The following is a 288,358-nucleotide window of genomic DNA, read 5'->3' as shown; positions in this document are numbered from 1 at the left end:
GGCAATAGGTGGCCATGTGGCAGGGACTAGTGCTACCGGGTACTCTTACGGGTGAAGGTGATCTGTTCCACGTCTTCATCTTCTGATGTGTGTGATGTCTCCTCTGCCCTTGGTGGTGGTGGTTGTGAAGGGGCAACACACACCTCAGTGTTTGAAGAGGTGGAGTCAGACATCCCGGTAGCTTCCAACTGTGGGGCTATTAAGAGCAGTACTGCAGTAAGAAGGAGCTGCTGGTTCTTAAGAATAGCAGCCACATCATTGTAGTAGGCAGCCAGGTCGGCCCTGAGGGGTTCAATATTGCATTTGTGCACGCGTTGACAGGATTGTTGTTGTAGGTGTTGGGTCAACACTCTTACAGCTGTGCTGATTTCCTTCAACTTTTTTTCAAGTTCCTGCAAGATTGTTGTTTGCCCTTGCATGGCTGCTGCCTGTTCTGCAGTTGACATCATGCACAAACGCACCCCCTCTAGACTGGCTGCCATATTTTCCATCTCCTCCCGCACCTCCTTGGCCAGCTCCCGCTGCACTCCAACTACAGTTCTCTAAAAGCTGGTGCCAGTGTCGTCAGAGTCCTCAGCTGGGTTGGAGCTGGCAGGTCGTACAATTGGGGTGGTTGGTGGGTCACCTGTGATGGCTGCTAGTTCTGTGCTCCTCCTTGTGACTGAAGGTGGGGTCTGGAAGGTTCCAAGGACATCTTGGAGGGTCTGCTGGCTGATATTTGTCAGCTCGTCATCCATTTCATCAGGGTAGTCCTGGACAGGCATATCGACAGGAGAGCCATCTTCCTCTGCAATGAGATATGGTACAATTAGTGTGTCTGTGTGGTGGGATTTTTAATGTGATGTGCCTGCCTTCCTATTATTTTCACATTGTGATATTGGTTCCTGTTCATTGTTCCTGTCTTTCATATTAACATTCTCCCAGGCCTATGCCCCACCTGCATGTCACATGTATTGTGGTCAGTTTTTGGACTTGTCAGCATCACATCCTCTAGGTGTTGGTTCTGGCCAAATTGTGAATTGCCACCTTCTTGTCCTACTCAACCCTCCGTCTACTTCCATTCTCATGGTGAGGCCTTTCACTGGCTGTGGGTGTTCTGATGGCACTAGCACCACACTTAACATTCTGGAACTGCCCCAGTCTCTGATATTTCACATCCACCTATATGTTGCTGAGATCTAGCATATACTATGTATTGTATTGGTATGGCACGATATGGATGTCAGCATTCGTAGTGTGTTCTGCTGATGTTGGGAAATGTGTGCTACGTTGGATTGCACTGATAGTCCTAGCAGTGTTCCATTTCCTCCTCTGACTGTGCGGGTGTATTTCTGTAACCAGTTACATATGTCCTCCCCCTTAATGCTGTTGTCTGAGCAGTATGACATTTGGGATGTTACATGGTGTCATTGGAAATATTGTGACCCAGGTATAGGGTGGACCCTGACATATGCAGCATGGGTATGAAATTAGTGCTGTGTACCTCATAATGTTTATGACAATGGCTGATGTTTGTAGCAAATATAGACAATCCAATTTGACAGGATTGGAACATTTGTATTGATTTCAGGGGATTGATAACGTTGTCATCCTGAACCCTCTAATTTGGGTGTGTTTGATCCATGGGGACGTTACTGCCATTAGCTACTTGACCTGCACACACAGCAGAGGTGGTAATGGCAAGTGTCTAAATGTTAAATTCCACTTGCAGATATGGCCAGAGGTTGTTAATTGTGCCCTAGTTCATGTAGGGAGAATACTGGCTGACGTGTGACAGCATGCCAGTTTTACGTTGTACCCTACCCTCCTGGCCTGGCTTTACCTTTCCAACATCCTTGACATGGCAGCATACCCCCATGCAAAGGTTGTTGGTGTAGGGTAGTACTGTGCCCCAGGTTGAATCTCAACGGGCCATGCCCCAGTACTGTGCTCCTTTAACCATGCCACTCCTTGAATATCATGACTTCCATGCATTGTGTAGTGGGTATGCCCCCCCCCCGGTTGCAGTTAACAATTAGGCATTTTAGTTCCCCATGCAACTTACCCTGCATATGTGTTATCTCCTGGCAGTCTGCGCTGTCCTGTCCTTGAATCCCTGTGACCATCTCCTCAGGGATGACGGCTGCCACCATCTCCTCCAGGTGGTCCAGGGCCTCCTGCGGTGCTGGACTCCCACCTCCAGTCTGCAGTGCTGCCTTCCTGTTCCTGGCCATCTTTTCCTCGGTCCTGCGCTTGCAGTCATGCCAGCGTTTCTTGCACTCGTTGACTGTTCTCCAAACTTCTGCCACACTGATTATCTTGTCAATAATTTGTTGACATATTGCCTCTCTCCTACTAATTGGCAACTTTGAGGTGACAAACAGTTGGTGCTGGTGTTCCGTCACCTCTTTCACCAGAATTTCCTGTTCCTCTGCACTGAAGCGACACTTTCTTTTCTTCTTATCCCTGTCCTGGGTCGTGTGTGGGTCCTCCTGGCTAGTTCCTGGTCTGTTGTCATCTTCCTGGAATCTGTGCAAGCATCTGGGATCCAAATGACTCACAGCTGTGGTGTGCGCCGCCGTGCGTCAAAGTATAAATTTGACGCCCGCACAGTGCAAAGAAATGGCGTTAGCCGGCGGTAACATTTTTGACGCAAAACTGCGTTGGCGCTGTTTTGCATTAAAAAGTATGAATATAGCCCTATTGTATTTTGTACATTTGCGCCGCTTTTGAGTAAAAAAATGACGCAAATGCTGAGCTAAAAAAGTATAAATAGGGGCCCTATTGCGGAAACAAACAATGGCAAACCCCTTGTGTCAGTTGTAAACCAGACCCATTGCCTTTGCTAGTTCTTGTTAACGACACAGGTGACATGGATTTTCTTAAATGGGCCAACAGTCAATTTGGGTACAAGCCAGACCCTGAAGGAACGCATGAGGTTGTTGATTTAAATTTTGTGCCACCCTTAAAATTAAATGCTCTTGTAAAAGAAAATTGGCAAACAAGATGCACCCTAGACTGAAACTGGCTTCTAATGAACGCAAACAACGGGACCTACATTATCTTTGCGAATTCACAAACAATTGCAGCTATGCGCCCGGGTTTGTTATCGCATTTGTAAGGGTTTTGCTTGACATTCGTGGTTGCTGAAATAAACACATATTGTGGGTAGGGAAATTAAATACTCTGCTGTCTATTGTCCGCCCCCACTCTGGACAAACAGGCATAGCAGCACATTACTCTACAGGAAATTATGTTGCACAGTATGAAATTGGAATATTTTATGCAATCCACTGTTTGGTTACTCCCATAAGGAGTTGGCCTTGACATCAAGCGCCTTGTATCATCTTTCAAGGCATTTATTATTTTTCATTTTCAAGTTAATTTGCCCGGTCACTGGAGCGGAATGACAGAACACACCTGTGATCAAAGGAGCAGGTAAGTGAAAGAGCCATCCCCACCGTCGGAATGTCTCTGCTCTGACCCCGCCACACAGAGGGCCTCGGTTCCTTTTCAATCATTAACCGCTTCACGGTGATTCCCAGAACAAAGAAGTCATTGAGGGGGAGCGAGCACGAAGGGAAGGCGGACCTTTTTTTTAACTAGTACATATAATCGCTCCTGTTTCCTGGTGGCGGCTTCTCACTTTGTGATGCGCTTTGCTTTTCACTTCATGTCAGGCTGCAGAAGAGAGATACGTTGCCACTGGCTGTGGGCCTCTATCTTGGCACACTGACGGTCCCATTCACGAGGATTCGCAAGGAGCACACGTTGTTGCTGCTTGGATTGTTTTCACATCTGCACACAGCCTGATCCTCCTCCCTCAGAACGTTTGTGAAAGAAAATGTGCCATGCATATATTTGGCATTCCTGCTAATTCCAAACATTTCCACATGACATGTAATATAGGAGGCTTAAAAAAATTCCCGAGCAACAGGAATAAGTGCACATTCAGTAAGGCACAAATGTGCATGATTGCCATTGAAAGGTATTTATCACTGATTTCGTATTTTCAGTAAATCAATATTTTTATGCACCTGGGGCAGTATTATACATTTCCTTCCAGGGCACAATGGGTGTGTGCTCCAGCTTTGTGCTCCCCAGTGGTACAATGGTTTTACAGTACGGACCGCAGAAAGCTTGTGTGTTTCCTTCTGTAATACTGATAACATAGGCTTATATGATGCACCAGTGCTATCATAAGAGAGTCATTCACTCGTTTGCATGGGAGCCTGGTTCTATACGAATGAAGGAATCTCTATGCCTAGGGTGACCAGATTTTGAGGAGCAAAACCTGGGACAGGTCAGACATAAAAGAAGGACTAAAGACATTACTCTCACTTTTATATCTGGCCTGTCCAGTTTTTTTGCGTAGCTTTGTGAATGTGTGCTTATACGTGTGTGTGTATATATATATATATCTATATATATATATACACACACACACAAACACGTATATATTCACACACACATCTACAGGACTACATGTATAAAATTAGCTATGGTTTGACCTCCCACCCTCCATCCCCAACCCGCACCTACCCACCTCTCTCTGCTCCCCACTCCTTTTCTCTGCTGGGAGCAGACAGGGGACTGTGTTGCCCGACAGTAACAGATAAAATGCTTTAATTATTTCATATATTCTAGGCCTCTTTAACTTATGCTTCCCTAGATGATCTGATCTTTGCCCCAAAAACCAGGACATTTATTTAATAATCTGACCTTTGTCCAAAAAAACGGGACATTTATTTAAAATTAAGAGAAGCGTTGGGACACCAGGACAGTCCTCTAAAAACCTGGACTGTCTGGGGAAATCCGGGACATCTGGACACCCTATCTATGGGGGTCATTCAGACCTTGGCGGACGGCGGAGGCCGTCAGAAGATCGCGGCGGCCATTCAAACATTTCCGCTGTGCCGGCGGGCGCTCTCCAAAAGAGCGCCCGCCGGCCCAGCGGAAATGCCCCTGCAACGAGGACGCCGGCTCAGAATTGCAGTTGCACCCGTCGCGTATTTCAGTGTCTGCAAAGCAGACACTGAAATACTTTGTGGGGCCCTCTTACGGGCCCCGGTTTACCCTTTCTGACCGCGGCTGAACCGCCGCGGTCAGTATGCCCTTGGGAGCACCGCCAGCCTGTTGGCGGTGCTCCCGTGGTCGGTGACCCTGGCGGTCACCGGCCGCCAGGGTCAGAATGACCCCCTATGTCTCTTTGCTTGCAGCATATTATAGACCAGACGCAGATGCAAATAGGCCTTTAGGCAGTGCACTCAGTGCACTACAAAAAAGGGGTTCACTGTGAGTGCCCTCTTGAAGGCAGTTCTCTGAAACACATTATTGGACAGGTAGTACACTACAAAGCGGTGGAGTGCTTTCGTGGAACAGTGTAGAATTGCAGTGTGGCATTTGTATGAAGTTTTTTGGTGTTGTGTGTGAGTGACGAGAGTGGTGCTCCTGTCTTCTGTTAGAGTTTAAACTTTTCAACCACTCTGCGCATGGAAAGTGTATCTGTCGGGTGTGGGGGTGTGGTCTGGCCGCAAGTGATGATGGCCATCTGCTGATGCAGCTCCACACAATGATGTGCACCAGGGGGTGACGGCAGAGCCTGAGCAGCTGTGGGGCGCCCCTACCCACCCCCCATGATCCCTGTGACAGCGGCAGGGTTCCGACTGCTTGACCCGGCCCTCTGCAACCCTGCATCACCCGCCATGAGTGTTGTGGCTTGTGGCTCAGAGTCGGGCCTGCAGCAGTAATAAAAACTGCTGCCTCAATTTAAGAGGCTGTCGTGTGGCATTCACTGTGCGCCCATGGGGCATGACCGGAACTGATTCCATACTGGCTGTCATCCTGTTGTGGTGGCCCACCAGGACTCCTGACACCCCCCACTGTGCAGCAGACATAGGGGGGAACAGGGGACCCAACCTGCCTATTCAGCCATCAGGGCATGACTTTAGGCCATACGGGGTAAGGCCCCCTCTATAACCAGCAAGGCCTACTCTCTATGGAGCACTGTGAACTACTATAGGACAGACAGGGGGCTCTGTGCTTGCACACTGAATACAGGGCCTCCCAATCATGTTCAAAGACCCTGCAGACTGCTCAGCCCTGAGCCTGCCTGGGCCCATTCATGTGCACTCCGCCAGGGCGCTGGACACACGCCCAGTAAACACCTTATCACCGCACCTCGGCAAATGGACCTGGGAGGAAAGACCGCTGACCAGCATCCACCCTGCCTCTGCCCATAGTGAACTGGATCCTGATTAAGGGTTAGGACCCGTACTTATTTACCCCTCTCCAGGGGATGATCTGCTGTTTGTCCTACCCCCACTCTGAAAATTATGAAGGATTTGGAGGCTGGCTCTCCTGCACCATTAGAGGGCACAGGTGGCAACTGAATGGCCCTCGCCAAACATGGCCTCCACGGGTTGATCACCCTCTACCTGCTTACACGTTGACAGACGCCAGAGTAAATCATAGGGTTGGCAGTACCACAACTGGCCTCATTGCCTCCTTCTTGCATGTGCCACCCTTCGGCAAGAGAGGTCCATCATGTGGTTACCCACCAGTACTGCTAGTTCAACAGGTGACCATCCCTCGTGACTGTGCCACTACCTGAATTATGCCATTGAGGTGCATATTTGCATTGGACCGGTCTGCACTCTTTGCTACCCACTGACATGAGGGGCACTGTCCATCACACCACACTTATTTCCAACCCTCTATCAGGGATACGCATGTTGATTGCAGGAACCTGGTTCGGCAATGCCCACAGGCAAGTTCACCAGAAAACCTGCAAGTCAGCTACTTTTCTCCGAGGCCCTCTCTCAGCAACACTTCATGTCCTCCCAGCAGGTGCAGGCTCCCTCAGGCCCACCAGACGCCTCATCAGGCCTGCAACAAAATATCATGATGTAACGTATTCTGCAGGAAATCCCAGCACTCTGCAGGTGGCTGGAGGGCATGGACTCCAAAATCTAGAATCTCGCTACAGAAGCTCAAACCATCCAAGCTGACATTACAGGATTCCAGGACCAGGTGGCAAGGACGGAGCATGGAGGACAGGCTCAATGCAATGCCTGAACGGGACCAGGAACTGCTGTGCCTTCTGAACAAGCTGACAGACGTAGAGGACAGAAGTTTTAGAGACAATGTCTGTTTTTTCGGATTCCAGGAATGGGCAGAGGGCATGGATGTCAGGGCCTTCCTCAAAGACGTCCTTCCCAGTTTTACTGGCCTAACATTTTCCTCCCCTTGGACTTCCAGCGGGTGCAAAGGATGGGTCCCCGTGAGAGGTTGCCTCCAGGAGAGTGCGCCCTGTAATAGCCTGTTTCCTATGGCGTGAACAAGTGCGACAGCAACTGACCGCCTTGTGCACCTACAATGACTTCGATGGACATGAAATCCTTATCACTGCTGACTTCTTCCGTAACATCAGTGACAAAAAGAAGGCATTCCTGGCCCTCTGACCTCAACTGCGGAAACTGGACATTAAGGTTGGCCTGTTTGAATCTGCTCATTTGTGGATAATGAAGGATGGCAGGCCCAGAGTCTTTTACGATCCAGAAGCACTGCGGGCCATATTTATACTCCGTTTGCACCGGATTAGCGTTGTTTTTTTTTTTTTACGCAAATTCGACGCAAAACGAACTCCATATTTATACTCTGGCGTTAGACGCGTCTAGCGCCAAAGTCCATGGAGTTTGCGTAATTTTTTAGCGTGGACACCTACTTTGCGTTAATGATATGCAAGGTATGCGTTCCCGTCTAAAAATTTGACTCCGAGGCATGTGTGCCGTATTTACACTCCCGGGCAAAAATGACGCCCGGGAGTGGGCGGGTCAAAAAAAATGATGTCCAGGCGTTAAGGGACCTGTGGGCTCGGAAGGAGCCCAGAGGTGCCCTCCCATGCCCTCAGGGACCCCCCCTGTCACCCTTGCCCACCCCAGGAGGACGCCTAAGGATGGAGGGACCCATCCCAGGGAACATAAGGTAAGTTCAGGTAAGTAATTTTTTTTTTTTTTTGTGGCATAGGGGGGCCTGATTTGTGCCCCCCTACATGCCACTATGCCCAATGACCATGCCCAGGGGACAGAAGTCCCCTGGGCATGGCCATTGGGCAAGGGGGCATGACTCCTGTCTTTGCTAAGACAGGAGTAATTTCAATGGGGGTTGGGAGTAAAAAAAAATGGCGCAAATCGGGTTGAGGCGAAATTTTCGCTGCCTGGTGTACGTCATTTTTTGCGACGCACACCAGGCAGCTCCGCCGGCTAACGCCGGCTAACGTCATTGAATAAATACGGCGCCCGCATGGCGCTTCAGAATGGCGTTAGCCGGCGTTAGATTTTTTGACGCACAACTGCATTGGCGCAGTTGTGCGTCGAAAAGTATAAATATGGACCTGCGTCTTTTCCGGGAAGACCTGCTCGTCCAGCCTATGGGACATGCCCTCCTGGACACACTGACTGCCTCTGCCTCATTGTATGCGTCCCTAATTCACCCCACCTCCAGTGGCCACAGGGGTGCTGATGGATGCCAGAAATGAGGCAAGATCTCAAAGTGGCCCACTAGGTCACAGGATAGCAAGGACATGACCCTGCAAGTGGTGGCAGCTCTCACTCAAGTACAGGGCAGAGACAAATCCAGATCTCCACTGAAACCACCCCACAGGGGACTGAGGCTTGCCTCGCACCAGAGTGAGCTGCCCTACTGTATCAGCAGCCAACAATTGGACCTTCTGGTGGCCGCATGTCCATCGGATGGATTAGTATATCTACCACACCTACCTACCTGCTGTCCATACTGTTTCTATGTTTAGCCCTCTCATATCCCTCCTAGGGTGACCTACGCCAGGCACTGTCAGTCCTGCCTCTGAGTTTTGGTGCACGGTTTGACTACATCTTTCAGTCGCTTAATGCGTGCACAAGGGCTAGTAACCAGCCTTATACAGTGTTACCCCATGGCAGATTGCAGCTGCTGCCACTCCATTTAAGAATGATTGTTTATGTTATTATGCCACAGGTTCTGTTTGCATGTCTCATTGTTATGCCACTATGCGGCCTTGTGCCACAATGTCTTCATATTGCTTGTAATGGGTCCTGTTGCCCCCACATGATTAGACATCTAACATTTGTATGTTATCCAGTTTTGGACAGATTGTTTGCCCATTGCCGCATTGCCTTATGTTATTCCGTTGCATAGCTTGGATTGATCTGCCCTGGTCACTGTCTAGCTTGCCCTTACCCCCCTTTAATCCTCCCCCCCAGGGCAGAGCCAGCCCCACTTACTGGCTCACCTGTGCCCCATTTCATCTCCACCACCCCACTATTTTGTCCCGCCTGAGCATTTTGACCTGCCCAAACCTACAAAAGGATCACTGTGCGGCCCTCGCCCATACTATGTCGCACTCAGGTATACTTAACTCGCACAACCCAGCACGGTCTATAGTTTCCTGAAGCCCTCTCCCTCTCCCAGGAACAGGCACTGGCTGCCTCCCCTACACTCTGGCTCCATTGTCAACTTGTCAACCTGAATCTGTATTGCCCATCTCTCTCTGTCTACCCCCCCCCAACTGGAGCATGGGTCATGCAAGTTTAGACCCACGGTCCACAGTTTCCGGCTCTTGCTGAGGTCTTATCCTTTACTCAGGACAGTCTCACTTTTATTTTTTCCCCTCCCCTTCTCCCTCTCCCACCTTTCTTTTCTTCCCTCCCTTATTCCCCTCTCCTTGCTCTCATCCACATTGCTTTCACAGTAGCAGACATATCCCTCCCCACTGTAACGGAGGGACTCCTATCACACAACTCCTTCACCCTGCTTTCTCCCTCTTCCCCTGCCTCTCACTCCCTCCCACATTGGCTCCCCCTCGATACCCTCACAGCACCTCCACCTTTGCCCATGTCTCCATGCCTACGACACACTCCCCCTCAAGGTCCTCCCTACCCAATGCCAGGATGTGTGTCACTCAGGGCCCACAAATGCCTCCGCACTACATGCTATCTCCTGGAATGTTAACGGCCTGAGGCATTATATTAGGTGGGAGTACTGTCCTACCTGAAATCCAAATGTGTGGATGTTGCCTACTTCAGGAATCCCACCTTTCCCACCTGGAGGCTGAGAAAATGCATCATGACTGGGTGGGGTGAGTACTATATAGCAGTTTCCTGGCGAAGTCATCATCAGACTGTGGACCATCCAGGAAATGCGGAGATGTGATCCTTATATGGTGATCACTACACTTCACCATACTGGTCAGATACAGATGGTGGCTATATCCTTGCAAGTAAAATTTGGTGAACACATCTTGTGCATCAGCTCCGTATACACCCCTACAGGCACTAAGCGATCTTTCTTCCTTTAAATCAACCACCTCCTGACATTGATTGGAGATACCCATTTCCTCCTTAGAGGAGACTGGAATATGGCTTGCGATGCAGTGCTTGACCTCACCACCCTCCTAGACCATTGCAATAATGCAGACAGGACTCTTCTCTGTGACAATATGATGGATCATGGTTTGGTGGACCAATGCATCTTTCCCACCCTGTAGATAGGGAATGTACTTTCCTATCACCGGTCCCCAGTACTCAGTCTAGGCTAGATTATTTTCTGAACTCCCAGAGGATGGTAGCCCTTGTCAGGAAGTCCCCGATTGTGAAAGCTGTGCTCTCAGACTGTCCCCCTTCCTCCTTGATCTGGACTTAGGACTCACCACCCCCGGACACAGACCACAGCGACTAAACATCTTGCGGTACCACACACCCCAAGGCAAGGCCCAATTCCGCTCCTATGTTTTTACCTACTTATAATAAAGGTTTGGTTTCTTCTCACAGGGTTCTGTGGGCTGCCACGAAGCCGACCATAAGCGGCCAGCTCATTGAAGATGCACCTCTCACCAATGCCCAGCGGCGCTGTCAACAGAAGGACCTGGAGGGACCCCCCCTTGCATATGCCGTCATCTCCATTGGGCCAAAATGGGTTTCAAAGACCTTCACACCTTTAAGGCAGAATATGCCCTTCAGTGGCTGAAGGGATGCCATTATGAGCAAGGAGAGAAGGCAGGCGGTACTGTTGTGACAACAGGAGGCGACGCTGACCATGCCGGCTATCAAAACCTCAGACTGCACCATCCTTACCCCTTCCCAAGATATTGTCTGTGAATTGTCTGTGAAGTTACAGACTTTTACCCGACTCTTTTTACTCCAGAGACAGAGTAGGATCTCACCCAGCTCGCCGCATTCCTTAATGGCATACCCTTACCCAGACTCAATGATGATGACAGAAATTTATTAGAGGGCAACATTAGTAAAACAAAGATCATTCAGGCCATCTCTAGACTTTCCTGTCATAAGGCACAAGGGGAGGATGGATCTCCTGTAGAATTCTATAAAGGGCGGGCGAGGATGTGGTTGTCTCCCTGTATGAGGCCTTTTGGGTAACTGCATACATCGGCTCCTTAGGCTCCATTTCCAAAAAGGCAACAATAGCAGTCCTCCCTAAACAGGGAAAGGACCCCTTGCTCTGTGGGAGCTAGAGGCCCATCTCCCTACTTAAAGGGGAAATCAAGATTCTGGCAGGGGTCCTAGCAGCCCACCCACAAAAAGTGATACTGAACCTCATACATCACACGCAGGTGGGATTTGCGCCCAGTTGTTCCTCCAGGAATCATCTGTGTAGCCATGCACACACCCTACTGTTGGGCAGATATTTCAAGCCCATGCTCTCTCCCTGGACACCCAAGAAATGTTTGACAGGATTGAATGGTCGTACCTCTTTGCGATTCTGCAATGCGTCAGCCTGGGAGACAAATTCATAACCAAAGTCCGCTGGCCTTATGAATCACCCACAGCATAGGTGAACTGCAGAGGCTTCTTATCAAAGCCATTTCACATTAAACGTGGGACTCGCCAAGGCTTCTCGCTGTCCCCACTGCTGTCCTTCTGGCTATGGAGCCCCCTAACCTGGTGGCAAGTCCACAATCTATCTCTCTGTGGATGACATTCTACTTACCCTCACAGACGTTCCACACTCACTCCCAACGTTACTCTACATCCTTGCTGATTTTGCAGCACTGTCGGGATACAGGATGAACTGGGGCAAGAGCGAGGTGCTACCCCTCTCCTGTGTGACCACGTGCACATTGATTGTAGAGCTCCCCATGCAACGGATGCGATCTTGCCTTAAATACCTGGGGATTTATGTCAACAGAGGCCTGGATCGCATGCTTGCAGACAATCTTGATCCCTTGCTTGCACGCACGAAGCAAGATTTTGAGAAATTGTCTCAGCTGGGCCTCTCCATGTGGGTGAGAGCGCAGGCAGTACACATGGTGACGCTCCGACGGTATACCCATATCCATGGCATTCTACCCCTGTTGGCCGCCAATCGCTGCTATGTTCTGTAGATAAGAGTATCTGCTCCTTCATTTGGGGGTCTTCCAGTCCACGTCTAGCCATTGCCAAACTGTTGGGCCATCACTTTTGAGGCAGCTTTGCTTACCCTCCATAGAACACTATGCATTATCCCTCATCCTGTGTCAACACGCCTACATGCTCCCCAAGACACAGAACACCCTGCTGTGGTTTCAGGTGGAACACACACTTCAGCAGTGCCCTCAAGTATTGAGCCCACTCTATGACGATGGAGATTCCACGCTGCACCCTGCCAATTCGATCGTACAGGCCATGATGAAATCTTGGCATCAAGCTCACCACCTGTTTGGGGTGGACCCCCATCTCCATGACCATGCGCCACTCTGGGGTAATACCAGACAACAAATTGGTGGTAAGACGCTGGATTGGGAAGGTTGGTGCTCAGCAGTTATCACCCACCTAGGCCAGGTCCTGGCCAATGGTGCTCTTAAGATTTTTGCAATGCTCTGCGATGAGTTTGGCCTCCCCCAAAAACAGGCCTGGAGGCCCTTACAACTCCAATACTGCCTTGTACAAAATATGGGAGCGCGCCCTTGGACCCTGCAGTTCTCCCCTGTGGTTTCCTATCTTAAGGCATGAGGCCACATCCGCGGAGAGATGTCTGGTCTTAACGACCTCCTGTTGTGTCAGCTTTTCTCCCTGCCTCTTTTAAACAACCTTTGCATCAAATGACAGATGAGTCTACAGTTCCTATGGCCACCACCCAACCCTGCCATGTGCATGGCCTTTGGCCGTGCACAGCAGGTGTTGGCCGCAGAGCCTGGCATGCAGCCAGTCCCTGCAGCCAACCCCTATAACAACCCAACCCCACACAGCCCCCCTCCTAGGCTGATCTCGGCCCCTTGGACCCCATCCCCTGTGGGATGTCGTAATTATTCATGATTTTTTGGGGGCAGGGGCGCTGCATGGCCCCGGGGATCCACACCCCAGGGTCAGGCCATGTGACCTCGGTTACCCCCATGGCACCCAGTCACAATGTTGGGGACCGTGGGGGAGGCTGAAGGCCCCCATGGGCCCAGCTGATTCCTCACCTCCTGCAGAGCCAGCATTGATGTCACAGAAAGCAGCTCCCTCTCTGTGAGGGCAATTCTTTCCTCTGTCTTCCTGCCTGCATCTCTGCAGGAAGGGAAACAGAGGAAACCTCTGCTCGCAGTGAGGAAGAGCTGTTGGACAGCTCTCCTTCACTGTGAGCAGAGTGTTTGCTGTTACTGGGCGGCAGCTGTCAAAGTTGCCACCAACTCACAGCAAACATCTATGTCCCAGCGGTGGGCATCCCGGGACATAGCAGGAGCCAGCCTTGAGGGGTAGCAGTCCCCAGGGCTAACCGTGGCTCCAAGGGGGGCGCCCCTCCAACATAAATAGCCCCAGGGAGTTGATGGTTCCCAGGGCTGCATGGGTCAGTAACAGACCCCCTTTTCTTTTTTTTATGTTTTCCCCTGGGAAGTGGCACTTGTATGGAGGGGTGAACAATATATTTGTGAAAATGTATTAGAAGCAATTATTGATAAGCGCTATCCAACTTCTGGTTAAGTTTTGTTATCAATTAGTATAGCACACATTTCAATGATAACCATTGTATGGAGTCTTCAAATCTGAACTGAGCGCTGTACTGTAAACAATATGACTTCTAGCTGAGTATCTTTAACAGTTTTCACATATCACCTCTCAACACTTATCTATTTGATCCATTTCAAGTAACCCTGGAATTAAGGAACATAAAGCCCTTATTGCTTTCTGTGTTTATATAATTACCACCAACCATGGGTCGCAACCATTTGTCATTTATATCTTAAAATTATTAAGTATTCTCTCAATGTTGGGTAGATCTCTAAGGTATAAGGAACTTTTCCCAATTGTACCTGCAAAAAAAAGGTTTGCACATCACCGTTCAGTCTCCACATTAAGGCCCTCATTACAACCCTGGCGGTAAATCCCGCTTACCGCCGTGTAGAAGATCGCCAACATACCGCTGCGGCCGTGGAATTCCACTACAGGTATTCCGACCCACAACTCGGAATCCGCTACAATACAGACACCCACACAAGTCCGCCACATCAAAGGTCAGTGATAAACTGTCAATAACAAAACCGACACCGTCACGCCAACAAGAATACGCCCACACTATCATGACCAACTAATCAACGCGGCGGTCTTTCAACCGCGTTAAACCATTGGCGGTACACACCGCCGCACTCAAAATACACACACACTTACAAAACACAACCACATTGGACAATTCAAATTACACACACCTGATACACATACACACACCACTCCCACACACCCAATCCAGTATAAAACACCCACCCACATTACCCACAAACCCTTACTACCAGGAATTTGAAAGCAGGCCAGAGAGAGACACTACCTAAAACAACACCAGCATCCACAGACACACAACACCATCAATTACACAACATCCACACACCTCAAACAACACACACCAACACATCCCCTCACACATCACAACAGACATCACCTCACACATCACCCACACCACATCATGGCACATCAAAGACACCCCAGGTTCTCTGAGGAGGAGCGCAGGGTCATGGCGGAGGAAATCATCCGGGTAGAGCCACAGCTATTCGGATCACAGGTGCAGCCGACATCGATTGCAAGGAAGATGGAGCTATGGCGAAGAATTGTTGACAGGGTCAACGCAGTGGGACAGCATCCAAGAACACGGGATGACATCAGGAAGAGGTGGAATGACCTACGGGGGAAGGTGCGTTCCGTGGTCTCAAGACACCAGATTGCTGTACAGAGGACTAGCGGCGGACCCCCACCTCCTCCCCCACAACTAACAACATAGGAGGAGCATGTCTTGGCAATACTGCATCCTGAGGGCCTCGCAGGAGTAGCAGGAGGACTGGACGGAGGACTGTACTCTGGTAAGGCGAATCTTTACTACCTTATTCCCCCCACCCCACCTGCATGCCATCACATACTCCCACCCTTACCCTCACACCCATCACCCCAACAACCCACAGATACCCCACCAACACAACCCACACATCCCAAAACCAAGCCCTGCATGTAACACCAATGCATGGACACCCATAAACCCAAGCATGTCCAGTACAGAGACTCACTCATGCCCCAAAATCACCAATCACACAAGGACCAAGTCAATAATGCAAGCACTGGAGTAGAGGGTCACTCACCCATTGCACACGATGGCACACACAGATACAATAACTATGCATTTACACCCCAACAGGACCCCTACCCAACGTCACCGGACAGTAGGTGCCAGACATATCCAGTCCCCCCACAGAAGAGGCCCACAGTGATGACAGCAGCTCTGCACGCCTGGATCAAGATGACCAGCCCGGCCCATCTGGGACCTCAGGACAGTCGGTTCCCCTGCCACTGTCACAAGCCACCACAAACCCTCCCCCCTCAGGAAACACCAGCATAGCACCCACCCAGCGGGCCCATCCCTCTTTCCCCAGGACACGTCAATCAGAAGTGTGTCCACCACTACAGGGAACCCAGGCAAACCCGCTAACACAGGATGATCAGGGACCTGGGGGCAGTGGCCACACGATTCAGGGGACAGATGCACTGGACAACAGGGAAACTGGGAGAACTGCTATGTGACAGGTGGGGGTCCGGCCCAGGGAACCGACACTCCACAAGGCACTCTCCAACATCATGGGAGCGTACCATCATTCCCAGGAGATCATGGCAATGGTACTGGCCAAGTTTCAGGAGACCCAGCGGCTGCAGGAGGAACACTACCTTGGGATCAGGGAGGACTGGAAGTCCATTAACACCACCCTGGTCACCATTGCAGAGGTGCTGGCAGACCTTCTCAACACCAGGAGGGACACAGTGGCACAACAAGGGGCCCCTTACACTAGCCTGGATGATGAACAGCCCTCCACCTCCGCCAGCGCTAGTGGACAGGAGGCACCGCCACAGGAACAGCAGGAAACCAGCACCCCACCCCCTGCAGATGGAGAACCACCCCGCAAATGGTCCCTGAGATCCAGGAACAAGACAGAGAACATTGCCAAGACCCTTGCCAGGAAATGAGACCCCCCTGAATGTCACCCTTCTGTCCCACTATGTCACCCTGTCCATCCTTAAACTGCCATTGCCCCACTTCCTATGCCCCTTTGGACAATGCACGTGTGAAACAAATAGAATGGACTGTGCCATAGACATTCCTCCACCATCACCCCAGCCCATTTTATAACCCACTTCAATCACAAAACAATCTGGAGTCAGTCTGTGCTTTCACAAATGTGTAATTGCAACAACTATGGACTATAGCAATGGTAATGTACTTGTTCACATACCAATGTAACACAGCTGTAGGCCAGGAGTAGACAGAGCAGAGGGCACAAAGTGGGACCCAGATCTGTGAAATGGAAAGTCAAAGTGACAAGTCAGGGTCCATACACTGAGTGAAAATGACAGACTTATGCTAGCTCAAACAACAGTATGAGATGTGGGAAGCCGTTACATCTTCTTACCTGTGTCTCACAGGAAGTATTGCATGATGATGATGTTTCGGTTGTCGGTATCCTCTTCTTCTGCCTCCTCTTCTTCACTGTCCACAGGCTCCACAGCTGCCACAAGACCACCATCTGGACCATCCTCCTGCAGAAAAGGCACCTACCATCGCAAAGCCAGGTTGTGCAGCATACAGCAGGCCACGATTATCTGGCACACCTTCTTCGGTGAGTAGTATAGGGAGCCACCTGTCAGATGGCGGCACCGGAATCTGGCCTTCAGGAGGCTGAAGGTGAGTTTGATCACCCTCCTAGTTCACCCACATGCCTCATTGTAGCGTTCCTCTGCCCTTGTCCTGGGATTCCTCACTGGGGTCAGTAGCCATGACAGGTTGGGGTACCAGAGTCACCTGCAAATGTCGATGGACATCTGTTAGACACACACTAAGCCTTGGGGACAGCCCCATACCCAGACACCTATGTCAACTGTATTGGGACCTTGCCCTCACCTATTAGCCACACACGGTGCCTCTGGAGTTGCCACGTCACATAAGGGATGCAGCTATTTCTCAAAATGTAAGCGTCATGCACAGAGCCAGGATACTTGGCATTGACATGGGAGATGTACCGGTCTGCCAAACACACCATCTGTAAATTCATTGAATGGTAGCTCTTCCGGTTTCTATACATCTGTTCATTCCTGCGGGGGGGACAAATGCCACATGTGTCCCATCAATGGCACCAATGATGTTGGGGATATGTCCCAGGGCATAGAAGTCACCTTTCACTGTGGGTAAATCCTCCACCTGAGGGAAAACGATGTAGCTGCGCAGCAGGGCAGACAACACTCTGGACAACACGTTAGAGAACATTGGCTGGGACATCCCTGATGCCATGGCCACTGTTGTTTGAAAAGACCCACTGGCCAGGAAATGGAGTACAGACAGGACCTGCACTAGAGGTGGGATTCCTGTGGGATGGCGGATAGATGAAATCAGGTCTGGCTCAAACTGGGCATACAGTTGCACAATCAAGCCTGTATGTGACTAGGATGTGTCTCTCTTCCATTGTCGACAGGTCCACCAGAGGTCTGTACACCGAAGGATGCCACCATCTCATCTCCTGCCCCAGCAGACGTGCCCTATGGAGGAGAACAGCGAGCAGAGAGTCATCCAATACTGTGGTATCACAATTTGTTATTTGCAGAAACGTTATTAATCCGCAATGCGCCGGTATCTCTCTATATTCCCGGCCCAGATAGGTGTGACGCAGTTAACATTCATCCCTTGTGGCCTCCTGAAATGGCAGATGCCTGACCTGTAAGGTGGGACAAGGGGATATGAGGTAACTGCGTTGTACACCGTCGCAGTGGGCGGTCGAAGACCGCAGCGCAATTCTGCATTGGTTATCATTGGGCCATATGGGTCCCAGGAGCCAATGACGATGTACGCTGGTGGTGATGGTACGCACCGCCGAAGACGTGACCCCAATCTTCTGTCTGTTCCCTCACTTGATACCTGACCTTCAACAGGAGAGGACCTACATTGCAAATGCTGGTGTGACCTGTGTCTGGAAGCGACGATGGGTCATGTGTCTGGGGAAAGGACCCCTGCCTTCACTTCGGAGGAGTTGGAGAAACTAGTGGATGGTGTCCTCCCCCAGTACACGCAACTGAACGGTCCTCCAGACAAACAGGTGAGCACACTGTGAACATGCTGCATGGGCAATGCATGTTTAGAGTGGTGTGGATGGAAGATACATGGGGGGGCTGAGGCCTGCATGTGCGGATGGTGAGTGTATGTGCGTCAGGGCATGGGTGGGAACTGGTGGTCAATGAGTATGACGGTCTGGATGGGTAAGTAATTTCCTTTCCCCCTGTACCATTCCTCTAGGTCAGCGCCCACTAGAAGAAGGGTATTTGGCGTGCCTTCGCCAAGGACGTCCGGACCCTGGGGGTCTACCACAGACAGAGCACCCACTGCCATACAGGATGGGAGGACCTGCACCGCCGGAGCAAGAAGACGGCGGAGGCCCAGCTGGGGATGTCCTTCCAACGTAGGAGGGGTGCCCGTCGCACCATGACCCCCCTGATGTTCCGGATCCTGGCGGTGGCCTATCTGGAGTTGGATGGGTGCTTTAGGGCATCATAGCAGCCACAAGGGGGTGAGTACACTCTCATTCAGCTGACTCTACGTGCATTACGAGGTGTCTGGGTGGGGGAGGTGGGCAGTGGGTTCCCCTAGGCCAGGGCGAACTTGGTAGGCAAGATCCCTTGTGAGGCAGGCTATGTGGCATCCCAACCCCACCAGTGGTAAGAGCCATCTACACCTAGTCAGGCTCCTGTGACTTCCAGGTGTCCAGCAATTGGTCTTAGGCCTCGTACCCCATGGTCAGCTGAAATTTCGAGGAACTGTTAGTGCATGCCGTAGTGGCGAGGGCTGCTCCTTTTGTGTTGTGTCTGCCAACGGTAGTGGTGTTGCATGCACTGAACATGTCTTTCTTCTGTCTTCCCCCCACTTTTTGTGGTCTCCCTGTTCTTGAATGCAATAGCATCATCAGGCGGAGGAGCATTGGCACAAGCAGAAGGGAGCTGCAACCCACTTGGCCCTGGAGAGGGAAGCCACCAGTGGGACAGAGGGCGAGTGGAGCTCCACGGCGGGGACAGGAGCAGACAGCAGTGACTCCTCCTCTGATGGGAGCTCCCTTGCAGTGGTGGGCACCTCTGTGCCCACCGCATCAACAGGTACAGCAGCCACCCCCCCTACCAGCACTGCCCTCCCAGCAGCTCCTCAGCGTGTTTACCGTGCCCATTCACCCAGGAGGGTAGGCATCTCCTTCGCCCCAGGCACCTCAGGCCCTGCCCCAGTCAGCCCTGCTGCCCTCAGTGAGGAGGCTATTGACCTCCTGAGATCCCTCACTGTTGGACAATCTACCTTTGTGAATGCCATCCAGGGTGTAAAGAGGCATTTGCAACAAACAAATGCATACCTGGAGGGCATTCGTTCTGGGCAGGCAGCCCAACAGAGAGCATTTCAGGGTCTGGCCTCAGCACTGATGGCAGCCATTGTCCCTGTGTCCAACCTCCCCCCTCCAACCTCCTCCACCCAGACCCAATCCCCTGTACCACAGCCTATCCCAAGCACACCATTCGACCAGCATGCACATACATCAACACACAAAAGTGGACATGGCAAACATAAGCACCACACATCCCACAGGCACTCACACAATCACCATCCCCATGCAGATACACCAACATCCACTGCCTCCACTGTGTCCCCCTCCTCCATGTCCTCCTCTTCCCTCCTTGTCTCGTCTCCACTCACACCTGCATGCACTGCATCCTCAGCCACTACCTCCATCACCAGCACGCCCATCTCCACAGACCGCTCACGTGCAATCACCACCCCCACTACCATTCACACATCCCCAGTGTCCTCTCCCAGTGTGTCAGTGAGCCCTCCTCCCAAAGTACACAAACGCAGGCACACACCCACCCAATAGCCATCCACCTCACGTACACTCCTACAACCACTATCTTTACCTCCACTCCCAAACCCCCTCCATCTTCCCGTCCCAGTGTGTCTAAAAAACTCTTCCTGGCTAACATTGACCTCTTCCCTACACCACCACCCCGTCCTTCACCTAAGGCCAGGCTTTCCAGGTCCTGGCCCAGCACCTCAGCCACCACATCCCCAGGTACAATGGTGGCAACAACTGCAGGGGCATCGAATGCGGCACCCATCAGGGCTGCCAGTGTGCCACGTAGTGAGGGCAAGGACATTCCACCACCTGCCAAGGTGAAAAAGTTGCCCACATCCCAGAGGGAGAAGCTGAAACTACCAGCCACCAAGGTCTCAGCAAAAACCAAAGGGGATAGTGGCAAGACATCTGCAGCACTCAAAGGTGGGGAAGGGCCAAAAGCAGAAGAGCAGGTCAGGAGAGGGCATGGTGGCACCGACTGAGGGACCAGTGTCACCCCTTCTGTCCACGACCACGCCAACCTGTACGGCGGCGATCACCGCTAGCTGCCCCACAATCGCCACCTGCACTGCCACCTGCACCGCCCCCGGCACGTCTACAGCCTCAGCAACAGTCCCCAGCCACTTCCCCAGTGAGCAGCTGTCCGAGGCTGCAGGGGACGTCCTGCTTTGTCCCTCAGCAGGTGCTGACCCATGCACCGCCGCCACAGACACCGCCGCCAGCACCGCCGCCACAGACACCGCCACCAGCACCGCCGCAAGCACCGCCACCAGCACCGCCACCAGCCCCGCGGCGTCTTCGGACACTGGTGCCACCACTGACATGGCTACCATCCCCAGTGGTCAGTCGTCTGAGGCTGGAGGTGAGTTCCTGGACCCTGGGCAGCTTCCATGAGGCATGACTTCCATCACTGTTTGCACCTGCAGGTGGAATGCGAAGCCGCAGCAGTGTGGGGTATGTCGCTGCCTCCATGGCGTATCATGGTACCTGAACCTCGCCAATCTCATGGCACGCACGCCCAGGTGAAGGAATTGTACCGGCCACACTGCACGTGGAGCACTCTGGGCACCATGCCCCCTTCAGAACCAGTGGAGATATACATCCACTACCTCAGTCCTTGGCAGGATGAAGCACTCTGGGCACCAGGCCCCCTCCATAACCAGTGGAGATTGACATCCACTACCTCAGTCCTTGGCAGGATGAAGGACTCTGGGCACCAGGCACCCTCTAGAACCAGTGGAGAGATACATCCACTACCTCAGTACTTGGCAGGATGACGCACTCTAGGCACCAGGCCCCCTCCAGAACCAGTGGAGAGATACATCCACTACCTCCGTTCTTGGCAGGATGAAGCACTCTGGGCACCAGGCCCCCTCCAGAACCAGTGGAGACTGTTATCCACTTGAGAGACTGTGGCTTTGCACTCCCCAGGATAAAGCAGTAGGCAAACCGCCCACTGTAGAGACTTGTGAGACTGTGGCTTTGCACTCCCCAGGATTAAGCAGTGGGCAAACCACCCACTGGAGAGACTTGAGAGACTGTGGCTTTGCACTCCCCAGGATAAAGCAGTGGGCAAACGACCCACTGGAGAGACTTGTGAGACTGTCGCTTTGCACTCCTAAGGATACGGCAATGGGCATGAAGCCCCCTCGTACAGCAGTGGCGTCGTGCGTTCATCAGGCTGAGGTACCCCCTCCCCCTGAGGTGCATGTGTATTTTCGATCTGATGCCCCAGCAGTGTTCTCTCCGTTTCGAGTTAGGTGTCATGTGTGGGCTTCGCCCATGCATTTTGGGCCCAGTGGGCCATGGACAATGATTGGTACACTATTCAGACTTGTGTAGTTGGTGTACATATTTGTATATATTGAATTTTGACTTTTTACTAATGGGTTTTTAATAATTACAATCGTTACAATCATTTCCTTTTGTCCTTGCGTTCTTCCAGGGGGTGGGGAGGTGTTTATGTACTGTTTATGCATGTATTTGTGTGTATGTTGTTGGGTGTGAGGGTGAGGGTGGGGGTGTTGCGTGTGTGTGTCACTCTCTTTCCTCCCCCCGTGATGTAGGCGCAGTACTCACCGTGGTCGTCGCGGCCGCCATTCATACTCCTGGTAGATGAGAAGATACACCAGCATGGGCAGGACATGTAGTTCAGGCTCCATGGTGTCCTGGTTCCTCGTTGGGTGTCGGGAGGTGAGTGTTTTCGCTTCTGTGTACTGTTCTCACCGTGCTTTTGATCGTGTTGGTTCCAGCCCGGAAAAGGTGGCTGATAGGCATCTTGAAATACAGTGGGCAGTACTTTGTCTTCTGCCTGTCTGTTGGCGGTTACCGCAGAGGTGTTTGTTTCTACCGCCGTGGTGGTCGGAGTGTTAAAGTGGCTGTCTATGTTGGCGGTTTCCGCCACGGTCGGAATCCCATTTTTTTTTCGCCTGCCTGTTTGCGGTATTACCGCCGCTTTAATGCCGACCGCCAGGGTTGTAGTGAGGGCCTAAGTGTCCTTTCTCAATGTCTGCAAGTCATTTTAGTATATGATTCAGAACTACGTGTAAATTTGTACAATTTATAAATGAATATTCAGTTCTTCATCCATATTCAGCCCATAAGGTGTCTTTGCGTGTAGTTGGATGATATATCTATTCTCAAGTTGCCTCAGTTTAAGGGTCTTGTCCCCTCCTTGTTCATCCTTGTTGACTTGTGCTAGGCTAAAAAATCTAAAGCTTTCCCAATCCTTTGTATGATGTCTCCTAGAATGTTTCCCAACAGCATAGCTTTGGTCTTGGTGTTACTTGGCTCTAATATATTCAAGTACCCTCGTCCTTAGAGGATAGATGGTGCTACCTATGTACCATGAGCCACATTCACATTCAATTAAAAAGTCTCAGTGCTGAGGCTGAGACTTTTAAGTTGGACTTTGTGGAATGCGGTGAATTTCACTTTAAACTAAAAATAAATAAGGATATATATATATTCACTTACAAAACAAAGGTTACAGGGATGTTATAGTTAGGATCTGAATTTACTAGCACAAAACCTTAGAAATTCAGCAGTTATAGTTATGGTTAGCTCAAGTAATTATAACTTGCGCCCTAAGGTAACTATAACTTGCACCCTCGCCATGCACAGCTTTCTCCTAAATAATTTTACTGCCAATGTTACATTGATATCATCCATGATGTCTTCAAAGATGTCATGAATGATGTAATATGTGGGGTAATTAGGTATACGTGGCGAGTGCACGAGTTATAGTAACCTCAGGGCACGAGTTATAGTTCCCCATAAGCATGTTTTCTAGGAAAATACCTAGCTTTCTGCCAAATTTGGTATAATTCATTTCAGCTGTTTTAGCTATAGTTCCTAATTGTATGGCGAAACACATTTTGGGATCTCCCATTTTCTGAGCCCCTGCTTGACAGATCACCCTGAAACTCTCCAGAATGGAGTTGAGGTGGATGAGATTTGTTTTTGAAAGTTTTGTGAAGATTTGTCAAACAAAACATCCCCAAAGTTATAAGCAAACCAAAAAATCAATTTCCTATGGAAACATGGTCCTAACAATACCTACCAGTTGGTGACTGCCACTGAGTAATAAATCGGTATGTATTATGAAATTTATATTGTATCCTTTATGGTTATATCTTAACATAATAAAGATGAATTGAAGTGTGGGAAAACAGTCAAATCAGAAAAGCAAGCCTGAAATTCTTAAATAAACAGACATGTTTATTTATGAAAAATGTATGATGTGCCTAGGCGGGTGTTGTGCTGCTCCTTGTCTAAACCTTGAGATATATCACATTTGAAGTTTAAGTGACATTTTTGTATCCTTTGAACCACGTCAAACCAGTGTTGATGATTTTATAAAGACTAATGTGGGAACTTTAGATTTTATGACAATTACTGTTATAGTGAATTTCCATAGCTTTTTTAATGTAAATGTGTAAGACTTATTGCTTCATGTAATTTACCTTGATTTCATCTGAATTGTGAGAAGGGAATAAAAATAAGATTAACAGCTATCTTAGGGCCCAGTTTAGAGTTTGGTGAAGTGGGTACTCAGGTCACAAACATGCCACAGTACCCTGTCTGTCAAACCCTCGGTTTGCCTACCTAAGGTGGAGTCTGTTAGACTGTCTGCTTTTATCAGTGGTGTCCTTATAGGTTCTGTCGACCAAAAGCTTACTTTGATGAACTGACGGAGTGCTGGCCATTGGAGTAAGTGCACGGGACCACCTGCTCTAGTGAGGGTTGATGATCTGATGCTCATTTTATTTGCTTGTGATTGACAGAAAAATAAATATAATGACCCACGCCACATTTAATCAGAAATTCAAGTAATCCATATTTGTCAGAGATAAGCCAATGTCAACTCTGATCAAAACAATTGGTTTACTTTTAAAAATGTGCTGCTTAAGTTGAGAATCAAATATTTTTTATGATGCCAAATGAAGAATGGTGGATATGAAATGAGTAGAGAAAATATCTCCTTTCCATTTGTAGTCTCTGTGTGCCAGGTGTTCTCAGTCAAACAATGAAGTTTCCATGTTCTATAGCTGGTACAGATAGTACTATATAATCAGTGGCAAAAATAAGTGGGTATATGCAGGGTGAAGAAACAAAATTATCAGTAGAAATGCTAGAGTATAGGAAGAGGTAGAGTTATTAGTGCCTAAAGGCAAAAAACAAGGGGAATAGGTAGACAATAGGCCATAGTTAGTGGTAGAGTTATTCGGGTATATGTTTTGAAACATAGTAGAAGTAGAGATTCTGGGGTATAGGTAGATCCAGACTTACTACAGTATAGGCAGTAGTAGAGCACAAGAGTTAAGAAAACTCATACAAGAAGGGCGAAGGAATGTGTATCACACAAGCGATGAAGAGATGAAAAGGGAGACTAAACAAGGGGAAAGGAGGAAGTTGGAGAATGAAGATAGACAAGAATGGAGAAGAAGCTGGTACATTGTGGAAGCTTTTAGTCAAATGAGGCCTAAAGGCACTTAAGAAAGACTAATGTGTAATACTTTACTATGTTGATTGTAGCAGGTAGCAGTCAACTAATATCAAATCTATGTACTGTCTCTGGTAAATATATCCTGCTCTTACACATTGCGCCTTTCTTCTGTATGCTCAAAGAACTCTTTTTATTCTAGTTTTTTTCTTACTGATTGCTTGTTGTAGTCTAACTTTTTGAAGTCAATTGTAGTCACAGTCTTTGTCTTGCTCTATTTTGAATAAGCCACTAGATAAACATAGTAAGTGCTTAAGTTTTAAAAGAGTAAGTTAGGGGCTCAAAGTTTTGTTTAGGAGCCCGCGACCTGCACAATCAAATGTCTGTGTGTTGAATACCAAGGATTTATAGTCTTGGTTACACCTCATGCCTCTTTTATCCACTGCCAAACACTATTTGCTTCTATTTCTCACAATTTCAGGTTTGTTTTCATCCCTGCTTTCTGTCTTTGTCAATGCTTTTCCATTTGTCTTTTTCTCATTCTTTTTCACTTTTGCGTTTTCTCTTTCATTGTTGTTAAACAAAGTCTTTTTAGAAAAAATGAGTGCTGGTGCCCTCCATCTACAACTGTAGGTTAAAATTGAGCCAAGAGTATAGTCTAACGAAGAAGAATGTAGGCTTCTCTGATGAGAATGTTAAATTATCTATCACACTCAGCTTTAATTGTAAAAACAAAGAAAGGCTGAATAGTAGTTCAAACCTCAATGGCATTTTCCTGTCTGTCCAGGTTCCTTTCAAAGTCCCATCCTAGCCCCACAAGATGAAAGACAAAATCCCACCCTTCTTTGGCACATCCCACCCACCCACTCTGGAGAAAGGCTAAACTTCATCTGCAACACCTCCTTTCTTTAAAATAGGCACATTCCATGGGTCACCTTGGCTAGGCAGGTGATAAGAAAGTCTTTTTTCAGGGAAGGCTATGAAAACTTGCAGTAGGTGCTAGCGCAGGTGTTTTAATAAAAATTATTTATGAGTGTTCCTGTGTTATGAATTATAAGTTTGTGTAGAAAATAAAAATGACATACAAAAATAATGGACGCATTTGAAAAAGTGATCACTAAGAATGGCCACCAATGTTAACAAAATGTACTTGGTTTAATAATATGAAATATTGTGCATTTCTTAGATTAATGTAGTAGTATGTCATGTTAAGGGTTATACATTATGCTCTAGCTTTATTAATTGTAGGCCTTAACTAAGCAAATGTCTTGGCCTAGTTTGCCAGGCCTCATGTCAAGCTGTATTACTTAACATTTAATAAATGGCTGTCCTAGAGAGTTAAACTGTGATTTTCCATGTTGTATTATGTGCTGGTAGCTGAGAAACCTTTCTCATGAGAAGCGACTGCTAGAGGATGCTGTTCTTATTAATGTAACATTTTGTGTGTAATATGTGTGAGACTGACTTTCTCAGGTGGAGAACAATGGAGATACTGACTGGACAGTGCAAGACATATCAATCAACGACGTGAACTGAGTAATAGTAGAATGCATAGATTTAGAGTTTTCGTTTTATTGGACAAAGTGTGAACATGCGATTAACTGCCCAATTGGGAGTTGGGAAGTAGTTTTAGTAGTTTTAATATAACGACACTGCACTGAGAGAAGATAGATCCATTGCCCATTTTCTTGCTGACCAATGGTCAATATTTTCTTGTGCGTCTTGACAAGAGACATGCTTAACTTTAATGCTTAAAGACTTGGCGTTTTCTGAACTTTAATGCTGAATCCTGATGCCTTGCTGATCAACTGATGTCCTGAGGATGAAGGCTGACTCTGCTTGCTGATCTAAACTGAGGATAGGTATTCTAAATGAGACTGTTGATTACTATGCATATTTGTTTTTCCCTTCTAGGTACTGTTAGAAATGGGGTCTCTGGTTGGCAGTCAGGTTATCCCCTGTCCAAGCAAGGACCCTCACTCTAGTCAGGGTAAGTCACACACAATCCAAATGATCCTGTGCCCACCCTCTGGTAGCTTGGCACTGAGCAGTCAGGCTTCACTTAGAAGGCAATGTGTAAAGTATGTGTGCAATAAATCATACAATAACACAATATAGCACCACAAAAATACACCACACAGTGTTTAGAAAAATATATAATATTTATCTAGATATTTGCAGGTCAAAACGATCAAAGATGCCATAACTAAATGTAGAGATATCACTGAAAAGTGATATAAAGTGTCTTAAGTCTTTTAAAAGCAAACAAAGGGGGTGATTCTCACCCTGGCGGGCGGCGGAGGCCGCCCGCCAGAGTTCCCCCCTCCAAAATACCGCTCCGCGGTCGAAAGACCGCTGAGGGTATTTTGGGTTTTGCACTGGGCTGGCGGGCGACCGCCAAAAGGCCGCCCGCCAGCCCAGTGCAAAACACCCTTCCCACGAGGACGCCGGCTCAGAATTGAGCCGGCGGAGTGGGAAGGTGCGACGGGTGCAGTTGCACCCGTCGCGAATTTCAGTGTCTGCAAAGCAGACACTGAAATTCTTATTGGGGCCCTCTTACGGGGGCCCCTGCAGTGCCCATGCCATTGGCATGGGCACTGCAGGGGCCCCCAGGGGCCCCGCGACACCCCATACCGCCATCCTGTTCCTGGCGGGAGAACCGCCAGGAACAGGATGGCGGTATGGGGTGTCAGAATCCTCCATGGAGGATTCATTTGGGCAGCGGAAAACCGGCGGGAGACCGCCGGTTTTCCACTTCTGACCGTGGCCGAACCGCCGCGGTCAGAATGCCCAGCGGGGCACCGCCAGCCTGTTGCCGGTGCCCCCGTCATTTTAACCTTGGCGGTCTTGGACCGCCAGGGTTAGAATGACCCCCAAAGTCTCTTTCAAGCACAAAGTACCTGGTTCTCGTGAAAAATATCCGCAAAGGGCCGCAGAGGAGGCGAAGCGTTGAAACAAAGGGGTGTGTGTTGATTTCTCGGGCTGCACACAGCGATGCGTCGTTTAGTTTCCCCGCAGGGACGGCTGTGCGTCTATTTCCGGAGCTCGGTCATGGATCCTCTTCGGGTTGTGGGGTTTTCAGATGCCCCAGGGTCTGTGCGTGGAATCCTGGGCTTGCAGAGCAAAGTCACAAGCGCTGCGTAGTTCCGGTGGGCGTTGCATGGAGATTTCTTCTGCACGGCAGGCACTGCATCGATTTCCCCTCTGCAAGTCACGCTGTAATGTCCCAAGTCGGCTGTGCATCGATCCGGTGGGCCGTGCGTCGAAGCTCCGGTCGCAACGCAGGCGCCACGTCGATCTTCTCCTTGCAAAGTCGCGCTGCATCATTCCGGTTCGGCACGCAGCTAATTTTTCACCGCAGGGCAGGCTGTGCATCGGTTTTAGCAAGCTGTGCGTTGAATTTTCACCGCACAAGGAGTCCAGTTGCAAGAGATAAGTCTTTTTGGTCCTGAGACTTTAGGGAACAAGAGGCAAGCTCTATCCAAGCCCTTGGAGAGCACTTCTTCACCAGAGCCAGAGATCAGCAAGGCAGCAGGGCAACAGCAAGGCAAGAGTCCTTCACAGAAAGCAGTCAGGTGAGTCCTTTGGGCAGCCAGGCAGTTCTTCTTGGCAGGATGCAGGTTCTGGTTCCAGTTATCTTCTCTAGGAAGTGTCTGAGTTGGAAGGGGCAGAGGCCCTGTTTATATACCCAAATGTGTCTTTGAAGTGGGGGTGACTTCAAAGAGTGGCTTAGAAGTGCACCAGGTCCCCTTTCAGTTTAATCCTGTCTGCCAAGGTCCCAGTAGGGGGTGTGGCAGTCCTTTGTGTGAGAGAAGGCCCTCCACCCTCCCAGCCCAGGAAGACCCATTCAAAATGCAGATGTATGCAAGTGAGGCTGAGTATCCTGTGTATGGGGTGTGTCTGAGTGAACGCACAAGGAGCTGTCAACTAAATCCAGCCAGACGTGGATTGTAAGTCACAGAAAGATTTAAGTGCAGAGAAATGCTCACTTTCTAAAAGTGGCATTTCTAAAATAGTAATAATAAATCCAACTTCACCAGTCAGCAGGATTTTATATCATCATTCTGGCCATAATAAATATGACCTTCCTACCCCTTTCAGATCAGCAGCTACCACTCAAACAATGTATGAGGGCAGCCCCAATGTTAGCCTATGAAGGGAGCAGGCCTCACAGCAGTGTAAAAACGAATTGGGGAGTTTTACACTACCAGGACATGCAAACTATGTAGATACATGTCCTGACTTTTGCCTACACAATACCCTGCCTATGGGTTACCTAGGGCATACCTTAGGGGTGTCTTATATATAGAAAAAGGGGAGTTTTAGGCTTGGCAATTACCTTTAAATGCCATGTCAAATTAATAGTGAACCTGCACACACAGGCCTTGCAATGGCAAGCCTGAGACAAGGTTAAGGGGCTACTTAAGTGGGTGGCACAATCAGTGCTGCAGGCGCACTAGTAGCATTTAATCTGCAGGCCCTGGGCACATATACTGCACACTCCTAGGGACTTATAAGTAAATTAAATAGTCCAATTGGGTATAAACTAATGTTACCATGTTTAAAGGGAGAGAGCATATGCACTTTAGCACTGGTTAGCAGTGGTAAAGTGCGCAGAGTCTAAAAACCAGCAGAAACAGTGTCCAAAAAGCGGAGGGAGACAGGCAAAATGTTAGAGTTGACCCCCCTAAGGCTGTCTGGTGTAACAGGTACCAACTGCACTGTTTTGATAGAGCCATAGATAGATGTTTTTCCAAATTTGTGTTACTAAATTATTTAGCATGAAGCCCAACATGCTGATGCTAATTTGGTGTTCGTTGAGGATCCTCCTACAATGTGTTGTAGTTCAAGGTTTGATTATATTACGTTTCTTCCACCGCTTTGGACAGCCAGTACTGTTTCTGTATGTGTTTCATTTGATTTTGGGATTAATCTATATGACCTTAGCATTGTTAATATAGGGAAATAAATATTGGAACTTTTACTAAAAGGTGTGGTTATTCATGACTGAAAGGCCATGGTGCATGACAATTACTGACTCCATTGGTTATTACTGCTTTTGTTTATTGTTGATTATTGATATTGAGTATTGGTTATTGATTATGTACTGGAGCTATGGTAAGAACATCTTAATTGCGAGTCAAAAGGTTCATTGACCTATTCGTGTCCCCTTGTAAGTTTACTTATTAAGGTCATATGCGCTAACAGAGATGGTAGCAGAGGTAATGGTTACTCTCATTAAGGTTGTATCATAGACGTCCGGTACAGAGTAACAGATGTTGACAGAGATGGTAAGAGAGGTTGATGGTTTGTCTCCTTAAGAGCTTATCATAGACATCTGGTATAGAATAATACGTGTTAGCAGTCTTGGTAAAGGAAAGGTGAAGGTTTGTCTCCCTAAGAGGCTGGTGTTGGTGTTCCCAGAGATGGTAACAGCTTGATGAGTTGGTCCTTTGAGACTTCATTATTATTGGGATTTGGATTTTATTTTTCAATGATGCTAATTGGAGAGAAAATGATGTTCCCTTAAGTCCAGAAATGACTTTCCCAGATTCCTGGTTCATGCTAATGGTTGTTTGAGGATGTCCTCGACATACTAGTGACAGAGTGAATGAAGTAGGTTGGCTTGCACAGCTTTTGCAAATCGCAGGTGAATTGTGAGGTTTGTGAGGGTTTTAGGGAGTTTGTGTACTCCAAATGAAGTTGTAGAAGGAGTGTGCGTATTTCGCAGTGTGAAAGTAGGGAAGTCATCGAACTTCACATGTGTATGGTGCTTTGTGCTCAAAAATTTTCCACGTGGTTGTTGATGTATGAACCCTGCGTGGTCTAAGACTCCGGAGTATATTGAAAAGTGTATGAGACACTTGGTTTTATATTGTAATCTGTCTGGTTTAGTAGGTTGATTGGGCCTGGTCGACAAGTCAGAGTGTGAGCAAAGTGAGTGAAAGGAAAATTTGACTGAGATTTGACGAGTCCTATGTGCACCAGGACAGACCCATTGATCAGTTGAAAGTAAAATTTGCGGGTAGAATTTTGCTTGCGAATCTGGGAGACCGAGAAAGAAGGAGTAGCTGTAAGTGCAGGAAGAGCCATCAGTGAAAAATCTGTAAGGTTTCTGAAGCGATTGTGTTACCTTTTCTGTAGAAAACCAGCAGATTAGTTTTTGATTTTGGTTTTTGGTTAGTGCTCAAAATTTTGTGTTATTTTGTGAAAATCAGAGTTTGGGTGGACAAGCTGCAAGACATCATTGGAGCCACACTGGCATAGGTTGGTTACTGAGAAGGGTCGCGCACGGATTGGCCACCGTCCGTGAGAGGCAATTGGTTGCGAACATAGATGAAAGGAATCTTGAGATCAAAAATCACTTCCTGATTTGATTTTGAATAACAAAAAGGTCGAAAAGATGAAATTTTCCAAAGTTTTAAAAAGTGCCCTTAGGTGAGATACGCATATTACGAGTTAGGTGAGGCTACACCGCCAGAAGGCACACCAGCTTATATTGTAATGGAATAGAAGGGTGTCGCGCAATGTCTTTGGCTAAAGCAATGGTGCAAATTGACAGAAAAGGATGGGAACTTAGCGTTTCCTACAAATGGAATGTTCAATTTGAGGGTTTTGGAGCATTTATGGATTGTGCTATAGAATCAAAGCCCCTTCCAGACCAGCACAGTTTGGGGCATTAGTGATTTGGGAGCTAGTAGCCAGACAGCAACAGCAACAGAAATTCTAGAGGAGGATAAGAAAGGCAGAAAAAACTTTAGTGGAGGCTAAATAGGACATTGTTCATAGAGTTTGGGGGATGGAGACTTTGCATGGAATTAAGTTGTTTCTGGCAATTATGCAGGACAATGAGAAGGAAGGAAGGAAAGCTACTAGAAAGTCTAACAGTAGTCCATCTGGAAGTAGGGAGGCTAGAAAGTCTTCAACAGTGGAGGAGGAATCGGACAATGAGTAGTTCATTACACAATAATTGAAAGATCGACTGCCACCATATACAGTACATGAGAGTGGTCCAAGTACCAGTGCTGATCCGACAGCTCCGACACAGGTAAATAGGACAATGAGTCCAAGGCAGGTTAACGCTAGCCTGACACAGAATGTGATGCAGAATGGTCTTAAGTTGCCCACTACTCCTGTAGTGCAAAACCAGGTGCAACCGCCACAGGTTCAGAGGATTTATCCTGATGTGACCATTATGGAAACGTCTTTGAACTTTATGGTGCCAACGGAACAGGTGTTCCCGAGACTTATATTGATTCAGACTGCACCAACTCCAATTTTACTGTCCAAAGTGCAGCCGCAGGTAATGCCAAGATTTACTTCCATAACAGTGACACAGTCAGATATGACCCCGATGATGAATCAAAATAAGGGAGTTACTCTCTCACAGAGCGTAAGTGCCAGAACAGCCCCAGATGTTATATCGCTCCCTATTACTGTTAGTCCAGCTGTACCCTTTTTTTCACAGAAGAAACCTACTATAGGTGAACAGGGAGCAATGTCCCAGACTATAATGAGGGGAGGACAGAATGAAAATGCTCAGGTAGTCTCTCCTGTGGGACAGACTTTTGACAGATCAAGATCATTGTTAGACCTTAGTCCATTTGTAACACTTCCAGATACTATAGCAGGGTCAAACTTACATCAGAGTTTGAAATTATTGACACCGCAGACCCCAAATGTAGTTGCACAGCAGGTGCCACCAGTTTAAGCAAGTAACATTTTGTTACAAGGATTGACAGCTCAGCAGTTGACTGAATGGTTCGACAAGCTGAATACCCCACAGAGTGCTCCTAAGGGAGAGGAGTATTTGAATTATACTAGGCTGAGCATGGAAGCGGGCGAACTAATTGAGGGAACTACAGGGGTGACTGGTTAGAATCCTACACAGAGGCAGAGTTGAGATATTTGTGTCCACTGATTATGAGAGAGGTGAGCAATGTACATCAGAAATTAGCAGACTTGGCAGAGAAGTATGGCATAGAAATAGAGAAAACAAAGCATTTGAAGAGGAGTTACCTTTTAGATTTTGAGGCAAAAGATTTTGAACACATGAGATCTGCTGGAATGAAGGCACACCTTAAGGAATTGCTACAAAGTGCTCAGACCTGGGGAGCATTAGACAAATTGGAAGGCAGATGGGTAAATAAAAGAGACAAGATAAAAGGGAGTCTTTAGAACTGACTGCAAATGTGCAGCAGTATAAAAATCCAGTGAAAATGTTACCAATGAGAGAGATTCCACGAGGGAATTTTGTTCATGTCCCGTGGAGCAGAAGTGACATTCTGTCACTTATAAATGACTATCCAAAATTGAGAGAGAAGCCAGTGGAGTGGTATCAGCAGACAGACAGGTTTGTGAAACTTGTGAAGTGCCTGTGGGAAGACTTGAACACATTACTGCAGATAGTGGTTCCAGCTGTAAGAGGAGTGTAGATTGGCCCACAAATGAACCAGAGAGAGACAGAAATACAAGTGCACCGTCTCCTGAGGTAATGAAGTATTACTATAATGTGAATGAGTTTTTGAAATCGAGAATTTCATCCAAGAATATTGATTGGCAGAGGATTGACAGGACAGCTCAGGAAGCAAAGGAGTCGATACATGCATAATATGAGAGATTGTTGCAGGCATTCAAGCATTACAGTGGTACAGAGTCAATTCAGGCAAAAGACATGCTCCATTTTGTGTTCAGATTTGTGGAAGGACTGAGACCTGACATTAGCCAGATGATTAAGAGTCATTTGATTTGCTGGCAAGCAAAGCCGATTGATGAGGTGTTGCAGTATGCAAAATACTGTAGTGATGAGACTGAGTTGAAGCAGAAAAAGTTGAAAGAAAAGGTGATGGTTATGCAGATGAAAGCACCTCAAACAGGGGTGCAAGGGAAGTTTCCACAGCAGTTACCACAGCAGCAGCAGGGAAACATGATGATTCAGCCCCAAATGAGAGGTAGAGGTTGTGGAGGGAATATGAATCATTGTCCAGAATTAGGTACTGTAGTGGTTCAGAATGATGTGCAGGGGATGAAGAAATTATTGCCATGTTTCGTTTGTGGACCCGTTGTGCATTGGAAATAGAAGTACCCGATGATGGTGCAGGAAGGTGTTGTTCAGAAGACTAATGACATCAAATCATTCCAGAATGTGAGAGGACCGAGAGTGAGAGGTCCTAATCCAAAGTTTCGGAATATTGTGAATCAAGTGCAAAATGTCCAACCCATGCAGCAGGTGCAAATGCCACGTATACAAATATTGCAGCCAATCCAACAGCAGGTTCCCATGGCACCTAGACAAAAAATTCAAATACCTCAAGCTCGGATGGAACAGCAATAGATGATTGTTAGACCTGACAGCCGTTGGGTGGTCACCCCTAACTTTTTGTCTGCCTCCCTCCACTTTTTGGACACTGTTTTTGCTGGCTTGTAGACTCTGCGCACTTTACCACTGCTAACCAGTGCTAAAGTGCATATGCTCTCTCCCTTTAAACATGGTAACCTTGGATCACACCAAATTGGACTATTTGATTTACTTGTAAGTCCCTAGTAGAGTGCACTATATGTGCCTAGGGCCTGTAGATTAAATGCTACTAGTGGGCCTGCAGCACTGGTTGTGCCACCCACTTTAGTAGTGCCTTTACCTTGTCTCAGGCCTGTCATTGCAAGGCCTGTGTGTGCAGTTTTACTGTCACTTCGACTTGGCATTTAAAAGTACTTGCCAAGCATAAAACTCCCCCTTTTTTTTCCTACATATAAGTCACCCCTAATGTGTGCCCTAGGTAACCCTAGAGCAGAGTGCTGTGTGGGTAAAAGGCAGGACATGTACCTGTGTGTTTACATGTCCTGATAGTGTAAAACTCCTAAATTCATTTTTACACTACTGTGAGGCCTGCTCCCTTCATAGGCTAACATTGGGGCTGCCCTCATACATTGTTGAAGAGGTAGCTGCTGATCTAAAAGGAGTAGGAAGGTCATATGTAGTATGGCCAGAATGGTAACACAAAATTCCGCTGACTGGTGAAGTTGGATTTAACGTTACTATTCAGAAATGCCACTTTTAGAAAGTGAGCATTTCTCTGCATCTTTCTGTGCCTTACAATCCACGTCTGGCTGGGTTTAGTTGACAGCTCCTTGTGCTTTCACTCAGACACACCCCAAACACAGGGTACTCAGCCTCACTTGCATACATCTGCATTTTGAATGGGTCTTCCTGGGCTGGGAGGGTGGAGGGCCTGCTCTCACACAAAGGACTGCCACACCCCCTACTGGGACCCTGGCAGACAGGATTGAACTGAAAGGGGACCTGGTGCACTTCTAAGCCACTCTTTGAAGTCTCCCCCACTTCAAAGGCACATTTAGGTATAAAACAGGGCCTCTGCCCTACCACCCCAGACACTTGCTGGAGAAGAAACCTGAACCAGAACCTGCAACCTGACAAGAAGAACTGCCTGGCTGCCTAAAGGACGCATCTGACTGCTTTCTACAAAGCACTGCTGCCTTGCTGTTGCCCCGCTATCTTGCTGAACTCTTGCCTTGCTGCAGAAGTGCTCTCCAAGGGCTTGGATAGAGGTTGCCTCCTGTTCCCTGAAGTCTCAGGACCAAAAAGACTTCTATCATTCAACTGGACTCCTTGTGCGACGAAAAATTTGACGCACAGCTTGCTCCGCGGTGAGAAATTCACCGCACGCTGACCCGGAAAGACGCCTCTCGACCCCGCGAGGAAAAGATCAACGCGATGCCTGCGGTGCGACCGAAACTTCGACGCACGGCCCGCCTGGACAACGCGCCCGAATTCCAGAGAGGAAATCAACGCAGCGCCTGCAGTGAGGAAGAAAATTCCACGCACAGCTTACCGGAACGACGCGCAGCCAGACAACAAGCCCAGGATTCCATGCACAGTCCCCGGGGCGTCTGAAAACCCTGAGACCCACAGAGGAGACCTGTCCGCGCACCAGAAATCGACACACGTCTTCCCCACGTGAAAAATAACGACGCAAGTCCGTGTGTGAAGGGGCAAAACCGACTCACACACCATTTTTTCACGCATCTCCTCCTCTGCGGCCCTTTGCGGAGATTTTTCACTCCAAACCAGGTACTTTGTGCTTGAAAGAGACTTTGTTTGCTTTTTAAAGACGTAAGACACTTATATCACTTTCCAGTGATATCTTTACAATTTCTTATTGCGTCTTTTATTGTTTTGACCTGCAAATATCCAGATGAATATTATATATTTTTCTAAACACTGTGCGGTGCACTTTTGTGGTGCTATATTGTGTTATTGTATGATGTATTGCACAAATACTTTACACATTGCCTTCTAAGTTAAGCCTGACTGCTCAGTGCCAAGCTACCAGAGGGTGGGCACAGGATAGTTTGGATTGTGTGTGACTTACCCTGACTAGAGTGAGGGTCCTTGCTTGGACATGGCGTAACCTGACTGCCAACCAAAGACCCCATTTCTAACAATGATGCTTTCTCAACAGGTCACAGCGCAGAGGCTTAACCAAGGTAGTTACATAGTGCATCAATTCCCGTTACACAGTGAGAATGGAATAAAGGATGATTGACAGTGACAGTTCAGATGAGGAGCCGTGTGTGCTTGCAACCTCCTTAGAAGTAGATTAGAGAGGACATTATTTGAAGGGAAAGGTCATGGGTCACAGAGTTTCATTCTTGGTTGACAGTGGAGCTACACGCTCCACAGTGAGAAGTGCAGAAGTTCCAAATTTGCCCCTTTCAGGTAGAACAGTTCAGGTTGTGGAAGTAGCAAACCAGTATTTGACACACCCGATTACAGACCCAGTTCAAGTTGAGTTTGACAACTTTCAGGAATTGCATAAATTTGTAGTCTGCGATTCAAGTCCGGTATCCCTACAGGGAAGAGACTTGTTGTGTAAAACAAAGTGTTCAATTACTTGTTCAAATGAGGGAATTGAGATCCAGATGAATAGTGATGATGCAAATGACCAAGCCCCAGAGACAGAGTGTGAAACTATGAATGAGGAATACCCTCTGATTTAATTATTCCCGATGTTCACATTGAAAGAGCTTCATCCTGAGTTGCAGGGAACGGTTAAGGAGAAAGTGTGGGATTTGACAGGAAAAGAAGTAGGTTTGATAAAGGGAGCTGAGCCAGTTAAAGTTTCAGTGAAGCCGAATGCGGTTGTCCCTCAACTTCCACAGTACCACATGACACAAGATGTCCTAATGAAATTAGTTCAGATAATTGCAGACTTTGTAAAGCAAGGAGTTCTGAAGGAAGCAGTGAGCAGTCCATGTAATTCACCGATAATGGGTTTGCAGAAACCCTGTGGAAAAGTTCGAATTGTCCAGGATTGGAGAAAAATAAATTCGATTGTGGTCAAATGTTGCCCTGTGGTGCCAAATCCGGGTGTGATAATGTTTCAGATCCAATGTGATGCTGAGTGGTTCACTGTCATTGATTTGTCACGAGGCTTCTTTTCTGTGCCTCTTCATGAGGATAGTCAATTTCTCTTTTGTTTCAAATTTTTGGCTCAATTTTCTTGTTGCCGCAGAATTCCTCAAGGGTTTTCAGAGTCACCTTCCATATTTAATCAGATCTTGAAAAATAATTTGGAGTCATTGGAATTTCCTTTCCAATCAACCTTGGTGCAGTACATTGATGACTTGCTGACTGTGTCTAAAACAAGAGACGAGTGCAAGTAAGATATGATTGCCCTGTTGAACCATTTGGGAAAGAATGGTCACAAAACGTCACCGCTTACATTGCAATACTGTCAAAAAGTAGTAAAGTACTTGGGTCACCAGATTGAGAGGGGTTTAAGAAAGGTATCCAGAGAAAGGATTACAACCATATTGCAGATAAATCCCCCCGACCACACAGAGAGATGTCAGGATGTTTTTAGCGATGGTAGGCTATTGTCACCAATGGATTCCAAATTTTTCAGTCATTTCGAGACCATTGCAGAAGCCAACTCTGATCCCTGATCACTGATCCCATAGTATTAGACCAGGCTGCAATGAAAGCGTTCACTGAATTGAGAGACAGTCTGTGCAAGGCTCCAGCATTGGGTATGCCTGATTACACGAAACCTTTTACATTGTTTTGTCATGAGCGTGATGCATGTTCTTTGTCTGTCTTGACATAGGTCCATGAAGGTGTAAATCGCCCAGTAGCATATTTTAAATCTACTTTGGACCCAGTTTCAGCAGCCTTACCAGGTAGTTTGCACACAGTTGCAGCAGTTGGTCAGAGTCTTACACAGTGTGAAGCCATTGTGTTGGGACATCCCCCGACTGTAATGGTCTCTCACTCTATTGAGATGCTACTTAGAAGGACGAAAACCCAATATTTGACTGGTGCAAGGTTGACCAGATATGAAACAAGTATTCTAGGGTCACCAAATGTGTCATTGAAAAAATGTGCAGTGTTGAACGCAGCAAACATACTTCCAAATGAAAATGTAGAGATCGAAAAGATGGAAAATGTTGAGCATGATTGTCTTGAAGTAACTGACTTGTGCACAAAACAGAGTCCTGACATTAGAGACACCCGATTGGAAGAAAATGACCAAATTATCTTTGTTGATAGTTCTTGTCTGAGAGACAATGCAGGGACACTGAAAGCAGGGTATGCCCTGTGCACAATTACTGGTATTTTGGAAGCGTCTTGGCTTCGATGAGTGTATTCTGTCCAAGTGACGAAACTGATAGCCCTTACTAGAGCGTGCCATGTTTCTGCCCAGCTGAAAGTTACAATCTATATGGATTGCCAGTATGGATTTGGAATAGTCCATGATTTTGGCCAGTTGTGGTCACAGAGAGGTTTCATGACTCTTCTGGTTGGCCAGTGAGAAATGGTGAGAGAATTAAATAATTGTTACATGCTATTTAAATGCCTGAAAAGATTGCAGTGGTGAAATGCAGTGCACATCTGAAGTCGCAGGACTTTGTGTCATTGGGAAATGGATGTGCGGATCAAGTTGCAAGATTTTGCGCATTGAACTGTATATCATTCAAAAACAAGTGAGAACTGTTATCTGAAGAACACGAAACTTGTAAAAGCTGTGCATTGAAAATGATTGACACTTTGGAAGAATTAAAAACGTTACAGAATAATGTTGACAGGGAGTAAAAGCGTTCATTGAGCAAAATGAAATGTGTGCAAAGACAAGATGCATTGTGGGTTTCAGAAGAGGGTCAGTTGGTTTTGCCAAATAGTCTGTTGTCTCAAATGGTGAGGTACTCTCATGGTCAAGCACATATTGGGAGGGATGCAATGATTTGTTTGCTCAAACATGAATGGTTCAAGCCAAAGTTTGGACAAGTTGCTGAAGCAGTCTGCCATCATTGTATCATTTGCCAACAACTAAACGAGGGGAAAGGGACAAAGGTTAATTTGAGCCACATTAGAAGAGCGGGAGGTCCATTCAGCAGAATGCAGATGGATTTTATTGAGATGCCTGTGTGTGGAGGTTTGAGATATGTGTTGGTGATTGTTTGATTCTTTAGTCACTGGATTGAAGCTTACCCCACACGAAGAAATGATAGTCTCACAGTAGCAAAACTACTGCTTAGGGAACTGACACCGAGTTTGGGGTTTCTGATCTCTTTAGAACGGGATAGGGGAAGTCACTTCAACAATGAAGTAATTAAATTACTATGTGCAGCATTGAACATTGAGCAAAAGTTGCATTGTAGTTACTGATTTTAAGCATCAGCACTAGTGGAACAGATGAATGGTACCTTGAAATCAAGAGTTGCAAAGATGTGTGCGTCAACAAATTTGAAATTGCCTGATGCATTGCCTTTAGTATTGATGTCAATGAGAAATACACCTGACAGGAAGACAGGATTGTCGCCGCATGAGATCCTCATGGGCAGAGCAATGAGAGTGCCAGTGGTGCCTGCAAATGCACTTGTCAACATTACAGATGATATGGTGTTGGACTACTGCAAAGGGCTGGCTGATGTGGTTCGCTCTTTCTCTCAGCAGGTGGAAGCCACCACACTGCCACCGATCCATGACCCAGGGCACAATCTGAGAGCTGGAGACTGGGTTGTGGTCCGGAAACAAGTGAGGAAAACGTGTTTGGAGCCTCTTTGGAAGGGACCTTATCAGGTAGTTCTGACAAATACCACGGCTGTGAAGTGTGCTGGAATTCCGAACTAGATTCATGCAAGTCACATGAAGAAAGTGGCATGTCCACTGGATCATGAAGAAGAAGAGTTGTTGAGAGTACCAACAACAGCGAAACAGGTCTCAGGACCGGAAAGAGGACAAAGTGGAACTGAGACCGGATCTGAGTCATTTGAGGACGGTTCAGCCACTCCTGTGAGGGACGAAAGAGAAGACCTCCAGGAGGGTGACGGAGGGCATATCGCAATTGAGGCAGCAGGAGAGCCTTGTCAGACGAGGGCTTTCCCTGAAGCAGATGATTTTGAGAGACAAGCTGAGCAATTGTCAGACCCAGAGGGGAAAGGAATTGAGGTGGATCAAAGTCATTGAAACCTGACTCCTCCTGAACCGATTGGAGGCCCTTCAAGAGAAAACATTGCAGAACAAGGAGAAGGTTCAAGTTCGACTCTGAAGAGAACACTGACAAAGGGTCCACTGAAAGGAGATAAGTGGCCGGAGTCGCAAGTAGAAAGAAGAAAAGAAGTGGTTGCCGAAACCACAATAGAGGAAGAAGCAGATATCAAAAGGAGAGAAGATATAAGCGAAGGAGAACTGAATGGTGATCGAAAATTGAAAAGAAAGAGAATAGCACATCAAAAATACGCAGGTCCTGATGGGCGAATGTAATTACAAGTGAATGGCAGCAAGAGTTTTTGTCTTTTTGTTTTGATAGAGACATTCCAGGTCAGTATTTTGACACTTGAAGGATGCTGATGAACTGAAGTGTTGAAATGATCGGAGAGAAATTTTTCAGAAAGAGACTGTTGAAAGTAACCAGAAGAGACATTGATAACCTGATTTGACTTTTGAAACCTGATTTTGACAAAGCTGGTTACTGATTTTGACAAGGGATCCTGGAAGTAAGACTGAGAATTGTAAATAACCGCTGAAAGAAGAGTTGCTTATTTTTGATTTTTGATGCAAGTTTTTCTAAATTTTCTTCTGCTTTCTGAATCTTTACAGATCATGAGTAACATTAGTCAGGAGGGTAGTAATACTAGGCACTGTAAATATATGAGTATTGGTTTGGCGATTATGTGCAGGATATTGTTTGTGGTGTGAGGCCAACCATAGTCTGCTTTTGAGACAACTACTGCACTAACGACAATAAAGTTTAGGTTAGATGAGAAATATTTTCATGGGGATACTAATGCGCAAGGAGACCTTTCTTCTAATGTCTTCTATCGTTTGTTGAGTGAGTACATTGAGACGATGGATGCGAAGAATTGTTATGTGTATACGGAGATTCCTTCATCAGTTGAGGAGGGAGTTACCTACCATTGTTTGCCACTAACTTGCGGAATAAGTTGTAGTTTATTACTAACAAAATGTTATAACCAGGGGTACATACAGTACTTTTACTCAAATTATGATGTTGTGTTTTCATTTGTCCCTACAAATAGGTATTAGAGTAGAGTAGCTAGGGATAATGTGATAGTTAGAGGATTCTTTGAACCTACATTGACGTTTGGCACAGCTTATGCGCACAGGAATAATCTGACATGCTTGCTTATGCCTTTAGAGAAAAGCTTCTTAGATCACACAGATGACAGGAGAAAGGCATTAAAGGAGAAATTAGGAAAAGGCTTAGGGAAAAGGACTTACCGAAATGCTTATGCTTGTAGTGCAATTAAAGCACAAGGGAAATTAGCCTTAGACGCACAACACTTAGGAAAAACTTTGTATGTACAGTTCTAAATCACGTACTGACACTTTGTTTGTGGGAACGAGTGAATGTAAGCATGTGTTTTTGTTTCAGAGTAAATGGACGTTTACGTTGAATGGACAGGGCACAGCTATTCCTTGGATTTATTACATCTGTGGTCTTATTGCTTATTACCGTCTTCCAAGAGGATGGTATGGGACATGTTATTTAGGGAAAGTTTTCCCAAAGATTTATCAAATTAATGATCTGAAGAAGTTTCCGATGGTAACTGAATTACATCATATGAGACAGAGGGGGGAGTCCTCTTCTGGTATAGTGGGAGATATATTTGGAGCAGTGATTCCTTCAGTGGGAGTCATTCTGAATTCAATAAAGATTCGAAAGTTGTCTACTATCGTGGGTAACATGCTGACAAACTTTTCAGGGGCCATATTCCTGATAGATTCTGAGTTAGCTGCTGATAGAGCTATAACTCTTCACATTTGTCTTGCTTTAGACATTCTTTTAGCGAAGGATGGTGGAGTCTGTAGAATAATTAATTCTAGGCATTGTTGTTCATATATTTCTGAAAATAGTAAAGAAATTAGAGGTTTAATTACGAATCTGACTAATGAAAGTGCTGATTTGAAAGAGTTGAAAGAACCAGGGGCCAGATGTACCAAAGGATTTTACCCATTGTGTGTCTATGGGAAAATGCTTTAGTGCATATGGCCTCAGGTGTTTGGGAAAAGATTAGCAAAGGTTTTGCTTCAGTGGGAAATTGGCTCAGCAACATTTGCAATGGGATTCTATTGAAAATCTTGCAAGGGATGTTCATTTCTGTGGTTTGTCTAATTGGAATATGGGGGTTGTGCCTATTATGCAAAACAATTAAATTGAAAAAGTCTAAGGATAATCAGAGGATGGAAGAAAAGAAAAGGGAAAAGTTGTATAGAAAAAATTCATAAGGGAATCAAAAGTATGAAGGGATTGAATTGACAGAATTTTAGCTGATAGAAAACATGTGGGTAATAGTTAGTGTGATGACACATTTAGTCATCAGGGGTGGGATTGCTAACACAGGTGTTTTAATAAAAAATATTAATGAGTGTTCATGTGTTATAAATTATAAGTTTGTGTAGAAAATAAAAATAATGTAGAAAAATCATGCACGCTTATGAAAAAGTGATTACGGAGAATGGCCACCAATGTTAACGAAATGTACAAATCAATGATTTAATAATATGAAATATTGAGCATTTGCTAGATTACGTAGTAGTATGTCATATTAGGGGTTATACATTATGCTCTAACATTTAATAAATGGCTGTCCTAGAGAGTTAAACTGTGATTTTCCATTTTGTATTATGTGCTAGTAGCTGAGAAACCTTTCTCATGAGAATCAACTGCTAGAAGATGCTGTTCTTATTAATGTAACATTTTGTGTGTAATATCTGTGAGACTGACTTTCTCAGGAGGAAAACAGTAGAGATACTGACTGGAGTGGAAGCTGCAACAATATTGTTATCTGACAACCTGTACGATGAGGGCACTGCAAGACAAACCAATCAACGACATGTAAAGGAAGTAATAGTAGAATGCATAGATTTGGAGTTTTAGTTTTATTGGACAAAGTGTTGTTGTGCAGACATTTTAAGTATAGCTCCATGCACGCTAGTTTAATACACTAGGCCACTGTGCACCTTGACCTAGATATATTTTATTCAGCTTCGCACTGTTATTTTTACAATAACCAGTTTTACGGTCTTGTTTTAATTTCTTCTATCAAACTGTTTTGTTTAGTTCAGCACTGTGTTCTCAAACAATGCATTCTTAATCACCCTGTGCTTCAGTCAAGGCTACAATCTGGTACATTGCCGGTAAATGTGGTAGAAGTTTAGTCTCCAACATTCGTAGAAAATACACATCCTTACGTAGGGACATTTTCTTAGAACATCTGCTGTGTTAGTTATAAAAACACTTTCTAGTCCTAGTACACATCAAGAGGGAGATTCCAGCCAGGGAACCACAACTGTATGCTGAATGCTCCGCTGCAGATGCTGACACAGATCACAGGCCTTTGCTCAGGTATGAGGGTTGATGTCCTCCTGGGGGCCCTGAAAGGCAGGATTAGAGCTTAACATGCTGTGCTCGAAATATGATTGATATAGGGAATAGTCCATCGACTCTAGTGGCACTATGATAGCATTATTCTTATGCTTCACTCTCATCATTACTATTTTAATATTGTTGTGTTGTGTAGTTCTGGTTATTGCAGCTCACGCTTTGCCATCCAAAATGCAGTCATTTTATTAAACCAATCTTTAAAACGTATACTGCCTTTATTGTCATTTATATGTGAGACCGCACTGTGTATGAGAGAACCGGTTGTGACTTGAGTGACCACGACTTCCCTGAGAAGTACCAATATGTCATGCGCTCGCCTCCCAATAGTCTCTACCTCTTGGGAGAGATGAGGCACTGCTAGTTAGCCGGAGCAAAGCCCAGATTTGGAGCGACAAGTGTCATCCACCGTGGGTCAGACTCAGTCTCCCACACTGTGGACGATCTTGCTGCTCAAAATCCAGTAGTCTCATTAGAATAATGAGAGCCTACTCAACAGTGTGAACATGCGATTAACTGCCAATAGGGAGTTGGGAAGTGGTTTTAGTAGTTTTAATATAACAACGCTGCACTGAGAGAAGAGAGATCCATTGCCCTTTTTCTTGCTGATCGAAAGGTCAATATTTTCTTGTGCGTTTTGACAAGAGACATGCTTAACTTTAATGCTTAAAGACTTGGCGTTTTCTGAACTTTAATGCTGAATCCTAATGCCTTGCTGATCGACTGATGTCCTAAGGACAAAGACTGACTCTGTTTGCTGATCCACACTGAGGATAATTAGTCTAAAGAAGACTGTTAATTACTATGCATATTTGTTTTTCCTTTCTAGGTACCAACTGCACTGTTTTGATAGAGCCATAGATAGATGTTTTTACCAAAGTTGTGTTACTAAATTGTTTTGCAGGAAGCCCAACATGCTGATGCTAATTTGGTGTTACTTAAGGATCCTCACTAATGAAATCATGCTAATAGGGATTAACGCTTGATGAATTTCTCTTCTAAACTTAATGTATGTGATTACTTTGACACAGTTGACTTTTTTATTGATTTGCATAATAATTTTAGAATGTGTTGTAGTGTCTACATGTGTTGTATCGTAGTTTAAGCTTTGATTAGATTACGTTTCTTCTGCTGCTTTGGACAGCCAGTATTGTTTCTGTATGTGTTTCATTTGATTTAGAGATTAATATGTCTGACCTCTGTATTGTTAATATAGGGAAATAAATATTTTAACTTTTACTAAAAAGTGTGGTTATTCATGACTGAAAGGTCATGGTGCGTGACAGTCACTGACTCTATTGATTATTACTGCTATTGATTATTGTTGATTATTGATATTGTGTATTGGTTATTGATTATGTACTGGAGCTATGGTAAAAACATCTTAATTGCTATTCAAAAGGTTCATCAACCTATTCGCCTTCTCTTGTCAGTTTACTTATTAAGGTCAGACGTGCTAACATAGGTCACAGTTCAAAGGTGAAGGAGGAGTTTTTGGTGCCAATTACTTGTGAGCCCTAAAGGTCTCCACTGTATGAAAGATTGTTAAGGCCCCCAATATACTGCTTACTTAAAGTTAGGAAACATATACCTTTATAAAAGTCACCTTTGTAGCATTAAATGAAATGGAAAGGATTATAATAGAGTTTGTTACTTAAGGGATTACTATTACTTGAAGAATATTTGTAAGAATTTCCCAACTGGAGGTAACAAAAATAACTTTCAGAATATGGATGATCCTAACTTTGACAATGCAAACTGACTACTAAATCTGGTATTTTACATGTAAAACTGGCTTCAGTTTTTAATGCTGCCATCCAGATCAATCCTGCAGTGTGGCAAAGCTAATCTTAAACTGCTATTGCGGTGTTTGCTCAAAATGAGAGGGGTAACATTTTTTGCTGCAGATTCACGTTTAGAATTTGATGTTTCAGTAGGATGTACCACTTGTGTGCATATTAGAGCTTCCCTATTAAAGTTTTAAACCCAAACGGGTTTCCTGTTTTAGGGAAAAACACATGAGTTGACATAATTTGCAGATCCAAATACTACCTATCTGGAAAATCCAGGAGAAAAATAGTAAAAATAATGATTTATTTATTGTAAGGATATGTGCATATGTGCAAGTGCATTGCCAAATATTATTCAGGATTATAAATGGTAGTTTGAATGGGCAATACTTTGGTAAAGAATGTGAAGATACTATTGATCAACCTTTAGGACCAAGGTGGAGAAGTGCTAGGTTGTAGTAGTGTAGTCAATGCTCAATATATCCCAATTAGTGTTTTAGTAGAGCATCCTACTTCTGACATTTTAGATTCATAGTCAGTGTTTTTTGTTCTGAGCAAATCACATTTATAGCAGGAGTTGGAATATATAACACTATATTTATAAATTCCTTCCTTTTCACTTCAGGTGATGCAGAGGAGTTAGTCAACGTAATTTGGCACAATATTTAATTTTTGAAATAATATCTAGGATTGATAGCAGAAACTATTTTGAGTTTTTAGAGTGGTGGAAAAGTAGTTAGGAAAAAAGTAGAGTTAATGCTAGCAATGTTCAAGCTCAATGAGGCTGTCACTGTTTTAGGATTGGCCAGCAAAACAAATGTTAGGTTATCCATATCAAACACAATACTTCAAGAAAGGTCCACAGTCCAGTAACAATGTAAACGGTGTTGATTAACAGGTGTGGCTTCACTGTGTAGTGTAGTGCTCCCAAAAATTACTGTTGACTCTTGTTGAACTCTTTCACGGGTTAATATAATGAAATGTAACTCTCAGCAAGATTTGCAAATGATTACCCTTATGATAGCTCCTGAGCAAAAAATGTTCTCCACTGAAACTGTACCAAGACCCTAAGGCCATAAAAAGTCTCATATTTTAAAGGTTTGCCCATTAGTAGAGAGCAACAAATAATGTCTGGGAGATGTGAGTAGCAATGCCAGATGGAGGACGAACCATACTAACACATAGCACAGGGTCCTAGGAATTAGCATGCTGGGCAACGTTTGCATGAAAAAGATTGAATCAGAGCTATGTCACATGAGAGCACATATCTCACACATGGACAGATAAGAGACATGTGGGAATTGAGTCCCTTCATCATGTGCAACTTATAATGGTCCCATCCAATCATCTAGGAAAATGCTGAAAGACGTTTTCTGTTGCAACAGCCTCTTCAGTGATGCTGCCCTTTCTCCTCACCCATGCGGTGAGCACAGTGGCAGCTTGTTCAGCCACTTTTCCTGACCGGTCTTAAGAGCATTCAAACAGACACAGCAGTCAAATCTTGGCCACCTGTGGAAGTCCATGAACATTTGCTTCTTTTCTATAATCCACAGCTTCTCAAACACCTCAACAATGCATCCTTCTCACAATGTCTCAAGAAACATTTGCAATTGTTCACTTATACTTTTAACATTCTACCTCCCACCACTGCCACTGGGAAAGAAAGACTATTAAGAAAAGAGTTTTGGAGAACTATGGCAAGTTCATTCAGTCTTCATCTAAACAGAATGAAAGCCATAACTGAATCTTAAAGCAGAGATATCATTAAACATATACCCCGCTACAAGCCTGCATACTTGTGATAGCTACGATATTACCAGTCCTCGGTACTCAAAGCCAAATAAGTCCACTACTGTGGCAGAATAGCCAGGCCCAATCAAATTATGCAAAAGGTGAGGGCTAAATTATGTTGCAGGGTTGACTAAATTTTGCTGCAAAAAAAGGCAAGTCATGAGTCATAATGGGCCACATTTTCTGATACTATCACTTCATTATTTTGTCATTTTAACACTTGCTATCAGTGGCTGGGCATAAGTTGCACCTCAGTTTAACACACAAACTTAGCAATAACCAATAGAAATGGGACCAGTCAACCTTTGCAAAGGACCTTCCACTGTGCAGAAACATATTTTGCTGCGATTTTAGTTACTTTTGAACCGCTTGATCTAGAAACTTTGTTTTTGATAAAATCTGCAAATTATGGAGCAGATGATAATTTTGTGCAAAAGTTTTGTGGCTGCACCTTCACATAATTCCAATGACCCTGAGAATACTGTCTTTTTCTTTTACTTTAAGCAAGGCTGCTGGGCAACATGTCTACAAAAACAATGGTGTAGTGTAATTTACATTTCACTGCACCACTTTTTCCATTATTTTTAATGGCTACTCAAAGCAGGCTTTAAAATGACGCACCCATTTTAATCAATAAGCTTCCCTGTGCTTCGCTGCAGTAGCGTCAACATTTTTGATACTAGTGCAGCAACATGTCACAATAGTGTCAATTATTTTGATGCTATCGCCCTAACAACCTGCATGTTGTGCCATCTTGTAAATACAGCACATTCATGTTGTCATTATATGGGGCAGGGGCGACGCAAGAAAGGTGGCGCATCAGGATCAATGCGTCACTTTCTTTTAAATACGCCCCTAAATATTTCAACTAAAATCACCCTAGTAACGTACCAAAAAACAATAAAGGACAGCACTGCATTCTACTGTCTTTATGAAATTCCCATTTCCCTGTCATGATAGTGAGGAAAAATTCGTAAAGAGCGCTATGTGGACAAGGCACTGGCAATCCTCACATAAGGAATGCAACCATAACGCTTCATCTCAGACTAATTGACGTTAAATTCAGTTGATAATCTTCATTAAACCCCTCAATAGTTCCGGAAATGTTTATTATTTTTTTTCAGAACGACACAGCATGGAAAAATTCTGTTTGAAAGTAAAGCATTTTCTGAGTTCATGTTACTAGACTTCGTGAACCTTTTCTGTGATTTATGTTTACTTTTTTATACCTTACTGGTTTAATTAGTTTATTTGTTTTTCTAATCTACAGCTTTAAAATAATTGGCAGAAAACAGCTGAAAGCTGCATTCTGTCTTTCATTGCTCCTTTGAGCCAAGCTGATCTACAGCTATTTGGGATCAGAGCCATGAAATTGTCCATTTTTCTTCAGCAAACCAGGCCTTGAATGGCCACTTTGCTATTCAGAATTCTTTTTTTATACTGGTTGAAGCAATAAATGTTGATCATGGAACAGGGTGAACTGATCAGTCTGAAATTCTGTTTAATTGGTCTCTGCCTGTCTTTTTACTGGGGTGATCAAAGCTGTGATTCATTTGGTGCCTCTAGTGATTTTGCTTAAATATCTTCATCTGTCTGGACCCATGAGGCAAGCCAGCACGCAGCTGCCACAGCAGAGAAGGAAGCGGCCTCAGACACGTCTAAAGTGCACACAGCCTGTGTACACAGCACAATACAGAAACACTGGCGAAAACAGTCTTTTAAATGAAACGTAGCAGATGTTCGGATTTAAACAGTGAAGTCTACTTCCATATACTTTTGTGATCTCTTTCACGAACTGCATTTTGTATTTCTTAAAATACTAGTCCAGTAGTTACTTAGTGGCACATGTATGTACCATTTTTCCTGTTGCAAAAGGCCCGATTTCGTTTGCGAAAGGAAAAAAACATTTTGGTATGTACAGACCATATATTGCGATTTGGTAATCTATTTATCGAATAGCAAAATAGGTTTGCGAGTCGCAATTAGGAAGGGACGTTCCATTCCTAATTGCGAGTCGCAGCGCAATATAGCATTGTTTTGTGACCGTGAATGCGGTCACAAAACAATCGCAGTTTCAAACTGGTGCTAACCAATTCGCAAATGGGAAGAGGTCCCCAGAGGACCACTTCCCCTTTGTGAATGGCAGCAAAAATATGTTTTCCCATGGACTAGTGCCTGCTCTGAAAAAATGAAAAGAAAACTTTTCAATTTAGTTTTTGAAATGCATCTCGTTTTCCTTTAAGGAAAACGGCCTGCATTTAAAAAAACAGCTTTATTCAAAAGCATTTGCAGACATGGTGGTCTGCTGTCTCTAGCAGGCCATCATCCCTGTCAGGGTGGCCATTCCCAATGCAGTCGCAAATTGTGACCTACCTCATGAATTTTCATGAGGTAGGTCATTTGCGACCCCATTGCAAATCGCACACAGTGTTAAGTACACTGTTGTACATAAGGTTTTGCGGCTCACAATTTGTGACTTGCAAAGGAGTCGCAAATTGCGAGTTGCAAAACTCAGGGTTGTACATCTGGCCCCTGGTTACTACAAAATGTAATTCATGAATCGTACAATTTCTGTGCAGAGATCTCTGCCCGATAGTAGAGCTCTCTGCACACCCAAGTACAATATTTTGATATAGATGTGAGAGGCACTTTGTGGAGTGGTGAGAAAATGAGGAATAATTACTCAAATTAGGTGGGCTTAAGAACAGGGGAAAAAAATGAGGGGTGTGGAAAGAAAACGCTAATATAAAAAATATAACCGCAAAGTGCCATGATCATTGTAATTCACAAAGTACACTCCTAAAGTTACTAAATGTACTCTATCCCAGCCCAAGCTTGCAGTAGATCAAGCATCATATATGGCGAACCACTGGATATTTTTATCAACATCAATGGAGACAGTGATTTAACAATTAAAATAACAAACTAGCATCCTAGAACAATACATCTTAAATGAATAAAATACATTCTACATTGAATTTAATTATATGTCATTTGAAAAACAAAGGTTACAGGGACATCATAGTTCTGAATGTACTCACACAAAACCATAGAAATTCAGTAAATTAAAGTTATGGTTACCTCAAGTAACTATAACTTGCGCCCTATTGTAACTATAATTCGCACCCCTGCCGTGCACAGTTATCTTATCAATAATTTGACTGCTAATGTTAGATTGATATTTTTAATGATGTTTTAAAAGATGCAATGAGTGCTGTAATATTTGGGGCAATTAGCACTGCATGGCGAGGGAGTGAGGTATGGTTACCTTATGGCGTGAGTTATAGTTTCTTGAGATAACCATAGCTATAACTGCTGAATTTCTATGATACTATGCATGTAAATTCAGAACATAAGTATAACATTCCTGTAACCTTTGTTTTTTTAAGTGAATGTCTATCTTGTTTTTAATAATATTTTCTAGAATGCCCCTTTGTTTTTTTCCAGTGAATTTCTAGTTTTTTTAAAAACGTTAGGTCATTTTAATTTCTTTAGGTTAATCCAACCACCGCTGTGCACAATATATGATCAAGGGCCACCAAGAGTAGTTCTCCATCTTTACACTTAATGGTGATAGATTTAATTGCAAACAAGCTAAGGAAGTCAAATAATAGAGCCTAGATTATAGAGAGTGGAAATGTAATATTTTCTGGTGTGCAACAATTTATAATAATTTCCGAAATATTTTTTTAAAAATTAAATCAGACAAGACAGCCATATAACATACTTCAAAGAACCATTTTCAGTGTTAAAATGGCAACATAATTAGGAATGAACAAGTTTGACAAGTTTTACCCTATGTATCTTTCAGGAGTTTTTAAATTTACCCTGATATAAAGCAATAGGGAGCACTCCTGAATTTCTACCTGGGCCAGTGTGTTTGCCTTTGATCAGTAGATACATAATCATTCCATATTTAAGCTAATCTATTAAAGTTAAATGTGGAAACTAAATGACCTAATTTGTACAAAATATTTGGAAACAAAAAAAAATCCGAAAATCAACCAGCCCACTTAAATTTCAGCAGTGATTTAAATTTTGGTAGTGCGATGGGGTAAATTACTCAGTTGCCATGACAGAGATACCAACTGCTGAATTTAGAATTGACTGCCAAACCATTGGTCATTTCTAAAGCATTGCCAAGAACCACTGTCATGGTGGTTTCTATCAATACCTTTTGCAGTTTGGTGTAGGGCTCTGGCAACATGACATCACTCTGCACCAAACTAGTTCCTTTTTTTCCAAAAAGCAAATCACAAACAGGATTTTCTTTTTGAAAATAAATAAAGATAAAACCTCCTCACCATGGGAGTCATCTCCCATGGTGAGGGTGATATTTTTTTGTTTATTACTGTCCTTTACCTCCAGTGTTTGCCTGGTGGTGATGGACAGTAAAATATCCCTGTGTGTCTGTCTATCCTAATTAGATGGATAGATATATGACCAATTCTCGGATGGCCCTTACTGTCTCAAGCCATCAGAGAAGTTTGGTAGTGGCGGTGACATAGTAGTGACCACCATAGCCAAACTGTAATAAAGTTCGTTGCTCCGATCAGGAATGTATATAAATATGTTTATTAATTATTTATAGCCGCAACACAGAAACGATCCCTCGCCCCCTCCGTCTTCTCCATGGACTCCAACCGTCCTCTCCTGGAATGTAGAATTCTCGACATGCGCGTGCTTGTCGAGAATTCTACAACACAACATATCCACCCCCTTTACAAACAATGAATAACACAATAATGGATTGAAACCAATAATAGACCATCAAATAAAAAGATACAAATACAAATTGCACATTAAAACCATCGGCAATAACATTCATGGGTTTAAAACAAATTGGAATTGCACAACCCCATATATCTTGAAACTATATACAAAGTTTTACTAGATACACAACATACGTAGAATAATTCAGAATCAACTTCACTCAACATAATCTCGTAAATATTCTGGAGGTTTACGAGGTCTTGACCCTATTCTTTTAGTTTGAACATTCCCTTTATTCATATCTATAAGTGTTTTCATCTCTGTTTCATGTTGATTCCCATTTTGCACATTATCCCTCTCCGGTACATCCACTCTTCCTTTATCCAACAAATCTTCATCACTCATAAACAAAAAACCACTATTCTCGTCTGGAACCCATCTCTCAGAGCATACCTTCCTCTTTCCATTACCATTACCTCTGCAATACAAGGCTACTCTCCTCTTATTCCACCGTTCACCATTTTCCAAAACAACATGAAATTCACGTACATCTTTAACTAAGTAGGGCCCTCTAAATTTCATAAAACTATTTCCAGTATTCACCACTCTAATTTTCACCAAATCTCCCTTATTAATATCCTTTTCTGAAACTGATTGTGATGTCCCTGCACTCTTTTGGATCGAATCTCCTTCCTCTAACACTGACACCAACCATGATGGGTAAACTCTTGTACATGCTTTCCTGCCTCTCATCACCTCAAAAGGAATTCTACCCGTAACACTGTGCACAGTGGTGCGATACGCCCACACAAGATCATCAACCATGGTACGTACATTTTTGCCATTCCTTATAGCCATGTTGATAACCCCTTTTACCATCCGATTGCACCTCTCTACCATGCCATTAGCCTGAGGATTGTACAACGCAGTACGTGAATGATGTATCCCTGCGTGTTTAAGAAATTGCTCCATCTCATGGGAAACTAACTGTGTCCCATTATCTGTAATGAGTTTCGTTGGATAACCTTCTTCATGAAAAATCTCCTGCATTGTGTTAATAGTTGCTCTGGTAGTGATCCCCTTCATAAATTTCACTGTCAACCATTTTGAATGCACATCAATCATTACTAACGCATCCTTTAGATCCCATGAAACACCATTCAAAGGTCCAATGAAATCCATACACACTGTATGCCACATTATGCCAGGATCTGATATGGATCCCGATAAACCTTGTTTTCCCACTTTCAACCTCTTCTCACTCTCCACACAATCAACACACCTTTCGACCCAATTACTAACATCGTTATCAATCCCTGGCCACCAAAAATGTTCCTTTAGTCTCTTCTTCGTTAAAGTCTGCCCTAAATGACCTTCGTGAGCCAACCAAAACAGTTTATACCTCACGCCCACCGGAGGAACAAACTTGTCACCCCTCACAACAATATTCCTAGTAACTATAGACAATTCCTCCCGAATTTTTGCATAGGGTCGAACTTGAGGGTTCAACGTACTCTCTCTCCTTTCTCCACCAACAATTAAATTCATTACGTCCTTTATCACCTCTTCTTTTCTCATTTCCTCACACCATTCCTCACGCGATACCACACCTTGAGTGCATTCCAGCACGTCTTCAACACTTGCCACAGCACCTTCGTTCTCATAATCCTGCACACATTGTTTATCTACCTCCTGCCAATTCAATGGCAAGCGAGATAGGCAATCTGCCTGAACGTTACGCCATCCAGGAATGTATTCTATAGTAAACTGATACTCCTGTAACCTTGCAGCTAATCTGGCCAGGCATGGAGACACTTTGTTGGCACCCCCAGGTAACAGTACTCTCAACAATGGTTTATGATCAGTGCGTAATGTAATCTTACGTCCCCAAACATAAGTTCTGAAATACTCAATGCCCCACGATGCAGCCAATGTCTCTTTTTCGATGACTGAATAATTTCGTTCCGACTTGGTCAATGACCGTGATGCAAAAGCTATAGTCTCTTCACCTTTGTCAGAGTTCTGCGAAAGTACAGCTCCTAGTCCAATTGCACTCGCATCCACTGTTATAATAGTTTTAGCTTCAACATTGAAAGGTACCAAAACTTTTGCTGCATACATTTCTTTCTTTATATTTTGAAAAGCCATCTCTTGATCACCCTCCCATTGGAATTTTTGCCCCTTGCGTAAGAGTTTTCTTATACTCTCCGTTTTGTCAGCAAAATTCTTTATGAATTTGGAGTAGTACTCAATGAGTCCCATGAATGACCTCAGCTGTTCTTTAACCTGGGGGGGTGGAACCTTTTCAATGGCATCCAAAAGTTTCCTCATTGGTTTTACTCCTTGTTCAGAGAGGGTATAACCCAAATATTCAATTTCTTCAGCTAAGAATTTACATTTTTCTCTTTTTAGGGTTAGACCTGCACTCATAACTCTCTCTAATGCACACTTCAATACATGGTTATGTTTTTCCAAGGTTTCCCCAAAAATTAGGATGTCATCTTGAAAATACAGCACATTATCAACCCCTTCAAATATATCATTCATTATTCTCTGAAATACACTTGCCGCTGAAGCCAACCCAAATGGCATCCTATTAAACTGATAAACCCCTTCCATAGTAATAAACGCGGTTAAATCTTTGGATTCATCATGCAATTTGACCTGGTGATATGCACTCCTAAGATCTAGCTTTGAAAAGTATTTCCCCCCTCTCAGGAGTAAAATCAACTCATTAATATTGGGCAATGGATAATTATCCACCACAATATTCTGGTTAAGTGTCCTGAGGTCGACACAGAATCTCAAAGACCCATCAGGCTTACTTGTGATGACCACTGGCGAGATCCAACATGATGTTTCAATGCGTTCTATAATACCCTCTTGTACCATGTCACAAATCATCTTTTTTACCTCACCCCTTGCCTTAATAGGAACCCTCCTCAATTTGTGCTGCACAGGAACAGCATCTTTCCTTAGCATGATCTTGTGTGTATACCCTTTAAGTTCTCCTACCTTATCAGCGAAAACTTCTTTGTATTCCTCCAATATATTACCTAAGTTATCATCTTGCAACAACATGACCGTATTGTCTGTCCTGGGATCCAATTTTATGTGTAAATCATACTGGTGATGCCAACCAAGAATTGGTGGACCATTAGTAGCCACATAAACCTTACCCTCAATTTGTCTCCCTGCAAAACTTATATTGGCTAACATGTAGCCAATTATATCTATTTTCTCACCTTGATACCCACCAGGATTGATATCTTTTGGTAGAAGACGCACATTGGGCCATTCTTTACTTAATAAACTCTTGGGCACAATTGTGTATAACGAACCAGAATCAATCATCAGTCGCACCTTTCTCCCACGTACCATAAAATTTGCAGTCGGTCTGGGAGGTCTATGTATACTTCTTATTTCCTGTCCCGTGTTCTCTATGGATAAAACTCTATCTATTTCCTCAGCCTCCTCCAAATGATCTTGATGAATGACCCCCACTCTAGATTTTCCAGTACTTTTACACATACGTGCAAAATGCCCCTTTTTACCACACTTCATGCAGTCTTTACCCAAGGCAAAACAAGATTTTGAGTCTGCATTGTGAAACTTACTCCCACATCTCGTACACACCTTACTGTAATACTTGTTGACATTGTTATTCTTATTAACACCCTTGAGCATACGCCCCCCTTTTGTATTTGTCAAAACATAATTTCCTTCTGTCATAGTACAAGTTGTATTTGTTTCAGAACTGCCATTAGATACCCTCTCCTTCTTTTCCATTTCCCTCATACAATATTCAGATTGTTCAACAACTTTTGCTATATCGATAGCATCTTTCAACGACGGATTCTTGGCTGCCCATAACCTCTCCTGCATTTTTTTGCTATGACACTGAACGATTAATTGATCTCGTATTAATTCTTCAGTCATTGCACCAAATTGACATTTGGTGGATAACTCTCTTAACCTTGTGACAAATTCGTCAATACTCTCCTCATATCTTTGTGGTTGAGTATAGAGGGGGTCATTCTGACCTCGGTGGTAAAAGGCTCTTACCGCCGGTCAGAAGACCGCCATTCTACCGCCGCGGCCGCGGTAACCCGCCACGGTCATTCTGACCAACAACTGCCAAGCCGCCAAAAACCCGACATCCACGGAAGGCCGCCTCATCAGCGGGCAGCGATAAACTGGAGATGACCAAACCTCCACCGCCACGCCAACACAAACACGCCCATGCCATTACGACCCACCAATCCACGCGGCGGTCTTTCAACCGCGGTATTCCATTGGCGGTACACACCGCCGCGGTCAAAATACACACCCAGGCTCCAAAACCCAGCCACATTGGACAATTTGAAATACACACACCTGATACACATACAAACACCACCCCCACACATCCAAGCAACTATAAAACACACACCCACATCACCCACAAACCCCCACTAGTTGGAAATCGGAGAGAAGGTGAGAGAGAGCGAGCGAGCGAGCACAGCAATCGAAAACCCCAACACACACAGGAACCCAACATCATCAACCACACCACATCTATGCACACATCACCACACACCACCACTCACATCACCGCAAACACCACCCCACACCTCATCCACACCACCCTATGGCACCCCAAAGACACCCCAGGTTTTCGGACCAAGAACTCCGGGTCATGGTGGAGGAAATCGTAAGGGTAGAGCCCCAGCTCTTCGGCACACAGGTGCAACACACCACAATAGCCAGGAAGGCGGAGCTATGGCAGAGGATTGTCGACAGGGTCAACGCTGTGGGACAGCATCCCAGAAACCGGGAAGACATCAGAAAGCGCTGAAACGAGCTACGGGGGAAGGTACGGTCGATGGTCTCCAGACACAACATCGCTGTGCAGAGGACTGGCGGCGGACCACCACCCTCCCCTCCCGAATTCACAGCATGGGAGCAAGAGGTCCTTAACATCCTGCATCCTGCGGGCCTCGCTGGAGTAGGCGGAGGAATGGACTCTGGTAAGTCTAGTCTCAACTACTCCCCCCCCCAACCACCAGCATGCCAACCCACACCCCCACCCTCACCCCCAACCCCCCAGCACACAGCCTCCCTGCCAATGTCTCACCAGCACAACCCACCCAACCCAAAACCAAACCCTGAATGCCAACACAAACCATGGACACCCATCACCTATGCATGACCACTGCACATACCCATCCCCCCCACAAACCACCCTCACAACTCCTGCCACAAGGGGATGCCAGCACTGGGGGACAAGGGCACCCACAAATCGCACACCATGGAACACACAGAAGCAATAACCATACTCTTTCACCCCTGCAGGGCCCGAACGCCAACACACCGGCCAGGAGGGTCCAGATATGTCCATCCCACCCCCAGAACAGGCCCTCAGTGAGGACAGCAGCTCTGTCGACCTGGAACCTGATGACCAGCCCGGACCATCGGGGACCTCTGGACAGTCGGTTCCCCACACACAGACACAGGCCACAGCAGACCTAACCCCCTCTGGGAATATCAGCACCGCTCCCACCCAGCGGGCCCATGCCTCTGTCTCCAGGACAGGTCAATCAGTGGTGTGTCCGCCACTACAGGGCACCCAGGCTGACCCAACACCCCAACAACAACAGGGACCTGGGGGCAGTGGTAGTGGGCACACCGTCCAGGGGACAGAGGCCCGGGGAAACAGGGCAACTGGGAGGGCTGCAGTGCGACAGGGGGGGGAGGACAGGCCCAGGGAACCGACTCTCCAAGAGGCCCTCACCACCATCATGGGAGCATACCACCGCTCCCAGGAGACGATGGCGACGGTAATGGCCAGGTTCCAGGAGATCCAGGCACAGCAGGAGGAACGGTACATGGGGTACAGAGAGGAGCTCAGGAACATCGTCCAGGCCCTGAACCTAATAGTCACCACATTGCGGGACCATGTGGCACCCCAAAGTGCCCCTGTCACCAGCCCGGACCAGGAACAGCCTACCACCTCCGCCGGCGCTAATGGACAGGAGGCCCCCACACAACGACGGGCCACCAGAACCCCACCTCCTGCTGAAGATCAACCACCCCGCAAGAGGAGCCTGAGATCACAAAGGAAGACAGAGTAGGATGCCAAGACCCCCGCCAGCCTAAGATCCCCCCGGATGTCATTCCACTGTCCCACATCGTCACCCTGTCCAACCTTGAACTGCCCCTGCTCCATCCTTCCACAGGCATATGGACAATGCACCTGTGCGAACGAGAACTGGACTCTGCCATGGACATCACTCCACCCCCACCCATCACCGTTTTACTATCATGGACATATATGTGGCACTTTAAATAAATCACTTATTGCACTTAAAACACTCAGGAGTCTGCTTGTATTCTTAACAAATGTATTACACATAACGGGTCAAAAATGTACAGTTACATTGTGATGACAACATACCAATGTCAATTTGCTTTACTCCATGGCCGAACAAACCAGAAGTCACGCAGTGGGTCATACAGCTCTGAAAAGCCAAGGGAAAGTCACAATTCAGTTGAAAGGAACTGGGGGGAAACACAGAAAGTAGAGATGCAGGAGGCCAGAAGTAAATGTAAAATGACGTGGGGGATTCTTACCTGGGTGCTACTGAAAATACTGTTGTATGACCGTGTCCCTGTTGTCCGTGTCGTCCCCGTCGTCTTCCTCCTCTTCACTCTCCACAGGCTCCACAGCTGCTACAACACCACCATCTGGACCATCCTCCTGCAGAAAAGGCACCTGGCGTAGCAATGCAAGATTGTGAAGCATACAGCAGGCCACGATGATCTGGCACACCTTCTTGGGTGAGTACATTAGGGATCCCCCTGTCATATGCAGGCACCTAAACCTGGCCTTCAGGAGGCCGAAGGTCCTTTCTATGATCCTCCTAGATCGCCCATGGGCCTCATTGTACCGTTCCTCTGCCCTGGTCCGGGGATTCCTCACTGGGGTCAGTAGCCACGGCAGGTTGGGGTAACCAGAGTCACCTATTAGCCACACACGGTGTCTCTGTAGCTGTTCCATCACATAGGGGATGCTGCTATTTCGCATAACATACGCGTCATGCACTGACCCAGGGAACATGGCATTTACATGGGAGATGTACTGGTCAGCCAAACAGACCTCCTGGACATTCATCGAATGGTAACTTTTCCTGTTTCTGTACACCTGCTTATCGTCTTTTGGGGGTACTAAGGCCACATGGGTCCCATCAATGGCACCAATGATGTTGGGGATATGTCCAAGGGCATAGAAGTCAGCCTTCACAGTGGCCAAATCACCCTCCTCAGGGAAAATAATGTAGCTCCGCATGTATTTCGTCAGGGCAGACAACACTCTGGACAAGATCTTAGAAAACATAGGCTGAGACATCCCTGATGACATGGCCACTATTGTCTGAAAAGACCCACTTGCCAAGAAATGGAGGACTGACAGAACCTGCACCAGAGGGGGAATTCCTGTGGGTTGGCGGATGGGGGACATCAGTGCTGGCTCCAGATGGGCACACAGTTCATGTATAGTGGCTCGGTCAAGTCGGTAGTGAAGTATTATATGACGTTCCTCCATTGTCGACAGGTCCACCAGCGGTCGGTACACGGGAGGATTCACCCTTCTCCTCGCAAGTCCCAGCGGACGGTGCCTAGGAAGGACAACATGGAGCACAGAGTCAAACAACCCACAGGTACGTAACTACAGCTTGCACAGAACACGATTGTCAATGCATTGAATGGCTTGTATGAGTGGCAATGCAAGGCCTAGGCCTGTGTGACGCAGTAGTAATTAAGCCCTGTGGTCCCTTGTAATGGCGGCTGCCTGACCTGAGAAGTGTGACAGTGGGATGTGAGGTCAATGCGCTGGCATGACACACCGTGGCGGTAGGCGGTCGAAGACCGCGGCGCAAAGCCGCATTGGTTAACATCGAAAACTATGGGTTTCACGAGCCAATGACTAGCTGCGCCGGCGGTCGCGGAACGCACCGCGGCGGTACGCGCCACCGCGGGCGTGACCGCCATTTTCTATCTGATTAATCACTCGAGACCTGATCATCCACAGGAGAGGACCTACACTGCAAGTGCTGCTGTGACCTCGGTCTGGGAGATACAATGGCTGCTGCGACTGGGGAAAGGGCCCCTGCCTTCACTACAGAAGAGTTGGAGAAACTTGTGGATGGGGTCCTGCCCCAGTATGCGCGACTCTACGGTCCTCCAGACCAACAGGTAAGTACACTGGGTGCACGTTAAATGGGCTATGCCTGGGTTGTGTATGGTGGATGTAAGATGGTGGGGTGGGGGGAGAATGACGAGTGCAAGGCACGACAGATGAGAGCATGTGCCACATGGCAAGGTTGGGGAGGGGGGCCAATCGCATCTATCATGCGGAAAATTGATGATATTTCAATTTCCACCCTGTACATGTCAAATAGGTCAGCGCCCATCAGAAGATCGACATTTGGCGTGCCATCGCCAAGGAAGTCCGGAACCTGGGGGTCCACAACATACGGGGCACCCACTGCCGCAAGAGGTGGGAGGACATCTGCCGCGGGACCAGGAAGACCGCCGAGTCACTGCTGGGGATGGCCTCCCAACCTAGGAGGGGTGCCAGTCGTACCCTGACCCCCCTGATGTCCCGGATCCTGGCGGTGGCCTACCCCGATTTGGATTGGCGCGTGACGACATCACAGCAGACACAAGGGGGTGAGTACCAGCACATTCAGCTATCTTTACGCACAGTGGAGGTGCCTGGGTGGGGGAGGAGGGCTGTGGGTGACATCAGGCCAGGGCGCTTTCTGTATTGTATTCCTCTCCTTTAGCCATGTCCATGTGCCCCCGCCCCCCACCTCTGTACGGTGCCAGGTACAGCTAGCCATGGTCCTGCATCACCCATGTGCGCGTTTGTTGTCCCTAGACCTGTTGGCCCTGTCACAAGTACTCAGTAGTGTACCCCGATTGCGCGGCTTAGTGCATGAGGCTCCTGTGTCTGTCCTCTCCGCCAACGGTGTTGACAATGCATGTACTCAACCTTTTATTATGTCTCCCCCCACCCTTTTTCTTTTTCTTCTTGTGCATGTGTGCTTCAGCATCATCAGGCGGAGGAGACTTGGCACCGGAGCACGAGGGAGCTGCGACTCACAAGGCCCTGGTGGGCCATGGCACAGACACCGAGGCCACCAGTGATACGGAGGGCGAGGGGAGCTTCACAACGGGGAGCCGTGGTGAAACCAGCGACACCGACACGTCCTCGGAAGGGAGCTCCCTAGCGGTGGTGGCAACATCCGTGCCCCCCGCCTCTACAGGTACAGCCGCCACCCAGCGCACCAGCTCTGCCCTCCCAGCAGCCCCTCAGCCTACGCTCCGTGCCCGCTCGCCCAAGAAGGCGGGCATCTCCTTCGCCCCAGGCACCTCAGGCCCTGCCCCTGTTACCCCTGCTGCCCTCAGTGAGGAGGTCATTGACCTCCTGAGGACCATCATTGTTGGGCAGACTACCCTTTTGAATGCCATCCAGGGGGTAGAGAGGGAGGTGCATCGTAGCAATGCATACCTGGAGGGCATTCATTCGGGTCAGTCTGCCCATCAACGATCGTTCAATTCTCTGGCCTTAGCACTGACGGCAGCCATTGTCCCTGTTTCCAGCCTCCCTCTTCTAACTGCCTCCACCCTGTCTCTGTCTCCTGTTCCTCTGCCTATCCCATCCACACCATCAGACCAGCCTGCACACACCTCAACACCCAAGGGCAGCTCATCCAGACATAAGCACCACAGATCACACAAACATTCACCCAAGCAACACCCAGATGCAGACATGCCAACAGCCACTACCACCTCTGTGTCCCCCACCTCCTCGTCTCCCTCCTCCCTCCCTGTGACATCTACACTCACACCTTCATGCACACCACCAACAGCCAGTACACCCATCACCAGCACACCCTCCAGTACAGTCCGCACACGTGCAGTCACCACCCCCACTGCCGTTTACACGTCCCCTGTGTCCTCTCCCACTGTGTCTGTCACCCCCTCTTCCAAGACACACAAACGCAGGCAGCCACTCACCCAACAGCCATCCACATCACGACAGCCTGCAGCCCATGCACCTTCACCCAAGGACAGCACACCTGACTCTCCTACAACCACCTCCTCTTCCTCCACTCCCATAACCACTGCACCTACCTTTTACCTTGGTCCTAAAAAGTGTTACCTCTCCAATCTTGACCTCTTTCCCTCACCTGACCCACCCCCTCCATCTGCTAAGAGTCCCAAGAGCACCTCAGCCACCACCAGCCCGGGTTCACGTGTCAGCGTAGTCCATGGATTTTGGAGTCCCCCCTTTGCCAGCAGTGAGACATCGGTCAGCAGCAAGGTTCCAGCCAGCCCCCCCCTGGAAAGAGGACCCGGAAAGTGAGGGGCCGCCGCGGGAGGAGTGCCACGGCTGCCCCCAAGGACCAAAGTTCGGACACTTCACCTGCCACAACATCCAGGGGAGGCAAGGCCCAGAGAGCCACAGCGAAGGAGGGCAAGGGCAGCAGGGCGGAGAAGTCAGGCAGCAGGAGCGCGGACCAGGAGGGCCCCACAAGCCCCATCCCGGGTGTGAGGGAGGACACCCAAGGGCCCAGGACACCGTCACCGAAGGGTCCAGCAACTGCACGTCGGAGGGCGACTGAGCAGGGAGTCCTGCCCAGGTCTGACTCCCTGGAATTACAGGACAAACACCGCTGAAGAGGGCCCCGCTGTGCAGGAAGGCACCGCTGAAGAGGGCCTCGCCGTCCAGAAAGGCACCGCTGAAGAGGGCCCCGCCATCCAGAAAGGCACTGCTGAAGAGGGCCCCGCCGTCCAGGAAGGCACCGCTGAAGAGGGCCCCGCCGTCCAGGAAGGCACCTCTGAAGAGGGCCCCGTCGTGCAGGAAGGCACCGCTGAAGAGGGCCCCGCCGTGCAGGAAGGCACCGCTGAAGAGGGCCCCGCCGTGCAGGAAGGCACCGCTGAAGAGGGCCCCGCCGTGCAGGAAGGCACCGCTGAAGAGGGCCCCGCCGTCCAGAAAGGCACCGCTGAAGAGGGCCCCGCCGTGCAGGAAGGCACCGCTGAAGAGGGCCCCGCCAAGACAGGACCCGCTCCGCTGGGCCCTTCCTGTCAAGCACCGCTCCGCTGGGCCCTTCCTGTCAAGCACCGCTCCGCTGGGCCCCGCCGCCTCAAGCACCGCTCCGCTGGGCCCCACCGTCTCATGCACCGCTCCGCTGGGCCCTTCATCTCAGGCACCGCTCCGCTGGGCCCTTCCTGTCAAGCACCGCTCCGCTGGGTCCCGCCGTCTCAAGCACCGCTCCGCTGGGCCCTTCATCTCAGGCACCGCTCCGCTGGGCCCTTCCTGTCAAGCACCGCTCTGCTGGGCCCCGCCGTCTCATGCACCGCTCCGCTGGGCCCTTCATCTCAGGCACCGCTCCGCTGGGCCCTTCCTGTCAAGCACCGCTCCGCTGGGCCCGCCGTCTCAAGCACCGCTCCACTGGGCCCTTCATCTCAGGCACCACTCCGCTGGGCCCTTCCTGTCAAGCACCGCTCCGCTGGGCCCCACCGTCTCATGCACCGCTCCGCTGGGCCCTTCCTGTCAAGCACCGCTCCGCTGGGCCCCGCCGTATCAAGCACCGCTCCGCTGGGCCCTTCATCTCAGGCACCGCTCCGCTGGGCCCCCCCGTCTCAAGCACCGCTCCGCTGGGCCCTTCATCTCAGGCACCGCTCCGCTGGGCCCTTCCTGTCAAGCACCGCTCCGCTGGGCCCCGCCGTCTCAAGCACCGCTCCGCTGGGCCCTTCATCTCAGGCACCGCTCCGCTGGGCCCTTCCTGTCAAGCACCGCTCCGCTGGGCCCCGCCGTCTCATGCACCGCTCCGCTGGGCCCTTCCTGTCAAGCACCGCTCCGCTGGGCCCGCCGTCTCATGCACCGCTCCGCTGGGCCCTTCCTGTCAAGCACCGCTCCGCTGGGCCCCGCCGTCTCAAGCACCGCTCCGCTGGGCCCTTCATCTCAAGCACCGCTCCGCTGGGCCCCGCCGTCTCAAGCACCGCTCCGCTGGGCCCTTCATCTCAGGCACCGCTCCGCTGGGCCCTTCCTGTCAAGCACCGCTCCGCTGGGCCCCGCCGTCTCAAGCACCGCTGGGCCAATGACTGTGCCGGTTCTGTGTCGTGCTAATGTTCACGCTGCACTCTGCCCACCCTGCCTCCTCCATTGCCTGTGGAGACTGTTATCCACTTGATGGACTGTGACTTTGCACTCCCCAGGATATGACAGTGGGCAAGCCACCCACTGTAGAGACTTGAGAGACTGTGGCTTTGCACTCCCCAGGATTGGACAGTGGGCATGGTGGCCCCTTCTTCGATCTGGCGTCGTGGACTCATGTGGCTGTGGTGCCCCCCCATCCCTTCCCCCTGAGGTGCCTGTAGTTTTGTCATCTGATGCCCCTGCAGTGTTCTCTCCAACGGACTCCGGTCTCCTGTGTGGGCTTTGCCCATGTGTTGATACACTTCGGCCCACGGACATTTGCAATTTCTGTGACTGTGCAGGACTTTCTGCCTCTATTTCTCGGTCACGCAATGTTTACATTTGAATTTTTTGCCATCATTTTCCTATTTTGCCATGTCTTCAATGAACCTATTTTGTACATAAATGTTGTTTCTCACTTGAATCATATCTTTTCGTTATTCCGAGGGGTTTGGGTGGGGTCACTTTGACTTGGTGCTCTGCATTGGTGTGTAGATAGTTGGGGGGTGGGTGTGATGCGTATGTGTGTGCCCGTAACCCATCCTCCTCCCTCCCTCCCCTGTGTCGTAGGTGCGGTACTCACCGTTGTCGTCTGCGCCGGAGTTCGTACTCGTGGTAGATGAGCAGGTAGACGAGAGGGGGTAGGATGTGTAATTCGGGCTCCATGCTGTTCTCCGTCCTCGTGGAGTGTATAGAGGTGAGCGTTTTCCCGTTCGTAGTCTGTTTCCGCCGTGGTTTTATCGGCGGGGCTCCCGCCCTGGATGAGGTGGCGGATTGGTGAGTTGTGATAGGGTGGGCGGTACATTGTCTGCCGCCTGCCTGTTGGCGGTGACCGCCGCGCTGTTTGTCAGTCCCGCCGTGGCAGTCGGAGTGGTAAAGTGGCGGGCTCTGTTGGCGGTTCCCGCCAGGGTCAGAATTCCATTTTTTGAACCGCCAGCCTGTTGGCGGGTTGGCCGCCGCTTTATCACCAACCGCCAGGGTCAGAATGACCCCCAGAAGAATGTATGTCTTGCCATGACAATGTTGATTTCTTTCAAAAATCTTTTTTCCAATCTTTTCCGCGCCTCCTTATATACATCCATTTCCGAATGACCTTCTTCAATTAATGGTTGAGGTAAGTACTTAAATACACGTTGGCCTTCCTGACCCATAGTACTTAAAAGAATAGCTTTTTTTCTTTCAGGTCTCAAATCCTGGCCATCAAGTGCTACCAAATAATTCTCAAAAATGTCAATCCATTCACCCCAAGGAATGGGTGGATTACCTGGTTGTGCAAGGAATGGGGGAGGTGGCACTATACCTTGCGTATTGGTAGCCATGGTAACACACAATGTTACAGTATGGACAAACTATTGTTAGATATATTTTGTTCTAAGGTAACACACAATGTTACAGTATGGACAAACTATTGTTAGATATATTTTGTTCTAAGAAAAGTCCTGCCCACTAAGTCTTAATACATAAATGTAGGCAATATCTAACATCGGTGATAAACAGTTTCAGTCTTGTGTGATGATTATCCCACATTAAATTGTCCAATTTCTAAATGAAATCGATTTTATACTCTCAAGATGGCCGCCACGTTATTCCAGCCTGTATTTCTACCCCCAAGATGGCCACCGCATCATTCGGGTTTTTTTTTATAGGCGCTAGGGTATTTTTATTTTTTTCTTCTTGTATCTCTACCCCCAAGATGGCCGCCACTTCATTCTGAGTTTTTTTTATAGGCGGTAGGGGTTGTTTTCTGAAAAACAAAACAAAAAAAAACAATATATTTCCTGCTCACTACGCGCTTCCTCCTCACAATTCATGCGCGTCGACCCTCTCCTTCGTGCCATCCGATGGAAGTCGCCATCGCAGTCTGGATCGCGGGTCCACTCTTGACGTTTCCGTGCCACGGTGACGCAGAGATGGAGGTAGGCGCTCGTCGCCAATGTAATAAAGTTCGTTGCTCCGATCAGGAATGTATATAAATATGTTTATTAATTATTTATAGCCGCAACACAGAAACGATCCCTCGCCCGCCTCCGTCTTCTCCATGGACTCCAACCGTCCTCTCCTGGAATGAAGAATTCTCGACATGCGCGTGCTTGTCGAGAATTCTACAACACAACACAAACCTATGGTCCACCCACATATAAATCATGCAGGTGGACAACTATGTTGGTGGGGAGGGAACTCTGTCACTGTTGCGAGTTCCCTCTCCGCCAAATGAAAAGCATGCCATTGTATAACCTCTTTTAACTAAATAATCACTTCAGGGTATGTTGTACTTAATTTGCATATCATGAAAACTCAAAATAAAATAATCCCATTAGTAAATGTTCTGAAGAAAGACAACTCCTGCATGAAGGCATGACTTCCAGAAATAAATATTTCAATTTAAGATGAGGTTTTCACCAAAGTGGTATTTGTTAGTAGAGCATTTACCATTCAAACGAAATACACAGTAAAACATTTGGAGAGCTAATATAGTGGTTTGATTTATTAGAGATAGCTTGTCTAACTTTATATTACATATTGATAATCAACTTGATAGAGGAAGAGGGTTGACTACATTTTTTTAAACGATGACCCAATTGGGAGCTGTGAGAACATTTCAATTTTGGAGCTGTAGAGTACCACCAGTTACTGAAACACAAAGATGATAATTATAAATGTCTGGTGAGCCTAATCCTCCATTTATTTTTACATGTTTAAGTTTGCTCTAACTTAGTGTAGACTTTTTATTGCTCGAAATAAACTTCAACATTATATAAACAATGTTTAAAAAAAGCTATTGAGAAAATATGTAGGAAGCACATGGAGTAACTGCAATATGTGCGACATAATTCATATTTTCAGCATTTTATCTCTTCCCCACCAACTAAGGTAAAAGAGTGGCCTTTTCGTAATTTTGTCCTTATTTATTTGCGTAATCGTTTTTTTTTTTATTTACTGTATCTTTAATGGTCTTAGAAAAAAGAATCTTAAGTATTTCGTTTTTTTTATAGCAAAGAATTCCAGAACTTTGCAATCTGCCAGGGGCACAGTTTAAATTGAGCGAAAACCTCCTCCTTATTTATTGTGGATTTTGGAATAATTGGCTATAATCTGTATGACATGTGTTACAATAAAAGATGGATTCTCAATAAATAATAAAACATGATCTGCATATTACACTAAAAGGCGAAGGGAAGAATTCTGAGATTTATTAGATAGACATGACACATTGGTGGTCATTCTGACCATGGCGGTCTTTGACCGCCAGGGCGGAGGACCGCGGGAGCACCGCCGACAGGCCGGCGGTGCTCCAATGGGGATTCCGACCGCGGCGGTAAAGCCGCGGTCGGACCGGCACCACTGGCGGGGTCCCGCCAGTGTACCGCGGCCCCATTGAATCCTCCGCGGCGGCGCAGCGGGGATTTCCGACCCCCCCTACCGCCATCCAGATCCCGGCGGTCGGACCGCCGAGATCCGGATGGCGGTAGGGGGGGTCGCGGGGCCCCTGGGGGCCCCTGCAGTGCCCATGCCACTGGCATGGGCATTGCAGGGGCCCCCGTAAGAGGGCCCCTACATGTATTTCACTGTCTGCCGAGCCGGCTTCATCGTGGAAGCCTCTTTCCCGCTGGGCTGGCTGGCGGTCTGAAGGCGACCGCCCGCCAGCCCAGCGGGAAAGTCAGAATTACCGCCGCGGTCTTTCGACCGCGGAACGGTAAGCTGACGGCGGGACTTTGGCGGGCGGCCTCCGCCGCCCGCCAAGGTCAGAATGAGGGCCATTGTTCCTGAATTATCTTTCATATTTATGAAATATTGAGTGTAATTCTTATGTAGGACTACTAGCCTATATGTTTGCACAAAAACGAGAATTGTGTTTATAATTTGAAACATGTGCCTGAGTTTTTGAACTATTTAATTGACCCATACACAGTGTCCCACAACAATGAAATGCATTTAAAGTATAGTTATTTAGTGTGATAATTTATTCAGGCGAATGAGCACTGAGGAAGCATTGCTTTTATTGTGATGCTAACCTGCTGCCACAGTTTTAGGCACACATAGCAACCACACAATATTCAGGTATTATTGTAACCAGTAGTTACATCGCATAATACATCTGGACTTTCAGCTGATAGGGTTAATGGTTAAATCAGAATCACGCCGATAGTATTGTGACGGGCTGAAATGTTTTACGTCTAAAGGCCTGTAAGTACATTCTCATAAACTTCAAGTTGCTCATTACAAAATATAGGGGGTCATTATGACCCCGGCGGTCGGTGCAATAGTGGAAGTATTACCGCCAACAGGCTGGTGGTACATACCCCCACTATTATGACATTGGCGGTTTGGCCAAAGCCAAACCACCAAGTTAACACACCGACCACCACAGCAGTAACAACTGCTGGGCTCGAGACTACAGTCTTCGCTGCCCATGTCATTTTGACCCCGCCTACCGCCATGGTTTCTGCGGTTTCTGTACCGCCACGGAAACCACTGTGGTAGGCACTATCAGTGCCAGGAAAAGAATTCCTTAGCACTGATAGGGGTCTCCACCGTCCCCCTCCAGAGAGTCGTCCACTACCCTCCCCCTCCTAACCCCCCACACATACACACATACACGCATATACATACACACCCATTCACCCACGCATGCATACATTAATACAGACTCACAGCAACACTCACAAACATACATCCAGGCACACACCCAATCACACAACACAACATGCACACACCCACTCATGCACACACCCATGCGTGCATTCAAACACAGTCACACACACCCTCACACATGCATACAACACCTCCCTCACCTGTCGGAGAATACGACTTACCTTCTTGCAGGGGGTCCTCTGGCAGGAGATGGGATGCGGCGCAGCAGCAGCGTCCGCCAGCGAAACACCACCAGGCCGTATCATGGAACATACCGCCACCTTACCGCCGTCCGCCGGCATGACCGTAGCCGGAATTCCGCCAGCCTTCTGGCGGAATTCCGGCCACAGTCATACTTCGATGGACGGTCGGTAGCCACGGCGACGGTATGTTGGCAGCCCTGTCATAATGAGGCACATAAGGTCCTTCAGCCAAACATTTGCCTACCCCCAGATTAAGCCACCTGTCTTTTGCAATCAATAGTGCCAGGGCAGTGTACTTTCTCACACTTGTAGGGATATCATTAACTAAAACTAATAATCGGATTTTAGGGTCTAGTGGGATGACACACTCTATCATTTTTTAGAGTGTTGCAGTTATCCCCTGCCAAAATTAAGATATGGTGGGTATAACCAAGCTACATGTAAGAAACCTGCATTTAGATCATTTCATCTTTGACACAGTGAGTTTCTTTAAGATCACATTTAATAGATAGGTGCATAAATGCTTTCGTCAGATTACAATTTACAAGGTGTGGGGCAGAGGGAAACCTGGAGCACAGTTTGTGCGGCTGGCTGGGTACTTTCCACTTCAGAATAAACCTTCTTAGTTTCACTTGAGTTTTTCTGGTCCGTCCAAAACCATAACAATACTTCAAGAACACCTCCCACAGCACGTCCTTGTGTGGATTTACTTTCTAAGCAATGGGTAGAAACGCTGGGAAAGAACAAAATGGGAAAAAGTACTGCATACTTGTGAAAAAGAAAAGTCTATTTGGTTTTATTCAATGTCCGAAAACTTACTGAACACATTGGGGGTCACTACAACCCTGGCAGTCTTAAGACTGCCTGGGCCGCAGTGGTGGTGGGACCGCTGCAAATGTGGCAGTCCAATTGCCACATTATGACCGTGATGGTTGTGCCAGTTTACCTCCACAGGAAGATCTGGAAATGCTGGCAGTCATAATCTGCCAGGGCAGCGCTACAAGCCTGGGGATTACGACCCCCTCTCCACCAGCGGTTACATGGCAGCAGCACCACCATGTGAAGGCTGGAGGAGACGGGTGCGGGGTGCCCCAGGGGGGCCAGTACACTGCCCATGCACTTAGCATGGGCAGTGCAGAAGTCCTCCTGGCCAGCCCCTTCGTGATGATCACTGTCTGCTTTGCATCCAGTGAACATCACAACGGGTGATGCTGCACCCTACGCACCACGCATTGCTGTCAGCTCTTTATGAGCCGGAGACAATGCTGTTGACCGTTTCCAGCTGGGCCAGCAGGGGGAAACACCATTTCTGACTGCGGACCCAGTGGTAAACTCCTGATGGGGCCCGCGGGAAGGCAGCCCCACTGGCACCAACCTGCCCGTCGGGGCTTTGGCGGATGACCTTTTCCACCCGCCAAAGTCATAATGACCCCCATAGTCCTGTGGTGATATTTTTATCTTGTATCATAAACTAAAAGCAATTTGTACAGGTTTCCCAGGCACACAATTCAGGTTTGGTCTTACTGGAAAGTAGAACATTATTTTGCTTCAATTTGCTTGTATTTTGCCGTACATTTGTTCTAATAGAGAGGTGTTTTTGACACCGTGTGAATATGCAAAACATAACAACTCCTCCATTCTTCCTAACAGTACCTGGAGAAACACATATATAGTGGCAAAAGTAGAAAAATTCTGTCAAAGGTAAATAAGGGTATGTTGTACACCTTTGAGCTCCAAAGAAAAACAGCTCTTATATTAGCTTGTTTAATTTTTGAAGGGCAGGAAGTGTTTGATCATTTTCCAGATTTTACTGATGATGATGCTCTAGACCTTAATGAGTACAAACTTCATATAAGGAAGTTAGATAAACATTATCTTGAAAAAGTCAGTACTATTTTGAAAAGATATCATTAGTAAAGGGTATCGCAGATTTGAGAAGATTAGCCTCTTCCTGTACATTTGCAATTTTATTAGATTAAAGGATTTGAGATCCATTAATGCTAAGGTGTAACATTCAGAAAGTATGTGAAGAACTTTTCAAAAGGATATCAGCTGAACAAATTTAACACTCTATTAAGTGTGTAGAAGCTGGAAGTATTCTTGTGGTGAAGAGCAGCTTCAAATAGAAGGATAAAAAATAATCTAATTGAGAGAAAAAAGTTGAATTTGAAGAAAAATGTTACAAGTGTGGAAAAGCAGGGCACATGGGGAATGATAAAATATGTTCTGCACTCAAGGCAACATGTAGTTCCTGTAGAAAAAAGGGACATTTTGCTAGTGTATACAAACCCAAAAAATCCAAAGGGTGAGGTGTGACCGGACGGGTTTCAAGGACGACATGAAGAGATTTAGTTGGGTTGCCTTGGTTGTGATTTATGAGAATTCTATAATTAAATAGTACATCCACTACGTTTTTCTTGTTCTGTTTACTTGTTCAGCTTGTTGTCCTTTCCCTGGATTTTTCTCCTCTTCCTTGGGTTTCTCTCTGGCAGGGCTCCCAGGAAGCGCATGTGAGGGAAAAAACAAGAAAAGTATCAGTAAGTTCCTTTTCTTCTGTTGCCTCTTTCCTTCTTCCCTACCCTTTACTCTTCTTTCTTCTCCTTCATACTGTAAGTTCTTTTCTCTCTATTTCTCTGGACTTCTTGTGTCCCTATCTCTCTCTCTCTCTCTCTCTCTCTCTCCTTACCTGGCAGATCTTCTATCTGTAGTGCTTTATGTCTCTCTTATGTCTTAGAAGTATCTTCTAGTATCCAGTCTTTTCTTTGCTTCTTATCTTCCACTGCCTTTTCCCTGGGTCTCTCTGCCATTGTAGTTCCTGTGCTGTATCTCTTCTTCTCCTTCTTTCCTTTCTAGCTTCCTGCCTAAGGTTTGTTTCTTACTGTTGAGTAGCTTTCCTCGGTTTTGATATTGGCTTGTTTAGGTTTTTTTTCTTTATTTCCTTTCCTTTCCCCTTCTTTTCTTTCTCCCACTCCCCCTTGGTTTTTAGTTTCCTTCTCCTCCCGACCTCCCGCTTGGGTTTTATTCCCTTCTCCTCCCAACCTCCCGCTCCCTCTTGGGTTTTATTCCCTTCTCCTCCCGACCTTACGCTCCCTCTTGTGCCTTTTTTCCCGGCTCCCTGCATGCACCTGAGACTGCCACGCTTCTCCTGAAGCGTGGCTGATTGGATCGCGTTACGCCTCCTGGGGCGCCAAGAAGTCTGTTTCGTCGTCCGCTTCTTCTTCTCCTTCCTGTTTCCGTTGGTCTGCGCTCTTCCTTCCTCCAGTGTCGCTGCTAGCTGCTCCTCCGTTGACTGACGTCCTCCATCCGACTACCGGCCTTTTAGCTCGCCGAAGTCCCGTCTTTGTTGCCGGAAATGATCCCTGATTGGCTTCCTCTGTTTGAGGAGCCGGAACACGGTTGACAGCGCCAGCACAAGTCGGGTCTGTGCATGGGCCACAGCAGGCCGGCACGTCACATACACTCCCCCTAGTGAACGGCTGATAGAGACGCTCCGAACCCGGGTTCCGCGATGAATAGTCAGCGTTCGTCATGAGGGACCTCGGGGTATGTCGTATCTGAAAGGAAAAAGGCTGGAGTGAGAGGAACCATCTGAGTACACGGGCATTGGTATCCTTATGTTGGACAAGCCAGGTTAGGGGAGCATGGTCAGTCACTAAAGTAAATGTTCTTCCCGCTAAGTAATAACGCAGGGACTCCACCGCCCACTTGATAGCCAAACATTATTTTTCTAATGTGAGGTAATGATGTTCCAGTGAAAGGAGTTTGCGACTTATGTACACAATAGGGTGTAGGGTCCCATCGTCTTGTTCTTGGGAAAGGACGGCCTGAGTCCCACATCTGAGGCATCAGTTTGTACCACAAAGGGTTTTTGAAAATCAGGACAACACAACACCGGTCCGGATGTTAAAGCGGTTTATAGCGTTTCAAAGCTTTGTCTTTCCTTAGCCGAGAGAGAGTGCAATGTGTTTGGACATGATTTCCTCAAGAGGTCTGTAAGAGGCCCGGCTATGGTGGAGAATTGGGGTATGAAGCGTCTATAATTTCCTACGAGTCCCAGAAAAGCATGTACATCTTTCTTTGTGCGGGGAAGGGGAATCTGGGTGATCGCCTGTACTTTTTCTACCTGGGATCTAACTTTTCCTTCTCCTAGGATATATCCCAGATATTTAATCATCGTGTGTCCCAATATACATTTCTCTGCCTTAGCAGTAAAGTTGGCTTCCCTCAGGACTTGTAGGATGTTACCTAAGTGTTTGAGGTGCTCTTCCCAGGTCATGCTGTAAACTACGATATCGTCGAGATATGCTGCTGCATACTGTTGGTAAGGTCGAAGTATTCTGTCTATAAGTCTTTGAAAGGTGGCTGGGGCCCCATGAAGACCAAAGGGAAGGATCGTGAAATGATATTGCCGGGAGGGAATATCAAATGCGGTCTTTTCTTTATCTTCCGGTCATGAGTGTATTTGCCAGTACCCTTTTGTCATATCCAAGGTGGACATATAGTGGGCTTGACCCAGTCTATCGAGGAGTTCGTCTATGTGGGGCATGGGGTATGCATCAAACTGTGATAGGGCATTGACGCTTCTAAAGTCAACACAAAAGTGGGTACTTCCATTGGGTTTTGGTACTAATATCACCGGAGAACACCATGGACTTGTGGATGGTTCGATGATGCCTGCTTCTAACATAGTGGTTACTTCTTACTCTATGATTTTCTTTTTCGCCTCAGGGATTCAATAGGGCCGTTGTCTAACCACAGTGTCAGTATTAATACAAATAGCGTGTTGTATTAAAGATGTTCGCCCCAGGGTTTTTGAGAACACGTCTCGGTTGTTCTTGACCATGTTGCTAAGTTGCATACGGTACCAGTCCAGAAGTGTGGGGTTCTGTTGGGGGTTAGGATCTTCTTGTGATGGGTCAGCAGGGAGAGGGGGGAGGAGGATCTCATCATTTGTCTCTTTTGTGATATAATAAGCGGGGTGTTCATCTGTGGGTTCATAACATTTTTAAAAAAGATTAATGCAATATATCTGTTCCCTTCCCGTATCCTGGGGTATGGCGAGTCTATAAGTGGTAGGATTGATCTGCTCCAGGACTTCATATGGACCTTGCCATCGGGCTAGTAATTTATTGTCACAACTGGGTAATAGTACCAATGCTTTGTCCCCCACATTCAGACTCCAATATGCACTTTTAGCGTCGTACAACCTTTTTTTATTATTTTGGGCCTCTCTTAAAGCAGTATGGGCTTCTTCCCATACCGTATGAAGGTTTCCCCTCAATTCTTGGGTATATGTTAAAATGTCTTTAACCTCTTCTTCGGTCTCTTTCCAGTGTTCTGCTAACATCTCTAAAAGCGTACGGGGCTGTCTTCCGAATAACAGCTCAAAGGGACTATGGGGGTCATTCTGACTCCCGCCGGCGGCAGATGCCGCCGGCCTGGCGGGAACCACCAGAAGACCGTACCGCGGTCAAAAGACCGCAGCGGTCATTCTGAGTTTCCCGCTGGGCTGGCAGGCGACCGCCAGAAGGCCGCCCGCTCAGCGGGAAACCCCCTTCCACGAGGATGCCGGCTCCGAATGGAGCCGGCGGAGTGGAAGGGGTGCAATGGGTGCAGTTGCACCCATCGCGATTTTCAGTGTCTGCCACGCAGACACTGAAAATCTATGTGGGGCCCTGTTAGGGGGCCGCTGCACTGCCCATGCCAGTAGCATGGGCACTGCAGGGGCCCCCAGGGGCCCTACGACACCCGTTCCCGCCAGCCAGGTTCTGGCGGTGAAAACCGCCAGAACCAGGCTGGCGGGAAGGGGGTCGGAATCCCCATGGCGGCGCTGCTTGCAGCGCCGCCATGGAGGATTCCCTGGGGCAGCGGGAAGCCGGCGGGAAACCGCCGGCTTCCCTTTTCTGACCGTGGCTTTACCGCCGCGGTCAGAATGCCCCCAGAAGCACCGCCAGCCTGTTGGCGGTGCTTCCGCGGTCGTTGGCCCTGGCGGTCCATGACCGCCAGGGTCAGAATGACCCCCTATGTCCTGTAGATGCCTGAACATGGGTGCGTATGGCATAGAGTACTAGGGGTAGCTTCTTTTCCCAGTCCTTTCCTGCTTCTGAAATACTTTTACGAAGTAGTGATTTAATAGTTTTATTGTATCATTCCACTAGTCCATCTGTTTGGGGATGATAAAGGGAAGTTCTTATTTGTTTAACCCCTAGGGAACGGCATACTTCTGCCATAAGTCGTGACATAAATGGAGTTCCTTGATCTAGGAGGGTTTCCTTAGGAAACCCAACTCGAGAAAAATTTTTTATCATGGCTTGGGCTATGGTTTTTGTATGCATACTGGGGATTGGTATGTCTTCAGCATAACGGGTCGCGTAGTCAACTAATACAAGAATGTACTGACATCCTTTTATCGAATGAGTTAGGGGTCCTACAATGTCCAACCCGACTCTAGTGAAAGGGGTCTCTATAATGGGAAGAGGTTGGAGGGGAGCTGGTCAATAAGGGGAGGGGTTCAGGAGTTGACATTTTGGGCATTCTGAACAATGCTTCCTGATATCTCCGAACACCACAGGCCAATAAAACCGCTGTAATACTGCTTCCTCCGTTTTCTCTCTTCCCATATGTCCTTCCCCATTATCGCCATGGGCTAACTGTAGGACCTGTTGCCTATGAGTTCGTGGTACTACTAACTGTAATGCTCTTTCCCCCGAATTGGAGGGGCTTCTATACAATAAATAGTTTTTTATCACAAATTTGGGACCTACCACTTGTCCATCCAGGTGTAAGGCTTGGTGGCAAGCATTTTTCAGCCTGGGGTCGTCATGTTGGCCTTGTCTAAAGTCTCCCGAGGTCGTGCAAACCATGGCTGGGGGTGGGGTTGGATTCCGTCTTCCTGGGGTCACAGAGGTTTTGATGTTCCCTTCGTTGTTCTCTCTTCTGTTTTCTGCTGAGTTTGATCCATGGTTTTCTGGTCTCTTCCTCGCTTGCTCCGAAGGGGGCCTCTTCCCACCATGTATTAGTGACATGTTCTTGTCCTGCTTTCTCAAGGAGAGAAGTAAAGTCCACGTAGTCCGTACCGAGGATGAGATCCTCACCCAGATTTTGAATCACCCCCACCGTGATCGCTTCGTCATCTCCTTTCCAGTTAAGGTGGACCGTAGCCACAGGATAGGGTCGTTGATTGTACACACGCTATTAGAACCTGACTCTGTGGGTTCTCTTGCCCGGGTAGGACCAAATTCTGTCGGATCACACTTTGACTGCACCCAGAATCCACTAGAGCCTTTCTTTCTGTATCATTAAGTAGGACCGTTAAAGTATAGGTAGGTCTCTTACCGCCAGACCATAGTACTCGACCTTTCATCAGCCCTATCTCCATCGGTTCTTCTGGGTCTTCGTTTAATGGACAATTACGGGCAATATGCCCCCATCCAGAACAACTATAACATTGTGGCCCTGTGGTTGGATAACTCAGAACTGTGGAGGCAGCAGGGAGAGCCCGATCAGAGTTATGCATGGTCGACGGTCGAGGGGTTACAGTCTTGGCTAGCCCCAGTCATGCAGAGTTAGGAAGGGGCTGTCTGCCGGGGACACTATGAAAATCAGGGACCCGATGATAGGCCAGGTCTACAGCTGTCTGGTTAGTTAACCCTAGGTGTTGTCTAACCCAATTCCGGGTGCTGTGGGGGAAGGGCGTCCAGATACTGTTTGAGTACTATTGTATTGAACATCTCCTCTCTCGTGGTTTCTGTGGGATGCAGCCATTTTCCCCCTGCATGGTATACCCTGTAATACAATGTGCGGGGGTTCTCTTGAAGCTGCCACTTCGTCTGTCGAAACTTCGTTCTTTAACTTTCACTATCCAATCCTATTTGTTCCAGAATTGCCTTCTTCACTTCTGTATAGGGAAGGGTTCCTCCGGGGTTTATCACCTGGTAGGTGGTTTGCAGCTTCCCAGTGAGTAATGGGGCAATGTATTGACCCCACTTGTCTTCAGGCCAGTTAGCAGTTCTGGCTACCCTCTCAAAATTAGTAAAAAAAGAATCTGGATCCTCTTGTTCTTGATATTTTGGGAGCACACTGCTCGGTACATTAGGATGTACTTTAGTGTGGGCAATGGTGTCGGTCAGTTTGCCTAGGGCAGTTTCATGAACCAGCTGGTTGTTTGCTATTAAGGTGGCTTGACTTTTCAGAGCAGTTTACAAGGCCTCTCGCTCCTCCTTAGCTTCCCTAAGTTGTTGTTCCCAGACTAATTTTGGTGCCGTTGCCCTTCGGCCAGTTGGGCTATCATGTCCGCCAAGGTGGGTTTTTCCTCCATGTCGTCAATGGTCGTCCTTCAGGATCCCACTTCTGACACCACTTGTGACCCGACGGGTTTCAAGGACGACACGAAGAGATTTAGTTGGGTTGCCTTGGTTGTGATTTATTAGAGTTCTACAATTAAATAGTAAATCCACTACGTTTTTCTTGTGCTGTTTACTTTTTCAGCTCATTGTCCTTTCCCTGGATTTGTTCTCCTCTTCCTTGGGATTCTCTCTGGCAGGGCTCCCAGGAAGCGTATGTGAGGGAAAGAACAAGAAAAGTATCAGTAAGTTCCTTTTCTTCTGTTGCCTCTTTCCTTCTTCCCTACCCTTTACTCTTCTTTCTTCTCCTTCATACCGTAAGTTCTTTTCTCTCTCTTTCTCTGGACTTCTTGTGTCCCTATCTCTCTCTCTCTTTCTCTATCTGGCAGATCTTCTATCTGTAGTGCTTTATGTCTCTCTTATGTCTCAGAAGTATCTTCTAGTGTCCAGTCTTTTCTTTGCTTCTTATCTTCCACTGCCTTTTCCCTGGGTCTCTCTGCCTTTGTAGTTCCTGTGGCGCATCTCTTCTTCCCCTTCTTTCCTTTCTAGCTTCCTGCCTAAGGTTTGTTTCTTACTGTTGAGTAGCTTTCCTCGGTTTTGATATTGGCTTGTGTAGTTTTTTTTTCTTTATTTCCTTTCCTTTCCCCTTCTTTTCTTTCTCCCACTCTCCCTTGGTTTTTAATTTCATTCTCCTCCCGACCTCCTGCTCCCTCTTTGGTTTTATTCCCTTCTCCTCCCGACCTCCCGCTCCCTCTTGGGTTTTATTCCTTTCTCATCCCGACCTCCCGCTCCCTCTTGTGCCTTTTTTCCCGGCTCCCTGCACGCACCTGAGACTGCCACGCTTCTTCTGAAGCGTGGCTGGTCGGATCGCGTACGCCTCCTGGCGTGCCGAGAAGTCTGTTTCATCATCCGCTTCTTCTTCTCCTTCCTGTTTCCATTGGTCTGCACTCTTCCTTCCTCCAGCGTCACTGCTAACTGCTCCTCCGTTGACCAATGTCCTCCATCCGACTACCGGCCTTTCAACTCGCTGAAGTCCCGCCTTTGTTGCCGGAAATGATCCCTGATTGGCTTCCTCTGTTTGAGGAGCCGAACACGGTTGGCAGCGCCAGCACAAGTCGGGTCTGTGCATGGGCCACAGCAGGCCGGCCCGTCACAGGTTTGTGAAATTGATGTGCATAATAATGACAATGTTACAGATTTTGAATGTGGGTAGATTGTTTTACAAATCAACAGTGAAAGAAAAATCAGCGTAGTTGATGACATATGGGTTGATGGTGAAAGAACTAAGATATTGTTTGACTCTAGTTCCTACCATCCAATTCACATCAGCTTCTCAACAAATCAGTCTTGATGAAGCTACTAAAGCTGATGGCATTCATCACTTCCTTTTGGACTTTTAGGTAAGCTAGGCTACCATTTGGTTTGGTCTCAGCAGCATTGGTTTTTCAAAAAGCCTTTGAGAAAATATTACAGAGTTTGAGTGTGAAACAAATTTATCAGAATGACATGTTGTTGTTCTGGAGGAATGTTGATGAACATGATTATAAGCAAGTTTGAAGGATGCTCAATGACTTTCCTCACAATTAAAGGTGGAAGTTCAGAAAGAATTTCATTGCTTATTTAGGTCATACCATCATTGGAGGAGAGATTCTTTCCTAAAGACGATTTTGTCAGTTCCACTCTCAAATAAGGAAAAACAAATTCAATTCTTACATATGGCATAACACTATGACAGGTTTGTGTGAGATTTTGCTCAGCTGTGTGTAAATAAAATACATTTGCTCAGGAAGGATATTAAATTTGTTTGGGATGCTACTTGTGAAGAAGAATTCAAGAACTTGAAAACTAGGTTAGGACTGGACCCTAATTGGAAGATTTTTGATACCATAGTTAGGTCTATCCTTGATACAGATCCTAGTCTAAAAGGCTTAGGAGCTGTGCTACAGTGAGGTGAACAGGACATTTCTAAGAACTATCATCATTATTCATGATTTGAAAGTAGCAGAAACACAGTACTCTGTGGTAGAAAGAGAAACTTTAGCTATATCCTGGGCTTTAACAAAACTCAAGGCTGTTTTGTTGGGTGGAAGTTTTGAGATCAAGATGGATCAGAAACCAATGTGTGAAATATTAAAAAAGAAAGATATTGATGCTGTGTCCAGCAAGAGCACTATGTGGGTTGTAGCCCTGTAAGAATATGATTTTGAAGTTAAATATAATCCAGGTGTTGAAAACAATGTAGCTGATTCTTTATCCAGACTGGTGTTAACCAAATTGAATGATCAGAGTAAGGATACAGACAGTGATGATGAGTTTGACAATTAAATTGTCTGTGAGATTGATAATGGTATTATTTTAAAAAAAAAAAATGGAATCAGAAATGGTACCTGATAAAGTAATGCAGGGTATTTGGTCATTATAAACACTGGACTGTGTTCAAAGAATAAAGGAAGTGAACAGAGTAGGAGTTTCCAAGGTGTCAAGAACGAGTTGTCAGAAAACAATGGATTGGTGTTCAGGGGGGCTCAATTAATCTCTCCAAGTGGCCCCAGAACATAACTGATCACTCTGGCTCACAGTGGTCTTCAAGAGATATCTAAAGCAAGAAAAACTCTGGTTATAATATTGGTGGCCAAGAATGCATCTTCAAGTGGAAAGAATGGTAAAGGAATGTATTGAATGTGCTTTGAGTGAAAAAGTCATGAAACCCATGGGCAACCCATGGTAATTAGGAACGTCCCAACTTGGAGAAGAGTGTGACACTTTCTTGATAATCTAAATAGAGCTGTAGTCAAGATGCTGAAAATATTCTTCATGAGAGGCATTGAGACCAAATATGTGGTGAAGGTTTAGAAAGAAAGTATGGAAAGAAGTATATTGTTTACTGCTAATGGTGTAAAATTTGTTTCCAAAGAAATGGAAAAGTTCTTAACAGAAACTGGTATAAAACTTAAAAAGTGTGAACTATGTCAACCAGAAACAAATTGTATGGTAAGACGCTTTAACAGAGTTTTGAAAGAAACGACATATATGGCCAAAGATAATGGTTTATCTTGGAGAGCAGAAGGGTTGAGGCATTAAGGCTTCCTCTGCACTCTACCACAGGGAAATCCCCTTATGAACTGAACACTCTGGTGACACCAACTTAAGTTAATGACTTAGGGCCTGATTATGAGTCTGGCAGTCACAAGACTGCCAGGCTTGTGGAGGTGGTCGGACTGCCGCGGCTCTGGCGGTCTGATCGCCACTTAAAAGGATGGAGGGTAGACTGCCAACTGACTGCCATCTCCACGAGGATCCAAGATCCCAACGGGGTGACAGCGATCTTGTTTGTAATCAGCTAGGGTGGCGCTGACCTTAGCACTGCCTTAATGATTACAACCTTGTTCTCGGCCACCCTTTTCATGGTGGTGTCTCCACCATGAAAAGGCTGGCCGAGAACAAGTGCAAGGGGCCACAGTGGGGCCTCTGCACTGCCCATACCCCTGACATGGGCTCCTGCACTGGCATGGGCAGTGCAGGGGCCCACCTACCCAGCACTGTCGAAATGCACACTGTCTGCCTCCTCTGTGCAACGACATAGCGCTCAGCTCCTTTAAGGGAGCCGAGCACTATCTCGTAGCACTGTTTCTGGTGGTCAGATCCAGGGGGAATGCTCTATTTCAACATTTCTGCTGGTCAGCCAGATCAGACTGGTGAAAAACCTGTATCAGGGCAGGGGAGGATGCCACTGCCATGGTGGTGGAGTGCTCCCTGTGAGTTTGGCAGTCCCATTTGGGACCGCCAAAACGTGTAATCAGGCCCTTAGAGTCTAGGTTAGGCTAGCCCACAACCTGAGGTAGTTGAAAGTCATGGAGAAAATTGAAACACACAGGTAAAGTTTGATAAGAGGAAGTCTTTAAAAAAATGAAAATGATTATAGGTGACTTGGTATTGATATGGAGACAAGTGGTTAAAAAGGGGGGATCTAAACTCTCTAAACCTCTTAAAGTTACAGAAATGTTTATCAATGTGGTCAAAAAAGGATCTCAGTATATGGAATGTTAACAAAGTTGTTGATTCCAAAGGAAAGTGTGTTAAAGAATTGACACCTGGTAAAGTTATGGATAGTGAAAGACTAGAGGTTAAGAAGAGTGCTAAATGAATGATTGCAGTGAGAAGGTCTGAGAGGGCAGTCAAATCTACTAAGTATTTGAACAAATAGCAGAAAGGTTTATCATCTATCTTCTTATTCTAATAATGATAGTTTTACCCATAGACTTGCATTATCATGTGGAAATGTCATTTTAATCATGTTCATCTCTTGCTTACATGATTTTGTAAAATGTATCTTTCTAAAATACATTCTTTATTATTTTTTGTTCTTTGAAATATGTTTTCATGCAGGTTTGTTTTCTTTTTTTGTAGAAAGGGAGGTGTGTAATAGATATGTGCATAAATGCTTTGGAACCTTACTAGGTCAGAGAAGAATGCACATGGTGTGGGGCAGAGGGAGACCTGAAGAATAGTTAGAGCAGCTGGATGGAATCTTTTCTCTTAAGAATAAACCTTCTTAATTTCACCAAAGTGTCTCTTGTCTCGCTTATCACTGGACCATGGTACACCATATTTTATCGGCTCAAAGGGGTGTGAGAAATTTAGTGAAGAAACTTTAAAGGTAAGATTAAGAGCCTACTGTTGGTGGAAAGGGAGCCAATCTGCTCACAAAAGTATTTTCATTTGATCCTGGTTTCGTAAATCAGGGATCTGCTTGTCTCTCAAGGAGTGTTCTGTCACCTGGGCCTCTTCCTACAAGGGTTTATACAGACAGGTTATACTGTGTCAATTACTATTCATGGCAAACAAAATTAATACTGTTTGAAAGCTTGGAGACTAATGATGAAATGTAGGAAAATTTCATGTGATCACTTTCGTCTTCTATGATCAGTGGTGGGATAAATTGTCCCTCTGAAAAAAAGGCACAGAAATGTATTTAGCGGAGGTCTTGCAGTAATGCAACCTTCTTCATTTCATTTCATTGTTTATGAAACAAATCAGATGGCTAAGGAGTGGAGGATCAGTGGAGTAAAGATTCACCAGCTTAGCATCTTTATTTACCCCATGCCCAGATAGTGTAGGAAGTTATATTAATACATATTATTACATGAGTCACTACTTTACCTAATATGGTTAGAAGAGGGAATGGTAATGCATTGTCTTTTTCTGCTGCTACATGTAGCATAAATGGCAGGGGACAATATAAATAGTGGGCAAAATGGGCTTGAGCGCATAGGTAGGAAGTACAAAATTAGGCTCAGCAAAGCACCCTTGTCATAAGGAAGTTCTCATTTAAGTCTGGGCTGTATACCCATGACAACCATATCATTAGGGCTCTAAATGTGTGAAAAAATATTCAGTCAAAGTATCATGTGTGCTGACAAAGAAGTATAGCAACTTCGGGGAGGTAACTATGTTCATCAGTGTAATGCAGCCTGTCATTAAAAGTGGAAATAATGACCGTTGTTTAATGTGGTCCTCTGTCTCAGAGATGGCTATGCCACGGTTATCCCTTAAAATAGCCTCTCTATTTTGAGCAATCCAAATACCTAATCCTTATGCTTAAATAGTGTATAGAGTCAGAGCCCTGAAGGAGAGGGAAGGTCAAGCATTTGTTCTACAGTGATCTGGGTGATGGGAAATACAAAGGTTCTGTTCTAGTTAATGGTTAAACCAGCTAAGTAGCCAAACCAGTGATATATCTGTATAATTAGTGACATATTACTTTTACAATCATGCAGAAATACCACCTTATTATCCACAAATGATAACATGAGTAGCTTATGGAACACTATCAGAGAAGCATTTTCAGAGCCCACAAGTCAATAGCTCAAGGGTGATAGCGAATAAATTAAGAGTTAGATAGAATTTTGTTTAGTGCCTTGTTTATTTTTATGTTGGACAGTTGGACATGAATGTGAATTTGGACTGAATGATTAGTAAATATAATTCTGATCCAATCATCTAGTCTTTATCTGGTTTGGCTATAACAACAATTAATGCTTCCTTAAAGGAAATTTCCATTGAAACTTGATTATGGAACTCCTCCTATATAGGTAGTAAACACAGAGTAGAAATAAAAATAAAAATCCTACCACACTCTGGGAGGAAACTCCTATGGTGTTGTGGCCATCACTTTTTACCTTTCCAAAAACAAACTGCCTCCTGGGAAAATTGAAAACCTTTATGTTTGGTATCAGTGTCTGTTACCAGGACAGATGCACACCAAACTATTAATGGCTTTGGATAAACTGCTGTGGCAGCAGGGCCAGCGGTGAACTCTAATTGGCATTTGTAATGTTTATAACTTTGTATTTAATGCAAAGAGGTAAGGAAATGTGGTTTCTTTCATTTGGTTTATTATCAACATAAGATTCAGCCATATTGATTGGTCAAGACAACAACCAATGTAATCCGTCAAATGCATCAGAGCACATTATCTGAGCTTAGGTATGGGCAGAAAGTGAGGTAATTAAACTATTTAACAGAAGCAGTACAGTAGCTCACTGAAGAAATATAGGGGGTCATTATGACCCTGGCGATCACCAGACCACCAGGGTCACGGTGATGGTCAGACTGCTGTGGGCGTGGCAGTCAGACTGCCCCATTATGACTGTGGTGGAGCCGCCACAGTCCAACCGCCGACACCGCCAGGCTGCCACCAGCCTGCAGCCTGGCAGTCCCAGCAGCACTGCCCTGGGGATTACGAGTCCCGATCCGCAAGCCTTTCCATGGCAGTTTACACCGCCATGGAAGGCTGGCAGAATGGGGGACTCGGGCGGCCCCTGGGGGCCTCTACACTGTCCATGCACTTGGCATGGGCAGCGCAGGAGCCACCAAGCACAGTCCCATTGCACATTCCACTTTCCGAATTATGGGCAGTGGAATGCACAACAGGTGCTGCTGCATCCGCTGTACCCCCACATTGCCGCAGGCTCTATTAGGAGCTGGCTGCAATGTTAAGGCCCTGTTTCCCGCTTGGCCGGCGGGCAGAAACACTGTTTCCGTCTGCCGGCCCAACAGGGAACTCAAATTAGAGCCAATAGTGTTCAAGCCGCCAGTATGGCCTGATGGTGGAATGAAATTGGCGGGATGCCTCCACCGCCTGCCAATGTCATAATGAGGGCCATAATGAGGTTTTAAACTTTGTGAACATATTCTTAAGGCATAACATGTTATGATTTTGTCTAAAAGAAAGTGTCATGCTGTTAATAATTGCTTGTATAAACAATTACTAGGAACTGCCCTGGGCACCTGCTTTTCTCCTAGCTCCATAAATCTTTTGATGGGTGGGTTCAAAGAATAGATGTGCATGGATCCTTTGATGATAGATTGCATGTCAGGTGTCATCTGTCTACGCTACATGGATGACACCTTCCTTATTTGGAAGAGCACTAAAAAAAACAGATTTTGACTCATCTGAATGAAAATGACCTTAATCTTGCATTTACTATGGCACAAAGTAAGACCTTAATAGAGTTTCTGGATATAAGACTAGAGGTAAGAGTAACCTCTCCAGTTAGGAAAAAGACCAGAGGGAATACAGTACTGCATACGATGAAAAGCCATCCCCAATGACTTAAATAGAACACTCCATATGGTTAGCTGCTTAGGGCTTCATTACAAAGCTTGTGGTCTTGAGACCGCCAACCTTGCAGTGGCAGTCGGACCTACCACACTCCAGGTGGTCTGACCACAACATTACAACCCTGGCGGTCAGACCACCAGGAGACCACTGCCACCTGCAGAAACATGGTTCCCGGTGGCATGGCGACAGTCAGAGTCGAGGCTAGCCATGGCAGCGCTGAGTTCAGCACCGCTGTGCTGATCATGAGTCCAGTTACTACCAGCCTTTTCATGGCAGTGACCTCGCCATGAAAAGGCTGCTGGATACCCAGTGTCAGGCACCACAAAGAGGCCTTAATGAGCATTGAAAGTTTTTGGATGATCTTTCAAGCGGGGGCCAAGAAAAGGAGGGGGGAGTCAAAAAACATGATTTTCCCATGTTAATTCCCATAGGAGTTTTGAACACAAGTACAGTCCAGACCGCTGAATGGAATTACATGAAAATTTGGCTAAAAGGTAGGTTTTGGTACACAGTTTATGTTTTTGGATATTTGGTGTAGGTCCATTCACTAGTTTCTGAGATATTAAAGGGAAAATAAATTTGTATATCTAGGGCCGCCGATCCGTCACAATATTTTGTGGTGAATTTGCGAATGCGCGCACAAACAAGAATGGTGTGACTGGCTGGCCGCAACCTGATCAGAAAGTTGTGGCTGCCATTTAAGGTAATGTGACCTGGTCCCCGAGGCTGAAAACTAAAATGAAAAGTGGCATGGTGAAGGTACCCTGACCCCAGGACTGTGATATAGGGGGTCTTTGAGGGTGAAATTATTACATTAAAATTGTTTTGTTTCACATTGCACCTTATTAGTGAATGTGTTGTGATGCTCAGCCCAGCCAACTTGTATAAAGTTGCAACAAATTTGTAAATATCGGAGAAAACAAAATCACACTCATTCATACACTAATTCATTCACTCATAGTAGCACTCAAGCACTCATGCAACTACTGACAGAGCCACTCAAACACTCACACACCCACTAACAGGCCCACACAGGCAATCATGCTCCCACTCACACCACCCACTCAAACCATTACACACCCACTCACAGACTGACACAAACACTGATATACCCACTCACAGACCCATTCTGACGCGCCCACTCACAGACCCCTGAGACACTGACGCACCCCCTCATAGACACATCAAGACCATGACACAACCACTCACAGACCCACTTAGACCATCACACACCCCTGCACAGACCACTCAGACCCTCATGCCCCACTCACAGACCCACTCACACACTCATACACTCACTCACAGACTAACTCAGGCACTGACACACCCACTCACAGACCCACTCAGTCACTTACACACCCTCTCACAGTTCCACTCAGACAGACACACATCTACTCACAGAACCACTCAGACCCTCACATACCCACCATCACACCCAAACAGACACTCTCACACCCAGGAACACCTTCTCACACCTATTCTCACTCCCAGAGAGACAGACCCTTTGGCCGTGCATGATGGAGTTAGATGGTTATAGGGAGTTGGCCGAAGGCCACTCGCGGCAAGGGATTAGGTATTTATAGGGATCTGGCTATGCCCAGGCCCTGTGGCCAGCCCCTGGCGTGCACGGCTGAGGCACAGGGTGAGGTTGGGTGGTTATAGGGGGCTCGGCGCAGGGCCTGACCTGTGGCCAGGCTGTGCGCAGCATGGGTCTGAGTGGTTATATGGGTAGGGCGAAGGGTCTGGCCGCATGCCAGGCCCTGCGGCCAACCCGCAGCATGCACAGCCAAAAGGCCGTGCACGTCGGTAGTTGCATTAATATTGAGTAATTCAAATTACTTTGCCTTAAAATAAACCATAAAAATTCACTGAAAAAACAAAGGTTACAGGGATATTACAATTAGGAAATAGAATTAAAAAAAACATAGAAATTCACTTAAAAAAACAAAGGTTACAGGGACCTTATAGTTAGGTTCTGAATTTACTTGTCCAAATCCTTTGAAATTCAGCAGCTAGAGTTATTTCAAGGAACTATAACTCACGTCCTTAGGTAACTATAACTCATGCCCTCGCCATGGACCCCTAATTACACTCAGACATTACAGCAATCATGACCACTTTTATAACACCATTAAAAATATCAATGAAGCAAAGCTATCAAATTAATCAAGAAAAAACAGTGCAGTTTAGGGGTGCGCGTTATAGTACCTTAGAGCGTGAGCTATAGCTATTTGAAATAACTCTGACTATGACTCAAACTATATATTTGTTTATATATATATATTACCTACTGGTGGTTGCCAGTAGGTAGTTAAACTTAGGACCTAGATTCCGTAGGAAAAGTTTTTTTTTACTTGCTTATAACTTTGGTGCTTTTCGACAAATCTTCATGAAAATTTCCAAAAAAGTGTCCTACTGTGTCTTATCGTGCATAGTAAGTTTTGGGATGATTCGTCAAGCGGGGGCTAAGAAAAGTGGAGTAAAAAAAGTATTTTTCCCATATTAATTTCCAATGGGTCTTTCGACATAACTACAGCCCGAACTGGTGAATGGAATTAAACCAAATTTGGCAGGAAGCTAGATCTCTGAGCACAGATCGTGCTTTTTGTTATTTGTTGTAAATCCCTGTTCAGTAGTTTTGGAGTTAATAAAGGAAAACTAAATATAGATATCTGGGCGCTGTTAATTAATTAGGTTCATATTTTACATGCACAAAACTATGGAAATTCATCTGTTAGAGACAATTATAACTCGTGCCCTCACCATGCACTAGTAATTACCTCAGATATTACATCACTCATGACATTTTCTGTGACATCATTGATAATACCACTGGAAGATCTGCAGTAAAATTATTGATGAGAAAACTGCATTGGGGCACAAGTTATGGTTACCTTAGGGCACAAATTATAGTAACTGTAACTATAACAGCTAAATTTCTATGGTTTTGGCGCTCATGGGCCAGCGGTGCTTGAGGCGGCGGTGCCCTGTTCAGCGGTGCTTGAGACGGCGGTACCCTGTTCAGCGGTGCTTGAGACGGCGGTGCCCTGTTCAGCGGTGCTTGAGACAGCAGTCTCCATTGCAGGGACTCAGCTGCTGGCGGTCCTTCATGGCCCAGCGGGGCTTTTGCTGGCGGTCCTTCATGGCCCAGCGGGGCTTGTGCTGGCGATCCTTCATGGCCCAGCGGGGCTTGTGCTGGTGGTCCTTTGTGGCCCAGCGGGCTTGTGCTGGCGGTGACCTCCTGGGCAGCTGGGTTTGTGCTGGCTGTGGCCTCCTGGGCAGCTGGGCTGGTGCAGGCGGTGGCCTCCTGGGCAGCTGGGCTGGTGCTGGCGGTAGCCTCCTGGGCAGCTGGGCTTGTGCTGGCGGTGGCCTCCTGGGCAACTGGGCTGGTGCTGGTTGTGGCCTCCTGAGCAGCTGGGCTGGTGCTGGTGGTGGCCTTCTGGGCAGCTGGGCTTGTGCTGGCGGTGGCCTCCTGGGCAGCTGGGCTTGTGCTGGCGATGGCCTCCTGGGCAGCTGGGCTGGTGCTGGCAATGGCCTCCTGGGCAGCGGGGATGATGGCGGTCTTCTCCACCGTGCTGCTCTTCCCAGACTTGCCAGGTTTCTTGTGGCCCTTCCCCACCTTGGAAGGTGTCACAGCTGACTCCACACTCCCACTGGGACCCCTGGGAGCGGCTTTGGTGGCTGGAGTCTTCCCCCTCTCCCGCCGGGCACTGGCCAACTTCTGATGCTTCACAGGTGGGGGACTGTCTGTACTGTGGCTCCGTGCCACACTGGCTGCCCTGGTGGCCGGTGCACTCCAGATTCTGGTGACTACAGGCACCACTGGTCCCAGAGATGTTGTGGCTGAGGTGCTAGTTCGGGACCTATGAGACGGACGGGGTGGGGGAGGTGTGGGAAAGAGGTCAAGGTTGGACAGGAAAAGTTTTTTGGACACACTGGGACGGGTAGCTGGAAGGGGTTTGGGAGTGGAGGAAGAGGTTGTGGTTGTAGGAGGTGTTTGCTGACTTTGGGTGAAGGTGCATGCGCTGGAGGCTGTCGTGAGGTGGATGGATGTTGGGTGGGTGTGTGCCTGCGTTTGTGTATCTTCGGAGGGGGCGTCACAGACACACTGGGAGAGGACACAGGGGACGTGTGAATGGTAGTGGGGGTGGTGACTGCACCTGGGCGGGGTGTGGTGCTGGGTGTGCTGGAGAGGGAAGTAGTGGCTGTAGAGGTAGTGCATGCAGGTGTGAGTGTAGACGAGACAGGGAGGGAGGAGGGAGACAAGGAGGAGGGGGACAAAGTGGAGGCAGTGGATGTTGGTGTGTCTGCATGTGTGTGATGCTTGCATTAGTGCCTGTGGGATGTGTGGTGCTTATGTTTGCCTGAGCTTCCCTTGTGTGTTGACGTGTGTGCATGCTGGTTTAGAGGTATGCTTGGGATAGGCTGAGGTACAGGGGATTGGGTCGGGGTGGAGGAAGTTGGAGGGGGGAGGCTAGACACAGGGACAATGACTGCCATCAGTGCTGAGGCCAGAGTCTGAAAAGCTCGCTGAAGGGCCGCCTGACCAGAATGAATGCCCTCCAGAAATGCATTTGTTTGTTGCACCTGCCTTTCTACACCCTGGATGTCATTCAAAATGGTAGACTGCCCAACAGTGAGGGACCTGAGGAGGTCAATGGCCTCCTCACTGAGGGCAGCAGGGGTGACTGGGGCAGGGCCTGAGGTGCTTGGGGCAAAAGTGATGCCCACCCTCCCGGGTGAGCGGGCACGGGGCGAAGGCTGAGTGGCTGCTGGGAGGGCAGTGCTGGAAGGGGGGGTGGCGGCTGTACCTGTAGATGGAGGGGCACAGATGTTGCCACCACCACAAGGGAGCTCCCATCAGAGGACGAGTCCATGTCACTGGTCTCAGCTCCTGTCCCCGCCGTGGAGCTCCCCTCGCCCTCCGTCCCACTGGTGAACTTCGAGTCCGTAGTATGGCCCTCCATGGCCATGTGGGATGCAGCTCCCTCCTGCTCCGGTGGCACTGCTCCTCTGCCTGGTGATGCTAATGCACACAAGAACATGGAGACCACAAAAAGGGGGGGACGACAGAAGAAAGACATGTTGAGTACATGCATTACTGCTACCGTTGGTGGACACGACAGACACAGAAGCCCCCTGCACTACGCCGCGCTCTTGGGCTCCACTGTTGAATTCCTGGGAAATGGCCTACAAGGCTATGGACGACATCTGCACACATAGATGAAACAGGGGCATGACTAGGTGTAGTTGTCACTCTACAGAGGTGGGGTGCCACATGACCTGCCTTACTGAGGGACCTTGCCTACGGAACTCTCCCTGGCCTAGGGAAACCCACAGCCCACCTCTCCCACCCAGACCCCTTCACTGCACGCAAAGTCAGCAGAATGCGAATGTACTCACCCCCTTGTGGCTGCTGTGATGCCCTCAAGCACCCATCTAACTCTGGGTACGCCACCGCCAGGATCCTGAACATCAGAGGGGTCATGGTGCGACGGGCACCCCTCCCACGTTGGGAGGCCATCCCCAGCTGAGCCTCCGCCGTCTTCTTGCCCCAGTGGCGAATGTCCTCCCATCTTTTACGGCAGTGGGTGCTCCGTCTGTGGTAGACCCCCAGGGTGCGGACATCCTTGGCGATGGCACGCCAAATATGTTTTTTCTGGTGGGTGCTGACCTACATGATTTGTACAGGGGGAATAGAAAGTTATTACCAACTGCACCGTCAAAGTAATTGGCCCCCATCCCTACCCTTGCCATGTGGCACATGCACTCACCGTCGTTTCGTGCACGCCGCACTCTCCCCCCTTCCCTCTTACATCCACCCCTCTCCACACAGGCATAGCCCATACATCATGCTCCCAGTGTACTTACCTGTTTGTCTGGAGTACCGTAGAGTAGCGTCTACTGGGGGAGGACCCCGTCCACGAGTTTCTCCAACTCCTCCGATGTGAAGGCAGGGGCCCTTTCCCCAGACACTCGAGCCATTGTCTCTTCCAGACCGAGGTCACAGCAGCACTTGCAGTGTAGGTCCTCTCCTGTCGAAGATCAGGTATTGAGTGATTGAACAGATAGGAAATGGCAGTCACGTCCGCGGCGGTACGTACCATCACTGCCGGCGTACATCGTAATTGGCTCCTGGGACCCATAGGGTCCAATGTTAACCAATGCAGCATTGCGCCGCGGTCTTCGACCGCCTACCGCGACGGTGTACAACGCCAGAGCAGTTACCTCACATCCCATTGTTCCACTTTAGAGGTCAGGCAGCCACCATTTCAGGGGCCCACATGGCTTCATTCTCAACTGCGTCACACATACCTAGGCCTAGACTCAACACACATACAGGCCACTTTTTGAGTATGAGTGGTGTTCTGTGTAAGCTGTGGGTACGTACCTCTGAGTTGATTGACTCTGTGCTTTTTGTTGTCCTTCATAGGCACCATCCGCTGGGACATGTGAGGAGATGGCGGCATCCTCCGGTGTACCGACTGTTGGTGGACCTGTCGACAATGGAGGAAAGACACGTGATAATCACATACAGGCTTGACGGTGCCAGAATCCAGGAACTGTGTACCCAGCTGGAGCCAGACCTGATGTCAGCTATCCGCCATCCCACAGGAATCCCCCATCAAGTGCAGATGCTGTCAGTGCTCCATTTCCTTGCAAGTGGGTCATTTCAAACAACAGTGGCCATAGCATCAGGGATGTCCCAGCCTATGTTTTCCAACGTGTTGTCCAGAGTGTTGTCTGCCCTGCTGAAACACATGCGGAGCTACATCATTTTCCCTCAGGTGGAGGATTTGCCTACAGTGAAAGGTGATTTCTATGCCCTGGGACATATCCCCAACATCATTGGTGCCATTGATGGGACACATGTGGCTTTGGTCCCCCCGACAGGAGTGAACAGGTGTACAGAAACCGGAAGAGTTATCATTTGATGAATGTACAGATGGTAAGTTTGGCAGACCAGTACATCTCCCATGTGAATGCCATGTTCCCTGGCTCAGTGCATGGCCCTTACATCCTGCGGAATAGCAGCATCCCTTATGTGATGGGTCAACTCCAGAAGCACCATGTGTGGCTATTAGGTGAGCACCTGGAAGCTAGTCAGTGGGAATGGTTGTCTGGGTCTCTGGATATCCCTCCAGGTTAGTGTGTGTCTAACAGTTGTCCCTCACCATTTGCAGGTGACTCTGGTTACCCCAACCTGTCATGGCTACTGACCCCAGTGAGGAATCCCAGGACAAGGGCAAAGGAACGCTATAATGAGGCACATGGGCGAACAAGGAGGGTGATCGAACGCACCTTCGGCCTCCTGAAGGCGAGGTTCAGGTGCCTCCATATGACAGGTGGATCCCTATTCTACTCACCAAAGAAGGTGTGCCAGATCATTGTGGCCTGCTGTATGCTTCACACCTTGGCTTTGCGACGACAGGTGCCCTTTCTGCAGGAGGATGGTCCAGATGGCGGTGTTGTTGCAGCTGTGGAGCCTGTGGAGCCTGTGGACAGTGACGACGAGGAAGCAGAGGAAGAAGACATGGACAACAGGGACTCAGTGATCCAGCAATATTTCCAGTGAAACACAGGTAAGAATACAAACCTGCCTACTATATGTACTTATACACTACTACCTCTCTACTGTCTGTCTTTTTCACCCAGTGTATGGTCACTGAGTTGTCACTTTCCCTTACGATTTCACAGATCTGTGTCCCACAGTGTGACATCTGCTTTGATTCCTCATGGACTAGAGCTGTATGACATAGGTATGTTGACATTACAAATGAAAGAGCTTTTTGCCACAGTTATTGCTAATACAGTATTCCGAAATCACAGACAGACTCCAGATTGTTTTGTGCTTTAAGGGTTTTTATTTTAGTCCTCAAAATTGGAGGGTGTAGCAAAATGGTGAGGGGTGATGGCGGAGGAATGTCCATGGCAGAGTCCAGTCTATTAGTCTCACAGGTGCATTGCCCAAATGGGCATAGGAAGTGGAGCTGGGGCAGTTTAAGGATGCACAGGGTGACAAAGTGGGACAGTAGGAAGATAATCAGGGTGGTCTCATTTCTTGGCGGGCGTCTTGGCATTGTTCTCTGTCTTGTTCCTGGATCTCAGGGACCGTTTGCGAGGTGGTTCTCCCTCTGCAGGGGGTGGGGTGCTGGTGTGATGGTCCTGTGGCGGTGCCGCCTGTCCACTAGCGCCGGCGGAGGTGGTGCGCAGTTCATCGTCCAGGCTAGTGTCAGGGGCCCCTTGTAGTGCCACAGTGCCCCTCCTGGTGTTTAGTACTTCCTTCAGCACCCCTACGATGGTGACCAGGGTGGAATTGATGGTTCTGAGTTGCGCCCTGAAGCCCATATACTGTTCCTCCTGCAGGCGCTGGGTCTCCTGAAACTTGGCCACTACTGTTGCCATCATCTCCTGGGAGTGGTGGTAGGCTCCCATGATGGAGGAGAGGGCCTCGTGGAGAGTGGGTTCCCTGGGCCTGTCCGCCCCCGGTCGCACAGCAGCCCTCCCAGTTCCCCTGTGTTCCTGGGCCTCCGTCCCCTGGACCGTGTGCCCACTACCACTGCCCCCAGGTCCCTGTTGTTGTTGAGGTGGTGGGTTAGCCTGGGTTCCCTGTAGTGGTGGACACACTGCTGATTGACGTGTCCTGGGGACGGAGGTATGGGCCCGCTGGGTGGGTGCTGTGCTGGTGTTTCCAGAGGGGGGAAACTCTGTAGTGGCCTGTGACCGGGTGAGGGAAACAGACTGTGCCGAGGTCCCCGATGGGCCAGGCTTGTCATCTAGATCCAGTTGGACAGAGGTGCTGTCATCACTGTGGGCCTCTTCTGTTGGTGGTGTGGACATGTGTGGACCCTCCTTTCCGGTGACGTTGGGTAGGGGTCCCGCAGGGGTATAAAGGCATGATTATTGCATCTGTGTGTGTCAAGGTGTGCAATGGGTGGGTGACCATGTACCCCAGTGCTAGCATTCCTTTGTGGGACCTTGTGTGATGATGGTTTAGGGGGGTGTATTGGTATGTGCAGTCGGCATGCTTTAGTGCTGGGTCTCCATGCTTTGGTGTTGCATGCAGGGCTTGGGTTTGGGATGTGTGGTTGGTGATAGTGGGACATTTGTGAGGAGTAGGCGTGATGGGGTGAGGGCGAGGGTGGGGGTAGGTGATAGCATGCAGTTGGGTGGGGAATGAAGTAGTTAAAGGTTTGACTTACCAGAGTCCATTCCTCCACCTACTCCTGCGAGGCCCTCAGGATGGAGAATCACCAAGACCTGCTCCTCCCATGTTGTTAGTTGTGGGGGAGGAGGTGGGGGTCTGCCGCCAGTCCTCTGAACCGCCAGGTGGTGTCTGGAGACCACAGAATGCACCTTCCCCCGTAGGTTGTTCCACCTCTTCCTGATGTCCTTCTGATTTCTTGGGTGCTGTCCCACTGCATTGACCCTGTCCACTATTCTTTACCATAGCTCCATCTTCCTTGCAATGGAGGTGTGCTGCACCTGTGATCCGAATAGCTGTGGTTCTACCCGGACGATTTCCTCCACCATGACCCTGAGCTCCTCCGAGAACCTGGGGTGTCTTTGCCGTGCCATGGGGTGGTGTAGGTGATGTGTGGGGTGATAAGTGTGGAAGTTATGTGGGTGATGGTGTTGTGTGCCTGTAGATGCTAGTGTTGTTGATGGTGATGTCTCTCTCTGGCTTTCAGTCGTGATTTGTTGTCGTAAGGGTTTGTGGGTGATGTGGGTGGGTGTTTTCTAGTGTATTCGGTGTGTGGGAGTGGTGTGTGCATGTGTATCAGGTTTGTGTATTTGGAATTGTCCAATGTGGTCGTGTTTTGTAGATGTGTGTGTATTTTGAGCGCGGCGGTGTGTACCGCCAATGGAATACCGCGGTTGAAAGACCGCTGCGTGGATTCATGTGTCGTGATAGTGTGGGCTTATTTCGGTTGGCGTGACGGTGGAGGTTTTGTTTTCGCCAGTTTATCACTGACCTTTGGTGCGGCGGACTTGTGTGGGTGTCTGATTCCGAACTGTGGGTCATAATAGCTGTGGTGGAATTCCGCGGCCGCAGCGGTGTGGTGGCGGTCTTCTGCATGGCGGTAAGCAGCTTTTACCGCCAATGTCATAATGAGGGCCTTATTGTCTCCACTTTTACCCCAGCCAAATAACTTTGGCGGAGTATAATACTGGTTAAAAATTGTTTTGCAGTGCTCTGCCTTCAAACTGTATATGGACTGAAATATTAATCAATACCTATAAGGAATGCTTATGACACACATCTTTCTTTAAATATAAATAGCAGCCGTTATGTCAAGATGTGAATATAATGCAACCATCTCACATGTGGATTAAGATTTAAAGCATTGCTAATAACCACATTTTTTAAAGCAAAAGGATGACTGAAGTACATTTTCGCTGATTTGCAATGTTATTGTTTTATGCATATATTATGTCTTTGTATGGTATGTAACTTCTTGTTTGAAGTATTGTGATATGTTTGATTTAGGCTATTTTTAACGTTTGATTAAAATAACATGAAAAGAAATGTATCAATGAACTGTTTTTCCAGTGATTGATTTATAGTTTCACTGTAGTATTGATGATTGTATTTATTTTTTCCTATTATTGCACCACCTTTTCTTATTATTTCTTAGTTTACCCAGGTATAGTAAAGTTATTAGGGTAGGCCCCTTCCCTTGTGTGCATAGCCAAGGGCTGTGCAGAGCAGGAGGGGATGACCCCTCCAAAGCGTATTGGGAATGGGGCCTGGGCAGAGTTTCAGGGCCTGCAGCCAACCTGTGCAGTGGTGGTTGGAAATTAAGGGCCTCATTAGGACTTTGGCGGTCTTTTCGCAAGAGTGCCGCAGTGGCAGCCGCCGAAAGACCACCATGTTGGTGGTATTCCGACCACCGTATTAAGAGTTAAACACTTAAGGCTGCCAAAAAACAGCCACAAATCTGACAACGCCAGGACACTGGAGGGCAGAAAAGAGGCAGTTCCACCACCAGCACTGCCAGCCCGACAACCTTCCACCCACCAGATTATGACCGACAAATCAGCACATCGGTTCTTCCATGGCAGAAAACCATTGGCACGTTGAACCGCTGCGCTCAAAAACTCACCTCAGACAGAACACAAAACCACATTAGACAGTTTGAATACCCCACACCTGACACACATATACACACCAGATGCACCTACTAACTGAACTATATAACACACTCCCACACAACCCACGATCCTTTGGAACAAAAAAACACATAAAGATACAGTGAGGACCTAAAAACGTATAACTTAACACTTATACACCATAGCCACATATGCACACTCAGCACACACTACACAACTGCATGATCAACACTATATACACACCACTACTGCACACAAACACCACAACCAACCAGCACACACAACCAGACACCCGACCCCACCAAGAACTTTACACTGCACCACATACATACAACACCCACACCCACCCACAACACAACTACTATGTCCCGTCAAAAGCACCCACATTTCACAGACGATGAGTTGAGGATCATGGTCAATGAAAATGTCAAGGTAGAGCCACAACTGTTTGGAGCGCAGGCACAGCAAACCTTCATTAACAGGAAAAAGTAGTTATGGCACAGAATTGTTGACAGGGTCAACTTAGTGCGCAACCATCCATGCACAAGGGAGGACATCAGGAAGAGATAGAACGACCTACGTGGGAAGGTGCACTCCATGGCATGACACCACCACATTGCCGTGCTGAAGAGTGGCAGTGGACCCCCACCTTCTTCCCCTCAGTTCACATCGTGGAAGGAGAAGGTCTTGGACATCCTGCATTCAGAAGGCCTGACTGGAATTCCCTGAGGACTGGGCACTGATGAGTAACTAACACTCTCCTGGCACAATTCCTCCAGTCTAGCATGCTTTCACACCACACAATCACTCCCCAATTCACCCTATCTTCCACTACACCTCCCACCTAATCACATAATGCACCTACCCTGCATGCCACACCACCATCCAGCCCTAATGCCCACACAGTCGCTGCCAAGTGCACGGATAGCATTGCCAATCACAATCACTACAACTCTCACAATGCACATGACCATCACCATCAAAACATGCAATGTGCACATCACATAACATCTCTTTCATGTATGACCATTGCACCAGCTACACCAAGTGGATGCTTCGGCTGAGGACCACTATATGGCAATGACACCAATGCTATGGCACAACACAATGCCAAACAACCCCAAACACAGACACAGCATTGTCACCAAACCTGCAGGCCACCTATCCAGATCAACACCCCTGAAATGGACTGATCATGGGTATGAAAGTAAGAACATATACTCCATGCATACATGCATAGATAGGACAAGAAACACATTTACCCTCCTCCCACTTGGACACCATGCTGCAATATGTAGCCATACCCACTCACATCTAGCAAGCCTAAATTGCTACTTGCTAACAGGGCACACCTGTCATGTGAACCATCACACAGGAACAGAACCCACCCACCGATCAAAAGTTACCAAGCTGATCGACCACAACCTCTATGGAGCATGGTACATATGTCACAATCCACTATCCACAAACTGTGTTAGCAGTGCTGCTCCTGTCATTGCCATTGCTGGGAATCAAGTCAAGGCACTGCATGTATCAGACGAAGAGACAACCATTCATGCCTCCACCATTTAACCATTTCTCATTCCATCCATAGGTACCCCTGCCAGTGTCACCATGGAGAAGATACCAAAGACTGCCAGCCCTCCTCAGGATGAAGACTCCAGTGAGGACAAAGCTGCTGGATGTCTGGACAGTGATGACCTACCTGGCCCATCTGGGACCTTTGGTCAGTCTACCACTTCCTGCCTCACCCTGCCTCACCCTGCCCACATCAAACCTCCACCCACCCTTGGCACCAACATCAGAGACAAACCTTTGTCCCCAAACCTGTGTCCCAAGGACTGTACAATCAATAGTGTGCCCCACAGTGCAAGGACCTGAGTTGACCCTTCACACCCAAGACAATGAAGGTCCTGCTGAGACTGGGAGTGTCCACACTGTGCCAGGGGCACAGGCACATGGGCGCAAGGGGCGTGGGATGTAACATGTGGGCCAGAGGACGGGCACCCAAAGCAGTCATCTGACCAGGAAGCCATCTTCCAAGTCCTGGGAGCATACCATTAATCCCAGGCCAGGATGGGCCAGATCATCAACATGTTGAGGGAAAACCAAAGGCTGCAGAGGGAATACCGCCAGGAGGTCATGCAGCAGTGGCAGGCCCACAATGCTGCCATGGCCTTCATTGTAGGGATGCTCAGGGACATTGACACCACCCTGCTTCCTCCACTCACCAGCAGGCACCTTCCACTAGCCACATCACATAGAGCCTTCAACATCTGCGGCAGCTAGTGGAATGGAGGCACTGCCAGGCACTGTCAGGAGAACCACAGGTCTTTGGCACCCCTCCCTCTGTAGCTGAAGAACACCCCCACAAATCTGGACGCCCATCCAGACATCAGGCTGGATCAGATGCCAAGAACAAATCCACTGCCAGGAAGTGATCTTCTCCTGATTTCACTCCTTTGTCTGCCACTGAGACACCCTGTAGACATTTCAATGACATTACTCCATTTCCCATGGCCCTTGGACAATGGACCAGTACTACCTACAGCTCTGCCACCTACTCTGATGATTTTATCCACCATGACCCCACTCATCACCTGTTTGTCACTGTATGCACAATAAACACTGTAGATCACAGCAACTGCATATGTGTCTTTATTTGAATATATGCATGAGTATGGGCAGCAAACTGTAATATGGGTTTGACCCCCTTAACCAACAAGCAGTGTCAGGGACAGCAGAGGGAGGCATCCTCTGCAGGAGACACAGTACAACAGACATGTCCCAGGGCAGATGTAAGGGAGTCACCAGTCCAGGCACACACCAGAGTATATCCACTTATCCAACCTGCAAAAAGACCATGACAGAGACTTCCATCAGCATAGTAGGCATGGTGGCGGACAACGTATATATGCAGTTCATAGTTGTGCCCAGTGTAGAGTGCCAACTAAACAATGTACAACGGATGTCACTTGAACATCACCAGTCTCAGGTAATACATCACAAAACACTGTAGGTGGCATCTGTCATGGGCAAACCTCTACTCTGTAAACAGTTACCAAATGCTAATAAACATGAATGCCTCAAGCAATAGGTAGGAGAGGTAAACATTCAGAGTACACTGTTACTCACTTGAATGACATACGAGCAGGAGAATGCAGGTCACATAGCACGATACAGGCCTGTTCATAGAAGATGAGAATCTTGCAACCTGCATAGAGTACACATGTTAGAGATGAGATATTTGAACTCTGCACCTTACATGCACCTCACCTCCCACAACACACACAAAGGGATAGGAACACATCACACCACCAGTGATGAAGAAAATCAGGAGGACCATTGACACCAATCAATGTGGAAATACAGCACTTGCAAATACCCACACAACATACCTGTATGTTACTGGAAGTACTGATTGATGAGCTCAGTCCTAGAGTCAGCTGCACCTTCCTCATCTGCCTCCTCATCACTTTCCATGTCTGCATCACCCACTACTGGTCATTCCAGCTACCTCCCCATCATCAGCTAGTAATGGTATGTGACGTCTTAGGGCTAGATTGTGGAGCATACAGCAGAAAACTATGATCTGGCATACCTTTTGGGGAGCGTAGAGGAGGGCACTTCCAGAGACATCCAGACACCTGAATCTGCCCTTCAGTAGGCCAAATGTTCTTTCATTTAAATGCCTCGTCCTGCCGTGGGCCTCATTGAAACAGCGTTCCCCTTCCATGGCAGGGTACCTCACTGGTGTCAACAGCCAGGGAGGAAGGATAGTCAGAGTCACCTGTGTGCACAGAGGTAGGACTGTTACAATACAGGTACAACCACAGGGTCGATAGTGATGACAGGTGCCATAACAGAAACACACACGTTCAAATGCATATATGCCAGTGAGCCAAACCCTCTCCCTTTGTAGTTGTGCCATCATGTGGGGGACATTGCTGTTCCTCAGGATGTAGGATCATGCACGGATCCTGGATATTTGGCTGTCACTTGGGAGATGTACTGGTCTGCCACACACACCACCTGAGCATTGATGGAGTGGTAGTTTTTCCTGTTCCTGTACCCCTGTTCATTGACACTGGGAGGGACCAAAGCAAAATGGGTGCCATCTATGGTCCCTATCACATGAGTGATGTGTCCCATATCATAAAAGTCTGCCTTCTCATAGACCACATCTGCATGTTGGGGAAATCTGATGTAGCTGTCCAGGTGTTTTAAAAAAGCACACAGTACATCCTTCAACACAAGACTGAATATGGGCTGTGACATCCCTGCTGCCAAGCCCAGTGTATTCTGAAAGGAGCCTGTGGCAAGAAAGTGTAGCACTGACAGGACTTGTACTGTGAAAGGGATGGCATACAGATTACGTATGGCAGGCAAAAAATCTGGCTCCAATGGGGTAGATAGATCCATGATGGTTAGACGATTCAGACTATAGGTCATGATGATATGCCTGTCCTCTAGGGTAGCAAAATCGACTAACAGATGTACACTGGTGCATATCTCAATCTCCTCATAACAGGGTATCTAGGATAGAGAAGAGAGAATGTACAATGTGACTCCACACATGTTAGTTGAACATGTCCTTATCGTTCTCATCCTCCTGATCGCACACACCTAACACTGGAGACATGCCTTGCACTGCTGAGACATACTATATTGGGCTATATACCTATATGGTTACACCGACTATGAGGCTCTGAGTATCTGGACATGCATTTCATCTGTCACCCAGCCATATCACGTCACTGTGTCATGCATGTCACATGTTAAGTCTAACCATGATGGCACAACATAGGCCTGCTCTGTATTCTGGGCAAAAAATGTGTATGGTGTACTTATTTTGCTGCAGCAAGACATGATATGTGCATAAAATGGCAGCCATATGTCCAGCAGGCACTGGACAGATAGAAGTGACCTAAGTCCACCGGCATATGTCATCATGGCGGTCGCAACCTTCGTGCAACCTCTCATTGGTTAACATTGCTGCCTATGGGGGACTGGGGCCAATGGCGATCACCGCCTGCGGTGACGGTGATGTATGCGGTGGCCGTAACCTCATTTTTCTGCAGCCTCCTTCACTTGAATCCTGACACTCTTACAAGCAAGACCTCCACGATGCGAGCTGCTGTGTACTGTCTCTGGGAGCAATCATGCTTTGTCCTGCAGGTGATAGGGCCGCAGCCTTTACCCAAGAACAGCTGGAGAAGCTGGTGGAAGAGGTCCTACCCCTCTATGGATAGCTTTATCAGGCACCAGAGGAACATGTGAGCCCAATGTATTTGTCATGTGTGATAGGGGTGTGCGTGAGGGTGAATGGCATAAGTGTACCGGTCTAGGAGTACATGCATGCAGGGGGCATGGACTTGAGGGATGGGAACTGTGACAATGGGCATGTGTGGGCATTTGGACAGTCTGATGTTTATACTCCACTGCTGTTGGTATGGTGCCAATGTAAATGACCTTCTCCTTCTGTCTGTATCACCCATGCAGGTAAAAGACCATCAGAAAAAAGGGATATGGCATGCCATTGCCAAGAAAGTGCGTACCTGGGGGGTCCATAGCCAGTGGAGCACCCATTAATGTAAGCGGTGGGAGATCCTGAGATGTTGGGACCTGAAGACCGCGAAGGCCCAGCTGGGGATGTCCTCCCAATGAGGGAGGGGTGCCTATCAGACCTGACTCCCCTAATGGCCGGCAATTTGGTGGTGGCCTACCCTGAGGTGGATGGGTATTTGAGTACAGCAGCCACAAGGGTTGAGTACTGACTGTATCGAGGGACTTGGCAGGCCTTAAATGGGATTGGGTGCCTCACTGCAGGCAAAGTGACACTGTCGTTTATGCCACATGTTTCTATACGTAGGGCGAGGGGAGTGCCACAGGGGAAACCGGATCTACCACCTATTCTTTGGAATCCTCCTCTGGTGGACACTATCTGGCAGTGGCGGACCCATCTGGGACCACCCCAGCACCATCTTTTTCTGCTACCCCCCTTACTACCACCACCCTCTGTGTAGCTCCCCACTCAGGTGCCCGTGCCCGCTCACCCAGGAAGGTGGATGTCTCCTTTGCCGCAGGCACTTCTGCCCCTGTCCACCCTGCTGCCCTCATTGAGGAGGCTATTGACCTCCTGAGGTCCATCTCTGTGGGTTAGTCCACCATGGTGAATGCCATCCAGGGACTGGCAGCTCAAGTACAACAGAGTAATGCATTCCTGGAGGGCATTCACGGTGCCATGGCTGGCCTACAGAGATCCTTTCAGGCTCTGGCCTCCAGTCTGAGGGCAGCCAGTGTCCCTTTATCTCCCTTCCCCCCACCACCTACCTTCCCAATCCCACTCTCCTCTTCCCATACCCATCCAAAGCATACCTACACACAGGCATGCATCCACCTCAACAGACAAGGGTAGCTCAGACAAACACAAGCACCACAAGACCCACCACTGGCATGCACACAAGCAACATCCACCTGCAGACACATCAACATCCAATTCCTGCAGTGACTCCCCCGCCATCCCATCCTTCACAGACACTACACCAGACACACCTGCAGCCTCCACACCATCATTCACAGATCCAGCCACCAGTCCCATCTTACCCACAGTCAGCACAATAGCAGACCCGCAGACATCCACTGCAGTCACCACATCCACAGCCACCACAACCACCAACACCCCCACATGCAGCACATGTACCATACCTGCATACACCACCCAACAGTCACCCATCCACCACAGCATCTCCCAGCACTTCCTACCCCCTCCCAAAACACCTAAACACCCACACTCACCCACCCAACAGGCACCCAGCATGCACAAGCATTCCACGCACACACTTGAACACAAGACATCCACGAAGACACATGTTACAACCACTCCCTCTCCCTCCACTCCCAAACCCTTTTGTCATGACCGCCCCATGTGTCTAAGAAGCATTTGCTCTCGGACTTTTCCCTGTTTCCTACCCCTCTCCCACCCTGTGATACCCCAAGTGCTTTGTGTCCCTCCCCAAGTCTAGCCCTTCCACTTCCACGTCCTCCTCTGTCCCCCTGGGAGTGCCAATGCCCCTCCCCCTGCCAAGAAGTGTACCCCTCCCAAGCCCAGGCCGAAGAACTCCCCTCCCAAGCCCAACCCCAAGGACCCCCCTCCCAAATCCAAACCCAAGCCCAAGGACCCCTCTCCCAAACCCAACCCTGCCCTGCCCCTAAGGTGCCTGCCTGCTCCCTTGATGTCCCTACCCTGTGAAGGTCATTTTGCAGTCAGGAGTCAAGTAGGGGCACACTGAAGTGCCATGTGTGCCTTTGGCAACATGAACAGTGGACTGGCCAATGGCCTTATGCTTGTAAATAGCTATTTCTTTTAATTCCATTTCACCTTCGTAATACATCAAGGCCAACCTTGTGTTGGATCTGATGGAAACATACTTGTCCTGCCTTTCTTTCTAATTGGCTATTTAGTGTCTGTGTGCTTTGGTTTGTGTGTGTGACATGTGTGTGTGTGTGTTGGTTGTGCTGGCTGTTGTGCCTGGGCTGCATGTGTATGTGTGGCCCTGCCATTAGTCCTGCTGTCATTGCTGTGTATTGTGTGAAAGAAACGTCTGTGTTTGGGACATTCATGTGTGTAGCTAAATTGTGTTTAATGACATTGCTTGCCAAAACATTTGTGTAGCAGCGGTTGTGATTTTGTTGTGTGACTCTGTGGTGTTGTGTATGATTGTGTTAGACAGTGGCGGACACATGTTTGTGTGCAGGCTGGTGTGGGCGTGATTGTGTATGTAGATGTCTGTGTGTGTTCATATGGGTATGTGGTTACATGTGTGTGTGGCCATCACAAGTTGTCCCGGCTGTGAATGTTGGGTATGCAATGGTACTAATGCCTTTCCCTCCAGTATGTGCTAGGTGGGTGTACTTACGGTTGTTGTCGTCGTCGCTGGTTCCAGAGTTGATGTGCGAGCAGTAGCAGTGGGGGGACTTCATGTTAAGGTTCCATGGCGGCTCTGAATGGGTATGGCTTCCTGAAGGTGAGTGTCTCCTTTTATTCTGTTAATTTCCACCAGGGTTTTGGTGGCAGTGCAACCCCGGCGGAAACCTTGGCGGAGTGCAGCCTTGTAATGGGTCCGGTGGAAACATTGTCCCCGCCGGTCTGAAGGTGCCTACCGCCGTCTGCCTTGGCCTGACCGCACAATCGGTACTTTTGCTGCATTCGGTTGGAACGCAACAAACCATTGAAATTTGCCAGTTATGGTTTGCAATGCAAATCATAACTTGTGCCACTGTGGCAAGCCCCTGTGGGTAACCCACAGTGGGTGGTAAACCAACTCTGCACACAGCTTTCAGCTATGCACTGCATGGGTTTGTTACATTGCCTGGTCTTTGGGCAGACACCGCAAAAAATACATAATGAAGGGCCAACGTCTGCTACACTACGCCATGTGGCATGCGCTAAATCCATGCCCTGCGCTCAGCCCAATTGGCCCCTGTCTCTCTGTTTCTCTTCCATGTGTTCTTAGGCACAGTAATGTCATCAGTGGTCAGTAGTAGTGTCATAAGTGTTCTCATCAATTATCTCTCTTGTGATGTCATCAATGGTTTTAAGTGAGATATTGGTCAAGCAAGTTGTGTTTTACACCACAAACCATAACTGGAGAATTTCAGTCATTATTTGAATTTGAGTCAGAACAATACCTTCAGTGCCTCATTACGAGTTTGGCGGTCCCATGACCACCATGTTGCGGTGGCGGTCTGACTGCTAATGGTCTGGCAGAGTGGACCACTGTACTACAAGCATGGCAGTGATAGAAACAGAAGACCGCCAGCAGTCCACCAGCACCTCCAGCCAGCACTGACCGTCACGGTCAACAGAAAGCACAAACAGGCTGGTGGGACCTGTGCATCTGCTGGAGTCATTACGATGTTGCTCACAGCCAATGTGACTGTGGCGGTCCAACCACCAGGGAGAAGCTGCTGGAAACGGACAGTATAAAGAGAGACACTGACCTGCACACAGCTGCACATGCCCGGAGCCTCCATGGAGCCCTTCGCAAATGTCATGTGGCTGCTCATGCTTGCCGAAAGACAACAAAATCAACACCGCTGTGGACCACAGAAACCATAAGTACAAACACCTACCTGTATCATTAACCTTAAAAACAGCTTGTAGCGCTGGCAAACACATCCTGGGGGGACCACATGGGCAGCTAGGTACACATTTCAAAACACACACACTCACAGACATACAACAACACGGACACCTACACACTAACAATAAGCACACTTTGGCCAGCACACACACAGCACTGCAACACTACACAAATACACACGCCCACACAGCTCAGACATAGGGACACTGAAGGCTACACAACATAGTCACACACAGCAACAACAACCCACCTACAGCACATATGCAAATATAAATCATACACTCACAATCAACACTGGCCAGGTACTGTCCACACATACAACACACATATTGATTGATGTTGCATGGAATACTTACAACACCACCAAGAAACAGCCCTGCAATGGACACACATCACACACATCAAACCACAATGTAAGCACAATGGCATACACAATAGACAGAGTGACAAATAAATCAAATAGACAAAGTGTGCCATATCAACAATACCTGCACAGTTTGCACGGGAGCATCAGGAGCATACATGGAAGGAGGCTGTACTGGGACACATGTCAGGTTGAACAGGCCCCTGAAACAACATTCGGTCAGGAAATGGCTCTAAATGGAGCTCAGGGACAAACAATGGCAAAACCAGTTGTCATGCACAGCTACACAATGAGGAAGGGCAAGTCAACAAAGCACATACAACTCTAATACCATGAGACACACCTCTAAATGAACTAGCTGCAAGGGACACACACCAAAATGGACACATACACACCCAAATGCTGAGCAACCTAGGACAATGTAACACACTACATGTCTGAAATAACAAAACTGAAGAATACACACATCACATTTATATAATATCAGGGGGACATGTCCAAAACCATACATGCCCACATTGGACAACACAAAAATAAATACTTACCATACCAAACAGTGCACAATGTCATGAAACCAACATTGCATATACACACACAGGCCTAGCACACAGCACATACCCTTCCCTTGGGGGACAACAGCACTGTATACAAACTCATATACTGCAGACAACAGCACATGGAACAGCAAGCAGGCACAAACACACACAACTGGAGGCGCACAACCAAAGCCACTCAGGAACAATATCAACCTAGGAAAGGAATTGCAGGACAAGGTTATACCCAACAAAATCAACTCTTGGGCTTTAATGCCAAGAACAATGATGGCAAGAACAACGTCTAAAGGCCATTAGTCAGTCCAACAAAAGTCCAGATCATGGCACAGTGGTGTGCCCCTACTTGACTCCTGACTGCCATGTAACCTCCACAGTAAGGGGCATCCAGGGAGCAAGCAGGCACCTCAGGGATTATCCAGGGGTGGCAGTGGGTACTGGATTTGGGAGAGGGAGTTCTGTTTGGGCTTGGGAGGGGGGCTCCTTTTTGGGAGGAGAGGGCGTCTTCTTCGGGGGGAGGTGTAAGTGGGTCTTTGCAGGGAGTGGGCAGGGGGTAGGCATGGGTGGCTTTGTAGGTGGAAGGGATGGCTTTGAGGATGATGATGACTTTCCAGGTGTGGTATGGGGGGAGGACAGGGGTAAGGCCAATGTCACAAAGGGAATGTTTTTTGGACATATGGGGATGGTCATCGGAAGGAGGTCAGGACCTAAGGTTTGAGGTAGTGGTTTTCTGACGTGTAGTTGTAGATGTCTTGGCTGTGTGCTTATGGGAGGTATGCTTGTGTGTGGTGGGTGTCTGTAGGGTAAGGGAGGGAGGGCATTTATGCGACTTTAGCCTAGGGGGGCGAAGGTGCTGTGGGTTGATGGATGTCTGTTGGGGTGGTGACTGCAGGTATGGTGGATGTGCTGGTTGAAGGTGTGTCAGTAGCTATGGTGTTTGGGGTAGATGTCTGCAGGTCTGTTGGGGTGGTGCCTGTGTGTAGGATGGGTGCGGTGTCTGTGTCTGTGACTGTTGTGGTGTGTCATTAGGTAGGTTTGATGTTGTGTGTGTAATGCTGTGGGTGGGGTGGGTGTCAGGAAAAGTAATACTTTTTGCTGTGTCTGCCAATGGATGTTGCCGGTGGTGTGTCTTGTGGTGCTTGTTTGTGTGCCCCACCTTTGTCTGTTGAGGTGGTTGCCTAAGGATCTGTTTGTGTGCTTTGGGTAGGTAGGGGAAGGGGAGATTTGGACTGTGAAGAAGGAGGTGGAGGGGGGACAGAGGTTGGAGGGTGACTGGCTGCTGTCAGCGTGAAGGCCAGAGCCTGCAAAAATCTCTGAAGGGCTGCCATTGCACCATGAATGCCTTCCAGGAATGCATTGGTCTGCTGGAGTTGACCTGCCAAGCCCTGGATAGAATTCACAATGGTGGACCGACTCACAGAGATACTTCTCAAGAAGTCAATATCCTCCTTACCGAGGTCAGCAGGGCTAACAAGGGCTGAGGTAGAGGTGCCTGTGGCGAAGGAGATGCCCACCCTCTTGGGTGAGTGGGCACGTCCAACTGGGTGGGGAGCAACATGGAGGGTGGTGATAGAATGGAGGGTGGTGGACAATTGTGGTTCCGGGGGTCCTTGCTGGGTCAGCCACCACTTGGTAGTGGCCACTGGAGACTGGAGGAGGAATATGATGATGATGAAGAATGTTCAGTCTCTCCTGTGGCACTCCACTTACCCTCCAGGCCACTGAGTCCCTCTGTGCCGGTGGTCCCGTGAACAGATGCTTCCCCACTCGACTGCACCCCATCTCCTTCTCTTCCAAGGGTTGATGCTGTAAAAAAAAGAGAAATAGGGTTACAACAATTCCCTGATAACACTTTAACCACAACTTTGAGTGACGAAGAATACCATCAGGTCAAGTGGGCCATAGCAAAAACATGCACCTAAGTGGCACATACATCTACGCTAACATATGCTTGCATGCCATCTGCATTTTCCAAAGTTATCCACAAGAAAATCAGGATGTCAGACTACTGCAATTACATGGTTGAAGTCTGTCAAACCCCACAACCATACTACAACTAGGTGACCTCTTCATCGCCAATGCTGCGCCACATGCAGCAGAATCCAGTTAATATGTAGCCAACAAAAGTATCCTATTGCAAAGTGTGCAACCATTTTTTATAAAACGTCACACAAGACTTTGTGTGCACATCCATTTTTCACTTTCATGATGTACCAACAATTTGGGAAGAAACCAATGACACCCAGCTGACTTTGACACAAAAGTGCAATATCCTAGATTAATTGAATGGAAATACCCATGTCATAATGGACACATGTCAATAATGAACAGATCTACAAGTGACACCTGCCACAATGGAGTCAAGGAGGTACTATCAGTGTCCCACAGAGAGGCCTTACATGTGTCAATGAAAGGAACACCATTAACGTCAGGTTCAATATGTCAGGGAGTAATGTCTCAAGGATACACACAACAAAGAATCAGTAAGCCCCAGGATAGTCACTACCAATGTCTGACTCTCATAACAATGACAACATCTGAGTGTGTCAGTACTACACGTCTGTCCCTTGAATGCGATAGAGACTAGAGACACAAAACTCACAGTCACAAATAGAAGTACTCCAACATGCTATCCAATGAGAAGCAACGTCACTACCCACATCTTGGACATGCCAAACATGGTAACTCTTTGTGGATGAATAAATGACCCCAACACCAATCAAAGACACTCCACAACGGATGACAACAGTTAGGGAACAATCCTCAATCAATACACGTGTGGTGAATTCCTCAACATAATGCCACTTCAAGGGCCTAGATAAACACAGATTAGTCCCACAATCTTGGGTAATTTCCCTCTTTGCTACAGCAGTTGCCAAATGACATACTATAATGCATGAAGGTATCTGTCAGACAATACACAATGCCAACACAACATGGAATGTGCCACTGTTGTAAATGTACCATTCCTCTAACAGTTTTTCTAGCACATGTATGTGAGGGGAGACATCACACCATCCACATTGCTAGGACATGCCTGAAATTTCAGATAATGAATGTTTCCTAAAGGGAAATGAAACATGCTGACATGTAGGCACATTGAATGTTGGCAACAGTCATGGGACATGATTTATGCCAATGGACATTCCCCACATGCAAAGGGAAAGTGGTTTGCTACATCTGTAAACCATTATCCAGCTACGCCATGTCACATACATGATGGGCACCAACACAGCACAGACTGCAGTGAGGCATCATCATATATTGAAGATAACTTTCTTTTGGGTGTCAGATGTCTATGTACACATATGACCAGACACATGGCAGAGGACAGTGATCCATAATACAATTACCTTTATTGTATGACATTTAGGGAAAGTGATTATTGGCTCACAAATAACACCCACTACTACAACAAATACTACATGAATGAGGAGTGGCCACAGCCATTTTTGGGCCCTGTAGAGTGAGTGGTTTGTGAATTCCTCCAAGGTTTGTACTAGGTCCCAGGTTCAGAAGCCAATGTACACCAGTTAGATACAAATGATATGTCAATACAAAAAAATCTCCCAAATACTGTGGCTCATCCCTAATTGTCTGGGAGAGCAGTCATTACCCCACATGATTATCTGACAATGAAACAGGTAGGAATTCTCTGTGTACTCACCCCCTTGTGGCTGCTTTGCTGCCCTTAAACACCTATCCAGCTCGGGGTAGGCCACCGGCGGAATGCGGGCAATTGGGGGGGTTATGGTCTGAGGAGCTCCCCACCCACGTTGGGAGGACAGCCCCAACTGGGCCACCACGATCTTCTGGGCCAAGCGTCTCAAGTCCTCCCACCTATTTCTGCAGTGGGCGCTCCTCCAGCTGTGGACCCCCAGGGTCTGCACCTTCTTGGCCATGGCTCTTCAAATGCCTTTCTTTTGATGGGCGTTGACCTGCATGGATGCAAAAACAGAAGACAGGAAATTATGTTCCCAGATCACATACAATACAGCAGAGTCACATACATGTCAGTACACATTGCAATGAACAATCTGTTTAGCTCAAAATGCCCAAGTGGGGTACATACCAGCCACTGAGTGCATGGACAAGACTACAAACATTTTCCAATCTGTAGGCCAACTGACCACCCTGCTTAGGCCCTCCCCTAACTAGGTTGTCAACTGACATCTTGTGGGATATGCCCTAGCATTCTGACAGAGATTTCAAAAAGTATGAGACACAACACAACTCTGTGGCTTCCTAAGCCACATCGACTGCAGCTCCATAGCCTTTATTGCAAATTTTGGCACACACGGGCACAATCTAGCCTAGGAGTAGGGGATATATATGTTGAAGTTCAGAGAAAAAGTGGACATGAAGCACCTACCTGCTCCTCTGGTACACATTAGAGCTGTTCATACAAGGGTAGGACCTCCTCCACCAGCTTCTCCAGATCCTCTGTGGAGAAGGCAGGGACCCTATCACTTGTTGGACGTGGCATGATTGCTCCCCCCAGAGACGGTACACAGCAGCTCAAGTCATGGAGGTCTTGCTGGAAGCAGTGTCAGGAGTCAAGTGAAGGATTATTCAGAACATGGGGGTCACATCTGCCATGTATGCAGCTGTCACTGCCAGAGGACACATCCATTGGCCCAAGACAGCCACTGACAACAATGTTAGCCTATGGCTGTGTCCGTCACGGTTGTACCCGCTGACTGCCATGAAGACTTCCACTGGCAGATGTGGGTGATTCCTAATGTCCAGTGGAGTTAGTCAGGCACCCACCATTTTAAGATCATTTTGTGTGGTATTTGGCCAGTAATAAATGTGTCACAACTCCGAATAATGGTCTAAACAACTAATAAGTACTGGTCTTGTTCTGTCATGTTTGTTTTTCTACTTTGAGAGCATTTTTATACATTACCAGGCACATGTGGCAAGTTTATGTTGGCCATAGACACTCCTCCCCACCGGTCATTTAAAATTAGGGAACTTATGTCACAGTTCGAGTAGCATGTTTCATGGAAAAATTCATTCCTGTCCAGATATATGCTGTCTAGACCTTTCTGGTAAAGCAATGGTGAAACATGTTACTTCTGTAGAATTGACATTGGTAATGTGTACTGAGCATCATGTCATCAAATAATGGCATGCCTTGCCACAGTATGTCAATAAAATGCATTATGTATGTTGCAAGAAACAAATTGGATGATGGCTATATTCATTTTTTGTCCCAAATAGGTATCCACGGAGGGGAGGGATCAGACATCCTCCGGTCTGCCGTCCACTGCCAGACCTTCAGGCCAGGGTAGACAGACACACCATCCATATATACCATCTGAATAGGCAAGTAATTGTGGATCTCTGTTATCAGTTGGAGCCAAATCTACTGCCTGCCATTTCTCATTTAAATAGCATACAACCCATTTTACAAGTTACTGCAGCACTGCAATTCCTGGCCTTTTTGGTCCTTCCAAAATACAGTGGCCCCATCTACTGGGATGTCCCAGCCTATGTTTAGTGTTGTATTGAAGGATGTACACTCAACAATGTTTGCTCAATGCGAGAATTTTGCAAATGTGAAGGCTGGCTTCTATGGTTTAACTCACATTCCACATGTGGTGAGAGCCATTGATGGTACCCATGTTGCCTTGGTTCCACCTCATAGAAATGAACAAGTCTATCGGAACAGTAAGAACTTCCATTCTATCAATGTCCAAATTGTTTGTTTGGCGGACCTCCACATTTCACAGGTCTGTGCCCGCAATCTGGGTTCAGTCCATGATGCCTTCATCATGTGGGACAGTGCAGTTCCACAGTTGATGTCATGACTGCACCCTGAGACGGCCTGGCTGGATGGTAAGTCACATATTTCATGTGTGTTTGTACCAAATGTGTGCTGCAGAAGTAACCATTAGGGACTGATTGTTGCACATATGTCCAATTCCATTACAGGGGACTCTGCATACACAAACGGTCCATAGTTGTTGACACCAGTGAGGAACCCAACAATGCCAGGGGAAGTCCCCTTCAATGATGCCCATGTAAGAACAAGTTGTGCCTTGGAGCAGGCTTTTGGGCTCCCGAAAGCTAGATTTAGGAGCATAGACAAGACTGGTGGAAACCTCTACTCACCCAAAAAAGAATATATGATCATAGTGGCCTTCTGCGTGCTCCACAACATTCCTCTGAGGAGGAGCCTCCCATATATACCAAATGTGGGGGAGCTAGCAGTGCCACAAGGTGAGGATCCTGAAATGCCAAGTGAAGATGACAGTGATGAGGAGGGAGGTGAAGTTTTGCAAGCAGATCGAATCAATCAAACTTTACTTGAGTATAAGTGAGTGGTAATATGTGATTCCGGGGATTGTATGGCAAACTGTAGTTGACAGGATGTAATGACTGGGGCATGTTTTTCACAAAGGACAGGGGATCTCACGGAATTCAGAGAACAGCCAAGGTGTGATTGCAAATTCTGACTAAAAATAAGCTAAGACCATCATTATCTTCTTTGTTTGTGTCCGTCTAAAGGAAATGCGACTGGATCTTCTGAAGTCTAATATAAGGTTGTGGTCATATGTATGTATTTTTCTTGCCTAAACTCCTTGTATTCAGTTTCATGCAGGGCTCTTCACCATGCCATCCTGACGTAGGTGTTTCGTAGTTGTGACATTGGCATGTAGCCGTTGCTGTCAAAGGAAGCGGACATGGATTGACCCAGGTTATGTTGGTCACAGATTTGCGGTGTATAAGTCCTTTGCCAAAAGCAGCTATGTTAGCGGGCAGGTGGAATTCTGAAGTGCACAATACACTTGTTTGATGTGGTGTGTTGATCCAATTGTCTCATGTGTGTGATCATGTGATCATATGAACAAATGGTCTTGATACATGTTGACATCCAGTGCAACCTATGAATTATACCTTCACATCATGTTGACAATGATCCTAGTATGACCTGTAGGTAGCTGTCAAAGTGTTTGCTCATTGCAGGCCACAGTGTCTGTGCCACAACACTGACATAGGTTTGTATCATACCACTGAATGCATGTTCATTGTAATAGGATGGACCTATGATTAGGGACTGTTGTACTGCCCTCTGTCTGTGTCACAGCGTATGTCAAGTTGGTAGACTTGGTTTTGGTATGTGATAAGGCTCAAGCTGGAGACAACCTCAACTAATGTGCCAGCCTATTCTATACGACAAGGTCTGACATAGCCCTTTCTTCTGTGGTTTGAGGGACTGTACCTTGAGATATCTAGCCTGATTCAACATAGTTCTGACATTCTTGGCTATGACAGTCCAGTCTTTTGGCAGCCTATGTGCTGTGTAGTGCAATACAATGTTTGGTGTGACTAATCACTTGTGTCATTGTGTTAGTAGTAATCCTCTGCATGCCACTACCTGTGACATATTGCTCTTTCCATTACCATCTTAAGTATTCATCTTTGGCATCACATGGATTTAACATTCAAATTCTCGCAGTGGTGACAAATTACTAGTAGGCATTGTTTTACTGTTCGTTGTGTTTATTTACATGTGCACACGAAATAGAGTTAAAACTCTAAAAGAGAAATTGTCAGTGAGAAATCAGTCATGGTGGATGTAATCCTTATGGTATACGTTACAAGGTATAAAGTTCAAAGTCTACTGTCCTACTAGCATGGAAAATGGAAAGTGGTTGGAGAACAGTCAACTGAAAGAGCCAGTGGCACACAAAGGAGTTTCATCAGGAAGGGCTCACTTCCTGGCAGTGTTTTGTGTCTTTCCATCCGCACCTCCTGGATGCTTGGGTGGATGTCCCTGCTACATCAGTTACAGAGGCAGGGGTGTCTGAGGCAGGTCCTTTCCCTGGCAGGGCCTTCCTTCCAGTGGCTGCCACCACAGATATAGAATGGTCTGGAATAGACTGGCCAATGGAAGGGGTCTGGTATTGTTGACAATCCCTGCTTTGGGTGGTGTTGATGTCTTTCAGCACCCCTGTTAGGGAGGCCATATTGCTATTGTTGGCTTCCCACTGTTCACGAATTTCCCAATGGAAGTCCCTCTGTATCTGCTTGATCTCCCTGAGTTTGGCAAGTTCCTGGCCCATCATGCCTTGGGACTGCTGGTATGCTCCCAAGAGTTGGGTGATGGTGTCCTGGCCAGAACTATCCCTTGCAGCCACATGCTCCTGGTCCACATCATCCCTCCCATGCTCCCTGCCCCCATATGCCTGCACCCTTGGAACACCTTGCCCCCGGCTACTGGTTTCAGCATCATCGCCAGAGGTGTCTTGCCGTGAGTGAGGATCATAGACCGGGGGCACAAGATTGTTGTCACTGTCCTTGGTATACAGGTTTAGGGGTGATTGGTTGCCTGAGATGTTGATGCATCCGGGCTGGGAGGAGTTGATGTGGTCACGGTGAGGGTGATAGGTGTCGTCTGACCAGGTTGCCCCGATGGACCAGAACTGTCCTCAATGTCCGCACGTCCAGGAGTGTTGTCCTCACTGAGAGCTTCATCCATGGGGATAGTGACAGTCTCTTGAGTGGTCTCTGTGTTCCAAATGGCAGGTAGACCTGTTGATGTGAGAGACAGAATGTTACAGGTTATATTGTGACATCTACCTCCAATAATTAACAGTGACATTTGACTAAGGCCATGCACACATTGGATTTGCCTATTTGCCTTATGTGACAGGCACCTATGCTATCAACTGTGTCAACCTGACATTTGGGTAACATACCAATTACATTTCAATCAACTAGCTTCAGGATGTCTGAGTTTATTAGCTCTTGGAAGGATAGACATCGACTTATGTCTTGCTACCACTGCAGTGAAAACAGTGGCTGGGCAGGATGTGGTTTAGGTCAGCTTAAGACTTAGTTGACTGTCATGCAGGCAGATCCAGAACCTTGTAATATATGTGATAGTTATCATTATGTGGTCAGTTCTTTGGTAATAAGTCTGCTGCCAATTCCATTCAGATTATGTATTTTGGTGCCTTTGATCTATCTTTAATGTTTTTGGCACATATTTTGTGCTATCCTTCCTGTCCATATTTTTGGCATCTTGGCATAGCTGCTCAAGATGAATTTAGGTGGTTAGCCACATCACAGAGTGCACCAGGATCTGTAACTTGGTCCCTCCCGGGTGGGTAAACTTTATCTGTGAGTTCACAGGCAGATGTACATTGTAATGTGATCACTGGCCTGGTTCTTGGAGTTACAGGGACAGGCCCTCCTTGGATATACAGCCATGTTACTTCAATATGTACACGCAAAATACATGGGGCATCCTCTCAGGTGAGCACAATACCATTGCAAGTTCACGTTCAGGGATACTTGAACAGATGCACTGTGGGCTGATGTTTGGCATTGGGTATGCAGTGCTTTCTGGCCTTAGCATTGCTGTCAGTGTCTGTCCTGCACACAGACCATGCAGTTGCCATCCTCTCAGGTGAGTAAAGTTTAATGGATGAGTAGAGGGAGAATGGTCATAGTGGCAGAGAACGGTGTTGTAAGTGAGGCTAGCATGGTCTCCTGACCTTAATATTGATGTCAGTGCCTGTCCTTTACACAGACTATACAGATTCCATACTCTCAGGTGAGTAAAGTTTAATGGCAGAGTAGAGAGAGAAGGGTCACAGTGGCAGAGGACAGTGTTGTGGCTGAGTAGAGTGAGAGTAGCAGGGTCTCCTGGCCGTAGCATTGCTGTCAGTGCCTGTCCTACACACAGACTATACAGATGTCATCCTCTCAGGTGAGCAGACTCCAATGTGGGGTTTGTATTAAATGTTAAATTTGAGGAGGCTACACGTTTTAGTAATATTGGAACAGTGCCTGCTGGGATTTGTAGTGCTGTCAATCCCTGTACTACACCCACTTCACAGAGATGTCGTTCCCCCAGGTGAGTCTAGTTCACGTGTTGGAGGCCAGACAGGGGTCTGTGGACAGGTGCACACTGGACTGTTGAGTGGGGCAACAGTGAGGGTTGCAAAAGGTAAGCAGTGAGCATGCATGCCTATACATTTTGGTGCCATTTTTATTGTTGTGACTTACCCAACTCCATGCCCTCTGATATTACTGTCAAGCTCTTAGGATGCAAGTTGGCCAAGACCTTCTCCTCCCAGGATGTGGGCTGTAAGGGAGGAGGTGGGGGCCCACTGCCAGTCTTCTGGATATGCAGCTGGTGCATGGATGCCATGGAAAAGACCTTCCCCTGATATCATTCCACCTCTTCCTGATGTCATCACTGGTGAGTAAAGTGGGGCCTACTGACTTCACTCTGTTGATTATCCTTTGCCACATTGCCATTTTCCTTGCAATAGTAGTGTTCTGGACTTTGGGTCCAAATAGATGTGGCTCTGCTCTATTGATTTCATCCACCAAGACTCTTAACTCATCTTCAGTGAAACAGGGATTTTTCTGGGGGGGACATGGTGGTGAAATGCAATAATCAATTATAAAGATGCTGGGAATTCGGAAGGTGACTAATACATGGAGTGGAGGGAACAAATGGAGGTGATATGGGTGTTTTGAGGGTGTGGGATATTTGCTCATTGAAAGTTGGAGGATGCCAATTAAATTGGAATATTTGTTTTTTTGGGTGCTCTGGATGATGTATTTTGTGTGGGAATTGCAAAGGATTGGGGTGTGTGACGGGGTGTGTTTTACAGTGTGGTTTGTAGGTGTGTCAGGAGTGGGAATGTATGTCAGCAGTGTTGTTTTTAAAATCATCCAATGTGGTGTTGTGTATTACTGTGGCGGCCGCGAACCACCGTGGGTCGGACTGCCATTGGAGGACTGCCACGGCATCACCACCACTGAAATCTTTAACTTGTAATAGGTGTAGTGGTTGGTTGACAGGCTGTTGGTGCTGGTGGTTGGACCGCCTATTCCCTCCTCCAAACATACTGACGAGTTTTGGCTGTCCTGGTTGTGCAACTCGTAATACAGCAGTCTGTATGACTGCCACATGGCGGTCTTTTGGCAGCCGGCAATCATGCAGTCTGTAATGAGGCCCCCAGTTTCTAGCTTAGTTTCTAATTGAACACAAATAGGTATTATTGGAGGAAAATCTGAGGCTGATGAGACAGCTCAAGCGTGGGCCAGACCTAAAAAGAAAAAATATATACATTTATCCAAGAGGCTTCATTCTACCTATTCAACATTCTGTTCTGTGTAAAATGAATAGGCCAGCATGGACAGCACAGCAGGGATAGGAGCCCTTTGAAACAGTTGAATAGAATTCTTTAACAGCTTTCCTAGCACACTAATGGAAATATCAGAAAACATAAAAGTACGTGTTTGCAGAGATCTAAATCTCCCTGTGAATTTTTACCTTTTTATCTGTGAATAGGCCACTATGAACAAGGTCTAAATAACGTTCATTCATTTGTCATTTGTAGGCAAACCCTACTTGAGAATCTTTTTTTGCTAATCAGAAATTTCTGACACTGCAACATTTTTGTAAAACTCAGACACAGGCAATGCATGTCATAGGCTGTCATAGTATTTAAATTGTTTTTACATTTTTGAATTTTGTCATTATAGATTGTATATTGTGTATTTCTCATTGGAACTGTACGCGAATAAGTAAATAAATTCACCCACAAGAGAGTTCCTGCGTTTTTGAAAGTGCCTTTAAATAAATGCATACAAAACAACTGATCGATTGATAGATGTTGAGGTATCACACCATGTCCTCAGCATAAAAGTTGAGTTTGAGAGAGTTCAGAGATCGGGCCATTCTAAGGAACGTCACCTTGAGAATGGCGTGTTAGGTCAGTTTTTAAGGTTCGGAATCATAGATAACATTTTAACGAAGGCAGTCACCTGCAAGGCATTTAACTTCCATTCACTCCTCGTGGTCATTTTTCCAGGACTTACTTTTTGAGGTAGTCTCACATATGGAGTAATTTGCTCAGGTGAGACAAACTTCTTAAGAACTCCAGACTGAAACCTCTTTAATAAACCAAGCTGTTCTCAAGTTTTTTCTTTACACCAGAAATTCATCTAGTTCAAAACTTATATGAGGCAATAAAGATTTTGAGTGATATTAAAAAAGTGTAAATGATCCTGATTTTGTAGTGCTTCAATTCTTAAACGAAAGTTAATTTTATAATAAAAGTGCATTTTCCTCATCATTATCAATCCCTATTACAACATTTATTAGTTTTAATTCTTCAGGGACTTTTAATTTCTGTGTTTTTATATATCTGCTATGTGACCCACCTTATGTTTCACCTATAGACCTCCATAGTGACTACGGCCACAATTACGCACTTGAATTTACCAATTCCATAGACATTGGTGATGGCTATTTGAGGAATTACTATTATCGGATCCACCATGGAATAGGGATTAATGTTTAAAACTGATGTTACAATGTCGATAGTTTGATGTATAATCATGGGTACTGTAGCATTAATATAGCACTTTGGCCCGGTTGTATGACAGAACCATGAGTGCAATTACCACGATTGCCTTTACAAAGTGGTAATTACTGCGCAGTCATCGTTACAACAAATGCACTTACTATGAACGTTTTTTTACCACGAAAATGCCTTTACCACGCCTGCCTTTACCACGAACATTTCGCGGTAAAGGCATATGCGTGGTCGAAAATAAAATGGGAAGAATAACCCATATACATATATTTATATATATATATATATATATATATATATATATATATATATATGTTTGTTTATATATTTAAACAGATATATATATATATATATATATATATATATATATATATGTATATATATATATATATATAAAATCTGAAAGAAGCGAATTAGTCAGCACCCAGCACGGCAAGCTGTAACAGGGTTGCGAACCCTGATAAATCATAAATAATGCTTCTCAAAAATAAGATGGTGTCACAGCCACTTACTTTTTGCAGTCCAGATATCTTTTATTCAGGCAGACAAACAAAAGGCAAAATGCTCTCCAACGCGTTTCAGGAGACTCAGCTCCCTTGTTCACAGAGATATTCCTAGCCCCATTTCCCTTTCCATTATAACTCATGCTATAAACATAAACACAAAAAACGGACTACATTTAATGCATGTACCAATGGCAGCCATCTTAAACTGTATTGCTACTACTAAAAATACAACCTCATTTTTATGGCATTTTTCATCTAATTTAATACATTCTGTTTAATACACCTCTACTTCTTTATAACTCCCATCATCCTACTTTTATGTATTTCCAAATTATCCAAAATTTCGTAAAGGTGTAACAGCTCATTTACTTATTATAGTCATACCTCTTGTAGTATCACCAGTCTTCCACCTAATTATACCTATTCGAGTAATCCTTTTTTGTAGGTATAATAGCTCCTTTGCTTTTTTTGTTTGGTCAGTCAAACCTCCTGCCAAAAATGAAAACAAGAATGGGGAAACATTATTGACATCATAACTCAAAATAATTAACATAGTAATTTCAAAACAAATTACAAACACTTTACCAAGAGAATTATTTGTTTCACGACCAGTCAATATAAATGCACAGATAATTCTTCATCATTCTTCATTCCTATAGGTTCCATTGTGTTACATTTAATAATCAACCGCGATTCTAATTTTCTTAAGTCCAAAGTCCTGTTACCACCCCTCATTTTCATTATGACCTTATCAAGGACCATAAATTGTAATTTATTTTCATTTTTGTCATGATATTGCTTGAAATGTCTTGCCACAGGAAATTATTTATCTTCATTTCTAATTGCTCTCATGTGTTCCAAAATGCATTTTTTTGCCAAATGTATTGTGCTACCAATGTAGAATTTATTACATGGGCATTTGAAAGCATAAATACAGTAATCAGATGAACGTGAAACATGCTTTCTTATTATAAAAGATTTTAGTGTCCCCGGAAAATGCACCTCTTTACAATTGGAACTATGTTTACAAGCTTTGCATTTACCACAAGTGTAAAAACCTTGAATGGATTTGGCTTTTTCATTACTAGATATTAAACTGTGACTTAACATATCTTTCAAGGACCGGCTCCTTCTAAAGGTAAAAGCCGGATAATCATCCAATAGTTTACCAATATTTTCATCAGTCTTAAGGGCTGGCCAAAATTTTAAAAAGGCTTTCTTGATTTCCTTAACTCTGTCATGATATGAGGTTATAAATCTTATCTTAATGTTCTCTTGCTTAGTATCATCCAACTTGTCAACCAAGAGGTCATCCCTTTTGATTTGTCGAACCCTTTTCACAGCCTTTTCTATTACAGCCTGCGGGTAACCTCTTTCACTAAATCTTTTAGCCATTACTACAACCTCACTTTCAAATGTAGCATCTAAACTACAGTTTCTTCTTGCCCGTAGTAATTCCCCATAAGGGATACTACAAATCAAATGTTTTTTTTTTTTTGGGGACTGCAACAAGTAAGTGGGTGTGACACCGTCTTCTTTTTGAGAAGCATTATTTGTGATATATATATATATATATATATATATATATATATATATATATATATATATATATATATATATATAATATTTTATGTATATCTTTGCGGATATGTTTAAATATATATTACATGTATTTATTATATATAAATTTGTATATATATATATATATATATAAATATACATATTTATATATATATATATACATATATATATATATAGATACATATATGTATATATTTACTTATGTATATACACACACACTTTGCCACCCATAAACAATACCCACCCTAAGCCCTAATAATTCCCTTACCACCCTCAATCCCATACCAACCTAAAACCTAAAAATACCCTTACCACCCCAAACCCATACCCACCCTAAAACCATAAAATGCCCTAACAACCCTAAACTCCAAACCCATCCTACAACCTAAAAATACCCTTACCACCCCAAAACCCATACCCACCCTAAAAGCTTAAAAATGCCCTTAGTATCCCAAAAACCCATACTCACTCTAAAACCTAAAAATGCCCTTACTTCAAAATCCACTGGTCTACAGACCCCCTGGACCCAGACCGCAGTTCTGCGACAACATCCCCGACACCATCAGCTCACAAGCCCTCGTCTCAACAGACTACATCCTCCTCGGTGACCTAAACTTCCACATAGAAAATAACAACAATATCAAAACCACCAACCTAATCGACAACCTCGCCAACTTCGGCCTCAAGCAACTCGTCACTACACCCACCCACTCTGCAGGCCACACACTCGACCCCATCTTCTCAGCCAGCTACCACGTCTCTTTCAGCCACACCACAGAACTCAGTTGGATCGACCACCGCTTCATCCACTTCTGCTACCAAAAACCAGTCACCACCACCGCACACAACCCCCCCGACGCAACTGGAGCAAAATATCAACGGATCAACTGATCTCCACTCTCGCCCGGGTCCCACCCCCTGGGACCCTGGACCCCAACACAGTCACCACCAACCTGCATCGCTGGATAGAAGATTGGGCCAACACCCTTGCACCGCTCCAAAAAAAAAAAAACACCTCCCACAGAATCAAGGCCAGCTGGTTCACTCCAGAACTACAGGAATCCAAACGGCTATGTCGCAGAATGGAAAAAACCTGGCACCTTGACCCTACCAACTCCAACCACATCACTTTCAAGGATGCCCTACGCAAACATCACCAACTGATCCGCACCACCAGAAGGACCCACTTCAAAAACCGCATCAACGCCAACGCTCACAACAGTAAAGAGCTCTTCGGCATCATCAATGAGCTCTCCACCCCCAGGACCTGCTCCAATGAACCCACACCATCACAGGAGTTCTGCAACTCACTGGCAACCCACTTCCGTTGAAAGATAGAAGAAATCCACAATAGCTTCAAACCCCAGACCCACCAGCTGACTACAAACTCCCAAGAACCCAACGCTCCAAGCAACACCCACCTCCTCCACACCTGGACCCCCGTCAACATAGAGGACACCGCCACCACCAGGGCCTCCATCCACTCCGGGTCACCATCAGACCCCTGCCCACACCATATCTTCAATAAGGCAAACATCATCATCGCTCCCCACCTCTGCAAAACCATCAACAGCTCCTTCGAGTCAGCCACCTTCCCAGAAATATGGAAGCACGCAGAAATCAACACCCTGCTGAAGAAACCAAAGGCAGACCCAGACAACCCCAAGAACTACCGGCCGATCTCCCTCCTCCCCTTCCCAGCCAAGGTCATCAAAAAAATCATAAACAGCCAACAATCCCGGTTCCTGGAAGACAGCAAGGTACTCGACACCCCCAATCCGGATTCCGCAGAAACCACAGCACCGAGACTGCACTCATTGCTGTCACAGACGACATTAGGACACTGCACGACGAAGGAGAAACAGCAGCACTCATCCACCTGGACCTCTCCGCAGCTTTCGACACAGTATGTCATCACACTCTCCGCACACGTCTCCACAATGCTGGAATCCACGACAAGGCACTCAACTGGATCTCGTCATTTCTCTCAGGCAGAACCCAGAGAGTCCGCCTCCCACCGTTCCTGTTAGAAGCATCTAGAATCATCTGTGGCGTTCCCCAAGGATCTTCGCTCAGCCCCACGCTCTTCAATGTTTACATGGCCCCCCTCACCAATATCGCACGAATCCACCACATCAACATAGTTTCCTACGCAGACGACACTCAGCTCATCCTCTCCCTCACGAAAGACCCTACAACTGCAAAGAACAACCTCCACAACGGACTTCACGCCATCGCCAGCTGGATGGAATCAAGCCACCTCAAGTTAAACACAGACAAGACAGAAATCCTCATCTTTGGCACCAACCCCTCAACTTGGAATGACTCCTGGTGGCCCACCTCCCTAGGAACCGCGCCCTCACCCACCACCCACGCACACAACATCTTGGACTCCACACTCAGCATGACTCAGCAGGTCAATGCCATCTCCTCTTCCTGCTACAACACTCTCCGCATGCTCTGCAAAATCTTCAAGCGGATTCCCGTCGAAACCAGGAAAACTGTCACCCACGCCCTGGTCAGCAGCCGATTGGACTACGGAAACGCCCTCTAAGCAGGAATAACAAACAAACTCCTAACAAAGCTGCAAAGAATCCAGAACGCATCGGCCTGCCTCATTCTGAACATCCCACGCCGTGACCACATTTCCCCCCACCTCAGAGTCCTTCACTGGCTACCAGTATCAAAGAGGATCACCTTCAAACTCCTCATCCACACACACAAGGCCCTCTACGACACAGGCCCAGCCTACCTCAATGACAGACTCACCTTCCACACCCCCACCCGCAATCTTCGCTCTGCCAGCCTCGCCTCCATCCCCCACATCCGCCGCACCACCGCCAGAGGAAGATCCTTCTCTCAGTTAGCTGCCAAGACCTGGAACTCCCTACCGCTCCACCTTCGCCAGACCCAAGACCTCTTGACATTCAGGAAACGCCTCAAGACATGGCTCTACGACCAGTAGCTCCCCCCCCCCAGCACCTTGAGACCCTAACGGGTGATTGGTGCGCTCTATAAATCCTTGATTGATTGATCGATTACTACCCTAAAACCCATACCCACCCTAAAACCTAAAAATGCCCTTACTACCCCAAGACCTATACCCAACATAACCCCTAAAAATACCCTTATCATCCTAAATTCCATACCCATCCTAAAACCTAAAAATGCCCTTACCACTGCAAAACCCATACCGACCCGAAAACCTAAAAATGGCCTTACCACCCTAAAACCAATACCCAGCATGAAACCAAAAATGCCCTTACCACCACAAAACCGATAACTAACCTAAACCCTAAAAATGCCCTTACCACCCCAAATCCAATACCCACACTAAAACCTAAATATGTCCTTACCACCGCAAAACACATACACATCCTAAAACCTAAAAATACCCTTAACACCCTAAATCACATACCCACCTTAAAAACTAAAAGTTACCCCTACCACCCCAGAACTCATACCCACCCTAAAACCATATCATATATGATATGTGCACACACACACATATATATATATATATACATATATATATATATATATATATATACACACACATATATATAAACACTTAAACCACTTAACACTTATCTGTACTTACCTGCGAAACCTCCTTTACCACGCATACACCTTTATCATTCATGCCTTTACAAAACAAACAAAAAAAATATTTACCTTTAAAGGAATATTTGAAGTAAAGGCATGTGTGATAAAGGCATGCTGGGTAAAGGTATATTCGTAGTAAAGTAATGGTTGTAAATGCATGTGTGGTTAAGGTATATTCGTAGTAATAGCATCGTTGTAAATACATTTTGTGGTAAAAGCATCGTTCTAAACGATGTTTCCTGTGCAACTGCATACTTGTGATATTAATTCCAGATGAAGCTCCTGTTTTCCCCTAAATAGGCATTAAGAGGCCACAGGCAATGTGTGCCAGAGTATTAACAACAGAATATTATGACTTCAGGGGTCCCTGTCGACATCTGCTACTTTTAAGTACATAAAATGTATGTACATAATTATTTCCTCAGCAAATACTAGAAGTCTTTGTCCAGTACTTCTGAGATGCTGATACCATCTGTTGGACCTGGCCCTCTCTGCTGGGCCATCCCCAAACGATTTGCCTATATCCTTCCTTTTTTTTTATTTTGTTTTGGGTGGAATTAGGATTCCATGTACTTTCCCAATGCTAAACAGTGCTACTGTGTTTGTGCTATCTCCCTGAGACATGGTACAATAGGCTTACACCTGACTGATGTATTTAAGTTACTTGCAAGACCCTATTATACACTACTATATATATACAAATCCTGTGCATTAATTACTACTAGTGGGCCTGCAGCACTCATGTGTCACCCACTTAAGTGGCTCTTTAAAACATTTCTCAGGCTTGCCATGCAGCCTGTAGTGTAGTTTTGAAACTGCCACTCAGACCTGACAAAATAACCCTCTTACCAGGCTTACACTTCACTTTTTAATACATATGTTTGCCCTTTGGTAGGCCCCAAGCAGCCATGGTTTACATGTCCAGGAAGAGAAAAACTCCTAAATTAATTGTTCACTAATATAAGGCCTATCTCTCCCAATGGATAACATTGGGATACCCTGTTAGGTTAATTACGTGTTAACATTTTATTGGGAACAGATAGAGATGTAAAGTTTGAACCCAAATGATTTGTAATTTAAAATCCTTTTCAATGGCAAAGTCAAATTTTAAGACACAATTCTACCCAAAGTCCCTGAGTACATAAAGGGCCAACTACAACCTATCACCACTTTAAAATGTTTAATTGCATGCACTAAAAAAACAACCAGTGATACATCACATGTTCTTTGAAGATACCAAGATCTACACATACCTGACAATTTAACAATTACATATAATGAGGAACCCTTCATTGTACATGACAATCTAAATAATGAAAACTGATTCCTAACCTTCTCTACAGCAAAAACAAATTAAACTTGGCCAATGTCAAACCTGAATGATGGATGGGACCATCAAAATGTGTCCCAAACCATTCAATGAGCTGTAGGCCATACAAGGTGAATATCAACAAACCAATACCAATGTCGCTTTACTACCAAACAAACAAAGCAGCACCTACTAAGAACTCTTAAATTATGTAAAAAAGGAAACAAATAACTACCACACCCAAAAAGTAATCATAGACTTTGATCAAGCCATGATTCAAACAATTCTAACAATATAGGGGGTCATTCTGACCCTGGCGGTCATTGACCGCCAGGGCCAACGACCACGGAAGCACCGCCAACAGGCTGGCGGTGCTTCCTGGCCAATTCTGACCGCGGCGGTAAAGCCGCGGTCAGAAAAGGGAAACCGGCAGTTTCCCGCCGGTTTTCCCCTGGCCAAAGGAATCCTGGGGATTCCGACCCCCTTCCCGCCAGCCTGTTCCTGGCGGTTTACACTGCCAGGAAGAGGCTGGCGGGAACGGGTGTCGTGGGGCCCCTGGGGGCCCCTGCACTGCCCATGCAACTGGCATGGGCAGTGCAGGGGCCCCCTAACAGGGCCCCATTAAGATTTTCAGTGTCTGCTTGGCAGACACTGAAAATCGCGACGGGTGCAACTGCACCCGTCGCACCCCAGCAAATCCGCCGGCTCCATTCGGAGGTGGCTTCATCTTTGCTGGGGCTTTCCCGCTGGGCCGTCGGGCGATCTTTTGAAGATCGGCCGCCGGCCCAGCGGGAAAGTTAGAATGCTCCCCGCGGTCATTTGACCGCAGGGCGGTGTTTGGGCGGTTTCCGCCCGGCGGGCGGTGCCCGCCGCCCGCCGGGGTCGGAATGACCCCCATAGCCTAGACAGCCATACAAGACTGTTACTATCACTTTAATTAAATTATATGGAGACACCTGTAAAAGTCTACACTAAGGCCCTGATTACGACTTTGGCGTTCGGAAAACCTGACTGCCAGACCCGTAGTGAGGAGACTGCCATTGAGGTGGCAGTCTCCCCACTGGCCCCATTACAACTTTCCCACTGGGCTGACGACCAAGGTTCCCACTCTTCAGCCCAGTGGGAAAGGTGCAGGAGCATTTTTCGCAGCTCATGATTGAGTCGGAGGCAATGCTGCTGCACACAGGGTGCACCAGTACCCTTGAAATGCTTACTGTCTACACAGCACACAGTGTGAATTTCAAGGATGCTGGGCAGGGGACCTCCCCTGTGGCCCCCTGTGCTTGTTCTCTGACCAGCCTTTTCATAGTGGTCAGACTGCTATGAAAGGGATGGCGGAGAATAAGGTTGTAATCAGCAGGGAGGCTCTGAGTTTAGAGCCGCCCTGGCTGATTACAACCAGGACTGCCGTAAGCCCATCAGGATCTTGGATCCTAACAGGGACAGAGGTAGGTTGGCGGGTCTGCCCACTTTCCTTGTAATGTGGCGATCGGGCCATCACAGCGGCAGCATTTCGACCACCATCTTCAGGCTGGCGGTCTTCAGGCTGCCAGCCTCGTACTAAGGCCCTAAGTATAGAATATTCCACTAGCAGTCAATTTGCCTTTGAAATAAAACATTTTTTTGCACTAACCTATGTCCCTGTAATAGAGGTAACCAACCACTATAACTTACTATTTGAAAGACATTTCTACCAACAAAATGAAGAGAAACGTAGGGCCTAATTATGAGTACGGCGCTCCATGGATCTCCAAACCCGCAGTGGCAGTCAGTCCGCCGCAACCTTGGTGGTCCGAGCACCACATTACGATGCTGGCTGTCGGACTGCCAGCACACCGCCGCCACTGCCAGGGTCAGAGATCCTGAAGTCTTAGCAGCGGTCCAAGTTGGGGTCAGCCACAGAAGTGCTGAGTACGACCTGCTGAGTACGACTTGCCTTTCCACCGGCCTTTGCTTGGCAGGGAAAGGCTAGCAGAAAGGCAGGGATGGTGCCACAGTGGGGGCCCCTGCACTGCCCATGGCCCCCTTGTCAGCATCCTTAGAATGTGCACTGTCTGCCATAGTGCTGGAGGCACCGTCTGTGCAACCTCATTGGCCTCTGCTCTCACTAAGAGCCAAGGCCAAAACCGCTGTACTATATCTGTCTGGCAGCCCGGTGGAAACATCAAATATGGCAGTGGGAAAGCCACTGGCTTGGCAGCTGCCTCCCCACCACTGTATTAAACATAATCAGCTCCTTAATTCCCTAATGGACTATTTGGAAGACACTTGGGTTGGCACAGATGCCCAGGCAAATTTCAGATACCAGGATGGAATGTCTTTGACAGCACACTGGCAATGGATGCCAAAACAAACTATGCAGTGGAAGGATGGCACAATGCCTTCCAAGCCACACTAGGCAGACCTCTACCTACATTATACAAATGTTTTGAAGCATTACAAAAAGAGAAAAGCTACCAACAACTAAGTATAGAGAAATCTGTAAGCCAAATTGGACCTTAACTTTTCAAACAAGCTAAACCAATGTAAGGTATACTACAATTTAAAGTCAAATTCTTCATCAATGACAAAGGAGTAGAGTACTTAAAAATGATTGCCAAAAGCATACTATGTAATGAATACTAATCTACCAAGATTTACAAAAACTACAACAAACTCTAAGCCAACATATAAAATTGTTTTTTTTAAATAATAACATAAATATTTTATTACACCAGTGAAACAAATAAATAAAGTTAACACTGATGTTATCAAAAAATATATTAACTATTAAAAAATGTAACAATAACCAATCAAACACAACTTATAACCAAATTCAACCCATCACACCAAATAAATATCACACATAATTAAAACAATTCCACATGATAATAACATAAACATATCATAAACAAAAGCATATGCCTTTTCCCACTCACAATAAAAGTAAGAAAAAAAATTTAGGGCCTGATTACGAGTTTGGCAGTCTTGTGAGCACCATCATGACAGCGGTGGAAACACTGACTGCAGACCAGGCTATCCGCCAGCCGGTCCCACAGCCGAATTACGATGTTGGTGGTTTGCTGAACTAGAGAGCGCCGACACCACCAGCCATCCGCTGACACCACCAGCCATCTGCTGACTGCCTTGACAGTGGCTGGGGAAAAGCAGGTGTCACGAGGAAGTAGAGACAAGGGCACCGCCATCCAAATTACGATGTGCTTTTCCACCAGCTGTGGCAGGAAGACCGTCTGCTTCGAGATGGAAGAATCAAAGGAAATGGGGTGCTAGCTCCCCGATTTCCTTCTTTTCCCTTCAGTCTCCAACATGAGCCTCTTCGTCCAGGGCCTCACATTCACAAAAGCAACTTCATCCCTGAAAAAAAACAAAAACACAGGTAAGTACAGAGAGTCATTTCTCTGCCATTGACTGGACTGGACATACATGGCCCAGTCTCCAGCAATAGAATGGTACATGCACAAAATATTTTTATACATATGTCATGCACATGTGTACCTTTCAGTCAGAATGTACATACCAGCATCAGACATCTGTTAACATTTACCTTATACTGCTGACCGCGTACCGTGCCGGTCTACCGCCATCAGGTACACCGTTGCTGGGCCAGCAGTCACATTGTAATATGGCAGGCAAAGAGACCTTTTGGAACCACCCCCTTGGCCGTCTGGCAGTCCGACCCACAAGCTCATAATCAGGCCCTAACTGTTATGTAGCTGTAGCTCTTTCTCTATCTCCACATCACAAAAAATAGTAATCCACAAAAAGATTAAAAGAAAATGCAAAAAGCCCCCCCAAAAAATCTCAAAATATATTGAATCCAATCGAAATCCCTTGAAGCAATCCACACTATGTAGGTTCCATAGAAAAACCTGAAAATAATTTTAGAAAAAGAACCACTCCAGGAGAAAAACAAAAAAGGAAATCTAAGTAACCACTGATTTATAATGAACCAAAATTGATTTCCTTTCAAATAAATTGTAAACTCTAAGGGCCAGATGTAGGAAAGAAGCAAATTGCGACTTGCAATTTGCGAGTCCGTGCGACTCGCAAATTGCAAGTCACAATTTGCTATGCAGAAAGGTGTCTCAGACACCTTCTGCAACTCGCAATGGGGTCGCAAAGACCCACCTCATTAATATTAATCAGGTGGGTCGCAGTTTGCAACCCCATTGCGAGTATGGGCACTCACGGGGATGGTGGCCCGCTGGAGACAGCAGACCACCATGTCCGTGACTGCTTTTTAATAAAGCAGGTTTTTTTTTCCATCTGCAGCCCGTTTTCCTTAAAGGAAAACGAGCTGCACTTGGAAAAAAATACTGAAACCTTTAGTTTCGTTTTTTTTCAGAGCAGGCAGTGGTCCACTTAACCTCTGCCTGCTCTGAAAAAATATTTTTGTTTCCATTCACATAGGGGAAGGGGTCCCATGGGGACCCCTTCCTGTTTGCGACTGGGTTACCATCCACTTCAAGTGGATGGTAACTGCAATTTTATTTGCGGTCGCAAATGAAATTGCATAGCGATGCGAATCGCAAATAGGAAGGGAACACCCCTTCCTATTTGCGAGTCGGAAATGCATTTTGCGAGTTGGATCCGACTCCCAAAATGCATTTCTGCATCGCGGAGAGGCTTTTGCGCCTCGCAAATGGCATTTTTCGCCGTTTTCGAGGCGCAAATCCGTTCTTACATCTAGCCCTAAATTCCCATAGAATTTGTAGACAAAAACCTGTAACAAATGGTCAAGACCCACCCACAGAATACATTTCAGTCACAAATATACATATACATAGCAGTTAATCATCAAAACATAAGTAACATCACATATTTAACATAACAGGTTCATACATACAAATGCAACACAACAAAATAATGCAAAACAGTAACAAAAAAACACATCTAAATATACCATAAATTCACAAACAATGCTATACACAAGTTTTAAACATGCATCCTAAATGCCCCTTCCCTCCAAACCATTAAATAAATTCGTAAATAGGGGCTTACCTGTTTTGCCGAAGAGTAGCACCTAACAGCAACTTGGTTCTTGGAAAATAGACCCAATATAACATGCGTACAAAACAGAAGGTAGTGGAAAAATATGGCTTCCAAATGAAGCTTAAAAAAACTACCTCCCTATGGAAATTAGTGGGAAATATTGTAAAAGTGTTTATTAAATGTTACAATATCGTAAAAAATTATTAAGAATGTAAAACATCTCAAACAATATTCTCAAAAAATTAACAAATAGAAATAAAAATATAGTATAAAATATATATATATTAATAGAAGATATGTTAAAATAAATGTAAAAATGATTTTAAAGAAAGTTAAAAAATGTATAAAAATTGAAAAAAATGAAAAATAATATTTGAAAATGTACATTGTACATATATAAAATGTGACCTGCTTGTGTTTTTTAATTAAAAAATAACAAAAATGTTTTATTTACTTGACTTTATCATTGTTTTTATTTTTCCTTATGTTATACATTTGTCAACGTACAAAACTGTAGAATACATTAAAATTGTTATAAAATGAAATGTAAAAAATATGTGTGACTTTTTTATTACAGTACATTTGGGGAAGATGTTGGACACTAAAAGGATGATGTTTGCTGTTCCCACTCCAATCTAAATCAACCAGGGGAAGGCGTTGGACACTACAGGGGTAAAATGTACTATTCCCATTCCAAACGTAACCAACTTGGAGAGGGTGTTGGACACTAAAGGGGTGACATTTACAATTCCCACTCCAAATCGAAACCAACTTTAAGAAGGTGTTGAATACTAAAATGATGACATTTACTGTTCCCACCCCAATTTATACTAATTTGAGGGAAGGTGTTGGACACTAAATAGTTAGTTTTAAAAATCCAGTTCTAAATAAAACTTTTTACCTACAATGTTATAAAATAAACATTTTAAATATACCATTAATACTTCACACTCTCAATTTTTTTTAAATTATAAAATTAACAAAAATGTTATATTACAACACACTAATCTAAAATGCTAAACTTAATATAAATAATTTTACTGTACAATTTAAAATTCATACATTAAATACTATTAAAATATGTTTACAAATATTTAATGCCAATCATAAACTTTCAAAAATACAATTACATAAAATTCAAAATACGATTTTATCAATAAGATATTATTATCGTAAAAATGTTTCTCACAATTAATTATTTCATGCTTTTTATGCAATTACAACAGTTTCCCACAAAATAGTGTAATATTTGTAGTTTAAGGGCCTGATTACGAGTTTACCGGACGGACCCCTAGACTGCCATTTTGGTGGTCCTGAAAAGACTGTCACACTGGCGGTCTTCTGGATCACCCTATTATGAGTCATACAGGCAGGACGCCCAACCATCAGGCAAAAGAGGCAGACCTCCAGCGCCGTCAGCACCGCGGCCAACCACCGAGCATATTACAATCACACAGTCGCTGTGATGGTCCTTTCATGGCAGTTAGGATCACAGCAGTTCGCAGTCAGCAAAGTAACAGACAACTGCACATTGGATTAATTAAAAAACAACACAGCTGACATACATTGCTCCAGTGGACACACAGCTGCAAAACACACTATAAAACATACTCCTTCACAGACCACAATCCTTTGTATTTACACAGCAAGACAAAGAAGCCAGAGCAACTAAAATCCATAAAGTATACAGATCAGGCACCCCTTGTTTTTCACTATCCCATTGAACACCCTGCACACACTTTTGTCCGTTCACACCAATTGCGCTTCTCCTGTTAAGTAAGTCCCTGTCACTGTCAATAGTTTTTTTCCCACTAAGTCATGTTAAAAAAAATCCCCATTTTCTGAGGATGAGTTAAGAGTCACGGTGGATGAAATCATAAGAGTAGAGCCACAATTGTTTGGAGCACAAGTCCAGCACATTCCTCTCAGTAGTAAAATAGAAATGTGGGACAGGATAGTCGACAGAGTGAATGCGGTAGGCACCACCCTGTGCACAAATGAGGACATAAAGAAGAGGTGGAATGACCTCAGGGGCAAGGTCTGCTCCCTGATCTCCAGGCACCAGCTATAGGCCAACAAGACCGATCGTGGCCCTCCCAGAGCCCCATTATTACGCTTTCCCTTGGAAGAGAAGGTCTTGGCCATCCTGCATCCTGAGGGCTTGACAGGAATACCTGGGGGAGCAGAGTCTGGTAAGTCACAGCACAAACAATGTCACAAAAATACAATGTCATGCATGCTTACAGCTCACCTTTACCCACTGTCTTTCTCAAGTACCTCACCAACATTTAGTACCCAGAGTATCTGAGTTTAAACACTTTCAGTGTGTATCATTTTTCAAGGCCCATCACATGTCATATCTCCAAATGGGGTCTGGAAATCCCACAATATCAGAAACACATTTCAGGATCCATGGCATGTCCCAAAAAATGACAACGTATGCTCAAACATAAATGCAGCCTGCATACAAATATGTAAAACACAACATTTGTCAAGTATTGGGGAGTAGTGAGAGTGACCTGATTGCAACTCCCAGGAGGCACTGTTTCAGCAAGGGTAACCACCAACCCAGTGTTTTCCTGCCCAAAGGCCCATGTTTGTTTACTCACAAATGGAGTTTACTCACGTAGAGGGATAATATTGGTCAAGGGTGTGTAGTAGAGAAAGTGACCTGACTGCAACTCCCAGCAGGCCCTCTTCCAGTAACTCCAACCCCCAGCACAGTGGTCACATGCCCCAATACATCTGTTTGTCAACTCCCAAATGAAGATTACTCTCCTGGGGGATATCATTGGTCATGTGTTTGCAGTAGGGAGAGTGGCCTGACACCAACTCACAGGAGGCACTGTTTCAGCAACTCCAACCACCAGTCCAGTGTTCTTTGGTCCAAAGACCCTTGTTTGACAACTCACAAATGAAGTGTACTCACCTGGGAGTGATCAAACAGATCGTGCTCAAATCAGTGACGTGTCTGTCTACCTAGCTCAATCTTGACTTGCTAACCAGAGCTGAAACCTTTAAGGACAGGAAGAACAGCTTACCCTGCTGGTTGCAACAAGTATTCCTAAGATCTCAAGATGAATCACCAGATTGGCAGCAGCAGACACATTGACCCAGCACTGTGCACATGATGACTCCAATCACAAATGCAAACAAATCCCAGGTCTGCCTGCGTCCCACTGAACTAGGCCTCCACATGGTCAAAACCATATCTTGCCCATCCACTGTGTTGGCTGCACTGGTGGGAAGATGTCATTTTCAGGCCATCCTCCCAAGTGTAACTGATCTGCACATCTCAGCAACTGCTCGAGTCAAAATGAGTTGGCATGCTGTACACATGCTATGTCAATTCACCCAGTACCATGGATACTTGCCACAACTGGATTAACTAAAACTTAACTTTGTACTAGGTCTCTGCTTACTGAAACTCTATACCATTGGAGGTAGATGTCACAAAACAACCAGTAACAATGCACGTTTTACATCAACCGGTGGATCTGCCCCAATGCAAATAGAGGCCATGGAACAGATTGCCACTACCCCCCTGAATGAAGCCCTTAGTGACAACAACACTCCTGGACTTGTGGTCGTGGAGGATGGTTCTGGCCCATCTGGGAAACCTGGTCAGATGGCATCAGTGAGTCTCACTGTACCCACAATGTCGCCTCCAGACCTGTTTCTTCAACATCACAGGTAACCTTTCGCCCCCCAACCAGTGTCCCGAGCACAGAATCTACCATCTTGTGCCCCCCATACCTGGATCCTGAGGTGCAGCGCAACACTTTGGACAATCAGGGTCCAGGAACAAGTTGGAGGGGGCACCCTGTGGCAAGGGCACAGGCCCGTGGGGGTAGGGTGCATTGGAGGGTTGTGTGGGAGGGATAATGTGGGCCAATGGGGTGAGGCCACTGTGGCTGCTCTTTCCCAGGCCACCATCAGCCATGCAGGAGTCCCAAGGCGTGATGAGCCAGGTGTTGACCTAACTCCGGGAAATCAAGCAGCTACAGAGGGACATGCATAGGGATATGCAGGAACAGATGGAGGCACACAATGCCAACATGGCCTCCATAACAGGGGTGTTGAGGGACATACACACAACCCTGAGCAGGAATTTTCAACATCAGTCTACCCCCCTTGCTTTGGCCAATCAACAGCAGGCCTAGCAACATTGGTGGCAGTCAATGGAAGATAGGCCCTGCTAGAGGCAAAACAAGGCAAGACACCCCTGCTTACGCAGCAGCAGATCACCCCCCCTCCATGCAAGTGGGGACGTCCAGCAAAGAATCCAGGAGCTGCAGATGGCATGACACCCACCATTGCTAGTAGTAACCCTTTACCGTAAGAACCTCCTTTTTGTGTTACACATTCACATCCTAAACAACCTACCATTTCCAACGGGAGGAGTACTCTGGACTTTGGACTCCCAATGGTGTTGCATCTACTCCAATGATCTCATTCACCATGACTGACCCCTTCAGATTAGATTTTTTTGTTGCGTCATGTCACATATAGTTTCTGTTAGTCATATCTGCATAATAAATGTACCCTCCACTGACTCTGTCTGCTGATTTTGATTTCATATTTAGCCATATAGATAAGTCATACTATGAGAAACACACAATGATTATCCAAAGTACTTGTTCAAGGCAGGATATGTTGCAGGTACACAGTGTCCAGGATAGAATTCAAACCATCCCACACAAACACATACATACAAGTGTCTGCTCAAACTACAACTTTTATTACAGTGTTCAGGCTGTTAATCTGTCAGGGCTATTGGAAATCAAAAATGATTGACTCATACTGAGCAAATGAACATGTTGACAGGTACAGACCGCCAGATCATGGAAGGAAGGGATTAGTCAGACCTTGTCATGTAGAATAGGCAAACATGTTTGTGGTTAATCGCAGCAGCTTGAGCTTTATCACCTAAAACACCAAAGTAATTCAACATCACATAATCCAAGATATAGACAGATGACAGTATGACGGTCTCCGATCACAGGGCCATCATAATCCAATGCCCATGCTTTTGGTGATATGACACAAACATAGGTCAGTTTTGTGGCACAGGCACTGTGGTCTACAATGATGAAACACATCTACAGCTACATACAGGTCACACAAAAAGAGAGATTATCCAATGTAAAGGAAAAATGACTTGGTAGTAAGCTAGCACTCTATATTTCATGGCCACATGATGACACACATGATGCATCAGGCTTATCACAGCATACAAAAAAAAGTCCGGTAGGGACTTCGGAGCATCCACCCAAACACTGTGCAAGCTGTCTTGGCAAAGGTCTCATACACCCAAACTCTGTGACCTACATTGCTTGGTACAACCCATTTCCACTTCGTATGTCAGAACACCATCACATACCTGCAACTGTCACAACTCTGAAATGCCCACATGAAGATGTCATAGTGAAGGTACCTGTACAATGAACAAAACAAGGAGGATAGGCTTGAAGCCATACATATGACACAAGTAAAAAAAGCAAGCATCTGGAAAACAAAATACATTGCAAGGAAACTGACAAAATCAAAGCAACATCATCAAGGTGAGGATGTTTCAAAAGCTATCTCATCATGCAATCTTTGACTGATTATTGCAGAGTATTAGCTCCCTATCTCTATCCAAAACACTCAACTCAAAACATTCTCACAACTACAGTTCATTGCACAGTCACAGTCATGACATCACAAGAATTACACTCAAGAGAATTAGCTGTGGATGAGATCTTCTCACAAGTCAGTTCCTTCCTCTTCACCAACGTCACCCTCAATTGGCATTTAGGATTCTCACCCGGTGGCACTGTAGGCTCCCCCTCCTCTGGTTTGTATGGGATATTCCTTGGCAGGGTGATGTTGTGGAGCAGGCAGCATGCCACAGTGATCCAACACACTTTCCCGGGTGAGTAGAGGAGTGCTTCCCCAGTCCTGTCCAAACACCTAAATCGGACCTTCAGGAACTCAAAAGCTTGTCCCTGCCGTTTTCTTCCATGGACCTCATTGAAGTGGACTTCCCTGGTTTAGTTGGATTCCTCAGTGGTGCCAACAACCAAGGACGCTTTGGATATGCTGAGCCTCCTGGTAAAGTATGGGACATAAGTTAACCTACGAGTCCCTCACTTCATGATTGTAGCACCTGACATTGCTCACACACAATCGGGACAGACGTGTCTTAACAACCAGCCAGGCCCTCTCTGGGTGCAGTTGTGACATCAGCTTGGGTATAGTGTTGAATTATGGCTGAACCAGGATAACGGGCACAGACATTTGAGATCTAGACATTCTGCCAAACAGACAACTTGCATGCTGATGGAATGGAAGTTCTTTTTGTTGCGATATACTTGTTCAGTGGCCAGCTGTTTTACCAACCCAACATGTGTGCCATTAATGGCCCCTACCACATGTGGGAGGTGGACAAAACCATAAAAGTCAGCCTTCAAATTGGCCAAATCCTCACATTGAGGGAACCGTATATTGCTATCAATGTGTTTCAACATTTCTGAGAGGAAATCCTTCACCACCAGACTGAACATGAGTTGGGACACGTTGGGACATACCAGCAGATAGGCTCACGGTATGTGGGAAGGACCCTGTGGTAAGGAAGTGCAATACTGACATGACTTGAACAAAGGGTGGTATTCATTCTGGAATATTCTTTGCTGGCATCAGATCTGGCTCCAACTGACAGCATAGGTTCATTGTTCTATGGTCTACAGGTCTGGCAGTGGACAGTAAACATGAGGTACTTGTATCCTCCCTCTCCCAGGGTACCTATGTGTGACAAGACATAGGGGGTCATTCTGACCCTGGCGGTACATGACCGCCATGGCGGAGGGCGGCAGAAGCACCGCCAACAGGCTGGCGATGCTTCCTGGGTGATTCTGACCGTGGCGGTAAAGCCGCGGTCAGAAAAGGGGAGGCAGCGGTTTCCCGCCGGTTTCCCGCTGGCCAGGGAATCCGCCATGGCGGCGCTGCTTGCAGCACCGCCATGGGGATTCCGACCGCCTTCCCGCCAGCCTGTTTCTGGCGGTGTCCACCGCCAGAACCAGGATGCCGGGGACGGGTGCCGTGGGGCCCCTGGGGGCCCCTGCACTGCCCATGCCACTGGCATGGGCAGTGCAGGGGCCCCCTAACAGGGCCCCACAAAGATTTTCACTGTCTGCTGTGCAGACAGTGAAAATCACAACAGGTGTCACTGCACCCGTCGCACCCCTGCAACTCCGCCGGCTCCATTCCGAGCCGGCTTCATTGTTGAAGGGGCTTTCCCGCTGGGCCGGCCGGCGGTCTCCTGGCGGTCGCCCGCCGGCCCAGCGGGAAAGCCGGAATGGCCGCCGACCGCCGCGGTCAGAATGACCGCCATAATTTGTAACATTAGTCAGTGTGTCCACAGCAACATACATGATGCATGCTAACAATATCATGTGACAAAGCTTTTCTGACTGGAGACATGACATACAGTACTAATCCTAGCTGGCAACTACACAAGGGTCACATGTGACCCCAATGGTTGTCAACACATGTGTCCATAACATGAATTTGGCTGAAACTCAATTATCTGCTCCACAATTGCCCCCAAAATGTGACTGTATTTTCAGACTGCTAAAAAGACAGTCAGCAGTGGTGGACCGTGAAATGCCCTCAAATGCCAAATACAGTATTTCAGTCCACCAAACTGATGGATGCCTGACCCATTTCAATGGACATTAGGAATTGCTCATGACCACCAGTGGAAGTTGTCAGGGCGGTAGGTGGTTCCAACCACAGAGGACACAGCCATAGGCTAAGAATTTTGCCTGTGGCAGTCACTGCCCAATGGCTGTGTCCGTTGTTGGTGATGACCACTTACGTGGCTGACATGATCACCATGTTGTGCAAATTCACTCACATGACTCCTGACACTGCTGTCAGCAACACCTCCACTACTTGAGCTGCTGTGTGCTGCCTCTGGAAGCAATCATGCCATATCCAGCAGGTGACAGGGCCCCTGCCTTCTCTCCAGAGGAGCTGGAGGGGCTTGCCAATGAGGTCCTTCCCCAGTATGAACAGCTCTATCTCATGAGATCAGTACCTCATGTGCACAATGGACTCTGTTCACCACCTTCATTCCATCCTCACAGGCTACAATGTGCCCTGTCCACCAGTTAGACTTCTTGAAACAGTCTGTATGGCATCAACAGGATGTACATTGTGCAGGTATTGGTCACCAGTACTATGGGGGTGATTCTAACACTGGCGGTCGGTGATAAAGCGGCGGCCAACCCGCCAACAGGCTGGCGGTCCAAAAAATGGAATTCTGACCCTGGCGGGAACCGCCAACACAGCCCGCCACATTAACACTCCGCCCGCCACGGCGGGACAGACAAACAGCGCGGCGGTCACCGCCAACAGACAGGCGGCAGACAATGTACTGCCCACAGTATCATAACTCACCAATCCGCCACCTTTTCCGGGGCGGGTGCCCCGCCGATAAAAACACGGCGGAAACAGACTACGAAAGGGAAAACGCTCACCTCTACGCACTCCACGAGGAAGGAGGACAGCATGGAACCCGAATTAAACATCCTACCTGCTCTCGTCTACCTGCTCATCTACCACGAGTACGAACGCCGGCGCAGACGACAACGGTGAGTACTGCACCTACGACACACGGGAGGGGGGAGGAGGAAAGCTTACGGCACACACATATGCGACCCCCACCCAAACTATGTACACACCAATGCAGAGCAACAAGTCACAGTGACACCACCCAAACCCCCCTGAAAATTGCAAAGACATAATTAAATTGTGAATAAAAATTTATGTACAAAATAGGCTCTGAAAAGTAATGGTCAACTAGCCAAAAAATCAATATCAAAATAATTCTATATACAGTGCAATGGATAACCGAGGCAATTAGTCCTGCACATCAAAAGAAAATCGAAGTGTCCATGGGCCAAAGTGTAACAACACAAGGGCAAAGCCCACACAGGAGACCTGAGTCGTCTGGAGAGAACACTGCAGGGGCATCTGATGAAAAAACTACAGGCACCTCAGGGGGAAGGGAAGGGGGGCACCACAGCCACATGAGTCCACGACGCCAGATCCACAAAGGGGCCACCATGCCTACTGTGCCATCCTGGGGAGTGCAAAGCCACAGTCTCTCAAGTCTCTACAGTAGGTGGGTTGCCCACTGTTCCATCCTGGGGAGTGCAAAGCCACAGTCTCTCAAGTCTCTACAGTTGGTGGGTTGCCCACTGTGCCATCCTGGGGAGTGCAAAGCCACAGTCTCTCTACAGTCTCCACTGGTCAAGGAGGAGGCATGGTGGGCACAGTGAACCGTTAACAGTGCATGCAGGAAGGGCCCAGCGGAGCAGTGCTTGAGACGGCGGTGCCCAGCGGAGCGGTGCTTGACAGGAAGGGCCCAGCGGAGCGGTGCATGAGACGGCGGGGCCCAGCGGAGCGGTGCTTGACAGGAAGGGCCCAGCGGAGCGGTGCATGAGATGGCGGGGCCCAGCGGAGCGGTGCTTGACAGGAAGGGCCCAGCGGAGCGGTGCCTGAGACGGCGGGGCCCAGCGGAGCGGTGCTTGACAGGAAGGGCCCAGCGGAGCGCTGCATGAGACGGCGGGGCCCAGCGGAGCGGTGCTTGAGACGGCGGTGCCCAGCGGAGCGGTGCCTGAGACGGCGGGGCCCAGCGGAGCGGTGCTTGACAGGAAGGGCCCAGCGGAGCGGTGCCTGAGACGGCGGGGCCCAGCGGAGCGGTGCTTGACAGGAAGGGCCCAGCGGAGCGGTGCTTGAGACGTCGGTGCCCAGCGGAGCGGTGCTTGACAGGAAGGGCCCAGCGGAGCGGTGCATGAGACGGAGGGCCCAGCGGAGCGGTGCTTGACAGGAAGGGCCCAGCGGAGCGGTGCTTGAGACGGCGGGGCCCAGCGGAGCGATGCCTGAGACGGCGGGCCCAGCGGAGCGGTGCTTGACAGGAAGGGCCCAGCGGAGCGGTGCATGAGACGGCGGGGCCCAGCGGAGCGGTGCTTGACAGGAAGGGCCCAGCGGAGCGGTGCTTGAGACGGCAGGGCCCAGCGGAGCGGTGCCTGAGACGGCAGGGCCCAGCGGAGCGCTGCTTGACAGGAAGGGCCCAGCGGAGCCTTGCTTGAGACGGCGGGGCCCAGCGGAGCGGTGCTTGACAGGAAGGGCCCAGCGGAGCGGTGCTTGAGACGGCGGGGCCCAGCGGAGCGGTGCTTGACAGGAAGGGCCCAGCGGAGCGGTGCTTGAGACGGCGGGGACCAGCGGAGCGGTGCTTGACAGGAAGGGCCCAGCGGAGCGGTGCATGAGACGGCGGGGCCCAGCGGAGCGGTGCGTGACAGGAAGGGCCCAGCGGAGCGGTGCATGAGACGGCGGGGCCCAGCGGAGCGGTGCTTGACAGGAAGGGCCCAGCGGAGCGGTGCTTGAGACGGCGGGGCCCAGCGGAGCGGTGCCTGAGACGGCGGGGCCCAGCGGAGCGGTGCTTGACAGGAAGGGCCCAGCGGAGCGGTGCATGAGACGGCGGGGCCCAGCGGAGCGGTGCTTGAGACGGCGGGGCCCAGCGGAGCGGTGCTTGACAGGAAGGGCCCAGCGGAGCAGTGCTTGAGACGGCGGGGCCCAGCGGAGCGGTGCTTGACAGGAAGGGCCCAGCGGAGCGGTGCTTGAGACGGCGGGGCCCAGCGGAGCGGTGCTCTTCTGCACGGCGGGCCCTGTTCAGCAGTGTTCTTCTGCACGGCGGGGCCCTGTTCAGCGGTGCTCTTCTGCACGGCGGGGCCCTCTTCAGCAGTGCTCTTCTGCACGGCGGGGCCCTGTTCAGCGGTGCTCTTCTGCACGGCGGGGCCCTCTTCAGCGGTGCTCTTCTGCACGGCGGGGCCCTCTTCAGCGGTGCTCTTCTGCACGGCGGGGCCCTGTTCAGTGGTGCTCTTCTGCACGGCGGGGCCCTGTTCAGCGGTGCTCTTCTGCACGGCGGGGCCCTGTTCAGCGGTGCTCTTCTGCACGGCGGGCCCTCTTCAGCGGTGCTCGTCCAGTAAGTCAAGGGAGCCAGACCTGGCCTGGACTCCCTGCTCAGTCGCCCTCCGACCGTGCTGTTGCTGGACCCTTCGGTGACGGAGTCCTGGGCCCTTTTGTGTCCTCCCTAGCACCCGGGATGGGGCTTGTGGGCCCCTCCTGCTCCGCGTTCCTGCTGGCTGACTTCTCCGCCCTGCTGCCCTTTCGCTCCTTAGATGGGGCTCTCGGGCCCTTGCCTCCCCTAGATGTTGTGGCTGGTGAAGTGGGCGAACTTTGCTCCTTGGGGGCAGCCGTGTCAGTCCTCTCACGGCGGCCCTTTAGTTTCCTGGTCCTCTTGCCTGGGGGGGGGCTGGCTGTCCCCTTGCTGCTGATTGAAGTGTCACTGCTGGCAAAGGGTGGACTCCAGAACCCATGCACCACAGTGACACTCGAAGCTGGGCTGGTGGTGGCTGAGGTGCTCTTGGGACTCTTTGCAGATGGAGGGGGTGGGTCAGTGGAGGGAAAGAGGTTAAGATTAGCGAGGAAAACTTTTTTAGGACCAAGGTAAAGGCTAGGAGAAGTGGTGATGGGAGTGGAGGAAGAGGATGTGGTTGTAGGAGAGTCAGGTGTGCTGTCTTTGGGTGCAGGTGCTTGTGCTGGAGGCTGTTGTGAGGTGGATGGCTGTTGGGTGGGTGTCTGCCTGCGTTTGTGTGTCTTGGAAGAGGGGGTGACAGACACAGTGGGAGAGGACACAGGGGACGTGTAAATGGTAGTGGGGGTGGTGACTGCACGTGTGCGGACTGTACTGGAGGGTGTGCTGGTGATGGAAGCACTGGCTGATGGTGGTGTGCATGTAGGTGTGAGTGTAGACGTCACAGGGAGGGAGGAGGGAGACGAGGAGGAGGGGGACACAGAGGTGGTAGTGACTGTTGGAATGTCTGCATCTGGGTGTTGCTTGCGTGAATGCTTGTGGGTTCTGTGGTGCTTGTGCTGGATGAGCTGCCCTTGGGTGTTGAGGTGTGTGCAGGCTGGTCTGATGGTGTGGATGGGATAGGCTGAGGAACAGGAGACAGAGACAGGGTGGAGGCAGTCAGAAGAGGGAGGCTGGAAACAGGGCCAATGGCTGCCGTCAGCGCTGAGGCCAGAGCATTGAACGATCGTTGATGGGCAGCCTGACCCGAATGAATGCCCTCCAGGTAGGCATTGCTCCGATGCACCTCCCTTTCTACCCCCTGGATAGCATTCAAAAGGGTAGTCTGCCCAACAATGATGGTCTGAAGGAGGTCAATGACCTCCGCACTGAGGGCAGCAGGGGTAACAGGGGCAGGGGCTGAGGTGCCTGGGGCGAAGGAGACGCCCGCCTTCCTGGGCGAGCGGGCACGGAGCGTAGGCTGAGGGGCTGCTGGGAGGGCGGGGCTGGTGCGCTGGGTGGCGGCTGTACCTGTAGAGGCGGGGGGCCCGGATGTTGCCGCCACCGCTAAGGAGCTCCCATCCGAGGACGTGTCGGTGTCGCTGGTGTCACCACCGGTCCCCGTTGTGGTGCTCCCCTCGCCCTCCGGATCATTGGTGCCCTCGGTGTCTGTTCCTGGGCCCACCGGGGCCTTGTGACTTGCAGCTCCCTCGTGCTCCGATGCCAATTCTCCTCCGCCTGATGATGCTAATGCACACATGCACAAGAAGATGAAGAAGAAGGGTGGGGGGAGAAAAACGAAGACCAGGTTGAGTGCATGCAATGTCAACACCGTTGGCGGAGAGGACAGACACAGGAGCCTCATGCACTAAGCCGCGCATTCGGGGTACACTACTCAGTACTTCTGACTAGGACAACAGGTCTAGAGACGACAAACGCGCACATGTGTGATGCTGGACCATCGATAGCTGTACTTGTCACCCTACAGAGGTGGGGGCCGGGAGCACAGGGCCATGCCTAAAGGAGAGGACTACACTACAGAAAGCGCCCTGGCCTAATGTCACCCACAACCCTCCTCCCCCACCCAGATGCCTCCACTGCGCAGAGAGATAGCAGAATGTGCTGATACTCACCCCCTTGTGTCTGCTGTGATGTCCTCAAGTGCCCATCCAAATCAGGGTAGGCCACCGCCAGGATCCGGGACATCAGGGGGGTCAGGGTACGACTGGCACCTCTCCTAGGTTGGGAGGCCATCCTCAGCAGTGACTCGGCGGTCTTCCTGGTCCCGCGGCGGATGTCCTCCCACCTCTTGCGGCAGTGGGTGCCCCGTCTGACGTGGACCCCCAGGGCCCGGACTTCCTTGGTGATGGCACGCCAAATGTCCACTTTCTGATGGGCGCTGATCTATTTGACATGTACAGGGTGGGAAGGAAAAATTCATAAATTTTCTGCATGTTAGATGCGATTGGCCCCCCCTCCCCAACCTTGCCATATGGCACATGCTCTCATCTGTCGTGCGTTGCACTCCTCATTCGCCCCCCACCCCACCAACTTACATCCACCCCACTCCACACAGGCATAGCCCATTCAATGTGCACCCAGTGTACTTACCTGTTGGTCTGGAGGACCGTAGAGTAACGCATACTGGGGGAGGACCCCATCCACAAGTTTCTCCAACTCCTCAGACGTGAAGGCAGGGGCCCTTTCCCCAGTCGCAGCAGCCATTGTCACTTCCAGACCGAGGTCACAGCAGCACTTGCAGCATAGGTCCTCTCCTGTGGATGATCAGGTCTCGAGTGATTAAGCAGATAGAAAATGGCGGTCACGCCCGCGGCGGTGCGTACCGCGGCGGTGCGTACCGCGGCGGTGCGTACCGCGACCGCCGGCGCACCTCGTCATTGGCTCCTGAAACCCATAGGCTTCAATGTTAGGCAATGCGGCTTCGTATAGCGGTCTTCGACCGCCTACCGCCACGGTGTGCCACGCCAGCGCATTGACCTCACATCCCATTGTCCTACTTCACAGGTCAGGCAGCCGCCATTTCAAGGGCCCACATGGCATAATTTGTACTGCGTCACACAGGCCTAGGCCTTGCATTGCCACACATAAACGCCTTTCAATACATAGATAATCGTGTGCTCGGCATGCTGTGGTGAACGTACCTGTGATTTGCTTGACTCTGTGCTCCATGTTGTCCTTCCTAGGCACCGTCCGCTGGGACTTGCGAGGAGAAGGATGAATCCTCGCGTGCACCGACCGCTGGTGGACCTGTCGACAATGGAAGAACGCCATATCATACTACGATACCGACTTGACCGAGCCACTATACATGAACTGTGTGCCCAGCTGGAGCCAGCCCTGATGTCCCCCATCCGCCAACCCACAGGAATTCCCCCTCTAGTGCAGGTTCTGTCAGTCCTCCATTTTTTGGCAAGTGGCTCATTCCAGACAACAGTGGCCATGTCATCTGGAATGTCTCAGCCTATGTTTTAAAATTTTTTGTCTAGAGTGTTGTCTGCCCTGACGAAACACATGCAGAGCTACATTGTATTCCCTGAGGAGGTTGATTTGGCCACTGTGAAGGGTGATTTTTATGCCCTTGGACATATCCCCAACATAATTGGTGCCATTGATGGGACCCATGTGGCTTTAGTACCCCCAAAAGACGATGAGCAGGTGTACAGAAACAGGAAAAGTTACCATTCTATGAACGTCCAGGTGGTCTGTTTGGCTGACCAGTACATCTCCCATGTGAATGCCAAGTTCCCTGGGTCAGTGCATGACGCGTATGTGATGCGTAATAGCAGCATCCCTTATGTGATGGAACAGCTACAGAGACAACGTGTGTGGCTAATTGGTGACTCTGGTTACCCCAACCTGCCTTGGCTATTGACCCCAGTGAGGAATCCCCGGACCAGGGCAGAGGAACGGTACAATGAGGCCCATGGGCGAACTAGGAGGATCATAGAAAGAACCTTTGGCCTCCTGAAGGCCAGGTTTAGGTGCCTGCATATGGCAGGGGGATCCCTGATGTACTCACCAAAGAAGGTGTGCCAGATCATCGTGGCCTGCTGTATGCTTCACAATCTGGCATTGCGACGTCAGGTGCCTTTCCTGCAGGAGGATGGTCCAGATGGTGGTGTTGAAGCAGCTGTGGAGCCTGCGGAGAGTGAAGAGGAGGAAGACGAAGAGGACGACCCAGACAACAGGGACAGAGTTATCCAACAGTATTTTCAGTAGCACACAGGTAAGAATCACCCACACCATTTAACATTTACTGAAAGCCCCCTGCTTTGTGTATTTCCCCCCAGTTCTTTTAAACTGATGTTTGATTTTCCCTTCCCTTTTCAGTGCTGTATGACCCACTGCGTGACTTCTGCTTGGTTAGCCCATGGACTAATGCTTATTGACATCAGTATGTTGTCATCACAAAAATAACAGAACATTATTGATCAGTAATGTGTTATACATTTGTAAATAATACAGGCTGACTCCTGAATGATTTCAGTGCAATGAGTGATTTATTTTTAGTGCTAGATATTGGTACATGATATTAAAACGGTGATGGGTGAGGGTGGAGTTATGTCCATGGCAGAGCCCAGTTCTCAGTTTCACAGGTGCATTTTCCATATGCCTGTGGAAGGATGGAGCAGGGGCAGTTCAAGGTTGGACAGGGTGACACTGTGGGACAGTGGGATGACATCAGGGGGTATCTTATGCTGGCGGGGGTCTTGGCATCCTACTCTGTCTTCCTGTGAGATCTCAGGTTCCTCTTGCGGGGTGGTTGTTCTTCAGCAGGAGGTGGGGTTCTGGTGGGCCGTCGTTCTGTGGGGGCCTCCTGACCACTAGCGCCGGCGGAGGTGGTAGGCTGTTCCTGGCTAGTGACAGGGGCCCTTTGTGGTGCCACATGGTCCCGCAATGTGGTTTCTATCCGGTTGAGGGCCTGGACTATGGTCCCCATAGCGGTAGCGATGTTCCTGAGTTCATTGCTGAACCCCATGTACCGTTCCTCCTGCTGTGCCTGGATCTCGGTGAACTTGGCCAGTACCGTCGCCATCGTCTCCTGGGAGTGATGGTATGCTCCCATGATGGTGGTGAGGGCCTCTTGGAGAGTGGGTTCCCTGGGCCTGTCCTCCCCCCCCTGTCGCACAGCAGCCCTCCCAGTTGCCCTGTTTCCCCGGGCCTCTGTCCCCTGGACGGTGTGCCCACTACCACTGCCCCCAGGTCCCTGTTGTTGTTGGGGTGTTGGGTCAGCCTGGGTGCCCTGTAGTGGCGGACACACCGCTGATTGACGCGTCCGCGAGACAGAGGCATGGGCCCGCTGGGTGGGAGCTGTGCTGGTGTTCCCAGAGGGGGTTGGGTCTGCTGTGGCCTGTGTCTGTGTGTGGGGAACCGACTGTCCAGAGGTCCCCGATGGTCCGGGCTGGTCATCAGGTTCTAGGTCGACAGAGCTGCTGTCCTCGCTGGGGGCCTGTTCTGGGGGTGGGATGGACAAATCTGGACCCTCCGTGGCGGTGTGTTGGCGTTCGGGCCCTGCAGGGGTAAAGGAGTATGGTTATTGTTTCTGTGTGTGCCATGGCGTGCATTTTGAGTGCCCTTGTCCCCCCGTGCTGGCATTCCCTTGTGGGAGGTTTTGTGAGGGTGGTGGGGGGGGGTGTATGGGTATGTGCAATGGTCATGCTTTGGTGGTGGCTGTCTATGGTTTGTGTTGGCATTCAGGGGTTGGTGTTGTTTAGGGTGGGTTGTGCTGGTGAGACATCGGCAGGGAGGTTGTGTGCTGGGGGGTTGAGATTGGGGGTGGGGGGGGTTGGCATGCTGGTGGTTGGGGGGGGGGGTGAAGTAGTTGAGATTCGACTTACCAGAGTCCATTCCTCCGTGTACTCCAGCGAGGCCATCAGGATGCAGGATGTTTACCACCTCTTGCTCCCATGCTGTGAATTGGGGTGGAGTGGGTGGGGGTCCGCCGCCAGTCTTCTGCACAGCGATGTTGTGTCGCGACACCATCGAGCGCACCTTCCCCCGTAGGTCGTTCCATCGCTTTCTGATATCTTCCCGATTTCTGGGATGCTGTCCCACAGCGTTGACCCTGTCTACGATCCTTTGCCATAGCTCAGCCTTCCTTGCTATAGTGGTGTGCTGCACCTGTGTGCCGAAGAGCTGGGGCTCAACCCTTATAATTTCCTCCACCATGACCCTGAGTTCTTGGTCCGAGAACCTGGGGTGTCTTTGGGGTGCCATGGGGTGGTGTGGATGAGGTGTGGGGTGGTGTTTGTGGTGATGTGCGTGGTGATATGTGGTGATGTGTGCGTAAATGTGGTGTGGGTGATGAAGTTGGGTTCCTGTGTGTGTTGTGGTTTTCGATTGCTGTGCTCGCTCTCTCTATCTCTATCTCTATCGCCTTCTCTCCGATTTCCAACTAGTGGGGGTTTGTGGGTGATGTGGGTGTGTGTTTTATAGTTGATTGGATGTGTGGGAGTGTTGTTTGTATGTGTGTCAGGTGTGTGTATTTCAAATTGTCCAATGTGGCTGTGTTTTGGAGCTGTGTGTGTATTTTGAGCGCGGCGGTGTGTACTGCCAATGGAATACCGCGGTTGAAAGACCGCCGCGTGGATTCGTGGGTCAGAATGGCATGGGCGTGTTTGTGTTGGCGTGACGGTGGAGGTTTGGTCATCTCCAGTTTTCCGCGGCCCGCTGATGAGGCGGCCTTCCTTGGATGTCGGATTGTTGGCGGTTTCACAGTTGGTGGTCAGAATGACCGTGGCGGTTTACCGCGGCGGTAGAATGGCGGACTTCTGACCGGCGGTAAGGGCCTTTTACCGCCGAGGTCAGAATGACCCCCTATGTGTTTTGTTCATGAACATTGTGTTGTGTGATGTTTTTTGTGGTACTAGATCCTCCTTGTGTTGGATGCACATAACTAGGAAAGGAGACTTTACTGCTATCCAATGACATCTCATTCTTCATAATAGTTGTAAATGTTGGACAACATGTATGTGTATGACAGTCATTTGAGGATCCAGGAAGCAATGTGTATAGTACCACAGATCTATCGAGCCTTGCACAACGGTTCTATGGAAGACATATCATGACTCACTCTGCCCTTTAGTTGCCACACATACCACATGCCACATTGCTGATGGCCCCATGATGTACTGTCATGCAGGAAAGTGATGGAAATGTGAGTGTCATGTAGCTTCCGTATGTTCAGCCAGCAGAGACCAGGGTCTGTCACATATATCTCCCAGTAAGGGACCTAGTCAAGGCTGTGGGAAAGTCACTGTGGCTATGAAACTGTCCATTCAAAGTATCCCAGCAGATCCTACCATGTGGACAATATGATGCTCTAGTGGCAAAACATGCCCTGAATGCCTCATTCCATTGGCTAGATTAGGAACCGATGCAGAGGTACATCCCAGAAGTAGTCCATATGTGCATTTTGCATCATTGTCAAAGTGTGCCTTTGACTCATGACAGGTCCCTCACTCCTACAGCTCTGTTGTCACCTTCACATAATTCATAATTGTCCTGTACAGGCTTATTGCACAAATGACAGTCCCACAGTGCAGACAGGGTGTTCGTTCATGGGAGACCATGATGTAAGTAGCTTGTTCGCATAGCAGAAATTGTACAATGCATACCTTTATATGTTGGATGCAATCTCCGTAGGATAGACACACATATTCAAAGGAGTGTCCTGTGGTACAGGTACATACCACAGAACCACCCCTGAAGTGGCATGAGTTTCCATTTGGTGGGCCACATATCCACACATGCATAGGAAAGACACTTTCTGTAGCCACTATGCCAGCCCCTTCATTGACTCTCAAGTGTATGGGTGATGTCTGTACTATGGATGTTGCCTGCAGTGAGTCAATCTCACAGAGTGTGAATGTGTTGGTCCAGTCAGTCCTACCCTTCGAAGCCACATATGTGTTTAGTGTTTAATTGTGGTCACTTCACAGTACTTGTTGCTGGAGCATGTGCGACCTGATGTGAGTAGGCGTGCTTAGTCATTGTCATAGTCATCGAGCAGGGTAGTGGGTAAGTCTGCAGATGGATATAAACGTCTGTAGTCATGTCCCTATACTTATTGTACAATGCGGGAGGGGACATGTCGGACCATGACACCCCTAGTGTCCCACATTCTGGCTGTGGTGTACCCAGACATTGATGGGCGTTTGAGGGGAGCACAGCAGCCACAAGGGGGTGAGTACAGGGCATATTCCTGCCTGTCAGGTTGGCAAGTTAATGTGTTAGTTTCTTACTTCTCCCCCTGACAATTAGGGATGAGCCATGTGTGACACAGTAGATGTGTAACTGTTTGTGTAGATTTGTCATGTGTTGCATACTGATGTGACTTGTCTATTGGCCCAGGGACCTAGGACACAACTGGGTACAATCAACAAACAAATACCTCTCCAGAGACAACACATGTTTGAGTAAATTGATCATTAAAGTAATGTTTGTTTTTGTTGTGGGGATAAATTCAACGCTACAGACCGCTACTCCTCAGTGTTACAGGCCAAAGGAAAGATCTGATGAATCACTGTCCTCAGCCATGTGTCTAGTCAAACGAGTATATTGGCATCTGCCCCCAAGGCTACTTATCTTCAGCGTGTGATGAGTGCTGGTGCCTCACAATTGTCTGTAATGTGAAGATGGCCATCACACATTTCTCAGAGCATACATTGTTATCTGACTCAGCTACAGATCAATACTTTCCCTTGGTAAGTGGGGAATTTCCATTGACATGATTTGTGTGCCATGACTGTCGCAAATATTCCTTGTGCCTACATGTTAGCATGTGTCCCTTTCTCTTTTTACAAAATGTGTACACTGCTGTCTCATGCATACCCTACTTGTGTACATTTGATGATTTCTGTATTCACTTACATATATGTGCATGCCAATCTGTGTTTGTAATAGGACATTTGCAATCTGTGTACATTTCCTGTGGTGCCACAGACAGGAGTGTGTCACAATTGATTGTTGGCTGACACATACCCTCACCTGTCATTGCATGTCATTTGGCATGTACAAATGCAGTAGCAATGAGGGACAAAATGCGTATGACTAGACGTTTTAGCCACAATGTGCATTTCCATGCCACATGATGTGGCATCATGTAGAAAAGTACACTGCACATATGTAATGGGGAAGGTTTGTAACCTGACTGGTGGCATGCATCATAGATGACTTCCAGCTATGTTTGTATCATATGTATTTGTGTAAACCCAGGCATCTACAGACACCTGGGTTTGCAGGACCAAAATGGAGACTGATGTAGATTCCCATTAGGCAACATGCTGAGGGCCTTCTACTAGTACTAACAAATCTCTGTGCCTCTCCAACATACAAATGACTAATGGTGTGTACTGATCCAGTCAGAGTACTTCATTGTAAGGGGTGCCAGACATAAGGGCTTATTTCCCTGGGGCTTGCTGTTTCATTGTGTTGTGGATTTTCAGGGTCATCTCCCTGACATTTAGACCATTTTGTCTACAGTGTCCATTTCCATGCCAAATGTGAGCAACATTAGTACCATCTCTGTGTCTCATTAAGACAAATTTCACATGGTGAAGTGTGCATTGTTAGTATATTTTCAGTGTGACACGAGTATTTCCATCCCACCTTCTCCAGGCTACTGTACTGTTTTCAGCAACATGACAGGTTTTAGGAGCATCATTTCATTTTTTGTGTTATTATTTATGTCACAAATAGATGTCTGCATGACCTTGTGTGGGATCTGTGAGAATGAAGTTGGCATTGGGTTACTATTGTATGCCAACAGCTAGCTGAGGTATGCCCCATAAGGCAAACTATTAAAGTTGATGTGGTCTCCTATTTGTTCAATAGTTACTGTGATTGCACAACTTAAGCCATGCAATTGTAGTTGTCCGAGATCCAGATGTTCCTATAGGCAACTGGTGACAGTTCAGATTGCATGTATGTATATGATATGGTACATGGAGGAGCCACTTGATTAGTTTGTTGCTGGGGCCTACTTAACGTCATGGTAATGTTTGCTAATCACAGATGTTGTTCAAGTGTGTTTCAGAAGCATGTGTTGACCTTCTTCCTCTTTGTTTTTTCAGCATCATCTCAGGCAAGTGAAAGAGACAGGGCACAGCCAAGTGGGGAAGCATCTGTCCACGGTACCTCAGGTTAAGACACCACTGACATGGAGGGGTCCACTGGCCCGCAGGGCGAGGGGAGTACCACAGAGTAGAAAGAATCAACGTCTTCATCATCAGATTTTACCTCAAGGGCCACATTTCTGCCCCAGCCCGGGTTACCCCTGCTGTCCTGAGTGAAGAGTCTATTGACCTCCTAAGGAACATCTCTACCATAGTGAATGCCAGCCAGACCAATGCTTTCCTGGAAGGCATTCATAGCTCCGTGTCTGGCCTACAGGAATCTTTTCAGGCTCTGGCCTCCTCATTGATGGCAGCCAGTCACCCCCCACATTCCTACCCCCTCCACCTCCCTCTTCCCAATCCAAACTCCCCACTACCCTACCTACCCAAGCACAGCGACACATCCACATGCACCCACCTCAAAACACAGAAGCAGCACACATTAACACAAACACTACAAGACAGACTGGCACAGAGGCCTCAACATACACTTACAAACAGGACTTTGACCACATCCAGCATATCCACAGGTACCACCACAACAGCCAGTGATACATCCATCATACCCATCATACTTGCAGAGACCACCACAAAACCCACACACACAGCCACCACTTCCAGCTTACCCGCAGAAACCACCCCACAGACACACATACATCCACCACATCCACCAAACCCATGGACACCACACCAATAGGCACACATATTCACCACATCCAGCATACCCACAGCCACCACCGCAACCAACACACACACATCCACCCCTCCATCTCCCAGCACCTCCACCTCCAAGGCCCCAAGACTAAAAAAACACACTGTGTGAGTGTGGGCAACATACACCACCCAAACAGACGCATATCTCACACATGCACACATCCAAGACATCTACACCCACACACCAGACAACCACTACCTCAACCGCCAAATCTCCAACCCCATCTGATGACCGTCCCTGTGTTCCCAAGGAGAGTTTTCTTTTAGACCTTGCCCTTTCCCTTGTTCCCTCTATACCCCCTCCCTAACCCGAGGCCCCTGCCCACATCCCAATCCATCCCTTCCACATCCAAGTCTTCCCCTGTCTCACCTGCCCCTGCCCCCTTGCAAGCACCCATACTACTCCCCCCCAAAAAAAGCCCACCCCTCCAAAGTAACAGTCCTTTGCTATTATGCATTTTAAGTTAATAAACTCAAATTGTTGTTTTTTGGGGTACACATTTGTCCTGCAATTCCTTTTCTACCTTTATGTTGTTCCTGAGTAACTTATGTTGTATGCCTACAGCTGTATGTGTTTCAGTCTGATTGATGATCCATTTGCTGTTGTTTGCACTATCTGACTTTGTGGGCACTGCTGGTGTCACCCAAGACAAAGGTAGATGTTGACTGAATGGATATGTGTTTGTTAATCAATTGGGGTGTCATTGCATTGTGTTATGTTTGGTATGGTAAGCATTTCATCTTATGTGGTCCAGTGTCAGCAAGTATAGTATTAAACGTGTCCCCCTGATATGGATTGTAGATTTGTTTCATGTGTAAAGGCTTGAGTTTTGTTTGTCCAGACATGGAGGGTGTTTAATTGCGCTGGCTTCCTTTGCATTTGACTGTGCATGTGTCCATTTTGCTGAGTGTACTTTGCAGCGACTTCATCTTGATGTATGGCCCATGCTGTTGCAGTTGTATTTGCTTTCTTGACTCACTCTTTCACATTATGCAGATGGGCATGTCACTTGAATCTGGTATTTTTTGTCCCTGAGATACCTAAAGGGCAAGTTCCTGTGCACATGTTGTTTTAGGGGCATGTGCAAAGTGTAAGGTGTTCCAGGGCAGCATCCTTCCATGAGTGCTCCTGATGCCCCAACCTCATTGTGCAGAAATTGTTTCCATTATGAGCTTTGGATATTTGTCTCTATGACTATTGGGCACCCCATTGTCCTTCCATTGTGTTGCAATATGGGTGATGTGTTGGCCCATTGCAGGGCTGTTTCATGGGAGGAGTGTTTATGTTTCATGACACATCCATACAAATGTGTGTTGAATCTGATGACAGTCCATGGCATGTGGGCAATGTGAGGGTGTCTGTTATTAGTAGATGTGATATTGCTGCGTTGTTGCTGTTGTGTGACATAATTCTCTGTACACTTCACAGGTCTTGTGCCAACAACGTGCAGATGTGTACGTTTGTATAGTGTGGGGTGCAGTGTGAGTGACCTGCCCAAAGGGTGCATTTCATGGCTGTGAATGTGTTCTTCTTTGTGAATGACTCAGACTGTGGACACAGTGACACATGTACTTGGTGACCATAGCATGGGCCCCATTTCATGTGGACGACAGCACGACAATCTATTTTTAAGGTTAATAGGACAGGTAGTTGTGTGTACTTACTGTTGATTGCGTCCACTGTAGTGTGGATTTGGGGCTCCATCGATGAGCAGCAGCAGTGGCAGGATGCGTGTGATGGGCTCAACAGCAGAACAGGACACGTAACACAGCCTGCAGGTGAGTTACTTACTTTATACTCTCTGTTTCCGCCAGCTTGGACATGGTGGTTGGACTACCATGGTCACGTTTGCGTGTGCAACATCATAATGAGTCTGGCCGAAACACTGGTTCCATCAGCCTGTTTGTCCTGCCTCCTCACCGTGGCAGTCAGGTCTGCCCAGAGGTGCTGGATGAACCATGGCGATCTTTGCTCCACAGGCCCGCCAAAATCGTAATGCAGTGGTCCAACTGCCAAGCCAAGCTGATGATGGTTGGACCGCTATCATTAGTACTATTAATATTAATACTAAAACAATTAATTTGCATATCTTTACAATTATTAACTTAAAGTTCAAAATTCAAATATCTATGTTTTTCAAAAATCTGCCCACACTAATCGCATAGTAACCCAAAATCCTGCTGCTAAAAAAATACATTAATTAATTCAAAAAATACACACAATTGAAAATACAGATTTTAACAATTTAATAAGCAAAAAAATGAAATAAACTAAAAACAAAATAAAAATGCATGACGTACTAATAAACACAAAAAATTATATTGTATGCAGCAAAATTTTTAACAGCGATGTTTTTCACAAGGATTGTAAAAACAATGGGCCTCATCACAAGTCTGGTGGTCACTTGACTGCCAGACTCGCGGATGGCAGTCAGACCGCTGCCAATGCAGCCTATCCGAGCACCATACTTTGACCATGCAGGCCTTGCCGCAGTAGGACAGCCAGATCCTGGTGGTCTGGCAGTTGCTGCGGTCCTAATCCGACAGGGCAGCTCTTCAAGCAGCACAAACCTGGGGATTACGTCCTCCTTCTCTGCCAGCCTTTTCATGGCAGTAGCGCCACCATGAAAAGGCTGGTGGAGAACAGGTGCAGGGGGCCCCAGGGGAACCCTGCACTGCCCTTGCACTTGGCATTGCTAGTGGAGGGGTCCCCCTGGCCAGCACCCTTGCAATGTTCACTGTCTGCTTCGCTTTGCAGACAGTGAACATTACAAGGGCGCTGATGCACCCTGCATCTTACAGCATTGCCACCAGCTCGATTATGAGCTGGAGACAATTCAGTAGGCTGTTTCCCACTAGACCATTGGGCAGAAACCGAGGTTTCTGCCAGCTGACCTGGCGGGAAACTCCTAATGGGTCCGGAAGGGAGGTAGCCACTATGGTGGCAACCTCCCCATCGGATGTTTGGCAGATGGACTAAACCATCTGCTGAACTCGCAATAAGGCCTTTATATTTAACATCAATATTCATGTCCATGATATATTTGAAGTCCCAATATTCTTGATACAATATTTCTGAACCACAACATTTGTTTACTGATAATTTGTCTAAACACCCTGCTCTTTGAGAAGGAAGGCTGGACCTGATCCCTTCATACAAGGCTAACCTGAGTGACTCCAAGGGTCCTTTGTACTGAGCCTTTATTGTGCTACAGGGAGACCGAAAGCTCCAGAGGCCTTACAACTACTGCCCAGGTGATTTGCTGCTACTGGGCTTGCCTGAGAATGCTGACCTCTACTAGAGTAAGTCATTGATCTCCAAGAGGTGCCTCCCCGGGTCCTGGACCTTTGACTGGCACCAGTGTGCACTCCTCAGTGAAGAAAGGAGAAATCCTGAAGGTTTGAGTTCTTTGCAACCACGACAGGTGCAGTTCACTTAGAGAGTCTCCCACCCCTGATGGTCACCAAAGCAAAGTTCCTGTGAACCTGACTCTACACGCTACGGTGACTACCAATGACAAACAGCAACACTAGGGCCTTCATTATGACATTGGCGGAAAATCCAACTTACCGCCACGCTGACTGCTGCCAACCTACTGCCGCGGACATCCTCTCACCATATTATGACACACATACACCAATCAATCACTATTCAGCCACAGACACAACTCCGCCACACCAAAGGTCAGTGATAAACTGGCGGTATCAAAACCCACACCGTTACGCCAACAGAACTATGCGAACCACATTATGACCCACGAATCACCACGGTGGACATTCAATGGCAGTAAACCATTGGTGGTACACACCGCCGTGCTCAATATACACACACACATACAAAACAACATTGCATTGGATAATTCAAACAACACACACCTGACGCACATGCACACACCACACCCACACACCCACACCACTATAAAACATGCACCCACATTACCCACAACCCCTTATGAATACAAATCATTGCCAAGAGACTGACATCACGACTACAGACAAGACTACACCCACATACCACCATCACCTATACACCACCCACGCACCTTACATCACACACCCCAACACATCACCCTACACACCCTCACCCACACTACTTTCACAAAACCCATGTCACCACAAAGACACCCCCAATTCTCAGAGGAGGAGCTAGGGGTCATGATGGAGGAAATCATCCGGGCAGAGCCACAGCTATTTGGAGCACAGGTGAAGCACATATCCATTCCTAGGAAGATGGAGCTATGGCAGAGGATTTCAAAGGATCGTTGACAGGGTGAGCGCCGTAGGACAGCACCCAAGAACCTGGGATGACATCAGGAAGAGGTGGAACAACCTACAGGGAAGGTACTTTCTTTTGCAGCAAGACACCAACTTGCTGTACAGAGGACTGGCAGTGGACCCCCATTTCCTCCCCCAGAACTAACAACATGGGAGGAGCAAGTCTTGGCAATCATGCATCCTTCGGGCTTGGCCAGAGTAGCAGGAGGACTGGACTCTGGTAAGTCAAGTCTATACTACTACTACCCCCCTACCTGTATGCCATCACATAGCCCCACCCTCACCCTCACTCCCATCACTCCACCACTTCCCACACATCCCACCATCACATCTCACTCATCCCAGTTCCAAGCCCTGCATGCTGTACCAATGCATGGACACCACTCACAGACCTGCATGGACACCTATCAATAAAGCATGCACACTAGAGAGAACTAATCATCCCTCCTTACACCAACGTACACAAGTGAAAGCTGTCAGGGCGAATACAACCAAAGAGGGCAACCCACCAAGGCACAATATGTCACAAACAGAAACAATAACACTGCATTTACGTCCCCACAGGTACCCCAGCCACACCTTGCCCACAAGACAATCAGGGACCTGGGGTCAGTGGGCACACAGTTCAGGGGACAGAGGCACAGTACAACAGGGACACTGTCAGGACGGCTGTGCGCCGGGGGAGAACAGGCCCAGGGAACCAACTCTCCAGGAGGCACTCACCAAGATCCTGGGAGCATACCAACATTCCCAGGATACATTGGGCCAGATCCTGGCCAATATGCAGGAGAACAGGTGGCTGCAGGAGGGACGGTACCAGGGGATCAGGGAGGACTTGCAGGCCATTAACACCACCCTGGTCTCCATTGCATGGGTGCTGGCAGACATGGCCAACATTTTGAGAGAGGCAGCCTCATAACAGCGTGCCCCTGCCACCAGCCGGACATCTGAACTGCCTTCCACCTCCACTGCCGCTAGGGGACAGGAGGTCCTGCCACAGGACCAACAGGCCACCAGCACCCCTCCCACTGCAGAAGGAGAACCACCCCGCAAACATTCCCTGCGATCCAAGCAGTAGCCAGAGACTATTGGCAAGATCCCTGCCAGGAAATGATACTCTCCTGATTGTCACCCTTGTGTCCCACTCTGTCACCCTGTCCACCTTGAACTGCCACTGCTCCCCTTCCTATGTCTCATGGACAATGCACCTGTGCACCAAATACACTGGAACTATACCCTGGGCTTTCCTCCATCATCACCCCTGCCCAATGCACTTGCCCCTCTACTCCTTAGCACTTAAATAAAAACCCTTGGAAAAATACGGTGTATGTCAAATGATTTAAGTATGTATTCATTTAACCAGGTTCAAACATTACATTTCAAATGCACAGTAATGTTCACATTGGTAGACCTGTAACTGGCTGCAGTGATCACACCAGGAGCGATAGTGGGGCACCAACATCTGCAAAATGAGTTACCAAAGGGTTCAGTGAGAGGGCATAGAAGTAGGAAAAACAGCATGCCAGTGACAGAGGTAAACAAGAAAATGTCAATGAAAGGTGAAGTAACACTGTCCTACTTGTGTATCATTGGAAGTATTGACTGATCACTGCAGTCCTGTTGTCCTCTTCTTCATCCTCTGCCTCATCATCCTCACTGTCCACAGGGTCCACTGTTGCCACACGGCCATCTCCAGACTCCTCCTCCTGCAGAAAAGGCACATGGCGTCTCAAGGCAAGGATGTGCAACATACAGCATGCCACAATGATCTGGCAGACCTTCTTGGATGAGTAGCACAGGGATCCACCTGTTAGATGGAGGCACAGAAACCTAGCTTTGAGAAGTCCAAAGGTACATTCTATTATCCTTCTTGTACGCCCATGTGCCTCATTGTAACATTCTTCTGCCCTTGTCCTGGGATTCCTCACAGGGTCAGTAGCCATGATAGGTTGAGGTAACCTGAGTCACCTGCAAATTTGGAAGGACAATATTTAGCCACACACCATCCCATATGGCCTAAACCATACCTTACAGCAACATCCACTGGGTTGGAACCAGGGCTCACCTATTAGCCACACCCTGTGCCTCTGTAGTTGGGCCATCACATTTGGGATACTGCTATTCCTCAGGATAAAGGCATCATGCACAGCCCCAGGATACTTAGCATTGACATGGGAGATGTACTGGTCTGCTAGGCACACCATCTGGACATTCATGGAATGATAACTCTTTTGATTTCAGAATACCTGTTAATTTTGCCGGGGGGTTACAAACGCAATGTTTGTTCCATCAATTGCCCCACTTATGTTGGAGATATGTCCCATTGCATAAAAGTATGCCTTCACTCTGGTCAAATCCTCCACTTGGGTGAACACAATGTAGCTGCACATGTGTTTAATCAGGGCAGACAACACTCTGGTCAGCACTACTGAGAACATTGGCTGTGACATTCCTGCTACCAAGTCCACTGTCACTTGGAAAGAACCAGTTGCAAGGAAATGGAGCACTGATAGAACTTGCACCAGAGAGGGGATCCCAGTGGGGTGACGGATAGCAGATATCAGGTCAGGCTCCAGTTGGGCACACAGCTCCGTGATTGTGGCCCTGTCAAGTCTGTAGGTGAGGATAAAGTGCCTGTCCTCCATTGTTGCCAAGTCCACCAGGGATCTGTACACGGGGGTATGTCTCCCCCTCCTATTCATCTGCAGCGGTTGCAGTCTAAGGGACAAAAGAGTGAGGAACCAGTCACAAACTGAACATTGTAGCCACAACAGTACAATGCATAATGTTAATTTGAAATGCATAAGTGGCATTTGTCCTGTATGTCCAATTGTGGACTGTGACGCCATTATAATCCAGGGCCTGCCGCCCCCTGAAATGGCATCTGCCTGTCCTATGTGGAGGGACAGGTGAAAGTGAGGTAAATCTGCTGACATTGTGTGCTGTTGCGGGAGGCGGTTGGGAACTGCCATGCTACTCTTCATTGGATAATATTGGACCCTATGGGGTACAGTGGCCAATGATGATGTACGCTGGCAGAGACGAGATGCACAGCCGCAGAGGTCATTGCAATTTTGTATCTGTTCTCTCACTTGCTACCGGACCTTTAACAGGAGAGGACCTACACTGCATGTGCTGCTGTGACCTGTGTCTGGGACCTATGATGGGGCCTGTGACTGGGGAAAGGGCCCCTGCCTTCACCTCAGAGGAGTTGGAGCGACTGGTGAATGGGGTCCTACCCCAGTACGGACTGCTGTATGGACCTCCAGACCAACAAGTGAGTACACTGTGAGCACAATGCATGGGGCATGAATGCATGGAGTGGTGTGTGTGAAGTCCTCGTGTAGGGGGGTTGGTGGATGTCCCCTGGGCGGCATACAGCTTGGGTGCTGTGCCCCATTTCTGCAATTGATGATATGAAGTGGTATGGTGGGCCATAAGTGTAACAGGCAGGACGGTCTGACTAATAGCTTTCCCTGTGTGTATTTCTCTGCAGTTCAGCTCCCATCAAAAGAAGGGTATACAGCGTGCCATCGCCAAGGACGTGTGGCCCCTGGGGGTCTACAGCAGGCTGAGCACCCACTGACGGATGGGAGGACCTGAGACGCTAGGCACAGAAGACAGCGGAAGCCCAGCTGGGGATGGCCTCCCAACAAGGATGGGGTGCCCGTCAAACCCTGACCCCCCATGATGGCCCGGATACTGGTGGTGGCCTATCCTGAGCTGGATGGGCACTTGAGGGCAACACAGCAGCCACAAGGGGGTGAGTACAGTGCCCATCATAACCTCTGGTAGGGTGGTATCTGGGAGGTGGATGTGTGTCTGTGGGTGCCCCTAGGCCAGGCCTGACATTACAGAGTAGGTCCCATGTTGGGCAGGGTTCTGATGTGATATTCCTCCTACCTAGCATGTAGGCATCCTCTACTGGGCAGGGCTGTGTGGGTCCCAGGTATGCTGCAATTGGCAGTATGTGTCCCTCCCATGCCTTGGTGGTTTGCATTGGTACTGAATTACATAGTGCGTAGGCCTGCTCCCTGTGTGTGAGGGTGGTATGTACGCCAACGGTGGTGTTGGTATGGCCATTGACCAGGTGTATCCTTTCCTGTCCTTATGTGCATTAGCATCATCTGGCGGAGGAGCAGAGGCACCGGTGACGGTGGGATGTGTATCCCACAGGACCCAGGAGGCAGAGTCCACTGACGGTGAGGGCACCAGTGGGATGGAGGGCAAGGGGAGCACCATGGCAGAGACTGGAAGGGACAGTTCTGACACAGATACCTCTCCGATGGAAGCTCCATCGTGGTGGCGGACACTTCTGTGACTACCCCAGCTACAGCTACAGCCACCACCCCATTCCAGCACTGCCCTCCTAGCAACCCCTCATTGAGTTGCCCGTGCCCGCTCTCCCAGGAGGGTGGGCATCTCCTTCGCCCCAGGCATCTCAGGCCCTGCCCCAGTGAGCCCTGCTGCTCTGAGTGAGGAGGCTATTGACCTCCTGAGATCCATCTCTGTTGGGCAGTCAACCATTGTGAATGCCATCCAGGGGCTGGCAACCCAATTGCAACAGACTAATGCATTTCAGGAGGGCATTCACACTGGCTTGCAGGCCCAACAAAGATCAATCCAGGCTCTGGCCTCCTCTCTGATGGCAGCCATTGTCCCTGTTTCCCCCCTCCCCCCTCCATCTTCCTCTCCCCAATCCCATTTCCCTCAACCCCAACCTATCCCAAGCACACAGGTAGACGAGCATGCACACAGGACAACACACAGGAGTGGCACTGGCAAACACAGGCGCCACACATCATCCAACAGGCACTCACACAAACACCATTCAGATGCAGGCATAGCAACATCCACAATTTCCACTGTGTCCCCCTCCTCCTCCTCCTCCACCTCTCCTCCCAGTTGCATCTACACTCACACCTGCATGCACTACACCCTCATCCATTACAAATATCACCACCACATCTAGCAAAACACACACCTCACTTCAGACACCAATACAACAGCCATGCACTGTGTCCTCTCCCACTGTGTCTGCCCCCCCTCTCCCAAGGTACCCAAACACAAGCACTCAGACACCCAACAGCCATCCACCTCACAACAGCATCCAGCCCATGCACCTGCACCCACACACAGCAGACAGACACCTCCTACAACCACTCCCTCTTCCTCCATTCTCAAACCTACTTCCTCATCCCACTCTAGTGTCCCTAAGAAGCTTTTCCTCTCCACCATTGACCTCTTCTCTACTCCTCCACCTGTCCTTCACGTCTGGCCAGGGTGGCAAAAACCCAGTCAAGCACTTCAGCCACCCAGTCCACGGGCCCAGTAGTGTCCACACCCACTCGTGGTGGTAAGGGATCCAGGACACCAGGCAGCTTCAAGGAAGGGGTGCCATCCCCAAGTGCTGCCCGGCAGGGCAAGGAGCCTGCCCCAAGTGCTGCAAAGAAAGGCAAGATGCCATCCCCAGCTGCTGGCAGTAAGGGCGAGGAGCCTGTCCCAAGTGCTACAAAGAAGAGCAAGGTGCCATCCCCAGCTGCTGCCAGGAAGGGCAAGGGGCCTGCACCAGCAGGCAGGAAGGACAAGGGGCCTGGTGCTGGGACTCAGTCAGAGCCCCCACCACCAACCATGGTTGTGCAGCCGTCTGAGGTTGCAGGGGATGGGCAGGAGCTTCCCCCCACAACCACCACCAGCAGCAACACCCCTACCACCACTGAGCAGCATTCACCACCGGCAGATGTCTGTAGACCTGCCTCCATGGGCTGTTGTGCGGCCTGCCCCCTGCAAATCCTGTGGGTATGACAACCAGCTGAGAGACTGTGACCTTGCACTCCCCAGGATCAGAAGCACAGGGCATGTTGCCCCCTCCAGAACCAGTGGGTATGATACCCACTCACCCCATCCTCCCCAGGATCTGAAGCACAGGGCACGATGCACCCTCCAGAACCAGTGGGTATGACACCCACTCACCTCATCCTCCCCAGGATCTGAAGCACAAGGCACAATGCCCCGTCCAGAACCAGTGGGCAAGTCACCCACTTGAGAGACTGTGGCCTTGCACTCTCCAGGACCAAGCACAAGGCATGTTGACCCCTCCAGAGCATGTGGGCAAGTCACCCACTTGAGAGACTGTGGCCTTGCACTCCCCAAGTTCAATAGCACAGGGCATGTTGCCCCTTCCAGAGTGTGTGGGCCAGTCACCCACTTGAGAGACTGTGGCCTTGCACTCCCCAGGACCAGGCACAGGGCATGTTGCTCCCTCCAGAGTATGTGGGCTAGTCACCCACTTGAGAGACTGTGGCCTTGCACTCCCCAGGACCAAGCACAGTGCATGTTGCCCCCTCTAGAGCCAGTAGGCAAGTCACCCACTTGAGGGACTGTGGCCTTGCACTCACCAGGATCAAGCACAGGGCATGTTGCCCCTCCAGATCATGTGGCAAGTCACCCACTTGAGAGACTGTGGCCTTGTACTCCCCAGGACCAAGCACAGGGCATGTTGCCCCCTCCAGAACCAGTGGATTTGTTCCATCTGCCAGCTGAGGTGCCCCCCCATTCACCATCCCCCTGAGGTGCCTGCCTATTTTCCAACTGATGCCCCTGCAGTGTTCTCTCTGTGTTGGTGCAGGTGACAAGTGGGGCCTTGGACTTTGTCATGTGGCCCTGTGGCCCACGCACATTGAGGACTGGGCAGTGTCCCTTGAACTGTACTTATGTATATACCATGAGATTAACTTTTCGTATTTCTACTGTGTTGTTATTATTACATTAACTCCTGTAGTCCTTACATTATTCCTGAGGGGTATGGGGTAAAGATGTTTAATTACTGCAGCTGATTGTGTGTATGGTGTTGGGGGTGGGTGTGTGTGTGTGTTGCGTGTGTGTGTCACTCTTTTTCCTCCCCCCTCCCTTGTGTGCTAGGTGGCTGTACTCACCGTGGTCGTCTTCGCCGGCGTTGGTGTTCGTGGTGGAGCAGGCCATAGAATATCATAGGGAATATTTGAAGTTCTGGCTCCATGGTGGCGTGGTTCTTCCCTGTGTCTCCAAAGGTGGGTCCTTTCCCTTCTGTGATGTGTTTCCGCCAGGCTTTTGATGTTGTTGGTACCGCCCCGGAAAAGGTGGCAGATTGATGTGTCTTTATATGGTGGGCGGAACTTTGACTTCCGTCTGGCTGTAGGCGGCTACCACCGTGGTGGCTGTTGTATATGCCCTGGCGGTCGGTGAGGTAAAGTGGCTGACTATCTGAATTCTCACCGCCATGGTCATAATTTGGCGGTACTTACCGTCAGCCTGTTGGCGGTATTACAGCCACTTTCTCACCGACCACCAGAGTTGTACTGAGGGCCTTAATGTCTTCCCGCACTTTTCTCTTAGGATTCGAAGTATCTGCTATTTTCTCTAAATTCATTTTATATGGACAATATCTAACTTTCACTCAATCTGATTACAAGTGAAATTCAAGAGAGATGTGCCTCAAGAGAGGCCGGATAGATTGATTTACATAAATGGGGTTGAATTGTCCACATTTTGATAGTGTGGATTTTTCTTGAGAGACTAAAAAGTGACTTCTGGACCTCTGGAGTAATCTGAGTCCGCTTATAGAAGATCACAGAGAATTTATGTTTTAACCACATCTTGTATATATTGTACAGAGCACATTCGCACAAATGTTTTTCACTATATTCACTTTCACTGCGCCATCACTATAGGAGCACAGTAAGGATTGAATTCAAAATCAAGAATGACTCTGTTTTTTAGTAAAGATATAATGAAATATGAATTGTTGACAAAATGTGCACATGTTTGAAGTGTGTTTAAAAATTGTTTACCAGACAAGGGTTTTACTTCCTCCTGTTGGACCATTGTTTGATTTCTTATTTAACTACCCAGGTTCTAGGGTTACTGGGTATGCCTCATTATCTCTAAGTCACTGATTACAAGTTTGGCGGTCCATGGATTGCCATGGCGGCAGCAGGCTGACCACTGTCAGGTTGGCAGTCAGACAACCATATTACAATGCATGTAGTCCCGAAGACCGCCATGGTCCTGCTAGCACCGTCAGGCAGCACAGACCGCTGCAGCCACGAGACCGGCCAGTGAGGTAGTCAAAGCTACTGTTTCCACCAGACAGATTGTGATGTTGCCTTCCGCCAACGTGACTGTGACGATTTAACCACCATGTCCCAGCTGGCGGAAACGGAGGCATAAAATGCAAGACCTCACCTGTAGGCAGTGTTGCCCGTCATGTGCTGCCATGGAGCCGATCCTTCACATTCTGCCGCTGATGCTGCAGGTAGATGGAGCCCAAAATCAGTGCCACCATGGACGCAACAGACAGTAAGCCAAAACACCTACCCGTGTCCCCAAACTCAACAGCAAATTGATGCACTGTCATCGTCCCAGAATTGGATCTGTGATCCGTGAACCTAGTATGATTTTGTGCGACCTGGGTCAGAGTTGAACAAAATGTATGTCCTAATCACAGCAACATGACACCCCCTTTGAGCAGGTCACTGGCATTGCACTGCCACACTCCACAAAACCAGACATGTCTGCACATCCTAGTTTCAGGGACAGTGAAGTGCACATTAAACAGTGTCAGACAAAAGCAAAATCACATCAATATAACATCCTGCTATTTGAACTGATACCCTCACATTCCATGGGTTGTCGACATATTGTAGACACATATGTATAGATGTGTCAATTAACCCAAACACCCCTTCCATGCAAATCCCTGTAATGGATCCACACATATCACCCACATTGCAAGAGAATGTAAGATAAATAGGATTCACAAAATTGTGGGAGAAAATTATCCAAAGCTCACAATGTAAACAAGAGATTTAGAATAGGGATGGCAGGATCAGGAGGACCCCAGGAAGGATGCAGTCGTGGAACACATATCACTTTGCACATGCCCAAAAAAAACGCTATTTGCATTAGGAACTCGGCCTTCATGTATCACAGAGTCAACAAATTGTAGAACCAAGTGCCATACCTATGTGTAAATGTGTAAGGTAAGTCAAGAAATCAAATACAACAGCAACAGCATGGGTCACACATGTAGATGAAGTAGCTTGAAGCTACAAACATGAAAATAGACACATGGTCAGTTAAGGAAGATAGCACAATCGTACAACCTTCATGTGTGGACCAACAAAACTCTAGCTTGCAGACATGATAAAAATGTCTGATCTAATGAAACAGCAATCAGGATGAATCATACACAACTGTAGGCATACATCACAAATTACTCAAGAACAGCAAAAAGGTAGGAAAGTAATGGCAGGATAAATGTGTACCCACAAAAATACCTTGTGTTTATTATATCCAGAGTAATGAGAATTGAAGGCCGTTTCTGAACAGTGCTGTGCACTAGTTTGACTTCAATCACTGTCATAGAACCTCCACAGGAAGGGGCACCAAGTAGGCATGCAGGCACCTCAGGGGTCATCCTTGGGTGGGGTCAGATCTGGGATGGGTGTGTTTGGGTTTGGGAGGGGTGGACTTAACTTTGGGAAGAGTGTGCTTAACTTTTGGAAGGGGGGCTTCTTCAGGTTGGGAGGGATATGGCTGGTTTCAGGGAGGGCAGGTGCAACAAAGGAGGACTTGGATGTGGAAGGGATGGGTTGGGATGTGGGTGGGGTCCTTTTGGTTTTGGGAGGGCAGTAGGGATCATAGGAATAAAAGCAAGGTTAAAAAAGAAAGTTTCCTTGGGAAAACAGGTAGGGACTTCAAAAGGAATTATGGGTTGGAAGGTCAAGGAAGTGGTTGTGTTGGCTTTGGGTGTTGATGTCGCTGGTGTGTGCATGTCTGAGGCATGCTTGGGTTTCGGTGGTGTCTGTTGTGTGTATGAGTGTGGACGTTTGTATTCTTGGGGGCTGTGAGGTGGAGGTACTGGGTAATGTTGAAGTGGTGGATGTGTTTGTGGGTGGTGGGGGTGGTGTCTGTGTGTATGGTGTGTTTCATGGCTGTTTCTGTGAATCTTGAGGTAGTATCTGGGGGTATGATGTGTGTTGTGGCTGTGTCTGTGGGTGTTGGGGTGAGGTCTGGGGGTATGATGTCTGTGGTGTGTGGATCTGTGGGTGTTGAAATGGTGTCTGGGGGTTTGGTGGATGTGGTGGCTATGTCTGTGAGTATTGGGGTGGTGTCTGGGGTATGGTGTCTGTGGTGTGTGGGTCTGTGGGTGTTGGTTGTGGTGTGTGTGGGTATGGTGGGTGTGGTGTGTGGGTCGATGCGGTGGGGGTGGTATCTGTGGGAAAGGTGGGTGTTGTGATGTGTGTGAGTGACTGTTGAGTGCTTGCATGCAGGTGTGTCTTGTGGTGCTAGTGTTTATGTATGCTGCTTGAGTGTGGTGAGGTGGAAGTGCAAGGATGTGTCTGTGCTTAGGACAGGAAGTAGAATAGGGAAATTGGATGAGGAAGAGGTATGTGGTGGGGAGAGGATTGTGGGCGGTGGAAGGCTGCTGTCAGTGAGGAGGCCAGAGCCTGAAAAGATGTATGTAGGCCAGAGATGGCATTATGAATGCCTTCCAGGTACACAACCATCTGCTGGAGTTGGTCACCCTGCACATGCATGGCATTCGGAATGGCAGTCTGACCCACAAAGATACTCCTCAGGAGGTCAATAGCCTCCTCACTCAGGGAACCAGAGGTACTGGGGGCAGGAGGTGAGATGCCTGGGGTGAAGGAAAGGTCCACCCATTTGGGTGAGCAGGCACATCCAACTGGGTGGGGAGCAACAGGGAGGGTGGAGATGGAACTGGGGGTGGCAGGCATGGATGGAACAGGAGCAAGTTCTGATGGGTCCGATACCACTAGGGAGTGGCCACCGGAAGAAGAATCTGAAAATGAATGAAGATGATGTGGATGCTTTGTCCTCTGTGCCACTCCCCTTACCCTCCAGGCCACTGGGCCCCTCTGTGTTGGATATCTCATGACTGTAGGTACCGTGGCCAGTTAGTTCCCCACTTGGTTCCGCATCGGCTGCTTGCCTGTGCTGATGCTGAAGTTACAAAGACAAATAGGGTCACTACATTTGCCTGATCACACTTGAACAAAAGCTGTGATAAGCAAACATTACCATAATGTTCTGTAGCCCCCAACCACAAGCTGAAGCAAAGTGGCTCCAATATTTGCAACATCATATGCATGCATGCTACATAAACTGTAGACAGATGCCCATCAATCTATCACAATAATCAATCACAATATTTATAAAGCGCGCTATGTACCCGTCAGGGTTTCGAGGCGCTGGGGGGGGGGGGGCGTGGAGCGCTGCTGTTTAGCAGTCGAAGAGCCAGGTCTTGGCGGCGAGGAAGGAGAAGGATCTGCCGCCGGAGGTCTTGCGCTGGATTCGGGGTACGATGGCGAGGGCGAGGTTGGCGGATCGGAGTTGACGAGTTGGAGTGTAGAAGTTAAGTCTGGTGTTGAGGTAGGAGGGTCCGGTGTTGTGAAGCGCCTTGTGAGCGTGGGTGAGGAGTTTGAAGGTGATCCTCTTGTCTACCGGGAGCCAGTGGAGTTCCTTCAGGTGAGGGGAGATGTGACATCGGCGGGGTATGTCGAGAATCAGTCGGGCGGAGGCATTTTGGATACGTTGGAGTCGTTTGATGTCTTTGGTTGGGATGCCAGTGTAGAGTGCGTTGCCGTAGTCAAGTCTGCTGCTGACGAGGGCCTGGGTCACCGTCTTTCTGGTTTCTGTTGGAATCCACTTGAAGATTCTGCGGAGCATTCGAAGGATGTTGAAACAGGAGGAGGAGACGGCGCTGACCTGTTTGGACATGGTGAGGGCGGAGTCCAGGATGAAGCCGAGGTTTCTTGCGTGGTTGGCAGGGGTGGGCGGGGGTCCGAGGTCGGAGGGCCACCAGGAGTCGTTCCAGGCCGAGGGAGTGCGCCCGAGGATGAGGACTTCCGTCTTGTCGGAGTTGAGTTTCAGGCGACTGTTGTTCATCCAATCGGCGATGGCTTTTAGTCCCTTGTGGAGGTTTGTTTTGGCGGTGAGCGGGTCTTTGGTCATGGAGAGGACGAGCTGGGTGTCGTCGGCGTAGGAGATGATGCTGAGATGATGTTGGCGGGCCAGTTTAGCGAGGGGGGCCATGTAGACGTTGAACAACGTAGGGCTGAGGGAGGATCCTTGGGGGACGCCGCAGATGAGGTTGGTCGCTTTGGAGCGGAAAGGGGAGAGACGGACTCTCTGAGTTCTGTCGGAGAGGAAGGATGAGATCCAGTGGAGGGCTTTATCTTGGATGCCGGCTTCCTGGAGGCGGGTCAGTAGGGTGCGGTGGCAGACTGTGTCAAAGGCGGCTGATAGGTCGAGGAGGATGAGGGCTGAGGTTTCGCCGTTGTCCATTTGATGTCTGATGTCATCTGTGGCGGTGAGGAGAGCAGTCTCAGTGCTGTGGTTTCGTCTGAATCCGGATTGTGAGGGGTCCAGGATGGAGTTGTCTTCGAGGAAGTGGGTGAGTTGAGTGTTGACGATCTTCTCGATGACTTTAGCTGGAAAAGGGAGGAGAGAGATCGGACGGAAGTTTTTGAGATCGTTGGGGTCGGCTTTGGGTTTCTTGAGGAGGGGTTGGATTTCTGCGTGTTTCCAGCTGTCCGGGAAAGTGGCGGAGGTGAAGGAGAGGTTGATGATCTTGCGGAGTTCGGGGGCGATGGTGGCGTTGGCTGAGTTGAATACGTGATGAGGGCAAGGGTCCGTAGGGGAGCCTGAGTGGATGGTGTTCATGGTTGTTATGGTTTCTGCATCATCCACGTGGGTCCAGGCGGTGAGGCGGCAGTCGTGGGAGGAGACGTCGGGGGTGGGGTCTGGCGGTGGACCGGTGTTGAAGCTGTCGTGGATGGTGGTGATTTTCTGGTGGAAGAAGGTGGAGAGGTCGTCGCAGAGTTTCTGGGAGGGCGGGATGTCGTTGGAGTTGGCTTTTGGGTTGGAGAGTTCCTTCACGATGCCGAAGAGTTCTTTGCAGTCGTGGGCGTTGTTGTTGATGCGTTCGGTGAAGTGGGCGCGCTTGGCGAGGCGGATCCGTTGGTGGTGTTCACGGTTGGCGTTTTTGAGGGTGGCAAGGTTGTCGGGTGTGCGTTCTTGGATCCATTTCTTTTTGAGCTTCTGGCAGATGCTTTTGGAGGTGGTTAGATCGTCTGTGAACCATGCTGTTTTTTTCTTTCCTTGGATTGCAGTGGGTTTCTTGAGTGGGGCAAGGGTGTTGGCGCAGTCGAGGATCCATTGATGGAGATTGATGGCGGCTGTGCGCGGGTCGGTTGCGTCGGGTGGAGGGTTGTTGATGAGGGTGCTGGTCAGTTGGTCTTGGGTGACTTTGCCCCAGCGGCAGTGAGGAGGTAGCTGGATGCGGTGTTGCTCTGTGATTTTCTTATAGGTGAAATGGACGCAGTGATGGTCGGTCCAGTGGAGTTCGGAGGTGTGGCTGAAAGAGATGTGGTTGCTTGAGGTGAAGAGGGGGTCAAGGGTGTGTCCGGCGATGTGGGTGGGAGTGTTGACTAGCTGGTGGAGTCCGAGGTTGAGGAGGTTGGAGGTCAGTGATGCGGTGTTGGCGTCGTTGGCGTTTTCCAGATGGTAGTTTAGATCTCCCAGGAGGATGTAATCCGTGGAGGCGAGGGCGTGGGTGCTTGCGAGGTCGGCGATGGTGTCGCAGAAGGGGGCTCTTGGTCCTGGAGGGCGGTATATGAGGGTTCCTCTGAGGGTCGTGTTGGGGTCCGTGTGGATCTGGAAGTGGAGGTGTTCGGCTGTCTTGAGGGTGTCGTCCGAGTGGGTGTGGATTTTGAGGGTAGCTTTGTGAGCGATGGCTATTCCGCCTCCGATTCCGTTGGTTCGATCTCTTCTGATGATTTTGTAGCCGTCCAGTATGGCGATGGCGATGTCAGGAGCCGAGGAGTCGTTCCACCAGGTTTCGGTCAGGAAAGCCACGTCAGGTGCTGTGGTGTCGAGCAAATCCCAGAGCTCGATGACGTGTTTTCGTGCGGAGCGGGTGTTGATGAGGATGCAGTTCAGGTGGTTGGGGTTGAATATTTTAGTAGTTGGATTAGTCAATCTGATGCAGGAGAAGTTGCAGGTGCGGCAGGAAAAAGGTCCTTTAGTGTGCTTCGGGGATGCCCTGAAGCATTCAGTGGAGGGGCCGGGGTTGAGAGCGCGGAGTTCGTTGGATGAGTAGCGGATGTGGGGGGCGCGGGGGCCAGGGGGGGTGGTGCTGGGCGCGGTCCAGGCGCGGACGGGCGCAGACGGGCTTGCCTCTGGCGCGCCTCCAGCGCGCCAGCGGCGCGCCCGCTGCGCGCGTCCGCGCAGCGGATGCGCAGCGTCAGCCATTAAGAAGGGAGGGGGGAGGGAGGAGCAGCTGGGAGGCGGGAGGGAGCGGCAAATGGGGGCGCGAGGGGGGCGGGGCCGCAGGGAGTCAGCGGCAGGGAACGGGTAGCGCACAAGGGGCAAAAACACTGAAAACGAGCAAAATACAAGCAGTTACAATAAGAAAAGCACACAATCAGAAATACAATAATGGCACAATACACGATCGGGAGACAGCAATTCAGGGGGGCACAAAGGGGGCAGAAGCGCCGGCGGCGAGGTGCTGAAAAAGCGAAAAGCCAAAAAACAACTTACAGGACGGCGGAAGCGGCACACGGGTCAAGTGAGCCCACTAGCCACCAGGGATGAGGCGCAGGAGGATGCCTGCGGGTGGAGGAGGGCCTCGAACACGCAAACGGCAGCGTGCTCGTGAGACAGAGACAGAGGGCAGCAGGTTGGTGCTGCGGTCGTGGGGGGCGAGCTCAGGACCTGAAACAGGTCAGAGTTCGCTCACTCGCGACGCGCAGCGCCAGCCATTAAGAAGGGAGGGGGAGGGAGGAGTAGCTGGGAGGCGGGAGGCAGGAGGGAGCGGCAAATGGGGGCGTGAGGGGGGCGGGGCCGCAGGGAGGCAGCGGCAGGGAACGGGGGAGCGCACAAGGGGCAAAAACACTGAAAACGAGCAAAATACAAGCAGTTACAATAAGAAAAGCACACAATCAGAAATACAATAATGGCACAATACACGATCGGGGAGACAGCAATTCAGGGGGGCACAAAGGGGGCAGAAGCGCCGGCGGCGAGGCGCTGAAAAAGCGAAAAAGCCAAAAAACAACTTACAGGACGGCGGAAGCGGCACACGGGTCAAGTGAGCCCACTAGCCACCAGGGATGAGGCGCAGGAGGATGCCTGCGGGTGGAGGAGGGCCTCGAACACGCAAACGGCAGCGTGCTCGTGAGACAGAGGCAGAGGGCAGCAGGTTGGTGCTGCGTTCGTGGGGGGAGAGCTCAGGACCTGAAACAGGTCAGAGTTCGCTCACTCGCGACGCGCAGCGACAGCCATTAAGAAGGGAGGGGGGAGGGAGGAGCAGCTGGGAGGCGGGAGGCGGGAGGGAGCGGCAAATGGGGGCGCGAAGGGGGCGGGGCCGCAGGGAGGCAGCGGCAGGGAACGGGGAGCGCACAAGGGGCAAAAACACTGAAAACGAGCAAAATACAAGCAGTTACAATAAGAAAAGCACACAATCAGAAATACAATAATGGCACAATACACGATCGGGGAGACAGCAATTCAAGGGGGCACAAAGGGGGCAGAAGCGCCGGCGGCGAGGCGCTGAAAAAGCGAAAAAGCCAAAAAACAACTTACAGGACGGTGAAAGCGGCACACGGGTCAAGTGAGCCCACTAGCCACCAGGGATGAGGCGCAGGAGGATGCCTGCGGGTGGAGGAGGGCCTCGAACACGCAAACGGCAGCGTGCTCGTGAGACAGAGGCAGAGGGCAGCAGGTTGGTGCTGCGGTCGTGGGGGGCGAGCTCAGGACCTGAAACAGGTCAGAGTTCGCTCACTCGCGACGCGCAGCGCCAGCCATTAAGAAGGGAGGGGGGAGGGAGGAGCAGCTGGGAGGCGGGAGGCGGGAGGCAGGAGGGAGCGGCAAATGGGGGGCGCGAGGGGGGCGGGGCCGCAGGGAGGCAGCGGCAGGGAACGGGGAGCGCACAATGGGCAAAAACACTGAAAACGAGCAAAATACAAGCAGTTACAATAAGAAAAGCACACAATCAGAAATACAATAATGGCACAATACACGACCGGGGAGACAGCAATTCAGGGGGGCACAAAGGGGGCAGAAGCGCCGGCGGCGAGGCGCTGAAAAAGCGAAAAAGCCAAAAAACAACTTACAGGATGGCGGAAGCGGCACACGGGTCAAGTGAGCCCACTAGCCACCAGGGATGAGGCGCAGGAGGATGCCTGCGGGTGGAGGAGGGCCTCGAACACGCAAACGGCAGCGTGCTCGTGAGACAGAGGCAGAGGGCAGCAGGTTGGTGCTGCGGTCGTGGGGGGCGAGCTCAGGACCTGAAACAGGTCAGAGTTCGCTCACTCGCGACGCGCAGCGCCAGCCATTAAGAAGGGAGGGGGGAGGGAGGAGCAGCTGGGAGGCGGGAGGCGGGAGGGAGCGGCAAATGGGGGCGCGAGGGGGGGCGCGGTCGCAGGGAGGCAGCGGCAGGGAACGGGGAGCGCACAAGGGGCAAAAACACTGAAAACGAGCAAAATACAAGCAGTTACAATAAGAAAAGCACACAATCAGAAATACAATAATGGCACAATACACGATCGGGGAGACAGCAATTCAGGGGGGCACAAAGGGGGCAGAAGCGCCGGCGGCGAGGCGCTGAAAAAGCGAAAAAGCCAAAAAACAACTTACAGGATGGCGGAAGCGGCACACGGGTCAAGTGAGCCAACTAGCCACCAGGGATGAGGCGCAGGAGGATGCCTGCGGGTGGAGGAGGGCCTCGAACACGCAAACGGCAGCGTGCTCGTGAGACAGAGGCAGAGGGCAGCAGGTTGGTGCTGCGGTCGTGGGGGGCGAGCTCAGGACCTGAAACAGGTCAGAGTTCGCTCACTCGCGACGCGCAGCGCCAGCCATTAAGAAGGGAGGGGGGAGGGAGGAGCAGCTGGGAGGCGGGAGGCGGGAGGGAGCGGCAAATGGGGGCGCGAGGGGGGCGGGCCGCAGGGAGGCAGCGGCAGGGAACGGGCAGTGCACAAGGGGCAAAAACACTGAAAACGAGCAAAATACAAGCAGTTACAATAAGAAAAGCACACAATCAGAAATACAATAATGGCACAATACACGATCGGGGAGACAGCAATTCAGGTGGGCACAAAGGGGGCAGAAGCGCAGGCGGCGAGGCGCTGATAAAGCGAAAAAGCCAAAAAACAACTTACAGGACGGCGGAAGCGGCACACGGGTCAAGTGAGCCCACTAGCCACCAGGGATGAGGCGCAGGAGGATGCCTGCGGGTGGAGGAGGGCCTCGAACACGCAAACGGCAGCGTGCTCGTGAAACAGAGGCAGAGGGCAGCAGGTTGGTGCTGCGGTCGTGGGGGGCGAGCTCAGGACCTGAAACAGGTCAGAGTTCGCTCACTCGCGATGCGCAGCGCCAGCCATTAAGAAGGGAGGGGGAGGGAGGAGCAGCTGGGAGGCGGGAGGCGGGAGGGAGCGACAAATGGGGGCGCAAGGGGGGCGGGGCCGCAGGGAGGCAGCGGCAGGGAACGGGGAGCCCACAAGGGGCAAAAACACGGAAAACAAGCAAAATACAAGCAGTTACAATAAGAAAAGGACACAATCAGAAATACAATAATGGCACAAAACACGATCGGGGAGACAGCAATTCAGGGGGGCACAAAGGGGGCAGAAGCGCCGGCGGCGAGGCGCTGAAAAAGCGAAAAAGCCAAAAAACAACTTACAGGACGGCGGAAGCGGCACACGGGTCAAGTGAGCCCACTAGCCACCAGGGATGAGGCGCAGGAGGATGCCTGCGGGTGGAGGAGGGCCTCGAACACGCAAACGGCAGCGTGCTCGTGAGACAGAGACAGAGGGCAGCAGGTTGGTGCTGCGGTCGTGGGGGGCGAGCTCAGGACCTGAAACAGGTCAGAGTTCGCTCACTCGCGACGCGCAGCGCCAGCCATTAAGAAGGGAGGGGGGAGGGAGGAGTAGCTGGGAGGCGGGAGGCAGGAGGGAGCGGCAAATGGGGGCGCGAGGGGGGCGGGGCCGCAGGGAGGCAGCGGCAGGGAACGGGGAGCGCACAAGGGGCAAAAACACTGAAAACAAGCAAAATACAAGCAGTTACAATAAGAAAAGCACACAATCAGAAATACAATAATGGCACAATACACGATCGGGGAGACAGCAATTCAGGGGGGCACAAAGGGGGCAGAAGCGCCGGCGGCGAGGCGCTGAAAAAGCGAAAAAGCCAAAAAACAACTTACAGGACGGCGGAAGCGGCACACGGGTCAAGTGAGCCCACTAGCCACCAGGGATGAGGCGCAGGAGGATGCCTGCGGGTGGAGGAGGGCCTCGAACACGCAAACGGCAGCGTGCTCGTGAGACAGAGGCAGAGGGCAGCAGGTTGGTGCTGCGTTCGTGGGGGGCGAGCTCAGGACCTGAAACAGGTCAGAGTTCGCTCACTCGCGACGCGCAGCGACAGCCATTAAGAAGGGAGGGGGGAGGGAGGAGCAGCTGGGAGGCGGGAGGCGGGAGGGAGCGGCAAATGGGGGCGCGAAGGGGGCGGGGCCGCAGGGAGGCAGCGGCAGGGAACGGGGAGCGCACAAGGGGCAAAAACACTGAAAACGAGCAAAATACAAGCAGTTACAATAAGAAAAGCACACAATCAGAAATACAATAATGGCACAATACACGATCGGGGAGACAGCAATTCAAGGGGGCACAAAGGGGGCAGAAGCGCCGGCGGCGAGGCGCTGAAAAAGCGAAAAAGCCAAAAAACAACTTACAGGACGGTGAAAGCGGCACACGGGTCAAGTGAGCCCACTAGCCACCAGGGATGAGGCGCAGGAGGATGCCTGCGGGTGGAGGAGGGCCTCGAACACGCAAACGGCAGCGTGCTCGTGAGACAGAGGCAGAGGGCAGCAGGTTGGTGCTGCGGTCGTGGGGGGCGAGCTCAGGACCTGAAACAGGTCAGAGTTCGCTCACTCGCGACGCGCAGCGCCAGCCATTAAGAAGGGAGGGGGGAGGGAGGAGCAGCTGGGAGGCGGGAGGCGGGAGGCAGGAGGGAGCGGCAAATGGGGGGCGCGAGGGGGGCGGGGCCGCAGGGAGGCAGCGGCAGGGAACGGGGAGCGCACAATGGGCAAAAACACTGAAAACGAGCAAAATACAAGCAGTTACAATAAGAAAAGCACACAATCAGAAATACAATAATGGCACAATACACGACCGGGGAGACAGCAATTCAGGGGGGCACAAAGGGGGCAGAAGCGCCGGCGGCGAGGCGCTGAAAAAGCGAAAAAGCCAAAAAATAACTTACAGGATGGCGGAAGCGGCACACGGGTCAAGTGAGCCCACTAGCCACCAGGGATGAGGCGCAGGAGGATGCCTGCGGGTGGAGGAGGGCCTCGAACACGCAAACGGCAGCGTGCTCGTGAGACAGAGGCAGAGGGCAGCAGGTTGGTGCTGCGGTCGTGGGGGGCGAGCTCAGGACCTGAAACAGGTCAGAGTTCGCTCACTCGCGACGCGCAGCGCCAGCCATTAAGAAGGGAGGGGGGAGGGAGGAGCAGCTGGGAGGCGGGAGGCGGGAGGGAGCGGCAAATGGGGGCGCGAGGGGGGCGCGGTCGCAGGGAGGCAGCGGCAGGGAACGGGGAGCGCACAAGGGGCAAAAACACTGAAAACGAGCAAAATACAAGCAGTTACAATAAGAAAAGCACACAATCAGAAATACAATAATGGCACAATACACGATCGGGGAGACAGCAATTCAGGGGGGCACAAAGGGGGCAGAAGCGCCGGCGGCGAGGCGCTGAAAAAGCGAAAAAGCCAAAAAACAACTTACAGGATGGCGGAAGCGGCACACGGGTCAAGTGAGCCAACTAGCCACCAGGGATGAGGCGCAGGAGGATGCCTGCGGGTGGAGGAGGGCCTCGAACACGCAAACGGCAGCGTGCTCGTGAGACAGAGGCAGAGGGCAGCAGGTTGGTGCTGCGGTCGTGGGGGGCGAGCTCAGGACCTGAAACAGGTCAGAGTTCGCTCACTCGCGACGCGCAGCGCCAGCCATTAAGAAGGGAGGGGGGAGGGAGGAGCAGCTGGGAGGCGGGAGGCGGGAGGGAGCGGCAAATGGGGGCGCGAGGGGGGCGGGCCGCAGGGAGGCAGCGGCAGGGAACGGGCAGTGCACAAGGGGCAAAAACACTGAAAACGAGCAAAATACAAGCAGTTACAATAAGAAAAGCACACAATCAGAAATACAATAATGGCACAATACACGATCGGGGAGACAGCAATTCAGGGGGGCACAAAGGGGGCAGAAGCGCAGGCGGCGAGGCGCTGATAAAGCGAAAAAGCCAAAAAACAACTTACAGGACGGCGGAAGCGGCACACGGGTCAAGTGAGCCCACTAGCCACCAGGGATGAGGCGCAGGAGGATGCCTGCGGGTGGAGGAGGGCCTCGAACACGCAAACGGCAGCGTGCTCGTGAAACAGAGGCAGAGGGCAGCAGGTTGGTGCTGCGGTCGTGGGGGGCGAGCTCAGGACCTGAAACAGGTCAGAGTTCGCTCACTCGCGATGCGCAGCGCCAGCCATTAAGAAGGGAGGGGGAGGGAGGAGCAGCTGGGAGGCGGGAGGCGGGAGGGAGCGACAAATGGGGGCGCAAGGGGGGCGGGGCCGCAGGGAGGCAGCGGCAGTGAACGGGGAGCCCACAAGGGGCAAAAACACGGAAAACAAGCAAAATACAAGCAGTTACAATAAGAAAAGGACACAATCAGAAATACAATAATGGCACAAAACACGATCGGGGAGACAGCAATTCAGGGGGGCACAAAGGGGGCAGAAGCGCCGGCGGCGAGGCGCTGAAAAAGCGAAAAAGCCAAAAAACAACTTACAGGACGGCGGAAGCGGCACACGGGTCAAGTGAGCCCACTAGCCACCAGGGATGAGGCGCAGGAGGATGCCTGCGGGTGGAGGAGGGCCTCGAACACGCAAACGGCAGCGTGCTCGTGAGACAGAGGCAGAGGGCAGCAGGTTGGTGCTGCGGTCGTGGGGGGCGAGCTCAGGACCTGAAACAGGTCAGAGTTCGCTCACTCGCGACACGCAGCGCCAGCCATTAAGAAGGGAGGGGGGAGGGAGGAGCAGCTGGGAGGCGGGAGGCGGGAGGGAGCGGCAAATGGGGGCGCGAGGGGGGCGGGGCCGCAGGGAGGCAGCGGCAGGGAACGGGGAGCGCACAAGGGGCAAAAACACTGAAAACAAGCAAAATACAAGCAGTTACAATAAGAAAAGCACACAATCAGAAATACAATAATGGCACAATACACGATCGGGGAGACAGCAATTCAGGGGGGCACAAAGGGTGCAGAAGCGCCGGCGGCGAGGCGCTGAAAAAGCAAAAAAGCCAAAAAACAACTTACAGGACGGCGGAAGCGGCACACGGGTCAAGTGAGCCCACTAGCCACCAGGGATGAGGCGCAGGAGGATGCCTGCGGGTGGAGGAGGGCCTCGAACACGCAAACGGCAGCGTGCTCGTGAGACAGAGGCAGAGGGCAGCAGGTTGCTGTTGCGGTCGTGGGGGGCGAGCTCAGGACCTGAAACAGGTCAGAGTTCGCTCACTCGCGACGCGCAGCGCCAGCCATTAAGAAGGGAGGGGGGAGGGAGGAGCAGCTGGGAGGCGGGAGGCGGGAGGGAGCGGAAAATGGGGGCGCGAGGGGGGTGGGGCCGCAGGGAGGCAGCGGCAGGGAACGGGGAGCGCACAAGGGGCAAAAACACTGAAAACAAGCAAAATACAAGCAGTTACAATAAGAAAAGCACACAATCAGAAATACAATAATGGCACAATACACGATCGGGGAGACAGCAATTCAGGGGGGCACAAAGGGTGCAGAAGTGCCGGCGGCGAGGCGCTGAAAAAGCGAAAAAGCCAAAAAACAACTTACAGGACGGCGGAAGCGGCACACGGGTCAAGTGAGCCTCTAGCCACCAGGGATGAGGTGCAGGAGGATGCCTGCGGGTGGAGGAGGGCCTCGAACACGCAAACGGCAGCGTGCTCGTGAGACAGAGGCAGAGGGCAGCAGGTTGGTGCTGCGGTCGTGGGGGGCGAGCTCAGGACCTGAAAAAGGTCAGAGTTCGCTCACTCGCGACGCGCAGCGCCAGCCATTAAGAAGGGAGGGGGGAGGGAGGAGTAGCTGGGAGGCGGGAGGCGGGAGGGAGCGGCAAATGGGGGCGCGAGGGGGGCGGGGCCGCAGGGAGGCAGCGGCAGGGAACGGGGAGCGCACAAGGGGCAAAAACACTGAAAACGAGCAAAATACAAGCAGTTACAATAAGAAAAGCACACAATCAGAAATACAATAATGGCACAATACACGATCGGGGAGACAGCAATTCAGGGGGCACAAAGGGGGCAGAAGCGCCGGCGGCGAGGCGCTGAAAAAGCGAAAAAGCCAAAAAACAACTTACAGGACGGCGGAAGCGGCACACGGGTCAAGTGAGCCCACTAGCCACCAGGGATGAGGTGCAGGAGGATGCCTGCGGGTGGAGGAGGGCCTCGAACATGCAAACGGCAGCGTGCTCGTGAGACAGAGGCAGAGGGCAGCAGGTTGGTGCTGCGGTCGTGGGGGGCGAGCTCAGGACCTGAAAAAGGTCAGAGTTCGCTCACTCGCGACGCGCAGCGCAGCGCCAGCCATTAAGAAGGGAGGGGGGAGGGAGGAGTAGCTGGGAGGCGGGAGGCGGGAGGGAGCGGCAAATGGGGGCGCGAGGGGGGCGGGGCCGCAGGGAGGCAGCGGCAGGGAACGGGGAGCGCACAAGGGGCAAAAACACTGAAAACGAGCAAAATACAAGCAGTTACAATAAGAAAAGCACACAATCAGAAATACAATAATGGCACAATACACGATCGGGGAGACAGCAATTCAGGGGGCACAAAGGGGGCAGAAGCGCCGGCGGCGAGGCGCTGAAAAAGCGAAAAAGCCAAAAAACAACTTACAGGACGGCGGAAGCGGCACACGGGACAAGTGAGCCCACTAGCCACCAGGGATGAGGCGCAGGAGGATGCCTGCGGGTGGAGGAGGGCCTCGAACACGCAAACGGCAGCGTGCTCGTGAGACAGAGGCAGAGGGCAGCAGGTTGGTGCTGCGGTCGTGGGGGGCGAGCTCAGGACCTGAAACAGGTCAGAGTTCGCTCACTCGCGACGCGCAGCGACAGCCATTAAGAAGGGAGGGGGGAGGGAGGAGCAGCTGGGAGGCGGGAGGCGGGAGGGAGCGGCAAATGGGGGCGCGAGGGGGGCGGGCCGCAGGGAGGCAGGGAACGGGGAGCGCACAAGGGGCAAAAACACTGAAAACGAGCAAAATACAAGCAGTTACAAGAAGAAAAGCACACAATCAGAAATACAATAATGGCACAATACACGATCGGGGAGACAGCAATTCAGGGGGGCACAAAGGGGGCAGAAGCGCCGGCGGCGAGGTGCTGAAAAAGCGAAAAAGCCAAAAAACAACTTACAGGACGGCGGAAGCGGCACACGGGTCAAGTGAGCCCACTAGCCACCAGGGATGAGGCGCAGGAGGATGCCTGCGGGTGGAGGAGGGCCCCGAACACTCAAACTGCAGCGTGCTCGTGAGACAGAGGGCAGCAGGTTGGTGCTGCGGTCGTGGGGGGCGAGCTCAGGACCTGAAACAGGTCAGAGTTCGCTCACTCGCGACGCGCAGCGCCAGCCATTAAGAAGGGAGGGGGGAGGGAGGAGCAGCTGGGAGGCGGGAGGCGGGAGGGAGCGGCAAATGGGGGGCGCAAGGGGGGTGGGGCCGCAGGGAGGCAGCGGCAGGGATCGGGGAGCGCACAAGGGGCAAAAACACTGAAAACGAGCAAAATACAAGCAGTTACAATAAGAAAAGCACACAATCAGAAATACAATAATGGCACAATACACGATCGGGGAGACAGCAATTCAGGGGGGCACAAAGGGGGCAGAAGCGCCGGCGGCGAGGCGCTGAAAAAGCGAAAAAGCCAAAAAACAACTTACAGGACGGCGGAAGCAGCACACGGGTCAAGTGAGCCCACTAGCCACCAGGGATGAGGCGCAGGAGGATGCCTGCGGGTGGAGGAGGGCCTCGAACACGCAAACGGCAGCGTGCTCGTGAGACAGAGGCAGAGGGCAGCAGGTTGGTGCTGCGGTCGTGGGGGGCGAGCTCAGGACCTGAAACAGGTCAGAGTTCGCTCACTCGCGACGCGCAGCACCAGCCATTAAGAAGGGAGGGGGGAGGGAGGAGCAGCTGGGAGGCGGGAGGCGGGAGGGAGCGGCAAATGGGGGCGCGAGGGGGGCGGGCCGCAGGGAGGCAGCGGCAGGGAACGGGGAGCGCACAAGGGGCAAAAACACTGAAAACGAGCAAAATACAAGCAGTTACAATAAGAAAAGCACACAATCAGAAATACAATAATGGCACAATACACGATCGGGGAGACAGCAATTCAGAGGGGCACAAAGGGGGCAGAAGCGCCGGCGGCGAGGCGCTGAAAAAGCGAAAAAGCCAAAAAACAACTTACAGGACGGCGGAAGCGGCACACGGGTCAAGTGAGCCCACTAGCCACCAGGGATGAGGCGCAGGATGATGCCTGCGGGTGGAGGAGGGCCTCGAACACGCAAACGGCAGCGTGCTCGTGAGACAGAGGCAGAGGGCAGCAGGTTGGTGCTGCGGTCGTGGGGGGCGAGCTCAGGACCTGAAACAGGTCAGAGTTCGCTCACTCGCGACGCGCAGCGCCAGCCATTAAGAAGGGAGGGGGGAGGGAGGAGCAGCTGGGAGGCGGGAGGTGGGAGGGAGCGGCAAATGGGGGCGCGAGGGGGGCGGGGCCGCAGGGAGGCAGCGGCAGGGAACGGGGAGCGCACAAGGGGCAAAAACACTGAAAACGAGCAAAATACAAGCAGTTACAATAAGAAAAGCACACAATCAGAAATACAATAATGGCACAATACACGATCGGGGAGACAGCAATTCAGGGGGGCACAAAGGGGGCAGCAGCGCCGGCGGCGAGGCGCTGAAAAAGCGAAAAAGCCAAAAAACAACTTACAGGACGGCGGAAGCGGCACACGGGTCAAGTGAGCCCACTAGCCACCAGGGATGAGGCGCAGGAGGATGCCTGCGGGTGGAGGAGGGCCTCGAACACGCAAACGGCAGCGTGCTCGTGAGACAGAGGCAGAGGGCAGCAGGTTGGTGCTGCGGTCGTGGGGGGCGAGCTCAGGACCTGAAACAGGTCAGAGTTCGCTCACTCGCGACGCGCAGCGCCAGCCATTAAGAAGGGAGGGGGGAGGGAGGAGCAGCTGGGAGGCGGGAGGCGGGAGGGAGCGGCAAATGGGGGCACGAGGGGGGCGGGCCGCAGGGAGGCAGCGGCAGGGAACGGGGAGCGCACAAGGGGCAAAAACACTGAAAACGAGCAAAATACAAGCAGTTACAATAAGAAAAGCACACAATCAGAAATACAATAATGGCACAATACACGATCGGGGAGACAGCAATTCAGGGGGGGTACAAAGGGGGCAGAAGCGCCGGCGGCGAGGCGCTGAAAAAGCGAAAAAGCCAAAAAACAACTTACAGGATGGCGGAAGCGGCACACGGGTCAAGTGAGCCCACTAGCCACCAGGGATGAGTCGCAGGAGGATGCCTGCGGGTGGAGGAGGGCCTCGAACACGCAAACGGCAGCGTGCTCGTGAGACAGAGGCAGAGGGCAGCAGGTTGATGCTGCGGTCGTGGGGGGCGAGCTCAGGACCTGAAACAGGTCAGAGTTCGCTCACTCGCGACGCGCAGCGCCAGCCATTAAGAAGGGAGGGGGAAGGAGGAGCAGCTGGGAGGCGGGAGGCGGGAGGGAGCGGCAAATGGGGGCGCGAGGGGGACGGGGCCGCGGGGAGGCTGCGGCAGGGAACGGGGAGCGCACAAGGGGCAAAAACACTGAAAACGAGCAAAATACAAGCAGTTACAATAAGAAAAGCACACAATCAGAAATACAATAATGGCACAATACACGATCGGGGAGACAGCAATTCAGGGGGGCACAAAGGGGGCAGAAGCGCCGGCGGCGAGGCGCTGAAAAAGCGAAAAAGCCAAAAAACAACTTACAGGACGGCGGAAGCGGCACACGGGTCAAGTGAGCCCACTAGCCACCAGGGATGAGGCGCAGGAGGATGCCTGCGGGTGGAGGAGGGCCTCGAACACGCAAACGGCAGCGTGCTCGTGAGACAGAGGCAGAGGGCAGCAGGTTGGTGCTGCGGTCGTGGGGGGCGAGCTCAGGACCTGAAACAGGTCAGAGTTCGCTCACTAGCGACGCGCAGCGCCAGCCATTAAGAAGGGAGGGGGGAGGGAGGAGCAGCTGGGAGGCGGGAGGCGGGAGGGAGCGGCAAATGGGGGCGCGAGGGGGGCGGGGCCGCAGGGAGGCAGCGGCAGGGAACGGGGAGCGCACAAGGGGCAAAAACACTGAAAACAAGCAAAATACAAGCAGTTACAATAAGAAAAGCACACAATCAGAAATACAATAATGGCACAATACACGATCGGGGAGACAGCAATTCAGCGGGGCACAAAGGGGGCAGCAGCACCGGCAGTGAGGCGCTGAAAAAGCCAAAAAACAACTTACAGGACGGCGGAAGCGGCACACGGGTCAAGTGAGCCCACTAGCCACCAGGGATGAGGCGCAGGAGGATGCCTGCGGGTGGAGGAGGGCCTCGAACACGCAAACGGCAGCGTGCTCGTGAGACAGAGGCAGAGGGCAGCAGGTTGGTGCTGCGGTCGTGGGGGGCGAGCTCAGGACCTGAAACAGGTCAGAGTTCGCTCACTAGCGACGCGCAGCGCCAGCCATTAAGAAGGGAGGGGGGAGGGAGGAGCAGCTGGGAGGCGGGAGGCGGGAGGGAGCGGCAAATGGGGGCGCGAGGGGGGCGGGGCCGCAGGGAGGCAGCGGCAGGGAACGGGGAGCGCACAAGGGGCAAAAACACTGAAAACAAGCGAAATACAAGCAGTTACAATAAGAAAAGCACACAATCAGAAATACAATAATGGCACAATACACGATCGGGGAGACAGCAATTCAGGGGGGCACAAAGGGGGCAGCAGCGCCGGCGGCGAGGCGGTGAAAAAGCCAAAAAACAACTTACAGGACGGCGGAAGCGGCACACGGGTCAAGTGAGCCCACTAGCCACCAGGGATGAGGCGCAGGAGGATGCCTGCGGGTGGAGGAGGGCCTCGCAAACGGCAGCGTGCTCGTGAGACAGAGGCAGAGGGCAGCAGGTTGGTGCTGCGGTCGTGGGGGGCGAGCTCAGGACCTGAAACAGGTCAGAGTTCGCTCACTCACGACGCGCAGCGCCAGCCATTAAGAAGGGAGGGGGGAGGGAGGAGCAGCTGGGAGGCGGGAGGCGGGAGGGAGCGGCAAATGGGGGCGCGAGGGGGGCGGGGCCGCAGGGAGGCAGCGGCAGGGAACGGGGAGCGCACAAGGGGCAAAAACACTGAAAACGAGCAAAATACAAGCAGTTACAATAAGAAAAGCACACAATCAGAAATACAATAATGGCACAATACACGATCGGGGAGACAGCAATTCAGGGGGGCACAAAGGGGGCAGCAGCGCCGGCGGCGAGGCGCTGAAAAAGCGAAAAAGCCAAAAAACAACTTACAGGACGGCGGAAGCGGCACACGGGTCAAGTGAGCCCACTAGCCACCAGGGATGAGGCGCAGGAGGATGCCTGCGGGTGGAGGAGGGCCTCGAACACGCAAACGGCAGCGTGCTCGTGAGACAGAGGGCAGCAGGTTGGTGCTGCGGTCGTGGGGGGCGAGCTCAGGACCTGAAACAGGTCAGAGTTCGCTCACTCGCGACGCGCAGCGCCAGCCATTAAGAAGGGAGGGGGGAGGGAGGAGCAGCTGGGAGGCGGGAGGCGGGAGGGAGCGGCAAATGGGGGCATGAGAGGGGCGGGGCCGCAGGGAGGCAGCGGCAGGGAACGGGGAGCGCACAATGGGCAAAAACACTGAAAACAAGCAAAATACAAGCAGTTACAATAAGAAAAGCACACAATCAGAAATACAATAATGGCACAATACACGATCGGGGAGACAGCAATTCAGGGGGGTACAAAGGGGGCAGAAGCGCCGGCGGCGAGGCACTGAAAAAGCCAAAAAGACAAAAAACAACTTACAGGATGGCGGAAGCGGCACACGGGTCAAGTGAGCCCACTAGCCACCAGGGATGAGGCGCAGGAGGATGCCTGCGGGTGGAGGAGGGCCTCGAACAACGCAAACGGCAGCGTGCTCGTGAGACAGAGGCAGAGGGCAGCAGGTTGGTGCTGCGGTCGTGGGGGGCGAGCTCAGGACCTGAAACAGGTCAGAGTTCGCTCACTCGCGACGCGCAGCGCCAGCCATTAAGAAGGGAGGGGGAGGGAGGAGCAGCTGGGAGGCGGGAGGCGGGAGGGAGCGGCAAATGGGGGCGCGAGGGGGGCGGGGCCGCGGGAGGCAGCGGCAGGGAACGGGGAGCGCACAAGGGGCAAAAACACTGAAAACGAGCAAAATACAAGCAGTTACAATAAGAAAAGCACACAATCAGAAATACAATAATGGCACAATACACGATCGGGGAGACAGCAATTCAGGGGGGCACAAATGGGGCAGAAGCGCCGGCGGCGAGGCGCTGAAGAAGCGAAAAAGACAAAAAACAACTTACAGGACGGAGGAAGCGGCACACGGGTCAAGTGAGCCCACTAGCCACCAGGGATGAGGCGCAGGAGGATGCCTGCGGGTGGAGGAGGGCCTCGAACACGCAAACGGCAGCGTGCTCGTGAGACAGAGGCAGAGGGCAGCAGGTTGGTGCTGCGGTCGTGGGGGGCGAGCTCAGGACCTGAAACAGGTCAGAGTTCACTCACTCGCGACGCGCAGCGCCAGCCATTAAGAAGGGAGGGGGAGGGAGGAGCAGCTGGGAGGCGGGAGGCGGGAGGGAGCGGCAAATGGGGGCGCGAGGGGGGCGGGCCGCAGGGAGGCAGCGTCAGGGAACGGGGAGCGCACAAGGGGCAAAAACACTGAAAACGAGCAAAATACAAGCAGTTACAATAAGAAAAGCACACAATCAGAAATACAATAATGGCACAATACACGATCGGGGAGACAGCAATTCAGGGGGGCACAAAGGGGGCAGAAGCGCCGGCGGCGAGGCGCTGAAAAAGCGAAAAAGCCAAAAAACAACTTACAGGACGGCGGAAGCGGCACACGGGTCAAGTGAGCCCACTAGCCACCAGGGATGAGGCGCAGGAGGATGCCTGCGGGTGGAGGAGGGCCTCGAACACGCAAACGGCAGCGTGCTCGTGAGACAGAGGCAGAGGGCAGCAGGTTGGTGCTGCGGTCGTGGGGGGCGAGCTCAGGACCTGAAACAGGTCAGAGTTCGCTCCATGGGAAATTCAGAATCACAGACAACTCCAATTGCAAGGTAGAGTTGTGCAATCATAATACCCATGGAGTAGGTAGGAGCCCTTACCATCTTGAATGGTTTGCCTTATGTAGCACCCCTCAGTGACCTGTTGTCACAAAATAGTATGGCAATGCCAAGTTCAATCTCACAGATCACACAAAAGGTCATGCTTCCATCTAATCTTCATATACCCAATACCACTTCATGATGAAATTATGGCAAAATAATCCTGTTGTGTTGCTGAAAGAAGTACATAATCCAGAAGAAGGTGAAATGGAAACACCCATGTCATATTGGGAAAAATCCCCAATGGCCACTTCACTATATGTACATTGTCTAAATAGACTCAGAGAGCTTGTGCTAATGTTGCTCAGATAGATTACACATCCTTCATAGAAATGTACACTGGAGACAAATTGGGAAAAATGTCTGGGAGGTTAGTCTACAAATATCTACACCACAATGAATCAGCAATCCCTAGGGAATTCACTGGTGTTGATTGGTACTCCTGAGAATACCCTACTCAGGTTGCATAAGTAAAAGCCAATAGCCCTTTGAATTCTGTAGTGGACCAGAGATACTCAAAATACCTGTAGAAGGCCATTAACAAGTTCTTCAATGGAACGTCACGCCACTGTCCCTTTTTGTCATGCAAGCACAGATTTCCTTGGATGGATGGTTGTACACGACCTCATATGATTATCATATTACGGCAAGTCACTTCCTGATGCACATCAACAGTTAGGCAATGAACCTTCACCATTTAACGTGCTTAGCACTTTGATAAATGAATCTACATCAATGACATGGAAATGCACATTGAGAGTAAAAAAATGTAGTCCTACCTATCATCTCCTTCATTGCTTCTACAATAGTACATGCCAAATTACATGGAATGATGGGTGAGGGTATGTGTAAGCCACCAATCAATGGTGACAGACTCTTGTCTGTGGCACCACATAAACTGTAGACCCATCGCATGTGTCCAATTCAAAACACATGTTGGCATGCACACATATGGGAGGGAATCATATATAATGCCATGAATACATGTGGACAATACATGAAACAACAGTGAAAATGATGTGGCAAAAGTGAAAGATGCACATGCTAACATGAAGACACAAGGAATAATGGCAACAGCGATGTCACCAACATCATGTCACTAGACATTCACTACTTACCAAGGGAAAATATTGACCTGTGACTGAACCCAAAGGGCAATATATGCTCTGTCACATGTATGATGCCCAACTTCACATGACAGACAGTAGTGAGGCACCAATATTTGTGACACACTGAAGACAAGTGGCCTCATGGGGGCAAATGCCAATATACTCACTTGAGCAGACACATTGCTGAGTACAGTGATCTATTACTTCATGTTGTTTGGGCTGTCACACTGAAGAGAAGTGGACTGTTGTGTACAAATGACAACCACAACAATTAACAACATGACCTGATTGATCACTGTACTCAGCTATGTGTTGGCCCGGGAGAGTTAATAGGTTGTGGACTGTACTCTGTTGTGTCCTAGGGCACTGGGCCAATAGGCAAGGCACAACAGCATGCACCAACTACCATACCTACACAAACAATTACTTATCTTGTGTGTCACAAATGGCCCATCTCCACTCTTCAGGGGGACATGGCGGACTCTAACACATCTATTTGGCAATGCAACAGGCAGGAATATGCAGAGAACTCATCTACTTGTAGCACCTGTGATCCCCTCAAACGTGCATCAAGCTCAGGGTAGGCCATTTGCAGAATGTGGGCCATTATGGGGGGTCAGGCTCTGAAGTGTCTCCCGCCCATGTTGTGAGGACAGCCCCAGCTGGACCTCTGCGATCTTCTGGGCCTCCTACCACTTCCTACAGTGGGTGCACCGCTGGCTATGGACCCCCAGGGTCCACACCTTCCGGGCAATGGCTCTCCAAATCCTTTTCTTCTGATGAGCGTTGACCTGTATGGATGCAAGAGACAAATCAAAAGATTGCACACATTTCAGAAACACCAAGCACAAAACTTTAGCAATTGTCAGTAAACCACAAGTGTAAAGCACACATGCTAATAAGGACTTGGACATGAGTACACATTTTTGCAGTCATCTGCCTACACTGACGAAGCAAAACTGCTGACATCAGGTAGCCCAGGCGCAAGCAACATGTACTGTGATGTGAGCCACAATGAAACACAAGACACCCTTGTGGCCTTCTGCAGGGTAAAGTCCTTGGGCCTGACTGGACAGACACATGTAGATCCAGCCACATTGACTCAACGTATACTGTCCCTACATGCAACTACCATAGTACAGACTTCACCCTAAGAATTAAGTGACAATGAAAGGGCTGCCATGGGTGTCACGGAAAGTCCCTTCCCTGTGCACATGTAGACATGTGGGCTACCCAATGTAAACTCATAGCACTTCAGGGTGGGTTTGTGTGGTATGTACTTGGAGCACAGAACACACCTTTTACCATCTGCGCTAAAGCGATGTCATGCAACATACTAAGGTATGTTTGGTCTGATTGTTTGCATGTAACCAAGCTAATGAGTCACATGTCATGCCCTTCCTGGAATCAACCAACTGTCTGCACTGTCGGTTTGTAACGTGTGCAGTGCGCCTGTATGGGACAAACATAACAAAGGTGACAACAGAACTGTGGGAGAAAGGGACCTGTCATGAGTCAATGACACATTGACAATGAGGCAAAATGTACATATGTACTAGGTCAGGGAGTTACCTCAGCACCCATTCCTAATGTAGTCAATGGACAAAGGCCTTCCTTCAGACCAAGTCTTGCCACTGGAGACTCATTTTGCCCACATGCTAGGATCTTCAGGTCTACAGGAAGTAGGCCCGGTGCCACAGTTACTCTACCACAGCCTGGCCTATGTCCCATACTGCAATATACATTACACTCACATTTCTTTCATTTCTATTCATAACAGTATATCAGCATGTGCCCATTCCCTATGCGGGTAGTGACATGTATGGCACTTTGAAGGGCACAGTGAGTTTTCTATGGTTCTTGTACAACAGTTTGGCAAATCTAGATGTAGGCTGAGTGATCTATGGCACCATAGACATTGCTTACAAGATCTTCAAATGACTCAAACAGCATAGATACACAGCTCATGCAGGGATGCATATATATGTCATCTGACATTTACAACCATCATATCCAAAGATATGTCATTGTACGGCCTTGCCTAGATATATGACTGCAACACAAGTAGGATCTAGGCCTTATCACACATCAGCCAACACAATGTGAATCTGAAATACATAGAGTACTTTTCTTCACTACCTGCACCATATACTTCCCATGTATGACACACAGAATGTAACAAAAGGCACCCAAAAAGTCTAACTGGCACACCGGGGCATATGGTAGGCTATGAGGAAGGAAAGGATGGTGTTGAATAGAGTCAAATGTGCCTATGAGGTTCTTACCTGCTCCACTGGTGATACATAGAGCTGACCATACAGGGGAAGGACCTCCTCAACAAGCCTCTCCAGCTCTTCAGGAGAGGAGACAGGGGCCCTTTCACCTGCTTGGCCTGGAATGATTGCTCCCAGAGATGGCACACAGCAGCTGAAGTGGTGGAGGTGTTGATGCCAGCAGTGTCACGAGTTAAGTGAGTGAATTTGCAAAACGTGGTGTATATCTCGGCCACGTACACTTTCATCACCACAAGCAAATGACAGAGTCAACAATGTTAGCCTATGGCTGTGTCTGCCACAGATGAAACCACGCACCGCATGGTCAACTTAGTGGCTGTGGGCGATTCCTAATATCCAGTGAAGTAGGTCAGGCATCCACCATTATGGCGGTTGGAAATACAGAGTTGGGCCCAGATAAATGCATCACAAAACCAATATATGTCAGTTCATCACAAACATTCTAAAGCAGCCTCATTGTGTAGGTTCTACTACACAATCACCATGGTATTGTGTTGCTGGGCACAGATGGCATATTATGGCGATGCACTGTCCACCACAGCTGACGGAATTTTTGGCGGTTGTAACAGACTGTTAAATTTCGAGGGGCATTTGAGGAGCAGACAGTTGGGTGTGGGCCACATCCATGCTGTAGAGACATGTGTAGATAACCATGGGGCGTCACATTTGCCCCTTGTGTAGTTGACAGCTGTGATGTGGTATGGGTGTAATGTATTTCCAGTCTAAAATGCTTTGTCACAACATTTTGTTGCTATACATCATGTGTGTTTGTTTGGACACAGTGACTAATGCTTCAACTCTTGTAATTACACAAATAGATACTCTGGGAGAGGAAGGGGGCGACAATCTCTAGTGTACCGTCCATTGCCAGACTTTCAAACCATGGAAGTACATTACATCAGCAAACAGTACCATCGGAATAGGTAAACAATTCTGGATTAATGTCATCAGTTGGAGCCAGATCTGATGCCTGAAGAAACAAATCCAACATACATACCACCCATTTTCGAACTCATGACAGCATTACACTTCCTATCCACAGGGTCCTTCCAATATACAATTGCCATGTCTGGTGGTGCGTCCCAACCTATGTTCAATGGTGTGTTACGAAACACATTGACAGCTATATCAGGTTCCCCAGACATGAGGATTCAGCCAATGTCTTCTATGGTTTTGTTCGTCTCCCACATGTGGTGGGAGTCATTGATGACACATGTTGCCTTGGTGTCACCACAGGCCAGTGAACAAGTCTATTGCAACAGGAAGTACTTCCATTCTATCAATGTGCAAGTTGTCTGCTTGTCAGATCTCTACATCTCAAACGTCTGTGACTGGTTTCCTGGTTCCGCAAATGATTCTTTTGTAATGCGGAACAGCAGCATACCCCAGCTGATGTCACAACTGCAACCAGAGAGGGCCTGGCTGGTTGGTAAGTCACATCTGTCATGATTGTGTGTGTACAATGTCAGGCGCTACATTTATGAAGTGAGTTATTCATTGTGGCACTTATGATGTCTCATTACTAAACAGGAGACTCAGCATATCCAAACTGTCCTTGGTTATTGATGCAGCTGAGGAATCCAACTACGCCAGGGAAGTCCACTTCAATATGGCTCATGGAGGAACATGGAGTGCAGTGGATTGGGCTTTTGAGCTCCTGAAGGCCAAATTTTGCTTTCTTACAGGACTGGGGAGCCCTCCTCTACTCACCTGGAAAGTGGTCGGATCACGGTTGCATTCTGCATGCTCCATAACATAGCCCTACAAAGGAATATTGCTTACACCCCAGAGGAGGAGGAGCCTGCAATGTCACTGGGTAAGAATCCTGAAATGCCAAATGAAGATGATAGTGTTGAAGAGAAAGGAGCGGAGCTGCAACAATATCTCATCAACAGCTTCTTCTCATGAGTGTAAGTATGTCATGAGATGTCATGACTTTGACTGTACAATGAACTGTAGTTGTGATAATGTGTGAAGTTTATTATTGGAAATAGTTTGGGAGCTGATGTTCAGGCAAAATCAGCCAAAGGGTGTTTGATGAGGTAGTTTTGCACACCTCCACATCTTGATGATGTTGCTTTGTTTGTGACATCTTTATTGCAATGTTCTTTGTTCTCCAGATGCTTACTATGTGACTTGTGTCATGTATATGGTTTCATAACTATACTCCTTGTTTTGTTCTTTGTTCAGAAATCTTCACCATGACATCTTCGCGTGGGCATTTCAGAGTTGTGACATTGGCAGGTATGTGATTCTGTTTGGACATACGAAGTGGACACGGATTGTTCCTGGGAATGTAGGCCACAGACCTTGGGTGTACCAGACCTTGCTAAGACAGCTTGCACAGTGATAGGATGGAAGTTTGGAAGACTCCATTGGACTTGCTCCTTGTTGTGTGGTGGCCCTGATGCATTATGTGTGTTGTCATGTGGTCAGAAAATATGTAGTCCCAGGCCAAATTCATGTCAGCCTCTTTTTGTCTGAATAGTATATAGCTGTTGATGTCTTTTATCATTTTAGGCCAAAGTGCCTGTGATACAACAGTTGTATTTGTTTGTGTCATACCACCAGATGCTGAAGCACTGGATTGTAATGACCCTGTTATCAGACACTGTTGTACTGCCATCTGTCTGAGTCTTGCACTATATGATGCTGGTTTACTTTTGTGTGGTGGGCAATATGACTCCAGCTGATGACATCAGCCACATTAATGTTTGCCTATTTTACAAGATAATGTCTGATAAATCCATTCCTTCCATGGTCTGGAGGTCTGTACCTGTAAATTTGATCATTTACTCTATATGAATCAATCATGTATAATTTGCTATGTTTCAGATATATTTACAGCTTATGCGCTGAACAATGTAATAACATTTCTTATTTGACAAGGCACTTGTATGTAGGTGTTTGTGTGGAATGGTAGTAACCCTGAGCTGGACACTGTGTACATGCAACATATCCCTGCTTGCAAAAGTGCCTTAGATCTTCATTGTATGGTTCACATGGTCTGGCATCTCTACATGGCTAAATGTTAATTTTAAGACGGCTGACAATGAGTTTGTGGTGGGTGAATTTATTGCAAGGCTACTACATGAAAGAAATTTGTGACAGGAATAAACAAAAATGTAAAGCAAAGGGTTCAGTCATGGAGAATAAATTAATTGGAGTAGATGCCACACCATTAGAAGTCCAAAGTCCAGAGTACTCCTCCCATTGGAAATGGAATGTGGCTTAGGATCCGTCCACAGGGTGTATGTGTGACACACAAAGGAGGACATCAAGAAAGAGATTTATTACTGAGAATGGTAGGTGTCTTGCCATCCATACCTCCTGGAATCTTGCATGGATTTCCCCGCTTTCGCGGACGGGATTAGCTGCTACAGAGCCAGGGGTGTCTGTGGGTGATTGTGCCTCTGACGGGGCCTCCCTTCCTGTGGCTGCCTCAGATGTACTTGGGCCTGATGTTGTTGACCCAAAGGAAGAGGATTGGGTTGGTAAAGCCCTGCTCAGAGTTGAATGGATGTCCCTCAGCACCCCTGTTAGGGAGGCCATGTTGTAACTCTGAGCCTGCATTTGTTCGTACATGTCCCTATGCCTGTCCCTCTGCAGCTGCTTCATTTCCCAGAGTTCAGTCAATACCTAGCCCATCAAGCCTTGGGACTCCTGATAGACCCCCAAAACTTGCCTGATGGTATCCTGGTCATGAGTGGCCCCTTTGGCCTCACTCTTCCAGCTCACAGTAACGCCCTCCCACAGATCCTACCCTCATGAGCTTGTGCCCTTGGCATCGGGAGCCCTCTTGAACTGGGTCCCAGAACCTCAGTGTCAGGAGTGTTGGCTTGGACCTCAGGACTGTGGGGCACAAGATGGTGGAAACTGTGCTAGGTGCACAGGTTATGGGGTACAATGTTGATGTGATTTTCCTGCAAGAGGGCTGGGAGGTGTAGTTGTGGGCACAGTGAGACTCAATGTTGCCATATGACCAAGTTGTCCAGATGTGCAGGACTGTCCTCCAAGTTCACAAGCCCAGGAGTGTTCTGATCACTGAGGGCTTCATGAGGGGGTGGAATAGTAGTCTGGTGGGTTGACAAGGTCTGCCCAAAGGCTATGTCAGCTCAACCTGTTGAGTAAGAGAGTACATTGTTATTGGTTGAAGTGTGCCATTCACATCCAAAGGTTTTGTGGCATAGTAAGGGGAGACACTGGACATTTTTAAGTTCTAGGTTAGCATATTGTGCCATATTACCACGGTATTAGAGTACTTGACATGATATGTGTGAACCTTGCCTGGACTACTGGACTCAGTAGGCTGTGCTGATCATTTGCGTTTTGGTTGAGGGAATGAAAATTTCATCTAAACAACAGTGACGCCAAAACAGTGGAGAGGAAAAATGTGCATTTGACTATTTGGAGGCCTAGTTGAGTGTGATACAAGCAAACACACAACTTTGTTGTATCTGTAGTCATCATGTGTGCAATGGTGTGTCAATGTATTTGCTGCTGCTACCAATCTGCTGATGCAGCCAAAGGCCTTAGGATTCCTTTGTGTCAAAACTTGGTAAGGTGTCATTCCTGTCCTCACTAGTTTCATTTTGGTATACCAGGTCAAGATGGGGCTAGTTAGATAGACACATCTCTGAGTTGAGCATGTTCTGTATTTTTCTCACTCTCAGGTGAGTAAACTTCATTTGAGAGAACACACACACAAGTGTGTTTGAACAGTTGAGCACTGGGCTGGTGGTTGGAATTAGAGAAACATTTCCTATTGGGGTTTGCAGTCAGGCTATCCCTCTACTTCACACACTAAGCAAATGGCATACTACTAGGTAAGTAAATTGCATTTAATAGTACACACACAGGTGTCTTTGGGAAAGTGACCACTGTGCTGGTGGTTGGAGGTACAGAAACAGGGCCTCTTAAGCTTTGCAGTCAGGTCACTGTCTCTACTTCTTAACACTAGTCGAAAGGTATACTCCAAGGTGAGTAAACTTCATTTGAGAGTGCACTAACAGATGCATTTGGGCAAGTGAACAATGGTCTAGTTGTTGGAGTTACTGAAACAGAGCCTATTGGGCTTTGCAGTCAGGTTACTAACTCTACTTCTGAACCCTAGTTAAATAGTACACTCCATGGTGAGTAAACTTCCTTTGAGAGTTCACTAACATGTATTTGGGAAAGTGAACACTGTGCTTGTGTTTGGAGTTAGGGAAAAAGGGCCTTCTGAGGATTGTACGACGAAACAACGACTTAAAAAACAACTACTGCCTTAACAACGAGGTCGGAACACCGACCTCGTTGCTACTACTAATGATTTTACCACGAATGCCTTAACAACGATATTTCGTTTTAAAGGCATTCCTGATAAAATCATTAGCAATAGGCACCATTCACCCTACATCCCTCACCCCACCCTCAACCCCACCCCAAAACCTAAAACCCCCTGACCCACACCCACTCCCCAAAACCAAAAACGCCCCACCCCCCAACCTCACCCCAAAACCTAAAACCCCCTGACCCCCCACCCACTCCCCAAAACCAAAAACGCCCCACCCCCCAACCCCACCCCAAAACCTAAAACCCCCTAACCCCCCACCCCCTCCCCAAAACCAAAAACGCCCCACCCCCCTCAACCCCACCCCAAAACCTAAAACCCCCTGGCCCCCCATCCACTCCCCAAAACCAAAAATGCCCCACCCCCCTACCCCACCCCAAAACCTAAAACCCCCTGACCCCCCACCCCCTCCCCAAAACTTAAACCCACCACTTACCTTCGCCAACTCCCTTCTTTGTACCTTAACCACGCATGTTCGTTGTTCAGAACATACGTAGTTAAGGCACAAAAAAACGGAGTCGTGGTTAAAAAAAGCGTTGTTGCGCTTTCTTTAACCACGACTTTCGGAAAAAAAAAGTCGGAAAAAAAGATGTTTCCCCCTTCTGAGAGGTGTAGTCAGGTCACTCCCTCTACTTCCTAACACCTGACAAATGGTATACTCCCAAGTGAGTAAACTTAATTTGAGAGTTCACTAACAGATATATTTCGGCAAGTGAACACTGGGCTGGTGGTTGGAGTTAGAGAAACAGGGCATGCTGAGCTTTGCACACACTAGACAAATGGCAAACTTCATTTGTGAGTATACACACAAGTGTCTTTCGGAAAGTGACCAGTGGGCTGGTGTTTGGAGTTACAGAAACTTGGACTCCTAAGAGTTGTAGCCAGGTCACTCCTTCTACTTCCTACCACTTGACAAATGGCATACTCTCAGATGAGTATACTTCATTTGAGAGTTCACTAACACATGTATTTGAGCAAGTGAACACTGGGCTGGTGTTTAGAGTTAGAGAAACAGGGCCTATTGGGCTTTGCACACACTAGACAAATGGCATGCTACCAGATGAGTAAACTTCATTTGAGAGTACACACACAGGGGCCTTTCAGAAAGTGAACACTGGGCTGGTGTTTGGAGTTACAGAAACAGGGCCCATTGGGCTTTGCACACACTAGACAAATGGCATGCTACCAGATGAGTAAACTTCATTTGAGAGTACACGCACAGGGGCCTTTCAGAAAGTGAACACTGGGCTGGTGTTTGGAGTTACAGAAACAGGGTATCCTGGGAGCTGTAGTCAGGTCACTAATTCTACTTCCTAACACTTGACAAATGGTATACTCCCAGATGAGTAAACTTCATTTGAGGGTTCACTAACAGATGTATTTGGGCAAGTGAACACTGGGCTGGTGGTTGGAGTTAGAGAAACAGAGCCTGTTGGGCTTTGCACACACTAGACAAATGGCATACTACCAGATGAGTAAAGTTAATTTGACTTGAGAGTACACACACAGGTGTCTTTTGGAAAGTGAACAATGGGCTGGTGGTTGGACGTAGAGAAACAGGGCCTCCTGAGAGTTGCAGTCAGGTCACCTCTTCTACTTCCTAACACTTGACAAATGTTAGGTATTACATATCTGTTTCCAGACTGAATTTATGTTGTAGCATACATTTTCATGATGAGACATGCCATGAGTCTTGGGATGAATCTTTGTTACTGAAACACTTACAGGCACCTTTCCAATTTATGGCATGTGATGGGCCTGTCGCAGGTCGAACAGTGTGAAGACCACTGAGGCGTTAGTTAGTTAGGGGTAAGTGGTTTATTTTTAAGTATACGGAAAGAATAATATGTTTAATAAAGTCCCAAGTGTTATCGTCTTCCTTAGTCTCTGTGTTCTTCTTTTCGTATCCTTTTCCCAGGATAGTGATTGTATGTTCTGTGTTTCTTCTTTCACAGGTGACCCAGCTGTCTAGCTCGCTCGTCGTAGTCCAGGGTGGTGCCGGAAATAGAAGGGAAAACGCTAAGGTAAGTATTGTATTTTTAATTAGGGTTCTTCCCTTTCTTTTAGCTCTGGACTGGGAGGTGGTACACACAAAAGGAGGGGGTTGGTGCCAGTGAGGAGTGTGCAGGGAACTAGTGTGCACACACCTAATCTTAGTATGGGAATACGTGACACAAGTGAGTTTATTTACAGTGCCCTCCCTTCTACCTCCCTGTCCAACCCTCCTTTATGACCCCTCCCCAGTCCCTTCCCTTCAATTTCCCTTTTTCTTGTCCAAAAGGACCGTACCTTGTTAAGCCACGACCCTCCAGGGCCGTGGCTGGCTTGGTAGTGTTCCTCCTGCTGGTCTCCTGGTTCCTGGTTCTGGAGCTCTTCTTCTCTCTCTCCTTCCTCCAGTCCCTCATCTGTTTCTTTCCTGGGCCTTTTCTCCTCTCCGCTCTGTCCGTGCCTCGTGTCCTCCGTATTCCGTCCTCTCTCCTCGGTTTCTCCACTCTCCGCGTTCCTCTCCCTCCTCCATCTCAGCGCGATCTCCTTTTGTCCCCCTGTAGCCCGGGAAACGCACGTCGTTTCCCGGGTAACGCCGTCCTGGCTTCCGCTCCCGAGCCGCGTCTCCCCGGCAACGGGAAGACGCGGAAATGACGTATCGGCCTCAGCCGATACGTCATCTGCCTCGTTCGTACCCGGGATCGCCCGGCTACATCCCTCTCCCCATGAAAGGTCCTGCTCGAGGACCGTAGCAGCGTCAGGGAAACGAGATAAATAGTCAGCCGGGGCCTGTTGGTGACCTGGTATGTGACGGACCTGAAAGGAAAATGGTTGCAGTTCAAGGAACCATCGTAATATCCGAGAATTGGTATCCTTATGGGCAGACAACCATGTGAGGGGAGCATGATCCGTAAAAAGTATGAAGGGCCGACCTAGAAGGTAATATTGCAACGTATCAACGGCCCATTTTATGGCCAGACATTCCTTCTCAATGGTCGGGTAGTGTTGTTCCCGGGGAAACAGCTTCCTACTGACGTATACTACGGGATGCTCCCTACCTTCCTCGTCAGGCTGGGCCAATACTCCCCCTAAACCCACATCTGAAGCATCAGTATAGAGATGGAAAGGTTTCGAGAAATCCGGGCATCGGAGTATCGGGTCTTTTGTGAGGAAGGATTTTAGTTGTTCAAAGCTGGTTTTCTGTTGCTCTGAAAAGGGTGCTAGCCTATTAGGATGGGATTTAGACAGAAGGTCCGTGAGAGGGGTGGCCAATGTAGAATAATCAGGTATGAATCTTCTATAATAGCCCACTAACCATAAAAACGATCGCAACTCTTTCTTTGTTGCCGGTTTAGGTGTGTTTAGTATGGCCTCTACTTTTTTTGATTGAGGTTTTAGGTTCCCTTGACTAATTTTGTAGCCTAAGTATGAGATGTCGGGTGTACCTATGATGCACTTTTTAGGATTGGCAGTCAATCCTTCGGTGACAAGAGTGTGGAAAATTTGGTATAAATGGCTTAGATGATCATTCCACGTTTCACTGAAGATTACTACATCGTCTAGGTAGGCTGCTGCAAAAGACTGGAAGGGATTTAACAGTTTATCCATTAACCTCTGGAATGTAGCTGGGGCTCCATGGAGACCAAAGGGTAGTACAGTAAACTGATACAGACCGGATGGGGTGGCGAACGCTGTTTTCTCTTTATCCTCTGAGGCTAAGGGAATCTGCCAATATCCTTTTGTCAAATCTAAGGTAGTCATATATTTGGCCTTTCCTAGTTTCTCTAATACGTCATCAACTCTGGGTATGGGATATGTGTCAAACTTGGAGTTTTCGTTAAGCTTCCTGAAATCAATACAGAATCTAATAGTACCATCGGGTTTTGGTACTAACACAACCGGGGAGCACCAGGGACTATTTGATGGTTCAATTACCCCTTGTTCTAACATTTTCTGTATTTCAGCCTCCATAATCTGCTTCCTCGCCTCAGGAATACGGTATGGCCGCAACCTCACAATTTTCCCTGGTATGGTTCTTATTTTATGGGTTATCAAAGTGGTTTTACCTGGTAATGCTGAAAAGAAATCCCGGAAGTGTTCTATTAACCTGTATACTTGTTCTTTTTCTGCTTGTGTTAAGGTTTCATTCACTGGGGGTAGATCTTTCCCGTTACTGTGTTCGGTTGGACAGAACTCAATGCTTGACTTATTATTTGTACATAGGAATCCCGTCAACATGCTAGCAGGGTTTGAGAGGTCTGGTTCCTCCCATTTTTTAAGGAGATTTATGTGCTAAATCTGTGATTTTTGGGGAGTATTCGATAATTCAACCAGGTAAGTGACCGGAGAGACTGCTCTTATTATCTTATAGGGGCCCTGCCATTTGGCAATTAGTTTTTGTTCTGAGGTGGGACGCATAATTAAAACCTGATCTCCTGGTTGTAAAACCCGTAACTTGCTCCCTCGGTCATAATACTGTTTTTGAATATTTTGAGCTTGTTCCATATTCACTTTGACCGTGTCCCATAGACTCTGTAGCTGTGACCTTAAATTGTGGGCATATTCTAGAAGAGGCTTTCCCCCTTCTTCTGCCTCTTCCTCCCATGTTTCGATGGCCATGTCAAGAAGAGATCTTGGCTGTCTTCCGAACACCAGCTCGAAGGGGCTGTGTCCTGTAGAGGACTGTTCATGTGTTCGAATAGCGTATAATACTAAGGGTAATTTTTTATCCCAGTCTCTCCCTGACTCTTCAATCACTTTTTTCAATAAGGTTTTTATGGTTCGGTTATATCGTTCCACTAGTCCATCCGTCTGTGGATGATATACCGAGGTACGGATTTGGGAGATACCTAAGGTTTTACATACTTGCTTCATAAGAGTGGATACAAAAGGAGTCCGTGAGTATTTCATGAGGGAATCCTACTTGGGAAAAAATGTTTATCATGGCCTGGGCCACTGTCTTAGTTGTCATACTTTTCAAGGGAACAGCCTCGGGGTATCTTGTGGCATAGTCAACCATGACTAGGATATACGTATAACCCTTTGAGGATGGTACTACAGGTCCTATTAGGTCCATTCCTATCCTACTGAAAGGGATATCTATAATAGGTAGGGGCATCAGAGGTGCTTTCTTAGGTCTGCCGGGTTCAATGAGTTGGCATCTGGGGCATTGGGAACAATATTTACGTATGTGGGCAAATACTCCCGGCCAATAGAACCGTCTAAGAAGGTATTCTTCTGTTTTTTCCCTCCCATAGTGACCTCCCCCAGGTTGACAATGTGCCATCGTTAGGACCTGATTTCTATAATGCTCGGGTACCACTAATTGTTGTTTACATTCTCCGGTACCGGTAGTGGTTGTACGATATAGGAGGTTTTTCTTAATGAGGAAGTAGGGATCCACCTCTTCAGTTTCTTCTTCCCTGGCCGACTTCCAGGCGTGGGCGAGAGAAGGATCTACTCTTTGTTGATGGGGAAAACTGACAGGGGCTTCATGTGTCTCTGCTATAATGCCTGTGTTTGGTCTTGATCTCTCCTTTCCTAAGTAATTCAATTTTTCTATTCTTTTCTCTCGGCGTGATAACTTTCTCCGGATTGTGGGGCTTTCTATACTGCTATCGGAAAAAGGAGCGTCTCTCCACCAATCCTGTGTCAGCTTGGGTTGTCGAACGTGGTCCAGAATTTTATGGAAATGTTCATAATCAGTTCCAATGATACACTCTTCAATCAGATTGGACATTACCCCCATCGGTAAGGTATCCCGGTGTTTTCCCCATTCTACTGTGAGGTCATATAAAGGGTATTGTTCTTTATCTCCGTGTACGCAACATATATTCACCCATTGTTCTGTTCTTTCATCTACTATGGGGACTATGTCTTTTCTCACCACCGACTGGCTACACCCTGAATCAATAAGGGCCCATATGGTGGTCCCATTGACTTTCAGAAGTTGTTTAAACTTTTGGTTACCTCTTCCGGTACACAGTACCCGTCGCCTAGTAACTCCGATTTCCATGGGCTCACTGCTGTCCTGTTTTCTGGGGCACATGCGGGCAATGTGGCCCCATTCCCCACAGCTGTAACATTGGGGTCCTGCTACCGGTGGAGGATTAGGAAATCGGTGAGGTGCTGGTTCCTCCGAAAAGGCTCTTGTCGTAATTTTAGGAATGGAAGGCCCTGGTTTTAAGGTGGGTCGAGTGGATATATTTCTTACATCAGTGGAGCGATGATAAGCACATGCTAGATCAATTGCCATGTCCGTCGTCACCTTTGGATGTTGGCGTATCCAGTGCTTAGTGGTGGTAGGCAGGGACTCTAAATATTGTTCAAGGACAATTGTTTGGATTACTTCCTCCCTACTATTTCCGGCAGAACCCAACCATTTTAATGCCAAATCCTTTACCCGATAATAAAAGGTTCGGGGATCTTCATTCGGTCCCCATTTGATTTTTCTAAATTTAACCCTATAGTATTCCGTGTCATGTCCCACACGTTCTAAGATACTAGTCTTTATTTCTTGGTACGGCGTGGTTCCACCCGGGTTTGCTGCTTGATATGCTGCTTGTAAGATCCCTGTAAGTAAGGGGGCGACATACTGACCCCATCTATCCTCAGGCCATTGGGCGGATGAAGCCACTCTCTCAAAATTAGTAAAAAAGGCTTCTGGGTCTTCTCCGTCTTGATATTTCTGTAACACAGAACTTGGGACATTGGGATGTACTTTACTACTAGCAATGGTCTCAGTCAATTTTTTCATGGCCGTCTCATGGACCAGTTGATTATTCGCCAGAATGGTCGCCTGACTTTTTAAAGCTGACTGTAATGCTTCTCTGTCCTCTTTGGCCTCTCGATGGTGGGCCTCCCACACCAGTTGAAGATGACGTTGGCCCTCAGCCAATTGCTTTATCATATCCTCTAATGAGGGTTGGTCACTCATGGTTATACTGTTCGATTACTGCGGGGAGGCTACGCAGGTAGAGATCCCACCGCTGCCAACACTGTCGCAGGTCGAACAGTATGAAGACCACTGAGGCGTTAGTTAGTTAGGTGTAAGTGGTTTATTTTTAAGTATACGGAAAGAATAATATGTTTAATAAAGTCCTAAGTGTTATCGTCTTCCTTAGTCTCTGTGTTCTTCTTTTCGTATCCTTTTCCCAGGATAGTGATTGTATGTTCTGTGTTTCTTCTTTCACAGGTGACCCAGCTGTCTAGCTCGCTCGTCGTAGTCCAGGGTGGTGCCGGAAATAGAAGGGAAAACGCTAAGGTAAGTATTGTATTTTTAATTAGGGTTCTTCCCTTTCTTTTAGCTCTGGACTGGGAGGTGGTACACACAAAAGGAGGGGGTTGGTGCCAGTGAGGAGTGTGCAGGGAACTAGTGTGCACACACCTAATCTTAGTGTGGGAATACGTGACACTAGTGAGTTTATTTACAGTGCCCTCCCTTCTACCTCCCTGTCCAACCCTCCTTTATGACCCCTCCCCAATCCCTTCCCTTCAATTTCCCTTTTTCTTGTCCAAAAGGACCGTACCTTGTTAAGCCACGACCCTCCAGGGCCGTGGCTGGCTTGGTAGTGTTCCTCCTGCTGGTCTCCTGGTTCCTGGTTCTGGAGCTCTTCTTCTCTCTCTCCTTCCTCCAGTCCCTCGTCTGTTTCTTTCCTGGGCCTTTTCTCCTCTCCGCTCTGTCCGTGCCTCGTGTCCTCCGTATTCCGTCCTCTCTCCTCGGTTTCTCCACTCTCCGCGTTCCTCTCCCTCCTCCGTCTCAGCGCGATCTCCTTTTGTCCCCCTGTAGCCTGGGAAACGCACGTCGTTTCCCGGGTAACGCCGTCCTGGCTTCCGCTCCCGAGCCGCGTCTCCCCGGCAACGGGAAGACGCGGAAATGACGTATCGGCCTCGGCCGATACGTCATCTGCCTCGTTCGTAGCCGGGATCGCCCGGCTACAGGGCCTTGGTAGTTATGGTGTTAGGTTCATCAATACACATTGACAGTCTTACATATCTGCTACTCTGGGTTTTGAATGTTGTTAGAGTCAACGGATGACACAGTGGCAAAAGGTGAGCTGTGAGCATGCATGACTATGCAGCATAGTGACAGGTTTTGTGTTGTAACCTACCAGACTCCAGTCCCCCAGGTATTCCTGTCAAGCTGTCAGGATGTACGATGGCCAAGACCTTCTCCTCCCAGAGGCAGAGTTGTAATGGGAAGGCCACCACCAGTCTTGTTGGCCTCCATCTGTTTCCTGGAGGACAAGGAACACACCTTGCCCTTCAGGTTATTACACCTCTTCCTAATGTCCTCCTTTGAATGCAGGGTAGTGCCTACAGCATTCACTCTGTCGAAGATCCTTTGCTACAGTTCCATTTTCCTACTGAGAGGAGTGTGCTGGACTTGGCTCTAAACGATTGTGGCTCTACTCTTATGATTTCATCCACCGTGACTCTCAACTCACTCTCTGAAAAACATGGATTTTTGGTGGTTGACATGACTGAAAATAAAGTGGGTGACAGTGACAAAGTAAACAAGACAAGTGATATTTGGGACAAAAAGTACAAAAAGTAATGCGGTCTCTGTCTTGCTATGTTGCAGTAGAGATGCAAAGGATCATGGTCTATGAAAGGGTGTGTTTTATAGTGTGATTTGCAGGTGAGTCCACTCAGCTCATAATTGTTAGCTGTGTTGTTTTTTAATTCATCCAATGTGCACTTGTCTGTTACTTTGCTGACCACAGACTGGTGTGGTCGATCACCACTGGCTAATCACCACAAGGCAACTGCCACATCGACTGTGTGTTTGTACTATTACAGTGGTTGGCCACGCGCTGGCAGTGCCAGAGTACGGACCGCCACGATACCAGAACATTGCACTGCTGGTGGTCTGCACTTTGGCTTTGCGGATGGAAGTTCTACAGGTGCACATCGTAATACAGCAGTCTGGGGACTGCCATCACAACAGCTTTTTTAGGACCGCCATCTTGGCAGTCTGGTGGTACTGCCGCAAAACGTGTAATCAGGCCCTTAGTCTTTAGTTATAGAAAGTTTTGTGAATTTGTAAATCAGACATTTGTCAGATTGACATTGGCCATCCAACTGCTGTAAGTTTCATTTGTTAAATAATAGGTGCATGTTTTTTAAGTACAGATTAAAAACAAAGTTGTAAGTCTCTTTCAGGTGCTTTACCACCTATTTTCAAGCTTGCATCTCCATATGCCTAATTTGTTGTTGTATCATGGTGGAAAAGAGCTGATGGGTCCCCCCATAAATTATAATATCCATCTAGCTTTAAAAATAAACTCCCTTCTCCTCTCTGGATCTTTTTCATTGCTCTTCTTGGTTCTATAAATTTCAAAATGTAATATATCCTTTTAATATGACTGTCAGACCTATCATCCTTGGGGTGGCCTTACATCTCCATTTTTGCTGATTTTATTTTTCTTGACTTTAGGACTCTGTGCACCTTACCACTGCCAACCGATGCTACAGTGAATGTGATCTCTCCTTTAAACACCCCCTTTGGGGGAGTGTAATCCTCAGAACCTTCTCCTACTTCAATGTGGACACCAGGTATAAATATTACTCCCTCACATCCAACACATCAGTACACCCCTAACCTGTGGAAGATTAAGAAGGATTGTGCTGTGCTGCTCTGCAAGAAGGGCTGCTACTGTGCTGCCCTACTGCTTGAGCGAAAGGACTGATTCTGCATCTTGAACTCAGGACCACCACAATGAGTAAGGGCTAGTTGGCTGGACACCTGATCATAGCCTAAAAGGCAGAAAAGGCTCCAACCACCTTAATCTCTGCACCTAGACTCTGCCTTCTGTGAGTTCTACCCCCTCAGTGGTGCCACCCCTGTGCAGGACCCGTGGAAGTGGGCCTGAACGTGCTCTGCCAACCAAGCTGTGGTCCTGCAGTCAGAATCAACGCATCACAACACAACTCCTTGGAGCCCCACTTTGCAGCTGGTCCAATGAGTTGCACTCTGACACTGAACCTGGCATTGCAGCACACTGTCTCCTCAGATCCACCAAAACATGACACACTTTAAAGCAGGCCTTTGCATCCCATGCCCCTCATCAACTGCATCCTTGATGGTGACACAGGACTCTTTGCCATTCCTCTGCTTCTTCTGAACAACCAGTGTGTGATGCATCCTTGATACAGGACTTTACATCACAAGCCCCTTATCAACAGCATACTCCACTGCTGCTGACAGAATCTTGCAGTGCTCTGCAAATGAAGATTTAAGGTACTTTGTTCAGCAGGCCTAACTTGGTCCCTGTATCTGGCCTGCACTCCATGGAATTTGTAATTCGAGAAGGAGATTTAGTGGGAATTTGGCACTCACAATCTTATTTGTACAGTAGTATGAGTTGACATATAGTAAACTTAGCTTCTAAGTGTTGGACGGTGCTCTGACAGGGAACCACCCTAAACCCTGAACTCACGACCAACGATTGCTACAATATTATTGAAAGATCAGGCAAACGTCTTCCAATTGTCCAATTGGTATAATGAGTTTCTTTATTCCACTTGATATTTCTTAGTGACTTGATATTCGGCCTAGCCAACATGTGTTTCGTCTGGGACAATCACCCAATGACTTTTTCAAGGCTTGTCAAGGCTGTAAACAATAATCATAGAAAACAGGAGTCTCTCAGTATTTCATAATTGTTCAGTCAAAAACTTAATACTGTGTTAGTTAGTGCTCTTCAATTCAAATGTGGAAACCTCCAATATCATCTTTCAATTGTGTATCTGTATCAATCAATCAAATAGTATATCTCTTCATGCTTCATGCATGAGTCACCATACTTGTGAACCATGAATACATAATAGTGTGAATACTCCCTATTGGTTTGCTATTTGTAATATATATATAGTAAGTCTAATAGTATGCATGCACACACACATGTGAAAAATCTTTTTTGTACCTTATAGCCCTGTGAGAAAATGAAAATAAAAGAAATGCTGCCCTGTACCTTATATGCGAAATCTCCTTTCTCTCGATGTACTCCCTCTCATGTGTTATGGTTATCTTAACCCCTTCGCTGCCAGGCCTTTTCCCCTCCTGTGCCGAGCCTTTTTTTGGCTATTTGGGGCAGTTCACGCCTTGGCCCTCATAACGTTTTGTTCACATAAGCTACCCATGCCAAATTTGAGTCCTTTTTTCCCATCATCCTAGGGATTCTGGAGGTACTCAGACTTTGTGGGTTCCCCTGAAGGAAACCAAGAAATTGGCCATAATACAGTGATTTTTTTTTTTTTTTTTTAAATGGCAAAAAAGTGCTGCAGAAGGCGGTTTGTGGTTTTTCCCTGAAAATGGCATCAACAAAGGGTTTGCGGTGGCAAGATCACCATCTTCCCAGCTTTCAGGAACAGACAGACTTGAATTACAAAACCCAATTTTTCAATACAATTTTGACATTTTACTGGGACATACCCATTTTTATTATTTTTTGTGCTTTCAACCTCCTTCCAGTTAGTGACCGAAATGGGTGAGAAACCAATGCTGTATCCTGGAAAGCTAAACATTTCTGAAAAGTAGACAAAAATTTGAATTCAGCAAGGGGTCATTTGTGTAGATCCTATAAGTGTTTCCTACAGAAAATAACAGCTGAAATAAAAAAATATTGAAATTGAGGTGAAAAAAACAGCAATTTTTCTCCACGTTTTACTCTGTACCTTTTTCCTGCAATGTCAGATTTTTTAAAGCAATATACCGTTACGTCAGCTGGACTCTTCTGGTTGCGGGAATATATAGGGCTTGTAGATTCATCAAGAACCCTAGGTCCCCAGAGCCAATAAATGAGCTGCACCTTGCAATGGGTTTTTATTCTATACCGGTTATACAGCAAATCATTTGCTGAAAAATAAAAAGTGAAAAATAGGTATCAAGAAAACCTTTGTATTTCCAAAATGGCCACAAGACAAGGTGTTGAGAAGCAGTGGTTATTTGCACATCTCTGAATTCCAGGGTGCCCATACTAGCATGTGAATTACAGGGAATTTCTCAAATAGACGTCTTTTTTACACACTGTCTTACATTTGGAAGGAAAAAATATAGAGAAAGACAAGGGGCAATAACACTTGTTTTGCTATTCTGTGTTCCCCCACATCTCCCGATAAAAATGGTACCTCACTTGCGTGGATAGGCCTAGCACCCGCGACAGGAAATGCCCCAAAACACAACGTGGACACATCACATTTTCAGAAAGAAAACAGAGCAGTTTTTTGCAAAGTGCCTAGCTGTGGAGTTTGGCCTCTAGCACAGCCGGCGACTAGAGAAACCTAGCAAACCTGCACAGTTTTGAAAACTAGACACCTAGGGGAATCCAAGATGGGGTGACTTGTGGGGCTGTGACCAGGTTCTGTTACCCAGAATCCTGTGCAAACCTCAACATTTGGCCAAAAAAACACTTTTTCCTCTTATTCCGGTGACAGAAAGTTCTGGAATCTGAGAGGAGCCACAAATTTCCTTCCACCCAGCATTCTCCCAAGTCTCCCAATAAAAATGGTACCTCACTTGTGTGGGTAGGCCTAGCGCCCGCGAAAGGAAATGGCCCAAAATACAACGTGGACACATCACATTTTTCCACAGAAAACAGAGGTGTTTTTTACAAAGTGCCTACCTGTGAATTTTGGCCTCTAGGTGAGCCGGCACCTGGGGAAACCTAGCAAACCAGTGCATTTTTGAAAACTAGACACCTAGGGGAATCCAAAATGGGGTGACTTGTGGGGCTCTGACCAGGTTCTGTTACCCAGAATCCTTTGCAAACCTCACAATTTGGCCACAAAACACTTTTTCCTCTCATTTCAGTGACAAAATGAGCCACAAATTTCCTTCCACCCAGCATTCCCCCAAGTCTGCCGATAAAAATGGTACCTCACGTTTGTGGGTGGGCCTACTGCCTGCGAAAGGAAATGCCCCAAAACACTATCTGAACACATCAAAATGATCAAATACAAAATTACCTATTTTTGCTGGGGGCACCTGCGTTTTTGGTCCTGGGCTCAGCAGCCTTCTAGGGAAACCTACCAAACCCAGACATTTCTGAAAACTAGACACCCGAGGGAGTCCAGTGAAGTGTGACTTGCGTGGATCCCCAATGTTTTTTTACCCAGAATCCTCAGCAAACCTCAAATTTAGCTAAAAAAAATAATTTTTTCCCACATTTCTATGTGGGATCACCTCACTGGGACACATTTCATACCACCCAATGTTCCCCTCAGTCTCCCGGTAAAAATGATACCTTATTTGTGTAGGTGGGCCAAATGCTTGTGAAAGGGAAGAGCCAAAAACATATTGATATTGAGGGGGAGCCAAAAGGGGTCCAAAAGGGCAGTTTGCAAAAAAACATTTTTAGGCTGACTAGTGCAGCATAATTTTTATCGGTATAGGTGACACAATGCTGGGTGGTAGGAATTTTGTGTATTCCTGCAGATTCGGAAGGTTCCATCACAAAAACGTGGGGAAAATGTGTGATTTCCAGTAAAGTTGGAGGTTTGCAGGGGATTGTTTGTACAAAAATGGTGTGGGGTGCATGTGAAACACACCACCCTGGAATCACCCAGATGTTTAGTTTTCAGATGTGTCTAGGTCTTGTGCATTTTTCTACATGGCAGCGTCCCAAAGTCCAGAAAGTGCAGCCCTCACCATTCCAAGCGGGACGATTTTGAGAGTAAGTCTAGCTCTCATGGCCCAAATGTAAAACTAAAACCCAAAATAATCAAATGTCTTCTTGCTTGCTGTAGGATAAGATGTTTTAAAGTGCGAGGGAGAGCTGAAAGACTGTTAAACCCTTCAGTTAAGGTGGGGGCGTAACCAGGCCCATACTGGTTGGTAGCCACCACCCCAATATTATTTGTTTTTTTTTAATTCCCTGGCGTCTAGTAGACTTTCTGCCCCCCCCCCGGGGTGTGGATCAGGGGTAATTGCCCCATCTGCCCACTGGTGGGTAGAACAACTTTGGCCCCATTTATTTGGGGTGGGGGTATGGCCACACCCACCCTCTTGTTTTTGAAAAGAAAAACTTCCCTGGCCTCTGGTGGGCTTTCTGCCCCCCCTGGGGGCAGATGGGCCTCCCGAAAATAGGCCCATCTGCCCCCAATGGGGGCAGATATGGTCAACAGTAATGTGCCCCCATGGGGAGCGACCCTTACCCAAGGGGCTTCCCCCCTAAAGAAAACACAGGGGGGTCAGAAATGGCCTAAAATAAATTTGCCCCCCAAACCCCCAGAGGGAGCGGCCCTTGCCTACGGGGTTGCTCCCCTTGCGTGATATTGGCACAAAAAAAAAGATCGCGCGCTGACGTCACGGGGTGGGGAGGTCGGCGGGATTGTTGGGGGTGGAAGGGGAAGGGCTTCCCCTTCCATTTCTGCCTTTGGGGAGTGAGGGGGAAAGAACACAGAGGGAGCCCTAGCACTCCTCAGGGCTCTGTGCCCAGGACGTAATGTTTTATGCAGAAATCAAGTAATCGACCTAGAAACATCCAAGTACTTTATGAATTACTGGTTCGAGTAGCTGTCTAAATTGAGAATCGACTATTGGTCTGACTCCATAAATCCACTCACCGGCCCCTTTCTTAATTGCGAGTACGCCAATGTATCAACCGTTTCCAGCGCGAGTACGTCAACGTGCTGTGGTTGCCTTCACCTGTTAAATCTACTACAGCAACAATATCGAAACCTGACTGTCGTTTCCAAACTAAGGGGCATATTTATGCTCTGTTTGCACCAAATTAGTGTCATTTATTTTTACTCTAATTCGGTGCAAAACTAACTCCATATTTATACTTTGGTGCTAGACCCCTCTAGCACCAAATTTATGGAGTTAAAGTCATTTTTTGAAAGTGGAGACCTACCTTGCCTTAATGAGATGCAAGTTAGGCGTTCCCGTGCAAAAAATGACTCTATGGCCTTAACGCCGTATTTAGGGGCATATTTATACTCTGCGGCATATTTATACTCTGTTTGCACCGAATTAGCGTAATTTTTTTTTACTCTAATTCGGTGCAAGTCTAACTCCATATTTATAGTTTGGTGCTAGACCCATCTAGCACCAAGGCCCTGATTTACACTTTTTTTGCACCTCATTAACGTAATTTTTTGACGCAAAAGTGATGCAAACTTACAAAATATTGGCCCTTATTTCTATTTTTTGCTGCAAAACTGCACTAACTCAGTTTTGCACCAAAAGTTTAGCATCGACTTGCACCATTTCTGTGCACCAGCCGGGCACCATATTTATGGAATGGTGCAAGCCGGTGCAAAGGGTAGGCTAGAGTTTTAAAAAATTACTTTAGTCGGGTGGGGCTGGCAGTATAGAAGAAGAGGGTTTAGCACCAAAAAATGGCTTTAGGCAGGTTAGAGTAAAAAAAAAAATGACTCTAACCAGATTAGCGTCATTTTATGGTGCTAAACCTACCATGCCACATGACTCCTGCCTTAAAAAAAGCAGGAGTCATGCCCACCACCCCAAATGGCCAGCACAGAGAACAGGGGTCCCCTGGGCATGGCCACTGCACCCTGTGCCATGTATGGAGGCCCATTTCAGGGCCCCCTATGGCACTTTCAAAAATAAAATGCACTTACCTGTACTTACCTGGGATGGGGTCCCCCATCCTCGCAGTCCCTCTAGTGTGGGTGGGGGTGCCCCTGGGGCCTAGGGAGGAATCCACCATGGAAATAGGCCCACAGGTCCCCTAACGCCTGCCCTGACCCAGGTCTTAAAAAATGGGGGAAAGCAAGCTTTGCCCCATTTTTTGACTCCTCCTCCATCCCTTGCACCATTTTTGCATGGGAGTATAAATATGGCGTTAAGGCCATAGAGTCATTTTTTGCACGGGAACGCCTCCTTGCATCTCATTAAGGCAAGATAGGTTTCCACTTCCAAAAAATTACTTTAACTCCATAAATTTGGCGCTAGATGGGTCTAGCACCAAAGTATAAATATGGAGTTAGTTTTGCACTGAATTAGAGTAAAAAAAAAAAATGATGCTAATTCAGTGCAAACAGAGTATAAATATGCCCCTTAGCGTAAACAAATGATGCTAATCTGGTCAGAATAATTAATTTTGACTCAAAACTGTCTAACGTCATTTTTTTTTAAGCTAGCCTACCCTTTGCACTGGCTTGCACCATTCCATAAACATGGTGCCCAGCTGGTGCTAAAAAATGGTGCAAGCCGGTGCAAAACGTTTTCGTGCAGTTTTGCACCAAAAAGTATAAATGAGGCCCTAAGAGCGGACTACGAAAAGAACGGTACAGGTCCATCCCATCGGTATTAAGGTGCCATCTTGAAACGTCTATTATACCTTATACGTATGATGGTCCAGGATGGGGAATATTGACACTATAAGCACACGTGTACGTCAAACTATCATAATTCGCTCCAATTTTTTAATCCACTGGAGCAATGTTATCAAAAGAGAAATATTGGGGGTCATTACAACCCTGGCGGTCTTTGACAGCCAGGGCTGTTTTGGAGGAAGCACCGCCAACAGGCTGCCGGAGCTTCCAGGTGGGATTACGACCGCAGTGGAAGCACGCGGACGCACTGCCGGGACCGTCGGTTACCCACCACTTTTGTCCCGCCGGAAGTAATCCTCCAGGGCAGCACTGCTTGCAGCGCTGCCCAGGGGATTACGAGTCCCCCTCCCGCCATGAAAAGGCTGGTGGAAAGGGGAGTCGCGGGGCCCCATGCAGCTTTTCTGTCTGCTGTGCAGACAGTGAAAAGCGCGACGGGTGCAACTGCACCCGTCGCACAGCCGCAACACCGCCGGGTCCATTTGGAGCTGGCTCCTGTGTTGCGGCCGAGATCCCCGCTGGGCTGGTGGGTGGAAACCATGTTTCCACCCGCCAGCCCAGCGGGGATCTCATTATGGCTGCGGCGGGAGTGCGGCCGCATTGGCGGCCCCCCGGCGGTCCAATCTTGGCGGGTGGCTTCATTCACCTGCCAAGGTTGTAATGACCCCCATTGTCTGCAAAAGTGGACACACTAAGGGCAGTTGTGCGTCAAAAATTTTACCGCTGGCTAATGCCATTCCAACGCGCCATGCAGGCGCCTTACTTAAGGAATGACGTTAGCCGGCACTGCCGACTGGTCTGAGTAAAAAAAAATGACGTACACAAGGCCGCGCCATCGTAGGGGACAATGGGGGTTGTGCGTCAAAAAATGGTGCACGTCAGGTCTGAGGCAAAAATCAGGCCTCAGACCGGACTAGCACCATTTGTTTTGACGCACAACCCCCATTGACATGACTCCTGTCTTAGCAAAGACAGAAGTCATGCCCCCTTGCCCAATGGCCATGCCCAGGGGACTTCAGTCCCCTGGGCATGGTCATTGGGCATAGTGCCATGTAGGGGGGCCCAAATTAGGTCCCCTATGCCACTTAAAAAAAACTTTAAAAAACACTTACCTGAACTTACCTTTACTTACCTGGGATGGGCCGCCCCATCCATGGGTGTCCTCCAGGGGTGGGGGAGGGTGGCAGGGGGTGTCCCTGGGGGCAGGGGAGGGCACCTCTGGACACCTTCTGAGCCCACAGATCCCTTAACACCTGCCCTCACCCAGGCGTTAAAAAACGGCACACATCAGGTTGGGCGCCGTTTTTTAAGGCCCACCACCTCCTGTGCGTCAAAATGACACTGGGGTTTAAATAAGGCGCACATTCCTTAAAGTCATTTTTTGGAAGGGAACGCCTACCTTGCATATCATTAACGCAAGGCAGTTTCCCGCTTCCAAAAAATTATGCACACTGTAGAATTCTGACGTCCACGGGGTCGGGCGTCAAAGTTCAAATATGGGGCAAGGTTTGCGCCGAATGTGCGTCAAAAGTTTTGACGCACATTCGGCGTATAAGAATCACGATAAAGTCACTGTTAAATATTCCCAACACACGTATTTGTAAAATGTCATCCTGTCAGTATTTAAATACCATAATACATTGTTTGAAATCCTAATTAAGTGGAAAATCTATAGGAATTACTATTTAACCTGTTTGCTCGAATAACCTTCAACAGTAACAAGGTAGTGATATTTTTCAAGTTAAAATAGTCTAGGTATTTTCAGGAGAATATCATGCCCTATTTAGGTATTAAAAATTAAGATTCTAATTCACATGTGTGTGTATACATATCCCAAAATACAACTGTTGATGTATTATATAATTTCAGAATATAACAGACCGCATTTGTCATTGAAAATATTGCTACCAAACATATATTAGTCTCCACCCAAAAAGTATTACAACTATTGATCAGTATTCAGTCCTTTCTCTACTGCAATTAAGCGCATGATCCATATAGATTCTCTTCTCCTGAGATGTAGTTATCTATTTTCACCTCAAGGGTTCTTACTAACATGTTCAATTCCAAAGAATTTCAATTCCTTATGTATATTTTGTAGAGCACATATATCCATGTGTTGTAATATAGGGTAACACTCATCATTTTGCCTTTTGGCCCTCCAATGTTCTGCAATTCTAAGTCTTAAGGGGCGAATAGTGCTACCAACATAAATGTTGTTACTTTTACAGGCTATAATGTATATCACATAGCTTGTGTTACAATTGATATAAGTTTGTATATTGCAACTTCGTCCATTGTCCACACTGAAGTCTTTTTTATCATGCCAGGTCCATTTACATACGCCACATCCCCCACATTTAAAGAAACCCTTATTGTGCAATCCCAACCAATCTTCCTCAGTGCAATTGATTGGAAAACTTGGGCATAATAGGTTTTTCAAAGATGTACCCTTCTGAAAAGCCACTAATGGTCTGTCTGTGATGTGGTTCCTTAATGTTGAATCTTGAGCTAAAATGCCCCAATGTTTTTTCATGATCCTAAGTAAAGTGTTTGAGTGTACCGTATAGTCCAGTATTATTCTTATTTCGTCCTTCTCCTTTTTAGACCTGGAGATCCCCTGAGGTTCCAATGTTCACTGTCTAGGTAATTTATTTGCCCTCTGTTGAGCTTTGGTGATATAACGTTTCTGATAACCTCTTGACAAAAAAGATGTCCATATCCTGAATACATTTCTGAAACTCTCAATTCCTACTGCAATTCCGTCTTGCCCTGATCATCTCCCCATACGGTATCGCCTCTATCTGATGTAAGGGGTGTGCACTAGTCACATGCAAAATCGAATTGCATGACGTAGGCTTGCGATATAATCCTCTTTCAAATTTGTTGCCCTCCACATATAAATCTACATCCAAAAATTCCATTTTTGCCAAACTGAATTGATATGTAAATTTAATGTTAACGTTATTATTGTTCAAGTACCTGCAGAATTTCTTTAACTCTTCCACGCTGCCTGTCCAGATAATGAAACAATCATCTATGTATCGTCCCCAATATAAAATGTATGGCTGCCATTCTGCTCCTCCAATCCCCCACACCCATTTCTGTTTGAACCAGCCCATAAAAAGGTTTGCATACGAAGGGGAGAATCTCGATCCCATCGCTACTCCCTGTTTTTGCTTGAACCAGTCATTGTTAAATAGGAAGTAGTTATGATTTAAAATAAGATCTGTCATATAAAGTAACATTGCCGTATGTTCCAACAGACTGGCCGATCTAGTATATAGAAAGTGCTGTAATGCTTGCATGCCAAATTCATGTTTTATACTAGTATACAGTACCACCACATCCAATGTTACCATCAACATGCCTGGTTCCCGTTGTATATCACTCAGTAGATTCAGGACATGTTTTGTATCTCTAATACGACGGAAGATTAGTTACCAAAGGCTGTAAGAATACATCCATAAATAGTGATATTTTTTCAGTGGGCCATCCTATCACAGACACTATTGGTCTCCATTGGGCGAAGGGGGATTTTTTTATGTACCTTGGGGAGAGTGTATAAACAAGGGAATCTCGGGCAATCCACCATGAAGTACATGTATTCGTCATCATTTAGTGAGCATTGCTCATGCCATTGTCTTACTCGGTTGTTGATCTTACTAATCAATTGACTCAAAGGATGACATTCCATCTTCTCATAACAATTAACATCATCCAATTGCACATAAACTTCTTTCTCATAATCCGTACGATTCATCACCACAATATTTCCTCCTTTATCAGCCTGTCTGATCATTATATTTGCATTTGCTCTTAATGTTCTCAATGCTAATTGTTCTCCATGGCTCAAATTCATTTAGGGTCTCTTTTTATGTTTATACATTTTTTCAGAATATTTGTCTATATCATTACACACCAATTTGTAAAACACTTCTCTGCTGTTGTCTGACACCAGTTTGGGAGTCCACCTTGATTTGTTCTTGAGACCACTAGTGCTATGTAAATCTGATGTAATGTTAAGATCATTCAGTACATTAGACACTGTAACTGGTGCATCTTCATAATTGGTTATTGACAAGAGTGTCACCGTATCGTGTATATCCTGAATCGATAGTTCACTCTGCCTAATCCTACGCCTTGATCGGTCCCTATCTCTTTCATGTACACCTATTTGTTTAAAGTATTTCTTCAGTTTCAATCTTCTAATATATTTGAATAAATCAATCTTAGATTGACAGATGTCTCCCATGCTCATTGGACAGTATCCTAATTCCTTATTTAAAAGTGTAACCATTTCTGGTGTCAAAGTCTCGTTAGATAAGTTAATCACATTATTCTGTTGCTCTGAGACTGCTCCTATACCTGCCTGTCCCAAGACCTGGTTTTCATGCCCATTCTTCGTTCCTGTACACCTTCCTCTATTGCCCCTTCGGGTTTTCTTTCCCTGTCTCTTTTCATACTCTGTACCCAATTGCCTTGTTTTATTCTCCAAATTTCCTGTAAAAAAGTGTGCTTATTTGTATTGGATATTTGCGCTAAATCCTCCCCCTGTCAATATCACTGTCACTAGTTGAGAGGATACTTAAAAAAGTAGATGCAGAACTGACTGATGTAGTTGATTGCGCCCTTGAGCTAATTCCCTGAACCAAATGATCATGCTTCTTGGAAAATGTAAATACCCTGCCATTACGGTAGTCTTGTTCATCCCTTTTGATTTTCATAGCTTTTCTTTGTTTCACTTCCTCCCGTATTCTGAATATTACCTCATGCAAGATTTTGTAATTCTTCTCCGTGGCCTCAACTAAGCTTAGCTCTTTAATGTCCTGTTCTAATATCGAGATTTCCCTTTGTAATTTAGTAACGTTCCATGGAATTTGGCCTGAACTCATAACTTTCCCAGTTGTGTCACCAGACACATTTGGCGCTTTGTGCTTCTGGGCACTATTTTTACTTAAAACTTTGATAGTGCATAGCTCTGGTTCTACTGATTGAATTTTTTTTGTTTTGGTCTCAGATAATTCATTAAACATTACTCTAATTTTCTAAGTTGCCATGAGATTTTTCTTGTATTGCCTTTCACTATATTACTGTTTGAAGTGCTGTATAAATATGATACACATTCCGTTCACGTTAAGCTTTACTGCTTAGTGCCAACATATGTGATGGTTAAGCACAGGCTAGTTTGGAGTTTGCTTGTGTGTTACCCTGAAGGAGATTGTGATTTATTCTTGAGTAGGGTTTCACCCCCCTCAACCAGTAACCCAATTTCAAACAATGACTTTAATAGAAATGGCATTATGTGGATTCACTGCAGGGGAGTGTTGCTTTAATGTTTTACATTTAGGCACATGGGTGGAACTACCTCACTGAGAATTAGGCATTCATCTAAGATTTCCTTTTTGGTGTAAGCTAAAAAGCTGATTTACCTGCTTGCTTCCTTGATTGTACTATTTAGTCTCTGCTACCACTGTTATCCTGAACTTCTTCAACCTCCTTTAACATCACAGTGAGATAGTTTTAATTTTAAATTGAGGCTGTTGCTCTCTGATAATGCTCTATTTTTACTGTGTGTTGTTTGCACACACTCATAACTCTGCTTCAAGGACTACTATGGCCAGAAAACTATCATAGACTTTGATGTAGTAAAGAAGCCTGTGAACGTGAAACAAATCTCGGTCTTAATGAATTGTATTTCATCCAGGAAACTCATCTCATCAAAGATGAAGACCCTTATTTAGGTATGGTGGTCTGTACTACATTCTGCCACCCAGCAGATGGATAAACTCTGCTGCCCTTGTGGAGTACATTTTATCACATTTAAATATTTCTGTCTCTTTTAGGCAGCTCGGCTGAAGTCACTGAATATTTGCTGTGCAGGCACCATGTTCTTAGTGCCCACACTGATGTTTTTTAAAAGCAAACCCTCAAAGTGGGAATCTGTTATTGAAAAACAAAAACAAATGTGTCCAACATCCTTTGAGCTTTCTCCTGATGTGTGTGGTCATTTATTTATTTAGTTGTTTGGGACCACGGTTTTCTATGACAAGGACAGGCAACTATGGCAGAGTTGTGCCAATACCGTGAATACTGGTCAGCTGGCATCGGACAATAAGAAAACCAGCTCTTCCAGAGCTGAAAAAAGAATCAGGAGGAAGCCCCAGTCAAGAGACTTCAGGAACACCCTGGACCTCCCACCAAAGTGTCCCCATTGTCCTGTAAGCAGCCCTCAAAGAGACTCATCTCCAGCTCCAAAGGACTCCGTTGCTCACATCTCCTGGGTCACCAACTTGCTCTGCACCTGGCCACCACCATCCTGCAATGAGGAACCAGTTGTGCCCCAGGGTCCCACACCCCTTGCGACCTTGACACCACAAGGGGACCCCAAGCCACCACCTTTAACTTTGCAACAGCAGACCTTTTCTAAGTGGTCCCTTGCAGTGGCCCTGCACAAGCTCCAAGAGACATTCCAACACTGATCCCGCGTGAACTGGGACCAGCCCAAACTTCTCCTGCTAGCACAGTGTGCCCAATGACGACCTCGACCAACCTGCAAAAGCTGAACTTAGTAAAGCAACTGTACGGTTTATATGCATTTTTGAAAGTGACTGCCTATTGATTCCTATGGTGTGTAATTACACACAGAAAGATTGCATTTATCAAAAGATCAGAAAATCATATCTTAAAAAGTACTTAACCAATCTTAACAATCTTGGTCTTAAAATTCATATAAAAAGCTGGAGTACTTTTATAAATTGGTCTCACGTTATTCCTTTGAGTGTGTGTGGTGCATGATTGATACTGTGAGTACAACAAATGTTTTGCACTTCTCCAAGATTAGCCTAACTGCTTGACTAAGCTACCTCAAAAACTGGAGTATTAGGTAATCTAGTTTTTGCCTCTGGAAACCAACTTGTGGTTGCCTGGACCCCCTGCACAGTGTGTCTAGTTTTGCACACTACATAGAGGGCCAGCCTCCTACATTTGGTGGATCAGCTGTGGGATAAATACTTTGCATTTGCTGATACCACTTTGTCAAAATTGTGAACACACTGATAACTCTCCAAATTGCCTTTAGTTAATTATTTTTTACTTTTTAATTGACTAAACATTTTTTTGCAAATGTTTAAAATAGTTGCTGGGGCTCTGGCTAGGTCCCTGCAACTCTAGCAAAATGTTTTAAAAGTCCTTATTTTAGTTGGCCTATCCAAAAAGGGGATTTGAAAGTTCTAAAAAGTCCCAACTTTAGTAAAGTAAATATGTCTGATACAGAGGTCAGAACCCAGATGCTCGACTTGGAACGTTAGGATGCATATAGTTATGATCAATCAAGGAAACTCTGCAGACTATACAAAATTCAGACTGGAAAGCACCCCAAAACAGAGAAACATGTGATTCTCGTGGCCCAGTATGAAAGAGGTAATACCCCAGATGAAAATGATGATGATGCATCTGTGGTGGGTGAAAATCCTGTGGAGAATGGAGATGAGGGTAGCTCATCTTCCCTCAGCACCTCTAGAGCACCCACAGAGACAGACCTGGATATTGCCGGGCTGACCAAGAGACTGGCCTTACAGAATCATCTCTTTGAAATAGAGAAACAAAGAAAGGAGTTGGGCTTAGGACCCATCTCTGGTGGCAGCATTCCAGTGTAGAAGGAAAAAGCTTTCATCGGCAAACTCCCAAAAGGAGTTGTCCCTCCCTTCAGTGAAGGGGATGATATAGTGAAATGGTTTTCTGCCTTTGAAAGAGCCTGCATTGCGTTGGAGATTGAAAATAAACATTGGGGCACACTGATGTGGCAGTTATTCTCAGGAAAGTGCAGGGATAGGCTCTGTCTCCTGGCACTGAATGAGGCAGATTCTAAATCCTATGACCTCATGAAGGGTAACCTGATTGGGGGCTTTGAATTTTCAACTGCAGAGTGCAGAAAAAGGTTCAGGGAGGCTTAAAAAAACCAGAGACAGACCTGGGTAGACTTTTGGACTTTTCAGTAAAAATGCTGGGTGGTTGTTTAGCTGGAAACAAGGTAGAATATTATGACGGGCTGTATACCCTGTTAAAGAAAGAGCATCTGCTTAGTAATTGTTTCAGTGATAGGCTACATCAACATCTGGTAGACCTGGGTCTGCTTTTCCCTCATGAATTGTGGAGGAAGGCAGACCACTGGGTCAAAACAAGGGTGACCAAAACTACCACTGGTGGTGGAGACCAAAAGAAAGAGGCCAAAAAGCCCCCCAAGGGAAAGATTGGAGTCAAGGTAAAACTCACAGAGTCTTCCCAAGGCCCACAAAAATCTGCACAGCAGGGTGAGCCCATAGGCTTCTCACAGTCCAGGGGTGGGTACAAAGGGAGACACTTTGACCCCAGCAAGGCTTGGTTGCAAGATTGCAAAACCAAAGGGCACCAAACGGGAGACTTTGGCTGTAAAAATAAGAAAAGTGCCTCTAATCAGCCTGCAGTAAATGCAGTTGCCAATATCCAGATGGGGTCAGAGGTGTGACCTGACCATGTCAGTGTCCCCATAGAGGCAACATTAGTCACTGACGGGGGGTAGACTTATCCTGTGCTGCTTGGCCAAGTAACATGCAAAAATACAAGCAGCACCCTTTGATTAATGGGGAGAAAATAGAAGCATTGAAGGCCACAGGAGCTAGTATCACTATGGAAACTCAGCACCTGGTCCTCCTAAAGCGGTTCCTGATAGGGAAGTCTTATCCTGTCAGCAATGCTGACAATGAGACAAAGTTCCATCCCATGGCTATGGTAATCTTTGAATGGGGGAGTAGTAGGGCAGATTGAAGTGGTTGTGTCCTCATCCACCCCTGTAGATTGCCTGCTTGGTAATGACCTGAAGCATTCCTCCGGGCTGAAGTAGAACTGAAGACCCATGCAACAATGCTAGGGATCCCTGAATGGGCCTTTTTCAAGCCAAGGGCACAGAGCAAACGTCAGAGAGAAAAAGGAGAGCTGGATCCTGAAAGAGTGGACCAGCCTCCAAAGAGAAAGGGCAAGAAGACTGAGGGACCAGCTTCAAAACAGATCACAAGACAGGGCCCCTCTTCTCAGGAAGATGAGTTACCCACCTTAGAGGGAACTGGACCTGAAGAACTTGGGGTTTACTACCCAGAACCTTTGGGCCCAGGGGGACCCTCCAGGAAAGATCTGTGCCAGGGGCAGAGAACCTGTCCCACTCTTGAAGGGCTGAGGCAGCAAGCGGCCCAGGAGGATCTAGGAAATGTCAGTTGTGCCCAAAGGGTCTATAGGGAAAAGAGGATCCTGTACACTGACATTGTGAAACAAGGAGGGTCGTAGTGCCCCAGAAGTTCAGAGAATTTCTCCTCTCTCTAGCCCATGACATTCCCCTAGCAGGGCATCTGGGCCAAAACAAAACTTGGAGTCAGGTAGTTAACTACTTTTATTGGCCAGGAATGTCCCAAAAAGTGAGAGACTTTTGTCAGTCCTTCCCCACCTTCCAGGCCAGTGGCAAAGCAGGTGGGCACTTAAAGGCCCCCTTAATGCCATTTCCAGTGGTTGGGGTACCCTTTGAAAGGGTAGGGGTCAACATTGGTGGCCCCCTTGACCCTCAAACAGCATCAGGACACAGGTATATAATAGTGGTAGTGAATCATGCAACTAGGTATTTTGAGGCAATAACCCCTAGGTCTATTACTGCACCTACAGTTGCTAAAGTACTCCTGGGTATCTTCATCAGAGTACGGTTCCCTAAGGAGGTAGTATCAGACAGAGAGTCAAACTTCATGTCTGCATACTTGAAACACATGTGGCAGGAATGTGGGGTGACTTATAAGTTCACCACCCATACCATCCACAAAGCAATGGGCTGGTTGAAAGATTTAACCAGATCCTAAAAGGCATGATTGGAGGACTCCCTAAAAAACTCAGAAGGAGATGGGATGTCCTGCTTTCTTGCCTGCTGTTTGTCCTCAGGGAAGTGCCGCAAACAGGAGTAGCTTTTTTTAACCTGCCAATTCTACTTGGCAGGTATACACACTTGCCAGGCCTAAACTGTCCCTTTTTATACATGTAAGGAACCCCTAATGTATGCCCTAGGTAGCCCCATGGGCAGGGTGCAGTGCAAGTTAAAGGTGGGACATGTACTGGTGTGTTTTACATGTCTTAGCAGTGAAAAACTGCTAAACGCAGCTTTCACTGTTGCAAGGCCTATCTTTCTCAGAGGTTACCATGGGGGCTGCCTTTAAATAGCTTTTAAGTGCAGATTCTCTTTGGGAGCAGATAGAAATGTGAAGTATAGTGTCTATGAACTCACAATGTAAAAATACATCTTTTGGTAAAATTGTCAGTTTGAAAATGTCACTTTTAGAAAGTGGGCATTTTCTTCCTTAACCCATTCTATGACTCAGCTGGTTTGTGGATTCGCTGTCTGGATCAGACTGACAGTTGGGCTGTTGTGAATTCCCTCTAGACAGTGACACAAATGGAGCTGGGGTGTAGACTGCATATCCTGATAAGTCATCTGTGCTGGAGTGGAGGGAGGAGTGGTCACTTACTCCAGAATGGGCTGTGCCTGCCCTCTCACAATACAGTCTCCAACCCCCTGGTGTGAGTCTGGAGCCTGGCCTGGGCAAGGCAGGATCTTGTGAACAACAGAGGCCTACTTCAAAGGCAGAAAGGAGTATAAGTATTGGACCAAAACCCCTGAAAATCAGATCTCTTCAAGATTTCAAGAAGAACCTCTGCCAAGGAAAAGAGCTGAAGAGTTGAGGAGAAGTGCTGCCCCTACCTGTGACTGTGCTTTGTTGGGCTATCCTGCAGTTGCTGCTTCTGCCTGTGAAAGGGGACAAAGACTGCACTTTGTTGTGCATTCCTGCTTGAGAAAAATCTCCAAGGGTTTGAACTGAGCTTGCCTCCTGTTGTTGAAGTCTCATGGCCATCAAAGACTTCCTCTGCCAGCAACTACACTCTCTGGTGAGACTCCTGCCCTGCAAGTGGTGCCCCATCCAGCTCCTGGGCCCCTGATAGGTGAAGCTGGTGGAAAAGGACAGAAATCCACACACAGACCGCAGTGCAGGAACATTTTCAAAGCACCATCCGCAACACGGCTGATAAACGACGCACCACCGACCTTGCTGCTCAAATCAATGCTCCGCCTGCTTCGCGGCTGGAAGACTGACGCATCACAGCTGGAGAAACAGCGAGCAACACCTGCTTGTGGCTGCTGATGATAATGCAAAGCAACCCCACGCAACTTCCTCACACAGTGCAACTAGATTTCAAATGCAATATCACTGGGCGTGAAAAATCGATACAAAGTCTGCCGGACCCGAGGTGCCTATCTGGAAATCAATGCATCGCTCTCTTTCAAGAAACAACGCATGGCTTCACTTGTGAGTAAGGAATCGACGAATCGCTGACTTTTCTGACGCACGCTCATCCTTGCGGCTTTATTTTTGATGCGAACCAGGTAATTTTGTGTAACAACATCGTTCTCACAGTTTTCTGTAGATTAAGATTATTATCCATTTTAAAATTCAAATCTTGATTTGTGTATGTTGGTCTTTTGTCATTTTGGTCTTGCTTGATTTAGATAAATATTACCTATTTTTCTAACTTGGTGTGGTGTCCATTTTGTAGTGTTGTCACTTTCTTACTGCGTTTGCTGGTACAAATACTTTACACATTGCTTCTGGGGTTAAGCCTTTCTGCTTGTACCAAGGTACCAAGGGGGTGAGTGGGGGTTAACCAGGTGTGTTTCTCCTTTATCCTAACTGGAGTGAGAGTCCCTGCTTGGACAGAGTGTAAACTGACTGCCAACCAGAGACCCCATTTCTAAGAAACAGTATTTATTTATCCATTTATGGATTACGGGATGGTTGAGATAGATCTGAAAATCTTTCTTTCTGGTCTGATCCCTATGATGGGTCAGCTCCAGTCAGTGATGTGTTGAAAGAGACTTTAAAAAGGTTTTGTGTTTTTTAGATCCAAACTGACGACGAGTGGTTATTCTCCTAAGAAAATGTCTAGTTTCTTTTACATTCTATTGCCTGGGACTTAGAGCGATACTCTTCTGTGTTTCATTCAATTGGGACTGTTTAGGCTTTGTCTGAAGGCATTTTTGGACTTACGTTCCTCGCATATTGATAGTTCATGGTCAGGTTTTGCAGGGCCTTTTCCATTGAAGGTGCCTGATGCATACTGCACAGTACCCTGAACCGGGGAGGCCATTCATTAGGTCTGTCATTTTCTTGGATTGTGCCTTCCCTCTATCTCTCCATATAGTATATTCATTGGTTGCCTGCCAGAGCTCCTGGGGCTGGGCGTCTATGGCTTCTGGACTGACTCCGTATAGAACTCCCTGGTCATTTAACAGTGCATCCAAGGGTTTGCCTTTGTCACTCTTTGGTAACTATTGTACATTCCCTGGCTACTTTGGGGCAATATGTATGTGTTAATCGTAGTTCAACTCCTTACAGTGGTCTCTGTCATTCAACTCTGCCTGCAAGACTGGATCCATCAATGACTGTTTTTATTTTACATTAAGACACCGACCATTCCTACTGAAGGTAAATAGCTGCACGTGTGACTAGGTCTGCTCTAATCCTTTGCACAACCATGCAAGCAGTGCAGCAATGCCGCCACACCCTGTTTAGAGCATGTCTCCAAAACTCTCTCACTTCACCCAAACCTTCTATATTAGCAAAACCACAATGGACACTCGGAAGTGCACACTTCATAACCAACTAACAGAAATAAAGCATGACAATAAATGAATCTGTGGCCTGTTGCGCCAACAACCTATCCCATCTCCCACGGTGCTTCCTTCGGTTCAGTACTGGTGAAGCATCATATTGCCATTCTCATTCTCTTTCTCCTACATCTCTGCTAATTAAAACCAAATCAACTTCTTATTATACTCCCTCTCAGACAACAGCAGAAATGGTTGACTGCATAACCACTCCCACATACATCAAAACATTGAAGGATATAAATATTTCTTAATTTCTAGGATTTTAGAATTGTATTCAACCATATGTTTTGCTTATTTCGGCATTGGCTGAAAGGGAGCAATTATTTTTCCAGTCATTCTGAAACTTCTGCAAAAACAAACTGTCTAACTTGAACTAATTAGCAATAAACCATCTGTACAGAAATAACAGGGATCTCACATGCATTTCTGGCACAACACGGCAGTCCCTTCTTAAGATTCAAGTTCTCAACTACTTATCTTGGCAACTCAATCTGAAATTAACCTTAATCTAATTATCAATGGTATATTTTCTTAAGCACTTGTGCAAATGCCCATGCCCAGAACACTGCATGAGTCCCATTATTTAATTTGAGCTGGTGGTTGCAGGTGGGTTCCACCTTCCCTCTGTTGTAGGGACTGGGGATTATTTGTAATAATTATTCTTTGACACACAACAAGAGACAGAAAGTCAGAAAAAAGGAAAAGGAGGAGAAAGATAAGTAAGATAAAAGTGGTGAAGAGAGAAAGGAGGGATGAAAAGCAACCTGCAAGATTGGGATAGTGAGATAAAGGATCAGGAAGTGTGTGGTGGTGGATGAAAGAGGCCTCAGATGGAATCAAGATTAGATATCTTTAGTAGTCTGTAAACCCGATATTAAACATTTTAGTGGTGGGTGTCTGAGAAAAAATGGTATGTATTTATTTAAGCGCTGATGAATCAATAAAAATAAAAAAAACAATGAATTCAAATTGATAAAGCACACTTGTAAACATATACACTCCAGAGGTGTTTAATACCCAACCTTAAAAGGTCAGAACCACTTTCAAATATGATTAATTCTTAGCATAATGCATAACGTTTAACCCCAAGAGCCACAGAATCAGCAAATTAGCCCTTTACTCTTCAAACTTCCGCTCTCATTTTGAAATGGAATTACTTAATTTTTCATAACCTCTTGCTGTAACTGTGTCTTTGTAGATGAGGGCTTTACCGACACTTTAGCATACCGGTTTTTGAGCAACTCCATGTCCGAGCACGTCGTTTTTACTGGTGCCCACATAGTCACATATGTCTCGCTGCAGCCTTCTTCTCGATGGGTTTGCTTGTTCTCTGTCATAGAAACATGCTGCTACAGGGAGTTGGTTACACCTGGCTTCCCATTAAATCTCTTCCTTTGGAAATGTACTACTCCCAATCACAAGATCGCCTTAAACAACAGAACATGTTAAAGTTATGTACAAAAGCACAATAACCTAAACACACAATATACAGGTGCAGGAAGAACTGTGAAAACACAAAAAAGTTTTTAAAAAACAAACAAAGGGAAAGTCGAGGTCGAAAGAGCATTAGAGCATAACAACATCACGTAGGCGTCATGACCAATCAACTTCTGCCTCCATCATGAACGGCAATTTCCATCAATGGGGAATATCTCTAATTGCCTTACCACACGGCTAACCTCAACAACATAATACAGTCGTGCTTTCAATTTTCCGCTAATTGGCAAAATGTACAATTATCACCTGGAAAAATGGAGTTAGTGTTCATGATATATAGCGTATTTTACTACGCTTTTGCTTCAGCACTCGCATGACGTAAACTGATAAAAAGCAGTGCTTGCTATTACTATCCAGCGCAAAAGGCTTTTTATTCTGAAAAGTGCTTTTTTCACTGTGCAAAAATAGTTTTTGTCAGTGTGAAGCTTACTCGGATGAATAAGTGCATCCATAGGTTTTAACACAAACCTTGATCCACTAAAATAGTCAGAAAGGGATCTGCATCAAAATCTAATGCCTAATCGAAGCAGGTACTCTACTGCACGCATCTAATGCATGGAAACCTTCTAAATTTGCCGACACATACGAATTTGTAATGGAAGGCTAATCTTCCAGTACAAATCCTATGCTAAACTGTGCACATTCACCTCTGCATCATGGTATGAGACTGTGCTTGTGCAAAACACCCACAATTTAGGCTGATTTGGGAAATAAGGCTAAAATAATAAAGTTTGGTTTGTTTTTGAGCACTTTCTTATGTCAAAGACCACACCTGTAGGATTGAAACAACGTAAGGAAAAATCTAAACCTTTTACATCAGAAAATCATTTAATAAGTATTAAAACACAACAACGCTGTTCATTTGGGAAAAAGCTTTATGAGGGAAAGAGAAACATCATCTGGCCAAAAAATGAACATTTGTAAGACCAAATTAACATCCCACAACTGACTTTACTTAGTTAGAGGAGGATTACAAAATCTTACCCCCTTTAACTGATGACAAGCAAGAAGATGCTCTCCCACTGACTTCCCGTTAACGTGGAGATAGTTAGCCAAAATTGTAAAACTAAAAAGCTTGTGAGGATGATATCTGCTGAAAAGGGATCAATAGATTTTACCACACGCCAGCTTGACCAAACAGACTATGCTGATTTATAGGCCTTGGTAGTATGGGAGCTGAGGATCTGTTGATCTATTTTGCAGCTTTCAATTAAATGCCTGGATTAGATTGGGATGACCTGCTTCCTTCCAGATCGAAAAAAAGAGAGTGCTGTCCAGCACAAGATAGTGCCTGCCTCCGGGTCTAAGAGGGATTGGGAAAGGAAGGTAACATAATTGGGTAATCCATTGGGAGTTCCAGAAGTGGAGGATACCATGCTTGTGACTGCCAAAAGGGAACTACTCTGACTAGAATTGTTTTCTAATACCTGACCTGGGCTAACAGCCTGTTGATCATAGGGAAGGGAGGGAAAGCATAGTTGACCCCTTGAGGCCACTCCTGAAGAAAGACATCCATTGCTACAGTTAAATGATCTGGTCTATAGCTGAATAACTGAGAAAGTTGGGAATTAAGTCTGGTAGAAATGAGATCTATTTGAAAAGGCCCCCAATTGTGCCAACATTTAAAAAAAAGAGGATTAAAGTCTCCAGTCTCTTGAATCATGAAGATAACATGAACGCCAATAAGTGGCTGTATTGAGAACACCCGAAGGTACAACGCTCAAACTAATATCTTGTGATCAAGACAAAACTCCCAAAACCTTTTGCCAATTTCATGAGAAGCTTGAACCTTTTATCCCTTAGTTGGATGATATATTTTACTGCAGTGATATTGTCCATCTGCAGAAGAATGGAATTTCTTACCCTTTGTTTTGCAAAGCGTTGGATTGCAAAGGAGCCTGCAAGAATCTCTAAACAGTTTATGTGCAATTTTGACTCCCGAAAAGACCATGTACTGCCAGGCAAGATCTGACCACACCAGTTGCTCCAGCCCGTCAGGCTTGCATCTGATTCTAAGTCAAGACCTGGGGCCAAAGCGAAATTTGCCCTGCCTTTCCAGGAATCTAAATGGTCTATCCACCATTGAAGGTCCATCCAAAATGTGTAATCTAAATGTATGATGTCAGAGTAGGCTAGGCCTTTGCGAAGATAGCAAATGTTTAACCTTTGGAGAGCTTGATAGTGAAGAGGTCCTGGAAAAACAGCCTGAATCGAACAGGATACAGACCTACAATCCTTGCAAAAGATCTGAGAGAAATGGAAGACATCCGAAGAGTATGGACAATTTCTGTTTTTATCAATTTGACTTTGGATAAGGGTAAATGGAGAGTCCTACTCTCTGACTTGATCAAGAACCGCAAACATTCCATTTGTTTTGATGAGATTAGGATTGATCTTTCCTTGTTGACAAGAAAGCCTAGATATTGTGAAAGAGAACATGTGATATGAACTGCAGACTGAAGGCACTGAAAAGTTTGACCCATAACAATTTTGGCTAGATAGATAATTCATTTGACATCCTAGGATCTGAGATGGGGCACTACTGATTCAATATCTTTGTGGAGCACCAAGGTGCTGAAGATAAACCGAAAGAGAGAGAGAGAGAACAAGTGATACATTTTCCCTTCCCATTGGAATTGAAGCTAGTTCCTGAAATTGTGGTGATTGTTTAACATGCATCCTCTAAATCTAGATGAACCATCCAGTCATTTTGTAATAACACATCTCTGAGATGAATAATAATTTCCATCTTGAAGTGACAATAAATTGGTTGAAATCTCATTTTTTTGTTTTTCTTCTGAACCAAGAATAATGAGCTCAGGAAGTCAAAGAGAGGAAGAAAAGTGTCTTGGTTTGCCAGTTTGTGAAGAAATGCTAAAACTTCTTCGGAATCCAAGGAAGTCATTTTGTTTGAAAATTTTAATGAAGTGGGGATGATGAGTCTGAAAAGGAATTGCATAAAGCTCTGTAGAATAACCTTGGACTGTGTTCAACAGCTATGGATCTGCTGTAATGCTGAGGAAGTATTTTAAACAACCCCTACAATATGGAGAATATGGTTGATTTTACACCTTTGTGTTCTTTTTGCCCACGATTGGGGAAACCTCTGCCTCTTTGAGGGTAGAACTGTGGTTGGAATTCCTGGTAATTGTAGTTTAAACCTCTGAAATATTGATTTCTTTAAGAAACCTGTTGAGTAAAAAATGTTTTTTAAAGACGGTTGGTCTTCATCCAGGGAAGTGAAAGTGGTAAAGAAATCATCAAACAGCAAACCTTTTGCTGTGAGTCCAGGATCCATAGTTGCCAAGTTTGCTAATTTGGGGTCTGATTTCAGAACAAGTCCTTTTCTCCTCTCATGAGTAATAACTGAGTTGGCATTCCCCAATAAACAGAAAGTTGTTTGAGTCCACATGGACGATTCCTCACCATCAATCGACAAATTGTCCAATTTGACTGTTTATGCTAAATTTAAATTGGGGGCGAGAAGGACTACAATGTCCAGCATCTCTTCCTAGCTTGTTGACAAGGCTTTGTCCACCCCTTTTCTTGGATCTTTGCCAAATTTGAAAAAGAAAGTAAACATATTTGGATTGATAGAGGGAGTCAAAGTGATATTGGAAAGCAACGATGGTCTGGGACATTCAGATTTAATTCAGCCCTTGTTTGTTTGTCTAACGGTAAACATAAATGACTGGAAATATATTCATAAACATGGTCAGGTGGAAGCCACTCTGTGGAATTAGGAAGGTGAATTAGCTTAGGGTCAAACATAGGCTGGGCATCTGAATCCAAAATAGTTGGTGAATTAAAAGGATCACTCTGATAGTACTTTTCGTTTCTTCAGGATCCAGTCAAAATTCTGAATCTTTCAGTCTCTCATTACCATCATCGATGTCAGGATAGAAAAATAATCATCAGTATCCAGAATATCTGAAATTACAATCTTTGTATTTTTAATCATGTAAGACATTATCCCTTCCTTAGTAGGAGGCCCTTGAGAAACGTTGTCCTCCACCACCTGTGAGGAATTCTCACTGACCAATCTCACATTTTTTGTTTTTTAATGGGCAACTTCCACCTTGAAATATGAGAAGACTTTTGTAATAAAAGATGCCTTAACTGTCATATCTTTGCACTTTCTGCCTTCCCCTGCAAATTGGGCCATCACATTTTTTGACAGTGTTCTCAATATTTTTTGTACGTTTTGTGAAAGAAAAGGATAAAGTCTGATTGACAAAAGATTGAAAAAAAAACATTCAAATTATCACAAAAGTCTTTCCCATCATCATCATTGTCATAAAAATGCAGACATATTGCCCACATCCAGGAGAATAAAAAGTGTCAGGGAAAATGTCTGTGATCAAATTACTAGAAAAACAGTTATAAGAACTGAAGGGTTCATTTTGTTTGAGGTTAAAGATCAAGGCCCCTCCCACCAAGGAGAAGGCACCTCTTTGTGAGGAAGAGGGAGGAGAAACTAAAGAAGCTGTGCCCAAAGGCGTCAACCAGAGCTCCGATGTCAGTAAAACACCAACTGGAACATAGGTGATGGGAAGAGCACCCAAATTGAATACAGAGCTGAAAAGCGCTTTAAAAAGAAAGATTCACCACTTTAAAGAGTGTGAGGTAATCCCAAGAAAAAAACTCTTGTGTGTCATGAGCAAGTGACTGAGCATGACCAAAGGTCAGAATGAGTTAGGAAACTTAACGTGTACTCTGCAGCAGTCAAATGATGAATGTAGGCAGAAATAGCGCAATACTACAAGAAGCCTAGTAACAATTATCAATTCATATACGTAATAAGAAATAATACTTATCTTGACTGCGAGCAGCAAGAAAAGAGGACTATTTGCAGCCAAGAAAGGTATTATAGGGGTTCTATGAGCCTGATTGGCCAATGTTGGTACTACTATTTAGCTTTTATTGGTGTATTGTTTGTGAAGCTTGATGGGATTTGGTAGTTTCTTCAAAGTTCTTGACTGCTGCTGTTTAAATAGAGCAAGATTTGAGAAGGATAATAAAAGCCTCCAGTCTTGCCTTAAAATTTGTACTGGGAGGCCATGCATCCAGTGCAAATCCTTTCCTAAATAGGAGTGGGTGGTGAGCTCTGATTGGAGCGTGGAGTTCACCCAAAAACTTTGCTAGCCCCACCAGCGGAGCAGAGCTCACCACGTGCGCCCTGCAGCCCAGTTATGGGCCACACAGCGCAAGCGCAGACAGTCTGTAGCATTGAGCTGCTGCTGGCACCAGCTCCAATCCTCTGGGCCTTCAGCAGCCTGGGCCAGACCCGGGAGCAGAGGGGGCAAAGGGAGGCATAGCGCCAGGCCACTGGCAACGAGGACCCAGGTGAGTCCTTGTTTTATTATTTTTTTGCACACTTGTGCACAAGAGGCCTGAAATGGCAGCTTTGCTTCCTACAGCCCTGGCCTGAGTTCAGGCCAGAGCTGTTTGCACATAAGACAGGCCGGTGCACAGAAGGCCTGAAACATCAGCTTTCACTGCCTACAGCCTTCTCCTGAATGTGCTCGATCTTGAAAGCGCTAAGGAGGCTCAGGTCTGGCTAACCAGGCCCGACCCTGCTTAGCGCTTCTGTACTGGGCACATTCAGTAGAGGTGGCACATTGCCACTCTGCGGAATTCCACTGAGTTTTTTATCAACTCCGTGGAATTCCACAGAGGAAACTGCATGAACTCCGCCCAGGCCTAATGCTAAACTGTGCACACTCACTTCTGCATCATGGTAGTGAGACTGTGCTTGTGCAAAGTATCCTTGCTTAAAACTTCCTTCCAACTTTAAACAAACATGCATTACTGCTGATTTCTGCAGTTTGAATTGAGGATTTAACACAGGAAATTGGTAAGATTGGCGTGAGGGGGACAAATAATGTTATCATAAAACCATTTTTATGGAGGAAATACAGGACTTTTCTGAAATTGATCGTAGTTGAGTGGACATTTTTCTCCACTAGGGAAAAAATAATTTCTTATTTAGAGACAGAAAGAAAAAGAGATAAAGGCACTAATAAAAAACTATACTTTTGTTGTTTGTCACTCTGCAGAAGAGGTACTGTTGGAAATTTAAGGGCTTGATTTAGAGTTTGGTGGACAGAGCTTACTACTTCGGGACGATGGAGGACAATGTCACTGCCATTCCAAGGGATCTCCACCTACCAAATTTAGGGGCTGATTATGATCTCAGCCCCAGTACGGTGGGGTGAGGCTGTCCTCAAGGTGGCGGCTTCACCCCCATCGCATTATGGTGTTTCCACTGGGCTGACCAGCGGAAACGTCATATTGCGATGTTTCCGCTGCTCAGTCCGGTGGAAACAGTGCAGCAGCTTGGGCCTCGGCTCCCTTAGGGATCCAAGGCCAATGCCATCACACACAAGCACCCTTGGAATTTACAGACAGTGCGCATTCCGAGGGTGCTGGCAGGGGGGCCCTGCACTGCCCATGACATGGTTGTGAGCAGTACAGGGGCCTCACTGTGGCCCCAAGCACTGCCTTTCCGCCAGCCTTTCCATGGCAGTGCAACTGCCATGGAAAGACTGGTGCAAAGTGAAGACGTGATTAGCACAGTGGTGCTGAACTCGGCACAGCCATGGCTGACCACCACTTTGACCGCTGCCAACCCCTTGGGATCCCTGATCCTGGCAGATGCGGTGGTCCCCTGGTGGTCTGACCGCTAGGATCATAATCTGGCAGATTGGACTGCCTGGAGTGTGGCGGTCTGACTGTCACTGCGAGTTTGGCCAGCCTCGGATGGCCAGACTCATAAGTGGGCCCTTAGAGTTGTTTGCCGGCCCAGTGGACAACTCTCTAAATTGACAGAAATCACTGTCATGTCTGTTCCTGTCAATGTTGAAAAGGTTTGATGGGCAGTACCATCAGTCATGACAGCCAGATATTTTGTTTTTACAAAAAAACTCCCAAAGCTGGAACTTGTTTAAAATAAATATTATATTAAGTGTCCCCCTCACTATGGGTTTTTGCCTAGGGCATGGGAGTCATTATTGTTTTTTCCTGTCTGTTACCACAAGGATTTTCCTGGTGACAGACTGAAAAAAAAACAGACTTTACATCGTGCACCCTAAATTAAGCAGGTGCTCCAAAGCACTTACTCTGGTGGCACATACAACATCAGGCTGTTGAAGGATCTGTTCCACCAATGGAGCCAATTATGGAGTAATTAAGGTGACTCTATATGATGCAGGAGGACTGAGGACTGAGGTCCACCAAACTCTAAATCAAGACCTAATGCTCTCACTGATTTCCAATACTACTGCTGTGGAATTTTTTGAATAATCTATAATCAGAAATCTACATAAATCTGAGTTGAATGTCTATAATTCATGCACTACAGACTTCTCATCTTGTTTAGGTCTGTCTTAACAAAGCAGCTGCCACTGGACCTGATGTGATAAAAAAGGGCTTTCAGGAGTAAAAAAGGGCTTTCAGGAGTACCTCAGAGTGACTGTGGCTCAACTTAGATGTTGGATCATTTGAATACAGCTTTTGATTTGACCAAAGCTATGCAGTTTTACAGAAAGAGTTCTTCATTCTAAGCATGTATGATCATTTGTTCATCAAGCTGTGTGAGCCAGGGGTCTTTAACAAATCAGACCATTGTGTTAAAACAGGAGTTTGAGCTATGCTTTTTAATTCAGTTATGCCACTGTTACATTGTATTGTAGTGCAACATTTATATCTCTCTTACTAATCCTATATGCGGTGCTGAAGCACTTGCCTACATGTGTAGCTTGATATACAATGTAGGTTATGTGGATGAAAGTGTGTGGTTTTGTTTTGATACTATGTGGGAAGTCTTTTCATGTGGTGTGTAATGACCACAAAGGTGTGGTTTTCATGTTATGGGAGGCAGTGGTTAGCAGTGTGATGGATGAAGAATTGAGAGAGAGGCGTGCAGTTCATGCCTTTCAGTAAGACCACAACCTTGAACAGCTCTGCAGGACTTTATGTTATTTCATATGATGTTCATAGTCCACTTAGCTGGTTACTGCATTAGGTTGTCCAACCTGAGATATTTTGTTTTAAAGTTGATGGTACTGAGCTGCATTAGGTGTAAGTGAAACATGGCCAGAGTCCCTGGAATTATGTGATTGTGTGGCTTTGGTGGATTTTGCATGATTATAGATTGGCTACATTTGCCACATAATCCGTCATCTGCTGCATAATCAGCAGATTTGAACCAAAATAATTTGCTCAAACGTTACTATAAACACAGCAACATGCTGGTGTTGTTAACTCTGGGGAGGAGTTGTTAACTCTGGGGAGGAGTGTAATGCCCTTAGAGGTGTTAAGCAACAGAAAAAAACGTTACCTCTTTAAAGGGGTAAAAAAACATTTTTTGGGGATCAGTGGAAGTACTTTCAGGACTCTGATGGAATACGTTCTGTTGTTTATATAGAGTGGAACTGTCCTGCATCACCATTTAAGAGAAACAAGAACCTCCCCACTAATGGGGTCATATACAACATGCCAGATATTTTGCTATTATACTTTGATTCACCGATAGTGTTACCACAACCAGTAACCATAACATTACCTCAAGTTAAGAGATAAAAGTCTAAGCATTCTTTCACGCTGTTTTATGTAACGATTTGTATGAAATTAAAGGCAGTTTTCTGGTTGTGCACTGGCTCTAACAGGCACAGAATGCACATTTCTGCATTTACAAAATAGTGTTAAATTCACTCAAAACCACTTTCCACATATTTCAACAGATTGTTTGCAGCTTCCCATATATTCTAATTTACTACAAAGTATTATGTCTATGAATGGCAAATTACACTAAAAGATATTGCATAATTATGTTCAATTGTTTTGTGATAATGGCGTATTTGTTTTAGGTAAACTACCGTTTTTAGGGCTGGCTTAACCGCGCAATCATCACAAGGAAATTATTTTTCACAAATTCTTTGAAATATGGATAACGTGAGCTTTGGCTTGGCTACACCCAGATAAGTCTTACTTTTGCATATAATTATTAACTGAGCACATGGCATTCCACCTTGCTGGAAGCGCTTCAGTTAAAATCCACAATGGACTATTCTAACTATTAAAAATAAAGTCCATTATGCTATTCAGTTATTTTTCTCATGTGATAAATAGCGATTGTGTATACAATGCTAGCAAACAGCATTTGAAAATATATTTGTGTGTATGTTTACCCCTTTAGTGGGCCTTGTGGCCAGCAGCGGATGACTGCATTAACTCCCCAGTGCTTCTGTCGGACATTGTTCAACAGTCAGGAAGCTTATAAGGAATCTTCACTGCTGGAATAATTTCTGCTTTAGCCCCCGTTCCCTTAATGCCCATCTGTGATGTGCACGTGCTAATAGGTCCGCTGACATCACAGATTCCCACCAAAGGCAGAAGAGTCAGCAGATTATTGCTCTCTCTCTCTCTCTCTCTCTCTCTCTCTCATGAGGGGCACTCCCATTAATTCTGGTTTGATCCTTGTCCATTGCAGTCACTAGGGCCAACCACACAAGTGTGGTAGCAGTTTTACTGGGACAAATGGGAGAAGCCTGGGTGGTAGGAAATGTGTGGCTTACTGCAGAACTTTCCATCACAGAAATGTATATTTTTCGTCAAAGTTTGAGGTTTTCAAGGACTTCTGGGTGAGAAAACCTGGTCCAAGCCATGAAAATTACCACACCTCAGACTTCCATTGGTGTCTAGTTTTCAAAAACATGCAGGTTTGCTAGGTTTCCCTAGGTGCAAGTTGAGCTACTGCCCAAAATCCACAGCTAGTCACATAGCAAGAAAGGGCTAAATTTTCACTGAAAAAATCTAGATGTGCCTATATTCATTTTGGGCCCTTTCCTGTTGCAGGCACTAAGCTTAACCACACAAATGAGGGACCATTTTAATTTGGGAAATTGGGAGAATGCTGGGTGGTAGATAATGTGTGCCCCCCTACAGATACTAGACGTTTTCCTCCCGGAAATGGGAGGAAAATGTGTGTTTTCAGTCAAGGTTTGAGGTCTGCAAAGGCTTCCGAGAAGGAAAACATGGTGAGAGCCACAAAAAACACTGCACAATGGACCCCTCTTGGTGTGTAGCTTGCTTGGCAAAAAGTACAGGTTCGCTAGGTTTCCCTAGGTACCAGCTGAGCTAAGGTCCAAAATCTATTGCTTCCTACATTGCAAAAAAAGGGTCAGTTTTCTGTGGAAAAATGTGATGTGTCCAGGTTGTCTTTTGGAACTGTCACAGCTGCTATGCCTACCCCACAAGTAGGGTACCTTTTTTACATGTGGGAAGACATAATAGAGCATGTGTTATTACCAATTGAATTTCCCTGCATTTATGCTTTCCAAATATTAGGCAGTGTGTAAGAAAGAAGACATTTTGAAAAATGCATTTGAATCACATTCTATTGTGGGTACCAACAAATTCAGTGATGTGCAAATAGCCACTAATACTAAACTCTGTTTCTGGTGGCCAATTCATAAATATGTAGGTATTGCTGATATAAATTTTTCACTCTTTTACAATATGACTTGCTCTGTACTTGTTAACCATTAAAAACCATGATATGGTGCAGCTCAGTGGTTGATTCTGGGTACCCCAGGTTCTTGGACAACATACAAACCCCATAGATTTCCACAACCAGAAGGGCATAGCGGACATAATCGTGTATTACTTTTGTAAATTGACCATCGTGACAAGAATTTACAGATGAAAATATGGTCACAAATGGCTGTTTTTTTCCTACTCATTTTCAGTATTTTTTTTTTTATTTCAACACTTTGGGGGTCATTACAACATTGGCGGTAAAAGTCGCTTACCGCCGTGCAGAAGACCGCCAACACACCGCCGCTGCCGTGGAATTCCGCCACAGCTACTATGACCCACATCTCGGAACCCGCCGAAATTCAGACACCCACACAAGTCCGCCACACCAAAGGTCAGTGTTAAACTGGCGAAAACAAAACCTCCACCGTCACGCCAACAGAAACACGCCCATGCTATTACGACCCACGAATCCACGCAGCGGTTTTCAACCGCGGTATTCCATTGGCGGTACACACCGCCGCGCTCAAAATACACACACATCTACAAAACACCGCCACATTGGACAATTCCAAATACACACACCTGATACACATACAAACAACACTCCCACACACCCAATACAATATAAAACACACACCCAAAACACCCACAAACCCCTACGACAACAAGTCACGACCGAAGGCCAGAGAGACAGAGAGCACAGCAACAGAGAACCCCACCACACAGAGGCACACAACACCATCACCCATATAACATTACACGCACAATACACCACACACCACTACACATTACCACACACATCAACACTGACACCACCCCACACATCACCCAAACCACCCCATGTCACGCCAAAGACACCCCCGGTTTTCCGAGGAGGAGCTCCGGGTCATGGTGGAGGAAATTCTATGTGTAGAGCCACAGCTATTTGGCTCACAGGTGCAGCACACATCCATAGCCAGGAAGATGGAGCTATGGTGCAGAATAGTCAACAGGGTCAACGCAGTGGGACAGCACCCAAGAAATCGGGAGGACATCAGGAAGAGGTGGAACGACCTACGGGGGAAGTTGCGTTCCGTGGTCTCCAGGCACAATATTGCGGTTCAGCGGACTGGCGGCGGACCCCCACCTCCTCCCCCACAACTAACAACATGGGAGGAGCAAGTCTTGACCATCATGTATGTCGGTGGAGGAATGGACACTGGTAAGTCATATCTTAACTATCATATCCCATACCCTACCTGCATGCCATCACACACCCCCACCCTCACCCCCTCCCCTATCACTCCAACTCCTCACTAATGTACTAATTACACAAACCACACATCCCAACACCAAGCCCTGCATGACACAACTAAGCATGGTCATCCCTCACCAAAGCATGCTCACTGCACATACCCAGAACAACCCCCTAACCATCATCACACAAACCCACACACAAGAATGTTTGCACTGGGGTGCTGTAGGAAAGTACCATCTTGCCTGGCATGTTACCCCCATATTTCACTGTATATATGTTGTTTTACTTGTATGTGTCACTGGGACCCTGCCAGCCAGGGCCCCAGTGCTCATAAGTGTGCCCTGTATGTGTTACCTGTGTTATGACTAACTGTCTCACTGAGGCTCTGCTAATCAGAACCTCAGTGGTTATGCTCTCTCATCTCTTTCCAAATTGTCACTAACAGGCTAGTGACCAATTTTACCAATTTACATTGGCATACTGGAACACCCTTATAATTCCCTAGTATATGGTACTGAGGTACCCATGGTATTGGGGTTCCAGGAGATCCCTATGGGCTGCAGCATTTCTTTTGCCACCCATAGGGAGCTCTGACAATTCTTACACAGGCCTGCCACTGCAGCCTGAGTGAAATAACGTCCACGTTATTTCATAGCCATTTTACACTGCACTTAAGTAACTTATAAGTCACCTATATGTCTAACCTTTACCTGGTAAAGGTTGGGTGCTAAGTTACTTAGTGTGTGGGCACCCTGGCACTAGCCAAGGTGCTCCCACATTGTTCAGGGCCAATTCCCCGGACTTTGTGAGTGCGGGGACACCATTACACGCGTGCACTATACATAGGTCACTACCTATGTATAGCTTCACAATGGTAACTCCGAATATGGCCATGTAACATGTCTAAGATCATGGAATTGTCCCACCAATGCCATCCTGGTATTGGGGAGACAATCCCATGATTCCCCGGGTCTCTAGCACAGACCCGGGTACTGCCAAACTGCCTTTCCCGGGGTTTCACTGCAGCTGCTGCTGCTGCCAACCCCTCAGACAGGTTTCTGCCCTCCTGGGGTCCAGCCAGGCTTGGCCCAGGAAGGCAGAACAAAGGACTTCCTCAGAGAGAGGGTGTTACACCCTCTCCCTTTGGAATAAGGTGTCAGAGCTGGGGAGGAGTAGCCTCCCCCAGCCTCTGGAAATGCTTTGATGGGCACAGATGGTGCCCATCTCTGCATAAGCCAGTCTACACCGGTTCAGGGATCCCTCAGCCCTGCTCTGGAGCGAAACTGGACAAAGGAAAGGGGAGTGACCACTCCCCTGACCTGCACCGCCCCTGGGAGGTGCCCAGAGCTCCTCCAGTGTGCTCCAGACCTCTGCCATTTTGGAAACAGAGGTGCTGCTGGCACACTGGACTGCTCTGAATGGCCAGGGCCAGCAGGTGACGTCAGAGACTCCTTCTGATAGGCTCCTTCAGGTGTTGCTAGCCTATCCTCTCTCCTAGGTAGCCAAACCTCCTTTTCTGGCTATTTAGGGTCTCTGCTTTGGGGAATTCCTTAGATAACGAATGCAAGAACTCATCAGAGTTCCTCTGCATCTCTCTCTTCACCTTCTGCCAAGGAATCGACTGCTGACCGCGCTGGAAGCCTGCAAAACTGCAACAAAGTAGCAAAGACGACTACTGCGACCTTGTAACGCTGATCCTGCCGCCTTCTCGACTGTTTTCCTGGTGGTGCATGCTGTGGGGGTAGTCTGCCTCCTCTCTGCACTGGAAGCTCCGAAGAAATCTCCCGTGGGTCGACGGAATCTTCCCCCTGCTACCGCAGGCACCAAAAAACTGCATCACCGGTCCTCTGGGTCTCCTCTCAGCACAATGAGCGAGGTACCTTGAACTCAGCAACTCTGTCCAAGTGACTCCCACAGTCCAGTGACTCTTCAGTCCAAGTTTGGTGGAGGTAAGTCCTTGCCTCCCCACGCCAGACTGCATTGCTGGGAACTGTGTGTTTTGCAGCTACTCCGGCTCCTGTGCACTCACCGAGGATTTCCTTCATGCACAGCCAAACCTGGGTCCCCGGCAATCTAACCTGCATTGCACGAACTCCTGATTTGTACTCCGCTGGCGTGGGACTCTCTTGTGCAACTTCGGGTGAGCACCGATTCACTCCACTTCGTAGTGTCTGTTCCGGCACTTCTGCGGGTGCTGCTTGCTTCTGAGTGGGCTCCTTCTCTTTCTGGGCACCCCCTCTGTCTTCTCACGCAATTGGCAACATCCTGATCCCTCCTGGGCCACAGCAGCATCCAAAAACACTAACTTCAACCCTTGCAGCTAGCAAGGCTTGTTTGCGGTCTTTCTGCAGGAAAACACTTTTGTACAACTCTTCACGACGTGGGACATCCATCCTCCAAAGGAGAAGTTTCTAGCCCTTGTCGTTCATGCAGAATCCTCAGCTTCTACCATCCAGTGGCAGCTTCTTTGCATCCACAGCTGGCATTTCCTGGGCATCTGCCCACTCCCGACTTGATCGTGACTTTTGGACTTGGTCCCCTTGTTCCACAGGTACTCTCGTCCGGAAATCCATCGTTATTGCATTGCTGGTGTTGGTCTTTCCTGCAGAATTCCCCTATCACGACTTCTGTGCTCTTTGGGGAACTTAGGTGCACTTGGCACCCACTTTTCAGGGTCTTGGGGTGGGCTATTTTTCTAACCCTCACTGTTTTCTTACAGTCCCAGCGACCCTCTACGAGGTCACATAGGTTTGGGGTCCATTCGTGGTTCGCATTCCACTTCTAGAGTATATGGTTTGTGTTGCCCCTATCCCTATGTCCCCCTATTGCATTCTATTGTGACTATACATTGTTTGCACTGTTTTCTATTGCTATTACTGCATATTTTGGTATTGTGTACATATATCTTGTGTATATTTGCTATCCTCATACTGAGGGTACTCAGTGAGATACTTTGGCATATTGTCATAAAAATAAAGTACCTTTATTTTTAGTATATCTGTGTATTGTGTTTTCTTGTGAGATTGTGCATATGACACTAGTGGTACTGTAGGAGCTTCACTCGTCTCCTAGTTCAGCCTAAGCTGCTCTGCTAAGCTATCTTTTCTATCAGCCTAAGCTGCTAGACACCCCTATACACTAATAAGGGATACCTGGGCCTGGTGCAAGGTGTAAGTACCCCTTGGTACTCACTACAAGCCAGTCCAGCCTCCTACAGGTACACAAACACACACCCATTGCACACCATTACACACACACATACAATAATCATGCTCTTATATCCTTGCAGGACCACTAAGGAACGTCACCGCAGAGGAGGGTCCAGACATCTCCACTCCACCCACAGAAGAGGCCCACAGTGACGACAGCAGCTCTGCCCTACTGGATCCTGATGACCAGCCTGGACCATCGTGGGCCTCGTGACAGTCGGTTCCCCTTGCACAGGCACAGCCCAACAACGACCTTCCACCCTCTGGTAACACCAGCACAGCACCCACCCAGCGGGCCCATACCTCCGTAACCAGGACACGTCAATCAGCGGTGTGTCCACCACTACAGGGAACCCAGGATAACCCACCACCCCAACAAGAACAGGGACCTGGGGGCAGTGGCAGTGGGCACACGGTCCAGGGGACGGAGGCACAGGAACACAGGGGAACTGGGAGGGCTGCTGTGCGACAGGGGGCGGACAGGCCAAGGGAACCCACTCTCCACGAGGCCCTCTCCTCCATCATGGGAGCATACCACCACTCCCAGGAGACGATGGTGACAGTCCTGGCCAAGTTTCAGGAGGCCCAGCACCTGCAGGATGAACTGTATTTGGGGTTCATGGAGGAGCTCAGGACCCTCAGCTCCGCCCTGGGCACCATCGTAGGGGTGCTGAAGGACATACAAAAAACCATGATGGACACAGTGGCACTCCAAGGGGCCCCTGACACTAGCATGGACGATGAATTGCCCACCACCTCCACCGGCGCTAGTGGACAGGACACCCCGCCACAGGACCACCACACCAGCACCCCACCCCCTGCAGACGGACAACCACCACGCAAGCGGTCCCTGAGATCCAGGAACAGGACAGAGCACGATTGCAAGACCCCGCCAGGAAATGAGACCACCCTGATTGTCCTCCCATTGTCCCACTTTGTTACCCTGTCCATACTTAAACTGCCCCAGCTCCACTTCCTATGCCCATATGGGCAGTGCACCTGTGTGACCAATAGACTGGACTCTGCCATGGACATTCATCCACCGTCCCCATCACCATTTTACAACCCCCCTCCATTTTTGAGCACTTAAATAAACACCCTTGAACCACAAAACAATCTGGAGTCAGTCTGTGAGTTGGTTAATTTGTATAATCAATGACAGTGTCAAAATGCGTACACAATTGTAAAGCTAACATACCTATGTCACACATCACAAGTCCTTGAAGGATGCAAGCAGATGACACACATTGGTAACCACACCTGTGAAACCGTAATGTAAAGGTACAACTCAGTGACCAAATACTGCTATGAAGTAACAGACAGGATAGAGGTAGAAGTGTGAAAGTGAATGTAATGTGAAAAAAAGTTTTTCTCACCTGTGTGTCACTGGAAATATTGCTGTATGACTGACTCCCTGTTGTCTATGTCTTCTTCCTCAGCTTCCTCCTCATCACTGTCCACTGGCTCCACAGGCTCCACAGCTGCCACAACACCGCCATCTGGACCATCCTCCTGCAGAAAAGGCACCTGGCGTCGCAAAGCAAGATTGTGAAGCATCGAGCAGGCGATGATGATCTGGCACACCTTCCTTGGTGAGTAGAATAGGGAACCACCTTTCATATGGAGGCACCTGAACCTGGCCTTCAGGAGCCGAAAGGTCCGTTCGATCACCCTCCTAGTCCGCTCATGGGCCTCATTGTAGCGTTCCTCTGCCCTGGTCCTGGGATTCCTCACTGGGGTCAATAGCCAGGAAAGGTTGGGGTAACCAGAGTCCCCTAATAGCCACACACGGTGCCTCTGGAGTTGACCCATCATATAAGGGATGCTGCTATTCCGCAGGATGTAGGCGTCATGCACAGAGCCAGGGAACATAGCATTTACCTGGGAGATGTACTGGTCTGCCAAACATACCATCTGTACATTCATCGAATGATAACTCTTCCGGTTCCTGTACACCTGTTCACTCCTGTGGGGGGGGGACCAGAGCTACATGGGTCCCATCAATACCTCCTATGATGTTGGGGATATGTCCAAGGGCAAAGAAGTCACCTTTCACTGTAGCCAAATCCTTCACCTCAGGGAAAACGATGTAGCTCCTTACGTGTTTCAGCAGGGCAGACAACACTCTGGACAACACGTTGGAAAACATGAGCTGGGACATCCCTGATGCCATGGCCACTGTTGTCTGAAAAGATCCACTTGCAAGGAAATGGAGCACTGACAGCACCTGCACTTGAGGGGGGATTCCTGTGGGATGGCGGATTGGTGACATCAGGTCTGGCTCCAACTGGGTACATAGTTCCTGGATAGTGGCACGGTCAAACCTGTAGTTGATGATTAAATGTCGCTCCTCCATTGTCAACAGGTCCACCAGCGGTTGGTACACCGGAGGATTCCGCCATCTTCTCAAATGTCCCAGCTGACGGTGCCTAGGAAGAACAGCAGCGACCACAGAGTCAACAAATTTCCAGGTATGTACCCACAAATACACAGAACACAACACCAAACACAAAACTCTTCCTGTAGGTGTGTTGAGCGTAGGCCTAGCTATGTGTGACGCAGTAGTAAAAGAAGCCATGTGGGCCCCCTGAAATGGCGGCTGCCTGACCTCTAAACTGGGACAATGGGAATGTGAGGTAACTGCGCTGGCGTTGTACACCGTCGCGGTAGGCGGTCGTAGACCGCGGCGCAATGCTGCATTGGTTAACATTGGACCCTATGGGTCCCAGGAGCCAATGACGAAGTGCGCCGGCGGTGATGATACGCACCGCCGCGGACGTCACCGCCGTGGACGTGACCGCCATTTTCTATCTGTTCAATCACTCGATACCTGATCTTCGACAGGAGAGGACCTACACTGCAAGTGCTGCTGTGACCTCGGTCTGGAAGAGACAATGGCTGCTGCGTCTGGGGAAAGGGCCCCTGCCTTCACTGCTCAGGAGTTGGAGAAGCTAGTAGACGGGGTCCTCCCCCAGTACACGCTACTCTACGGTCCTCCAGACCAACAGGTAAGTACACAGGGAGCACGTTGTATGGGCTGTGCCTGGGTGGAGAGGGCTGGTTGTAAGAGGGAAGGGGGCAGAGTGCAGGGAACATGAAGGACTGTGAATGCATGTGCCACATGGCAAGGGTAGGGATGGGGGCCACTCACATCGACGGTGCAGTTGGTAATGACTTCTCTTCTTCCCCTGTACATGTCATGTAGGTCAGCGCCCATCAGAAGAAGGACATTTGGCGTGCCATCGCCAAGGAAGTCCGGACACTGGGGGTCCACCAGAGACGGTGGCACCCACTGCCGGAAAAGATGGGAGGACATTCGCCGCTGGAGCAAGAAGACGGCGGAGGGTCAGCTGGGGATGGCCTCCCAATGTGGGAGGGGTGCCCGTTGCACTATGACCCCCCTGATGTTCCGGATCCTGGCGGTGGCCTACCCGGAGTTGGATGGCCGCTTGAGGGCATCACAGCAGACACAAGGGGGAGAATACACTCTCTTTCTGGGGACTTGGCGCACAGTTGAGGGGTCTGGGTGGGGGAGGAGGGCTGTGGGTGTACCTAGGCCAGGCAGAAATACGTAGGCTAGGCCCCTCCATAATGCAGGGCATGTGCAACTCCACCCCACCTCAGTAGTGGGCCAAGTACAGGTATAGATGCCCCTGTGGCATCCATCAGTAGAGGCCAAGAGCACGGCGTAGTGCAGGGGGCTGCTGTGTCTGTATTGTCCGCCAACGGTAGCGGTAAAACATGCACTCAACCTGTCTTTCTTCTGTCGTCCCCCCCCCCTTTTTCTGCTCTCCCTGTTCCTTTGTGCATCAGCATCATCAGGCGGAGGTACAGTGGCACCGGGGCACGAGGGAGCTGCATCCCACATGGCCATGGAGGGCCACACCATGGACTCAGAGTGCACCAATGGGACGGAGGGCGAGGGGAGCTACACGTCGGTCACCGGATCACGAACCAGCGACACGGACTCATCTGCCGATGGGAGCTCCCTTGTGGTGGCGGCACCATCTGTGCCCCCCACTTCTACAGGTGCAGCCGCCACCTCCCCTACCAGCACCGCCCTCCCAGCAGCCCCTCAGCGTTCGCCCCGTGCCCGCTCACCCAGGAGGGTGGACATCACCTTCGCCCCAGGCACCTCAGCCCCTGCCCCAGTCACCCCTGCGGCCCTCATTGAGGAAGCCATTGACCTCCTCAGGTCACTCGCTGTTGTGCAGTCTACCATTGTGAATGCCATCCAGGGTGTTGAAAGGGAGTTGCAACACAGTAATGTATTCCTGGAGGGCATTCATTCTGGTCAGGCTGCCCTTCATCGAACCCTGCAATCTCTGGCCTCAGCACTGATGGCAGCCATTGTCCCTGTCTCTAGCCTCCCTCTTCCAACTTCCTCCACCCAGACCCAATCCCCTGTACCCCAGCCTGTCCCAAGCACACCATCAGACAAGCATGCATACACCTCAACACTCAAAAGTAGCTCAGGCAAACATAGGCACCACACAACCCACAGGCACTCACACAAGCATCACACACACATGCAGACATACCAACATCCACTGCCTCCACTGTGTCCCCCTCCTCGTCGTCTCCCTCCTCCCTCCAGTATCGTCTACACTCTCACCTGCATGCACTACATCTACAGGCACTAGGACTCGCACCACAACACCCAGCACCACACCCCGCTCACCTGCACTCACCACCCCCACTCCCATTTACACATCCCCTGTGTCCTCTCCCAGTGTGTCTGTGACGCCCCCTCCCAAAGTACACAAACGCGGACACCCACACACCCAACTTCCATCCACCTCACAACAGCCTCCAGTACCTGCACCTGCACCCAAAACACCAAAAGTGACACCTCCTACAACCACCTCCTCTTCCTCCACTCCCAGACCCCCTCCAGCTACCCATCCCAGTGTTCATCAGAAACTCTCCCTCACCAACGTTGACCTCTTTGCCCCCGCCCCCACCCCTCCAATTCATCAGTCCCGTAGTAGCGCCTCAGCCAAAAAGACTCCAGTACCAGTGGTGCGTGTTACAGGTGTGTGGAGTGCACCGGCCACCAGGGCAGGCAGTGTGACACAGAGCCAAGGCACTGCCAGTCCACCCCCTGTAAAGCATCTCAAGTTGGCAATTGGCCGACGGGACCGGGTGAAGACTCCTGGAGGCAAAACTACTCACAAGGGTCCCAGGGGGATTGCAGAGTCAGCTGTGACTCCTCCAAAGGCGGTGAAGTGCCAGAAGAAGTCTGCACAGCCTCGTGAGAGCAGCACGGCGGAGAAGGGCGGCATCCTCCCCGGCGGCCAGGACGCCACCGCCAGCACCGTCGTCACTGGTCAGGAGACCACCCCCAGAGTCAGTGCCCTGGAGGGCCCAAGTATCGTCACTGGTCAGGAGACCACCGCCTGAGTCAGTGCCCTGGAGGGCCCAAGTATCGTCACTGGTCAGGAGACCACCGCCGGAGTTAGTGCCCTGGAGGGCCCAAGTATCGTCACTGGTCAGGAGACCACCGCCGGAGTCAGTGCCCTGGAGAGCCCAAGTATCGTCACTGGTTCAGAGACCACCGCCGGAGTCAGTGCCCAGGAGTGCCCCAGCTGCCACAGCCCCGCTGGGCAATGAGGGACCATCTTGCCACACACCAATGCACAGGTCAGAGACTACCATGCAAAGCACTGCTGAACAGGGCAAGCACCGCTGAACAGCCCAGAGACCGTCTTTTCAATCTTCCGGGGGGGTTGTAGGTTGTTACAGTGATGTTTGGAAATGCATTGGTGTGTGTGTTGTATTGTGCGAGGGTGGGGGTGGGGGTGGGGGTGGTGGTGTTGCGTGTGTGTCCCCCTGACTTTTGCCTCCCCTATGTCGTAGGTGCAGTACTCACCGTTGTCTTCGCCGCCGCCGGCCCTGGTGTTCGTAGATGAGTAGGAAGAGAAGGGCAGGTAGGATTTGTAATTCCGGCTCCATGGTGTCCTCCTTCCTCGAGGGATGTGTTAAGGTGAGCGTTTTCCCATTGCAAAAGCTGTTTCCGCCGTGTTTTTATCCACGGTTAATCCGTCCCGGAAAAGGTGGCGGATTGCAGGTTGTGATACTGTGGGCGGTACATTGTCTTCCGCCTGTCTGTTGGCGGTGACGGCCGCGCTGCTTGTCTGTACCGCCGTGGCGGGCAGAGTGTTGAAGTGGCTGTCTTTGTTGACGGTTTCCGCCACGGTCATAATTCCCTTTTTTTGTCCGCCGGCCTGTTTGCGGTATTACCGCACCTTTAACACTGTCTTATCACTGTAACAACTTCCCTCACTCTGAAAATGAGAGGCAATGCTCATATGTTCCAACCTGTGAATCCGCCGGCAACAAGCGTTATGCTGGCCCAGAAAGAGAGAACTGGCATGAAATTGCATGTTTTTATTAAAAGTTTCCTTGGCATATTCAGAAAAGCGTTGTTGATTTCGAGTGTTTGGTCTACTTTCTATACAGTTGTGACAAAGTGCTTCCTGCGGCCCCCCATAGACGGTGGATATTTACTGGAGGGCAGACGTTGAGTTCATGCTCCACCAAACATTACTTTTGGACCCAAACACACCACTGAATGCCAAGTTTTGTGAACGCGCTATAAATACCATGCAGCTGTAAATCACTGGAGCACTGCTCTTTCAAAGACGTATTCACAGGACTGTCTCACAACAAGTGAGCGCTAAAAAGGCTCTGCATATTTGTGGATCTTGCAGCTTTGGCAAATATACACTGAGATGGGATTAATAAAACTAGAAGTCAAGCGGATTTTGATTTATTTTTCAAGTTCTATATTTCGCAGATGAATGGGTGTGGAACTGTGAAATGTTCCGATCTTAATGTAGTTCTGTAAAGTGGCACACGTCGGGAGCAAGTGAACTGAAGGTGGATAACCTTTGAATTTGTCAAAAGATTGATTTAATATAGAAATTAAATTAGGCTCCTTAAAGTTGGCGTAATCTTGCATAATTCTGGACTACAAATATTATGCGAAAATCCTGAAAGTAAATTATTATGTCACGTCACGTAATTATAGTTGTTTGCTGCCATAATTTAGGGCCAGATTTACTAACCTTTCATGCAATGCAGTGTAGGAAGCGAACTTGCTGCACTGTTTTGCATGAAAGTGACACAGAGAAAAAATGAGCCGTATATACTAAGATATGGCGCACTCTTGCTCTGTCCTAGTGCTGGTGCACTTCAGGCACTTGAGGGCAGCCTAGTGCCAATGTAGGCGCTCTCGCACCATGATGCATGGGTGCCTGCATTACAAGGAGAATTGTTTTTGTGCAGGTAGGGAGACCTTCCTCAACAAAAGCAATATCTTGAGGCACCTTCCTCTTTCTGTGTGGTGGTGTGTGCAGCAGACAGAGGAAATAAGGAGAAAAAAAGATGTTTCTCCTTGTTATGCCATCCTGTGGGAGGTGTAGCGATTTAATGCAATCCCAGGTTTACAAACCTTAGTAAATCTGGGATTGCGTGAACTTCAAGGGTACATGCACCGGAAATGCCCATGTTCAACCCATTGAACGCCTCCCAGAAGGAAACGCAATGCAATGCAGCACAAGCCACTGCATTTTGTTCCATTATTTTTTACAGAACCACGCAAGGGGGCACAAATCGACCCTTGCATGGCTTTGTAAATATCTACTAACATTTTGTGTCGTGGATGCGCCACAAGAGTGGTGCAACCATGACACAAAATGTTCATAAATATGGCCGTTAGTGTGGAAAATTGCAAATGACTGGAAACATAAGTAGCTGCTTTTTGCAGTGCTTCGTTTTTTAAAGCTATTTCTTAGCGTGAAATGTGTCCTTGCAAATATAGCTACAATTGCTGGGTTTGCATTTCACTTGACTATGAGTACTTTCATGTAAATGTTCAGAAATGTCACATAATCGCGCAAAAGCAAAACACAGAAAATTCCCATACATATAACATATTAACTCTATAATATATTAGTTATGTAAATCTCTGCCAGCCCCCCAAAAAGCCTCAACAATATCAACAGTCCCATATTTAGCACCAAAACCTACTATGCTATTCCTTTCCAGAAATCTCCGTGTTTTATGTGGTTTGTTATTTTTAAGTAGAGTTGGTGCTTTAACAAGCCTATCTGCTCCTTACTCTGTCCTTGCTCAACCTCGGCCTGCCGGCACATGCTTAATCTATGCACCGAGGATCTGGAACAATCTTCCACAGGCCTTGTTGAATGCCCCAACGCTGCTCCAATTTAGGAAAAAGTTGAAGGCTCACCTTCCTGAAGAACACTAGCTCACAATGCAGATGCAATCTAATAATCAGCTACCTCTTTTATCATTTGCTGACTATGTTTGCCTCTGACCTTCCACAGCCCTCTGCTGCCTTTTTGAATAGGTATGGTGCTGTACAACTATCACACACACACACACACATATATACGTAAACACATACATACAAACGTACATACACACATACATGGGCACATAGAAGTTCTCCCATTTATACAAAGTCACCGTTTATCAAGATATATTTCAGTATCAACATATTCTAAAAAAATAATACATCTTTTGTGCATGTTTATAAACAATATACAAAAATACATACAAATTTAATTATTAAAATGTTTCAATTTTTCACACTGTCCACAAAGTAATTGATGCCATTGCTACCATGTTCAGCTTCTAATCTATATAAATTATTAAAGTCCTTCCAGAGGTTTCAATTAATGTTTCTTTAAATAAATGCTACACATATGTCCTCCTTTCTTGCATTATTATATGACACATCAACAAAAAAGGCAACGATAAAAGGAGTTTCTCCGAAATAATCCACATACTGATTCTAGCTCTCTGAGAAATGTAATTTCTAAACCTATAATATAAACATATATTTTCACTCTGTTTGCAACTTATATGGCCTCCACATCACCTACTTACATAAAAATAGAATCTCAACCACTCTAGCCCAAGCTGCCTCAACAGGATTAATGCCACGAGGATAGCCTTGACTCAAGAATAGAAGGTCAGCGTGCTGAAGGCTTGCTTGGTGAAGGACGGCTTCCCCATGTGAAATCAGAAGCTGACACCAGCCGCATTCCCAGAATGTAACAATGACGAGAGCCAGAGACTGCACTCCCTCACTCCTCAGTGTGATGGAGCATAGTTGGATGCTGATCTTCTCATGACCCACTGGATATATCTCTACTAAAGAGAGTGATATGTTATTTATTAACATCGCCTTCACTCTAAGCAAACTCTATTTCCCTCTACTGCTTCTTCCCTTTCCTCTTTACTCATCTGCATATTTCATGTATTTTCTTACTTTATGAGACACCCGCATCTCGATTTGCAAGATACCCTAGCATATCCTTGCTCTAATTTTAGACCACTAGTTTGACCTCAAAATCATTTTCATTTCCATTTTCTTCAACATATCAGGTTTGCTATGTATGAGCACCTGAGCCCACCTCATTAACTCCATCTAGTATGTAACTTAACTTAGAAAAGGTAAGTGCCTATCTTCCTGCTTACCACTGATAGGAAATGTGCTTCTGTTTGTACAAACTAATGCTATTATCTTTTAAGGACTAATCATTTATTCATATAACTGTGTCAGTTCTTATGTAGGTATGTATCTACGTCACATTTGTCGGGGCTTAATTGCCTTAGAAACCATATATACATCACTGATAAAGGAAGTAATGTCCATCCATGAGAGCATCCACATGTTTGGGTCACAACAGAGCACTTAAACAAAGGATTGATACAGTGGTGCACTTACACCCAAATACGGAAAGGTATAACCTTGTTACACTGCCTGTTGATGGTTGCATGTTTGTGTGATCCTCTCCACACTCTAAGCAGTAATACCTATGTCCAAATTACATGACCAATAGGCTAACTAATCTAATTAGTTACTATTCTCTCAGACGTATCATGAGGAGGTCTGGTGCTCGTCATTCTTTATATACTTTCTCCAGTTATAGTACCCACTTGGCCTACGTTACACCCCCATGGACTGACCACTATACCTCTGCATCCTCAATGAAGATCCAACTTGTCATCTACGTTATCTTTTCCTGTCTTTATGTTTATCCCACTTCAAAACAGATCAGCCACAGATCAGTGTTTTAAATATGCTATTGATGCATGTAGGTGACCCTAAACAGTGATTCTTCAAGGTTGCTAAACTGTCTAATACAGTCCCATGCCCCTCAGTGGCAATCCTGATATGGAATAAGCATGTACCATAATATTTTCAAGACCAGCCAGCAACTTGTGGGCTTCTTCTGAGCACTTCTAGCTCTTGATTCCCATTGAGTTCCTTGCTGCTTTCATGTTGTTAGAACTATCCCTCTGTCTTCTGGGTACACCTACACATCTTGCCTTTTTTCTGCCACTAGTATTTAAGGTTTCTCAATAACCTGTCATATTAACTTTTTATCCACGCTCCTCCTTCAAGCGAGAAATAAGAAATAATTAAGGTAGTGCAGCACCAGCTCAGGTATCACCATTATCTCTAATATATTTTTTCTGGATGTGTTAAGTGTTTTAAATACAGAGCATGTAACGGAGAATGCATTGGCAACTGCTTGATTAACAATGACACGCCTGATAATGTAAATGCTCAGAAGATGACAGTTGTCTGAATACACGTGAAGAGCTGATCTTATGTGCGATACTTGCAAAGTATTCTTTGTCATGCCAGACTGAATAGGTCTCCTGAGACTACATCAAAAATAACCCAGCAAAAAGTAGAAAACCCCAGAAACCTTAGAAGAAAAAACCTTTTAGTTGACCAGGTCAAGCAAAAGAGTGATCAGTGGAGAAAATAACAGGACGTGGAGAGTAGCGGAGTACACGGAGTCCAGAGAAGGCAATAATTCAGGAACAATTACAAGATAACTGGACTTCACATGAAGCTCATTTTATGTGACTTAATTACTAAAAAAAATGTTCGGCCATCTTTAGGAGTCAATAGTGTACAATGTTAAGGTGTAATGACACACCAAATCCTAGTTTGTAACCTTTTCCTGCATGTGGAGTATGCCAGGAGCTTTCATGGAGGAAGTTGCCCCAGGAGAAAGAAAAATGGCACTGGTTTGAAGATGCTCCCATGTCCTCACGGGGAATAAGGTAAATTATGGCACAACTGCATTAGAGGAGGCTGCTGCAACACAGCCAGCATGTGGTAAATAGGTAACAAGTGTTTCCTTACACTCTGTCTCTCTTAGCAGCTCCAAGCGTATAAGGATTTTTTTAGTACAATTATCTAATAAATCAGGGAGCATGCACTTTAAAAAAAAATTGTTTTATGGAGACATCCAACCCAGTTACAACATGTTCCACTCAAAACACGAGTTTCACAGTAACATACTTATTCTACTGGTGCATGAAGCAGTTACATCGCATTCTCCTACATCCCCACCAGCTCAGTGCCCACATCTTAGACTTCAGTGGCTCATCTCAATTTACCTACACAGCCGTAGTATCCTGTGTCTTGAGGAGGCTACCCCAAGTTTGGCCAAACCTCTTAAGCCCACCAGTTCTCATGGCGTACTTCCATTCCTGCTTTCTCACCAGAGCCATTTTGTTTCGCCATTCTTCCGCAGCTGGAATCTGCGTCGAGAACCAATTTTTCAATAAAAGAGATTGAGCAACTGCTGTGGCAATAAAAACTAGTTTTACCCATCTAGGAGAAAGTTGTACCGCGGGGTCATAGCCCAAGATCAGAAGACAGATGCTAGGGACTATTTGATCTGCAAAATCGTATTAAAAAAACCTGACGATCTTCCCCCCAAATTCTTGGACAAATTGACAAGTGCAAATCACATGCTTCCAGTTAACTGTGCCATCCATTTGACAACGGAAACAGTGAACTGGATGGCCGGGGTTACTTCACGACTGAGCTTGCGGGGTATGATAGAGTAACCTTTTAGTAAAATATAGCATTCAATGCCAGTTAGCTCCTTTTAGTGCCTCAAGATTTAATTAATTCAATGTCTCCTAGCTGTCCTTGGATAGTATAAAATTTTCGTTCTTCTCCCATTTCCTAGCAGCTTTAACCCAGAGATTAGAACTTTTCCGATCCCCGAGCAAACTTCGCCAATCCCCCATGCACCTGTGCCCCCCGGGACCTATCAATTCTTCCACTATTTCCTGGGTATCTAGAATCTGATCTATGTCTAAATCCTTAAAGCTATGGAGCAGGTGCCTATAAAGACCCCATCAGCAAAAAATCATTCCTCAATGGGGCCACTATATTCAAACATGTTGCACATCTATTACCAACCAAAAAGTCTTAAATGTTCCTGAACCTGCACTGTCCAACTTCCTGAGTGTATCTGGATTAAGCTGGGCCCCTGACCTCATTACAAACTGAGGGCGCAGGGTAAAATAGTTCACAAACAGGATTTTGTATCTTCAATAACAATCAGACCTTTTTTTGAGGAACCACCCATGAGTCTTGTATCGTACCTTTTTGGGGGATTTCACCAGTAGTGCGGGGTACACTATCTCGTATTCCCTACAAATTAAGTTGTGAAGATCCTGTGAAAAAGGGGTGCCCGTAAAAGATGCATCTTTAAAATTTAACATGTATTGAGCGAAAGTCGCAAAATAATAATGGCTTAAATTAGGCAGAGCTAGGCCTCCCTTCTCTCGATCTTCTGATAACATGCTCAAAGCAATACGTGTGGATTTGTTCTGCCAGATAAATGAGATAAATAATGAATCAGCTTTCTTGAAGAATTAGGACGTTAAAACAGAAGGAATGGCTGAGAACAGGAAGACGAACAGTGGCAAGATTGACATTTTAATCAGTGCAACCCTTCCTATGATAGACAGTGGGAGTGTCCCCCACCGTGCTAATAATGCTTGTACTTTAGATAGCAGAGGGGCGTAGTTGAGATCATAGGGGGTCTCAAATATCCGCTGATAATTTAATCCCAAAATATCTCTTAGGCCTTGGATTCGCACAGGGAACCAATTCGACAAGTATTTTATTAGGCACGCATCCACAAAGTATAATTTCAGTTTTACGCCTATTCACCTTGTAGCCCCCAATACGTTCGAATTGGGCGAATATTTCAAAGGCCGCTTCCTGAGAGCTCTGATTATCATATAGAAACATAATAATGTCGTCAGCGTACAGTTTAATCTTACCCATTGATTTTAGTGGAGGATGAATAGCTTTATTCTGTCTGATTGCGATGGCTAAAGGTTCAATGGATAGGGCAAATAGGATAGGTGAAAGGGGGATCCCCTGCCGGGTGCCTCTCTGACCCTGAACCTGTAAATTACCTACATTAACTGAATTGACTATAATGCTAGCTTCCCATTTTTTGGGAGGGTATCCCGAATCTGGATAGAATCTCAAACAATGTATCACATACTAGTAAGTCAAAAGCTTTTTCCACATCTAATAGAAGAATGACAGTGGGGATTTTATTAATAGTAAAGTAGTCGAGCGCCTCAACCAAAAAATGTGTGTTGGTTTCAAGTTGCCGCCCTGCTATAAACCTGTTTTGGTCTGAGTGCACCAAAGTAGAAACAATCGTATTAAATCGATTAGCAAGAGTTTCATGGTGATTTTATAATCAGTGTTTAGTAGTGTGATCGGGCGGTACAAATTTGGATCCTCTTTATCTTTATCTGTTTTAGGAAAGCTGACTACATTCCGCAGGCGCCAGGTGTTAGGGATCATTCCTCCATATTGCATGTTATTAATAAGTCCCAGAAAGTCATCTGCTAAGACATCAATGAATTCTTTAAAGAATTCCGCTGAAAGTCCGTCGGGACCACAAACTTTCCCATTCTGTAAAAATGTCACCACTACTACTAAATCTCGCTTAGTGAAAGGCTGGGAGAGGGTGGCACCCTCTCCCCTTGATAATGAGGGAATGCTTAATTTCCCCCCAAAATCCCCCATGGCTGTACAGTCAATGGTCTGGGTTTGGGAATAAATTTGCCTATAGTGTTTCAACATCACATCCCCCATTGCTCTAGCCTCTGTGTATCTTTCCCCCGTAATTGGGCATTTTAATGCATGGTACGTATTACGAGCCACTTGATCTTGTGTTTGCCAGGCCAAGAATCTGCCCATGAAGTTACTCTCCTCATAAACTTTTTGCTTGTGGGACTGGAACACTCTTTCCGCTTTATCCGTATATCTATCCAACAATGCCTGATTCGCCAAATCCAATGCTTTCTTATTGCTCACCGTAGAGGACCAAAGATAATTGTCCAAACTACACTGAACTGTGTCTTCTATCATCCTATTTTGTAGTTTAAGAGGTCACCTGTCTGCTGCCTCCTTTGAAATTCTAACGCCTCTAATACAGGCTTTTAAAGAATCCCAGGACTCACTAAGAGTAACAGAGTCTCTATTTCTATTCAGATAGTCCTTAATTTCTTAGTTTCGGGTCTGCAAACCTGTCCCCAGCCTTCATCTTGGAGCAGCTGCTGATTAAAAATCCACTTTTTAGGTTGCAGCAAACCTCAGTCTAAGGATAATAATGTATCTAGGATAAGGATTGCATGATCTGAAAAGGCTTGAATGAAGCACTCGCTGATTCTGAAAGTGAAGCGTTTTGGGCACCAGAAAGAAATCAATGCGAGACGCGCATTGCACACGATGGCACACACAGATGCAATAATCATGCTTTTACACCCCTGCAGGACCTCTACCAAACATCACCGAACAGGAGGTTCCAGACATGTCCACTCCCCCCACAGAAGAGGCCCACAGTGATGACAGCAGCTCTGTCCAACTGGATCTAGATGACCAGCCCGGCCCATCTGGGACCTCAGGACAGTCGGTTCCCCACACACTGGCACATGCCACCACAGAGCCTCCCCCCTCAGGAAACACCAGCACAGCACCCACCCAGCGGGCCCATCCCTCTGTCCCCAGGACACGTCAAGCAGCAGTGTGTCCACCACTACAGGGAACCCAGGCAAACCCACAAACCCAAGAACATTGGGGACCTGGGGGCAGTGGCAGTGGGCACATGGTTCAGGGGACAGAGGAACAGGAAAACCGGGGAACTGGGAGGACTGCTGTGTGACAGGGGGAGGACAGGCCCAGGGAACCCACTCTCCACGAGGCCCTCTCCAACATCATGGGAGCGTACCCTCATTCCCAGGAGACAATGGCAACAGTACTGGCCAAGTTTCAGGAGACCCAGCGGCTGCAGGAGGAACAGTATTTGGGCTTCAGGGAGGAACTCAGATCCATCAATTCCACCCTGACCACCATCGTAGGGGTGCTGAAGGAAATCCTCAACACCAGGAGGGACACCGTGGCACAACAAGGGGCCCCTGACACTAGCCTGGACGATGAACTGCCCACCACCTCTGCCGGCACTAGTGGACAGGAGGCACCGCCACAGCACCACGACACCAGCACCGCACCCCCTGCCGATGGAGAACCACCACACAAACGGTCTCTGAGATCCAGGACAAAGACAGAGAACAATGCCAAGACCCCCGCCAAGAAATGAGACCTCCCTGAATGTCATCCTTCTGTCCCACTTCATCCCCCTGTCCATCCTTAAACTGCCCTAGCTCCACTTCCTATGCCCCTTTGGACAATGCACCTGTGAGACAAATAACTGGACTCTGCCATGGACATTCCTCCACCATCACCCCTGACCATTTTACAACCCCCTCCACTATTTTGCACTTAAATAAACACCCTTGAATCACAAAACAATCTGGAGTCAGCCTGTGCTTTCACAAATGTGTATTTGCAAATAACTGAGGAAAATAGCAATGTCCATTGTATTGTCAACATACCTATGTCACACAGCTCTAGTCCATGAGGTAACAAAGCAGAGGTCACACAGTGGGACCCACATCTGTGAAATGGAAAGGCAAAGTGACAGGTCAGAGTCCATACACTGGGTGAAAGTGAAAGACATATGATAGGTCTAACAATTGTATGAGATGTAGGAGGCAGTGATGTCTTCTTACCTGTGTCTCACTGGAAGTATTGCTGGATCACGTTGTTGTCGATATCCTCTTCTTCTGCCTCCTCTTCTTCACTGTCCACAGGCTCCACAGCTGCCAGAAGACCCCCTTCTGGACCATCCTCCTGCAGAAAAGGCACCTGTGGTCGCAAAGCTAAATTGTGCAGCATACAGCAGGCCACGATGATCTGGCACACCTTCTTTGGTGAGTAGTACAGAGAACCACCGGTCATATGGAGGCACCGGAACCTGGCCTTCAGGAGGCGGAAGGTTCTTTCTATAATCCTCCTAGTTCGCCCATGTGCCTCATTGTAGAGTTCCTCTGCCCTTGTCCTGGGATTTCTCACTGGGGTCAGTAGCCACGACAGGTTGGGGTACCCAGAGTCACCTGCAAATGTTGAGGGACAACTGTTAGACACACACTAACCCTTAGGGACAACCCCAGACCCAGACAACTATTCACACTGTATAGGGTCCATGTCCTCACCTAATAGCCACACACAGCGTCTCTGTTGCCCCATCACATAAGGGATGCTGCTATTCCGCAGAATGGAAGCGTCATGCACTGAGCCAGGAAACTTGGCATTCACATGAGAGATGTACTGGTCGGCCAAACACACCATCTGCACATTCATTGAAAGATAGGTCTTCCGGTTTCTGTACACCTGTTCACTCCTGCGGGGGTACCAAGGCCACATGTATCCCATCAATGGCACCTATGATGTTGGGGATATGTCCCAGGGCATAGAAGTCACCTTTCACTGTAGGCAAATCCTCCACCTGATGGAAAATGATGTAGCTGCACATGTGTTTAAGCAGGGCAGACAACACTCTGGACAACACGTTAGAGAACATAGGCTGGGACATCCCTGATGCTATGGCCACTGTAGTTTGAAAAGCCCCACTTGCCAGGAAATGGAGTACTGACAGGACCTGCACTAGAGGGGGCATTCCTGTGGGATGGCGGATAGCTGAAATCAGGTCTGGCTCCAACTGGGCACACAGTTCATGGATTGTTGCACGATCAAGTCTGTATGTGACTATTAAATGTCTCTCTTCCATTGTCGACAGGTCCACCAGCAGTCTGTACACCGGGGGATGCCGCCATCTCCTCACCTGCCCCAGCGGACGTGCCCTATGGACGAGAACAGTGAGCACAGAGTCAGCCAACACTGAGGTAGTAAAAAAAGAATTTATTGCACACATTTGTCAATCCACTAGGTACCTGTCTCTGTGTGTATGCAAGGCCTAGATATGTGTGACACATTTAAAAATAATGCCATGTGGCCCCCTGAAATGGCGGCTGCCTGACCTGTAATGTGGGACAAGAGGATATGAGGTAACTGCGCTGGTGTTGTACACCGTCGCGGTAGGCGGTCGAAGACCGCAGCGCAATCCTGCATTGGTTAACATGCATTTTGGGCCCAGTGGTCCACAGACTATGAATGGTGCACTACCCGGACTTGATTGGTTGGTGTACATAATTGTTCATACTGTATATAAAGTTTTGACTAATGGATTTTTCATGATTACAATCGTTCAACTCATTTCCTTTGGTCCTTGCGTTCTTCCAGGGGGGTGGGGGTGTAAATGTAATGTTGCAGCATGTATTGATGTGTATGTTGTTGTGGGTGAGGGTGGGGATGGGGGTGTTGCCTGTTGCATGTTGCATGTGTGTGTCACTCTCTTTTCCCTCCCCCCTTCCCTGTGTTGTAGGTGCAGTACTCACCGTGGTCGTCGCTGCCGTCTTTCGTGCTCCTGGTAGGGGAGCAGGAATACCATTGCAGGGAGTATTTGGAGTTCAGGCTCCATGGCGTCCTGGTTCCTCATGGGTTGTGTAGAGGTGAGTGTTTTCCCTTCCAAGTCCTGTTTCCGCCGTGTTTTTATTCGAGTTGAATCCGTCCCGGAAAAGGTGGCGGATTGGCCTCTCATAATAGTGTGGACGGTACATTGTCTTCCGCCAGTCTGTTGCCGGTGACCGCCGCTGTGTTTGTTTGTACCGCCGTGGCGGTCAGAGTGTTAAAGTGGCTGTCTATGTTGGCGGTTTCCGCCATGGTCATGATTCCATTTATTTTATTGCTGGCCTGTTGGCGGTCTTACTGCAGCTTTAACACCGACCGCCAGAGTTGTAATGAGGGCCATAGTGACTAAGTGCACTGTCCTCTGTGTAATATGCCAAAAATTGTAGTGGAACTCATACCGCAAATTACTCTCCTACTCAACCCACCCTCTCCCCGTTACGTATGGAGTGTAAAAAAGTTTTAGCCGCATCCACTATGTGTGCTATATTTGACTGGCCCTTAAACAAAACTTTTAGCTGTGATTGCTGGATGAACCCAGCCGGAGCACCTGCTTTTTGAAATGCCGGAATCATTTCCTTCAGTTCCCTCCTCCTTTGTGCAGTGGCAGCTGACATGTCTGAAATTTTTTTAAAGGTGTAGTCGCCAGGGATCTGCTGTACTTTGCTCTTAATTGCCTGATGTAGAATGTGTTTTTTAATACAAAAGTTACCAAAGTTCACCAGTATTGTTTGAGGATATTTAGCATTAAGTGGTTGAACTGCCGGTACGCGATGAGCTCCCATAATGGAGATATCCTAGTGACTGTCGACCAGTTCAGGAAGTACATGTTGTTTAATACGATTTGTAATCAATTCTATGATAGTCTGCCCATTCTCGCGCCCTTCCGGCACCCGAGTGAATCTCAAATTGGATCTACGTGAACAGTTCTCCACGCTGTCCATCCGAATCTGCAATTCCAGCAGATCAGATTGATATTTGGACATTGCTGGCGCCAGGTGCACTTGACCATCTTCCAAATCTGAAACCTACATGATACAGGAGTTACGTTGCTGGATGTTAGCATTTATCAAGTTTAGCTGTGCCTCTGTTTTGTGATTTGCTTCCGTTTGTGAAATTTTCAAGGACTTAAGCTTGTTTGATATTTGAAGAAGCAGGGGTTCCGATAGAGTACTGCCTTCTCCTCCAACTCGGTCATCCTGCGGCTGTGGATCTGCCTGTTGACTGGTCCTGATTTCCACGTGGCTCTTGGAGCTCATGGAGTGACTAGTGACGTTTGCCTCCCTAACAGTGCGTACATTTGAGCCATGCTGGATGGGAGGAGAGAGGTTATCTTCTGCGGGGATTGAAATATGACTGCAGAGCTGGGGTCCCGTCGAGGTCTACTTTGGTCCCCTGCCCATCCCACTGCCGAATAGCGGGTATAGCTGCTTAAGACCACCGCCACCCTCCTGGAAATCACCACTGTCCAATACTCAGCGTGTCCCTCGCTTTGGCTGATTGCATATATCGATATTATCAGGATTGTCTTGCATCCCTTGCTCTTCACTGTCCCGATTGATCCCCTTTCTAATGCAATGTTATGGTAGGGGTTTGACTGAGCTGGCTCGATCAAACTAGGGACCAAGACCAGATGAGATGTGGAGTCATCTGCTGCCGTCTGTTGAGGCCTGCTTGTACTCATGTTTAAGTTAATGTTTGCCATTCTATACAAGGGTACAGGGTGCTTAGTTCTTATACTCCACGCTGATCTACGGGTTTGTAGTGAAGAGCAGCCCTTACTCTGTAGATTTCAGGTAGAATGCTGAATTGCTGGCAGGAGATAGCTCCCTGTACTTAAGAACCCCTTTCTGAGTAATCAGAGACACCTGGTGGCCACAAGCCGCACCTGTGGCTACCCCGGCCACTTCTGTGTCTCCCCACTGTGTTCCAACATCATAGCAGGGAGGCTTAGAGACTCTCTGCTAGGGGTATTCTTCACCATGTTGCAGCATTATTTGGTTGTTTTGGAGGCAGGGGGGGTTCCTGTTTATCCGTTGTGGCCCCCAGGAGCACACACGCCGAAGACGACTTCCTCCTCACCCCCTCACTTAACCAGCCTCCTCCATGCCTCGTACCGTCATACGCTCTCCTTCATGTCCTGTTTTTTATTTTGGAGGGGGTGGAGGGTACCCACGTGGTTGTACCTTTGCCTCGCCACACGTCCTAACTGGGAGGTCTCCACTCCTCCTGTGGTCCCCCAGAGTGCTCCTGCCGAAGGCCGCTTCCGCCTCTCCCCTCACTAATCCTTCCCCCTCCGTGCTCCGTACCTTTGTCGAAGCGTGATCTGTTCCTTACACTCTGTCTCTCTTAGCAGCTCCAAGCGTATAAGGATTTTTTTAGTACAATTATCTAATAAATCAGGGAGCATGCACTTTAAAAAAAAATTGTTTTATTGAGACATCCAATCTAATTACAACATGTTCCACTCAAAACACGAGTTCCACTCAAAACACGAGTTTCACAGTAACATACTTATTCTACTGGTGCATGAAGCAGTTACATCGCATTCTCCTACATCCCCACCAGCTCAGTGCCCACATCTTAGACTTCAGTGGCTCATCTCAATTTACCTACACAGCCGTAGTATCCTGTGTCTTGAGGAGGCTACCCCAAGTTTGGCCAAACCTCTTAAGCCCACCAGTTCTCATGGCGTACTTCCATTCCTGCTTTCTCACCAGAGCCATTTTGTTTCGCCATTCTTCCGCAGCTGGAATCTGCGTCGAGAACCAATTTTTCAATAAAAGAGATTGAGCAACTGCTGTGGCAATAAAAACTAGTTTTACCCATCTAGGAGAAAGTTGTACCGCGGGGTCATAGCCCAAGATCAGAAGACAGATGCTAGGGACTATTTGATCTGCAAAATCGTATTAAAAAAACCTGACGATCTTCCCCCCAAATTCTTGGACAAATTGACAAGTGCAAATCACATGCTTCCAGTTAACTGTGCCATCCATTTGACAACGGAAACAGTGAACTGGATGGCCGGGGTTACTTCACGACTGAGCTTGCGGGGTATGATAGAGTAACCTTTTAGTAAAATATAGCATTCAATTCAAAAGCTTTTTCCACATCTAATAGAAGAATGACAGTGGGGATTTTATTAATAGTAAAGTAGTCGAGCGCCTCAACCAAAAAATGTGTGTTGGTTTCAAGTTGCCGCCCTGCTATAAACCTGTTTTGGTCTGAGTGCACCAAAGTAGAAACAATCGTATTAAATCGATTAGCAAGAGTTTCATGGTGATTTTATAATCAGTGTTTAGTAGTGTGATTGGGCGGTACAAATTTGGATCCTCTTTATCTTTATCTGTTTTAGGAAAGCTGACTACATTCCGCAGGCGCCAGGTGTTAGGGATCATTCCTCCATATTGCATGTTATTAATAAGTCCCAGAAAGTCATCTGCTAAGACATCAATGAATTCTTTAAAGAATTCCGCTGAAAGTCCGTCGGGACCACAAACTTTCCCATTCTGTAAAAATGTCACCACTACTACTAAATCTCGCTTAGTGAAAGGCTGGGAGAGGGTGGCACCCTCTCCCCTTGATAATGAGGGAATGCTTAATTTCCCCCCAAAATCCCCCATGGCTGTACAGTCAATGGTCTGGGTTTGGGAATAAATTTGCCATAGTGTTTCAACATCACATCCCCCATTGCTCTAGCCTCTGTGTATCTTTCCCCCGTAATTGGGCATTTTAATGCATGGTACGTATTACGAGCCACTTGATCTTGTGTTTGCCAGGCCAAGAATCTGCCCATGAAGTTACTCCCCTCATAAACTTTTTGCTTGTGGGACTGGAACACTCTTTCCGCTTTATCCGTATATCTATCCAACAATGCCTGATTCGCCAAATCCAATGCTTTCTTATTGCTCACCGTAGAGGACCAAAGATAATTGTCCAAACTACACTGAACTGTGTCTTCTATCATCCTATTTTGTAGTTTAAGAGGTCACCTGTCTGCTGCCTCCTTTGAAATTCTAACGCCTCTAATACAGGCTTTTAAAGAATCCCAGGACTCACTAAGAGTAACAGAGTCTCTATTTCTATTCAGATAGTCCTTAATTTCTTAGTTTCGGGTCTGCAAACCTGTCCCCAGCCTTCATCTTGGAGCAGCTGCTGATTAAAAATCCACTTTTTAGGTTGCAGCAAACCTCAGTCTAAGGATAATAATGTATCTAGGATAAGGATTGCATGATCTGAAAAGGCTTGGATGAAGCACTCGCTGATTCTGAAAGTGAAGCGTTTTGGGCACCAGAAAGAAATCAATGCGAGACGCGCATTGCACACGATGGCACACACAGATGCAATAATCATGCTTTTACACCCCTGCAGGACCTCTACCAAACATCACCGAACAGGAGGTTCCAGACATGTCCACTCCCCCCACAGAAGAGGCCCACAGTGATGACAGCAGCTCTGTCCAACTGGATCTAGATGACCAGCCCGGCCCATCTGGGACCTCAGGACAGTCGGTTCCCCACACACTGGCACATGCCACCACAGAGCCTCCCCCCTCAGGAAACACCAGCACAGCACCCACCCAGCGGGCCCATCCCTCTGTCCCCAGGACACGTCAAGCAGCAGTGTGTCCACCACTACAGGGAACCCAGGCAAACCCACAAACCCAAGAACATTGGGGACCTGGGGGCAGTGGCAGTGGGCACATGGTTCAGGGGACAGAGGAACAGGAAAACCGGGGAACTGGGAGGACTGCTGTGTGACAGGGGGAGGACAGGCCCAGGGAACCCACTCTCCACGAGGCCCTCTCCAACATCATGGGAGCGTACCCTCATTCCCAGGAGACAATGGCAACAGTACTGGCCAAGTTTCAGGAGACCCAGCGGCTGCAGGAGGAACAGTATTTGGGCTTCAGGGAGGAACTCAGATCCATCAATTCCACCCTGACCACCATCGTAGGGGTGCTGAAGGAAATCCTCAACACCAGGAGGGACACCGTGGCACAACAAGGGGCCCCTGACACTAGCCTGGACGATGAACTGCCCACCACCTCTGCCGGCACTAGTGGACAGGAGGCACCGCCACAGCACCACGACACCAGCACCCCACCCCCTGCAGATGGAGAACCACCACACAAACGGTCTCTGAGATCCAGGACAAAGACAGAGAACAATGCCAAGACCCCCGCCAAGAAATGAGACCTCCCTGAATGTCATCCTTCTGTCCCACTTCATCCCCCTGTCCATCCTTAAACTGCCCTAGCTCCACTTCCTATGCCCCTTTGGACAATGCACCTGTGAGACAAATAACTGGACTCTGCCATGGACATTCCTCCACCATCACCCCTGACCATTTTACAACCCCCTCCACTATTTTGCACTTAAATAAACACCCTTGAATCACAAAACAATCTGGAGTCAGTCTGTGCTTTCACAAATGTGTATTTGCAAATAACTGAGGAAAATAGCAATGTCCATTGTATTGTCAACATACCTATGTCACACAGCTCTAGTCCATGAGGTAACAAAGCAGAGGTCACACAGTGGGACCCACATCTGTGAAATGGAAAGGCAAAGTGACAGGTCAGGGTCCATACACTGGGTGAAAGTGAAAGACATATGATAGGTCTAACAATTGTATGAGATGTAGGAGGCAGTGATGTCTTCTTACCTGTGTCTCACTGGAAGTATTGCTGGGTCACGTTGTTGTCGATATCCTCTTCTTCTGCCTCCTCTTCTTCACTGTCCACAGGCTCCACAGCTGCCAGAAGACCCCCTTCTGGACCATCCTCCTGCAGAAAAGGCACCTGTGGTCGCAAAGCTAAATTGTGCAGCATACAGCAGGCCACGATGATCTGGCACACCTTCTTTGGTGAGTAGTACAGAGAACCACCGGTCATATGGAGGCACCGGAACCTGGCCTTCAGGAGGCGGAAGGTTCTTTCTATAATCCTCCTAGTTCGCCCATGTGCCTCATTGTAGAGTTCCTCTGCCCTTGTCCTGGGATTTCTCACTGGGGTCAGTAGCCACGACAGGTTGGGGTACCCAGAGTCACCTGCAAATGTTGAGGGACAACTGTTAGACACACACTAACCCTTAGGGACAACCCCAGACCCAGACAACTATTCACACTGTATAGGGTCCATGTCCTCACCTAATAGCCACACACAGCGTCTCTGTTGCCCCATCACATAAGGGATGCTGCTATTCCGCAGAATGGAAGCGTCATGCACTGAGCCAGGAAACTTGGCATTCACATGAGAGATGTACTGGTCGGCCAAACACACCATCTGCACATTCATTGAAAGATAGCTCTTCCGGTTTCTGTACACCTGTTCACTCCTGCGGGGGTACCAAGGCCACATGTATCCCATCAATGGCACCTATGATGTTGGGGATATGTCCCAGGGCATAGAAGTCACCTTTCACTGTAGGCAAATCCTCCACCTGATGGAAAATGATGTAGCTGCACATGTGTTTAAGCAGGGCAGACAACACTCTGGACAACACGTTAGAGAACATAGGCTGGGACATCCCTGATGCTATGGCCACTGTAGTTTGAAAAGCCCCACTTGCCAGGAAATGGAGTACTGACAGGACCTGCACTAGAGGGGGCATTCCTGTGGGATGGCGGATAGCTGAAATCAGGTCTGGCTCCAACTGGGCACACAGTTCATGGATTGTTGCACGATCAAGTCTGTATGTGACTATTAAATGTCTCTCTTCCATTGTCGACAGGTCCACCAGCAGTCTGTACACCGGGGGATGCCGCCATCTCCTCACCTGCCCCAGCGGACGTGCCCTATGGACGAGAACAGTGAGCACAGAGTCAGCCAACACTGAGGTAGTAAAAAAAGAATTTATTGCACACATTTGTCAATCCACTAGGTACCTGTCTCTGTGTGTATGCAAGGCCTAGATATGTGTGACACATTTAAAAATAATGCCATGTGGCCCCCTGAAATGGCGGCCACCTGACCTGTAATGTGGGACAAGAGGATATGAGGTAACTGCGCTGGTGTTGTACACCGTCGCGGTAGGCGGTCGAAGACCGCAGCGCAATCCTGCATTGGTTAACATGCATTTTGGGCCCAGTGGTCCACAGACTATGAATGGTGCACTACCCGGACTTGATTGGTTGGTGTACATAATTGTTCATACTGTATATAAAGTTTTGACTAATGGATTTTTCATGGTTACAATCGTTCAACTCATTTCCTTTGGTCCTTGCGTTCTTCCAGGGGGGTGGGGGTGTAAATGTAATGTTGCAGCATGTATTGATGTGTATGTTGTTGTGGGTGAGGGTGGGGATGGGGGTGTTGCCTGTTGCATGTTGCATGTGTGTGTCACTCTCTTTTCCCTCCCCCCTTCCCTGTGTTGTAGGTGCAGTACTCACCGTGGTCGTCGCTGCCGTCTTTCGTGCTCCTGGTAGGGGAGCAGGAATACCATTGCAGGGAGTATTTGGAGTTCAGGCTCCATGGCGTCCTGGTTCCTCATGGGTTGTGTAGAGGTGAGTGTTTTCCCTTCCAAGTCCTGTTTCCGCCGTGTTTTTATTCGAGTTGAATCCGTCCCGGAAAAGGTGGCGGATTGGCCTCTCATAATAGTGTGGACGGTACATTGTCTTCCGCCAGTCTGTTGCCGGTGACCGCCGCTGTGTTTGTTTGTACCGCCGTGGCGGTCAGAGTGTTAAAGTGGCTGTCTATGTTGGCGGTTTCCGCCATGGTCATGATTCCATTTATTTTATTGCTGGCCTGTTGGCGGTCTTACTGCAGCTTTAACACCGACCGCCAGAGTTGTAATGAGGGCCATAGTGACTAAGTGCACTGTCCTCTGTGTAATATGCCAAAAATTGTAGTGGAACTCATACCGCAAATTACTCTCCTACTCAACCCACCCTCTCCCCGTTACGTATGGAGTGTAAAAAAGTTTTAGCCGCATCCACTATGTGTGCTATATTTGACTGGCCCTTAAACAAAACTTTTAGCTGTGATTGCTGGATGAACCCAGCCGGAGCACCTGCTTTTTGAAATGCCGGAATCATTTCCTTCAGTTCCCTCCTCCTTTGTGCAGTGGCAGCTGACATGTCTGAAATTTTTTTAAAGGTGTAGTCGCCAGGGATCTGCTGTACTTTGCTCTTAATTGCCTGATGTAGAATGTGTTTTTTAATACAAAAGTTACCAAAGTTCACCAGTATTGTTTGAGGATATTTAGCATTAAGTGGTTGAACTGCCGGTACGCGATGAGCTCCCATAATGGAGATATCCTAGTGACTGTCGACCAGTTCAGGAAGTACATGTTGTTTAATAAGATTTGTAATCAATTCTATGATAGTCTGCCCATTCTCGCGCCCTTCCGGCACCCAAGTGAATCTCAAATTGGATCTACGTGAACAGTTCTCCACGCTGTCCATCCGAATCTGCAATTCCAGCAGATCAGATTGATATTTGGACATTGCTGGCGCCAGGTGCACTTGACCATCTTCCAAATCTGAAACCTACATGATACAGGAGTTACGTTGCTGGATGTTAGCATTTATCAAGTTTAGCTGTGCCTCTGTTTTGTGATTTGCTTCCGTTTGTGAAATTTTCAAGGACTTAAGCTTGTTTGATATTTGAAGAAGCAGGGGTTCCGATAGAGTACTGCCTTCTCCTCCAACTCGGTCATCCTGCGGCTGTGGATCTGCCTGTTGACTGGTCCTGATTTCCACGTGGCTCTTGGAGCTCATGGAGTGACTAGTGACGTTTGCCTCCCTAACAGTGCGTACATTTGAGCCATGCTGGATGGGAGGAGAGAGGTTATCTTCTGCGGGGATTGAAATATGACTGCAGAGCTGGGGTCCCGTCGAGGTCTACTTTGGTCCCCTGCCCATCCCACTGCCGAATAGCGGGTATAGCTGCTTAAGACCACCGCCACCCTCCTGGAAATCACCACTGTCCAATACTCAGCGTGTCCCTCGCTTTGGCTGATTGCATATATCGATATTATCAGGATTGTCTTGCATCCCTTGCTCTTCACTGTCCCGATTGATCCCCTTTCTAATGCAATGTTATGGTAGGGGTTTGACTGAGCTGGCTCGATCAAACTAGGGACCAAGACCAGATGAGATGTGGAGTCATCTGCTGCCGTCTGTTGAGGCCTGCTTGTACTCATGTTTAAGTTAATGTTTGCCATTCTATACAAGGGTACAGGGTGCTTAGTTCTTATACTCCACGCTGATCTACGGGTTTGTAGTGAAGAGCAGCCCTTACTCTGTAGATTTCAGGTAGAATGCTGAATTGCTGGCAGGAGATAGCTCCCTGTACTTAAGAACCCCTTTCTGAGTAATCAGAGACACCTGGTGGCCACAAGCCGCACCTGTGGCTACCCCGGCCACTTCTGTGTCTCCCCACTGTGTTCCAACATCATAGCAGGGAGGCTTAGAGACTCTCTGCTAGGGGTATTCTTCACCATGTTGCAGCATTATTTGGTTGTTTTGGAGGCAGGGGGGGTTCCTGTTTATCCGTTGTGGCCCCCAGGAGCACACACGCCGAAGACGACTTCCTCCTCACCCCCTCACTTAACCAGCCTCCTCCATGCCTCGTACCGTCATACGCTCTCCTTCATGTCCTGTTTTTTATTTTGGAGGGGGTGGAGGGTACCCACGTGGTTGTACCTTTGCCTCGCCACACGTCCTAACTGGGAGGTCTCCACTCCTCCTGTGGTCCCCCAGAGTGCTCCTGCCGAAGGCCGCTTCCGCCTCTCCCCTCACTAATCCTTCCCCCTCCGTGCTCCGTACCTTTGTCGAAGCGTGATCTGTTCTCCGAGCTCTGCACTTGGGGCGGGTCGTGGTCTCGGCCCAGGTCCCCCACAGCTTTCAGGCTGCCTCCTTGGAGTCATTTTCGCTGACCTGTACTCGGCCCCCACAGCACATCCGCTCCTTTCAATCGCAGCTTCCCTCTCTTTGTCGACAGATAACTCAGCCATGGAAAATGACGGGAGCTCCTATGCGACCTACGTAGCTTCTCCTCCTCCTACCCAGGGAGCATGAACTTGACCTGCTGGCTCCCAGGGAAGATCACAAGGCTTATAACCCTTCCAATCAATTAGATATTGTAGTTTCCCTTTAAAATGGCAGAAGTCATAAATGCCCTGAACTTCATATTGACCATCAACAAGTATGGGGAGGGGTGGGTATCCGTTTAAAAGGATAAGCCTTACAACAAAAATAAGATTTTAGATGGGAAATGTGAACAGAAGGATGCATCCTCCAAGAAAGGGAAAGTTTTAACCACAGTGTGAAAGTGTTTATTATTTTAGAGATTTCAAACATTTTTGGAAGGAAATGAGACAAGAAATAGAGTGTGGTAAATTTATGGAGGACGACCAGACTTTGTCAGCTGCCTTGTAAACAGGAAGTAGTCATCTATTTTAATTGGCATAAGACCTTTGTTTGTTTTTAGCAAGTTGTAAATTATGAACTAGTTTTTTTTGCACTTTCTCTAAAACATTTTGGATTGCAGGAAAATAATTCTCAGATTGTGAAAGATTTTGCAAAGATTTGGGTGCAGTTATGGTGAAGTAGGGAGAAAACCATATAGAAATATGGATCATATTGTTGTAAGCAAATTCAGCTGCAGGTAAAAGGGATTTCCAACTGACTTGTGTTGCAGAAATGTAACACAAAAAACTACTGAAGAGTCTTATTCAATCTCTCTGTTTGGCCATTGGATTGGGGAGGGAAAGCAGAAGTCAAGGTTCCTTGAATGCCTCGTTTATGACATACAGGCTTTCAAAACCTGGCGACATATTAGGGGCCCGGTCAGAAATTATTTTCAAGGGCAGTGCATAAAGTTGAATATTTCAGAATAAAAAAATTCCGAGATTTCAGACACTGTTGGTAGTTTGGTCAGAGAGCAGAGAAACAGTCCTGTTTAGTAAATGAATCTATAGTAAACATGATTGTGGTAAAATGAAGTAAGTAGAAATGATTTCCCAATTTTTGGAAGGAGTTTCAGGGGAGAGTTATAATCCTGCTTTTATACGAATTTAAATGTTGTTTTGGGAACAAGCTTTACTGATTCTGATGATTACCAAAATTTCTTTTTCACTAGAATTTCCGTTACACATTGGCCTCTATATACAGAAATTAAAGCATCATGGCATAAATTTTACATATATTTCTGAGATTGTGTTATGGAAATAAAGAAATTGCCTTAACCAAAAATTAAACCATTGATCTCTTTATTCTGAAAACAGGAATACAGATGTTTTAGCTTTCATAGATTGAATTGTTTCATTTGAAAAGAGATTGATTCAAGAAATGTGGAGGTCATGATTGAAACAAAGGTCTGGGGGGGTAATAATCTTCTACATTGTTGTGAGGTTGTTAGATTCTGGGTAAAGTCTGGACAAAGAGTCAGTCACAAGATTTTCATATCAGGAATCGGCCAGTCAATGATAGTCAAGGATAGCTTGAACCTTCTGAGTATCCATAGCAGTTCTCATAGATGACAGAACAAAACCTAACTGCACTACAGAGTCCTTCTCAAATAGGCACTTTTCAAGTTTGGCCAACAACGTCTTTTCTCCTAACTATTGCAGGACTTGTTTTATATGGTTAGGATGTTCTGCTTATTCCTTAGAAAATACCAGGACATTGTCTAGGTAAACAATCATAGTCTGGAGATTCAGATCTGAGAAGATGGCATTCATAAATTGTTGAAAGACAACTGGGGCACTGGAAAGACCAACCTGCATTACATTATACTCATAATGCCTAAATGGTGTCCTGATTGCTGTATTACATTTATTTTCTGCCCGAATTTGAATGAGGTGATATGCACCTCTTAGATCTAATTTGCTACAGACCTTTTCATGGCTACTACGATAAATGATATTAGAGGCAAGTTGCATTGATCTTTCAGAGTCATCAAATGTAACACTCAGTAGGCAATTCAGGGCTGAAGTTCGGATGTTCCCTTCTTTAGCACAAAAACAAAGAAGCTGCAGCATGGGACTTTGAACGATTAATGAGACCACTTGCCAAATTTGCATCAAGATGTTCCCTTAAGTCTTGCCCATACGGGGGCAACAAGGATAAAATATGCTGGTAATGAACAACTGCGTTGGGCAAGATGTTGATGGTGTAGACAATGTCAATAAGAAGGTAATTTCTTGGTTATTGAACCTTGAAATACATCAAGTAACTCACAATAGCTTTTAGGAACCTCAGCGAAATAAGCGTTAAAGCAAGTAGGATTCTCGGAGTAGAGCTCAGGGATTTCAAGAGAATATTATTCCACTTGACAGTGGGAGACACACAACTCAGAGCCCAGAAAGAGAGTCCTTGCAGACCAGTTGAGGTAAGGGTTGTGCCTTTCCAACAGTTGAATCCTAAAAAAATTGAATGACTGGGAAAGGAAATTAAAGTAAATGTGAGGGTCTAATAATGGGTGGGTATTCTGTGAGATAAAGGTCAGATTTCCTCTACAACTAAGCCTAAAGCCATTGGAATCCCATCCACAGTGACTACAGCCACTAATACCAGTTTTACGGTGACGGGAATGATGGTTTGAGGACCATTGGATGTTCATGTAGACATTAGAAGCTCCACAATCTATTGTAATGGGAACCAGAAGGTGTTAAGGTTGGATTAAGGATTCTCCTTCTAGAAGAATGAAGCTGGACCGCTTTAGACATGAAGGCAGGGGTGATATTATCACTTGCCTCTATTCCTTGCACTACTGGTGAGCTCCTTAGTTTCCCGACTTCTGTGAAGAATGAACAGGTCGAATATGGCGTGAACACAAAAGTTGACCTTCCTGACCACAATACATACATCAGCCTAGCTTTTGCCTTCTTGCCATCTATTCCTCAGTTAAGGGACTCCTAGTAAAACCCACATGCAAGGGTTATTTTTTAGACTCAGGAGGATTGGGAGCATCCTTCAATGGTGGTACATAGGTGAACTGAAACAATGATTGTTTCCGGCATTCCAGGTATCTTTATTGAAGACAGCCAGCTATCAATCTGGAGGGCTAATTGGAGAAAATCTGGAAGGGTAGGTAGTCTGGCAATCATTGGGAGGTAATCTTTTTTTCTCATTTTAAAAACCTTTTCATAAAAAGGGTGAAGAGGATTGAATCTATCCAATCTATTTCTCTGGCCAAGGTCTTGAAATTTCAGACAGAAGAATGGAGATCCGTAGAACACTGACAAAGCTCCAGGATCTCTTTATGGAAAGAGAATTGTGGTCTTGGTGGTCAAACACCTTTTTGAAGTCACCAAGGAAAGCTGAGAAGTTGTCCTGGCTTCTAAACCAGGAGCATTGCCCTGGCCAAGACATTCCCAAAGGTATTACTCATACTAAACCCAACCTTTGACCTGTCAGAAGTATAGATGTGGGGTTTAAAGATGAAATGGACCTGACTGGTGTCCTCAGATTTCCATTTAGTTTCATCACCACCAGATTAGCCAGCTTTCTCTGAAGTCAAGTTCTAAACTTGTAGTGTGAGATAATTTACTGCTGTCAGTAACTCTTGCACTTGCGTTATTTGCTAGGCTGGCCCATGTCTAGGGTACGTTGGTGCCACAACCCATGAAGGGCTGGTCTAGGGGGTGCTTGGAGATTCTTCTTTGTTCATTTGTTGCTCTAGAGGCAGTACCAGACGCCAGATTGAACAAGATCTGGGACTACTCTAGAAATAACCCAAGCTGAAAAAAAACTGGATTCCAGAAAACATCTTTTAGCTGACCACGCGAAGTGAGAGTGTGATGAGGGGAGAATTAACAGGAAATGGAGAGACACAAAGTCCACAGAGTCCAGTGAGCAAGTCATAATTCAGAAACAATTGTGAAACAGCTGGACTTCACAATGGAGTTCCTTTTAGAGCGGAGAAATAGGATCTGACTTAATTAGTAAAAATAGTTTGGCCATCTTGGATTGGGAAGAAAAAGTGATAATTAGGATAAACATAAAAGTATTGCATATTATGGCAGCTATTTCATGATAAACAATGCACAATATTAAGATGCAATGATACGCCAAATTCCCAGTTCTTAATCTTTTCCCTCTTGTGGCATATAAACCAGGAGCCAGGATACAGAATGTCACCATAATCCTTTGCGCAGTCAGGAAGTCCAACACTTGCAGGAGAAAGAAAAATGGCAGTGGGAGAGGACGCAGCCACGTCCTTGCTGAAAAGAAGGTACTCTGAGGCACAGAGCCACTAGAGTAAAGTGGCACGGCACAGCATGCTTGCAGTATACAGGTATGGAATATTCCCGTACAACACATGTAACAGTCTTCATATGGATTTAGGGTCTTAAATTGCCAAATTGGCTGCTGTGTGAACTTGGTGATAGTGACAGCTGTGCAGAATGCAAAATGTAATAGTGTATTTTTTATTGTTACAATGGGCAGGAGTTTGTAACCTCTAGCCTGCCATTTGCTGTGGTCCAATAAGCATGCTGATTGTTCACTTACTTTCTTCCATTAAAGTAAATCTGTCCTTCCCTCGTGCTTGTGTAATCTTCATCCATCTACCCCATGCCAAGTTTATTCCCTATCAATCCGTCATCCTCCTTTCATCCACTTTCTTCACAAAGCTGAGCCAACCTGCTTTCTCTTGATCCCTAATACGGAATCCTGAAATCATCTCTTAAACCTTCCTTAATCATCTTTGCTCCCTCGAGCTGCAGGTCTCACACCAGGCACTGTCCAGCATATCTTCAGTATGCTCACTACACCCCAACTGCCCTCTCCTCCCTGTCCCCCTGTTGTTTCCATATTGCTAGCCACTCAATATGCTGTGATATTAGACAAACAAATGGCACCCACTACATTTTAGGAAATCATAGTTGAATATTACAAATAGCTAAGATCTGGATTATAGAAATAATTGTTTGCAACCCCATACTGTACTTGGTGACAGCCCCATGGACACGTACCTAATTTACATTTCTTGGCAATTTTTGTTAACACTGGCTCAGGGGCAGATATTCTGTTTACACCCTTTCTGAAAGCTGCCTTGCAGTATATGAAATGGGGAATCTAAGTCTCCTTCAATGAAAGAGGATCGGATCAATTACCTCTTCCGTTGCTGTGCCCTTGAGCGGAGAATTTACAGTTACCCCCATGACTATAAATACTTCGATATGATTCGTTATTCTGTTCCTAGGACATGTATGGGGCATTTCCTATACTTGTCCAACCTTTGTGCTTTCTCCGACCTCATTTCATTCATCCCTCCCTTACATTTAGATCATTTCTACATTCTTTCTTACCTTAACAACGTGCTTCATTATAGACATCCAACAGCTGTCTTGTTCATGAAGCCTGCTCTTTTGTAGTTAAACATTTTGGGCCTGATTCGCAAATGCTTCGTTTGTAGGCAGGAGTAAGCCTGGATTACTACAAGGGTAAATCACAGTAAAATCTTTGAGAATGAGAACCCTACATGTAAAACATTGACATCAACATTAATGGTTTTAGTCTGGAATACAGAGTAGGCAATAACTAGACACTATAACATCATATCCAAAAAACTGAGGACCACCAACATATTAAAAGTAAGTGCAGCTAGGTAAATATAGACTTGCTAGTCTTGAATCCACGACTATGTCATCAAGCTACATATATGCGGAGTTAGGTAGAGCAAATCAATACATCTAAGTCTTGGTTCTCGATATTGGGCTATGATATAAAGAGATCTCAATGTTATCTACTCGATATTCTGTACCTAAACCAACATTAATACAAAATGTTTGCAGTGTTTTCAAAGTATCGTAGGTAAGTGGAGGTGTTATTTTTTTAGTTTGAAAATAATATATTTGCTTGATAACAGTTCATAGAAACATAGAGATTCTTTTCAGTTCCAACATGATTCTGCGTTTTAAAAAATCTCATAATTAAGAAAATATCCTATTATACAAATTAGGATTGAGGACGTTAATATACAAATTTAGATGAAGGTAGAAAAGAAACCAGTATATTCATTGAAAGGAGGAAGAGAAGCCAAATTACAGATACGTGAAAGGGGAATGCTATGAACTGTACCCGAGAATGGTCAGGAAGCACATTCCTCCTCTGAGACTATCAGCAAGGGATCTCAAGAAGACACAGGACAATGGATGCTTCGTTGCACAGGTGTTCTACGTCTCCTAAGCAGATGTGATGCACAGCTTTCATCCTACTTTTGTGACGTGTCATGTCAAACTAGAGGACAGCGCATACTTCAGCGTGATTTGGTATGTTAACGACCTTGGAGCTGCGGAGGCGGGAATCAAGGCAGAACAGACATTTCAGCACGTTTGATTATCAGGCGGGTCAGAGCATCTCCTTCAGCAGCAACACATAATGATGCTATTCTCTGTTTAACTGTTAATTAACCTGACGAAAGAAAAGGCTTCTTCATTCTGTAACAACGTCGCCCGTGCATGCCGTCCATCTGATATCGCAAGGAGACTTTATTGACTGCCGTTTGGTGAACTTCTTTCTCTTGGCTTTTCAATTATCGTGCTTAGAACGATTTAATGATCTCCTATTTCGATGCTAGTGGAGCTGGGATGTCCAACTTTCACAAAGAGAAGGCACACTCAGCTGCCAATTTTTGTGGAAGTGAAAAACCACAAGTTCATCGTACTCGGTGGAAGAACACTAGCACCAGCATCTTGTATTAAGAATGATTGAATAACAGATTCAATATTTGGACCCTTGATTTGCAACAATTTAGGCCTGCATTCCAAGCAGCCTGACATAATTTCACTGCTGATATTAAGGATATCAAGGTTATAGTTTACTTCTGTATGGAATTACTGAGGTCTCCAAATGGAGCCTTGAGATCCAATGAGGCCTGGAGACTTCCAAGGGCATCAGTAATGACTGGGCTGATGGTGGCTATACACCAAACTTTAAGGGCCTGATTTATATTATATTATATTTTGTAAGTTTGCGCTGCTTTTGCGTAAAAAAATGACGTAAAGGTTGCTCTAACTTTTCATAAATCAGTCCCTTAGTTCCCTCTACAGGAACCACCAAGGCAACCATTCCTGTCAAGCGACAGAGATCACCGCTGGGCCGGTCATGATCTCTGAATTTGACAGATGGTAGTCTGTGAATGTGGCCTGATTTAGATTTTGGTGGAGAGGTTATTCTATTGAAACGTTGTGGGATATCCCATCCGCCGAAATCTAAATAACATAGAAATCAATAGTATTTTGATCTCGGCGGATGGGATATCCTTTCCCGTTGCAATGGATTGACGCCTCCGCCGAGATCTAAATCAGGCCCTTAATTTCCTCCACAAGCCTGACTGATTGCATTTCACCTCTCAAACTTTATGGCTGGCCATCAGTTCTTAATGTGACTGAAGTGAGCGTTGTGCAGGCTAGGCTCATTAATTCTCCACATTTTCAGACATACGCTGTGAAAGAAGCTCTATCTTTGAAAATCGTGTCAAAGCCTATATATATGATCTAAATACTTCTTATTAGTTGTCACTCTGATCTTTGCTTTAAACAATGGAATTTAACAATAGCAGCAAGTGGTTTAAAAGACATATATGTCGATGGAAGTAATATGTCAGTCTTGTTGTGTCAAATATCTTCCTATCAGTTTAATACTATGGCACAAGCTAAATGTTTCATCACCTGAAGCACACTTGAATAGGCAGTCTGGTTTGCTCATTCTTCAAAATACATGCCCAGTAAAGCCAGAATAACTCCTGCATGATAAAAGGGAGGGGGGTCCTGTGCCACTGAATAAAATTGCAGCTTCCACAACACTTCTTTTAAAAACTGCATGGTCTAATAAATCCCAGATACAGAAAGGGTTGAACTGTCACTTACAAAACAGAGAACAATCTATGGGGTCATATGGAGTTTAAAGCACACTTTTGCAAAAAATTGAATTCTCCTGAAATATAGACTGAAGCATTGCAATATTTTAAAACATAGACTCCATACAGGTTCTTGGATCATCCGGTTACCAGAGCTGTGTCTTGATGGCTACAGTACTTTTCAAACTCTACTTTGCCTATTAAATGGAATTCTGATGGTTGTTTTCAATATGTCTGGAATGGATTGAGTTATACTACACCTCCTTTTTTGGGATATTATTATGAATATTGAAGGTCTGCTATCTTCTGCTGTACAAAGAACGTTTTGAATGGTGCACATCAGAATACACTATAACAGTAGAGGGTTATAGGAAAAGTTCAAAGAAAGAATTGTCTATTAGAAAAACTCTTCATTAGAGAAAGAAGACTGAAATTGACTTGTAATAACTCATGGTGAGTTCAAGTGGAAAATAATAGATGGTGGAAATTATCATCTTTTGCGTACATTCCACCAGACGTTTGCCTCTGCTTTTTTTGTTGGTCAGAGAACTCTGCACAGTGTATTCCTGCTAACCAGTAGTAAAGTACTTGTATTTCCCCTTAAATTCGATGAGATCAGTATACTACTGAGTGGCACATTTACTTTGCTCATAAGCTAGTCTATGGCACCAAGTATTCCCAAGGCCTGTAAATTAAATGCTACCAATGGACTGCAGCACTCATTTTACCACCCGCTGCAGTAGCAAAGTAAAATCTGTCTCCAGGCCTGCCATTGCTGTACAGTTTTGATACTGCAAATTCCACCGGCTAAAATAACCTCTTTTGACAGGCTTAAACTTTCCTTTTAGAGGATAATAAGTCATCCAATTGATGGCAAGACAGGGTGCATGATATTTAAAAGTAGAACGTGTAAATGTTTAATATTAAAAATGTCCTTAGAGTGAAGAGGTCCTAAAAGCTATTTTCACTGTAGCAGGTTTGACTGTTCGGTAGAAAAGCATTTGCTTACAATATAAACTTACATAATTGTTATGTCCAGCTAGGAAACAGCTATAAATTTCATTCTGTGATATTTTGAAAATAATCTTTGCCCTACCAGAGATCACTGGACGCTAAATCTGGATTTTGCTCTCAAAGATCTGCTAAATGCTAATTAGCAATTGAACAGGCATGAACAAGGTGACTTGCTCCCAGGAGCAATTAATGGCTTGTCCTAAATGGGTAGGAATGACACATTTGAACGTCACAAAATATGAAGAGTGAGGATGTGAGGATCCTGTTTGATGTAAAGTTGACAAATCCTGCTTCAATGTCATATTCTGCTTGACAGGTCTGCTGGGGTTTTTCATTATGACACTTGTACAAACTTCAAATAGGCCTCCTCTGTCACAGGCAAATGTTAGCTTTCATTTGGGCAAGGCCCTTCTTTTGTCCCCCAAGCCAGGAAAGGACCCAATCAAAGTGGACCTCTTTTTAAAACTACAGTTCCAAAGCTTTTTTGATAGGTCCGCTGGGTTCACTTAAAGTTTGGGGTGGACTTTGAAGGGTGGAAACAGGATGCCAAAACAATTTGTGTGTACCCACTGTCTGGTTGCTGAAAACTGGTTGTTTTCTACCAGACATCTGTCTTGAAGGTGGTTCATGGTGCAGGAACTGCCCCAAACTGGATTTTAGTGTTAGAAGTGGGAGGACACTAGGACTACCATAATACCCTGCCCACATACTCAGCCAGCCCTTAGAGTACAAATTGAGTGTCACAGAATACTCCCACCATCATAAAAATGCCCAAAGTGGGTGTAGAGCTAGCCCTGACAAACTTTATGTCAGTAATTAGGGAGTCCTCAGGGATTTGTCACTCAGCCTGTGAAAGGCACCTACTTCAGAACACTCCTAGAGCTGTGGAAGATCAGAGGACTGCACCTGCTGTTTGGGCCCTGAGAAAAGCCTAGGATATTAAACTCGCTCTCCCTCTTGTACCCAGGGCAAGAAGTGGACTCCAGCGGTCAGAAGGCTGACCTTCTGTTCAAGCTACTGGGACAAATATAGTTACAAGAGGTATTTTCCTGCAAATGCCAGCTGACTGGACTTGATCCTCCTGTGGGCCTCTGCCTGCCACCTAAATGTGCCTCTAAGTGCCTCCCCTGAGGCCCTGGGGGGGCTCTAGAAATGTATTCCTGTGGTACTGAACAAAAGTGAAACACGAACAAGGTCTTTGTGGTATAGGACTGAGGTGCTAATTTGACTGAACAAAAGTTGGCAGGAACGAAAATAACAATCTAGTCTGATATGCATGTTTTCTTATGAAGGATAACATATTGTCTGCATGCACACCTCAACTGAGAATAGTTACAATACATGAACATTGGATCTGATTAACATCAACTGCCTACAATTTTTAGTATTAGTCCAAAAATTCCAAAATCTCTTGTCAGACTGTTGTTGGGCACAACTGCGATATGAAATATATGCATTCAGATGGAAACAAAGGGCTCTAGTAATGGGGAACCAAACATAGTTTTCCTGTGGGAGTATTTGTCAAAAGTTCTCTGCCTTTCATAATGGATTAGTTGGTACCAGGGCGTTCCCAGGCAGACTGGGAGCCTGTGCAGGCTTTCTCGAGAGCCTACAGCGCATGTGTGTTTGGCCGGCCCGAGACTGTTGGCCAAACACCCATGCGCTGTGAAGGGGGAGTGCTGAGCACTCCTACTCAGTGCACTTCACCCCTGTGGCCCCACCCCTTTCAAGGAAAACTATAATAAGCATAGTTTATTTAAAAGGCTTTGTAGCTGCTGCTGCAGGTAGGAGGGTGACGCTCCTCCACCCACAAAGATGAGCCTCCACTGATAGGGGCACATATTGAGTGAACTAAAAGTCCAACAGACCCTTATGCTCTGGCTGGAACCTAATAAGAATCCTAGGGCACCTTCAGTCATAAGTTGGGTTCACTGGGGAGAACACAGGGTTAGCAATAAAGTCTCGTAAATAAAGAATTTAAAGATACCTTTGATGTGCCATCTAAGTAGGGTGTTGAGTCAGTTGGTCAAATTGCAATATAAAAATAATCTGCAGCAAACATCATGTGCGTGTTTAGAAAAAAGAGTGAGCAAGACTTCGTTACTCAAAACAAATGGACATGACGTCCACTTTTATTCTGGCTCGTGGGTGTCATTTCTTTTGATTCCTGTTCAGAATTTTTAGGCTTTCCATGGCCGTTTCAAACACAAAAATGATAATCTCAACTACTGCCTTAAATACTGTTTGCTTTGTCCACTTTAAACAATAGTATTTGGGGATCATGCCTTTACTTACTTAACAACTGAATTGCACATGAACAATGCTTCATAAGCAAAGATTGTCATACATGTTTTCCATCTGTTTTCTTCATGTTTGACTTTGTGCAAAATTCTTGCACGACGTTTATTAGAGCAAATTCCGTTTGCTCCATTCCCTAGTATAGAAGCAGCACAATCTAAAGAAAAGTGAATTTGCTGAAAATCTGCTGTAGCCCAGCGTTTGTGCATTAGGTCCCACAATACTGAGTCAGTAATGGGAAATTTGTTACTGCTAGATGACATGATAAATCTTTTTTTTTTTTAAATGACTTTCTGTCTGAAGAAAAATGAGAATAGAACCATGTTGTAAGTTTATATGGGTAGCTAAATGTCAGCATTGAGCTGTTTCCAGGGGCCTTACCATTGATTTCCTGTTTCCAGGCTTTGTTTGAACCTATATGGTTCCTGGGTGCCTGCGGTTCCTCTGAGGTGTCTCATGTATTGTGTTTCCCAAATAAACGAGAACTCCATAAATGCATGAATAGAAATGCTGTAGAATGCCACCCAGAGAGTGAGCGTGATATACAAGTACTGTGCCTAACTCTGATGCTTTAAGTTTAAATTTCGGTTATTTACTATATTCTTATGTTTGGTGAAGGAGAACACAAGAGAATGGCGAAAGCAATTTGAATGTGTGCCCCTCTTACCATAGTGAGACCTTTATACCCAAACCAGAGTCAGGTAATAGTCATTGCCCTCTCTCCCCCCCCAAAAAAAAGAACAAAGAAAGTGCACCACACTTAGGTGTGGTTTATGAGCGCCCTGGAGGATGGCGAGCTACTGTTAAAAACGGATAAAATAGCACCTAAGTTAGACAAAAATGAGGCAGATTTTGTTTCTGCACTAAAATCTGCATGTCACGGTACTTACTGTGTCGTCTCTAATGACAATTTGTGATGAACACGTCATACCACTTGTTTTCATGAACAATACACAAACAGGTGTTTTTTCAGGGATGGTTAATTAATGAAGAACTCCTATCCAAGGTCTTTCTGCTATTCTTCATTTTGTTCTGTATTTCTACTTTCTGCTATATCAGGTGATGCGTACTTCCCTGTTGTAAGGCGGCAAGAAGAAAGATGCAGGCACTTCCTTGTTGCTTCCAGAGGTCTAGTTTATTCCAAAAACAGGACCCACAACTGAACTGCAACACACAAGTCTTCAAACTGTGCTAGAGCACAAATACATTCTAGAGTTGCTATTTATGACATGTTTGTGACTTACCTAGATTCTATACTTGAACTACAATGTTTAATTTGAGCTATAGTACCCATATAACACCCCCTCATTGGGACATATTCACAAAAGCATTTTTGATTACAGAGGAGCTACTTCTTTCATCGTCTCAATGTAGGTGCACAGCCTTTGACAGGTGGCAGTGAATATTGTCTGCAGGGACTAGACAGCAGCCAAGCCCTGCTTCAACCCTACTGCATGCAGACAACCCTGAGATGTTATTGTTGGCCAAGAGCAGCAGTAGTATACTAACCTTTTAGCTCACTTTTTACAGTTTTACAAATCTTATGCTGGATTTGCGAATCCTGAGGCTCCGGAAGGTCCAAAAGACATAGAGAGAAATAGAATATAATAGAATTTAGGAACCCTGTGGAATTCTATGTTTTTACAATATTTTTATTGGCAGTGGAAGACACATTTGCCCCTCCCTCCCCCACACGTGAACCTGGGGGTCAGGGTGAGTTAATTGTGCCCCACATATGCCTTTTATCTTTTAATTTTACCCACCACAGTGCTATGCATACAAGTTTGGATATTGGCTGCTGCAACAGAAACTCTTGGGAGTCCAGAGACAGTAGATATCCCTGTTTTCAGATCTTTTTTGAACCTTCACTTCTCTACAATGGTCAAATAGAATTAGACCGAACAATAAAGCCAAAGGTATCGGCAAAATAGAAAATGTCTTCCTATGGAAAGTGTGACCTTCTTATAACATACCATTGTGGTATCATAGAACAATGATTTAATGATGCACTGACTATTATTTCTCACCTTGCACATTTACAAAGGTGTTTCGTGATATATGCAAATTTTTTCCACCAAGTTAGCTTTGTTGTGATACATACATTTTGAAAGATGCTTGCATGAAAAAGCTTCTGTCTTCCACTGTAACAATGTAATTTTTTCCCCTCTCCATTGGCTTTAATATCCTACTTCTAATTTCCCACTTTCATTCAGGCTGTTGCATGCTAGGGCAGGTACAAATCTCAACCCTCTATGTTACTTTCATCACAGCTCCGACGAAAGAACAATATCCACAAACACGTGTGACACAAACCTTAAGTGAGATTTATGAAGCCATGCAAAGCCTCTTTTGTGTGACCCTGAGATGCTTAATAAATCTAGAGTAATACAATGCAGCACAAATCACTGTGTTGCATTACTGTGGTCCAGGGAGGCATTTCCATGGGTGATACGTGGGTGTTCCCATGCAACATCCATGGATTTTGACACATGCTCAGATTTACCTGAAGTGGTAGACCTCGGAACGAGACAAAAACCTTTGCCTCCCCTGAATCTTTATTTCTCCTCGTTTTTTTTCTTTCTATGTGTGCTGCATTCTGCTGCACACATAGAAAGAGGAAAAAGCCTTTCAGGATTGTTTTTGTGCAGGAAGGTACCCCTTCTTGCACAAAAACAATCCTGCATGCAACGCAGACACCCTTGCACCATGGTGCTTGGGTGGCTGCGTTGGAGATAGGCAGCCCATTGTGTGCCAGCGCAAGGGAAAGTACAGGAATGAACCGTATTGCTTTAAATATGGCACCTTCCTTTCCTTTCCCTGTGAATTGGTGCAGTAAGGTGACTTGCCGTGCCGCAGTTTTATACATATGCCCCTTAATGTCCCCAGTTTAATTCACCTGTGTTTTCACGACCACACCATTGCACACATTAGGGTACTTTACTGACACATTGTAGCATTCAGGGTGGGTCAGAAAATATTTTGCGACATGTACAAATATCATGCCTGGAAAAACATCTTACTGCTGATCCTTGGCCCATGAAAAAGAGGTGTATTTTTTGACAAAATTCCACCGAATGACTCAGCCTGTCTACTACTGTCCATAGTACCGAATATTGGGACCACGGGGAATGTGAAACCCATATCCTCCAATATTGGAAATAATGCCACTCCAGCCCTAGTTCCCAGGTTTAGAGGGAGATCTCACTCCTTCCAACTCCAAAGCCCCAGACTAACCAGGCGGGACTTCCAGTGGTTAATGCACAGCCCTGACATCGCTGCAAAGTCTTTTAAACTGTTCAGCAAGTGAGGTACCGATCTAAGTAGGTATTTGAGGTCTACCAATGCATCATCCACATATAGCAAAACAATATGGCTCACTTCACCAATTCAGATTCTCCATAGAAGAAGACACCTGTACAGCCTATGCACTAGTGGTTCAATCACCATTGCAGACAGCAGTGGTGATAATGGACACATCCTCTCTGGTACCCTTTTCAGAGCCTAGGAATCAGACACTGTGCCTTCCATACATTCTGTGGCCCTAGGATCGGTATACAACAACTTTACACAACTGATATAGCCAGGGTCAAATCCCATACATCTCAACAAGGCCCACAAAAACTGACAGTTCACCATGTCAGAGGCACGTTCCAAATCCATGGTCACCAGAGTATATTCCTACTCTCATGTCGCCAGTGCCTGCATTACTTGTATAAGTCTCCTAATATTACAACCAATATTTCTTCTTGAGACAATCCCAGTTTGGTCAGCAGCAATCAAGGATCCAATTACTCTCAAGAGTCTATTGGCCAGGGCCTTGCTCAGCAGCTTGATATGGGTTTTTAATATCAACAGATTTCTGAACAATGTCAACAAAACAGGGTCTTGCCCTCCTTAGGGATAAACACTATCAGAGCTTCTCTCTCTGAAGGAGGGGAACTGTCTCTGCTCAAGGGCTTCTACAAACACCTCCATCAGACTCTCTAAGCTTAGCAAGGGCATCAGTTGATAGTATTAACCAGGATACCATTAACTCCTGGAACTGTTTTCATATCCTCCAAGACTGCATTCAGTTCCCCCACCTGTTCAGCTGGCAGACACAGACAATCAGAATCCTCAAACACTGTTCAATAGCACCCTGGGGGCATGCATGTCCAGGGAATACCAGTCCCTCAATGTGGGTTACACTCTACATTAATACAGTCTCTTAACAATGTCTAGTTCCCCTTCCCTTCTCAATTTCAGTATATGTGCCTGAAGTCTTACTCATTCAAACAATCTGACTAGCATTCACCTGACTTCTATCCCTTTCTGAGCAGTTGCTATCTGTAGCTTGTAAATGTATACTTATTAAATCTATTTCAATTATCTGTAACCTATCATACTGTTTTAGTCCTGTGCCAGCCAGCTTCAGGATCTACTATTGTCTGCTTGTCTAAAGGTATCTGTGCATTTTCCAGGTCCACCAGAGTTCGTTCATGTTTTTGTTTAACTCCAAACAACTGGGTCATACATTTCCCCTTAAGAGCATCCACATATGCTTCCTATTCTGTAGCCCTGCATTCTGTTGATTCAAGATTCTTTTGGAAGAACTGTATAGTAAATTGCTTCATATGTCAGATGAAGGCTTCTTTGATAAGGACCTCAGCCCTCATTGACCACAATGGTATGTGCGGGTGAGTATGCCCGGTTTTAAGCTTCGAAATAAGAAATGGTCAGAAAAAAAAGTAAATTTATCCCGCATTATGAAACATAGCCGTGTCTCCTCTGCACTCCAGCACAAAACCCATTCTGCTATAAACCACATGTACACCCAAATAGTATGAATTGCCTTTTAATGTTGGGTGACAGTCATCAGAATTCTGCCAATCTGAAAGTCTGGTTTCAAGGCTTAAAAATCAGTAGTCAACATTATAGAGGATACTTATGAAATGTTGGAGAAGGGTAAAGCATTCCTAGTGATCCAAGCAAATTTATTTCCATTGAGATAATATGTTTGTGAATGGTATTTGAGATGTGTAAAGAAATGGCTCCCTGTTGCAGTTACCCCCCACTTTTTGCCTGATACTGATGCTGACTTGACTGAGAAGTGTGCTGGGACCCTGCTAACCAGGCCCCAGCACCAGTGTTCTTTCACCTACAATGTACCATTGTCTCCACAATTGGCACAACCCTGGCACCCAGGTAAGTCCCTTGTAACTGGTACCCCTGGTACCAAGGGCCCTGATGCCAGGGAAGGTCTCTAAGGGCTGCAGCATGTCTTATGCCACCCTAGGGACCCCCTCACTCAGCACAGACACACTGCTTGCCAGCTTGTGTGTGCTGGTGGGGAGAAAATGACAAAGTCGACATGGCACTCCCCTCAGGGTGCCATGCCAACCTCACACTGCCTGTGGCATAGGTAAGTCACCCCTCTAGCAGGCCTTACAGCCCTAAGGCAGGGTGCACTATACCACAGGTGAGGGCATAGGTGCATGAGCACTATGCCCCTACAGTGTCTAAACAAAACCATAGACATTGTAAGTGCAGGGTAGCCATAAGAGTATATGGTCTGGGAGTCTGTCAAAAACGAACTCCACAGCTCCATAATGGCTACACTGAATACTGGGAAGTTTGGTATCAAACTTCTCAGAATAATAAACCCACACTGATGCCAGTGTTGGATTTATTAAAAAAATGTACACAGAGGGCATCTTAGAGATGCCCCCTGTATTTTACCCAATTGTTCAGTGCAGGACTGACTGGTCTGTGCCAGCCTGCTGCTGAGAGACGAGTTTCTGACCCCATGCGGTGAGAGCCTTTGTGCTCTCTGAGGACAGAAACAAAGCCTGCTCTGGGTGGAGGTGCTTCACACCTCCCCCCTGCAGGAACTGTAACACCTAGCAGTGAGCTTCAAAGGCTCAAGCTTCGTGTTATAATGCCCCAGGGCACTCCAGCTAGTGGAGATGCCTGCCCCATGGACCCAGCCCCACTTTTGGCGGCAAGTCCAGGAGAGATAATGACAAAAACAAGGAGGAGTCACTTGCCAGTCAGGACAGCCCCTAAGGTGTCCTGAGCTGAGGTGACTCTGACTTTTAGAAATCCTCCATCTTGCAGATGGAGGATTCCCCCAATAGGAATAGGGATGTGCCCCCCTCCCCTCAGGGAGGAGGCACAAAGAGGGTGTAGCCACCCTCAAGGACAGTAGCCATTGGCTACTGCCCTCCCAGACCTAAACACACCCCTAAATTCAGTATTTAGGGGCTCCCCAGAACCTAGGAACTCAGATTCCTGCAACCTAAGAAGAAGAGGACTGCTAAGCTGAAAAACTCTGCAGAGAAGACGGAGACACCAACTGCTTTGGCCCCAGCTCTACCGGCCTGTCTCCCCACTTCTAAAAGACACTGCTCCAGCGACGCTTTCCCCAGGGACCAGCGACCCCTGAATCCTCAGAGGACTGCCCTGCTCTAGAAGGACCAAGAAACTCCCGAGGACAGCGGCTCTGTTCACCCAAGACTGAAACTTTGTTTCAAAGGAGCAACTTCAAGACAACTGCGTTTCCCGCCGGAAGCGTGAGACTTGCTACTCTGCACCCGACGTCCCCGGCTCGACTTGTGGAGAAACAACACTTCAGGGAGGACTCCCCGGCGACTACGAGACTGTGAGTAGCCAGAGTTGCCCCCCCTGAGCCCCCACAGCGACGCCTGCAGAGGGAAACCCGAGGCTCCCCTGACCGCGACTGCCTGACTCCCAGATCCCGACGCCTGGAAAAGACTCTGCACCCGCAGCCCCCAGGACCTGAAAGATCGGAACTCCAGTGCAGGAGTGACCCCCAGGAGGCCCTCTCCCTTGCCCAGGTGGTGGCTACCACGAGGAGCCCCCCCCTTGCTTGCCTGCATCGCTGAAGAGACCCCTTGGTCTCCCATTGAAACCTATTGAAAACCCGACGCGTGTTTGCACACTGCACCCGGCCGCCCCCGTGCTGCTGAGGGTGTACTTTCTGTGCTGACTTATGTCCCCCCCGGTGCCCTACAAAACCCCCCTGGTCTGCCCTCCGAAGACGCGGGTACCTACCTGCTGGCAGACTGGAACCTGGTCACCCCCTTCTCCATTGAAGCCTATGCGTTTTGGGCACCACTTTGAACTCTGCACCTGACCGGCCCTGAGCTGCTGGTGTGGTAACTTTGGGGTTGCTCTGAAACCCCAACGGTGGGCTACCTTGGACCCAAACTTGAACCCCGTAGGTGGTTTACTTACCTGCAAAAACTAACTAACTCTTACTCCCCCCAGGAACTGTTGAAAATTGCACTGTCTAGTTTTAAAATAGCTGTATATGATTTATGTGAAGACTGTATATGCTATTTTGATTATTCAAAGTTCCTAAAGTACCTACCTGCAATACCTTTCATTTGAAGTATTACATGTAAATCTTGAACCTGTGGTTCTTAAAATAAACTAAGAAAATATATTTTTCTATACAAAAACCCATTGGCCTGGAATTGTCTCTGAGTGTGTGTTCCTCATTTATTGCCTGTGTGTGTACAACAAATGCTTAACACTACTCCTTTGATAAGCCTACTGCTCGACCACACTACCACAAAATAGAGCATTAGTATTATCTCTTTTTGCCACTATCTTACCTCTAAGGGGAACCCTTGGACTCTGTGCATACTATTCCTTACTTTGAAATAGTGCATACAGAGTCAACTTCCTACAAGATTTTATATGTATTTTGGCTGCCTGGCATTTCTGCATATGTTATTATGATATGCAATCCTGCCTAGGCCTCTTTAACTCTTTTTTCATAGAATTTTTGAAGCAGTGAAAGATCCAAAAGTGGATTTGAAATACGGTACATCTTAGATGTGTCATTTTTAGGGTTCTGAGATACCAGCAGTTAAGGTTGTGAAGAAATTGAAAAAGGTTAATTTGTGTGGCAACTGTATAAATATTGGAAAAGACTTCCAAATCTATCATGGCAAAACATAGGGTATTCCTGGTTCTTTGCCTTAAATTAAGACCTGCTAAAGAGAAGTTTGTTCTCCTCTACCCAAAGATAAGGAATTTCTCACCTGATGGCAGTACCAAATATTTCAAACCCAAATACCCTTATAAGCACTTAGCCATGCACTATTCATCTTGAACAGAAATTGTCAGACCTCTCATTATTGATCTGACAAATTATTGTACTTGTTCCAAATGCTCCCTGAATGTCTAACATATATGTGTTGCCACCAGAAATCTCACAGAGTCTTACAACATTTGTGTAAAAATAAGCCATGAGTGATTACGTATGCCTGATAATGGCTAATAGTTTGACATTGAATTGTAAAAACACCTATATGTTTTGGGAACTGTAGCAAATGGTAGTTCACACTCTGTAAATCTTGGCCATTCTTATCAAGCTCACCAGTTACATACAAACAATTCAATTTACAAGAAATGTAAAATAATGAACACTGTGATGGCTTCCTAGTTGCATCAGGCTCCATATCATCCAGTAAATTAATATCTCATATCAAAACATATATTTCATTGAATATACATAAACCCATGTAAGTACCCACAAGAGAAGTGAACTTGTAAGGCCGGAATCAGTTACTATGAGTTGTACAAATGTTAGTCCAGAAATGGTAAATAAAAGTAAAACAAGAACAGTGTGG

This window comes from Pleurodeles waltl, chromosome 2_1 (genome assembly GCF_031143425.1).
Source record: "Pleurodeles waltl isolate 20211129_DDA chromosome 2_1, aPleWal1.hap1.20221129, whole genome shotgun sequence".
Classification (NCBI taxonomy): Eukaryota; Metazoa; Chordata; class Amphibia; order Caudata; family Salamandridae; genus Pleurodeles; species Pleurodeles waltl.
This window is presented reverse-complemented; position numbering follows the sequence as displayed.